At 33.6% G+C, this 288,358-nt stretch overlaps 1 protein-coding gene across 1 annotated transcript; it reads right to left on the reverse strand.

Moving 5' to 3' along the window:
• Positions 1-116,879: 116,879 nt before the first annotated feature.
• On the reverse strand, positions 116,880-134,106 carry LOC139870675 (uncharacterized). Its single transcript, XM_071858455.1, has 2 exons — positions 133,852-134,106; positions 116,880-117,638 (listed from the first exon to the last, which is right to left on the reverse strand). Exons 1-2 carry the CDS (start codon positions 134,104-134,106, stop codon positions 116,880-116,882), a joined length of 1,014 nt encoding a protein of 337 aa, XP_071714556.1.
• Positions 134,107-288,358: the final 154,252 nt, after the last annotated feature.

Genomic DNA, 288,358 nt, shown 5'->3' on the forward strand with positions numbered 1-288,358 from the left:
AGTAGATATGGTTATGTTTTCTTGCTAAAACATAAACATGAAGTTTTTGAAACATTCAAAATCTTCCAAAATGAAGTAGAGAATCAACTTGGAAAGACCATTAAAGCCCTTCGCTCTGATCGGGGAGGGGAATATATGAGTTAAGAGTTTTTAGACCACCTGAAGAATCGTGGGATTGTCTCACAGTTCACTCCACCTTACACACCACAACACAATGGTGTGTCGGAGCGGAGGAATCGAACTTTACTTGATATGGTTTGATCTATGATGAGTCTAACTACTCTGCCGATGTCTTTTTAGGGTTATGCATTAGAGTCTGCTGCACGCATACTCAATATGGTTCCAACCAAGAAGGTAGAAAAGACACCATATGAATTATGGCATGGAAAGAGTCCTAAGTTGTCTTATTTGAAAGTCTGGGGTTGTTAAGCGTATGTGAAACGTGACACTTCAAACAAGTTAGAACCCACAAGTATCAAATGTCACTTTGTGGGATACCCAAAGAAAACAATGAGTTACTACTTTTACTACCAAGCTGAAAACAAAGTGTTTACTGCTCGGTTTGCTGAATTCTTTGAAAGAGATCTTCTCTTACAAGAAGTCAGTGGGAGTAAAGTAGATCTTGAAGAAATTCAAGAATCACAAGTAACATACCTTCTGAAGGCACTAGCCAACCGCACGTTGAAGCTGAACATACTGTTAGTGAGCCAGAACATGTTGCACCTATACTTCGTAGATCTAGTAGAACTCCTCATCAACCTGAGAGGTTAAATCTTCTGATTAATTCAGATGAACCTCATCTAGGGGATTATGATGAACCCTCTAGTAATGGTGAAGCCATGTCAGATCCATAATCTGACAAATGGGGAGATGCTATGAAGGCAGAGATGCAGTCCATGAAAGATAATCAAGCATGGGATTTGATTGATCTTCCACCCAATTGCAAGACAGTGGGGTGTAAATGGGTCTTTAAGAAGAAGGCTGACATGGACGGTAATGTAAATACTTTTAAGGCTCGGTTGGTGGCAAAAGGTTATACTCAAACTCAAGGAATTGATTATGAGGAAACTTTTTCACTAGTTGCGAGCATTAAATCAATTAGGATACTTATTGCCATAGCTGCTTTTCATGATTATGAAATATGGAAAATGGATGTCAAAACCGCTTTCCTAAATGGCGACTGATAGTTACAGCTAAGGGGTATAAAATACTATTAAATTTTACAAGGAAATACTATTAAATACGATACAATTTTACACAAGATATTTATTTATTTATAGAATAGATATACTTAAACCTTGCTACAACACTTATAGGCAGTGTACCTAATCGTACAGTAGTGTAGTTTTTAGTAAGTCCGGTTCGTTCCACAGGGAAAAATCTTTAAACAAAGCTTAACGCTATATTAGTTTAATTTATAAAAATACAAATATATATATAAGTAATATTATTATTTTAAAGGGGGGTTTTTACCGTTTAATGACCGGTTTGTCGATTTTTAAAACTTTAGTCGCAGTTAAAACCTAATGTAAAATATTAAATAAATAAAAGACTTAATTTAAAGCGTAAAGTAAATAACAATAATGAAATTGCGATAAATAAAATTGCAATAAAATAAAATTACGATAATTAAAAAGTACGATAATTAAAAGTGCAATTAAATACAATAACAATAAATAAAAATGCAATTAAATACAATAACAATAAATAAAAGTGCGATAATTATAAGTGCAATTAAATATGAAATAAAATAATTATGCTTATTTAAACTTCCGTAATCATGATGTTTGACGTGTTGATTTTAATTTACTCCCATGGGTTAATTGTCCTTTGTCCTGGATTATTTAATATGTCGATACGGATTTGTCCATAATAGTCAATCAGTCATAAATATAAAGAGCGAAAGCCTTCGCAAATTATTCTTATTCCCGAAGTCAAATATTCCAACTAATTGGGGATTCGAATTGTAACAAGGTTTTAATACTTTGTTTAATGAATACACCAGGTTATCGACTGCGTGTAAACCAAGGTTTTACTACTTTGTTAACAATTACACCAATTACCCTTGAATGTAATTCACCCCTGTTTCAACAAGTCTATTAACTATTAATCCAGTTCCGTGTCCGGTAAAATGAATAATTATTGGTATTTATAGATATCCCGCCCACCGTACCCAGTCAAGCGTATGTGGTTATATATAAATACGTCAAATTATAAGTTTGTATATTAAATTAACAAGGTATTGTTTAGTTAATATAAAACCAATTAATAGCCCATAGTCTAATTTCCACAAGTGTCGTTCTTTTATCCAAACCCTAATTATGGTACAAAGCCCAATTACCCAATTTTAGTAATTAGCCTAACATCATGATTACTTCGATTTAAATAAGCATAATAATAACTTAGTTACGAGACATTAATGTAAAAAGGTTGAACATAACTTACAATGATTAAAAATAGCATAGCGTTACACGAACAGAATTTCGACTTACACCCTTACAACATTCGCTAACATACTCTTATTATTAGAATTAAAATTAAAATTAAAATTAAAATATAAATATAAATATTTATGTATAGATAGAGAGATGGATGGATTTAGGATATTTTTTACGATCAGAATGCGCGAGCTTTTATAGGCAGTTTCAGAAATTGGGGCTCCGCGAGTCGCGGCCTTTTTTCACTACAAACTCCGCAAGTCGCGGAGTTCGTAAAACCAGCTCACACAAGTTTGTCTTTTAATTTGCCGACGGTATTTAAATATAAATATAATATATAAATAATTTTTAAGAATTATTTAAATATTATATTATATTTATGTGCATAGTTGACTCGTAATTTTTAGTCCGTTGCGTCGAGCGTTGAGAGTTGACTCTGGTCCCGGTTCCGGATTTTCGAACGTCCTTGCGTACAATTTAATATCTTATACTTTGCGTTTTGTAACTTGTACTCTTGTCATTTTTAGACGTTTCTTATCAATAATTGGAACCTCTTTGATTGTATTTTGTACTTTTGAGCTTTTTGGTCGTTTGCGTCTTCAATTCGTCGAATCTATCTTTTGCCTTCACCTTTTATTATTTAAACGAATATCACTTGTAAATAGAACAATTGCAACTAAAAGCTTGTTTTTCTTGAGGAATAATGCTATGAAATATATGTTCGTTTTTAGCATTATCAAATATTCCCACACTTAAGCGTTGCTTATCCTCAAGCAATATAGTCTTGAAATACTAGAATCACTTCTTTATTCTTCACACTTTGTACATCAGTGATTTATTTACGGCGGTATAAACAATGGTAGTAACGATGTGGTTTACAGTCTCACATGGCTATAAAAATTTAGATCCATTAAGGAAATTGGATCTTTATGAAAACATTTGATCTTTTGAAAATTAAATCTAGTTTTTACCCTAGATAAGTTTTTCGGAATAACCCTTCACCGGTGTTTGCAAATTCTTTTTGTGGGTTTGGTGGGTTTCAGATTTGAAAATTTTAGCTCAAAACTTGTGGTTTTGTGTCACCCACTTGCTAACCTTGTAATGGGAAAGCAACACGTCCAGTATACTTGCTCCGTATATTACCTTTCGGTAAACTACCGTCCGGTTGTAAAGGAAAGCGTTGAACAAGCAACTGTTAAGGCAATGTCCCGTGATATGCTTTTAATTATGGTCTATAACGTGTCGGACGCAATTACTATCCTTTGTAGGAGCAATAGTAAAGCTCACCCTTATAATTTTCCGGTCAGGCACAAGGTCCTGTCTTTGACCATGCTATGCAACCACCGTTCTTACGGTTGACACCCGAATTAGTTCAGGTGACCTAATGAATTCCAAGTGAATTCCTAGGATTTTACATTCAATGGTAATGAACGCATTGAAAATGGGTTTTTAGAAAACAAATCGGTTTTAATTTGATCAAAATATTTTCTCGTTCAAGCTCGAGTTTAGATATCATCGAATTCCACGAGTTTGTAATTCTCAATCTTTAAGGTCAATCTCTAGGATTGAGTAATATCAGTCTTAAAAGCTGATTTTTGATCTTTTAAGGAGATTATCCTTTCTGGGGATCTGATTCATTAGTCTTATCAAGCTAATTTGCACGGTGCCCTTCCCATTTTACGAGACAGATCCTCTCATGGTTAGGATAAGTCTGACCACTTGGCGACCCTGTTTGATGCTGAGGTCCATGGATTTCCTGCTGATTTTAGTGATGACTTTTCTAGATTTTTCGTCAACCTACAGCTGGTCTGAACGACAACTTCATGACCTAAATTGAAAGGATCCGTTCATATACATTATAAACGATTTACAATAGTTGATTACATCGCGAGGTATTTGACCTCTATATGATATGTTTTACAAACATTGCATTCGTTTTTAAAAGACAAACTTTCTTTACATCAAAAATTGACGGCATGCATACCATTTCATATTACATCCAACTATAATTGACTTAATATTAATCTTGATGAACTCAACGACTCGAATGCAACGTCTTTCAAAGTATGTCATGAATGACTCCAAGTAATGTCCTTAAAATGAGCTAATGCACAGCGAAAGATTTCTTTAATACCTGAGAATAAACATGCTTTAAAGGTCAACCAAAAGGTTGGTGAGTTCATTAGTTTATCATAATCAATCATTTTCGTAATAGTAATAGACCACAAGATTTCAGTTTCTATAAATATCCGTACACTCGCGAGTGTATAAAAGTATTCTATAAGTTGTAGGCACCCGGTAACAAGCCTTAACGTTCATGTTTTACCCTCTGAAGTACACCAGATCAGGTGTGTTTAAAATAACCTCGAAGTACTAAAGCATCCCATAGTCAGGATGGGGTTTGTCAGGCCCAATAGATCTATCTTTAGGATTCGCGCCTACCGTACATAGACAAGTAGTTTAATGTTACTAAGCTAAGGGTATATTTCTGGTTTAAACCCACATAGAATTAGTTTTAGTACTTGTGCCTATTTCGTAAAATATTTATAAATCAGCGCATGTATTCTCAGCCCAAAAATATATATAAAAGGGGAGTAATGAAACTCACCATACTGTATTTCGTAGTAAAAATACATATAACGTCATTTAACAAGTGCAAGGTTGGCCTCGGATTCACGAACCTATATTAATTATATATATTTATATGTTGGTCAATATTTGTCTAACAATTTTTGGTCAAGTCATACTCATAGTGTACCACAATCCTAATGCTCGAGACTAATATGCAAAAGTCAACAAAAGTCAACTTAACCCAAAATGACTTCTAAAATTTATACGTGTTTATTATATAACTTAACTATAGTCATTTTATATATTTAAATATATTTATTAGATTTTATAATAATAAAAGTCATTTATTAATAAAAATTTATATTAACGTTTATATATGATAAAATATACTTTTATATATCTTAAGTAGTAAAATTTATAAAGTTCACTTAATATCGTAAAACTATAGTGGTAAGTATTATTAATGTAATTATATTACGCGTGGTGAAAAATATCTTTGTATCCCCTATTTATTTGATAAAATAATATTGATCATAATAATAATAAGTAAAAGTTGTATTATTTTGTAATAATAATTATTATTATTCTATAAAAAAAATAACAATATTTATATTTACTAAAAATGTTATTATGATAAAATGATAATACTAACATAATAGTAATAATGATATTTTATAATATCAATGATATTTCTATTAAAATAATAACGACGATAGTAATAATAATCATTTTAACAATAATACTAAAATTCAGTTGACTATAACTTCTAATCCGTTCATCGAAACCATTCGATATCTAAATGAAAAGTTCTTAATTTTTCGCTATCTTTCCAATGACATGCATATCATATACCATATCTCAGTAGCATATGTATCTAAATCAGGATTCAACAAACCTATCTAAGGACAATATCGAATGTACAAGCATGCATAATCCTATATACTCGAGCACTAGTCAGGGATACACTATTGAAATATAAAAGTTAAGTTATGAGTGCTCACGTATCAATATTGAGATTCAATATTGCAGGAAAGTACGTAGACGAAACTAAAATGATAAACGTAAGGTTGACCTCACGAGCAATACCCTCGATCAATACCCATAACCTCCATAGCTATAACCCATAATTTCCTTAGCTCTATCCCGTTTGAAAACTTATTTAAAAATCGTCTGAATATAACTCCGTCGTAGTATTTTATGTATACTAATAATATCTTGAAATAATACAAAGAAAATATATATGTGTAATTCGATTGAGAGAGTTTAGAGAAATATATTTTCAAGTTTCTATGAAATAATAAAACCTATTGAATTCTATTTATAATAGATTTTTGAATTATTAAAGTGAATTATTAAAGTGAATTATTAAAGTATGAATTATTAAAGTATGAATTATTAAAGTGAATTATTAAAGTATGAATTATTAAAGTTAAAGTAAAGTAAAAGTAAAGTAAAGGTAAAGTTAAAGTATAGTAAAAGTATAAAACTATGTACGTATAATACGCGTATAAATATATATAATATTAATTTAAATCGTTATATATATTTGATAAAATAAAATATAAATATCGTTATTTTATCATACTAGTTAAGTAATGAGTGGTCAAAAAGAATAGATTTCTTAAATCACAGTGGACCTCATAACATAGGCCCGTAATCATATCATAATGTATCTGATAATTCAATCATTTGATATTATCTCTTAATTCTGTCAATAAATATATCGAAACAAATACGTTCATGTAAAGTATCATATATCTAATACTTTGTTAATGTTTTCAGTTAATATTATATATTATATATACATATCTATATACACATAATTGTTCGTGAATCGTCGAACACGGTCAAAGGATAATTGATTACATGAATGTAGTTCCAAACTTTTTGAGATTCAACATTACAAATTCTGCTTATCGTGTCGGAAACATATAAAGGTTAAGTTTAAATTTGGTCGGAAATTTTCGGGTCGTCACAGTACCTACCCGTTAAAGAAATTTCGTCCCGAAATTTGATCGAGGTCGTCATGGCTAACTATAAAAATGTTTTCATGATGAATATGAGTTGATAAATAGAGTTTTATTATCATTGAGTAATATAGATAAAACAATTTGATTACGCGAAGAGTATAAGTGAAGCTATCGCAAGAGAGTGAAATGAGTAAACGTATATTTATTTTAACCGAAGACGTAGTTATGATTGATTTCCAGAATTCATTGGATTTAAAGAAAATCTTTGCAATAAGATTTGGTTCTTCGGCGATTAAGAAAATCATGACCTTCTTTGATTAAATGCGATAATCTGTCTCGATTTCTCTGTCTGATATTTTACTATAAATCCACCCCCTTCGTTTCTTTATTTCCACAGCTCACACCTTCTAGTCTTTCTCCCCAATTCATACTTTAAAGCATTCGTTAATATGCTTCATCCAGTATTGATTCTTGATATACTCTTAACTTTCATATCTGTCATTCTTCTTTTTCATCTACCACCGGAGGAAGTTATTTTCTTCTACCATTACCTTGGGGTTATTGTGTTTTTCATTCTCCCGTGTCTTTATATTGCTATACGCATTGATATACACGGTTTGTAATTTTGAGGTTGTTATCGGGCTTTATATTCTCCATTATATTTCGGAGCTTCATGCTTTCATTTTCTCTTCCCAGCCTTAAGTCAAGCGGATAATGGTCCAGAATTCGTAGATATGAATTTTTGGATGAACATAGTTAATGTTCCAAGAAGAAAATCGTAATGGCACGATCTTAATTTGGCAACTTACCAGAATATATGAAAATATAGAGCTATCAAGATGATATGTTCTTAATATGTTTGGAAATTGGGTAGAATGTAAGAGTCGTATAAATAGTACATGATGACGGTATGTTCTATGAATCATCACGTTCCATTAGAAACTCAGCATGACTTACTGTAATATAATCACGTTGATCAAGTTTCATTATATTATACTAACTCATGTTTCAGTTCCCAACACTGCTTTAAAAACATTCCTATTTTAAATTCGAATTTTTTTTCTTCAGAATTTAGAAACTAACACAGTTTCTTTTTATGTTGTAACGCAGATATTGCGAAGAGATAAAAGATTTCGGATAAGAATAGTTGTGAAAATATCTTCAGGAATATCGAAGATATTTATAATAAAAGATACGATAATATCTTAGAATTCTTAACATAGATGGATGATGAAGAAGATTTGTCTGTGAAGGTTTAGAATAAGAAGTAAGGTGTTTGCTAACGATTTCAGTAGACACTGAAACATTTGGATCCTTTGAAGGCAGGTTTAGTCTTTGTGATTTGTCCACAGCCTCCTTCATGGTATGCTCAATCCATTTTCCAGTTTCAAACATTTTCTTTTTCTCAGCTTTACCACCATACTATTCTTTATCATCAAACTTTTGACTATTAAAGTCGTTTACAGTTTTTGCTGCTTCATCAGCATTTTTCCAATTTCGAAGAACTAGTTCATAGTTTGGGATGTTTTTCAGAAAATTCACAGTCGAAATATGTAAGTCTAGGAGATAGACGTTATATGTATACATATAACTTTTAACGTAAAATTGTCGCGAAATTCAAAATACTGATTGCTAATTCCCAGTAGTTGGTGTGACAATTATTGTTACAGGATGTAGGTGAGTACATGATGGGGTTTTAATGAATAAGTATAGTGGATTTTCGGAGAGGCTTAAGTCGAAAGTTAATGAAGTTGTTGATAAGTTTACTGCTAATTGTGACGAGATATGAAAGGTTCCCCGATAACCATGATGAAGGGTTTATTCGTATAAACAAATGAAGGTGATTTGCTGGAGCTGTGACAAAACTGTCTATTTTGGAAAGAGATTGAAAAATTATATTTGGTAATAAATATCAAAGGATCTGACATGGATACATGTTAAACTATAACTTTGGTTTCGAGAGCTTTTCAGGTGCATGACAGTGGGTAATGTGTGGTTGGATAATCATCTCGCATGTCTTTAGGAATTTCGAAGTGTTTGAACACATATTGTAATTGTTAATATACATATGATGTTCTAAGATTTTGAATGATACAAATATTTTTGTGAGTTCCATGAATAGAAATGAGGTTCTAGGACAGTTTTAAAGTCAAAGTATAGTTTTGAAAGATGTAGGAATCTAAGAGTGATGATTTCGGTTATATCTTGAATCGAATTCTGAGATTTTAAAATCAGAATATGTAATTAGATTTTGAATGAGTATGGTTGTTTTGATTTCTATAAAAGAGTGTATATTGTTGTCAAAGTAGGGAGTATAATGGATGACTTGCTGAATCAGATTCGAAGAATGTAACATATTAATTGTGAATTAATATATCTCTAGGGTATTACCTACCTGTTAAAAAAAAATTCACAATTAATATTTTGTACAAAAGAATTTTATTACAGTCTTTATGGAAATATATATGTGTATATTTCTTCAGATGTAATATAGATTTAATGAGTTAATATTAAATTAAACTCATTTGATTTATGGTTAAGGCTAGGATAGATAATTTCTAAACTTTAGAAATTACATAATCGCCGTAGAATGTTTCCCCAATGAAGTTATGAATCAATACTTAATCGTTGTGGTATTCCTTGGTATCTACATGGCGTATGACGTCGATGCTCGTGGGACAGATTGTGAAGTTGAGGTTTGCGATGCGCTTGTTGTTGGTGGTGGTAATGGTACTGTTGATGTTGTTGATGGTGGTACTGGTTATGCTGCTGGTGCTGCTGCTGGTGTTTGTAACCTTTGCACCATATTCTCCAAAGCCACTACCCGAGCGCGAAGCTCGTTGACTTCTTCTATTACACCGGGGTGATTGTCGGTTCGGACGAGCGGATAAATAAGATCTAGAATTTGGTGTAGTATATAATCATGACGAGATACTCTGGAAATGAGAGAGAAAATGGTGTTTCGGACAGGTTCGCCAGTAAGTGCTTCAGGTTCATTGCCAAGAGGGCAATGTGGTGGATGAAAGGGATCACCTTCTTCTTGTCTCCAATGGTTAAGTAGATTACGAACCCATCCCCAATTCATCCAGAATAGATGATGGCTAATTGGTTGATCCATTCCGGTCACGCTGCTTTTGGAGCTCATGTGGAAATCCATATCGGCATAGCTGTCGGAATCCGAGGAACTCAAACTGGTTGAGGGATCCATCTTGTATGATCAGGGAAAGAATTTTTTTGTATGAAATAGATTGTAGAATTTAGATTTGGTATTCTTCAATACATAATTTACATATGTATATATAATACCAAAATCCCATAAATTACGGAGGAATCTTTGAAAGATGTCAGTCAAAGTTCACAGTAACAGATATGCTAAGATAAGAATTCGTCTATACACTATTATGCAATAAATGTAGGAAAACACGTCTAGACTTAAGAATGATAAGCAGGTAATTTCCTAAGGGTGGTAAGTAGATGATTTCAGACTAAAAATGATAAGCAAAACTTTTGACATGCAGACACGGTCGAAGTCCAGACTCACTGATGCATCTTAACAACTATCAGTTAGACACACTAATGCAAGACCTGGTTCGCTAAGATCACCGCTCTGATACCAACTGAAAGTTGGGGACGCATCCCACTCAGTGCCTTCTCAGCTAACCGCCTGTGACCACTGAGCGTACCTCAGACACTGATTTTACGGCCCGCCTCTCGGCAGTACAGCCAACCCTAATAGGGACCGCAAGGAGTAAGAGCCAATGCTTCGTCACAGGTAACACTGTGAGAACCCCCTCTACGATTAACCCGCTAATAAACGGCATTAAACCAGCTCTGATACCAACTGAAAGGATCCGTTCATATACATTATAAACGATTTACAATAGTTGATTACATCGCGAGGTATTTGACCTCTATATGATATGTTTTACAAACATTGCATTCGTTTTTAAAAGACAAACTTTCTTTACATCAAAAATTGACGGCATGCATACCATTTCATATTACATCCAACTATAATTGACTTAATATTAATCTTGATGAACTCAACGACTCGAATGCAACGTCTTTCAAAGTATGTCATGAATGACTCCAAGTAATGTCCTTAAAATGAGCTAATGCATAGCGGAAGATTTCTTTAATACCTGAGAATAAACATGCTTTAAAGTGTCAACCAAAAGGTTGGTGAGTTCATTAGTTTATCATAATCAATCATTTTCGTAATAGTAATAGACCACAAGATTTCAGTTTCTATAAATATCCGTACACTCGCGAGTGTATAAAAGTATTCTATAAGTTGTAGGCACCCGGTAACAAGCCTTAACGTTCATGTTTTACCCTCTGAAGTACACCAGATCAGGTGTGTTTAAAATAACCTCGAAGTACTAAAGCATCCCATAGTCAGGATGGGGTTTGTCAGGCCCAATAGATCTATCTTTAGGATTCGCGCCTACCGTACATAGACAAGTAGTTTAATGTTACTAAGCTAAGGGTATATTTCTGGTTTAAACCCACATAGAATTAGTTTTAGTACTTGTGCCTATTTCGTAAAATATTTATAAATCAGCGCATGTATTCTCAGCCCAAAAATATATATAAAAGGGGAGTAATGAAACTCACCATACTGTATTTCGTAGTAAAAATACATATAACGTCATTTAACAAGTGCAAGGTTGGCCTCGGATTCACGAACCTATATTAATTATATATATTTATATGTTGGTCAATATTTGTCTAACAATTTTTGGTCAAGTCATACTCATAGTGTACCACAATCCTAATGCTCGAGACTAATATGCAAAAGTCAACAAAAGTCAACTTAACCCAAAATGACTTCTAAAATTTATACGTGTTTATTATATAACTTAACTATAGTCATTTTATATATTTAAATATATTTATTAGATTTTATAATAATAAAAGTCATTTATTAATAAAAATTTATATTAACGTTTATATATGATAAAATATACTTTTATATATCTTAAGTAGTAAAATTTATAAAGTTCACTTAATATCGTAAAACTATAGTGGTAAGTATTATTAATGTAATTATATTACGCGTGGTGAAAAATATCTTTGTATCCCCTATTTATTTGATAAAATAATATTGATCATAATAATAATAAGTAAAAGTTGTTTTATTTTGTAATAATAATTATTATTATTCTATAAAAAAATAACAATATTTATATTTACTAAAAATGTTATTATGATAAAATGATAATACTAACATAATAGTAATAATGATATTTTATAATAACAATGATATTTCTATTAAAATAATAACGACGATAGTAATAATAATCATTTTAACAATAATACTAAAATTCAGTTGACTATAACTTCTAATCCGTTCATCGAAACCATTCGATATCTAAATGAAAAGTTCTTAATTTTTCGCTAGCTTTCCAATGACATGCATATCATATACCATATTTCAGTAGCATATGTATCTAATTCAGGATTCAACAAACCTATCTAAGGACAATATCGAATGTACAAGCATGCATAATCCTATATACTCGAGCACTAGTCAGGGATACACTATTGAAATATAAAAGTTAAGTTATGAGTGCTCACGTATCAATATTGAGATTCAATATTGCAGGAAAGTAAGTAGACGAAACGAAAATGATAAACGTTAGGTTGACCTCACGAGCAATACCCTCGATCAATACCCATAACCTCCATAGCTATAACCCATAATTTCCTTAGCTCTATCCCGTTTGAAAACTTATTTTAAAATCGTCTGAATATAACTCCGTCGTAGTATTTTATGTATACTAATAATATCTTGAAATAATACAAAGAAAATATATATGTGTAATTCGATTGAGAGAGTTTAGAGAAATATATTTTCAAGTTTCTATGAAATAATAAAACCTATTGAATTCTATTTATAATAGATTTTTGAATTATTAAAGTGAATTATTAAAGTGAATTATTAAAGTATGAATTATTAAAGTGAATTATTAAAGTATGAATTATTAAAGTTAAAGTAAAGTAAAAGTAAAGTAAAGGTAAAGTTAAAGTATAGTAAAAGTATAAAACTATGTACGTATAATACGCGTATAAATATATATAATATTAATTTAAATCGTTATATATATTTGATAAAATAAAATATAAATATCGTTATTTTATCATACTAGTTAAGTAATGAGTGGTCAAAAAGAATAGATTTCTTAAATCACAGTGGACCTCATAACATAGGCCCGTAATCATATCATAATGTATCTGATAATTCAATCATTTGATATTATCTCTTAATTCTGTCAATAAATATATCGAAACAAATACGTTCATGTAAAGTATCATATATCTAATACTTTGTTAATGTTTTCAGTTAATATTATATATTATATATACATATCTATATACACATAATTGTTCGTGAATCGTCGAACACGGTCAAAGGATAATTGATTACATGAATGTAGTTCCAAACTTTTTGAGATTCAACATTACAAATTCTGCTTATCGTGTCGGAAACATATAAAGGTTAAGTTTAAATTTGGTCGGAAATTTTCGGGTCGTCACATAAATCAAGAAGCGCGTTTCTTTTTTGGAAGACTTTACTTCCTTTTAATGAGGGAATTGATTCATCGTGTAGATCCATCTTTCTTACAGTAAATCGGGTAAAACTTTTTAGTTTAGTCCAAAGCAAAAGTATTTTCAGTTATTTGTTACAGAAATATGTGACATATGTTTAAGATAACTTGGTAAATTTTCCCACACTTGGCTTTTATTTTCCTTTTTATTGTCCTCTATTCCATTTTAAATGAATTTTAACATTTTGGTTTGTTTCTTAATTTATGTCCTTTCCAAGGTAACAATAATTTCGGTGTTAACACCTAGTTTTATCGTTCATAAATATGTATAAACATGATTTTGAATTCATTTAAATGAAAATTTTGAAAAATTTTACTAGAATTGGGTAGTCAGTACATAAGACTAGGGCTGTTCTTTATTATCAGAGAGCACTAGATTCTAATACAACTACTGCGTTACTAGTATTTTTAATGGTAACCAAGTGTTTAAATTTTTTTTTTTTTAAATATGAAAGAATTTAACCTCTTCCCATACTTAAGATCTTGCAATGCCCTCATTTGCAAGAAATCAGTAACAATTTAAATTATTGAGGGTGATTAGCGTAGAAAATTGATTAAATTTTACCAAAGTTTCCAAACATATTGTTGTTTGTGTTGAATGATAAATGGTGCACATCATTTGTTCATTCCGTTTGTTGTTATATCACATTTATTTTGCATCTTGTCGTCAAAATTAGTTGCTTTTGCTGAACTTAATGCCAGTCTTTGAAAATGCGTTGTTTTACCCTGTTGTGTACATAAGATAAACTACCAGAAATTTTTTTTTTTTATAAAAATCTTAACTTATAAAAACAATATTAATAAATTAATTTTAAAATTTTGTTTTCTTTTTAGGATGAGGGCGTTTCGGATCGATGCCCTAGTCCGTCCCTCAACAAAATTTTAAAATTTGTCAATTTAAAGCGCGGTTTTAAAAGCAAAGATTTTTGGGTTTTTTTAATATTTTTGGCATACTTTAATTCAATAAGATTAAAAATAATGATAATAAAAGTTCTCGTCCCTCCCTCGAGTAAAGCAATTTCGGTTCAAAGACCTAGTCTTCAACTCACGACGAATTTTAAAAATCATATTTTTAACTTAGCGAAATAAAGTAATTTTTTATTTTTAAATTCACACCAAACTTAAATTTAAAATGCATAAAATAAAAAAAAAATTCACACCAAACTTAATTAAAAATTCATATTATAAATTCATACCAAACTTAAATTATATTTTTATTTTTATACATACAAACTTATATTAAAAATATTAATTTTCCAAATATTTACAATTTTAAATATATTGATTTAAAAAGTTTACAATATCAATTTAAGATTTATATATTAATTTTAAAAACATGGTAAAAATAAAATTAAAAATCTTTTTGGCTTTTATCCCACTTTAATCAATCAAATTTTATCAAAAATATACGCCCTTCTTTTCGGTAAAGTAATTTTGGTTCCATGACCTAATTTAACTCATGACGAATTTTTGAAATATTTTGGGTTGATTGATTAAAGATATTTATACCTTAAGAATAAACGTTAAATTTCGCAGTGATGTAATAAATTTTTGTATGCTATCAATAATTTTGGTCGCAAGACCTAATTTCATCGAATACCAATTTAATACTTTATAGCGAACAAATTAGCGTTTATTATCAAAAGGTTACAAATAAATATAAAAATAAAAACTGTACAGACTTACCTGTGAGATAGTATTCTTAGTGATATGCTCTAGCTCACTCATAAGATAGTCGGACTAATTGATTTTCCATGGCAACATAGGCGTAACTTCGAGCATTTAATGTTTTTTTCTTCTAAACATATGAACGGTCCATCTCTGCATAAAGTAACAAATTCAGTGTTTGAATAGGTTTGATTATTTGAACATTTACCTTCGTGTGACCATTTTCCGCATTTGTGACATTTTTCAAGGTTTCGTGCTCTTCTTTTCGCTGCGAATTTTGATTTTCCTTTACCAAATTGTAACTTATTATCTTCGCATCTGGATTCTTTTCTTACTCCGTCCAATTTACCTCTGATTAATGATACTATTTCACTCGGAAGTGTGTCATTATTACGTTTAGTGATCAAAGCGTGTAGCATTAGACCATGGTTTAATTCACAGGAAGTCTTCATTTCGTAAAAACCTAAAAAAATAAAAATTCAGAATGGGGGGAGAAGACTAGTTCTTTAGGGTCTGCTAGGGAAAGACCATTCGGGTTCATTTTCGAGAACTACACGAAAACAGAAAATCTAACTCTAACAGAAATACATATACCTCCCTACACTTAGTTGAAATTGTGATTAACATTATTTTCAATTGAATCATCAACAACTTGTATATCTTTGACTTTTACTTCAATCCATTTGTTGATTTCCTCCGTAACTTTCACAAATTCAACTAACATCGCCTTTTCTTTTGGCGATAAATTGGATACTAATCGGTTACATAACTTAAAGTTTCCTTTAATCTTAGCATCGTGAATCCGTTTATAAAGTTTCTTCGTTGAACTGTTAAAAATGGGTTCATCTAATTTCGTATCATCAACGGCATTCTTTGTGATTGGATCATCATTAAGTATTTCTTCATCTTCCCCACACTTATGCGTTTTTATTGGTCTAACAGTTTTGGTTGGTGGAGATCTAAACTTTCAGTTCACAAAGGTGGTCGATGTATCACCATCCCTAAGTGTCATTCTACCTTCTCTTACATCAATGAATGCCTCGGTGGTTGCTAAAAATGGGCGACCTAGAATTAGAGGAATATCAAGGTTTTCCTCCATATTAATCACTATGAAGTTTGCAACAAAGGTCAAACTTCTCACGTTAACAAGTAAATTATTTGCTATTCCAAACGGGTGTTTAATGGTTTGGTCAAATGATGGAACACCTATTTTGGTTGGTTTTAATTTACCCATGCCTAATCTTTTGTATAAGGAAAGAGGCATAATATTTGCACTTGCTCCTAAATCTGCGAGTCCATTATATACAGCACCATTATTAAGCAAGCAAGAAATGATAAATTCACCCGGGTCTCCTGCTTTAGTAAGTCGAGTTGGTTTGTAAACCTTTTTCGGGTGTTCTTTTCTTGGTTCTTTCACTTCTATTTGAACTTCTTGTTCACATTTTTCTTCGTTTCTTGGAATGGGAGGTTTGTATAAGAATTCTTCTTCATCACTCAAATTTGACTCCTCCCTATATTCCAATTTTGATTTTCCATATGTTGTTGATAACATATTTATGTTTTTATTTTGAAGGTTTTCTTGGGTGGTGAAATTATGATTAACTTCATTGTCAACTTCCATCGGACCATGTATGTAATGTTTAACTCTGTGACCATTAACTTTAAATTCAATCCTATTTGAATTTATTAATTCTACTGTTCCGTATGGGAAAACTCTTTTGACTATGAATGGTCCAGACCATCTTGATTTCAATTTTCCAGGAAATAGCTTGAATCGTGAATTGAAAAGAAGAACTTTGTCTCCTTCTTTAAATTCTTTTGAACTTCTGATTCTTTTATCATGTCATTTCTTCGTTCTTTCTTTATAGATTAACGAATTTTCGTATGCTTCATGTCTTAATTCTTCTAATTCATTTAATTGACTTAATCGTAGACGTCCGGCTTCATGTAAGTCAAGATTACATGTCTTCAAAGCCCAAAATGCTTTGTGTTCAATTTCTACTGGAAGATGACATGCTTTTCCGTAAACGAGTCTGAAAGGTGTGGTTCCAATTGGAGTTTTGTAGGCTGTTCTAAAAGCCCAGAGTGCATCCTCCAACTTAATGGACCATTCCTTCGGATTTGATCCTGCGGTTTTCTCTAGAATACGTTTTAATGCTCGGTTGGTATTTTCAACTTGTCCACTTGTTTGTGGATGATATGCGGTGGAGATTTTATGAGTTACTCCATATCTTTTGAGAACTTTCTCAAGTTGATTATTACAGAAATGAGTACCCCGATCACTTATTAAAGCTTTCGATGTTCCAAACCTTGCAAAAAGATGTTTTAAAAAATTGACTAAAACTCGTGCATCGTTAGTTGGGAGAGCTTGTGCTTCCGCCCATTTAGATACATAATCAATGGCTACGAGAATGTGGAGATTATTATGAGATTTTGGAAATGGACCCATAAAGTCAATACCCCAAATGTCAAATACTTCACATACTTGAATGACATTTTGTGGCATTTTATCACGTTGACTTATTTTTCCGGCCCTTTGACAAGCATCACAGGATTTACAAAGAAGGTGCGCGTCTTTGTAAATTGTAGGCCAATAGAATCCAGCATCATAAACTTTTCTTGCTGTGAGTTGAGGCCCATAATACCCTCCTGTTGGTCCTGTGTGACAATGGTTTAAGATTTTACTAGCTTCATCTCCGAATACACATCGGCGTATTATTTCATCTGGACAACTTTTAAACAGATGTGGGTCTTCCCAGAAATAGTGTTTTATATCACTGAAGAATTTCTTTCGTTTTTGGAGCAACAATCCTTTCTCAAGGAATCCACAAACTAAGTAGTTTGCATAGTCTGCAAACCATGAAATTTCATTATAATCTATCTTCAATAGATATTCATCAGGAAAGTTGTCCTGTATGGCCGATTCATTTAGAACTTCTAATTCGGGATTTTCAAGACGAGAAAGATGATCAGCGGTGAGATTTTCTGCTCCTCTTTTATCTCGGATTTCAATATCAAACTCTTGTAATAGTAAGATCCAACGGATTAAACTTGGTTTGGCATCTTGTTTCGAAAATAGGTATCTAAGAGCAGAATGGTCGGTATAGACCACCGTTTTTGCTAGAACGAGATATGAACGAAATTTGTCAAAAGCAAAGACAATAGCAAGGAGTTCTTTTTCAGTAGTTGTATAATTTGTTTGTGCTCCTTATAATGTCTTACTAGCATAATATATAGGTTGAAATCGTTTTTCAATCCTTTATCCTAAAACGGCTCCCATTGCAAAATCACTTGCATCGCACATTAGTTCAAACGGTATATTCCAATTTGGAGTTATCATGATCGGCGCATTAGTGAGTTTCTCTTTAAGAATATTAAAAGATTTGATGCATTCATCTGAAAAGATGAATGGAGCATCCTTTTCTAGGAGTTTATTCATAGGAGTGGCAATTTTAGAAAAATCTTTTATGAAACGTCGATAAAAACCGGCATGTCCTAGAAAACTCCTAACTCCTCTAACATTGGTGGGATGTGAAAGTTTAGCAATTACATCTACTTTAGCTCTCTATCCACTTCAATTCCTTCCTTTGAGATTTTATGACCAAGAACGATGCCTTCTTTAACCATGAAATGGCATTTGAAATGTCCCGTTCTTATTGATTAAAAACGTTCCATATTAATTGATTTCGTTGCGAGGTTTTGACCTCTATATGAGACGTTTTTCAAAGACTGCATTCATTTTTAAAACAAACCATAACCTTTATTTCATAAATAAAGGTTTAAAAAGCTTTACGTAGATTATCAAATAATGATAATCTAAAATATCCTGTTTACACACGACCATTACATAATGGTTTACAATACAAATATGTTACATCGAAATCAGTTTCTTGAATGCAGTTTTCACACAATATCATACAAACATGGACTCCAAATCTTGTCCTTATTTTAGTATGCAACAGCGGAAGCTCTTAGTATTCACCTGAGAATAAACATGCTTTAAACGTCAACAAAAATGTTGGTGAGTTATAGGTTTAACCTATATATATCAAATCGTAACAATAGACCACAAGATTTCATATTTCAATACACATCCCATACATAGAGATAAAAATCATTCATATGGTGAACACCTGGTAACCGACATTAACAAGATGCATATATATATATATATATATATATATATATATATATATATATATATATATATATATATATATATATATATATATATATATATATATATATATAAGCATATCCCCATCATTCCGGGATCCTCCTTCGGACATGATATAAATTTCGAAGTACTAAAGCATCCGGTACTTTGGATGGGGTTTGTTAGGCCCAATAGATCTATCTTTACGATTGGCATCAATTAGGGTGTCTGTTCCCTAATTCTTAGATTACCAGACTTAATAAAAAGGGGCATATTCGATTTCGATAATTCAACCATAGAATGTAGTTTCACGTACTTGTGTCTATTTTGTAAATCATTTATAAAACCTGCATGTATTCTCATCCCAAAAATATTAGATTTTTAAAAGTGGGACTATAACTCACTTTCACAGATTTTTACTTCGTCGGGAAGTAAGACTTGGCCACTGGTTGATTCACGAACCTATAACAATATATACATATATATCAAAGTATGTTCAAAATATATTTACAACACTTTTAATATATTTTGATGTTTTAAGTTTATTAAGTCAGCTGTCCTCGTTAGTAACCTACAACTAGTTGTCCACCGTTAGATTACATAAATAAATCGATAAATATTATCTTGAATCAATCCACGACCCAGTGTATACGTATCTCGGTATTGATCACAACTCAAACTATATATATTTTGGAATCAACCTCAACTCTGTATAGCTAACTCCAACATTCACATATAGAGTGTCTATGGTTGTTCCGAAATATATATAGATGTGTCAACATGATAGGTCGAAACATTGTATACACGTCTATGGTATCTCAAGATTACATAATATACAATACAAGTTGATTAAGTTATGATTGGAATAGATTTGTTACCAATTTTCACGTAGCTAAAATGAGAAAAATTATCCAATCTTGTTTTACCCATAACTTCTTCATTTTAAATCCGTTTTGAGTGAATCAAATTGCTATGGTTTCATAATGAACTCTATTTTATGAATCTAAACATAAAAATTATAGGTTATACTAGGAAAAATAAGTTACAAGTCGTTTTTGTAAAGGTAGTCATTTTAGTCGAAAGAACGACGTCTAGATGACCATTTTAGAAAACATACTTCCACTTTGAGTTTAACCATAATTTTTGGATATAGTTTCATGTTCATAATAAAAATCATTTTCCCAAAATAACAACTTTTAAATCAAAGTTTATCATAGTTTTAAATTAACTAACCCAAAACAGCCCGCGGTGTTACTACGACGGCGTAAATCCGGTTTTACGGTATTTTTCGTGTTTCCAGGTTTTAAATCATTAAGTTAGCATATCATATAGATATAGAACATGTGTTTAGTTTATTTTAAAATTCAAGTTAGAAGGATTAACTTTTATTTGCGAACAAGTTTAGAATTAACTAAACTATGTTCTAGTGATTACAAGTTTAAACCTTCGAATAAGATAGCTTTATATGTATGAATAGAATGATGTTATGAACATCATTACTACCTCAAGTTCCTTGAATAAACCTACTGGAAATGAGAAAAATAGATTTAGCTTCAAAGGATCCTTGGCTGGCTTGAAAGTTCTTGAAGCAGAATCATGACACGAAAACAATTTCAAGTAAGATTTCCACTCGAAATAAGATTGTTATAGTTATAGAAATTGAATTAAAGTTTGAATATGATTATTACCTTGTATTAGAAAGATAACCTACTGTAAGTAACAAAGGTTTCTTGATCTTGGATGATTACTTGGAATGGATTTAGAAAACTTGGAAGTAAACTTGCAATCTTGGAAGTATTCTTGATTTTATGAAACTAGAACTTTTGGGATTTATGAAGAACACTTAGAACTTGAAGATAGAACTTGAGAGAGATCAATTAGATGAAGAAAATTAAAGAATGAAAGTGTTTGTTGGTGTATGGATTAGATATAAAGGATATGTAATTTTGTTTTCATTTAATAAGTCATGAATGATTACTCATATTTTTGTAATTTTATGAGATATTTCATGCTAGTTGCCAAATGATGGTTCTCACATGTGTTAGGTGACTCACATGGGCTACTAAGAGCTGATCATTGGAGTGTATATACCAATAGTACATACATCTAAAAGCTGTGTATTGTACGAGTACGAATACGGGTGCATACGAGTAGAATTGTTGATTAAACTGAACGAGGATGTAATTGTAAGCATTTTTGTTAAGTAGAAGTATTTTGATAAGTGTCTTGAAGTCTTTCAAAAGTGTATGAATACATATTAAAACACTACATGTATATACATTTTAACTGAGTCGTTAAGTCATCGTTAGTCGTTACATGTAAATGTTGTTTTAAAACCTTTAGGTTAACGATCTTGTTGAATGTTGTTAACCCATTGTTTATTATAATAAATGAGATGTTAAATTGTTATATTATCATGATATTATGATATATAATATATCTCAGTATGATATATATACAGTTAAATGTCGTTACAACGATAATCGTTACATATATGTCTCGTTTCGAAATCATTAAGTTAGTAGTCTTATTTTTACATATGTATTTCATTGTTAATACACTTAATAATATATTTACTTATCATTTAACATAATTAACCAAGTGTATCAATATCTTAATATGATTCATATGTACCTAGTAAGACGTTGTTATAAAGATAATCGTTATATATATCGTTTTCGAGTTTCTTAAATTAATAGTCTCATTTTTATGTATATAACTCATTGTTAAAATACCTAATAAGATACATATTTATAATAAAATCATGTTAACTATATATATAACCATATATATGTCATCGTATAGTTTTTACAAGTTTTAACGTTCGTGAATCACCGGTCAACTTGGGTGGTCAATTGTCTATATGAAACCTATTTCAATTAATCAAGTCTTAACAAGTTTGATTGCTTAACATGTTGGAAACACTTAATCATGTAAATAAAAATTTCATTTAATATATATATGAACTCATTTATAAAAGCTTTTTCTTCATATTAGCGTTTTATAAGTTTAAATTCGGGTAGTACCTACCCGTTAAGTTCATACTTAGTAGCTAATATACAATTCAACTACTACAATTCTATATGAAAAACTGATTATAATAATATTTCGCGTTCAAACTTTTATACAATATTTTACAAACTTACAATACCGCTTATTTTACATAAAGCATGAAATATAGCACACAATAACTTTGATACAAGATAATTGTGAAGATAATTCTAGCTAGTACACAAGTCGTTCAGCAAAGGCAATAAAGACACGTAATTCATACGTCCAGAAACAAGTCATGCATTCTGGTTTTACTAGGACTACTTCCCATCCTTGGTCTTGTGGAACATAACCGTTATGGCCGTTGATAAGACAGCGTGTTGTAACGTCGTCAAAGGGACGAGGGTTACGTAATGACCAACAGTCTCATAATAACCTAAAAACCTCATTTCTTACCCCAATTACCGACTCCGTCCCTTGTGGGAACGTTTTGTTTAATAGTTGTGGCCCGATGTTCTTTTTCTCACTTTGGTGAGAAGCGAACATTACTAACCCGTAAGCATAGCATGCTTCTTTATGTTGCATGTTAGCCGCTTTTTCTAAATCATGAAGTCCTATATTCAGATACATTGAGTCAAAATAATTTCTTAACCCGTTGCGTAAAATAGCATTTTGGTTCCCCACAATATATGCGTCAAAGTAAACACATCGTAACTTATGGGTTTCCCAATGTGATATCCCCCATCTTTCAAACGAAAGTCTCTTATAAACCAATACATTCTTGGAACGTTCTTCGAATGTCTTACAAACTGATTTCGTCGTAAATAGTTGTGCCGAAGAATTCTGACCGACTCTAGACAAGATTTCATCAATCATGTCTCCGGGTAGGTCTCTTAAAATATTGGGTTGTCTATCCATTTTGTGTTTTTATACTGTAAAATAGACAAGAGTTAGATTCATAAAAAAAATACTTATTAACACAAGCAATTTTTACATATATCATAAAGCATAAGCACACTATATTACATATATTACACCACACGAATACAACTATCTTATTCCGACTCGCTTGTTTCTTCTTCTTCGGTTTTGGTTCGTTTTGCCAAGTTTCTGGGGATATATGATGTTCCCCTAATACGAGCTGTCGTTTTCCACAACGGTTTAGAAAAACCTGGTAGTTTAGAGGTTCCCGGGTCATTGTTACAACTTAAGGACTTCGGGGGTTGACGATACATATAAAGTTCATCGGGGTTGGAATTAGATTTCTCTATTTTTATGCCCTTTCCCTTATTATTTTCTTTTGCTTTTTTAAATTCAGTTGGGGTAATTTCTATAACATCATCGGAATTCTCGTCGGAATCCGATTCATCGGAGAATTGGTAATCCTCCCAATATTTTGCTTCCTTGGCAGAAATACCATTGACCATAATTAACCTTGGTCGGTTGGTTGAGGATTTTCTTTTACTTAACCGTTTTATTATTTCCCCCACCGGTTCTATTTCCTCCTCCGGTTCCTCCTCTTCCGGTTCTGATTCTTCTTCCGGTTCTGATTCTTCTTCCGGTTCCTCTTCGGGAACTTGTGAATCAGTCTAATATATATTCCACTCTTCGTTATTATTAGGTGAGTCAATGGGATTTGTGCTAGAGGTAGACATCTATCACACAATATCAAACATGTTAAGAGATTAATATATCACATAATATATATACATGTTAATAATATATAGTTTCCAACAAAAATGTTAAGCAATCATTTTTAAAGAAAACACGGTCGAAGTCCAAACTCACTAATGCATCCTAACAAACTCGATAAGACACACTAATGCAAATTTTCTGGTTCTCTAAGACCAACGCTCTGATACCAACTGAAATGTCCCGTTCTTATTGATTAAAAACGTTCCATATTAATTGATTTCTTTGCGAGGTTTTGACCTCTATATGAGACGTTTTTCAAAGACTGCATTCATTTTTAAAACAAACCATAACCTTTATTTCATAAATAAAGGTTTAAAAAGCTTTACGTAGATTATCAAATAATGATAATCTAAAATATCCTGTTTACACACGACCATTACATAATGGTTTACAATACAAATATGTTACATCGAAATCAGTTTCTTGAATGCAGTTTTTACACAATATCATACAAACATGGACTCCAAATCTTGTCCTTATTTTAGTATGCAATAGCGGAAGCTCTTAGTATTCACCTGAGAATAAACATGCTTTAAACGTCAACAAAAATGTTGGTGAGTTATAGGTTTAACCTATATATATCAAATCGTAACAATAGACCACAAGATTTCATATTTCAATACACATCCCATACATAGAGATAAAAATCATTCATATGGTGAACACCTGGTAACCGACATTAACAAGATGCATATATATATAAGAATATCCCCATCATTCCGGGATCCGCCTTCGGACATGATATAAATTTCGAAGTACTAAAGCATCCGGTACTTTGGATAGGGTTTGTTTGGCCCAATAGATCTATCTTTAGGATTCGCGTCAATTAGAGTGTATGTTCCCTAATTCTTAGATTACCAGACTTAATAAAAAGGGGCATATTCGATTTCGATAATTCAACCATAGAATGTAGTTTCACGTACTTGTGTCTATTTTGTAAATCATTTATAAAACCTGCATGTATTCTCATCCCAAAAATATTAGATTTTTAAAAGTGGGACTATAACTCACTTTCACAGATTTTTACTTCGTCGGGAAGTAAGACTTGGCCACTGGTTGATTCACGAACCTATAAAAATATATACATATATATCAAAGTATGTTCAAAATATATTTACAAAACTTTTAATATATTTTGATGTTTTAAGTTTATTAAGTCAGTTGTCCTCGTTAGTAACCTACAACTAGTTGTCCTCAGTTAGATTATAGAAATAAATCGATAAATATTATCTTGAATCAATCCACAACCCAGTGTATACGTATCTCAGTATTGATCACAACTCAAACTATATATATTTTGGAATCAACCTCAACCCAGTATAGCTAACTCCAACATTCACATATAGAGTGTTTATGGTTGTTTCGAAATATATATAGATGTGTCGACATGATAGGTCGAAACATTGTATACGTGTCTATGGTATTTCAAGATTACATAATATTCAATACAAGTTGATTAAGTTATGGTTGGAATAGATTTATTACCAATTTTCACGTAGCTAAAATGAGAAAAATTATCCAATCTTGTTTTACCATAACTTCTTCATTTTAAATCCGTTTTGAGTGAATCAAATTGCTATGGTTTCATATTGAACTCTATTTTATGAATCTAAACAGAAAAAGTATAGGTTATAGTAGGAAAAATAAGTTACAAGTCGTTTTTGTAAAGGTAGTCATTTCAGTCGAAAGAACGGCGTCTAGATGACCATTTTAGAAAACATACTTCCACTTTGAGTTTAACCATAATTCTTGGATATCGTTTCATGTTCATAATAAAAATCATTTTCCCAGAATAACAACTTTTAAATCAAAGTTTATCATAGTTTTTAATTAACTAACCCAAAACAGCCCGCGGTGTTACTACGACGGCGTAAATCCAGTTTTACGGTATTTTTCGTGTTTCCAGGTTTTAAATAATTAAGTTAGCATATCATATAGATATAGAACATGTGTTTAGTTGATTTTAAAATTCAAGTTAGAAGGATTAACTTTTATTTGCGAACAAGTTTAGAATTAACTAAACTATGTTCTAGTGATTACAAGTTTAAACCTTCGAATAAGATAGCTTTGTATGTATGAATAGAATGATGTTATGAACATCATTACTACCTCAAGTTCCTTGAATAAACCTACTGGAAATGAGAAAAATAGATTTAGCTTCAAAGGATCCTTGGCTGGCTTGAAAGTTCTTGAAGCAGAATCATGACACGAAAACAATTTCAAGTAAGATTTCCACTCGAAATAAGATTGTTATAGTTATAGAAATTGAATTAAAGTTTGAATATGATTATTACCTTGTATTAGAAAGATAACCTACTGTAAGTAACAAAGGTTTCTTGATCTTGGATGATTACTTGGAATGGATTTAGAAAACTTGGAAGTAAACTTGCAATCTTGGAAGTATTCTTGATTTTATGAAACTAGAACTTTTGGGATTTATGAAGAACACTTAGAACTTGAAGATAGAACTTGAAAGAGATCAATTAGGTGAAGAAAATTGAAGAATGAAAGTGTTTGTAGGTGTTTTTGGTCGTTGGTGTATGGATTAGATATAAAGGATATGTAATTTTGTTTTCATGTAAATAAGTCATGAATGATTACTCGTATTTTTGTAATTTTATGAGATATTTCATGCTAGTTGCTAAATGATGGTTCCCACATGTGTTAGGTGACTCACATGGGCTGCTAAGAGCTGATCATTGTAGTGTATATACCAATAGTACATACATCTAAAAGCTGTGTATTGTACGAGTACGAATACGGGTGCATACGAGTAGAATTGTTGATGAAACTGAACGAGGATGTAATTGTAAGCATTTTTGTTAAGTAAAAGTATTTTGATAAGTGTCTTGAAGTCTTTAAAAAGTGTATGAATACATATTAAAACACTACATGTATATACATTTTAACTGAGTCGTTAAGTCATCGTTAGTCGTTACATGTAAATGTTGTTTTGAAACCTTCAGGTTAACGATCTTGTTGAATGTTGTTAACCCATTGTTTATTATAATAAATGAGATGTTAAATTATTATATTATCATGATATTATGATATATAATATATCTTAGTATGATATATATACAGTTAATTGTCATTACAACAATAATCGTTACATATATGTCTCGTTTCGAAATCATTAAGTTAGTAGTCTTATTTTTACATATGTATTTCATTGTTAATACACTTAATAATATATTTACTTATCATTTAACATAATTAACCAAGTGTATCAATATCTTAATATGAGTCATATGTACCTAGTAAGACGTTGTTATAACGATAATCGTTATATATATCGTTTTCGAGTTTCTTAAATTAATAGTCTCATTTTTATGTATATAACTCATTGTTAAAATACCTAATGAGATACATACTTATAATAAAATCATGTTAACTATATATAACCATATATATATCATCGTATACTTTTTACAAGCTTTAATGTTCGTGAATCACCGGTCAACTTGGGTGGTCAATTGTCTATATGAAACCTATTTCAATTAATCAAGTCTTAACAAGTTTGATTGCTTAAAATGTTGGAAACACTTAATCATCTAAATAACAATTTCATTTAATATATATATAAATATGGAAAAGTTCGGTCACTACAGCATTTCTCCCAATTAAGTACTAGATTTGATTGTTCGCATCTAATAAGCATTCGTTCAAGATTAACTAGACATGTTTCAAATGTATCACCGAAGACTGAAAAGTCATCCATGAAAACTTCCATGCTTTCTTCTATCATGTCGTGAAAAATCGCCATCATGCACCTTTGAAAGGTTGCAGGGGCGTTGCAAAGTCCAAATGGCATGCGTTTGTAAGCAAAAGTACCATAAGGGCACGTGAACGTGATTTTCTCTTGATCTTCGGGTGCTATTGGAATTTGAAAATATCCGGAAAATCCATCAAGAAAACAATAGTAACTATTTCCGGCTAATCTTTCCAACATTTGATCAATAAAAGGTAAGGGAAAGTGATCTTTTCTGGTGGCATCATTTAATTTTCTATAATCAATACAAACACGCCATCCTGTTACAGTCCTAGTAGTAATAAGCTCATTTTTCTCATTTGTAATGACAGTCATGCTACCCTTCTTTGGCACGCATTGAACTGGGCTTACCCATGGACTATCAAAAATTGGATAAATTAAACCTGCATCTAGCAGTTTAATAATTTCTTTTTTAACAACATCTTTCATATTAGGATTTAGTCTTCGTTGGCGTTGCACATACATTTTATGACCTTCTTCCATAAGGATTTTATGTGTGCAATACGAAGGACTTATTCCTTTAATATCATGAATCTTCCGTGCAATGGCTGGTTTATGAGCGTTCAACACAGAAATGAGTTGTGATTTCTCATTTTCAGTAAGAGAAGACGATATTATTACAGGTAATTCAGATTCACCATGTAAATAAGTGTATTCCAAATGGTTTGGAGGTGGCTTTAACTCTGATATCGGTGGTTCTTCTATCGTTGATTTGTATCGATATCTGTCTTCTTCTTTTAGCATTTGAATTTCTTCTGTTGTTGGTTCATATCCATTAGCTATTAGTGTAGCTAACATTTCAGTTTCATCAATTGGTTCAGTTCCTTCTCCTAAAGAACATTCTCCTGTTCCTTGTAATTCTGGAAATTCTTCTAACAATTCTGCATGTGAATCTATAGTTTGAATATAATAACATGTATCATCTGCAGATTGTGGTTGTTGCATAGCTTTATCAACTGAAAAGGTAACACTCTCGTCCTCTATACTTAGGGTTAGTTTCTTACCGAACACGTCTATCATTGCTTTAGCCATGTTTAAGAATGGTCTTCCTAATATGAGAGGAACTTTAGAATCTTCTTCCATGTCCAGAACAACAAAATCTACTGGAAATACTAAAGTACCAACTTTAACTAGCATGTTCTCCATTATCCCTCTAGGATATTTTATTGATCGATCGGCTAGTTGTATGCTTATTCTTGTTGGTTTCAATTCTCCAAGGTCTAGTTTAGTGTATAGTGAATACGGCATTAAATTTATACTAACACCTAAGTCTGCCAATGCTTCTATTTAACTAAGACTACCCAGAAAACATGGAATTGTGAAACTTTCTGGATCAGATAGTTTTTCTGGTTTCTTATTCAACAGCACTGCTGAACAATTAGCATTCATAGTAACAGCCGAGAGTTCTTCCATTTTCTTTCTATTTGAGATTAGATCTTTCAGAAATTTAGCATATCTAGGCATTCCTGAAATCACATCAATGAAAGGAAGATTTACATTTATCTATTTAAACATATCCAAGAATTTGGATTGCTCGGCTTCAAGTTTCTCTTTTTTCATTTTACTCGGGTAAGGAAGTGGTGGTTGGTATGGTTTAACATAAGGTTTAGCCTTAACTGTGTTATCTTCATTAACCTTTTCAACTACCGATTCTGTTTCCTTATCTTGTTCAGGTTGTGGTTCTTGTGGAGTAGGAATAGCTTCATCAGAAATTACAGGTATTTTAGGTGGTTTAAGTATTGTACCACTTCTTGTGGTAATGGCTTTAGCTGTTTCATTCCGGGGGTTAGCATTTGTATCACTAGGTAAACTTCCCGGTTTTCTTTCACCTATTAACCTTGCTAGGTTACTTACTTCTTGTTCCAAATTTTGAATAAAAGCTTGTTGATTTCTAAATGCTTGAGCATTTTGTTCATTTGTTTGTTTTTGAGATGTGAAAAACTGCGTTTGAGATTCAACTAGCTTCGTCATCATATCTTCTAAATTTGGCTTTTTATCATCTGTTTGAGGTGGTTTGTTTTGAAAATTAGATCTTTGCTGATGGTAAGTATTATTGGATACTTGTTGATTGCTAGGACCTTGTTGGTTGTTGTATGGAATATTTCGGTTATAATTCTGGTTTTGATTGTAAATTGGTCTTGGCGGTTGATAATTATTCTGATAATTATTTCCAGAACTTTGGTTTAGATATGAAACATTCTCTCTTTGTTCCATTGTTAGTTCAATACTGAGACAATCTTTCGTCAAATGTGGTCCTCCACACTGCTCACAACTAATTCGTATTGAGTGAATATCTTTAGTCATCTTTTCCATTCGTCTATCGACAGCATCTATCTTTATGGAAATGGAATCTAAGTCATGGCTAGAATCGGCTCTAGCTGCTTTAGATGATCTAACGATATCTTTTTCATGGTGCCACTCATGTGAGTGGGAAGCAGTGTTATCAATAATTTTGTAAGCATCAGTTTCGGTTTTCTTCATAATAGAACCACCAGCTTCTATATCGATGTCTTTCCTTGTAGTGATGTCGCATCCTTGGTAGAATATTTGTACTATTTGACATGTGTCTAAACCATGTTGCGGACATCCTCTTAATAACTTTCCAAATCTGGTCCATGCCTCATATAGAGTTTCGTTTGGTTTTTGTGTGAACGTAACAATTTCTCCTTGAAGTCTTACGGCTTTAGATGCCGGAAAGAATTGTTTAAGAAATTTTTCAACTAAAAGGTCCCATGTATCAATCGCCCCTTCAGGTAACGATTCCAACCAATCTTTGGCTTCTCCCTTTAAAGTCCAGAGAAATAACATGAGATATATCTGTTCATCCTCAACTTCTCGGATTTTAAATAGTGTGCAGATCCTATTAAAGGTACGAAGATGTTCATTTGGATCTTCCTTCGGCGCACCACTAAATTGGCATTGATTAGTTACCATGTGTAGAATTTGTCCTTTGATTTCATAATCTGGCGCATTAATGTCAGGATGAGTAATTGCGTGACGTTGGCCAGTGCGTTTAGCTCGCATTCGGTCTTCCATACTTAAAGGTTCCAGATTCTCCATGATTGAATTTGTTGAATCTGAATCACTAGAGGATTCTGATTTAATGGTTCGTTCCTCAACAATCTCTGTTTGAATGATTGGTGGTTCCGGAGGAAAAATAAATGGTTCAGGATCTATGAATCGTCCCTGAATATTCTCCGGATTCTCAATTGTGAGGTCGGGTTCAAAAAATGGATTATCGAAAATTTAAATTGGAGTACTTGGTCGACTGGATGACGATTCTAAAGAAAAATCAACGGCGGCAATATTAGTTAGATGTCTTGATCTGGTTACAGGTGGTGAACGTACAAAAGATGATGAACGTCTTGCTCGGTGCATTCACTGAATATCCTATTAGTTTTTAAAAGGAAAGAAAAATTATATAAGTTATCCAATTAATAGACTTTTCTGATTTTGCCCACGTTTCGAATAGCCAAAAGATGCAGCAGAGAGGCAGGATTCGTTTGGTCTCAATATAATTGAGTACTATTTGGCTCCAATAACCCGGTCCACGTACAAATCCAACTATTACTACGAACCAGAAAATTTTGATGTCTATCAATTTAACCACTTAAAATAAATTTACGTAATTTTAAGAAATTTAGATAAGAAGTAGAATAAAATTCTAAGTCCTAAAACTAGAATGGCGAGAAATAAGAAAGAAAAAGATTGCGTGTCGGAAAAGGTCAAAAAAGAAAAGGGTTGAAAAATAAAAGGCGTCGAAAATAAGAAAGAGAAAAAAAAAATTGACTTATGAAACTTTAAAACACTCGACTAACCCAACCTTATTATTATTACTAACTTAAAATTAAAATTGCAAATTGAGATTACTAATTGGAGTGATAATTGATACATAGGTAAAAGGCGTCGAAAAATAAAAATAAGAAAGTAGTGCGTTGAAACTTACAAAGGAACTAAAAACTAAAAGTTGCGTCTAAAAATATTAAGGCTTACAAGTAAAACTATATTCCAAATGGCAATATCTTAAAAAGGTACTAAAACTTAAAAAGGCGTCGCAAAATTCTAAAGCACCTAAATCTTAGTCTAAAGAGAAAGCACTTAAGGGATTTTACGGCAAAGCTTAAAAATCTAGAAGTAAAAGTAACTATGACAAAAAACTATATTTAAAACTAAATACGAGCAAAAAATACAAAAAATTACGCTAAAACAATTAAAAATGGACAAAATATAAAAATATACTAAAAGTTGTAAAAATTACAATTTTTATAAAAATATTATTTTTATATTATTTATTTTATAAAACTATTAATTTTATAAACTAATTAAACTAATTAAACTAAATAATACAAATAATAAATAAACTAAACTAAATAATATAATATATATAACCTAATTAGGTTAAAGTAAAAATAAAATAATTAAACTCCGTAATTAATGCTGATTAGGGTTGTGTGGGACCTGTCAGAGAGACCTCCGCGAGTCGCGTGACACTTAGCTGGAAAACTCCGCAAGTCGCGGGGTTTGTAAATTCAAACGTGTACCAGGCTTTACTTCGACAGGTTCCGTTTTTAATACATTTTTTTTATTTTTTGTTTAAATATTTATATAAAATATTTATAAAAACTAAATAAAACTTATATTTTTAAAAAAATAAGATACTTTATAATTTTATAAAAATCTTAAAAATAGATTTATATATATATTTTTTTTGTTTGGTTTTTAATTTTTTTATGTTTTAAATAAAAACAAAATATTTAAATAAAACTTATATTTTTATAAAATAAAAATAAAGAAACTTTATAAAACTTAAATATTTAACAAACTCTTAAAAATATATAAATTTTTTTGTTTTTCTTTTTATATTTTCGAATATTTAAAACGTATTTTTACAAAAGCGTATTTTTATAAAAGTAAACTAAAAATAAAAATCTTTTTTTTTATATAGCGTTGCGCTTCCGGCTTTTAAGCTAGATTAAAACTCCCCGGCAGCGGCGCCAAAAATACTTGATAGTTACAGCTAAGGGGTATAAAATACTATTAAATTTTACAAGGAAATACTATTAAATACGATACAATTTTACACAAGATATTTATTTATTTATAGAATAGATATACTTAAACCTTGCTACAACACTTATAGGCAGTGTACCTAATTGTACAGTAGTGTAGTTTTTAGTAAGTCCGGTTCGTTCCACAGGGAAAAATCTTTAAACAAAGCTTAAAGCTATATTAGTTTAATTTATAAAAATACAAATATATATATAAGTAATATTATTATTTTAAAGGGGGGTTTTTACCGTTTAATGACCGGTTTGTCGATTTTTAAAACTTTAGTCGCAGTTAAAACCTAATGTAAAATATTAAATAAATAAAAGACTTAATTTAAAGCGTAAAGTAAATAACAATAATGAAATTGCGATAAATAAAATTGCAATAAAATAAAATTACGATAATTAAAAAGTACGATAATTAAAAGTGCAATTAAATACAATAACAATAAATAAAAATGCAATTAAATACAATAACAATAAATAAAAGTGCGATAATTAGAAGTGCAATTAAATATGAAATAAAATAATTATCCTTATTTAAACTTCCGTAATCATGATGTTTGACGTGTTGATTTTAGTTTACTCCCATGGGTTAATTGTCCTTTGTCCTGGATTATTTTATATGTCCATACGGATTTGTCCATAATAGTCTATCAGTCATAAATATAAAGAGCGAAAGCCTTCGTTAAATTATTCTTATTCCCGAGGTCAAATATTCCAACTAATTGGGGATTCGAATTGTAACAAGGTTTTAATACTTTGTTTAATGAATACACCAGGTTATCGACTGCGTGTAAACCAAGGTTTTACTACTTTGTTAACAATTACATCAATTACCCTTGAATGTAATTCACCCCTGTTTCAACAAGTGTATTAACTATTAATCCAGTTCCGTGTCCGGTAAAATGAATAATTATTGGTATTTATAGATATCCCGCCCACCGTACCCAGTCAAGCGTGTGTGGTTATATATAAATACGTCAAATTATAAGTTTGTATATTAAATTAACAAGGTATTGTTTCGTTAATATAAAACCCATTAATATCCCATAGTCTAATTTCCACAAGTGTCGTTCTTTTATCCAAACTCCAATTATGGTACAAAGCCCAATTACCCAATTTTAGTAATTAGCCCAACATCATGATTACTTCGATTTAAATAAGCATAATAATAACTTAGCTACGAGACATTAATGTAAAAAGGTTGAACATAACTTACAATGATTAAAAATAGCGTAGCGTTACACGGACAGAATTTCGACTTACACCCTTACAACATTCGCTAACATACCCTTATTATTAGAATTAAAATTAAAATTAAAATTAAAATTAAAATATAAATATAAATATTTACGTATAGATAGAGAGATGGATGGATTTAGGATATTTTTTACGATCAGAATGCGCGAGCTTTTATAGGCAGTTTCAGAAATTGGGGCTCCGCGAGTCGCGGCCTTTTTTCACTACAAACTCCGCAAGTCACGGAGTTCCTAAAACCAGCTCACACAAGTTTGTCTTTTAATTTGCCGACGGTATTTAAATATAAATATAATATATAAATAATTTTTAAGAATTATTTAAATATTATATTATATTTATGTGCATAGTTGACTCATAATTTTTAGTCCGTTGCGTCGAGCGTTGAGAGTTGACTCTGGTCCTGGTTCCGGATTTTCGAACGTCCTTGCGTATAATTTAATATCTTGTACTTTGCGTTTTGTAACTTGTACTCTTGTCATTTTTAGACGTTTCTTATCAATAATTGGAACCTCTTTGATTGTATTTTGTACTTTTGAGCTTTCTGGTCATTTGCGTCTTCAATTCGTCGAATCTATCTTTTGTCTTCACCTTTTATTATTTAAACGAATATCACTTGTAAATAGAACAATTGCAACAAAAGCTTGTTTTTCTTGAGGGATAATGCTATGAAATATATGTTCGTTTTTAGCATTATCAGCGACCTAAGCGAGGATGTATATATGGTTCAGCCGAAAGGGTTTGTGAATCCTAAGCATCCTACTAAAGTATGCAAGCTTCTAAAATCCATTTATGGATTAAAGCAAGTATCCAGGAGCTGGAATCTTAAGTTTGATGAGAAAATTAAAGAGTTTGGTTTTTCACAAAATGGAGATGAGCCATGTGTTTACATTAGATCTAGTGGAAGCAAAGTTGTCTTCTTGATCTTGTATGTTGATGCCAAACTACTTATTGGAAATGACATTCCAACTATGCAAGATGTCAAATCTTGGCTTGGAAAATGTTTTGCCATGAAAGATCTTGGAGAAGCTAAGTATATTCTAGGAATCAGGATCTATAGAAATAGATCCAAAAGGCTTATTGGTTTGAGTCAAAGTACATACATTGACAAAATCTTACGAAGATTTAACATGCAAAACTCCAAGCGCGGAGCATTGCCCATGCAAAAGGGCATAACCTTGAGCAAGTCTCAAAGTCCTATCACACCTGATGAGATAAGACGAATGAAATGTGTTCTGTATGCTTCGGCTATAGGATCCATTATGTATGCCATGTTATGTACTAGACCAGACGTCTCGTTAGCCTTGATTTTGATGAGTCGTTATCAACAGAATCCAGGTGAAGAACATTGGATTGCTGTTAAGAGCATTCTTAAGTATTTGCGGAGAACTAAAGATATGTTCTTGGTTTACGGTGGTTTGGAAGAAGAGTTGAGTATTAGATGTTATACAGATGCTAGTTTTCAAACTGATCGAGATGATTCTCGATCCCAATCAGTGTATGTCTTTGTCATGAATGGCGGGGCAGTTGATTGGAGAAGCTCAAAGTAGAGCACAGTTGCACAGTCTACAACATAAGCATAATACATTGCTGCCTTAGAAGCTGCTCAAGTAGCTGTCTGGATTAGGAAGTTTATTGCTGAACTCGAAGTAGTTCCCAGCATTGAATCCCCTATGGAAATGAACTGTGATAATTCAAGTGCTATTATACTTGCGAAAGAATCACGTGTACGTAAAGGTAGCAGACACATTCTTCGAAAGTTTGACTACATTCAAGAAGTCATTGAGAGGAATGATATTAGTATTCTTAAGGTTTATACAGATGATAATGTGGCTGACCCGTTCACGAAGCCCATGACACACAACAAGCATCATGATCATGCTAGTAGTATTGGACTTCGTTATGCTGCTGATCTTTTTAATTTGTAATTATGACGACCCGGGAATTTCTGACTAAATTTAAACTTAATCTTTATATTATTTCGACACGATAAGCAAAGCCTGTAATGTTGAGTCACAAATATTTTGAACTGTTTCATATATTCGTTTGACTTTCGACCGTTCCCGACGATTCACGAACAACTATTTGTAAATAGATAACATATATATTTAAATAGGTATTTATAATTTGAAATATAATTTAGAATATTATATAATATGATTATTAGGATTTATATTAAAATGCGATTAATGGAAACTATAGAATATATAGATATATATAAATATGTATATAAATATTACTTGTAAATATATAAAGTTATATTAAATCTATTTGTTTAAAAATATATAATATATTTGTTTTAGTAATTAACTTTGATATTTTAAAACTGTTTATATATAGAAAGGGAATATAAATGATTTTGAGCTTAATTAGTAAACGTCGGTAATACTCGGTTGACATTTCGCTAGCGTTCATATAGATTTAATATAAGTTTATGATGGATTAAAATAAAAGTTGAACTGTAAATCGATTACGAAGGTTATAGATTTGTTAAAAGTATTTTTAACTTTTTAAGTTTAAGTATTAGTACTCCGTACATATAAATCAGAACAAAGAATAAATAATTTTCGAACCTTTTTTATCAGGTTTCAAACAGGTAATGAGTGAAATAATTAAATATGTTTAATTTAAAAATTTGGAATTTTTAGGAACACTTTTATATACTAACTGTTTAGCAATGGACACGATATACCACTCGATGTTAAAAGTGTCGGTAGAAACAATCCAAATAACTCGATGGCTAACTGTTTTCATTTGAAGAACACGTTTTTTATTTATTTATTTATTATTATTATATTATTTAGTTTATTGTTTATGATTGAATGTTAGCACACTTTCTTTTAATTTATATACATAGCATATTCATGAACCTAATGCACTCTACAATCTTATTCTTTGTGACATTCTAACACCCTACCATGATCATCTCTATCACACCACCGCAACCATACCACCACCTATACCATCGGCCACCACCATCGGTTATAACCACCATAAACAATCACCCATGAAGACTCATCTCTATTTTTTTTCTTGTTTCATCGTAAGCCACGAACTCACCATCACTTCCATCTTCCTCCTCGATGATTGCTCGACAACCATCAACCTTCAAATAAACCTTCTTTCGTTTCTTGTTTCATGTTAGAACCACCATAGAACACCAATTATCACCACTTCGAGACCAAACCCATCACCATCATTATATATATATATATATATATATATATATATATATATATATATATATATATATATATATATATATATATATATATATATATATATATATATATATATATATATATTTATATTTATATTCTTCCTGTCGTGAATCCCTCAAGTCTTCATCCCCCTTTCTCTCTTCTTCTCTCTCTCATAGTCTCATGCATTAGTTGATATCACCGTTGTCCAAGCACACAGGTTGCTGCATATTATCTATTTTTCGTTTCCATTATGAACACCCGACACCATGAATAAAAAAAAGTTATAATAAAGTGTATATATCATTATGGTATATCACATGCTACTAGCATGTTTCTATTACTTTTGTTTCCCTCATTTCCAGCATCTAGAAAAGCAAGTTTTGTGGGACAAGATAATATATGGCCAATCAAATTGGATTAATTAAAGGGACGTTTGTCTTGTTTTTTTTTTTTTTTTTCTCTAAGTAATCATGATGATAATTATTTGGAGCATAAGGTATTAATCATAGAATGTATATACAAGATTGATGATGATGGGATAATATAGGGATCGTGATAATTAAGAAATGATTAGGATATGATGAAAATTGTGTTGTGATGATGATTCATTAGGTGAAGAAGAAAGATACAGTATAAGAAGGGCTAAAAGAATTGTAGGGATGATTGAATTCAGAAATGGAAAGATAGAAGGATGGTTTAAGGGTGTGTTTCTTAACCAAGAGGTCACGAGTTCGAAACCAAGCCATGGCAAAAAAAAAAAAAAATTTATTTTTATATAAATAGAACCTACTTGGGCTTGTATGTTGGGCCGTGGAATTTACTATGATAATTGGGCTGAGATTTATTAGTTGGGCCGAGTATGGATTGTGCAGTGGGCCGAAACTTCTGTTGGGCCGAAGAGAATAGGTTAAATATATATGGGTTCCAAATTAAACCACAAAAATAGAAATGTGGGAGTTGTTTAGGGTGTTAGCAATTAAGCGGGAGGTCTTGGGTTCGAGCCCTAGCCGAGGCGGTTTTCTAATTTTTTTTTGGAGGCTTATGCATTAAGGTAGTTTTCTATTACTATTATTATTATTGTTATTATTGTTATTATTACTACTATTATCATTATAATTACTAGTATTATTATTAACTTAATAATTATTATTAGTATCATTATTATTATTAGAATTATCATTATTTTTATCATTATTATTTTATTATCCCTATTATTATTATTTTTAACATTAATATTACTATTTTTACATTAATATTATTATTATCATTTTTATTATTACTAGTATCATTATTATTTTCATAAAAACCATATTACTTTTATTACTACTAATATTATTAACATTACTACAATAAAAATTAGTCATATATAAATATATTTAACTAAACTATATTAACTTTTTTATTTATTTAAAGAATATAAAATACATACATTTAATTATGTTACTAAGGAAACACATAATCTATTAAAATAACAAGTATATCACTAATAATATACAAATTCGTTCGATTACAATTATATGTGTTAATATATATAAATGTTATAGGTTCGTGAATCCGAAGCCAACCCTGCATTGTTCAGTATCGTCGTATGAATATTTTTACTACAAAATATCGTATTTTGAGTTTTATTAATCCCTTTTTAAATGCTTTTGCAATATATATTTTTGGGACTGAGAATGCATGCGCTGTTTTTTATAAATGTTTTACGAAATGGACACAAGTGATTGAAACTACATTATATGGTTGAATGATCGAAATCGAATATGCCCCTTTTAATATAGTCTGGTAATCTAAGAATTAGGGAACAGAAACCCTAATTGACGCGAACTCTAAAGATAGATCTATCGGGCCCAACAAGCCCCATCCAAAGTACCGGATGCTTTAGTACTTCGAAATTTATATCATGTCCGAAGGAGGATCCCAGAATGATGGGGATATTCTTATATGCATATTGTGAATGTCGGTTACCAGGTGTTCAATCCATATGAATGATATTTTTGTCTCTATGCATGGGACGTATGTTTATGAGAAATGGAAATATGAAATCTTGTGGTCTATTAAAATTATGAAATGATTATTTATGTTAAACTAATGAACTCACCAACCTTTTGGTTGACACTTGAAAGCATGTTTATTCTCAGGTATGAAAGAAATCTTCCGCTGTGCATTAGCTCATTTTAAGGATATTACTTGGAGTCATTCATGACATATTTCAAAAGACGTTGCATTCGAGTCGCTGATTTCGTCAAGATTATTATTAAGTCAATTATAATTGGATATATTATGAAATGGTATGCATGCTATCAACTTTTGATGTAATGAAAGATTGTCTTTTCAAAAACGAATGCAATGTTTGTAAAATGTATCATATAGAGGTCAAGTACCTCACGATGTAATCAATTGTAATGTATTCATCCGGATGGATTAGGACGGGTCTTGACAGTTGGTATCAGAGCGGTGGTCTTAGCGAACCAGGTCTTGCATTAGTGTGTCTAACTGGTAGTTGTTTAGATTCATTAGAGAGTCTGGACTTCGACCGTGTCTGCATGTCAAAAGTTTTGCTTATCATTTTGTGTCAAAAATTACCTGCTTATCATTCTTAGGGAATCACTTGCTTATCATTCTTAGTCTAGACACATCTTACTGCCTCTATTGCATAGACAGTGTATAGATAAATTCATACCTTAGTGTATCTGTTATTGTTACCTTTTTCTGACAGCTTCCGTAGATTCTTTCGTAACTTATGGGATTTTAGTATTATATATGCATATGTAAATTATGTATTGCAGGGTACTAATCTACATCCTATAATCTATTTCTTATCAAAAATCCTTTATTTAATCGTACGAGATGAATCCCTCAACCAGTTCGAGTCCTCAGATTCCGATAGCTATTCCGATAGTTATTCCGACAGCTATTCCTACATGGATGTTCACCTAAGCTCCGGAAACAGCATCACTGGAATGAATCAACCAATCATCCATCATCAATTTTGGATGAATTGGGGCTGAGTTCGTAGTCGACTTAATCAATGGAGGCGAGAAGAAGGCGATACTTTTCATCAACCAAATTTTCCTATTGCCGATGAACCTGAAGCACTTACCGGCAAACCTGTTCGTAATACTATTTTCTCTCTCATTTCCAGAGTATTTCACCACGATTACATTCTATCTAAAATTCTAAATCTTATTCATTCGCTCGTTCCGACCGACAATCATCCCGGAATAATGGAAGAAGTTAACGAACTTCGCACTCGAGTAACCAATTTGGAGAATATTGTGCAAAACTTACCAGCTTCAACAACATCACAGGCACCAACAGTACCATCAATAAACAGCACCAGTACCATCAACAATTCATGCTTCAACATCTCATCCTGTACGTAGAGTATACTCATCGTTCTACGTAACGTTCTACATCAATTATCTTCGTTCTTCATGGCGATTATGTAATCTCTAATGTTTTAAAGATTATGTATTCTAGTTCTAACGGTAAACCAAATGAGATTAATATTATATTTACTCATTAAATTCATGATTACATCTGAAGAAAATATATATGTATATATATTTTCATAAAGATTGTAATTAAAAGTTCTTTCGTACAAACTGTTAATGGTGAAAATATTTTAACGGGTAGGTAATACCCGAGAAATATTTAGATTTCACATTAATAAGTTACATTGTATTCTTCGAATCCGATTCAACAGTCATTTACTAACCTACGTACATCCACAGATATACGAATCCGTTCACCACAGAATAACCATTTTCATTCAATATCATATTTGGATTTTGACCTATCAGAATTCAACAAGTGGCATAATGAAGAAAACATTGGATAAAATAAAATTTGTTAGAAACAAACAAATTAACTATGAGAAAATTTTGTTAAGAATCCACGCTAACAAAATCCTAGCTAACTGTTCCTAGCTAACTGTTAATTCCGTATTACCTTTTATTTATCGCAATTTATTTATCGCATTTTATTTTTCCCAATTTTAATTCTCGCAATTTTATTTATCGTCATTTAATTTCTGTTATTTATTTTAAGCTCTTTAAATATCGGGACACGTATATAAGGTTTTGACATATCATATCGACGCATCTATATATATTATTTAGAATAACCATAGACACTCTATATGCAGTAATGTTGGAGTTAGCTATACAGGGTTGAGGTTAATTCTATAATAATATATATAGTTTGAGTTGTGATGGAGTCTGAGACATGTACACGGGTCACGATACGTATTAATTAATTTGAATATTATATATTAAACTATATATGAATTATTGAACTGTAACTGTGGACTATTGCCTGTGGACTAATAATATTGGACAATTAAAATGAATTAAAATATTGAATATAACATATGAAACTAAACATTTCTTCAAGTTTGCCACTTGATCTCATCTTAAACCTCATTTGTATCTTGACGAAAACAATCTGCGCTCAAACTTTTCATAATTCTTGAAACACCACAATCGAGAGAAGGAACCAACCGCACTTCATCTAAGGAAGGAAAGATTGATGCATATAGTTATGCACCTGAAAACACTCAGAACCTGAGTAAACGTTTAACACGTATATGTGCTAATTCCTTTAGTGTTATTATTACCTAAAATAACTTGGTAATTCCTTTCAAAGTAGCAAATTTTGTCACAGCTCCAACAAGTCAACTTCGACTTTTCGTTCTAAACAACCTTATTAACACTTTGATATATATGTGTGCTCTTTTATTGTTACCGGGGAACCTTTCATATTCAACCATATTACCAGCAGACATACCGGCAACCTCGTTGCTTCTTGGTTTAAATCTATTCGATAAATCATTATATTTATTCATTGAAACCCTATCATATACTCATCCGCATCTTGTAACGAGAACTGCCATACCAATTACCGGGAATCAACAAATCAGTACTTTGAAAACTCACAGCATATCTACATCAACAGTTATATGTATAACATTTATCTCTTAGAATTATGGTCTTTCATTCTGAAATTCTAAACAGCACTCAGTCTACAAATAAATACTCTGAATGTTGAAAAAGCTGAATGAAGCAGCAGAAACTGTAGACAACCGTAAACGACCTTAATCGTCGGAAGTTTAATGATAAAGAATAGTATGTTGGAAAAGCTCAGAAAAATTGGAACTAAAAAATAGATTGAGCTAACCACGAAGGAGACCAAGGACAAATACAAGGACCATACCCTATATTCAAAGAATCCAGATAATTCTAGAACAGTTGAAATTTTTAGAGAATATCTTACTTCGAAGTCATGTTAAAATCTTGCGGAAAATCTTTCTCCATCAACTATCGAACTTATAAATTCTAAAATATCATCATAAATATCTTCGATATTTCTGAAGATATTTTCATAAATATTATCGTCTGAAATTATTTATCTCTTCGCGATGTCAGTGTTACATCAGCAAAGAAACTGTTTCAGTTCCTAAATTCTGAAAATTTCGAACTTAAAATATGAATGTTATTGAAGTAGTGTTGGGAACTGAAGCATGAGTTAGTATAATATAATGGCACTTGATCAACGTGATTATATTACAGTAAGTCATGCTGAGTTTCTAATGGGATGTGATGATTCAAAGATTTTAATGTCATCATGTGCCATGTTACATAACTCTTTCATTCTGCTTAACTTCTGAACATATCAAGAAAATATATTCTTGATAGTTCTATTCTCAGTGATTTTGGTAATTTGACAAATCAAATCGTGCTGTTACGTTCTTTCTTGTTTAGAACATTAAGTTTATTCGAAACTCCATACCTACGAATTTTGGACCATTACATGCAGTACTTAACGGATAGAAGAGAAAACAGAGCATGAAGCTCCGAAATAGAAATAGGGGTATAAATCGCAGCAAATAGGAGAAAGCATTAACTGTGGATGGATTATAGGAGACAGAAGCAGGGACATCGAAATATAAGGGAAGATGTAAAACCCAACAACAACGCAGAAATTACAAATCGTAGATATTAATAAGAATAGCAATATAAAGACACGGTATAATTAAGAATAGTATCACCCCAAGGTAATAGTAGAAGTAAACTGATTTTTCTAGTGGAAGATTGAAAAGAAGGATGACAGAAATGATAATTAGGAAAACATCAAGGATTAGAATTGGATTAAGCAGTTTCACAATCTTTTGGATGTATGAACTAAGAAAGAAAGTATAGGAATGGTGAGAATAATGGAACGAAAGAGCTTAATTTATAATGGAAATATCAGACAGAGTAATCAAGGCAGATCACCGTATTTAATTATAGAAATCTTAATTTCCTTACTCGCCGAAGAATCAAATCTTTTAGATTTCGAAGATTTTCTTTATATTCCTTGAATTCCAGAATTCAACCGAGATGACGTCAAAAGTTAAGACGCACCTTATTTTATAAATTCAATCCTGTTTATGTCAAAAGCTAAGGAAAATCTTATCTTCTTCAATTCATTCTTTTGCGATAGCTTCATTCGTATTCTTAGAATAATCGAATTATTTTATTATTATTATTCAATGATGATAAACCTCTAATTATCAACTCATATTGGTCATGAAAACATTTTTATTGTTAGCCATGACCACCTCACTCAAATTTCGAGACGAAATTTCTTTAACGGGTAGGTACTATGACGACCCGGGAATTTCCGACTAAATTTAAACTTAATCTTTATATTATTTCGACACGATAAGCAAAGTCTGTAATGTTGAGTCACAAATATTTTGAACTGTTTCATATATTCGTTTGACTTTCGACCGTTCCCGACGATTCACGAACAACTATTTGTAAATAGATAACATATATATTTAAATAGGTATTTATAATTTGAAATATAATTTAGAATATTATATAATATGATTATTAGGATTTATATTAAAATGCGATTAATGGAAACTATAGAATATATAGATATATATAAATATGTATATAAATATTACTTGTAAATATATAAAGTTATATTAAATCTATTTGTTTAAAAATATATAATATATTTGTTTTAGTAATTAACTTTGATATTTTAAAACTGTTTATATATAGAAAGGGAATATAAATGATTTTGAGCTTAATTAGTAAACGTCGGTAATACTCGGTTGACATTTCGTTAGCATTCATATAGATTTAATATAAGTTTATGATGGATTAAAATAAAAGTTGAACTGTAAATCGATTACGAAGGTTTTAGATTTGTTAAAAGTATTTTTAACTTTTTAAGTTTAAGTATTAGTACTCCGTACATATAAATCAGAATAAAGAATAAATAATTTTCGAACCTTTTTGATCAGGTTTCAAACAGGTAATGAGTGAAATAATTAAATATGTTTAATTTAAAAATTTGAAATTTTTAGGAACACTTTTATATACTAACTGTTTAGCAATGGACACGATATACCACTCGATGTTAAAAGTGTCGGTAGAAACAATCCAAATAACTCGATGGCTAACTGTTTTCATTTGAAGAACACGTTTTTATTTATTTATTTATTATTATTATATTATTTAGTTTATTGTTTATGATTGAATGTTAGCACACTTTCTTTTAATTTATATACATAGCATATTCATGAACCTACTGCACTCTACAATCTTATTCTTTGTGACATTCTAACACCCTACCATGATCATCTCTATCACACCACCGCAACCATACCACCACCTATACCATCGGTTATAACCACCATAAACTATCACCCATGAAGACTCATCTCTATTTTTTTTTCTTGTTTCATCGTAAGCCACGAACTCACCATCACTTCCATCTTCCTCCTCGATGATTGCTCGACAACCATCAACCTTCAAATAAACCTTCTTTCGTTTCTTGTTTCATGTTAGAACCACCATAGAACACCAATTATCACCACTTCGAGACCAAACCCATCATAATCATTATATATATATATATATATATATATATATATATATATATATATATATATATATATATATATATATATATATATATATATATATATATATATATATATATATATATATATATATTCTTCTTCCTGTCGTGAATCCCTCAAGTCGTCATCCCCCTTTCTCTCTTCTTCTCTCTCTCATAGTCTCATGCATTAGTTGATATCACCGTTGTCCAAGCACACAGGTTGCTGCATATTATCTATTTTTCGTTTCCATTATGAACACCCGACACCATGAATAAAAAAAAGTTATAATAAAGTGTATATATCATTATGGTATATCACATGCTACTAGAATGTTTCTATTACTTTTGTTTCCTTCGTTTCCAGCATCTAGAAAAGCAAGTTTTGTGGGACAAGATAATATATGGCCAATCAAATTGGATTAATTAAAGGGACGTTTGTCTTGTTTTTTTTTTTTTTTTTTCTCTAAGTAATCATGATGATAATTATTTGGAGCATAAGGTATTAATCATAGAATGTATAAATACAAGATTGATGATGATGGGATAATATAGGGATCGTGATAATTAAGAAATGATTAGGATATTTTGAAAATTGTGTTGTGATGATGATTCATTAGGTGAAGAAGAAAGATACAGTATAAGAAGGGCTAACAGAATTGTAGGGATGATTGAATTCAGAAATGGAAAGATAGATGGATGGTTTAAGGGTGTGTTTCTTAACCAAGAGGTCACGAGTTCGAAACCAAGCCATGGCAAAAAAAAAAAAAAATTTATTTTTATATAAATAGAACCTACTTGGGCTTGTATGTTGGGCCGTGGAATTTACTATGATAATTGGGCTGAGATTTATTAGTTGGGCCGAGTATGGATTGTGCAGTGGGCCGAAACTTCTGTTGGGCCGAAGAGAATAGGTTAAATATATATGGGTTCCAAATTAAACTACAAAAATAGAAATGTGGGAGTTGTTTAGGGTGTTAGCAATTAAGCGGGAGGTCTTGGGTTTGAGCCCGAACCGAGGCGGTTTTCTAATTTTTTTTTGGAGGCTTATGCATTAAGGTAGTTTTCTATTACTATTATTATTATTGTTATTATTGTTATTATTACTACTATTATCATTATAATTACTAGTATTATTATTAACTTAATAATTATTATTAGTATCATTATTATTATTAGAATTATCATTATTTTTATCATTATTATTTTATTATCCCTATTATTATTATTTTTAACATTAATATTACTATTTTTACATTAATATTATTGTTATCATTTTTATTATTACTAGTATCATTATTATTTTCATAAAAACCATATTACTTTTATTACTACTAATATTATTAACATTACTACAATAAAAATTAGTCATATATATATATATTTAACTAAACTATATTAACTTTTTTATTTATTTAAAGAATATAAAATACATACATTTAATTATGTTACTAAGGAAACACATAATCTATTAAAATAACAAGTATATCACTAATAATATACAAATTCGTTCGATTACAATTATATGTGTTAATATATATAAATGTTATAGGTTCGTGAATTCGAAGCCAACCCTGCATTGTTCAGTATCGTCGTATGAATACTTTTACTACAAAATATCGTATTGTGAGTTTTATTAATCCCTTTTTAAATGCTTTTGCAATATATATTTTTGGGACTGAGAATGCATGCGCTGTTTTTTATAAATGTTTTACGAAATGGACACAAGTGATTGAAACTACATTATATGGTTGAATGATCGAAATCGAATATGCCCCTTTTTATATAGTCTGGTAATCTAAGAATTAGGGAACAGAAACCCTAATTGACGCGAACTCTAAAGATAGATCTATCGGGCCCAACAAGCCCCATCCAAAGTACCGGATGCTTTAGTACTTCGAAATTTATATCATGTCCGAAGGAGGATCCCGGAATGATGGGGATATTCTTATATGCATATTGTGAATGTCGGTTACCAGGTGTTCAATCCATATGAATGATATTTTTGTCTCTATGCATGGGACGTATGTTTATGAGAAATGGAAATATGAAATCTTGTGGTCTATTAAAATTATGAAATGATTATTTATGTTAAACTAATGAACTCAACAACCTTTTGGTTGACACTTGAAAGCATGTTTATTCTCATGTATGAAAGAAATCTTCCGCTGTGTATTAGCTCATTTTAAGGATATTACTTGGAGTCATTCATGACATATTTCAAAAGACGTTGCATTCGAGTCGTTGATTTCATCAAGATTATTATTAAGTCAATTATAATTGGATATATTATGAAATGGTATGCATGCTATCAACTTTTGATGTAATGAAAGATTGTCTTTTCAAAAACGAATGCAATATTTGTAAAATGTATCATATAGAGGTCAAGTACCTCACGATGTATTCAATTGTAATGTATTCGTCCGGATGGATTAGGACGGGTCTTGACAGTAATTTAGTATTTGCATATTTTTGGAACATTAAGCAGTTTTATCTTAATTAATTGATATATAGTTGGTATGATCAGTTTCATTTATATCACTGTGTTCTATATTAGCATGTTTAATCCATGAATAATTGTTGATTATTCAAAATCTCCATAATCGGTCATGTTATGGGAATAACATGAATTAAGATTAATGTGAAATTTTGGTTATATTCATTGATGATGAATAGTTAACTTGTTGAGATCAAAATTCATATGTATTCATTGATGATGAATATTGGAATGATCCAACCATGAGATGTCACTACATGGATCGTAGTCAGTAGTGAATCTTTTAGTGATTATGTCTTTGTGTCCTTAGACTTGAGATGCACGCCCATCTTGATGAGTGTAGCATTGTACTTTGATATGGTTAAATGCTGTTTTGAATAAGGCTGTTATAAAGGTCATTATTGGGTATAATGTAAAGCTCGTAATAGACACGTGTATGCAATATAGGATTTGTTCCTCTAAAATGTTTGGAGTTAGATACTTTTTGAGCTCCTCGATGAATGAATAAGATATTTATGTGGCCGCACCCAGATGTAATTAAGATGATACTTAATTAGTTTGGTGATCTAATTCAGTTCTAAGATCGAGAAAAAAAATTGTTAAACAAATGAGAATGACCGATGATCCATATCTCAAGTTTAACTAAAGTATGTGAAACAAGAGGACGAATGACATTTAAAACTTACCATAAACAATTTCGAGAAACTACCCTCACATGAATTTGGGGGCAATGACGTGTTGCTAGACGCTTACCATTGTTTGTATAGTTACTTGGTGTTGTGCCATGCACAAGTGGGAGTCTGTAGGATTAATGTGCAAGGTACAACATATAACTATATGGCCAACCTCATTTGAGCCTTCGGGGTCACACACATATACACCGAGACGTCAAATATATATATATATATATATATATATATATATATATATATATATATATATATATATATATATATATATATATATATATATATATATATATATATGATGTATATATATTACTCAATTAACAAAATAGTAAATCGAAATTAATTCATTTACTATTCATATGAATAGTAAATGAATCGAAACTAATTAATTTACTATTCACATGAAAGCGACATGATAGAAATTATTAATTATAAGTTATATAATATACCCCTAAAGTATTTGAGAAATACGACTTTATGATATATATTTGGTCTGATTTGAATTCACGGGTGTAACAGCCTAACCCGTTATCCAACCGACAACGCTTACAATTTTTTTTTTATCAAATCGGGCCAGTTCAGCATTCGGCGCGGCGCGCCCCGCTGTGGAGCGGCGCTCCAAAGTGGTCTGTCCACTCTTTCCTTTTTTGACAAAAAGATCGTCCACTACCGGGCACTTTTAGACGAAACGGTTTTCACAACACGATAAAGTAAGTAAAACTAACACGTTTTCATAATAAAACAAGTTTTATAACACCGGGCCCGCATCGACCCAATTTACAACAAGTGACCATTTCGACCCATTTTAGTTTAATACAAAACTTAGACCGAGCATGGCGATTGGGGATACGCTACCCAATCCTAATCAATCCAAAGCACGTCCTCTAAAGCAACCTACACAATCTAATAGTTCTCACGCTTACCCGAGCCATCACCTCCACGCGAATCTATAAAAATGTAAACAACGAGAGGGTAAGCTATGAAAGCTTAGTGAATGCAATAATTATACTTATCCATATATATTATACCTACATGCAAACACTTACACAGATACCTCATACACGCTAGCAATTTACATGGCATACCATTACAAAGTATAACGCTAAATCTCCAAGACCACAAGCTAGCACAAACAATAGCATATATAACTCGAACAATATAATATGCTACACTACAACACATAACCATGGTTAACCAAGTACAAGGGAATGGTACTTCGAATTTCCCATCGGTGTTCCCAACAACCGTTAGTGTACAACGAAATATATCACTAACCCCTGGGTGGTATCGATCGCCCGAACTTAAAACCCACCCGTCACGTGTAATGTGGTATCGAACGCCCGAACTTTAACCCACACTACACGCCCACACACACACCTATATGACATGGTATCGAACGCCCGAACTTTAAACCCATATCATATAATGACCCGATGTGGTATCGATCGCCCGAACTTAAACCCACATCGAACCTCGTACAAGTAAATACATTATATACACACATGTATAATCATTCCACTCACCTCGTGAACTCGAGCATTATAAATCATGCGCGAAATCCCCACCACACGCGATCGAGCAATATTTCACCTATAATACGCATATAGGTATACACATAATCAACATACAACCTCATTTGGACTCTCGACCCGCCCGAATGAACAACAAGTGCAAAATATACTCTTTTGCACTTTTAACGCTACCCGAAGGTCCAAAACTAACGAGACTAGTTCCCGTGTTCTCGAAATACCCAATTATGTCAACTTTAACCTTTAAACGCATACTAGCTCCTATTTTACACAAAACCCATTCCATGGTTGACCAAGTTTGACTTTATTGCTAAAACACCAAATGTTAACCTAAAATCACTTCTCGCGAGTAATTACATCAAAAGCATCATTTAACACTTAACAAAAGTGTTTAACATCCAATTAATCCAAATTAGTGTCATCCTCAATTTTGACCCAATTCAAATTGTTCATTTTGACCAAAGTCATAAAACGCCCCAAAATAACCAACGACTAGTGATTATATTTCCAAGACAACCACTAACACTTAAATCAAGTATTTACCTACTTGATTTACCAAAACTTGACTTAAAACTTAATTTGACACCGAATCAAGCTTACTTGTCCCGAAATACCCATTTGACCCGTTTTGACCTAAATTAGGGTTTACACCCAAAAACTAAGTCAACACAAGTGTTCTAACGTTTAACCAACACACGCAAGACCCAAACTCATAATTTCATCACTCGAAACCCTAAGTCACCCATTTAGGCTTACTTACTTGAATCTTACCCAAAACTCCCAAATTTTACAATAAAATGGGTTTATAATTCTAATTAACACAAACCCTAACTCAAACAAGAAATCAAACACTACATTTCGAATTAGAGTTTACCTCAAGCACCAAAACGAGCTCTAGTAGCTAGAAACACCAAGGAGAAACAAAACCCGCTTCCAATTTGGGCAAAAATCACCATCTTCATAATCCATTCAAGCTTCCTCTCTCTAGAACTCACTCTCTCCCTCTAAGATAAGATGGGAGTGTTGTGTGGATGTCAAAATGATCCAAAAGTGGATCTAAAACTGATATTAAAGCCACAAATCAATCCATAAGTGAAAGGACCAAAGTGCCCATCATTTACCCTTAAAAAAAGGCTGAAAATTGCATCAGACGGGATCGGAGCGCCGCGCCAAAGAGTGGAGCGCCGCTCCAACCTTCAGGTCAGTTTTCAGCAACTTGTTTTGGCCATAACCTTTTGACCGTAGCTCCGTTTTTGATGAATCAAATATCGTTGGAAACGTAATAAGATTTTCTTTCCAATGGTAAGGCTTTGAAACATCAACACAAACTTTATTTGTGTTGAAAAGATGCGTACACACCTTGTCACTTCAGACAACGTCCAGTTTCCTTCGACGTTCGAGCAAGCAACACGTACGTGCTTCGTACACTTCATACACGCATCGTACACCATAAATACATTATGTACAATAAATATTTGGGTCTTACAACTCTCCCCCACTTAAACTCGATCACGTCCTCGTGATCTTCGTTACTCAACCCATCCGGACCTACACCCTATGGTCCTTCGACGTACTTTCGAACTCGAAGTCTACGAAATTTCCGGCAACGCGAAGATCTTACACCGCACTTAAGTGACCCTTCCGATGAATCACCCCCTTTCAACTTAAATCTCCATCCGCGATTTACCAAATCCACGAATCCGAGCACTAGAAACTTGCTCAATCCCTAACATCGGGAAGAACTCAACCAATCTCGTACCGAGATATCACCCCTTTGGTGTACCCTTCACAAGTACAATGCCAAGAGTAACCACGTCCCAAAATAAGGTCAACATCCAAAACGACGAAGACCGAGTAAAAGTAAATCCTTACAGATAACACTTACCATTTAACATCCCTTCAAATTCTCTCGGCTATAACTCACAACAAGCTACATCCTTAACTAAATCACCCAACGCGATCTACTAGGTCCACTACGCCGTGAGCCAAGTCTTGCATTAATCCAAATCGAGAAGGATTTATGTCGCGTTAAACCTTCGGACTTCAACGACTCGTAAACCAGCCAATCAAGAATGTTTTATGAATCAAGAACTAACTTCCTCTGTCTCCACCACCGGGTCATTCCTTCGACGAAGAAATTTTGGTAACGCCAAATAATCACCCTAAGAACACAAACTTTCCCATTAATCGATCCGCAGACGACCACCAGTCTCTGGATTAATCCAGGATGACGATAATACACCATAAGTTAGACAAAACATCAACACTCGACACAGGGTTTCTCCCCTAAACCCAACAACACATCCATACAATACGGCTTCCTAGCACTAGCATGGAAACTATTTGTGTACTAGAATCCTGTCAATAGCGAATTATCATCCCAATAATTAGTAATTCGTCACGCGACCTTCAAAAGTATTCACCAATGTCAGGTGAATCCTCCAACCTAGACCGTCCGTTAAGGATGGTTTCGACATTTCAATGCGGCTAACGGGTCACATCACTAGGGAATGCACCCTCGCAAACAAACAAAACCCGCGTGTCTCTATGTGAGACAATCGGAAATAGAACTCCCCGCCTCACAATAATCCATAAAGTGGAATAATCCACCGACAATATCCACAATCACGTTTCCCGAAAGGGAAAATACAGTATCCATACCGAAATCGAACTCGTACCTACTCAACAGCACTATCCGGGTTTCGCGCCAACCCAATTTTACATCACTAGAGCACCCGCAACGACAGTTACATTCTCTCACGTCCGTGATCTCAAACTTCACACTTGGTCTCATACCGCACTTGGTACTGCACGACCACCTTATACAAGAAGAGTTACGCTTCACTTGATCTAACACCACCGGAGATTCCTTGGGCGGCAGTAAAAACTCCCCCACTTAGGATTTATCTCTCCATTCTCACCGCCAAGATGATAACATCCCGTGGAATTGTAATTCCACGTCACACCTGACCATTCTCACCGTTGGTCATAAACATCAAATCACCGCAAATTCACTTTAGGCTCTTAGAGCCGAGATGTACAATCACTTGAGACATCGTACACGCGACGACATCGCACCGTCATACCACAAATCATAATTTACAGCTCTTCATCGTTCACAAAGCGAACTCCACCAAAGTCCCACACACGCCTCTATGACTAGGCATATGCCACTCCGCTTAATCAGTCGTGCATCACAGTCGAGATCACCGGACCTTCTACGCAACGAACCATTATCAACAATTGCTTACTCTCATGGGGAAGAGTGACCAATCCGACACAATAATTGCATCGACCGCAATATCAACTCTTCATCATAACCTTCGACCTAATCGACCATTAAGTCCATCACCGGCTCAGCGGTCATCCTTACTCGTCCATCACATAAGAGCAACAAGATTCGCTCATCTGCCACTTCATAAGAAGTATTTACTGCAATGCTCCTAAACTTCGACTTTCGCAACCGTCAAATTACTATCACCCGTCGATCACTATTTAAAATCTTCGATGCTTCCAAAGGGTATCTCACAGGCACCCTAAGCACAAAGTGATCACACCATCACCGGAGTTGAACATTACACTAGCAGGTATAAGAGGGCACCTGACGCCGTGTCATGCTGACTCCCACCACAATCAACCGAATTTTTAGAAACTCGATCTTTAGGTTCCGTACACCCGATGTCACCTATCTCTCTATAATAATGACCCGAAGTCATACCTACCGACAAACCTTACGGTTTATCATCTTATCGAAAGTTCCTAGCGATCACACGCTACCCGCAATTTCCACAAGGCCAAACAATATAGCCTCACGAAACCCTTCATCTAACACTAAAGAGATGCTTGGCAACACCAAGTCTTACATCCTTCCACACCTCAATAAACCCCTACTACAAGGGATATTCCATTAGGAATGTTACCCTATAACCCACAACACACTAACACAAACAACATTATACGGGTCTCACTCCCATGAGTTTAACGACCCGAAGACTCCTCGATCTCGCCAATTCCAAGGCGACTCACAACAAGAATCCTAACACGATTCTCTAACCACACACTCTACCGAGTGTAACTCAAAACTACAATCATTAGACTTATTGCATTCCATTACGGAATTCAAGTCTTCACCGCACACACGCACACGTAAATCGGTCATCCTAGTTACGATGGGTAACTAAAACCAATAACAATCTCAACAGTGCACCCACTACTTAGGGTGACTAAGCACGCACCAAACTCGTGAGTTGGCTCGCTCACTTAACTAATCGAATTCATCGTAACACTTCCCGACTCGTAAAGAACTCGATGTGACAACAAGCACGTCACTCGAGACCACTATACCCTAGGAACCAATAAAAGATTCCTAATACGTCCCATTCTACCCCAACCATGCCACGTTTCCTCCGTTCGGTACTTGTCATGTCATGCTTGGTGTCAAGATACACTTTCCTAATAATGGTGATCAATCACTATTACAAACGCGTACCTTACCATTTCCACATGGTCATGCAAAGTACTTTACCCGGACTGACGCAACATTCACACAAAATAACACGCGATAACTCCTAGTACCCGAATGACCCAAGTCCTTACCGTGAACTTGATCACTCAAACCGCCAAACATGCGAATCTCTCCAATAGATTCGTCCCTAGGACACCGCACCAAAAGATACCTGTATATATATATACACCAATATACAATAATAATAAGCGTACACAAGTACACCACAACAACAAGTCAACCTACAACCTAGGTGACTATCACTAAAACAACGTCCAAGTTCGCCTACTTACATTAGGCACTAGCGATCTAAGGCACTAATTTACACACGAAATAGGGCCCCACAAAATTCCACATTGGACAAGCACAAGTCCTAGTTAGTCACCTACTCTAAGGCACTAACAAATCTCAATCCGACCCGTAATCCTACAAGTCCCGCAATTAACGCACCACTGTCAATAAGTCTAAGACTAGGCACATATTCCAAGGTCACATAATTCCCTTAGACCATGCTCTGATACCACTTTTAACAACCCAACCCGTTATCCAACCGACAACGCTTAAATTTTTTTTTATCAAATCAGGCCAGTTCAGCATTCGGCGCGGCGCGCCCCACTGTGGAGCGGCGCTCCAAAGTGGTCTGTCCACTCTTTCCTTTTTTGACAAAAAGATCGTCCACTACCAGGCACTTTTAGACGAAACGGTTTTCACAACACGATAAAGTAAGTAAAACTAACACGTTTTCATAAGTTTTACAACACCGAGCCCGCATCGACCCAATTTACAACAAGTGACCATTTCGACCCATTTTAGTTTAATACAAAACTTAGACCGAGCATGGCGATTGGGGATACGCTACCCAATCCTAATCAATTCAAAGCACGTCCTCTAAAGCAACCTACACAATCCAATAGTTCTCACGCTTAACTGAGTCATCACCTCCACGCGAATCTATAAAAATGTAAATAACGATATGGTAAGCTATGAAAGCTTAGTGAATGCAATAATTATACTTATACATATATAATATACCTACATGCAAACACTTACACAAATACCTCATACACGCTAGCAATTTACATGGCATACCATCGCAAAGTATAACGCTAAATCTCCAAGAACACAAGCTAGCACAAACAATAGCATATATAACTCGAACAATATAATATGCTACACTACAACACATAACCATGGTTAACCAAGTACAAGGGAATGGTACTTCTAATTTCCCATCGGTGTTCCCAATAACCGTTAGTGTACAACGAAATATATCACTAACCCCTGGGTGGTATCGATCGCCCGAACTTAAAACCCACCCGTCACGTGTAATGTGGTATCGAACGCCCGAACTTTAACCCACACTACATGCCCACACACACACCTATATGACATGGTATCGAATGCCCGAACTTTAAACCCATATCATATATTGACCCGATGTGGTATCGATCGCCCGAACTTAAACCCACATCGAACCTCGTACAAGTAAATACATTATATACACACTTGTATAATCATTCTACTCACCTCGTGAACTCGAGCATTACAAACCATGCGCGAAATCCCCACCACACGCGATCGAGCAAGATTTTACCTATAATACGCATATAGGTATACACATAATCAACATACAACCTCATTTGGACTCTCGACCCGCCCGAATGAACAACAAGTGCAAAATATACCCTTTTGCACTTTTAACGCTACCCGAAGGTCCAAAACTAACGAGACTAGTTCCCGCGTTCTCGAAATACCCAATTATGTCAACTTTAACCTTTAAACGCATACTAGCTCGCATTTTACACAAAACCTATTCCATGGTTGACCAAGTTTGACTTTATTGCTAAAACACCAAATTTTAACCTAAAATCACTTCTCGCGAGTAATTACATCAAAAGCATCATTTAACACTTAACAAAAGAGTTTAACATCCAATTAATCCAAATTAGTGTCATCCTCAATTTTGACCCAATTCAAATTGCTCATTTTGACCAAAGTCATAAAACGCCCCAAAATCACCAACGACTAGTGATTATATTTCCAAGACAACCACTAACACTTAAATCAAGTATTTACCTACTTGATTTACCAAAACTTGACTTAAAACTTAATTTGACACCGAATCAAGCTTACTTGTCCCGAAATACCCATTGGACCCGTTTTGACCTAAATTAGGGTTTACACCCAAAAACTAAGTCAACACAAGTATTCTAACGTTTAACCAACACACACAAGACCCAAACTCATAATTTCATCACTCGAAACCCTAAGTCACCCATTTAGGCTTACTTACTTGAATCTTACCCAAAACTCCTAAATTTCACAATAAAATGGGTTTATAATTCTAACTAACACAAACACTAACTCAAACAAGAAATCAAACACTACAATTCGGATTAGGGTTTACCTCAAGCACCAAAACTAGCTCTAGTAGCTAGAAACACCAAGGAGAACCAAAACCCGCTTCCATTTTGGGCAAAAATCACCATCTTCATCATCCATTCAAGCTTCCTCTCTCTAGAACTCACTCTCTCCCTCTAAGATAAGATGGGAGTGTTGTGTGGATGTCAAAATGATCCAAAAGTGGATCTAAAACTGATATTAAAGCCACAAATCCATCCATAAGTGAAAGGACCAAAGTACCCCTCATTTACCCTTAAAAAAAGGCTGAAAATTGCATCAGACAGGATCGGAGTGCCGCGCCAAAGAGTGGAGCGCCGTGCCAAAGAGTGGAGCGCCGCTCCAACCTTCAGGTCAGTTTTCAGCAACTTGTTTTGGCCATAACTTTTTGACCGTAGCTCTGTTTTCGATGAATCAAATATCGTTGGAAACGTAATAAGATTTTCTTTCCAATGGTAAGGCTTTGAAACATCAACACAAACTTTATTTGGGGTTGAAAAGATGCGTACACACCTTGTCACTTCAGACAACATCCAGTTTCCTTCGACGTTCGAGCAAGCAACACGTACGTGCTTCGTACACTTCATACACGCATCGTACACCATAAATACATTATGTACAATAAATATTTGGGTCTTACAACGGGTTATTTGAAAAAGGTTCACGAGTTGTTTTTACATGTACTCCTCAAATATATATATAGGTTCTTGTTTTTGGTACTGAGTAACAAAACAAACAAAAATTAAAACCTTTTCTTACATCTCAAAGATCAAGAAAGCTACATGCCATTTTGTTTATGAAACGAAATCAATACGGAGTAATATTTATCTATTGCTTATTAATATAATTTGATTATATTAATTTGTTACTTTGGGTTTGGACTAGCATCCATTGACGGTCGTTTGAAGTGTAGTGTGGACTATCCAAAGAGACGGTTATACTTTTGATCGTAAGTTTCTCTCCGTCTCATCAATTCTTCAAGAAAGGTATATCGTTAACTCCTCTTTTGTTTTATATTCATGACAATTATTATGATGTAACTGGATCATTGGGAAAGATTAATCGTGTGCATGTTTCATTAAATAAGTGAAAATTTAATCTTGTTAAATTTTGTTCATAAAATAATAAAAGATTATTATTTTAACTATCCGCTGCGTTAATCTGTTTTGGTAAAAGTACACACGATTATCCATCTGTATAGTCGTACATTCTCCATTCAGTTTAGTTTCTGTCCGAATGGTAATACTCTAAAGTTCTTTTCTTTCTAATCACTCGTCGACTTCTTTAATTCTCGTACACGTTTGTATCTTTTTGCGTCGCTTTCCAATACCCAAAGTCCTTGGTTCTTCTATTCGGTCTAATTCCATTAGGATCTTTTCGCGCTCTAGGTGTCAGAAAGTACCATGTTTCGTTTTCAAACCCCCTATATTCATCTGTACGTAAACACAAAACCATCAAAGATTATTGTCTATATAAGAAACAAACAAAAACAATATATCAAGAATCAAGAAATAAAACATGCATAAAAAATATATATATATAGATCGATCATTAAGGATTATTTCTACATACCTTTAGCAGTCAGTTCTTGAGGATTATAGTCATAAAGATTAACTTCGTATAACCTACATTCCGGGTGTTTGCCTGTCTCAATCCTTTTTTTTAGGTAAAAAAGTATAAGCTCCGCATCGGTTGGACGAAATCGACAGCCAGGTGGCGACATATCGTAATAATCGGGTTGTCTTACTTGGTTTTTACGTGGAATGACTTGTTGTCTTACTTCCATGATGATGATCGAAGTGATTAATAGCAAGTTTGCGGGAAATTTAGAGAGAGTTGATTCGTGAAGATGATTAGTGTATTAGGGTTGATCTTTTAGACAAGGAAATAAATAGAAGGTTTTATATCCTTTTGTTTTTTATGAAGCGAAAGTTTAGAAAATTTAAACGAACTATATGCATATTTCCAGGTACTTAATTAAATTATTATAGCTGTTTTGTTGTATTCGGATATTTCGGCATGAAGTCGGTTGTCCTAATTAGTATGAGATAATTTGTAGTTTTCTTTTATAAGTTTGGGTGTTAGAGCTAGTTATATTATATTATATTCCAATTCATTTAATCAAATTAGGGGGATGATTCTCACACACACTTTTTTGATCCTCACACACCAATTGAGTATTATTAGAAGAGTAAAAGGTTAAAATAGGTGTGTGAGGATAAAAAAAGTGTGTGAGAATCATCCCCCATCAAATTAAGTCTGTTATCAAATTATTTACTTATTTGCAGTTGTAATATTTAAAATTTTGATTAAAATTAGTTCAAACTAGTTGAAGTTCGAACTACGCGTTGCTGTGGTTGATGTTGGGTGTAAACTTCTGAATATGTGTTTGTATACACAAAATGGCTACATTCTTCAACGTAGTTTATACTATCCGATTATGTTTTCAAACTGGTTGTCTGTTTACATAGATAATATCAACCGACCTGGGGGCTATGGTCTCCGTGCGTACCTGATGATGTCTACAAATTACATACATAGATAATATTGCCTTCGTGCATACCTAATAACGTTGTCTACTGATTACATAGCTAATGTCTCATAAAAGTAATCTACTATGTACATGAGTGAAATATGAAGAGCTAGCTTTTATCGGGCCTGCCTTAGTTTTTTTTGGCTCTTTTCCTTCTATTTCAGAGAAAAGTAATCGTTTTGCGCATGGATTTCCTTCGTGTTCTTTTTCTTTGTTTAGAGTTGGTGGGACACGTGTTGGAATGTCGGGTGTGTCTTCATCATATGTGTTGACTGCATAGTGAATTTTTTGTTATTTACCCCTCGGCATCCATGTTTCTTGTATCAAATAACGTCTACTTCCGCTACTAAAAGTAGTGTTAATCCCAATAACCATAAACACTTTTTTCCTTTTCTCGATCTTGTATCCGTTTGTCGTGTTATGATGCAAATCATTAGGTGAAGTTTGGTTCATGGGGAGTTCCATTCCCAGCTCCGAAATCGAGTTTCCTAGTGACCCGATAGACCTCCAAGTTTCAATAAATCATTTTTCTAATAAAATAAAATAAATCATATCACTCAAGCAATAGCATATCAAAGATTCACATTCATAGTATGCATTACTTTTATCATAAATATAACTCTAAGAGGACGAACTACATAAACAAAAACAATAAACTTTTAAAACAATAAGTTTAAATTGCTATAAATGTGAAGGTAAGGAAAATAATATGAAACAAGATAGATTGCAGAAGAGAATGTGTATTGATTGAGTTATATTATGAATCACGTACATACATGGATTTAAATACAAGAAAAAAGGTAAAGAATATTAAATGTTAGCCTAATAAAACAAACATGCTAGATATAAAGGAGATATCATATCACTCTATATTAAATGCAAGATATCTATAAATTTGGAAATATCCCATAAATCAAGGGATTATAATATCCCATAAATCAAGGGTTTATGTTGCACTAATTTTAACACTCCCCCTTAGTGCAAACTCTCGATCAAAAATCCCCAACGCTTCTCGAAATTCCATGAACTTAGTTTTCATTAGAGTTTTAGTAAAGATGTCGGCTACTTGAGCATTTGTCCTTACGTTTGCTAGCCCGATGTTCCCGCTAAGAACCTTTTCACGAATAAAATGATATCTCATTTCTATATGCTTAGTACGAGCATGAAACACGGGATTCGAAGCAAGCTTGATTGCACTTTCGTTGTTACATTTCAATTTGAGAACATAATCTACTTTTTCAAGTGTCACCAATCAATCTTCTTAACCAAATACATTCTTAAGTCGTCATTGTTGCAGCTATGTATTCTGCTTCAGTGCTAGACAAAGCAACAACATCTTGCTTCTTGCTACACCATGAAATAACCGCGAAACCCATGTTAAAACAGTAACCCGAAGTTGAATGGCGATCATTTGCGTCTCCCATCCAATCTGCATCCACGAAACCATTTAACAAAACATCGTCACACTTCTTGTACCACAAACCGTGACCCATTGATCCTTTCACATAACGAAGGATCCTTTTTACTGCATCAAGATGAACATTAGTTCGACATTGCATAAATTGAGAAACAATGCCAACCGAGTAAGAAATTTCCGGCCTTGTGATGGTCAGATAGATCAAACTCCCAACCATTTGTCGGAACAACTTCACATCCATGAGCTCTTTTCCTTGATCTTTCTTCATTTTGAGGTTTGGTTCCATTGGAGTAGTCATAAGCTTTGGCTCCCCCATGTTGAAACGTTCCAAGAGACTTCTTGCATAACCCCTTTGAGAGATAAAGTACCCGTTTTTTAATTTATCAACTTCCAAGCCAAGAAAACATCCAATCTCCCCCAGATTCTTCATTTCAAAACGAACCGAAATATCATCACTTAAATGAGAGATTTCTGACTCGTTTCCTCCGGTGATAATCATGTCATCAACATATAATAACACCAAAACATGGAAACCTGGTTCTTTCTTTACAAACAAACTAGAATCTGCATCAGAAATCTTAAAATCACAAAAGACAAAGTATTGTGCAACCTTGCCGTATCAAGCTCTCGGAGCTTGTTTCAAGCCATAAAGAGCTTTCTTCAACCGGCACACGTATTCTGGAAATTGATTTGAAATGAACCCAATAGGTTATTCCATGAACACCTCACGATCAAGCTCTCCATATAGAAAAGCATTTTTCACATCAAGTTGCCACAATTTTCACCCTTTGTAAGCTGCTAGTGAGATTATTGATCTCACCGTTACCATTTTAGCCACGGGGCTAAAAGTTTCCTCATAATCAAGCCCATAACTTTAACAAAAGTCCCAAGCCACCAACCGAGCCTTGAACCTATTAATGGTTCCATCCGAGTTCTTCTTCAAACGGTAGACCCATTTGCAAGTAACCGGTTTATATGCTTCAAGTTTCTTGATAAGCTCCCAAGTTTCATTCTTTTCCAATGCATCAATTTCCTCTTGCATTGCTTTTCTTCATAACATGTTGGTTCTTCGGTTAAGCCACCTGAAAAGAAACAATTTGTGACTGTGTTCACCTCATAGTCACTTAGATGTCTTGGTTGTCTCTTTTCTCTTGTTGACCTTCTAACTTGAGTTGGTACTTCTTCACTAGGTGTCTCTTCTTGAATTTGAGAAAAACCATCATTCTCACTTTCTTCTTGAGTGTCGAAGCTAGGAAACATAAATTTGTAATCTCTATTTTCTTCACCATTTTTGCTTGATTCAGAAAATTGAGAAGATACTTCATCAAATACCACATCTCTTGAAGTGGTAAACCTCTTTGTTTCTAGATCCATACACCTCCAACCTTTCCTGTGAGAATCATAACCAACAAAAATACACCTTCGAGCTTTTGGGTCAAGTTTGGTTCGGTTAGATTTTGGAACATGAACATAACAAATAGAACCAAACACCCTAAAATAGCTTACATTAGGCTTTTCACCATAAGCTAGCTCAAAAGATGATTTTTGTATACCTGGCCAAGATGGTAACCGATTAGACACATGACAAGCACATTGAAGTGCTTTCGCCCATAGCTCCTTAGGCAACCCCTTGTCATGTAACCCAGATAAGCATATTGAAACAAGGTAAGCAATCTTTCTTTCTGAAACCCCATTTTGTTGTGGAGTATCCGGACAAGTCATTTGGCAAGAAATACCATTTGTTTTACAATAAGTAAAGAAATTATTTGACATGAATTCTCCACCATTATCACTCCTAAGAGCTTTTACCTTTCTCCCAAATTCTGATTCTACCGCTTCTTTGAATTCTATGAACTTTGATAAGGCTTCGCTTTTCTCCTTTAGGAATTTCACCCAAGTAAACCGAGAATAGTCATCAATTAACACCATGACATAGCAATGACCGCTATAACTTGGTGTTTTTATTGGCCCCATCAAGTCCGTATGAATCAAGTCAAGCAAACCTTGTTTTCGATTTATTGACTTCTTATATGGAAGTCAGTGTGACTTTCCATATTGACATCCTTGGCATATTACTTCCTCACGAACATTCTTTAATTGAGGAATTCCATCAACTAGTTTATGTGAGAATATCTTTTGCAACATTTGATATCCCACATGGCCTAGTCTAGCATGCCAAATAGCTCCGTTTTCGGTTTGACTTGTTTTCTTCACATAAGCCTCACCTGCGGACAACACAAACAAAGAACCTTTCTTTTCTCCCTTGAAAAGAACATCACCCACAATCTCCTTGACATTCTCAAGGACTTTCACATCCGTTGGACCAAAAAGAACATATTTTTCAGATTCGGTAATTTGAGGTACCGAAACTAGATTATTGGTCAATTTAGGAACAAGATAAACATCTTTCAAAGTAAAAGTATTATTATTATTAACATCAATAATAGCATTACCTTCCTTTTTAACCGGATGAGTTGAGTTGTCTGCCGTGATTACAACTCGATTTTGATTGTGATCTCTAACGTATAACGACCCTCATTTTTCCATTTTATATTTTTCCATATTAAATGCCCAACTATATGAAATGTCCCGTTCTTATTGATTAAAAACGTTCCATATTAATTGATTTCGTTGCGAGGTTTTGACCTCTATATGAGACGTTTTTCAAAGACTGCATTCATTTTTAAAACAAACCTTAACCTTTATTTCATAGATAAAGGTTTTAAAAAGCTTTACGTAGATTATCAAATAATGATAATCTAAAATATTCGGTTTACACACGACCATTACATAATGGTTTACAATACAAATATGTTACAACAAAATAAGTTTCTTGAATGCAGTTTTTACACAATATCATACAAGCATGGACTCCAAATCTCGTCCTTATTTAAGTATGCGACAGCGGAAGCTCTTAATAATCACCTGAGAATAAACATGCTTAAAACGTCAACAAAAATGTTGGTGAGTTATAGGTTTAACCTATATATATATATATATATCAAATCATAATAATAGACCACAAGATTTCATATTTCAATACACATCCCATACATAGAGATAAAAATCATTCATATGGTGAACACCTGGTAACCGACTTTAACAAGATGCATATATAAGAATATCCCCATCATTCCGGGACACCCTTCGGATATGATATAAATTTCGAAGTACTAAAGCATCCGGTACTTTGGATGGGGTTTGTTAGGCCCAATAGATCTATCTTTAGGATTCGCGTCAATTAGGGTGTCTGTTCCCTAATTCTTAGATTACCAGACTTAATAAAAAGGGGCATATTCGATTTCGATAATTCAACCATAGAATGTAGTTTCACGTACTTGTGTCTATTTTGTAAATCATTTATAAAACCTGCATGTATTCTCATCCCAAAAATATTAGATTTTAAAAGTGGGACTATAACTCACTTTCACAGATTTTTACTTCGTCGGGAAGTAAGACTTGGCCACTGGTTGATTCACGAACCTATAACAATATATACATATATATCAAAGTATGTTCAAAATATATTTACAACACTTTTAATATATTTTGATGTTTTAAGTTTATTAAGTCAGCTGTCCTCGTTAGTAACCTACAACTAGTTGTCCACAATTAGATGTACATAAATAAATCAATAAATATTATCTTGAATCAATCCACGACCCAGTGTATACGTATCTCAGTATTGATCACAACTCAAACTATATATATTTTGGAATCAACCTCAACCCTGTATAGCTAACTCCAACATTCACATATAGAGTGTCTATGGTTGTTCCGAAATATATATAGATGTGTCGACATGATAGGTCGAAACATTGTATACGTGTCTATGGTATCTCAAGATTACATAATATACAATACAAGTTGATTAAGTTATGGTTGGAATAGATTTGTTACCAATTTTCACGTAGCTAAAATGAGAAAAATTATCCAATCTTGTTTTACCCATAACTTCTTCATTTTAAATCCGTTTTGAGTGAATCAAATTGCTATGGTTTCATATTGAACTCTATTTTATGAATCTAAATAGAAAAATTATAGGTTTATAGTCGGAAAAATAAGTTACAGGTCGTTTTTGTAAAGGTAGTCATTTCAGTCGAAAGAACGACGTCTAGATGACCATTTTAGAAAACATACTTCCACTTTGAGTTTAACCATAATTTTTGGATATAGTTTCATGTTCATAATAAAAATCATTTTCTCTGAATAACAACTTTTAAATAAAAGTTTATCATAGTTTTTAATTAACTAACCCAAAACAGCCCGCGGTGTTACTACGACGGCGTAAATCCGGTTTTACGGTGTTTTTCGTGTTTCCAGGTTTTAAATCATTAAGTTAGCATATCAAATAGATATAGAACATGTGTTTAGTTGATTTTAAAAGTCAAGTTAGAAGGATTAACTTTTGTTTGCGAACAAGTTTAGAATTAACTAAACTATGTTCTAGTGATTACAAGTTTAAACCTTCGAATAAGATAGCTTTATATGTATGAATCGAATGATGTTATGAATATCATTACTACCTTAAGTTCCTTGGATAAACCTACTGGAAAAGAGAAAAATGGATCTAGCTTCAACGGATCCTTGGATGGCTCGAAGTTCTTGAAGCAGAATCATGACACGAAAACAAGTTCAAGTAAGATCATCACTTGAAATAAGATTGTTATAGTTATAGAAATTGAACCAAAGTTTGAATATGATTATTACCTTGTATTAGAATGATAACCTACTGTAGGAAACAAAGATTTCTTGAGGTTGGATGATCACCTTACAAGATCGGAAGTGAGCTAGCAAACTTGAAAGTATTCTTGATTTTATGTAACTAGAACTTGTAGAATATATGAAGAACACTTAGAACTTGAAGATAGAACTTGAGAGAGATCAATTAGATGAAGAAAATTGAAGAATGAAAGTGTTTGTAGGTGTTTTTGGTCGTTGGTGTATGGATTAGATATAAAGGATATGTAATTTTGTTTTCATGTAAATAAGTCATGAATGATTACTCATATTTTTGTAATTTTATGAGATATTTCATGCTAGTTGCCAAATGATGGTTCCCACATGTGTTAGGTGACTCACATGGGCTGCTAAGAGCTGATCATTGGAGTGTATATACCAATAGTACATACATCTAAAAGCTGTGTATTGTACGAGTACGAATACGGGTGCATACGAGTAGAATTGTTGATGAAACTGAACGAGGATGTATTTGTAAGCATTTTTGTTAAGTAGAAGTATTTTGATAAGTGTCTTGAAGTCTTTCAAAAGTGTATGAATACATATTAAAACACTACATGTATATACATTTTAACTGAGTCGTTAAGTCATCGTTAGTCGTTACATGTAAATGTTGTTTTGAAACCTTTAGGTTAATGATCTTGTTGAATGTTGTTAACCCATTGTTTATTATAACAAATGAGATGTTAAATTGTTATATTATCATGATATTATGATATATAATATATCTCAGTATGATGTATATACAGTTAAATGTCGTTACAACGATAATCGTTACATATATGTCTCGTTTAAAAATCATTAAGTTAGTAGTCTTGTTTTTACATATGTAGTTCATTGTTAATATACTTAATGATATGTTTACTTATCATAGTATCATGTTAACTATATATATATCCATATATATGTCATCATATAGTTTTTACAAGTTTTAACGTTCGTGAATCACCGGTCAACTTGGGTGGTCAATTGTCTATATGAAACATATTTCAATTAATCAAGTCTTAACAAGTTTGATTGCTTAACATGTTGGAAACATTTAATCATGTAAATATCAATCTCAATTAATATATATAAACATGGAAAAGTTCGGGTCACTACAGTACCTACCCGTTAAATAAATTTCGTCCCGAAATTTTAAGCTGTTGAAGGTGTTGACGAATCTTCTGGAAATAGATGCGGGTATTTCTTCTTCATCTGATCTTCATGCTCCCAGGTGAACTCGGGTCCTCTACGAGCATTCCATCGAACCTTAACAATTGGTATCTTGTTTTGCTTAAGTCTTTTAACCTCACGATCCATTATTTCGACGGGTTCTTCGATGAATTGAAGTTTTTCGTTGATTTGGATTTCATCTAACGGAATAGTGAGATCTTCTTTAGCAAAACATTTCTTTAAATTCGAGACGTGGAAAGTGTTATGTACAGCCACGAGTTGTTGAGGTAACTCTAGTCGGTAAGCTACTGGTCCGATACGATCAATAATCTTGAATGGTCCAATATACCTTGGATTTAATTTCCCTCGTTTACCAAATCGAACAACGCCTTTCCAAGGTGCAACTTTAAGCATGACCATCTCTCCAATTTCAAATTCTATATCTTTTCTTTTAATGTCAGCGTAGCTCTTTTGTCGACTTTGGGCGGTTTTCAACCGTTGTTGAATTTGGATGATCTTCTCAGTAGTTTCTTGTATAATCTCCGGACCCGTAATCTGTCTATCCCCCACTTCACTCCAACAAATCGGAGACCTGCACTTTCTACCATAAAGTGCTTCAAACGGCGCCATCTCAATGCTTGAATGGTAGCTTTTGTTGTAGGAAAATTCTGCTAACGGTAGATGTCGATCCCAACTGTTTCTGAAATCAATAACACATGCTCGTAGCATGTCTTCAAGCGTTTGTATCGTCCTTTCGCTCTGCCCATCAGTTTGTGGATGATAGGCAGTACTCATGTCTAGACGAGTTCCTAATGCTTGCTGTAATGTCTGCCAGAATCTTGAAATAAATCTGCCATCCCTATCAGAGATAATAGAGATTGGTATTCCATGTCTGGAGACGACTTCCTTCAAATACAGTCGTGCTAACTTCTCCATCTTGTCATCTTCTCTTATTGGCAGGAAGTGTGCTGATTTGGTGAGACGATCAACTATTACCCAAATAGTATCAAAACTACTTGCAGTCCTTGGCAATTTAGTGATGAAATCCATGGTAATGTTTTCCCATTTCCATTCCGGGATTTCGGGTTGTTGAAGTAGACCTGATGGTTTCTGATGCTCAGCTTTGACCTTAGAACACGTCAAACATTCTCCTACGTATTTAGCAACATCGGCTTTCATACCCGGCCACCAAAAATGTTTCTTGAGATCCTTGTACATCTTCCCCGTTCCAGGATGTATTGAGTATCTGGTTTTATGAGCTTCTCTAAGTACCATTTCTCTCATATCTCCAATTTTTGGTACCCAAATCCTTTCAGCCCTATACCGGGTTCCGTCTTCCCGAATATTAAGATGCTTCTCCGATCCTTTGGGTATTTCATCCTTTAAATTTCCCTCTTTTAAAACTCCTTGTTGCGCCTCCTTTATTTGAGTAGTAAGGTTATTATGAATCATTATATTCATAGATTTTACTCGAATGGGTTCTCTGTCCTTCCTGCTCAAGGCATCGGCTACCACATTTGCCTTCCCCGGGTGGTAACGAATCTCAAAGTCGTAATCATTCAATAATTCAATCCACCTACGCTGCCTCATATTCAGTTGTTTCTGATTAAATATGTGTTGAAGACTTTTGTGGTCGGTATATATAATACTTTTGACCCCATATAAGTAGTGCCTCCAAGTCTTTAATGCAAAAACAACCGCGCCTAATTCCAAATCATGTGTCGTATAATTTTGTTCGTGAATCTTCAATTGTCTAGACGCATAAGCAATCACCTTCGTTCGTTGCATTAATACACAACCGAGACCTTGCTTTGATGCGTCACAATAAATCACAAAATCATCATTCCCTTCAGGCAATGACAATATAGGTGCCGTAGTTAGCTTTTTCTTCAATAACTGAAACGCTTTCACTTGTTCATCATTCCATTCAAATTTCTTCCCTTTATGCGTTAATGCAGTCAAGGGTTTTGCTATTCTGGAAAAGTCTTGGATGAACCTTCTGTAGTAACCAGCTAGTCCTAAAAACTGGCGTATGTGTTTCGGAGTTTTCGGGGTTTCCCACTTTTCAACTGTTTCTATCTTTGCCGGATCCACCTTAATACCTTCTTTGTTCACTATGTGACCGAGGAATTGAACTTCTTCCAACCAAAATGCACACTTTGAAAACTTAGCGTACAATTCTTCCTTCCTCAATACTTCTAACACCTTTCTCAAATGTTCACCGTGTTCTTGGTCATTCTTTGAGTAAATAAGTATGTCATCAATGAAAACAATGACAAACTTGTCAAGGTATGGTCCACACACTCGGTTCATAAGGTCCATGAACACAGCTGGTGCATTAGTTAAACCAAACGGCATGACCATAAACTCGTAATGACCGTAACGTGTTCTGAAAGCAGTCTTTGGAATATCATCTTCTTTCACCCGCATTTGATGATACCCGGAACGTAAGTCAATCTTTGAATAAACAGACGAGCCTTGTAGTTGATCAAATAAGTCGTCGATTCTCGGTAGTGGGTAGCGGTTCTTGATGGTAAGTTTGTTCAACTCTCGGTAGTCGATACACAACCTGAATGTACCATCTTTCTTCTTGACAAACAAAACAGGAGCTCCCCACGGTGATGTGCTTGGTCGAATGAAACCACGCTCTAAAAGTTCTTGTAATTGGCTTTGCAGTTCTTTCATCTCGCTGGGTGCGAGTCTGTAAGGAGCACGAGCTATTGGTGCAGCTCCTGGTACAAGATCTATTTGAAATTCAACGGATCGATGTGGGGGTAATCCCGGTAATTCTTTCGGAAATACATCAGGAAATTCTTTTGCGACGGGAACATCATTGATGCTCTTTTCTTCAGTTTGTACTTTCTCGACGTGTGCTAGAACAGCATATCAACCTTTTCTTATTAGTTTTTGTGCCTTCAAATTACTAATAAGATGTAGCTTCGTGTTGCCCTTTTCTCCGTACACCATTAAGGGTTTTCCTTTTTCTCGTATAATGCGAATTGCATTTTTGTAACAAACGATCTCCGCTTTCACTTCTTTCAACCAGTCCATACCGATTATCACATCAAAACTCCCTAACTCTACTGGTATCAAATCAATCTTAAATGTTTCGCTAACCAGTTTAATTTCTCGATTCTGACATATATTATCTGCTGAAATTAATTTACCATTTGCTAATTCGAGTAAAAATTTACTATCCAAAGGTGTCAATGGACAACTTAATTTAGCACAAAAATCTCTACTCATATAGCTTCTATCCGCACCCGAATCAAATAAAACGTAAGCAGATTTATTGTCAATAAGAAACGTACCCGTAACAAGCTCCGGGTCTTCCTGTGCCTCTGCCGCATTAATATTGAAAACTCTTCCACGGCCTTGTCCATTCGTGTTCTCCTGGTTCGGGCAATTTCTAATAATGTGGCCCGGTTTTCCACATTTATAACAAACTACATTGGCATAACTTGCTCCGCCATTACTCGTTCCGACACCATTTGTTCCTTTCGTTCTATTAACCCCTGGTCCGTAGACCTCACACTTCGCCGCGCTATGACCATTTCTTTTACACTTGTTGCAAAATTTGGTGCAGAACCCCGAGTGATTCTTTTCACACCTTTGGCATAGCTGCTTCTGATTGTTGTTGTTGTTGCGGTTATTATTGTTGTTGGGATGATTGTTGTAGTTGATGTTGTTGTTGTTGTTGAGCCGTTTGTTGTAGTTGCGATTGATGTTGCGATTGTTGGGATAATTGTTGCGATTATTGTTGTAATTGCTGTTGTTGTTGTATTGGTGATTCTTATCACCGTTTTCCTCCCACTTTCTTTTGACTTGTTTCACATTGGCCTCTTCAGCAGTCTGTTCTTTAATTCTTTCTTCAATTTGGTTCACGAGTTTGTGAGCCATTCTACATGCCTGTTGTATGGAGGCGGGCTCGTGTGAACTTATATCTTCTTGGATTCTTTCCGGTAATCCTTTCACAAACGCGTCGATCTTCTCTTCCTCATCTTCGAATGCTCCCGGACACAATAGGCACAATTCTGTGAATCGTCTTTCGTACGTGGTAATATCAAATCCTTGGGTTCGTAACCCTCTAAGTTCTGTCTTGAGCTTATTGACCTCGGTTCTGGGACGGTACTTCTCGTTCATCAAGTGCTTGAATGCTGACCACGGTAGTGCGTACGCATCGTCTTGTCCCACTTGCTCTAGATAGGTATTCCACCATGTTAACGCAGAACCTGTGAAGGTATGCGTAGCGTACTTCACTTTGTCCTCTTCAGTACACTTACTTATGGCAAACAACGATTCGACCTTCTCGGTCCACCGTTTCAATCCGATTGGTCCTTCGGTTCCATCAAATTCCAAAGGTTTGCAGGCAGTGAATTCTTTGTAGGTGCATCCTACACGATTTCCTGTACTGCTAGATCCAAGGTTATTGTTGGTATGTAGCGCAGCCTGTACTGCAGCTATGTTTGAAGCTAGAAAAGTACGGAATTCCTCTTCATTCATATTCACGGTGTGTCGAGTAGTTGGTGCCATTTCCTTCAAAATAGTTAAATGGAACAAGTTAATCATACAGAATATTAAGAGTAGTTAATAGTATTTCGTAGCATAATATGAACTCATTTATAAAATCTTTTTCTTCATATTAGCGTTTTATAAGTTTAAATTCGGGTAGTACCTACCCGTTAAGTTCATACTTAGTAGCTAATATACAATTCAACTACTACAATTCTATATGAAAAACTGATTATAATAATATTTCGCGTTCAAACTTTTATACAATATTTTACAAACTTACAATACCGCTTATTTTACATAAAGCATGAAATATAGCACACAATAACTTTGATACAAGATAGTTGTGAAGATAATTCTAGCTAGTACACAAGTCGTTCAGCAAAGGCAATAAAGACACGTAATTCATACGTCCAGAAACAAGTCATGCATTCTGGTTTTACTAGGACTACTTCCCATCCTTGGTCTTGTGCAACATAACCGTTATGGCCATTGATAAGACAGCGTGTTGTAACGTCGTCAAAGGGACGAGGGTTACGTAATGTCCAACAGTCCCGTAATAATCTAAAAACCTCATTTCTTACCCCAATTACCGACTCCGTCACTTGTGGAAACGTTTTGTTTAATAGTTGTAGCCCGATGTTCTTGTTCTCACTTTGGTGAGAAGCGAACATTACTAATCCGTAAGCATAACATGCTTCTTTATGTTGCATGTTAGCCGCTTTTTCTAAATCACGAAGTCCAATATTCGGATATATTGAGTCAAAATAATTTCTTAACCCGTTGCGTAAAATAGCATTTGGGTTCCCCGCAATATATGCGTCAAAGTAAACACATCGTAACTTATGGGTTTCCCAATGTGATATCCCCCATCTTTCAAACGAAAGTCTCTTATAAACCAAGACATTCTTGGAACGTTCTTCGAATGTCTTACAAACTGATCTCGCCTTAAATAGTTGTGCCGAGGAATTCTGGCCGACTCTAGACAAGATTTCATCAATCATGTCTCCGGGTAGGTCTCTTAAAATATTGGGTTGTCTATCCATTTTGTGTTTTTAAACTGTAAAATAGACAAGAGTTAGATTCATAAAAAAATACTTATTAATACAAGCAATTTTTACATATATCATAAAGCATAAGAACACTATATTACATATATTACACCACACGAATACAACTATCTTATTCCGACTCGCTCGTTTCTTCTTCTTCGGTTTTGGTTCGTTTTGCCAAGTTTCTAGGGATATATGATGTTCCCCTAATACGATCCGTCGTTGTCCACATTGGTTTAGAAAAACCTGGTGGTTTAGAGGTTCCCGGGTCATTGTTACAACTTAAGAACTTCGGGGGTTGACGATACATATAAAGTTCATCGGGGTTGGAATTAGATTTCTCTATTTTTATGCCCTTTCTCTGATTATTTTCTTTTGCCCTTTTAAATTCAGTTGGGGTAATTTCTATAACATCATTGGAATTCTCGTCGGAATCCGATTCATCGGAGAATTGGTAATCCTCCCAATATTTTGCTTCCTTGGCGGAAACACCATTGACCATAATTAACCTTGGTCGGTTGGTTGAGGATTCTCTTTTACTTAACCGTTTTATTATTTCCCCCACCGGTTCCGATTCTTCTTCCGGTTCCGATTCTTTGTCCGGTTCCGATTCTTCTTCCGGTTCCGACTCTTCTTCCGGTTCCTCTTCGGGAACTTGTGAATCAGTCCACGAATCATTCCAATTTACATTTGACTCTTCATTATTATTAGGTGAGTCAATGGGACTTGTTCAAGAGGTAGACATCTATCACATAATATCAAACGCGTTAAGAGATTAATATATCACATAATATTCACATGTTAAAAATATATAGTTTCCAACAAAATTTGTTAAGCAATCATTTTTCAAGTAAACACGGTCGAAGTCCAGACTCACTAATGCATCCTAACAAACTCGATAAGACACACTAATGAAAAATTCTGGTTCTCTAAGACCAACGCTCGGATACCAACTGAAATGTCCCGTTCTTATTGATTAAAAACGTTCCATATTAATTGATTTCGTTGCGAGGTTTTGACCTCTATATGAGACGTTTTTCAAAGACTGTATTCATTTTTAAAACAAACCTTAACCTTTATTTCATAGATAAAGGTTTTAAAAAGCTTTACGTAGATTATCAAATAATGATAATCTAAAATATTCTGTTTACACACGACCATTACATAATGGTTTACAATACAAATATGTTACAACAAAATAAGTTTCTTGAATGCAGTTTTTACACAATATCATACAAGCATGGACTCCAAATCTCGTCCTTATTTAAGTATGCGACAGCGGAAGCTCTTAATAATCACCTGAGAATAAACATGCTTAAAACGTCAACAAAAATGTTGGTGAGTTATAGGTTTAACCTATATATATATATATATATCAAATCATAATAATAGACCACAAGATTTCATATTTCAATACACATCCCATACATAGAGATAAAAATCATTCATATGGTGAACACCTGGTAACCGACTTTAACAAGATGCATATATAAGAATATCCCCATCATTCCGGGACACCCTTCGGATATGATATAAATTTCGAAGTACTAAAGCATCCGGTACTTTGGATGGGGTTTGTTAGGCCCAATAGATCTATCTTTAGGATTCGCGTCAATTAGGGTGTCTGTTCCCTAATTCTTAGATTACCAGACTTAATAAAAAGGGGCATATTCGATTTCGATAATTCAACCATAGAATGTAGTTTCACGTACTTGTGTCTATTTTGTAAATCATTTATAAAACCTGCATGTATTCTCATCCCAAAAATATTAGATTTTAAAAGTGGGACTATAACTCACTTTCACAGATTTTTACTTCGTCGGGAAGTAAGACTTGGCCACTGGTTGATTCACGAACCTATAACAATATATACATATATATCAAAGTATGTTCAAAATATATTTACAACACTTTTAATATATTTTGATGTTTTAAGTTTATTAAGTCAGCTGTCCTCGTTAGTAACCTACAACTAGTTGTCCACAATTAGATGTACAGAAATAAATCAATAAATATTATCTTGAATCAATCCACGACCCAGTGTATACGTATCTCAGTATTGATCACAACTCAAACTATATATATTTTGGAATCAACCTCAACCCTGTATAGCTAACTCCAACATTCACATATAGAGTGTCTATGGTTGTTCCGAAATATATATAGATGTGTCGACATGATAGGTCGAAACATTGTATACGTGTCTATGGTATCTCAAGATTACATAATATACAATACAAGTTGATTAAGTTATGGTTGGAATAGATTTGTTACCAATTTTCACGTAGCTAAAATGAGAAAAATTATCCAATCTTGTTTTACCCATAACTTCTTCATTTTAAATCCGTTTTGAGTGAATCAAATTGCTATGGTTTCATATTGAACTCTATTTTATGAATCTAAACAGAAAAAGTATAGGTTTATAGTCGGAAAAATAAGTTACAGGTCGTTTTTGTAAAGGTAGTCATTTCAGTCGAAAGAACGACGTCTAGATGACCATTTTAGAAAACATACTTCCACTTTGAGTTTAACCATAATTTTTGGATATAGTTTCATGTTCATAATAAAAATCATTTTCTCTGAATAACAACTTTTAAATAAAAGTTTATCATAGTTTTTAATTAACTAACCCAAAACAGCCCGCGGTGTTACTACGACGGCGTAAATCCGGTTTTACGGTGTTTTTCGTGTTTCCAGGTTTTAAATCATTAAGTTAGCATATCAAATAGATATAGAACATGTGTTTAGTTGATTTTAAAAGTCAAGTTAGAAGGATTAACTTTTGTTTGCGAACAAGTTTAGAATTAACTAAACTATGTTCTAGTGATTACAAGTTTAAACCTTCGAATAAGATAGCTTTATATGTATGAATCGAATGATGTTATGAACATCATTACTACCTTAAGTTCCTTGGATAAACCTACTGGAAAAGAGAAAAATGGATCTAGCTTCAACGGATCCTTGGATGGCTCGAAGTTCTTGAAGCAGAATCATGACACGAAAACAAGTTCAAGTAAGATCATCACTTGAAATAAGATTGTTATAGTTATAGAAATTGAACCAAAGTTTGAATATGATTATTACCTTGTATTAGAATGATAACCTACTGTAGGAAACAAAGATTTCTTGAGGTTGGATGATCACCTTACAAGATCGGAAGTGAGCTAGCAAACTTGAAAGTATTCTTGATTTTATGTAACTAGAACTTGTAGAATATATGAAGAACACTTAGAACTTGAAGATAGAACTTGAGAGAGATCAATTAGATGAAGAAAATTGAAGAATGAAAGTGTTTGTAGGTGTTTTTGGTCGTTGGTGTATGGATTAGATATAAAGGATATGTAATTTTGTTTTCATGTAAATAAGTCATGAATGATTACTCATATTTTTGTAATTTTATGAGATATTTCATGCTAGTTGCCAAATGATGGTTCCCACATGTGTTAGGTGACTCACATGGGCTGCTAAGAGCTGATCATTGGAGTGTATATACCAATAGTACATACATCTAAAAGCTGTGTATTGTACGAGTACGAATACGGGTGCATACGAGTAGAATTGTTGATGAAACTGAACGAGGATGTAATTGTAAGCATTTTTGTTAAGTAGAAGTATTTTGATAAGTGTCTTGAAGTCTTTCAAAAGTGTATGAATACATATTAAAACACTACATGTATATACATTTTAACTGAGTCGTTAAGTCATCGTTAGTCGTTACATGTAAATGTTGTTTTGAAACCTTTAGGTTAATGATCTTGTTGAATGTTGTTAACCCATTGTTTATTATAACAAATGAGATGTTAAATTGTTATATTATCATGATATTATGATATATAATATATCTCAGTATGATGTATATACAGTTAAATGTCGTTACAACGATAATCGTTACATATATGTCTCGTTTAAAAATTATTAAGTTAGTAGTCTTTTTTTACATATGTAGTTCATTGTTAATATACTTAATGATATGTTTACTTATCATAGTATCATGTTAACTATATATATATCCATATATATGTCATCATAAAGTTTTTACAAGTTTTAACGTTCGTGAATCACCGGTCAACTTGGGTGGTCAATTGTCTATATGAAACATATTTCAATTAATCAAGTCTTAACAAGTTTGATTGCTTAACATGTTGGAAACATTTAATCATGTAAATATCAATCTCAATTAATATATATAAACATGGAAAAGTTCGGGTCACTACACTATATAATTAAACTTAACAATTAAACTTTAATTAACGATTGTTAAGAATTATATTAATTAACTTTATGTAATAATTAACAAGTTAATAAAAAGATAAAAGTAATGAGCTTATTAACTTTCATGAACAAATAAATAACTTTAAAACTTGTGTACTTAAACTTGGATAATTAAGGAACCATTTAAGCTAAATTAAAGTGCAAGGACTAAAGTGAACAAGTTCCATCCTAAACCCTTAAACCCTAGCCGATTTTAGGGAGTGTAAAATTACCCTTTTGCCCCTAAAATTTTCGACCAAATCAAAGCCCCATAACCCCCTCTTTAAGCTAACTTGTTCCCTAAGTAAATCTAACCCTAACCCTAATTCTAGAATTTTCCTAACACTCCTATAAATAGAGGCCTAACCTAAACCTTTTCATTGTACCAAATCACAACAACAATTCTCTCTCAAATCTCTCTCCCCTCTCTCTTATTTTCGGCTCCCAAAACCGAAACCATCACCACCACCATCAAAAATCCACCACCACATTCAAGGGTTTTCCAAGTGATCTTCAAGTTGTTCTTCATGTTCTTCGCGTTCTTCAAGAATCTTCAAGGTGTTCTTGGTTGTTAGAGTGCTTTGATCTTCAATCTTCAAGTGTTTCATCTTTCTTTGTTAATCATCTTCGAATCTTCAAAGGTATAACATAAACCCTAACTTAATTACATAATCTTTGATCTTTGTTTTAATTCATGTTCATGTTACAAATTCATAAACTTATACATTATATACATGACCACACATAGATTTATATATGCATGAAAAAGAAAGAAAAAATTTAAATATGTATGTATGTGTATGTCGACCCAAAAAAAGAAAGAAAAAGAGTGTTTGATCTTTAAAACCTAGGTGATTAGATAAAAGATTTATTTGTGTTTAATTAAGGAAACAAAATATAAATATATATACATGTACATAAATCGATACATATATATATACATGTAAAAAAAATATTTATATATATATACATATACATTCGGTACATAAAAAAATACTATATATGTATACATATACATGAAATATATACATATATATATATACTAAACCCTAATTACACCTAAACTATACTACATTAACTAAAACCCTAAACCTAGCCCTAATCATTACCTAATCATTACTACACTAAACCCTAAACTAAACATTTATTACAAAACCCTAATCATTAAATACTTTAATTAATTAAAGCTAATTAATTAATGAAACCCTAATACTACTATTACTACTATATAATATTTATACACTATTACTATTACTAACACTTATAATATACTACTTATATTATTATACGTATGTTACAATAGTCATCCACGATAACGTGAAGTCACTTGAACGTCAACGCTACTTAAGGCCTAGGGTGATCCTTGGTACCACTATGGGATGCTTGTGGATTACGAATGCCAAACTTAGATTTTGGTCAAGAAATCCTGGGCCAACCGGTAACAATAGATCATCTTGGTGACTCAGCGGTAACATAGATGTTCTGGTAGGATCCACAATATCAACCCGACTATAGTAATCATACACTTAGTTATCTTTACACTTAATAGGTGGTGGATTTATTAAGTACAACTCACTAGTGTTCGACACTAACTTTCTAAAAGTTGAAACTTACTAAAAATGGAAACTTCCTAAAAGTGGAAACTTACTAGGAATGGAAACTTAGTAAAACGAACTATACTTAGAACACTTTCGTACCTAAACTTAAACGTGGGCAAAACACTTAACTACTCTTAAATGTCAATTGGTTGACTTTCTGCTCGTTCATCCAAACTTTCTATTCCAAGGAATAACTCTCTCTCTACTTACTAAGGTGAACTCATAGCCCCACTCTTTATTGCTAGCAAGATATTTAACTTTTTGGGGTGAGACACATGCTGCTTTTACTATTTACAATTTAGACACAAGTACCAAACTGTTAAACTATGCTATACCCGGCTATGTCCGACTAAGTCCCTACAGTGATATTTTTAATTGCTCGTTGAATGCATGCTTAATTATTGGGGGTAGGCCTATTGGGAATAACGTCCCCGATACATTTGACCAAGTCATTGTATTACTTAATAATGAAATTAAACCGACAAGGACAGACACAACTTGTCATTGGGGCAAACTTGAACGTTTAGTCTAAATATCACGAACTAGTATAACTTTTTTGATCCTTGCGAGATCAACTTTATAAACTAAATCTTGTGGTATAAAACAACGGTCTAACTTATTTGTTAAACCTATGAACTTCACTCAAACTTTTTGGTTGACACTTTAGCATATTTGTCTTAGGTGCCGATTGATCAAGCTTGAATTACTTACTGCTTATGTGATGCTACTTGGACTTAGGATCAGGAGATATTGCATTTATTATTCTTGCATTTAAAATAATTACTTTATTGTAATTTCCATTATTGTAACGACATTCATTTTCCGCTGCGTACTCAACAAAGTTTGTTTTTATCATTTAGTATTGTTCTCGTATATTATAATATGTTGGTTTGTTTGATATTAATGTCACATTCACCCAGGCCCTAATTTGGGGTGTGATAGATTGGTATCAGAGCATAACAAGACTGTTATAGAGAACCAGGATTGCATCTTTATGTGTACCTTATTTGCTAGCTGGGGTGCCTTAGCAATCTAGGAAACTATAACCTTTCCTGCCTTAAACTTTAAAGCACTTAGGATTGCCTTATAATCTTAACACTTATGCTTTAATAAACTTGACTTAAAGATTCTAATCAAAGTCTCTTTCCTAATGTTAGGATGTCAAGCTCAAGCATTAATCAACCAAATAAAATGAATCTCTTCAAATTTTCTAAAGAAATGGCTCGCTTTAAACCTACCAACGAAGTAGGTGTTGGACACTCTTCAACTTCGAGACGAGTCCAAAGCCCAACTTATGGTCTTGGTGGTCCTCCCTCACCAAACTATAGTCCGAATACTTTACCTAAGTCTCCCGACTACTATCCAACCCCAAGAATAGAAGACAAGGGGAAACGCCCTGCTGATTTTAATGAAGATGGCCCGTCTAAGAAAAAGCTCGATCTCCTTCTTATGATAACCATAACGCCATGTGTGAAATTATGAATCTGCGAACGACTACCGAGAAGAACTTCAATGGTTTGCTTCGCCATGTTACAAGGATCGAGGCTCGAATGGATGAAAAGGACCTAGTGATCAAGAAACTTTTGGAGGAGAATGCGGAGTTAAAGAAAGAGATAAAGTTGGTGAAGTATGAGGAAGAACGTAACACCCGTTGGGAAAGCAATCGTTTGCTCATCTCAAGGAAAATGTTGATTTCTGGTGGGATATGGAAAGAAATCGAGTCAACAAGCAGCTTGCTCTAAAGGGGTACGATAACAATGCAGTCAACAGCCACGTTACTAACCTCTACGATAACCTCGAGTATCTCTATGAGAAGCAAAAGGCGAGGAACGAGAAAGTTGATCAGTTTATGAAGAAGGTCTAGGATGAAAAGAAGAAATATGAAGATTACTTCAATCTTAATATTCCCTAGATTAATTTTCCAATTCCCTATCTATGTAAAGGCTATTCCTTAAACTATTTCTATTTCCGAATCGTGTATTAAAAAGGCTTATTTAATGCCTTGTTCTAATAATATAAAGTGTTCTATTAATATCATGTGATATCAATGCTTTGTTTTATTCATACTTATAGTTGCCCAAACTTATAACTTGTCACCTTACCAAACTTATGTTCACTTTTATGTAGTGACCTCATGGTTCGTTCAGCTGCACCTACCGTTAACAACATCGTATTGAGCACCGAACAATTCCAATAGTTGATTGCTACCGCCCAAGGCAACGCTCAAGCTAATAATGTTAATCCTCAACCGAAGCCTTGTTCTTACAAGGACTTTAGAAACTGTCATCCTCCCGCTTTCAAGGGAAATGAAGAGGCTGTCGAACTAGTTCGATGGTTCGAGAAGCTAGAGTCTATCTTCCGCATTTACAACTGAGGGGATGACGATCGGGTCAAATATGCCACTAGCTCATTAGCTGGCAATGCTTTGACTTGGTGGACTGCTTATGCTAAGTCCGCGGGAATTGACAATGCTAATGCAATCCCATGGTACGAACTCAAAAGCATGATGGTTAATAAATTCTGTCCGAAAAGTCAAGTTCAGAAACTTGAAGCCGAGTTCTGGGAACTCAAGGTGAAGGGTACCGATATAGAAAACTTCACCAACCGTTTCCTCGAGCTTTCTACTCTATGTCCCGAGATGTTTCCTACCGAAGCTAGAAGGATTGAAAGGTATATTGAAGGTCTCCCCGAGGATGTTCAGGGGAATGTTATTGCTGCCGAGAAGGTTACTCTTGATGCTATGATTCTCATGGCACAAAATCTTATGTTAGCTAAGTGAAGAAAGGCGTCGGCTAATAAGCAGGTTGACACTAGGAGTAATGAAGGTAAAAGGAAGTTTGAACCATCTCAAGGTTCGACTCAGAATATTAGTAAGAAGTCGGTGGATAGTACAAGGACGAATTATAAAGTCACTTATCCTTTTTGTATTCGTTGTGAAAGGCATCACCCAGGGCGGTGTACTACTACTTGTACGTTGTGTAAGAAAGTGGGACACGTTGCTAAGACGTGTAAGACTCCTCCAAAGGATAAAGCTATTGTTCCTGCCAAAGCTCCTCCTACTTGTTACACTTGTGGAGAAAAGGGACACATTAGTCCAAATTGTCCTAAGAAGAAAGATAATGCCGCTACTGGAGCCAATACTACTGCTGCAAAGGGTCGTGCGTTTGTTCTTACTACTGCTGAAGCCCAAGATGAAGATGAGGTCATCACAGGTACGTATCTTGTCAATAATTGTTACACAACTATTTTATTTAATACGGGTGCCGACAAAAGTTACGTGTCTAGTGAATTTTGTACCCTATTTACTGAAAAGCCTCAACCCTTAGAATCTAAACGATTAGTAGAAGTAGCCAATGGAAAAATCATGAAAGTCGATAAAATCTATAAAAACTACAACCTAATCTTAGCCAATAAAGAATTTAAGATAGACCTTTTGCCTGTCAAACTCGGAAGTTTTGATGTCGTAGTTGGAATGGATTGGTTACGTCCATTACATGCTGCAATCTTGTGTTTTGATAAAACCGTTAACATTTCGTTGGGAAATGGAGAGACTCTAGTCATTCAAGGCGACAAGGGTGGTTCTAATCTCAACATTATCTCATGTATTAAAACCTGCAAGTACCTTATGAAAGGTTATCCAGCTATTCTAGCCCACGTTAAGATGATCGAATCGAAAGAGAAGTGCATTGAAAATGTACCAGTAGTTAAAGACTTTCCCGATGTGTTTCCCGAAGATCTTGCTGGTCTTCCACCTCCTCGAAAAGTTGAATTCCAAATTGATTTAGCTCCCGATGCTGCTCCTATTGCTAAAGCTCCATACCTTTTAGCACCTTCCAAAATGAAGGAATTATCCAACCAACTCCAAGAACTATTAGATAAAGGTTTCATTCGTCCAAGCTCGTCCCCATGGGGAGCTCCTATTCTATTAGTTAAGAAGAAAGATGGTACGTTGAGGATGTACGTTGATTATCGCAAACTCAACAAGCTTACTATCAAGAAACGTTATCCGTTGCCACGTATTGATGATCTATTTGACCAACTTCAAGGGTCAAATGTTTATTCAAAGATTGATTTAAGGTCCGGTCATCACCAACTCAAAGTCAAGGAATCTGATATTCCTAAGACTACTTTTCGTACACGTTATGGGCACTATGAATTCTGTGTTATGCCTTTTGGTTTAACTAACGCTCCTGCCGTATTCATGGATCTTATGAATCGCGTCTGCAAGCCGTATCTTGACAAATTCATCATTGTGTTCATTGACGACATCTTGATCTACTCTAAGAGTGAGAAAGAACATGAGCAACATTTGTGTATGATTCTTGAACTCTTACGGAAGGAACAACTCTACGCTAAATTTTCAAAGTGCGAGTTTTGGCTCAAAACCGTACAATTTCTTGGACATGTTGTTGATAGCAACGGAATACATGTCGTTCCAGCTAAGATTACCGCTATTCAAAACTGGGAGATACCAAAGATTGCGAAGCATATTCGTCAATTTTTGGGACTTGCTGGTTACTATCGAAGGTTCATAAAAGATTTTTCCCTCCTTGCTAAACCTCTTACCAAGTTAACTTACAAAGGGAAGAAATTTGAGTGATCCGAAGAACAGGAATCTGCTTTCAAGATTCTGAAGGATAAATTGACCACAGCTCTGATTCTCTCTTTACCTGAAGGTACTGATGACTTTGTTGTTTACTGTGATGCCTCAAAGCAAGGCTTTGGTTGTGTTTTAATGCAACGTGAAAAGGTTATTGCCTATGCATCTAGACAGTTGAAGAAGCACGAAGAGAACTATACCACACATGACCTTGAGTTAGGTGTCGTGGTATTTGCATTAAAGATATGGAGACATTATCTATATGGTACTAAGTTTACGGTGTACACTGACCATAAAAGTCTTCGACACATCTTTGATAAAAAAACAGCTGAATATGAGGCAAAGTCGATGGCTCGAGCTATTGAACGATTATCACTGTGAGCTGAAATATCATCCTGGTAAGGCGAATGTAGTTGCTGAGGCCCTTAGTCGAAAAGACGATGTTAAACGTGTTCGTGCTTTAAACCTGAAAATCAAGTCGAATCTTATATCACGAATTTGTGAAGCTCAACTTGAAGCTATCAAACCAACACTTATCGAAGGTGAAGGACCTATCGGTTTCGAGAACCAACTCCAAGTGAAAACCAACGGTACACGGTACTTTGGCAACAGAATTTGGGTCCCTTGCTTCGGTAATCTCTGTGAACTAGTCTTGGATGAAGCTTGATGTTAAAGTAGAGGGGTACAAAATAGTTATATTTTTGTTACGAAATACTATAAAATACGATATAATTTTACATAAGTTGTTTATTTATTTATAGAGTGGATATACCTAAACCTTGCTACAACACTTATAGGCAGTGTACCTAATCGTACAGTAGTGTAGTTTTTAGTAAGTCCGGTTTGTTCCACAGGGAGCTAGCCAAGTTTAACGCTATATTTTTAAAACTATATTTATATAAATATATATATATATATATATATATATATATATATATATATATATATATATATATATATATATATAGTATTATTATTATTATAAAAGGGAGTTTTTACCGTTTAATGACCGGTTTGTCGATTTTAAAATTCAGTCGCAATTAAAACCTAATGTAAAATATTAAAAATAAATATAACTTAATTTAAAGCGTAAAGTAAATGATGATAATAAAATTGCGATAATTAAAAGTGCGAATAATAAAATGACAGTAAATAAAAATGCGATGAGATATAAAATAAAGGAATTATGCTTATTTAAACTTCCGTAATCATGATGTTTGACGTGTTGATTTTAGTTCATTACCATGGGTTAATTGTCCTTTGTCCTAGATTATTCAATATGTCCATCTGGTTTTTGTCCATAACAGTCCATCAATCATAAATATAAAGTGCCAGTGTCCTCGTCAATTTATCCTTATATCCGAAGTCAAATATTCCAACTAATTGGGGACTTAAACTTTAACAAGGTATTAATACTTTGTTTAATAATTACACCAGGATATCGACTGCGTGTAACCCAAGGTTTTAATACTTTGTTAATAATTACGCCAAGTGTCCTTGTACATAATTCACCCCTGTTTTAATGAGTCCATTGACTATTAATCCATTCTCGTGTCCGGTTAAATGAACGATTATTAGTACTTATAAATATCCCGGCCATCGTATCCGATCGAGTGTATATGGTTATTTATAGGTACGTCCAATTGTAAATCTTTATATTAAATTAATGAACTATCATTCAATTAAACAAATATAAAGCCCATTAATAGCCCATAGTCCAATTTCCACAAGTGTCGGTCTTTAGTCCAAACCCCAATTATGGTCCAAAGCTCAATTACCCCGTCTTTAATATTTAGTCTAACATCACGATTACTTCGATTTAAATAAGCATAATAATAACTTATCTACGAGACATTAATTTAAAAAGGTTGAACATAACTTACAATGAGTATTAATAGCGTAGCGTTACACGGACAGAATTTCGACTTACACACTTACAACATTCGCTAACATAACCTTATTATTATTAATCTTAAATTAAAATTAAAATTATAAATATAAATATATATATATATATATGTATATATATATTTGTGAGAGAGAGATTGAATTATGTGTATTAAATTTGGCCAGAACTCGCGAACTTTATAGGAACTCAGCTGCTACAAGAACTCATGCGACCGCATGAGTTTTGTTCTTCCAGGCCATGCGGTCGCATGGCCGCCTTCTCCTGGTCACAAAGCTTTGTTTTCTTATTTTCGACGGTTTTATTAAATATATATAATATATATATAATTTTTTGAATTATTTATATATTATATTATATTTATGTGCATAGTTGACTTGTAATTTTCGGTCCGTTGCGTCGCGCGTTGAGAGTTGACTCATGTCCCGGTTCCAGATTTTCGAACGTCCTTGCGTACAATTTAATATCTTGTACTTTGTGTTTCACGGCTCGTACTGTTGTAACTTTTAGACGTTTCTCATCAATAATTTGAACCACTTTGATTGTACGTTGTACTTTTTAGCTTTTTGATTGTTTACGTCTTTAAATCGTCGAATCTGTCTTTTATCTTCACCTATTATTATTTAAACGAATATCACTTGTAAATAGAACAATTGCAACTAAAAGCTTGTCTTTCTTGAGGGATAATGCTATGAAATATATGTTCGTTTTTAGCATTATCAAATATTCCCACACTTGAGTATTGCTTGTCCTCAAGCAATATAGAACTTGAATATAAACATACTTGAATCACTTCTTTATTCTTCACACTTTGTACATCAGTGATTTTAATACGGCAGTATAAACAATGATAGTAACGTTGTGGTTTAAAGTCCCACATGACTATGAAAATTTAGATCCTTAAGGAAATTGGATCTTTATGAAAACATTTGATCTTTTTGAAAATTCAATCTAGATTTTAACCTAGACAAGTTTTCCGGAATAACCCTTTACCGGTGTTTGCAAAATGTTTTTGTGGGTTTGGTGGGTTTCAGATTTGAAAATTTTAACTCAAAACTTATGATTTTGTGTCACCCACTTGCTAACCTTGTATTAGGAAAGCAACACGTCCAGTATACTTGCTCCGTATATTACCTTTCGGTAAACTACCATCCGGTTGTAAAGGAAAGCGTTGAACAAGCAACTGTTAAGGCAATGTCCCGTGACATGCTGATAATTCTGGTCTATATCGTGTCGGATGCAATTACTATCCTTTGTAGGAGCAATAGTAACGATCACCCTATAGTTTTTCGGTCTGGCACAAGGTACTGTCTTCGACTATGCTATGCAACCACCGTTCTTACGGTTGACACCCGATTTCGGTCTGGCACAAGGTCCTGTCTTCGACTATGCTATTACAACCACCGTTCTTAGGATTTTACGTTCAATTGTAATGAACGCATTGAAAATTATGTTTCAGAAAACAAATCGGTTTGTAATTTTGATCAAAATATTTTCTCGTTCAAGCTCGAGTTTAGATATCATCGAATTCCATGAGTTTGTAATTCTCAATCTTTAAGGTCAATCTCAAGGATTGAGTGATATCAGGCTTAAAAGCTGATTTTTGATATTTAAGGAAATTATCCTTTCTGGGGATCTGATTCATTAGTCTTATAAGCTAATTTTCACGGTGCCCCCCTCCCCCAATTGTACGAGACAGATCCTCTCATGGTTAGGATAAGTCTGACCACTTGACGACCCTGTTTGATGCTGAGGTCCGTGGATTTCCAGCTAATTTTAGAGAAAACTTTTCAAGGTTTTTCGTAGACTCTACAACTGGTCTGGACGACAACTTCCTGACCTAAATTAAGAAGCGCGTGTCTTTTTCTCTGAAGACTTTACTTCCTTTTAAATTCCATTTATATTACAATAAACTGGGTAAAACTGATTAATATTGTCCAAAACAAAAGTATCTTCAATTATTTGTACACAAATATTTGATATATGTTCTAAATAACTTGGTAAATTTTTCCCAAACTTGGCTTTTATTTTCCTTTCTTTGCCTTTTTATTATCCTCTATTCTATTTTAAATGAATTCTAACATTTTGGGTTGTTTCTCAATTTATGTCCTTTACGAGGTAACAATAATTTCGGTGTTAACACCTAGTTTTATCGTTCATAAATATGTATAAACATAATTTTGAATTCATTTATTTGAAAATTTTTAAACATTTTACTAGAATTGGGTAGTCAGTATATAAGACTAGGCCAGTTCTTTATTATCAGAGAGCACTAGATTCTAATACAACTACTGCGTTACTAGTATTTTTAATGGTAACCAAGTGTTTAAATTAAAATTTTAAAAATACGAAAGAATTTAACCCCTTCCCACACTTAAGATCTTGCAATGCCCTCATTTTCAGAAAATCAGTAACAATTTAAATTATTGAGGGTGATTAACGTAGAAAAATGATTAAATTTTACCAAAGTTTCCAATCATATTGGTGTTTGTTTGTTGAATGATAAATGGTGTACATCATTTGTTCATTCCTGCAGTTGTTATTTCACATATATTTTGCATCTTGTCGTCAAAATTAGTTGCTTTTGCTGAACTTAATGCCAGTCTTTGAAAGTTCGATGTTTTACCCGGTTGTGTACAATTGACAATATACATACATACAGATAATAACATGCATGGTAATTTGAAATGGGACTTAACATCCCACTTTCAAATCAAATATGAAATATTAGTACAACATAATAAAAATGTTAAAAATTACATAAAAGTATCACAATATTATATGTTTTAAACATAAGTAAATAAAAATAATAAAAGATAAAAATCACCAACGAGAACTGTATCAATCTGGATAGGGGTTCCAGTTCATGTCATCGATTGGGTTCCACGGTTGGTTATAGGTGTACTGATAGGCTTGGTTGGGGTCGTAGAGAGTAAATGGTGGTCGCATATCAGGCTGGTGTGGCGGATAGTAAGCAGGTCGGGTCAGTACGTAGTTATTTAGTGAAATGTCCCGTTCTTATTGATTAAAAACGTTCCATATTAATTGATTTCGTTGCGAGGTTTTGACCTCTATATGAGACGTTTTTCAAAGACTGCATTCATTTTAAAACAAACCATAACCTTTATTTCATCAATAAAGGTTTAAAAATCTTTTACGTAGATTATCAAATAATGATAATCTAAAATATCCTGTTTACACACGACCATTACATAATGGTTTACAATACAAATATGTTACAACAAAATAAGTTTCTTGAATGCAGTTTTTACACAATATCATACAAGCATGGACTCCAAATCTCGTCCTTATTTAAGTATGCGACAGCGGAAGCTCTTAATAATCACCTGAGAATAAACATGCTTAAAACGTCAACAAAAATGTTGGTGAGTTATAGGTTTAACCTATATATATCAAATCGTAACAATAGACCACAAGATTTCATATTTCAATACACATCCCATACATAGAGATAAAAATCATTCATATGGTGAACACCTGGTAACCGACATTAACAAGATGCATATATAAGAATATCCCCATCATTCCGGGACACCCTTCGGATATGATATAAATTTCGAAGTACTAAAGCATCCGGTACTTTGGATGGGGCTTGTTGGGCCCAATAGATCTATCTTTAGGATTCGCGTCAATTAGGGTGTCTGTTCCCTAATTCTTAGATTACCAGACTTAATAAAAAGGGGCATATTCGATTTCGATAATTCAACCATAGAATGTAGTTTCACGTACTTGTGTCTATTTTGTAAATCATTTATAAAACCTGCATGTATTCTCATCCCAAAAATATTAGATTTTAAAAGTGGGACTATAACTCACTTTCACAGATTTTTACTTCGTCGGGAAGTAAGACTTGGCCACTGGTTGATTCACGAACCTATAACAATATATACATATATATCAAAGTATGTTCAAAATATATTTACAACACTTTTAATATATTTTGATGTTTTAAGTTTATTAAGTCAGCTGTCCTCGTTAGTAACCTATAACTAGTTGTCCACAGTTAGATATACAGAAATAAATCGATAAATATTATCTTGAATCAATCCACGACCCAGTGTATACGTATCTCAGTATTGATCACAACTCAAACTATATATATTTTGGAATCAACCTCAACCCTGTATAGCTAACTCCAACATTCACATATAGAGTGTCTATGGTTGTTCCGAAATATATATAGATGTGTCGACATGATAGGTCGAAACATTGTATACGTGTCTATGGTATCTCAAGATTACATAATATATAATACAAGTTGATTAAGTTATGGTTGGAATAGATTTGTTACCAATTTTCACGTAGCTAAAATGAGAAAAATTATCCAATCTTGTTTTACCCATAACTTCTTCATTTTAAATCCGTTTTGAGTGAATCAAATTGCTATGGTTTCATATTGAACTCTATTTTATGAATCTAAACAGAAAAAGTATAGGTTTATAGTCGGAAAAATAAGTTACAAGTCGTTTTTGTAAAGGTAGTCATTTCAGTCGAAAGAACGACGTCTAGATGACCATTTTAGAAAACATACTTCCACTTTGAGTTTAACTATAATTTTTGGATATAGTTTCATGTTCATAATAAAAATCATTTTCTCAGAATAACAACTTTTAAATCAAAGTTTATCATAGTTTTTAATTAACTAACCCAAAACAGCCCGCGGTGTTACTACGACGGCGTAAATCCGGTTTTACGGTGTTTTTCGTGTTTCCAGGTTTTAAATCATTAAGTTAGCATATCATATAGATATAGAACATGTGTTTAGTTTATTTTAAAAGTCAAGTTAGAAGGATTAACTTTTGTTTGCGAACAAGTTTAGAATTAACTAAACTATGTTCTAGTGATTACAAGTTTAAACCTTCGAATAAGATAGCTTTATATGTATGAATAGAATGATGTTATGAACATCATTACTACCTTAAGTTCCTTGGATAAACCTACTGGAAAAGAGAAAAATGGATCTAGCTTCAATGGATCCTTGGATGGCTCGAAGTTCTTGAAGCAGAATCATGACACGAAAACAAGTTCAAGTAAGATCATCACTTAAAATAAGATTGTTATAGTTATAGAAATTGAACCAAAGTTTGAATATGATTATTACCTTGTATTAGAATGATAACCTACTGTAAGAAACAAATATTTCTTGAGGTTGGATGATCACCTTACAAGATTGGAAGTGAGCTAGCAAACTTGAAAGTATTCTTGATTTTATGAAACTAGAACTTTTGGAATTTATGAAGAACACTTAGAACTTGAAGATAGAACTTGAGAGAGTTCAATTAGATGAAGAAAATTGAAGAATGAAAGTGTTTGTAGGTGTTTTTGGTCGTTGGTGTATGGATTAGATATAAAGGATATGTAATTTTGTTTTCATGTAAATAAGTCATGAATGATTACTCATATTTTTGTAATCTTATGAGATATTTCATGCTAGTTGCCAAATGATGGTTCCCACATGTGTTAGGTGACTCACATGGGCTGCTAAGAGCTGATCATTGGAGTGTATATACCAATAGTACATACATCTAAAAGCTGTGTATTGTACGAGTACGAATACGGGTGCATACGAGTAGAATTGTTGATGAAACTGAACGAGAATGTAATTGTAAGCATTTTTGTTAAGTAGAAGTATTTTGATAAGTGTATTGAAGTCTTTCAAAAGTGTATAAATACATATTAAAACACTACATGTATATACATTTTAACTGAGTCGTTAAGTCATCGTTAGTCGTTACATGTAAGTGTTGTTTTGAAACCTTTAGGTTAACGATCTTGTTAAATGTTGTTAACCCAATGTTTATAATAACAAAAGAGATTTTAAATTATTATATTATCATGATATTATGATGTACGAATATCTCTTAATATGATATATATACATTAAATGTCGTTACAACGATAAACGTTACATATATGTCTCGTTTCAAAATCATTAAGTTAGTAGTCTTGTTTTTACATATGTAGTTCATTGTTAATATAATTAATGATATGTTTACTTATCATAATATCATGTTAACTATATATATAACCATATATATGTCATCATATAGTTTTTTTACAAGTTTTAACGTTCGTGAATCACCGGTCAACTTGGGTGGTCAATTGTTTATATGAAACATATTTCAATTAATCAAGTCTTAACAAGTTTGATTGCTTAACATGTTGGAAACATTTAATCATGTAAATATCAATCTCAATTAATATATATAAACATGGAAAAGTTCGGGTCACTACAGTACCTACCCGTTAAATAAATTTCGTCCCGAAATTTTAAGCTGTTGAAGGTGTTGACGAATCTTCTGGAAATAGATGCGGGTATTTCTTCTTCATCTGATCTTCACGCTCCCAGGTGAACTCGGGTCCTCTACGAGCATTCCATCGAACCTTAACAATTGGTATCTTGTTTTGCTTAAGTCTTTTAACCTCACGATCCATTATTTCGACGGGTTCTTCGATGAATTGGAGTTTTTCGTTGATTTGGATTTCATCTAACGGAATAGTGAGATCTTCTTTAGCAAAACATTTCTTCAAATTCGAGACGTGGAAAGTGTTATGTACAGCCGCGAGTTGTTGAGGTAACTCAAGTCGGTAAGCTACTGGTCCGACACGATCAATAATCTTGAATGGTCCAATATACCTTGGATTTAATTTCCCTCGTTTACCAAATCGAACAACGCCTTTCCAAGGTGCAACTTTAAGCATGACCATCTCTCCAATTTCAAATTCTATATCTTTTCTTTTAATGTCAGCGTAGCTCTTTTGTCGACTTTGGGCGGTTTTCAACCGTTGTTGAATTTGGATGATCTTCTCGGTAGTTTCTTGTATAATCTCCGGACCCGTAATCTGTCTATCCCCCACTTCACTCCAACAAATCGGAGACCTGCACTTTCTACCATAAAGTGCTTCAAACGGCGCCATCTCAATGCTTGAATGGTAGCTGTTGTTGTAGGAAAATTCTGCTAACGGTAGATGTCGATCCCAACTGTTTCCGAAATCAATAACACATGCTCGTAGCATGTCTTCAAGCGTTTGTATCGTCCTTTCGCTCTGCCCATTAGTTTGTGGATGATAGGCAGTACTCATGCCTAGACGAGTTCCTAATGCTTGCTGTAATGTCTGCCAGAATCTTGAAATAAATCTGCCATCCCTATCAGAGATAATAGAGATTGGTATTCCATGTCTGGAGACGACTTCCTTCAAATACAGTCGTGCTAACTTCTCCATCTTGTCATCTTCTCTTATTGGTAGGAAGTGTGCTGATTTGGTGAGACGATCAACTATTACCCAAATAGTATCAAAACCACTTGCAGTCCTTGGCAATTTAGTGATGAAATCCATGGTAATGTTTTCCCATTTCCATTCCGGGATTTCGGGTTGTTGAAGTAGACCTGATGGTTTCTGATGCTCAGCTTTGACCTTAGAACACGTCAAACATTCTCCTACGTATTTAGCAACATCGGCTTTTATACCCGGCCACCAAAAATGTTTCTTGAGATCCTTGTACATCTTCCCCGTTCCAGGATGTATTGAGTATCTGGTTTTATGAGCTTCTCTAAGTACCATTTCTCTCATATCTCCAAATTTTGGTACCCAAATCCTTTCAGCCCTATACCGGGTTCCGTCTTCCCGAATATTAAGATGCTTCTCCGATCCTTTGGGTATTTCATCCTTTAAATTTCCCTCTTTTAAAACTCCTTGTTGCGCCTCCTTTATTTGAGTAGTAATGTTATTATGAATCATTATATTCATAGATTTTACTCGAATGGGTTCTCTGTCCTTCCTGCTCAAGGCATCGGCTACCACATTTGCCTTCCCCGGGTGGTAACGAATCTCAAAGTCGTAATCATTCAATAATTCAATCCACCTACGCTGCCTCATATTCAGTTGTTTCTGATTAAATATGTGTTGAAGACTTTTGTGGTCGGTATATATAATACTTTTGACCCCATATAAGTAGTGCCTCCAAGTCTTTAATGCAAAAACAACCGCGCCTAATTCCAAATCATGCGTCGTATAATTTTGTTCGTGAATCTTCAATTGTCTAGACGCATAAGCAATCACCTTCGTTCGTTGCATTAATACACAACCGAGACCTTGCTTTGATGCGTCACAATAAATCACAAAATCATCATTCCCTTCAGGCAATGACAATATAGGTGCCGTAGTTAGCTTTTTCTTCAATAACTGAAACGCTTTCTCTTGTTCATCATTCCATTTAAATTTCTTCCCTTTATGCGTTAATGCAGTCAAGGGTTTTGCTATTCTGGAAAAGTCTTGGATGAACCTTCTGTAGTAACCAGCTAGTCCTAAAAACTGGCGTATGTGTTTCGGAGTTTTCGGGGTTTCCCACTTTTCAACAGTTTCTATCTTTGCCGGATCCACCTTAATACCTTCTTTGTTCACTATGTGACCGAGGAATTGAACTTCTTCCAACCAAAATGCACACTTTGAAAACTTAGCGTACAATTCTTCCTTCCTCAATACTTCTAACACTTTTCTCAAATGTTCACCGTGTTCTTGGTCATTCTTTGAGTAAATAAGTATGTCATCAATGAAAACAATGACAAACTTGTCAAGGTATGGTCCACACACTCGGTTCATAAGGTCCATGAACACAGCTGGTGCATTAGTTAAACCAAACGGCATGACCATAAACTCGTAATGACCGTAACGTGTTCTGAAAGCAGTCTTTGGAATATCATCTTCTTTCACCCGCATTTGATGATACCCGGAACGTAAGTCAATCTTTGAATAAACAGACGAGCCTTGTAGTTGATCAAATAAGTCGTCGATTCTCGGTAGTGGGTAGCGGTTCTTGATGGTAAGTTTGTTCAACTCTCGGTAGTCGATACACAACCTGAATGTACCATCTTTCTTCTTGACAAACAAAACAGGAGCTCCCCACGGTGATGTGCTTGGTCGAATGAAACCACGCTCTAAAAGTTCTTGTAATTGGCTTTGCAGTTCTTTCATCTCGCTGGGTGCGAGTCTGTAAGGAGCACGAGCTATTGGTGCAGCTCCTGGTACAAGATCTATTTGAAATTCAACGGATCGATGTGGGGGTAATCCCGGTAATTCTTTCGGAAATACATCGGGAAATTCTTTTGCAATGGGAACATCATTGATGCTCTTTTCTTCAGTTTGTACTTTCTCGACGTTTGCTAGAACAGCATAGCAACCTTTTCTTATTAGTTTTTGTGCCTTCAAATTACTAATAAGATGTAGCTTCGTGTTGCCCTTTTCTCCGTACACCATTAAGGGTTTTCCTTTTTCTCGTATAATGCGAATTGCATTTTTGTAACAAACGATCTCCGCTTTCACTTCTTTCAACCAGTCCATACCGATTATCACATCAAAACTCCCTAACTCTACTGGTATCAAATCAATCTTAAATGTTTCGCTAACCAGTTTAATTTCTCGATTCCGACATATATTATCTGCTGAAATTAATTTACCATTTGCTAATTCGAGTAAAAATTTACTATCCAAAGGCGTCAATGGACAACTTAATTTAGCACAAAAATCTCTACTCATATAGCTTCTATCCGCACCCGAATCAAATAAAACGTAAGCAGATTTATTGTCAATAAGAAACGTACCCGTAACAAGCTCCGGGTCTTCCTGTGCCTCTACCGCATTAATATTGAAAACTCTTCCACGGCCTTGTCCATTCGTGTTCTCCTGGTTCGGGCAATTTCTAATAATGTGGCCTGGTTTTCCACATTTATAACAAACTACATTGGCATAACTTGCTCCGACACTACTTGCTCCGCCATTACTCGTTCCGACACCATTTGTTCCTTTCGTTCTATTAACCCCTGGTCCGTAGACCTCACACTTCGCCGCGCTATGACCATTTCTTTTACACTTGTTGCAAAATTTGGTGCAGAACCCCGAGTGATTCTTTTCACACCTTTGGCATAGTTGCTTCTGATTGTTGTTGTTGTTGCGGTTATTATTGTTGTTGGGATGATTGTTGTAGTTGCTGTTGTTGTTGTTGTTGTTGTTGTTGTTGGGCCGTTTGTTGTAGTTGCGATTGATGTTGCGATTGTTGGGATAATTGTTGCGATTATTGTTGTAATTGCTGTTGTTGTTGTATTGGTGATTCTTATCACCGTTTTCCTCCCACTTTCTTTTGACTTGCTTCACATTGGCCTCTTCAGCAGTCTGTTCTTTAATTCTTTCTTCAATCTGGTTCACTAGTTTGTGAGCCATTCTACATGCCTGTTGTATGGAGGCGGGCTCGTGTGAACTTATATCTTCTTGGATTCTTTCCGGTAATCCTTTCACAAACGCGTCGATCTTCTCTTCCTCATCTTCGAATGCTCCCGGACACAATAGGCACAATTCTGTGAATCGTCTTTCGTACGTGGTAATATCAAATCCTTGGGTTCGTAACCCTCTAAGTTCTGTCTTGAGCTTATTGACCTCGGTTCTGGGACGGTACTTCTCGTTCATCAAGTGCTTGAATGCTGACCACGGTAGTGCGTACGCATCATCTTGTCCCACTTGCTCTAGATAGGTATTCCACCATGTTAATGCAGAACCTGTGAAGGTATGCGTAGCGTACTTCACTTTGTCCTCTTCAGTACACTTACTTATGGCAAACACCGATTCAACCTTCTCGGTCCACCGTTTCAATCCGATCGGTCCTTCGGTTCCATCAAATTCCAAAGGTTTGCAGGCAGTGAATTCTTTGTAGGTGCATCCTACACGATTTCCTGTACTGCTAGATCCAAGGTTATTGTTGGTATGTAGCGCAGCCTGTACTGCAGCTATGTTTGAAGCTAGAAAAGTACGGAATTCCTCTTCATTCATATTCACGGTGTGTCGAGTAGTCGGTGCCATTTCCTTCAAAATAGTTAAATGGAACAAGTTAATCATACAGAATATTAAGAGTAGTTAATAGTATTTCGTAGCATAATATGAACTCATTTATAAAAGCTTTTTCTTCATATTAGCGTTTTATAAGTTTAAATTCGGGTAGTACCTACCCGTTAAGTTCATACTTAGTAGCTAATATACAATTCAACTACTACAATTCTATATGAAAAACTGATTATAATAATATTTCGCGTTCAAACTTTTATACAATATTTTACAAACTTACAATACCGCTTATTTTACATAAAGCATGAAATATAGCACACAATAACTTTGATACAAGATAGTTGTGAAGACAATTCTAGCTAGTACACAAGTCGTTCAGCAAAGGCAATAAATACACGTAATTCATACGTCCAGAAACAAGTCATGCATTCTGGTTTTACTAGGACTACTTCCCATCCTTGGTCTTGTGCAACATAACCGTTATGGCCGTTGATAAGACAGCGTGTTGTAACGTCATCAAAGGGACGAGGGTTACGTAATGTCCAACAGTCCCGTAATAATCTAAAAACCTCATTTCTTACCCCAATTACCGACTCCGTCACTTGTGGAAATGTTTTGTTTAATAGTTGTAGCCCGATGTTCTTGTTCTCACTTTGGTGAGAAGCGAACATTACTAATCCGTAAGCATAACATGCTTCTTTATGTTGCATGTTAGCCGCTTTTTCTAAATCACGAAGTCCAATATTCGGATATATTGAGTCAAAATAATTTCTTAACCCGTTGCGTAAAATAGCATTTGGGTTCCCCGCAATATATGCGTCAAAGTAAACACATCGTAACTTATGGGTTTCCCAATGTGATATCCCCCATCTTTCAAACGAAAGTCTCTTATAAACCAAGACATTCTTGGAACGTTCTTCGAATGTCTTACAAACTGATCTCGCCTTAAATAGTTGTGCCGAAGAATTCTGGCCGACTCTAGACAAGATTTCATCAATCATGTCTCCGGGTAGGTCTCTTAAAATATTGGGTTGTCTATCCATTTTGTGTTTTTAAACTGTAAAATAGACAAGAGTTAGTTTCATAAAAAAAATACTTATTAATACAAGCAATTTTTACATATATCATAAAGCATAAGAACACTATTTTACATATATTACACCACACGAATACAACTATCTTATTCCGACTCGCTCGTTTCTTCTTCTTCGGTTTTGGTTCGTTTTGCCAAGTTTCTAGGGATATATGATGTTCCCCTAATATGAGCCGTCGTTGTCCACATTGGTTTAGAAAAACCTGGTGGTTTAGAGGTTCCCAGGTCATTGTTACAACTTAAGGACTTCGGGGGTTGACGATACATATAAAGTTCATCGGGGTTGGAATTAGATTTCTCTATTTTTATGCCCTTTCCCTTATTATTTTCTTTTGCCTTTTTAAATTCAGTTGGGGTAATTTCTATAACATCATCGGAATTCTCGTCGGAATCCGATTCATCGGAGAATTGGTAATCCTCCCAATATTTTGCTTCCTTGGCGGAAACACCATTGACCATAATTAACTTTGGTCGGTTGGTTGAGGATTTTCTTTTACTTAACCATTTTATTATTTCCCCCACCGGTTCTATTTCTTCATCCGGTTCCGATTCTTCTTCCGGTTCCGATTCTTCTTCCGGTTCCGACTCTTCTTCCGGTTCCTCTTCGGGAACTTGTGAATCAGTCCACAAATTATTCCAATTTACATTTGACTCTTCATTATTATTAGGTGAGTCAATGGGACTTGTTCTAGAGGTAGACATCTATCACATAATATCAAACACGTTAAGAGATTAATATATCACATAATATTCATATGTTAAAAATATATAGTTTCCAACAAAAATGTTAAGCAATCAATTTTAAAGAAAACACGGTCGAAGTCCAGACTCACTAATGCATCCTAAAAAACTCGATAAGACACACTAATGCAAATTTTCTGGTTCTCTAAGACCAACGCTCTGATACCAACTGAAATGTCCCGTTCTTATTGATTAAAAACGTTCCATATTAATTGATTTCGTTGCGAGGTTTTGACCTCTATATGAGACGTTTTTCAAAGACTGCATTCATTTTAAAACAAACCATAACCTTTATTTCATCAATAAAGGTTTAAAAATCTTTTACGTAGATTATCAAATAATGATAATCTAAAATATCCTGTTTACACACGACCATTACATAATGGTTTACAATACAAATATGTTACAACAAAATAAGTTTCTTGAATGCAGTTTTTACACAATATCATACAAGCATGGACTCCAAATCTCGTCCTTATTTAAGTATGCGACAGCGGAAGCTCTTAATAATCACCTGAGAATAAACATGCTTAAAACGTCAACAAAAATGTTGGTGAGTTATAGGTTTAACCTATATATATCAAATCGTAACAATAGACCACAAGATTTCATATTTCAATACACATCCCATACATAGAGATAAAAATCATTCATATGGTGAACACCTGGTAACCGACATTAACAAGATGCATATATAAGAATATCCCCATCATTCCGGGACACCCTTCGGATATGATATAAATTTCGAAGTACTAAAGCATCCGGTACTTTGGATGGGGCTTGTTGGGCCCAATAGATCTATCTTTAGGATTCGCGTCAATTAGGGTGTCTGTTCCCTAATTCTTAGATTACCAGACTTAATAAAAAGGGGCATATTCGATTTCGATAATTCAACCATAGAATGTAGTTTCACGTACTTGTGTCTATTTTGTAAATCATTTATAAAACCTGCATGTATTCTCATCCCAAAAATATTAGATTTTAAAAGTGGGACTATAACTCACTTTCACAGATTTTTACTTCGTCGGGAAGTAAGACTTGGCCACTGGTTGATTCACGAACCTATAACAATATATACATATATATCAAAGTATGTTCAAAATATATTTACAACACTTTTAATATATTTTGATGTTTTAAGTTTATTAAGTCAGCTGTCCTCGTTAGTAACCTATAACTAGTTGTCCACAGTTAGATATACAGAAATAAATCGATAAATATTATCTTGAATCAATCCACGACCCAGTGTATACGTATCTCAGTATTGATCACAACTCAAACTATATATATTTTGGAATCAACCTCAACCCTGTATAGCTAACTCCAACATTCACATATAGAGTGTCTATGGTTGTTCCGAAATATATATAGATGTGTCGACATGATAGGTCGAAACATTGTATACGTGTCTATGGTATCTCAAGATTACATAATATATAATACAAGTTGATTAAGTTATGGTTGGAATAGATTTGTTACCAATTTTCACGTAGCTAAAATGAGAAAAATTATCCAATCTTGTTTTACCCATAACTTCTTCATTTTAAATCCGTTTTGAGTGAATCAAATTGCTATGGTTTCATATTGAACTCTATTTTATGAATCTAAACAGAAAAAGTATAGGTTTATAGTCGGAAAAATAAGTTACAAGTCGTTTTTGTAAAGGTAGTCATTTCAGTCGAAAGAACGACGTCTAGATGACCATTTTAGAAAACATACTTCCACTTTGAGTTTAACTATAATTTTTGGATATAGTTTCATGTTCATAATAAAAATCATTTTCTCAGAATAACAACTTTTAAATCAAAGTTTATCATAGTTTTTAATTAACTAACCCAAAACAGCCCGCGGTGTTACTACGACGGCGTAAATCCGGTTTTACGGTGTTTTTCGTGTTTCCAGGTTTTAAATCATTAAGTTAGCATATCATATAGATATAGAACATGTGTTTAGTTTATTTTAAAAGTCAAGTTAGAAGGATTAACTTTTGTTTGCGAACAAGTTTAGAATTAACTAAACTATGTTCTAGTGATTACAAGTTTAAACCTTCGAATAAGATAGCTTTATATGTATGAATAGAATGATGTTATGAACATCATTACTACCTTAAGTTCCTTGGATAAACCTACTGGAAAAGAGAAAAATGGATCTAGCTTCAATGGATCCTTGGATGGCTCGAAGTTCTTGAAGCAGAATCATGACACGAAAACAAGTTCAAGTAAGATCATCACTTAAAATAAGATTGTTATAGTTATAGAAATTGAACCAAAGTTTGAATATGATTATTACCTTGTATTAGAATGATAACCTACTGTAAGAAACAAATATTTCTTGAGGTTGGATGATCACCTTACAAGATTGGAAGTGAGCTAGCAAACTTGAAAGTATTCTTGATTTTATGAAACTAGAACTTTTGGAATTTATGAAGAACACTTAGAACTTGAAGATAGAACTTGAGAGAGTTCAATTAGATGAAGAAAATTGAAGAATGAAAGTGTTTGTAGGTGTTTTTGGTCGTTGGTGTATGGATTAGATATAAAGGATATGTAATTTTGTTTTCATGTAAATAAGTCATGAATGATTACTCATATTTTTGTAATCTTATGAGATATTTCATGCTAGTTGCCAAATGATGGTTCCCACATGTGTTAGGTGACTCACATGAGCTGCTAAGAGCTGATCATTGGAGTGTATATACCAATAGTACATACATCTAAAAGCTGTGTATTGTACGAGTACGAATACGGGTGCATACGAGTAGAATTGTTGATGAAACTGAACGAGAATGTAATTGTAAGCATTTTTGTTAAGTAGAAGTATTTTGATAAGTGTATTGAAGTCTTTCAAAAGTGTATAAATACATATTAAAACACTACATGTATATACATTTTAACTGAGTCGTTAAGTCATCGTTAGTCGTTACATGTAAGTGTTGTTTTGAAACCTTTAGGTTAACGATCTTGTTAAATGTTGTTAACCCAATGTTTATAATAACAAAAGAGATTTTAAATTATTATATTATCATGATATTATGATGTACGAATATCTCTTAATATGATATATATACATTAAATGTCGTTACAACGATAAACGTTACATATATGTCTCGTTTCAAAATCATTAAGTTAGTAGTCTTGTTTTTACATATGTAGTTCATTGTTAATATAATTAATGATATGTTTACTTATCATAATATCATGTTAACTATATATATAACCATATATATGTCATCATATAGTTTTTTTACAAGTTTTAACGTTCGTGAATCACCGGTCAACTTGGGTGGTCAATTGTTTATATGAAACATATTTCAATTAATCAAGTCTTAACAAGTTTGATTGCTTAACATGTTGGAAACATTTAATCATGTAAATATCAATCTCAATTAATATATATAAACATGGAAAAGTTCGGGTCACTACATTTAGTACCTGAGGTGATAGCTGGCTCATGATCTGATGCTGATGATAGTGCCATCTATCATGCTGTCATTGCCTGGAATACTCGTACACATTCTCGGTGTGCCACTGCTCGTACTGACTATGTCTAGCCTAGTTTGTCATTTCTACCTCATCTATACGCTGTTAAACGTCAGTAACAGCCTCCCTAATGACATCCCTAATGTCATCCACTTCCTCCATTTCCTCATCTGAACCTCTCTCTACCTGTGGATGATGACCCTCATATGGTACTGTCTGATTACGTCTGCTCTTTAATACCTTTGCACCTTGATAGACCCGCAATCCTAAAGTCTCATCTTGTTCCCTACACACCATCATCGGACCCCCTTTATCCCTATCTACACCTAAATACTCTCCAATGAGAGTAACAAAAATACCTCCTTCTATTATTCCCCCATCATGTATTCTATCCACCATTTTGGACAGATAAAAACCAACACAGTAGGGGATATTAACAAAGCTTCTAGTGTTTCGAATACACTTAAGGTAAAATAAATCGTGTAAGGTCATTTTCTCCTTGTTGTTACCTCTTTGTGTAATCGAATTAGCTAAAAATCTATGTATAATACGAAGCTCTGCTTTGTTAATATCTAAATAGGAGTGTCTTCCTCCCCGCGAAAAAACATTATAATTTGACATACGCCTCCAGACGGTGTGCGCGTCAAAATTCCTAACTACCCTCTCACCATGATAAATCAAATTTGTACAACCAGGTAGTAGTAATTCGGCGGGAGTGTAAATCTGTAAAGCCCTGGCCATGTCCAACATGGACATCCTGTACATCCTATGGCCAAGTAAAAATCTAAGAAAACTCTTATCATCTACCCTATCTACATTCTTATTAAAAGTGATAGTACTCATAAGCTTAACACACCACTCTTTATATACAGGCCTACGATTGGTAAATAAACGTTCCCAATCGGGAAAAAAAGAGCTACCATACCTTTGGATTAGATGTTGCCTAACTGGGTTAGCTAGGTGGACCCTTTCCAAAGGCTCCCAATCGATTACCCTCGGTACTTCTACATTTTTCGTTACCAGTTTAAATTTGTTACTTTGGTACGTCGGGTAATCTCTCCAACTTCTATCAATCCTTAAATTGGGATGCAACTGTTCTTCATGATTTGTTGGGTGTTATACTATATGATGAGCGGGAAATACTACGTAGGCAATAAAAAATTGTGGATCCGGTTCATAGTATGGTATGTGTTGATCAGGTTGTTGTTGTAGTTCCTGTGGTTGTTCGTGTTCAGGTTCTGGTTCATATTGCATTTTTGGCTGTGGTTTCGGAGCAGGTTGCCTAGATGATGATGATGCACCATCAGTATCGGTATATCTCTGCAAAACACATTAAAAATAAAATTTGTACATCCAAATATGCATTAGTGTTAGCAAAATAACAAATTAAAACAATTACAATAACATGTTTAATTCAAATTAAACTTATACTCATTTTCATATTTTTATCAAATATACACTTTTTCAAATAAGCATATATGAAAATGTTTACAAAATTCATAAGCATTCAACTCAAATAACATGTCAAAATAATCATTACTAGCAATTAAACAAGTTTCAAATGGCATTTATATCAAATTAATCAAGTTCATGAATTTTAGACTTAAAAAGTCTACTTTAATTCTCAAAAATCATGTTTAGGATCAAAGTTTGGATCATTAGCTACCAAAACATGTTACACTACTTAATTTAGCAATAATTCATGACAAAAATCGGCCATAATCTGTTTATATCAAAAAGCCCCAAATTGCTCAAGAACACAAACCCTAGATTTCTAAAATTTTTGAAGTTTTTGGCTTCAAATCATGTTAAATAGCATCAATCTAGGTTATACATGCATAATATACTAACAATTTAACTCTAATTACACTAGAAATTAACAAAATTAAATTAGGTAAAATTTAGCTCAATAACACTAAAATTCAATTTTAAAGAGTTTTAGGGGTGAAATCTTTACCTTCTTTGAAAAACTTCTGAACAATTTCATGATTGTAGCGGATTATTGTGAGAAATTTGGTGAATTTTGGTAAAAAATGGCGGATTTTTGAGAGTGTTTGTGTGTGTTTTCGTGTATATGTATGTGTTGAAGTGTGGATATAGAGACAGTCGCTGGGATTTTATGTTTCTGCCCAGCATTTTACCTCCATGTGACAGCATGAATTTTACAAGGAAACCCCATGCGATCGCATGGGGTCTGATACTTTTTTTTTTTTTACAAAACCTTTAACTTATGAAACAAATAATTAAATTATTTAAAATTTTGTTTCTTTTTGAATGAGGGCTTTTCGGATCTTAGTCCTGGTTCGTCCCTCGACAAAATATTAGAATTTGTCACTTTAAAGCGATTGTTTTAAAAGCAAAGATTTTTGAGTTTTTTTAATGTTTTTGGCATACTTTAATTCAATAAGATTAAAAATAATGATAATAAAATTTCTCGTCCCTCCCTTGGGTAAAGCAATTTCGGTTCAACGACCTAGTCTTCAACTCACGACGAATTTTAAATATCAAATTTTTAACTTAATGAAATAAAGTAAATTTTTGTTTTTAAATTCACACCAAACTTAAATTTAAAATGCATAAAATTAAAAATTCATATAAATATCATTAATACATTAATTTTACAAACTTATATTAAAAATATTAATTTTTAAAATATTTAAAAACTTAAATATATTGGTTTTAAAAATTTACAATATTAATTTTAAAAACATGGTAAAGATAAAATTAAAAATCTTTTTGGTCTTTTATCCCACTTTAATCAATCAAATATTATCAAAAATATACTCCCCTCTTTTCGGTAAAGTAATTTTGGTTCCATAACCTAGTTTTACTCCTGATGAATTTTTGAAATATTTTGAGCTGATTGATTAAAGATATTTATACCTTAAGAATAAACGGTAAATTTCGCAGTAATGTAATAAATTTTTGTATGATATCAATAATTTCGGTTTCGCATACCTAATTTTATTGAATATCAATTTAATAATTTATAGCGAACGATTCAACGTTTATTATCAAAAGGTTAAAAGCAATAAATAAAAACAAAAATAAAAACTGTACATACTTACCTATGAGATAGAATTCTCAGAGACCTGCTTTAGCAGACTCATATGAGAGTCGTGTGATTTGGTTCTTCATAGATACGTAAGCGTAACCTCGATTCTTTAATAACTTTTCTTCTAAATATATAAACGGTCCTTCTCTACATAGAGTAACAAATTTGGTATTTGAATATGTTTGATTGTTCGAACATTTACCTTCGTGTGACCATTTTCCGCATTTATGACATCTTTCAAGGTGTCGTGCTCTTCTTTTTGTTGCGGATTTTGATTTTTCTTTACCAAAATGTATCTTATGATGATCTTTCCTGAGTTCTTTCCTCACTTCGTCCATTTTTCCTCTTATGAAGGATACCAGTTCACTCGGGAAGATGTTATTATTACGTTTAGTAATTATAGCGTGTAGTAGTAGACCATGGTTCAGATCAAAGGAATTCTTCATCTCGTAAAACCTAAAAAAAATAAAAATTCAGAATGGAGGGAGAAGACTAGTTCTTTAGGGTCTGCTAGGGAAAGACCATGCGGATTCCATTCTCGTAAACTACACGAGAACAGAATATCTAACTCTAACAGAAATATATATTATCCTAAAAGATTCAAATCTTCCCACACTAAGTTAGCTGTGGTATCAAAATTGTGATTAACTTCATCTTCAACTTCCATTGGATTATCTATGTAATGTTTAACTCTGTGACTATTGACCTTAAATTCAATCCCATTTGAATTTATTAACTCTACTGTTCCGTATGGGAAAACTCTTTTGAATATGAATGGTCCAGACCATCTTGATTTCAATTTTCCAGGAAATAGCTTAAATCGTGAATTGAAAAGAAGAACTCTATCTCCTTCTTTAAATTCTTTTGAACTTCTGATTCTTTTATCATGCCATTTCTTCGTTCTTTCTTTATAGATTAATGAATTTTCGTATGCTTCATGTCTCAATTCTTCTAATTCGTTTAGTTGACTTAATCGTAAACGTCCGGCTTCAGTAAATGAAGATTACATGTCTTCAAAGCCCAAAATGCTTTGTGCTCAATTTCTACTGGAAGGTGACATGCTTTTCCGTAAACGAGTTTAAAAGGTGTGGTTCCAATTGGAGTTTTGTAGGCTGTTCTAAAAGCCCAGAGTGCATCCTCCAATTTTATGGACCATTCTTTCGGATTTGATCCTACAGTTTTCTCTAGAATACGTTTTAATGCTCGGTTGGTATTTTCAACTTGTCCACTTGTTTGTGGATGATAAGCGGTTGAGATCTTATGAGTTACTCCATATCTTTTGAGAACTTTCTCAAGTTGATTATTACAAAAATGAGTACCCCGATCACTTATTAAGGCTTTCGGTGTTCCGAACTTTGTAAAAAGATGTTTTAAGAAGTTGACTACAACTCGTGCATCGTTAGTCGGGAGAGCTTGTGCTTTCATCCATTTAGATACATAATCAATGGCAATGAGAATGTAGAGATTATTATGAGATTTTGGAAATGGACCCATAAAGTCAATACCCCAAACGTCAAATACTTCACATACTCGAATGATATTTTGTGGCATTTCATCACGTTAACTTATTTTTTCGGCCCTTTGACAAGCATCATCGGATTTACAGAGAAGGTGTACGTCTTTGAAAACTGTAAGCCAATAGAATCCAGCATCGTAGACTTTTCTTGCTGGAAGCTGAGGTCCATAATGCCCTCCTGTTGGTCCTGTGTGACAATAGTTTAAGATTTGACTAGCTTCATCCCCGAATACACATCGGCGTATTATTCCATCGAGACAACTTTTAAATAAATGTGGATCTTCCTAGAAATAATGTTTTATATCACTAAAGAATTTCTTTCGTTTTTGGTACGACAACCCTTTTTCAAGGAATCCACATACTAAGTAGTTTGCATAGTCTGCAAACCATGGAATTTCATTATAATCTATCTTTAATAGATATTCATCAGGAAAGTTATCTTGTATGGCCGATTCATTTAGAACTTCTAATTCGGGATTTTCAAGACAAGAAAGATGATCAGCGGCGAGATTCTCTGCTCCCTTTTTATCTCAGATCTCAATATCAAACTCTTGTAAGAGTAAGATCCAACGGATTAATCGTGGTTTGGCATCTTGTTTCGAAAATAGGTATCTAAGAGTAGAATGGTCGGTATAGACCACCGTTTTAGCTAGAACGAGATATGAACGAAAATTGTCAAAAGCAAAGACAATAGTAAGGAGTTCTTTTTCAGTAGTTGTGTAATTCATTTGTGCTCCTTGTAACGTCTTACTAGCATAATAAATAGGTTGAAATCGTTTTTCAATCCTTTATTCTAAAACGGCTCCCATTGCAAAATCACTTGCATCGCACATGAGTTCAAAAGGTAGATTCCAATTTGGAGTTATCATGATCGGTGCATTAGTGAGTTTTTCTTTAAGAATATTAAAAGATTTGATGCATTCATCTGAAAAGATGAATGGAGCATCCTTTTCTATGAGTTTATTCATAGGAGTGGCAATTTTAGAAAAATCTTTTATGAAACGTCGGTAAAAACCGGCATGCCCTAGAAAACTCCTAACTCCTCTAACATTGGTGGGATGTGGAAGTTTTGCAATTACATCTACTTTAGCTCTATCCACTTCAATTCCTTCCTTTGAGATTTTATGACCAAGAACGATGCCTTCTCTAACCATGAAATGATATTTCTCCCAATTAAGAACTAGATTTGATTTTTCACATCTAATAAGCATTCGTTCAAGATTAACTAGACATGATTCAAAAGTATCACCGAAGACTGAAAAGTCATCCTTGAAAACTTCCATGCATTCTTCTATCATGTCGTGAAAAATCGCCATCATGCACCTTTGAAAGGTTATAGGGGCGTTGCAAAGTCCAAATGCCATGCGTTTATAAGCAAAAGTACCATAAGGGCACGTGAATGTGGTTTTTTCTTGGTCCTCGGGTGCTATTGGAATTTGAAAATATCTGGAGAAACCGTCAAGAAAACAATAGTAACTATTTCCGGCTAATCTTTCTAACATTTGATCAATGAAAGCTAAGGGAAAGTGATCTTTTCTGGTGGCGTCATTTAATTTTTTATAATCAATACAGACACGCCATCCTGTTACAGTCCTAGTAGGAATAAGCTCATTTTTTTCATTTGTAATGACAGTCATGCCACCCTTCTTAGGTACGCATTGAACTGGGCTTACCCATGGACTATCAGAGATTAGATAAATTAATCCTGCATCAAGCAGTTTAATAATTTCTTTCTTAACAACATCTTGCATATTAAGATTTAGTCTTCTATGACGCTGCACATACGTTTTATGACCTTCTTCCATAAGGATTTTATGTGTGCAATACGAAGGACTTATGCCTTTAATATCATGAATCTTCCATGCAATAGCTGGTTTATGAGCTTTTAGCACAGAAATGAGTTGAGATTTTTTATTTTCCGTAAGAGAAGATGATATTATTACAGGTAATCCAGATTCACCATGTAAATAAGCATATTCCAAATGGTTTGGAAGTGGTTTTAACTCTAATGTCGGTGGTTCTTCTATCGATGATTTGTATCGATATCTGTCTTCTTATTTTAGAATTTGAAGTTCTTCTGTTGTTGGTTCATATCCATTAGCCATGAGTGTAGCTAACATTTTAGTTTCATCAATTGGTTTAGTTCCTTCTCCTAAAGAACATTCTCCTGTTCCTTGTAATTCTAGAAATTCTTCTAACAATTCTGCATGTGAATCTATAGTTTGAATATAATAACATGTATCATCTGCAGATTGCGGTTGTTGCATGGCTCTATCAACAGAAAAGGTAACACTCTCGTCCTATATACTTAGGGTCAGTTTCTTACCAAACACGTCTATTATTGCTTTAGCCGTGTTTAAAAATGGTCTTCCTAATATGAGAGGAACTCGAGAATCTTCTTCCATGTCCAGAATAACAAAATCTACTGGAAATACTAAAGTACCAACTTTAACTAGCATGTTCTCCATTATCCCTCTAGGATATTTTACTGATCGATCAGCTAGTTGTATGCTTATTCGTGTTGGTTTCAATTCTCCTAGGTCTAGTTTAGCGTATAGTAAATACGGCATTAAATTTATACTAGCACCTAAGTCTGCCAATGCTTCTATTGAACTAAGACTACCCAGAAAACATAGAATTGTGAAACTTCCAGGATCTGATAATTTTTCTAGTATCTTATTCAACAGCACTGCAGAACAATTAGCATTCATAGTAACAGCTGAGAGTTCTTCCATTTTCTTTCTATTTGTGATTAGATCTTTCAGAATTTTAGCATATCTAGGAATTCCTGAAATTACATCGATGAAAGGAAGATTAATATTTATCTGTTTAAACATATCCAAAAATTTGGATTGCTCGGCTTCAAGTCTTTCTTTTCTCATTTTACTCGGGTAAGGAAGTGGTGGTTGGTATGGTTTAACATAAGGTTTAGCCTTAACTGTGTTATCTTCATTAACCTTTTCAACTACCAGTTCTGTTTCCTTCTCTTGCTTAGGCTGTGGTGCCTGTGTAGTAGGAATAGAGTCATCAGAAATTACAAGTATTTCGGGTGGTTTAAGTGTAATACCACTTCTTGTGGTAATAGCTTTAGCTGTTTCATTCCGGGGGTTAGCATTTGTATCGCTAGGTAGACTTCCTGGTTTTCTTTCACCTATCAACCTTGCTAGGTTACTTACTTCTTGTTCCAGATTTTGAATAGAAGCTTGTTGATTTCTAAATGCTTGAGCATTTTGTTCATTGGTTTGTTTCTGAGATGTGAAAAATTGAGTTTGAGATTCAACTAGATTCGACATCATATCTTCTAAATTTGGCTTTTTATCATCGGTTTGTGGTGGTTTATTTTGAAAAATAGGTCTTTGCTGATTGTAAGTATTATTGGATACTTGTTGATTGCTAGGACCTTGTTGGTTGTTGTATGGAACATTTCGGTTATAATTCTGGTTTTGATTGTAATTTGGTCTTGGCGGTTGATAATTATTCTGACAATTATTTCCAGGCCTTTGGTTTATGTATGAAACATTCTCTCTTTGTTCCATTGTTTGTTCAATACCGAGACAATCTTTTGTCAAATGTGGTCCTCCACACTGCTCACAACTAATTCGTATAGAGTGAATATCTTTCGTCATCTTTTCCATTCGTCTCTCGACAGCATCTATCTTTGCAGAAATGGAATCAAAGTCATGGCTAGAATCGGTTCTAGCCGCTTTAGATGATTTAACGATATCTTTTTCTTGATGCAACTCATGGGAGTGGGAAGCAGTGTTATCAATAATTTTGTAAGCTTCAGTTGCGGTTTTCTTCATAATAGAACCACCAGCTGCTATATCGATGTCTTTTCTTGTAGTGATGTCGCATCCTTGGTAGAATATTTATACTATTTGATAAGTGTCTAAACCATGTTGAGGACATCCTCTTAATAACTTTCCAAATCTTGTCCATGCCTCATATAGAGTTTCATTTGGCTTTTTGTGTGAACGTAACTATTTCTCCTTGAAGTATCATGGCTTTAGATGCCGGAAAGAATTGTTTAAGAAAATTTTCAACTAAGACATCCCATGTATCAATCGCCCCTTCAGGTAATGTTTCTAACCAATCTTTGGCTTTTCCCTTTAAAGTCCATGGAAATAACATGAGATATATCTGTTCATCCTCCACTTCTCGGATTTTGAATAGTGTACAGATCCTATTAAAGATACGAAGATGTTCGTTTGGATCTTCCTTCGGCGCACCACTAAATTGGCATTGATTAGTTACCATCTGTAGGATTTGTCCTTTGATTTCATAATCTGGCGCATTAATGTCTGGTTGAGTAATTGCGTGACCTTGGCCAGTGCGTTTAGCTCTCATTCGGTCTTCCATACTTAGAGGTTCCAGATTTTCCATGATTGAATTTGTTGAATCTGAATCACTAGAGCATTCTGACTTAATGGTTTCTTCCTCGACAATCTCTGGATGAGTGATTTGTGGTTCAAGAGGAATGATTTGTGGTTCAGGATCTCTGAATTGTCCCTGAATATCCTCCGAATTCTCAATTGTGAGGTCGGGTTCAAAAATTGGATTATCGTAAATTTGAATTGGAGTACTTGGTCGACTAGATGACGATTCTAAAGAAAAATCAATGGCGACAATGTTGGCTAGATGTCTTGATCGAGTTACAGGTGGTGAACGTATGAAAGGTGGTGAACGTTTTGCTCGGTCCATTCACTGAATATCCTATTAGTTATAAAAGATAAAAATAATATAAGTTATCAAATTAATAGACTTTCTGATATTGCCCACGTTTCGAATAGCCAATAGATGCAGCAGGTAGCCAGGACCCTTTAAATCGGAAGCCCACAACTCGCCACTAACAAATCCAACTATTACTACGAACCAGAAAATTTTGGATGTCTATCAATTTAACCACTTAAAATAATTTTGCGTCGAAGTTTAAAGAATTTTAGAGAAGAAATAGAAAATTCTATGTCCTAAAAACTAGAGCTTTGAGAAATAAGAAGGTAAAAGAGCGCGTCGAAAAATGTTGAAAAATAAAAGGTCGAAAAATAAGCGTCGAAAAATAAAAGTCGAAAAAAAATAATAAAATGCAGCGTCGAAACATAAAAGTTTAAAAACTAAGAATTAAAACTTACGTCTAAAGGTATTAAAGCTTAAAAGGAATTCTATATCCAAAACGGCAATAACTTAAAAAGGCACTAAAACTTAAAACAGCGTCGCAAAATTCTAGTACCTAAATCTTAGTCTAAAGAAAAAGCACTTAAGTGATTTTACGGCAAGGCCTATAAATCTAGAAATAAAAATAACTATGGCAAAAATTATAGCTTAAACTAATTACGAACGAAAAATACAAATTATGTATTAAACTAATAAAAAGATATGAAATATAAAAATAAAACTTAAGTTATTTTTATATTACTATTTTATAAAAGTATTAATTTTTATATATTAATAAAACTAATTATAACTTAAAAATACAAAATAAATAAAACTAAAACTAATTAATATAATAATTAACCCTAATTAGGGTTTAATAATAATAATTAATAATACTCCGTAATTAATGCTGTACCAGGTCAAACCTGGCGTGTCAGAATGAACCATGCGGTCGCATGGATTTTAGCCTACGGGTTCATGCGGTCGCATGGCCCAGATATTCAGATCATAAATTGGGCTGCTACAGTTTCCAAGCCCGAATACTTTTTACTTATTTTTTTTTCTGTTTTTAACTTATATAAAATATTTATATAAATAAAAACTTATATTTAAAAAAAATTACCTATTAGTTTTTGTAACTAAAAAAATACAAACTTTTTAATTTTAAAATTACCTATTATATTTTGTATATTTAACAAAAATATTTTTATAAAATAAGAAATATTATATTTTTACAAAAATATATTAAAAACTAATTTTTTATAGCGTTTCGCTTTCGGCGTTGTTAAGTGTCCCTGGCAGCGGTGCCAAAAATACTTGATGTTAAAGCAGATGGGTACGAAATAGTTATATTTTTGTTACGAAATACTATAAAATACGATACAATTTTACACAAGTTATTTATTTATAAATTACAAGTCAATATATAATTTGCGAGTATCCTCGTCAATTTATCCTTATATCCGAAGTCAAATATTCCAACTAATTGGGGACTTAAACTTTAACAAGGTCTTAATACCTTGTTTAATAATTACACCAGGATATCGACTGCGTGTAACCCAAGGTTTTAATACTTTGTTAATAATTACGCCAAGTTTCATTGTACATAATTCACCCCTGTTTTAATGAGTCCATTGACTATTAATCCATTCCCGTGTCCGGTTAAATGAGCGATTATTAGTACTTATAAATATCCCACCCATCGTATCCGATCAAGTGTATATAGTTATTTATAGGTACGTCTAATTGTAAATCTTTATATTAAATTAACGAACTATCATTCAATTAAACAAATATAAAGCCCATTAATAGCCCATAGTCCAATTTCCACAAGTGTCGGTATTTTGTCCAAATCCCAATTATGGTCCAAAGCCCAATTACCCCGTCTTTAATATTTAGTCTAACATCATGATTACTTCAATTTAAATAAGCATAATAATAACTTAGCTACGAGTCATTAATTTAAAAAGGTTGAACATAACTTACAATGAGTATTAATAGCGTAGCGTTACACGGACATAATTTCGACTTACACACTTACAACATTCGCTAACATAACCTTATTATTATTAATCTTAAATTAAAATTAAAATTATAAATATAAATATATATATATATATATATATATATATATATATATATATATATATATATATATATATATATATATATATATATATATATATATATATATATATATATATATATATATATATATTTGTGAGAGAGAGATTGAATTATGTGTATTAAATTTGGCCAGAACTCGCGAACTTTATAGGACCTCAGCTGCTACAGGAACTCATGCGACCGCATGAGTTTTGTTCTTCCAGGCCATGCGGTCGCATGGCCGCCTTCTCCTGGTCACGGAGCTTTGTTTTCTTGTTGCCGACGGTTTTATTAAATATGTATAATATATATATAATTTTTTTGAATTATTTATATATTATATTATATTTATGTGCATAGTTGACTTGTAATTTTCGGTCCGTTGCGTCGCGCGTTGAGAGTTGACTCATGTCCCGATTTCGGATTTTCGAACGTCCTTGGGTACAATTTAATATCTTGTACTTTGTGTTTCACGGCTCGTACTGTTGTAATTTTTAGACGTTTCTCATCAATAATTTGAACACTTTGATTGTACTTTGTACTTTTTAGCTTTTTGATCATTTGCGTCTTCAAATCGTCGAATCTGTCTTTTGTCTTCACCTTTTATTATTTAAACGAATATCACTTGTAAATAGAACAATTGCAACTAAAAGCTTGTCTTTCTTGAGGGATAATGCTATGAAATATTTGTTCGTTTTTAGCATTATCAAAGCTCATAAGGCTAGGTATTCCGTTCATCCCGGATCCAGTAAGATGTATCACGATGTGAAGGAATTCTACTGGTGGCCTAACATGAAAGCCGACATTGCTACTTATGTTAGTAAGTGTCTCACTTATCTGAAAGTCAAGGCTGAACATCAAAAGCCTTCTGGTCTGTTGACACAACCCGATATCCCGCAGTGGAAGTGGGAATGCATCACTATGTACTTCGTTACTAAGTTGCCTAAGACATCAAACGGTAACGATATTATTTGGGTCATAGTTGACCGTCTTACTAAATCTGCACATTTCATACCGATCACGGAAACTGACAAGATGGAGAAACTATCACAGCTTTAGATTAAAGAAATTGTCTCGCGTCATGGGGATCCTATCTCGATTATTTCTGATCGCGACAGTCGATTCATTTCTAGATTCTGGAAAACTTTACAATCTGCTCTTGGAACTCAACTTGACATGAGTACAGCCTATCATCCGTAAACTGATGGTCAAAGTGAACGAACTATTCAAACCTTGTAAGATATGCTACGTGCTTGTGTAATCGATTTCGGCAAAGGTTGTGATAGACACTTGCCTTTAGTTGAATTTTCTTACAACAACAGTTATCACTCTAGCATTAAAGCTGCACCTTTTGAAGCTTTATATGGCCGGAAATGTAGATACCCTTTGTGGTGGGATGAACTCGAGGACAGACATTTAACTGGTCCTGAAATTATTCATGAAACTACCGAAAAGATCGTTCAGATTAAGCAACGATTAGAAACTGCCCGTAGCCGACAAAAGAGCTATGCCGATAAGAAACGAAAGGACATAGAATACCAAGTTAGAGATAAAGTCATGTTGAAAGTATCCCCTTGGAAAGGCGTTGTCCGTTTCGGTAAACGAAGCAAACTCAGTCCACGATATGTTGGACCTTTCACGCTCACTCAAAGAGTCAGTCCCGTGGCGTACCGATTAGAACTACCAACTGAACTTAGCCAAGTACATGATGTGTTTCATGTCTCGAATCTTAAAAGGTGTCTTGCTGATGACACACTGGTTATTCCTTTGGATGATATCCGCATTGATGAGCAAATGCACTTCGTTGAAGAACCTATAGAAATCATGGAAGGAGAGGTCAAACAAACGCGTAAAAGCAATACACCTATCGTTAAAGTCCGTTGGAATTCACGTAGAGGCCCCGAATATACCTGGGAACGTAAAGACCACATGATACGGAAATATCCCCATCTCTTCTCAACTGCTGATGCAAACGAGGAATCTACCAAAAACTTCGGGACGAAGTTTCTAATAACGGGGAGGTACTATAACGACCCTCATTTTTCTGTTCTATATTTTTCCATATTAAATGCCCAACTATATAATTAAACTTAACAATTAAACTTTAATTAACGATTGTTAAGAATTATATTAATTAACTTTATGTAATAATTAACAAGTCAATAAAAAGATAAAAGTAATGAGCTTATTAACTTTCGTGAATAAATAAATAACTTTAAAACTTGTGTACTTAAACTTGGATAATTAAGGAACCATTTAAGCTAAATTAAAGTGCAAGTACTAAAGTGAAAAAGTTCCATCCTAAACCCTAGCCGATTTTAGGAAGGGTAAAATTACCCTTTTGGCCCTAAAATTTTCGGCCAAATCAAAGCCCCATAACCTCCTCTTTAAGCTAACATGTTCCCTAAGTAAATCTAACCCTAACCTGAATTCTAGAATTTTCATAACACTCCTATAAATAGAGGCCTAACCTAAACCTTTTCATTGTACCAAATCACAACAACAATTCTCTCTCAAATATCTCTCCCCTCTCTCTTGTTTTTGGCTCCCAAAACCGAAACCATCACCACCACCATCGAAATCCACCACCACCTTCAAGGGTTTTCCAAGTGATCTTCAATTTTTTCTTCTTGTTCTTCGCATTCTTCAAGAATCTTCAAGGTGTTCTTGGTTGTTAGAGTGCTTTGATCTTCAATCTTCAAGTGTTTCATCTTTCTTTGTTAATCATCTTCGAATCTTCAAAGGTATAACATAAACCCTAACTTAATTACATAATCTTTGATCTTTGTTTTAATTCATGTTCATGTTACAAATTCATAAACATATACATTATATACATGAACACACATAGATTTATATATGCATGAAAAAGAAAAAAAATTTAAATATGTATGTAAGTGTATGTCGACCGAAAAAAAAAGGAGTGTTTGATCTTTAAACCCTAGGTGATTAGATAAAAGATTTGTTTGTGTTTAATTAAGGAAACAAAATATAAATATATATACATATACATAAATCGATACATATATATATACATGTAAAAAAAATTATATATATATACATATACATTCGGTACATAAAAAAAATAAAAAAAAATACTATATATATATACAAATACACGAAATATATATATATATATATATATATATATATATATATATATATATATATATATATATATATATATATATATATATATATATATATATATATATATATATATATATATATATATACTAAACCCTAATTACACCTAAACTCTACTACATTAACTAAAACCCTAAACCTAACCCTAATCATTACGTAATTATTAATACACTAAACCCTAAACCTAAACATTTATTACAAAACCCTAATCATTAAATACTTTAATTAATTAAACCTAATTAATTAATGAAACCCTAATACTACTATTACTACTATATAATATTTATACACTATTACTATGACTAACACTTATAATATACTACTTATATTATAATACGTATGTTACAATAGTCATCCACAATAACGTGAAGTCACTTGAACGTCAATGCTACTTAAGGCCTAGGGTGATCCTGGGTACCACTATGGGACGCTTGTGGATTACGAATGCTAAACTTAGATTTTGGTCAAGAAATCCTGGGCCAACCGGTAACAATAGATCATCTTGGTGACTCGGCAGTAGCATAGATGTTCGAGTATGATCCCCAATATCAACCCGACTATAGTAATCATACACTTAGTTATCTTCACACTTAATAGGTGGTAGACTTATTAAGGACAACTCACTGGTGTTCAACACTAACTTTCTAAAAGTGGAAACTTAATAAAAATGGAAACTTCCTAAAAGTGGAAACTTACTGGGAATGGAAACTTAGTAAAACGAACTATACTTAAAACACTTTCATACCTAAACTTAAACTTGGGCAAAACACTTAACTACTCTTAAATGTCAATAGGTTGACTCTCTGCTTGTTCATTCAAACTTTCTATTTCGAGGAATAACTCTCTCTCTACTTACTAAGGTGAACTCATAGCCCCACTCTTTATTGCTAGCAACTTATTTAACTTTTTGTGGTGAGACACATGCTACTTTTACTATTTACAATTTAGACACAAGTACCAAACTGTTAAACTATGCTATACCCTGCTATGTCCGACTAAGTCCCTACAGTGATATTTTTAATTGCTCGTTGAATGCATGCTTAATTATTGTGGGTAGGCCTATTGGGAGTAACGTCCCCGATACATTTGACCAAGTTATTGTATTACTTAATAATGAAATTAAACTGACAAGGACAGACACAACTTGTCATTGGGGCAAACTTGAACGTTTAGTCTAAATATCACGAACTGGCATAACTTTTTTGATCCCTACGAGATCAACTTTATAAACTAAATCTTGTGGTCTAAAATAACGGTCAAACTTATTTGTTAAACCTATGAACTTCACTCAACCTTTTTGGTTAACACTTTAGCATGTTTGTCTCAGGTGCCGATTGATCAAGCTTGAATTACTTACTGCTTATGTGATGCTACTTGGACTTAGGATCAGGAGATATTGCATTTATTATTCTTGCATTTAAAACAATTACTTTATTGTAATTTCCATTATTGTAACGACATTCATTTTCCGCTGCGTACTCAACAAAGTTTGTTTTTATCATTTAGTATTGTTCTCGTATATTATAATATGTTGGTTTGTTTGATATTAATGTCACATTCACCCAGGCCCTAATTAGGGGTGTGATATAACGTCATGAAGAAGAGTTCCATCACTGGTCACATGATGAGAGCAACCCGAATCAATAATCCATTGATTCTTATTAACAATCGTATCAACGGTAAAACATTGCTCCCATTTGACTTCATCATCATCGTTGCTTGAAAAAGCCACGTTTGCTTTTGTGACTTTAGAACGACAATATTTCTTGATGTGACCAACCTTCCCGCACTTGTAACATGTGGGAGGTCTCTTTTTATAGTTACACTTGTAACTAGTTTGCTCTTCTTCTTTTTCTTTGCTAGAAGAACCTTTCTTGAAGTTCTTCCCTTTTGAAAATAATACCGCATCATTTTCAAATCCTTTAGCCATTTGCTTGGCCAAAGCTTCTTGATTAGAGAGCAAATTCTCTAATTCTTCAACCGAAGGTTGAGTAGACCACCCCTGTATAGAGGTTATGAATGGAACATACTCTTTCTTCAAACCATGAATTAAATATCTTCGCAACCGAGATTCACTAATTTTCTCGTTTGTATCAATCTCTGAAATTTCAGAACAAAGAGTTTTCACCCGTAAGAAATATTCAGAAACTGACATACCTTCTTGTCTTGAGATTGCTAACTCATTTTCCAAGAATTGCAACCGTGCGGTATTCTTCTTGGTAATGGGTTTCTCAGGAGTATCCCAAACCTCCTTTGGCGAGTTAAGATCATGAACGTGTTCTATGAACTCTTTGCTAATTGATGTCCTTATAACGACCCTCACTTTTTCATTCTATATTTTTCCAATATTAAATGCCCAACAATATAATTAAACTTAATGATTTAACTGTAATCAATAAATTGTTAAGCGTTAAGAATTATAAAATATAATAATTAACTATGTGTAATAAACGACAAGTTAATAAAATATAAAAATAATGAGCTAATAAACTTTTGTGAACAAAATAAATAACCCTAAACCTTGTACACTTAAATAATTAAACTTGGAAACTTAAGGAACCATTTAAGCTAATCTAAAGTGCAAGGTTTAAAATGAAAAAGTTCCAAACCATCCCATGTATGCCCTAGTAGAATTTTTAAAGGGTAAAATTACCCTTTTGCCCTCCCAAATTCGGCCTCCCCATCACTAAACCCTAACCCTAACTTTTCCTTCAAATAAACCTAGATCTAGAATCATCCTAATGCAACTCTAAATAGATGAGCCATTCTTAGGTTTTCTTCATCCCATTCTCATACAACAATCTTCTCTCAAAAACACTCTCAAGTCTCTCTCCCTCTCCTAATTTTCGGCCAAGAAAACCGAAAATCACCACCATCATCTTCAAGATCTTCAAGTGATCTTCAAGCAATCTTCGAAGGATCTTCATCGTGTTCTTCGTGTTCATCAAGATCTTCAAGGGTGTTCTTCGGTTTTGATCTTCATCTTCAAGTCATCATCATCTTTTTCTTGTTAATCTTCATCAATCTTCATCAAGGTAAAAATCCTAGATCAAAAACTTTTAAATCTTACTTTCAATTCATGTTTATAATCATAATCGTATTTATGCATGATCTTAACCTTTATATTGTTCATGTAAAAAAATAATAAAATATATATACATATACACACACCCCTACGGTTTAAAAAAAAAAAGAATTTTTCTGTTTGATCTTTAAACCCTAGAAGATTGTTAGAAGATTTGTTAATGTTTAAAAAAGGTAACAAGATATATACATACTATAAATAGATACACCATGTATATATGTAAAAAAAATATAATATATATATATATATATATATATATATATATATATATATATATATATATATATATATATATATATTATATATATATATTTATATGTATATGGCCGAATATATAAAAAAATATTATCTATATATACATATCCACGATATATATCCACGATATATATATATATATATATATATATATATATATATATATATATATATATATATATATATATATATATATATATATATATATATATATATATATATATTAAATACATAAAACCCTAATATTACTTAAACCCTAATTAACCTAACCCTAATTATTAAACCCTAATTTACTTAACTAAACCCTAAACATTTAATATAAAACCCTAATAATCATTACCTTATCATTACTTCCTAAACCCTAATCATTTAATACTACTTTATTAATTAAAACTAATTAATTAATAATACTACTTAACTAACAAACCCTAATACTACTTATACTATATTACTAATACTACTTAACACCTATACACTTATACTACTACTTAACACTTACACTATTACTAACACTTATAATATACCACTTGTAGTATAACACGCGATTACAATGGTCATCCACGATAACGTGAGGAGTACTCGAACGTCAACTCTACTTAAGGCCTAAGGTGATCCTTGGTACCACTATGGGATGCTTGTGGATTACGAATGCCAAACTTAGATTTTGGTCAAGAAATCCTGGGCCAACCTGTAACAATTGGTCATTCTAGTGACTCAGCGGTGGCATAGATGTTTGGGTATGATCCACAATATCAACCCGACTATAGTAATCATACACCTAGTTATCTTCACACTTAATAGGTGGTAGACTTATTAAGGACAACTCACTAGTGTTCGACACTAACTTACTAAAAGTGGAAACTACTAAAAATGGAAACTTGCTAAAAGTAGAAACTTACAAAGAATGAAAACTTAGTAAAACGAACTATACTTAAAACACTTGCATACTTAAACTTAAATTTGGGCAAAACACTTAACTACTCTTAAATGTCATTAGGTTGACTTTCTGCTCATCCATCCAAACTTTCTATTCCGAGGAATAACAATCTCTCTCTACTTACTAAGGTGAACTCATAGCCCCACTCTTTATTGCATGCAACTTATTTAACTTTTTGGGGTGAGACACATGCTACTTTTACTATTTACAATTTAGACACAAGTACCAACTGTTAAACTGTAACGACCCGCACTTTTTCGATCGTTCTATACTTATAAGATTAATATTTACATAAATTAAACCTTACCAACATGATAAGCAATCCAAATTGTCAAGACTTATGTTTTTCGAAAAGAGTTTTACACAACGTTTGACCGTCTAGTTTGACCGATGATATCACGAACTATACAATATATGATAATTATACGTTTGTGTATATATATGTATATATACATATTTAACATGACCTAAGAATGTTTTAATATCTCATTTTGTATTAATAACAATAAGTTATAAGTATATTTTGAAACTACTAACTTAAGTTTTCAAAACGATAACCATACGTAACGTTATTTGACTTAAATACTTATGACCTATAATGTTTATACATATATCGTATAAGTAATGTATTTAATCACTTTTAAAGACTTAAATACATAAAACAATATAAGTATATTTACAAAATATAACTATATTTGAATCCTCGTTCCGTTTTCTCAAAGATTTCTATACATATACCTAGGGTATATGTACCCGTATCATACGCAGCTCCTAGATGTATTTACTATTGGTATATACCAATAAAAATCTGCTCCTTAGCAGCCTTAAATGATTAAGAAACATGTGGAACCAACCATTTGTCAAGTAGCATGAATTATTTAGCAAGAAAACAAAGTTAGGTATCTTTTTTTTCCTTTATAACCTAAAAACGTTTTTATGCATGCACACCATTTCTTCACCCCATTTTCTCATACTTACACTTCCATTTCTCTCTCAAAATACTCTTAACTTCATACTTGATCATCTCCAAGCATTTTCCCCATCATTTAGCTTCAAAAACAACACTTAAACCTCATAAGAAAACCTTACAAAAACACTTCAAGAAATCCTTCCAAGAACACCAACTTACTTCCAATCTTTCATCCACTTCCATCACGCTTTTGGTTCTAGGTTCTTACTCCTCTTTTACAACAACCTTGTCCAAGGAACTTGAGGTAGAATCTATGTTCATAACCTTATTCGATTCATATATATATAGCTATCTTATTTTGTGGTATAAAATTTTAACAACAAGAACATAGTTTGAATGTTTTCAAACTTGTTTGCAAACTAAATAGATCCTTCTAACTTAACTTTTAAAATACTCCAAGACCTGTAATATAACTTAAATATATGCTAATTTAACAAGGTATAACTTGGTTTTTCAAAGATTATCTTAAAAACTGTTTTTACGACGTCGGAGTGCCACCGGGGACTGTTTTGGGTTGGATAATTAAAAACCATCTTAAACTTTGAATTGGAGGTTTATTTTCTGTAAAAATGATTTTTACTATGAATATGATAACACATAAAAATTTCATGATTTAACTCAAAGTATAAGTATTTTTAGAAAAATAATCATTTAAGGTTGTTTACATGATGGAAAATGATTAACTTCATAAGTTTCACTAAAGTTTGACCTATGCCGTGTGATTTTGAATACAAACTAAGGTATTTACAGTTCATAGTCTTAAAGAGGGACTCGATCCAAGGAGATGGCAAGTTGAATCAACGAAAACGGAGTTGTAACGAAGAAACTATGACCGAAACAAAATCGGATATCCAAGACTAGTTAGCCACGAAAATAATTGGGAAAAATTAAATAAATCACATCTTTTTAAGTTAACATGATATTTTATATATATGTATTTATAATTCAATTTTATATGGTTCAGGATCACCCGTAAACAACACGAGAAGATTAATCATAAGATCCCATGATTGTACGCAACACGTCATTTGACAACACCGGTACTTTATGTACGCAACACGTCATTTGACAACACCGGTACCGTGGGTCAAGATTAATCTCGACCAATACATATACGATGGGGTTTTATTTATTTCGTTGGGGGTTTTATTTATTTCATTGCGGGTATATTAAACATCTAAAAATGAACCATTAAAATTGAATTACTAACAACGAACTGCTAACTACGGACTAAGGAATTATTCAAAGTATTAAAAGTATAACAAGTATATATATGTGACGTTTGTTTAAAAAGAAAAGGTATTGATATATTATATATGGATAGGTTCGTGATATCAACCGGAGACCAAGTCAATTATATATATATCTTCAAGACGAAAGTGAGTATATAGTCCCACTTTTAAACTCTAAATATTTCGGGATGAGAATACATGTATTTTATGTTTTACGTTATGGACACAAGTAACTGAAAAATATATTCTACGTTGAGTTGTACCACTGGCATACTTCCCTGTAGCTTGGTAACTGTTATTTACAGCGGTATTGTAAACGCGAATCCTGTTGATAGATCTATCGGGCCTGACAACCCCAACCGGACTGGACGACCAGTATTCAACGGTTGCACAGTACTTCGTTTCGTGACTACACTTGGTACGGTGTAGTAAGATTTCATAATAAAGGGAATATGCGACGTGATTAAATGTTAAGTATGGTTACCAAGTGCTCAACCACTTAGAATATTTTTATTAAACTGTTTATATACGAAATCTTGTGGTCTATATATATATATATTGCTGCCGGCATTAAACCTATATCTCACCAACTTTATGTTGACCTTTTAAAACATGTCTATTCTCAGGTGATTACTAAAGCTTCCGCTGCATTATGTTGAATTTGAGCAGGATCTTGCGTACGCATATTTGTGTCAAAAATAAAACTGCATACCCAAGGATTTGTGTTGTAAAATATGCTCGAAATCGTGTTGTTATCATTATATGTAAAGTTTGTAAGTCGAAGATTATCGCTAAACGATAATCATCTTTTTATTGTCTAAAGCTTGTAACAAAAATAATGGTTATGGTTTGTAATGTATAATATATGCAGTTTCTCTTTTAAAAATGTCGCATATAGAGGTCAATACCTCGCAATGAAATCATACGTTATCTAACACGTTCTTATGGTTAAGGACGGGTTATGACATGTGGTATCAGAGCGGTGGTCTTAGCGAACCAGGTTTGCATTAGTGTGTCTAACTGATAAGTCGTTAGGATACATTAGTAAGTCTGGACTTTGACCGGGTCTGATTTAAAAACCATTGCTTATCATTGTTGGTTAAAATTTATATGTAAATATTATGTAGTACTAATGGGTTAGTTGTTGTGTGATAGATGTCGGGCTCAAAACTTGTCATCACGTTCAGCGACTCCGAACCAGAATCTTCAGATGGTGTTCCAGTCATTAACCTATCCGATGACGAAAATAATATCTTTGGGGAAGACTCACAAATTCCGGATGAACCGACTATAGAGAACCCGGAAAGTGAACCCGAGGAGGAAAGTGAACCCGAGGAGGAAAGTGAACCCGAGGAGGAAAGTGAACCAGAGGAGGAAAGTGAACCCGAGGAAGAAATACAGGAAATTACAAAAGACGAGTTCGAACTAGGAAAGAAACGAAAGGCTAATGAATTAGAAAATTCAAATCCCGAGTTTAGTAAGGATGATGTGGCACCAACTCCACTAGACACTACCACCCCTATTCCCGCTATTCCTATTCGTTCTATCCCGGCATCCAGTTCTTCAGTCCCACAGCCAAAATATAGGCAGACAGCCAGGATAAGCGTTAAGCGATTCTTTGAACCTAAACGTCCTAGAAAATAGACCAAACGATGCGCTGCCGTATTAAACCATGGGATCATATAATGTTTTGTATAATATTATTAGTGTGGTTTGCTTAATGTTCGATGTAAGATAAGCATATGTAAAATAGTGAAGTGTGAAATGCAATAATTTTCCATGGTTAAGTATTACTTAGATGGTAGTAATTGATTCTGTACTAAGCTATTAAGTATGGACATTAACGGGTAGGTACTACCCTAGATATAATTATAAAACGCTAATAAGAAGAAAAGGCTTTTATAATAATACCTGGTTCATATTATTAACAAGCTATAATGTACTATAAATACACACTACATCTATAATAATCTATGTGAATAATTATTTTCTTTCATTAGGAAATGGCGCGATTGAATCGAATGACGGAACAAGAAATCCAGGAACTCATCAATCAGCGAGTGAACGACAGAATGTTATGGGTCGAGGCTGCAAGAGGTGCTGCAGTTAACCCAAATCCTCGTGTGGGATGCACTTACAAAATTTTTCAAGCTTGCAAGCCCTCATCATTCAGTGGAACAGAAGGACCAATCGGTTTAACCCGGTGGATAGAAAAGATGGAGACTGTGTTTAAAATCAGTGGTTGTGTTGAAAAGGACATGACCAAGTATGCATCGTGCACTTTACAAGATAGTGCACTCACGTGGTGGAAAAATTATGTGAAGGCTGTAGGAGGAGATGTAGCTTATGATACTCCTTGGGAAGAATTCAAAACAATGTTAATCAACGAGTATTGTCCAAGGAACGAGGTTAGGAAGTTGGAAGATGAATTACGAAGCCTGAAGGTTGTTGGTACTGAAATCACCAACTACAATCAGAGATTCATGGAATTAGTTTTGCTATGTCCTGAATTGGTTCCAACCGAAGAACGGAAGATTGAAATGTACAAAGATGGTTTGCCCAAAAAGGTCAAGGCAAACGTTACAGCATCGAAACCTAAGACAATTCATGAAGCTATAACCATGGCAAACGAGCTAATGGATCAGGTCATCATGGATAAGAAAGCATCCAATACTGATGTGAAGGTATCAGGTAACAAAAGAAAGTGGAATGGAAATTATGATCGAGGTAACCAACAACAATCTTTTAAGAAACAAGAAACCATACAAGGTGCGGGTAGTGGTTTAAGCTTTGGTTATAAAGGACAAAATCCTTTATGCAACCGATGCCACAAACATCACTCTGGTTACTGTAATGTGGTATGCAACAAATGTAATCGAAAGGGTCATCTTGCTGAAGATTGTAGGGCTCTCGTTACAAATACAAATGGTACCAAGACTCTTGCCACCAATGCAAATAGAACTGCTTTGGCTACCATTACTTGTTTTGGGTGTGGAAAACAAGGTCACTATAAGAGCCAGTGCCCGAATCCAGAGAAGAATATCGGACCTGCACGTGGGAGAGCATTTGTTATTAATGCTAGAGAGGCATGTGAAGACCCGGAGCTTGTTACGGGTACGTTTACCATTAATAACTTATCCGCATCTATTATATTTGATACTGGTGCCGATAGAAGTTACGTGAGTAGAGGCTTTTACGCTAAATTGAATTGTTCATCATTACCTCTAGATGCTAAGTACATGATTGAGTTAGCTAATGGTAAACTAATTAAAGCCGATAAAATTTGCCGTGATTGTAAAATAAATTTAGCCGGAGAAACATTTAAAATTGACTTAATACCCATAGAATTAGGAAGTTTTGATGTAATAGTCGGCATGGACTGGATGTCCAAAGTAGGAGCTGAAGTTGTGTGTGCCAAGAAAGCAATTCGCATTCCTTGTAAGGATAGAATGCCGGTGATGATTTATGGAGAGAAGGGTAACTCAAAGCTAAAACTCATTAGTTATTTGAAAGCTCAAAAGTGCTTGAAGAAAGGGTGTTATGCTATCTTAGCACATGTTAATAAAGTCGAAAAGAAAGAAAAAGAGAAGTGCATCAATGACGTGCCTGTGGCAAGAGATTTTCCTGAAGTATTTCCGGAAGAGTTGCCGGGATTACCTCCATTTAGATCTGTAGAATTTCAAATAGATCTTGTACCAGGAGCTGCACCGGTTGCCCGTGCTCCATATAGACTTGCACCGTCCGAGTTAAAAGAACTTCAGAGTCAGTTAAAAGAATTACTGGATCGTGGATTCATACGACCAAGTACTTCACCGTGGGGAGCTTCAATTTTATTCGTTAAGAAGAAAGACGGATCTTTCCGAATGTGTATAGATTATCGTGAATTAAATAAGTTAACTATCAAGAATCGGTATCCACTACCGAGAATTGACGACTTATTTGATCAACTCCAAGGATCATGTGTGTACTCGAAAATTGACCTAAGATCGGGCTATCATCAATTACGTGTCAAAGAAGAAGATATACCGAAAACTGCTTTTCGGACACGTTATGGTCATTACGAATTTTTGGTCATGCCGTTTGGGTTGACAAATGCGCCAGCTGTATTCATGGACCTCATGAATCGAGTTTGTAGTCCATATTTAGATAAGTTTGTTATCGTTTTCATTGATGATATTCTTATCTATTCCAAGAGTGAGCAAGAGCATGAGCAGCATTTAAGGTTGATATTAGAGTTGTTAAGAAAAGAACAGCTATATGCTAAATTTTCTAAATGTGCTTTCTGGTTGAAAGAAGTGCAATTTCTTGGCCACGTTGTTACTAGCAAAGGAATTCAGGTTGATCCAGCAAAAATTGAAGCCATTGAAAAATGGGAGACTCCTAAAACACCAATGCAGATACGCCAATTTTTGGGTTTAGCCGGTTATTATAGAAGGTTTATTCAAGATTTTTCCCGAATAGCTAAGCCGTTGACAACATTAACGCAAAAAGGGAAGAAATACGAATGGACCTCGGAGCAGGAGAACGCATTTCAATTACTGAAGAAGAAGTTAACTACGGCGCCTATTTTATCGTTACCTGAAGGGAACGATGATTTTGAAATATATTGTGACGCTTCGCGACAAGGTTTTGGTTGTGTTCTTATGCAACGAAAGAAAGTTATTGCATACGCATCCCGACAATTAAAGATTCACGAGCGGAATTATACGACGCATGATCTAGAACTGGGAGCAGTCGTGTTTGCATTGAAGATATGGAGACACTACTTGTATGGGGTTAAATGCACTGTGTTTACTGATCATAAAAGCCTTCAACATATTTTCGATCAAAAACAGCTGAACATGAGGCAACGTAGGTGGGTTGAGTTAATAAATGACTATGATTGTGAAATTCGTTATCATCCCGGGAAAGCGAACGTGGTGGCCGACGCTCTAAGCAGAAAGGAACGAGAACCAATTCGAGTACGAGCGATGAACATAAAAATTCGCATGAATCTCAACTCACAAATCAAAGAAGTTCAACGAGAAGCACTTACTAAAGAAAATATAGGAAATGAAATAATGAAGAAGTATGAGAAGCAACTCGTTATGCGGGAAGATGGAATTCGATATTTTGCAAATCGTATTTGGGTACCGAAGTTGGGTGGATTAAGGAAGTTGATGTTGAACGAGGCACATAAGACAAGATATTCGATACATCCTGGAGTTGGAAAGATGTACCAAGATCTTAAGACGCATTATTGGTGGCCTAATTTGAAGACAGACGTTGCAACATATGTTGGCGAATGTTTAACTTGTTCCAAAGTCAAAGCAGAACACCAGAAGCCGTCAGGGTTACTTCAACAACCAGAAATTCCAGAATGGAAATGGGACGGTATTACCATGGATTTCATCACGAAGTTACCAAAGACTGCCTGGGGATACGACACCATTTGGGTGATTGTTGATCGTCTCACCAAGTCTGCACATTTCTTGCCTATGAAGGAAACGGATAGAATGGAGAAACTATTACGATTGTATATAAAGGAAATTGTTTCAAGGCATGGAATACCTATTTCCATTATATCTGATCGTGATAGTAGATTTACCTCAAAGTTCTGGCAATCACTACAGGAGGCCCTAGGAACTCGTTTGGATATGAGCACCGCATATCATCCGCAAACCGACGGGCAGAGTGAATGAACAATTCAGACTCTTGAAGACATGCTCAGGGCATGTGTGATCGATTTTGGAAACGGATGGGATAAATATTTACCATTAGCAGAATTCTCGTATAATAATAGTTATCATGCGAGCATTAAAGCTGCGCCATTCGAAGCATTGTACGGAAGGAAGTGTAGATCTCCTATCTGTTGGAATGAAGTAGGAGATCGACAATTAACTGGTCCCGAGATCATACATGAAACTACTGAAAAGATAGTACACATCAAGGAGAGATTGAAAACAGCCCGTAGTCGCCAAAAGAGCTACGCCGATGTCCGAAGGAAACCATTAGAGTTTCAGATCGGTGACATGGTTATGCTAAAGGTGTCACCTTGGAAAGGTGTAATACGTTTCGGTAAAAGAGGTAAACTGAACCCAAGATATGTAGGCCCGTTCAAGATCATCGAACGCATTGGACCAGTAGCTTATAGACTCGAGTTACCGCAACAACTCGCCGGAGTACATAATACCTTTCACGTCTCGAACCTTAAGAAGTGTCTTGCAAAGGAAGACCTCACCATTCCTCTTGAAGAAATCCATGTCGACGAGAAACTACAATTCGTCGAAGAACCAATCGAAATCATGGACCGTGAAGTTAAACAGCTCAAGCAAAGCAACATACCGATCGTTAAGGTACGTTGGAATGCTCGAAGAGGTCCCGAGTTTACGTGGGAACGGGAGGATCAGATGAAACAAAAGTATCCACACTTGTTTCTCGATGACGCAAAATAGGTACAATTTTAAAATTTCGGGACGAAATTTATTTAACGGGGAGGTAATGTAACGACCCGCACTTTTTCGATCGTTCTATACTTATAAGATTAATATTTACATAAATTAAACCTTACCAACATGATAAGCAATCCAAATTGTCAAGACTTATGTTTTTCGAAAAGAGTTTTACACAACGTTTGACCGTCTAGTTTGACCGATGATATCACGAACTATACAATATATGATAATTATACGTTTGTGTATATATACCTTTTGCCCTCCCAAATTCGGCCTCCCCATCACTAAACCCTAACCCTAACTTTTCCTTCAAATAAACCTAGATCTAGAATCATCCTAATGCAACTCTAAATAGATGAGCCATTCTTAGGTTTTCTTCATCCCATTCTCATACAACAATCTTCTCTCAAAAACACTCTCAAGTCTCTCTCCCTCTCCTAATTTTCGGCCAAGAAAACTGAAAATCACCACCATCATCTTCAAGATCTTCAAGTGATCTTCAAGCAATCTTCGAAGGATCTTCATCGTGTTCTTCGTGTTCATCAAGATCTTCAAGGGTGTTCTTCGGTTTTGATCTTCATCTTCAAGTCATCATCATCTTTTTCTTGTTAATCTTCATCAATCTTCATCAAGGTAAAAATCCTAGATCAAAAACTTTTAAATCTTACTTTCAATTCATGTTTATAATCATAATCGTATTTATGCATGATCTTAACCTTTATATTGTTCATGTAAAAAAATAATAAAATATATATACATATACACACACCCCTACGGTTTAAAAAAAAAAGAATTTTTCTGTTTGATCTTTAAACCCTAGAAGATTGTTAGAAGATTTGTTAATGTTTAAAAAAGGTAACAAGATATATACATACTATAAATAGATACACCATGTATATATGTAAAAAAAATATAATATAATATAATATATATATATATATATATATATATATATATATATATATATATATATATATATATATATATATATTATATATATTTATATGTATATGGCCGAATATATAAAAAAAATATTATCTATATATACATATCCACGATATATATCCACGATATATATATATATATATATATATATATATATATATATATATATATATATATATATATATATATATATATATATATATATATTAAATACATAAAACCCTAATATTACTTAAACCCTAATTAACCTAACCCTAATTATTAAACCCTAATTTACTTAACTAAACCCTAAACATTTAATATAAAACCCTAATAATCATTACCTTATCATTACTTCCTAAACCCTAATCATTTAATACTACTTTATTAATTAAAACTAATTAATTAATAATACTACTTAACTAACAAACCCTAATACTACTTATACTATATTACTAATACTACTTAACACCTATACACTTATACTACTACTTAACACTTACACTATTACTAACACTTATAATATACCACTTGTAGTATAACACGCGATTACAATGGTCATCCACGATAACGTGAGGAGTACTCGAACGTCAACTCTACTTAAGGCCTAAGGTGATCCTTGGTACCACTATGGGATGCTTGTGGATTACGAATGCCAAACTTAGATTTTGGTCAAGAAATCCTGGGCCAACCTGTAACAATTGGTCATTCTAGTGACTCAGCGGTGGCATAGATGTTTGGGTATGATCCACAATATCAACCCGACTATAGTAATCATACACCTAGTTATCTTCACACTTAATAGGTGGTAGACTTATTAAGGACAACTCACTAGTGTTCGACACTAACTTACTAAAAGTGGAAACTACTAAAAATGGAAACTTGCTAAAAGTAGAAACTTACAAAGAATGAAAACTTAGTAAAACGAACTATACTTAAAACACTTGCATACTTAAACTTAAATTTGGGCAAAACACTTAACTACTCTTAAATGTCATTAGGTTGACTTTCTGCTCATCCATCCAAACTTTCTATTCCGAGGAATAACAATCTCTCTCTACTTACTAAGGTGAACTCATAGCCCCACTCTTTATTGCATGCAACTTATTTAACTTTTTGGGGTGAGACACATGCTACTTTTACTATTTACAATTTAGACACAAGTACCAACTGTTAAACTGTAACGACCCGCACTTTTTCGATCGTTCTATACTTATAAGATTAATATTTACATAAATTAAACCTTACCAACATGATAAGCAATCCAAATTTTCAAGACTTATGTTTTTCGAAAAGAGTTTTACACAACGTTTGACCGTCTAGTTTGACCGATGATATCACGAACTATACAATATATGATAATTATACGTTTGTGTATATATATGTATATATACATATTTAACATGACCTAAGAATGTTTTAATATCTCATTTTGTATTAATAACAATAAGTTATAAGTATATTTTGAAACTACTAACTTAAGTTTTCAAAACGATAACCATACGTAACGTTATTTGACTTAAATACTTATGACCTATAATGTTTATACATATATCGTATAAGTAATGTATTTAATCACTTTTAAAGACTTAAATACATAAAACAATATAAGTATATTTACAAAAGATAACTATATTTGAATCCTCGTTCCGTTTTCTCAAAGATTTCTATACATATACCTAGGGTATATGTACCCGTATCATACGCAGCTCCTAGATGTATTTACTATTGGTATATACCAATAAAAATCTGCTCCTTAGCAGCCTTAAATGATTAAGAAACATGTGGAACCAACCATTTGTCAAGTAGCATGAATTATTTAGCAAGAAAACAAAGTTAGGTATCTTTTTTTTCCTTTATAACCTAAAAACGTTTTTATGCATGCACACCATTTCTTCACCCCATTTTCTCATACTTACACTTCCATTTCTCTCTCAAAATACTCTTAACTTCATACTTGATCATCTCCAAGCATTTTCCCCATCATTTAGCTTCAAAAACAACACTTAAACCTCATAAGAAAACCTTACAAAAACACTTCAAGAAATCCTTCCAAGAACACCAACTTACTTCCAATCTTTCATCCACTTCCATCACCCTTTTGGTTCTAGGTTCTTACTCCTCTTTTACAACAACCTTGTCCAAGGAACTTGAGGTAGAATCTATGTTCATAACCTTATTCGATTCATATATATATAGCTATCTTATTTTGTGGTATAAAATTTTAACAACAAGGACATAGTTTGAATGTTTTCAAACTTGTTTGCAAACTAAATAGATCCTTCTAACTTAACTTTTAAAATACTCCAAGACCTGTAATATAACTTAAATATATGCTAATTTAACAAGGTATAACTTGGTTTTTCAAAGATTATCTTAAAAACTGTTTTTACGACGTCGGAGTGCCACCGGGGACTGTTTTGGGTTGGATAATTAAAAACCATCTTAAACTTTGAATTGGAGGTTTATTTTATGGAAAAATGATTTTTACTATGAATATGATAACACATAAAAATTTCATGATTTAACTCAAAGTATAAGTATTTTTAGAAAAATAATCATTTAAGGTTGTTTACATGATGAAAAATGATTAACTTCATAAGTTTCACTAAAGTTTGACCTATGCCGTGTGATTTTGAATACAAACTAAGGTATTTACAGTTCATAGTCTTAAAGAGGGACTCGATCCAAGGAGATGGCAAGTTGAATCAACGAAAACGGAGTTGTAACGAAGAAACTATGACCGAAACAAAATCGGATATCCAAGACTAGTTAGCCACGAAAATAATTGGGAAAAATTAAATAAATCACATCTTTTTAAGTTAACATGATATTTTATATATATGTACTTATAATTCAATTTTATATGGTTCAGGATCACCCGTAAACAACACGAGAAGATTAATCATAAGATCCCATGATTGTACGCAACACGTCATTTGACAACACCGGTACTTTATGTACGCAACACGTCATTTGACAACACCGGTACCGTGGGTCAAGATTAATCTCGACCAATACATATACGATGGGGTTTTATTTATTTTGTTGGGGGTTTTATTTATTTCATTGCGGGTATATTAAACATCTAAAAATGAACCATTAAAATTGAATTACTAACAACGAACTGCTAACTACGGACTAAGGAATTATTCAAAGTATTAAAAGTATAACAAGTATATTTATGTGACGTTTGTTTAAAAAGAAAAGGTATTGATATATTATATATGGATAGGTTCGTGATATCAACCGGAGACCAAGTCAATTATATATATATCTTCAAGACGAAAGTGAGTATATAGTCCCACTTTTAAACTCTAAATATTTCGGGATGAGAATACATGTATTTTATGTTTTACGTTATGGACACAAGTAACTGAAAAATATATTCTACGTTGAGTTGTACCACTGGCATACTTCCCTGTAGCTTGGTAACTGTTATTTACAGCGGTATTGTAAACGCGAATCCTGTTGATAGATCTATCGGGCCTGACAACCCCAACCGGACTGGACGACCAGTATTCAACGGTTGTACAGTACTTCGTTTCGTGACTACACTTGGTACGGTGTAGTAAGATTTCATAATAAAGGGAATATGCGACGTGATTAAATGTTAAGTATGGTTACCAAGTGCTCAACCACTTAGAATATTTTTATTAAACTGTTTATATACGAAATCTTGTGGTCTATATATATATATATATTGCTGCCGGCATTAAACCTATATCTCACCAACTTTATGTTGACCTTTTAAAACATGTCTATTCTCAGGTGATTACTAAAGCTTCCGCTGCATTATGTTGAATTTGAGCAGGATCTTGCGTACGCATATTTGTGTCAAAAATAAAACTGCATACCCAAGGATTTGTGTTGTAAAATATGCTCGAAATCGTGTTGTTATCATTATATGTAAAGTTTGTAAGTCGAAGATTATCGCTAAACGATAATCATCTTTTTATTGTCTAAAGCTTGTAACAAAAATAATGGTTATGGTTTGTAATGTATAATATATGCAGTTTCTCTTTTAAAAATGTCGCATATAGAGGTCAATACCTCGCAATGAAATCATACGTTATCTAACACGTTCTTATGGTTAAGGACGGGTTATGACATAAACTATGCTATACCCAGGTATGTCCGACTAAGTCCCTACAATGATATTTTTAATTGCTCGTTAAATGCATTCTTAATTATTGGGGGTAGGCCTATCGGGAGTAACGTCCCCGATACATTTGACCAAGTCATTGCATTACTTAATAATGAAATTAAATCGACAACTATAGACACAACTTGTCATTGGGGTAAACATTGAACGTTTAGTCTAAATATCACGAATTGGCATAACTTTTTGATCCCGGCGAGATCAACTTTATAAACTATATCTTGTGGTCTAAAACAATGGTCAAACATATTTGTTAAAGCTATGAACTTCACTCAACCTTTTTGGTTCACACTTTAGCATGTTTTGTCTCAGGTGCCGATTGATCAAGCTTACGTATTTACTACTTATGTGATGCTACTTGGACTTAGAATCAAGAGATATCGCATTTATTATTTTTGCATTTGAAACAATTACTTTATTGTAATTTCCATCATTGTAACGACATTTCATTTTCCGCCGCGTACTCAATAAGATCTATTTTTATCATTTAGTATTGTTCTCTTAATTATAATATGTTGGTTTATTTTATATTAAGTCACATTTCACCCAGGCCCTAACTGGGGTTGTGATAGTCCTCAACACAAAGAGAGCCTTCCCACACTTAATCTTCCATTTTCTTCGTGACTCGCCTTGCTCAAGAGTTTCTACGGGAATTATGGCATCGCTTCCGGCCACAAGTTCCCATAGATCTTGACCTTGGAGATAAGCCTCCATACACATCTTCCAATACTTATAGTTGTTGCCTACAAGTCTTTCCATACCATTGAACATACCTCCATTGTTTACATTTGAGACTTCCATTTTTGATTTGCAAGAAACTAGTTTACACTTTGAGTAATTGCACACAAAGTTTAACTTAGGACTAAACTTATAACCAAGTTTATAACCAAGCTCTTGTTACCATAAAACAATAAGTTTAAATTGCTATAAATGTGAAGGTAAGGAAAATAATATGAAACAAGATAGATTGCAGAAGAGAATGTATATTGATTGAGTTATATTATGAATCACGTACATGCATGGGTTTAAATACAAGGAAAAAGGTAAAGAATATTAAATGTTAGCCTAATAAAACAAACATGCTAGATATAAAGGAGATATCATATCACTCTATATTAAATGCAAGATATCTATAAATTTGGAAATATCCCATAAATCAAGGGATTATAATATCCCATAAATCAAGGGATTATGTTGCACTAATTTTAACAACTTTGTCTTAATTTTTACCCTATAGAAGTTTTCATCAAGGATATGTAGGCGTGATCATCCCCTCTGATTTGTATAATAATATTTTTTTGACATTATGCCTTTTATTTAGTAGTTTTTGCTAACATGCTGTTGTTGTTATGGCTGTTGGTTCTTGTTGTTGCCATTCTTTTGTTGCTGCCTCTAGTAGTGTTGATGGTGGGAAATGGCCTAAAGATGAATTCTTTGAGTCTCACCATGTTTTTGCTGAACTTGAATTGCATTAATTAGCGACTTCCTTCTAGTGCTTTAATTTGCTGAACATAAATTACATACCTGAATGTGGTACACGAGTAGCAATAACCCAACACTACTGCAACCCTTCATTTTGAGTCCCTTTTAGAACATGTTTACAATCGACAACACCAAATATATCTGTGACGATCGCTCCAAATCCATATGGATGAACACTTCATTCATCGATTTCATTGCGAGGTATTTGACCTCTATATGATACGTTTTGTAAACATTGCATTCTTTTGAAAAGGCATACCATAAATGAATATTTAAATCAAAGGTTTTTGACAGGTAATGATTTCTACATATAGACAATCACCGTAAATAATTGTTTACAACAGTACTTCCGTTGATAATGCAGTCAAAATAAGATACATGGTGATGATTTGGTGAATGCAACGTTTCCTTGAAAAATATGCCATGTAAGACTCCATGCACATAGCTTGTCTAACATATAAGTAAACAGCGGAAGACTTCTAGGGAACCTAAGAATAAACATGCTAACAAGTGTCAACACAAAGGTTGGTGAGTTCATAGTTTTAATGTTTTGCATAATCTGTACATAAAGGTAGATCACAAGATTTCAGTTGTTTCATCCAGAAACGTTTATCAAAATATTCTACAAGATTGGGCACCCTGGTAGCTAAACTTTAACGTTATAATAAGTACCCCTGTTTTAACATACATGCAACCAACATGTACAATACACGCAAACCAACGTGTACTAAACTCAAATAGCATACGTCTGTTTTATAGTTCAGGCTAGGGTTTCTATACCTGGAACAGACAGGGATGTCAAGCCCTATGGATCCATATACAACTACTTGCGACCACCAGTTATTATAACCGGCAGTTACTAGTTACCAAAGCTAAGAGATTTTCGATTCAAACTCGGTGTAGAATTTAGTATGTACTTGTATCCATTGCGTTTAAAATAAAGTGCATGTATTCTCAGCCCAAAATTATAGATTGCAAAAGAAATTAAAAAGGGAGCAAATAAAACTCACCTTAGCAGCATATAAAGTCGTTCACTAAAATGTGACCGAAACTCGGATTACCAAATAACCGTAGATCTCAACCTATATAACATATGTTGGTCAATAAATGTCTATCAAGCTAGGTCAGGTCATAGTGTATCACAATCCTAATGCTCGAGATTGACATACAAAAGTTATCCAAAGTCGTTTCAAAAAGTCAATTTTGACAATAGTTCAATAAAACGAGATGTGCCTTATATAAGGATTCATTTACTCGGCTAGTAGTATTCAAAAATCCAATTTATCAATCTTATAAACAAGTTATTTAAGTATTAATTGCAGATTCAAAAGCAATTCCAATTAACGTCAATTATAATTCAGTTGACCATATCTTTTGATTCGTTCATCGAAATTACGCGATTTCTAAATGAAAAGTTATTGATTTTTCGCCAGCTTTCCAAAAACATGTATATCATATACCTTTTACCAGTAATATATGTATTTAATTCGTGATTCATTGTAAACTATTTAACTACGAAATTTAGCATACAAGCATGTATAAATATATATACTCGAGCACTAGACATAGATACAAAATTAATATATAAAAATATAAGATATGAATGCTCACGTATCAATATTGTGATTCAATATTGCAGGAAAGTATGTACACGCAACAGAGATGATAAACACTAGTTTGACATACGAGCAAAACCCTCAAACCCTACCCATAATATCCATAGCTATAACCCATAATTTCCTTAGCTCTATCCCGCTTGAAAAACCATTTTGAAAGTGACACGTTTATAACCTCGTCGTAGTATTTTATGTATAATACTAATAATAACGATATCTAAAAATACTAATAATAATAATAAGATTAATAATAATAATCTTAATCTTAATAATAATAATAATAATAATAATAATAATAATAATAATTAATAATAATAATAATAATAATAATAATAATAATAATAATAATAATAATAATAATAATAATAATAATAATAATAATAATAATAATAAAAAATATAATATAGAGGGAGTACGAGATAGATAGAAGTGAAGAATGAATCACAAAACAGAAATCGTTCGAATTTATAGCACTTAGCCTGTCCCAGCCTTCCATGCTATCACATGGGTCTGAGGCACAATGGCCATGCGATCGCATGGACCCTTTTTCCAGCTCAGATTCGTTTTATCGTGTAGCTTGTCGATATATTTAAATATTAATATAATATATATAATTTAAATTAATTAATTATATATTATATTATATTCCCGTGCATAGTTGATTTGTAATTTTTGTTCCGATAAGTCGTACGTCATCACGCGACTTATGTCCCGGTTTCGGTTTTTCGAATGTCCCTTCGTACGCTGAGAAAACTTGTACTTTACATTTCGTGACTCGTACCTTTGTCAAAATATAGTCTTAAATTATCCCTAAACTATACCACTCGAGATATAACTTATACCTTTGAGTGTTTTGGTCATTTACTTCTATAAATCTTGTATCTAACTTTGTTTAATCCCAATCTAATGTCAAACGAGTGTTATCGTTGTTTACTAAATAAATTTGAAACCTCATATATATCCTTATATTAAAAGCAAATAATATTTTTACTAATCTTTAAGTTTTAAAACACGTTTTTACATAACATGTTTCATTACGTAGATGTTTATCTTAAACAAATAAGTATAACGTTATACGTTTAATACTTTGTTAATGTTTTCAAGTCATATTCTCATAATAGACTTCATTACTTAATAAAACATCGTCTTGTTATTTACTACTATAATAGTATTATCAAATGATTTATAACCAATTTAATATATATTCAATATTCATAAACACGTTTTAAATACAAGTCGCAAATTATTCATACAATTAATATTCTTATCATATATTTTCAAATAGATATATAAACCAATAAGTTTAATGCACAGTATCATACAATTAATACTTTGTTACGCTTTCAAGTTACAGTATATATATGTATCTATTTACATATCATTGTTCGCGAATCGTCGAGAACAAACGAAGGGTATTTGAATAGTTCAAAAATTTTGAGATTCAGATTTACAGACTTTGCTTATCGTGTCGGAAACGTTAATCATATAAAGATTAAGTTTAAATTTGGTCAGAAATTTTCGGGTAATCACAGTACCTACCCGTTAAAGAAATTTCATCCCGAAATTTGAGTGAGGTCGTCATGGCTAACAATAAAAATGTTTTCATGACGAACATGAGTTGATAAATAGAGTTTTATCACCATTGAATATTATGGATAAAACAATCCGATTACTCGAAGCGTGTGAGAGAAGTTATCGTAAAAGAGTGAAATGAAGGAATAGAGATTCGTCTTATCTCTTGACGTAGTAACGATTGATTTCCGGAATTTAAGGAATAGAAAATCTTCATAATCTAAATAAGATTTGATTCTTTGAAATTTAAGGAGATTAAGATCTTCTTTAATTAAATGCGTAATCTGCCTCAATTGCTATGTCTGATATTTCACTATAAATTGACCTCTTCCGTTTTATTTATTTTCACCACTCCTATAAGCTTCTTCCTTATTTCATACTTCCTAATAGATTGTGAAAATGCTTAATCCAGTTCTGATTCTTGATATTTTCTTGGCTATCGTATCCTTCATTCTTCTTTTTCATCTGCCACCAGAGGAGGTTATTTTCTTCTACTATTACCTTGGGGTTATAGTGTTTTTCATTCTCCCGTGTCTTTATATTGTTATACGCATTGATATACACGGTTTGTAATTTTGGGGTTTTTATCGGGCTTTTTATTCTCCATTATATTTCGGAGTTTCATGCTTTCGTTTTCTCTTCCAGACCTTAAGTCAAGCGAATAATGGTCCAGAATTCTTAGGTATGGAGTTTCAGATGAACTAACTAATGTTCTAAGAAAGAAATGGTAATAGCATGATCTTGAATTGTCAAATTACCAGAATATCCGGAAAAGACCAAATCATCAAGAAAAATATTTTCTTTATATGTTTAGAGGTTAAATAGAATGAAAGAGTTATGTAACATGGTTCATGATGAGGGTGTGATCTGTGAATCTTTATCACGTTCCATTAGAAACTCAGCATGACTTATTGTAATATAATTACGTTGATCAAGTGTCATTATATTATACTAATTCATGCTTCAGTTCCCAACACTACTTCAAAACATTCATATTTTAAACTTGAAGGTTTCAGAATTTAGAAACTAAAATAGTTTCTTTTATGATATAATACAGATAGCGCGAAGAGGTAATGATTTCAGATAAGAATGGTTTCGAAAAATATCTTCAGAAATATGGAGGATATATATAATGGAAGATACGATGATATCTTAGAATATTTAAGATAAGATGATGATGAAGAATATTGTCCGCAATGGTTTTAGAGTAAGGAGCAAGGTATTCGCTAATGATTTCAGCAGACACTGAATCATTTAGATTCTTTAAAGGTAGATTTAGTCTTTGTGATTTGTCCACAGCCTCCTTCATGGTCTGCTCAATCCGTTTTTCAGTTCCAAACATTCTCTTTTTCTCAGCTTTACCACCATATTATTCTTTATCATCAAACTTTTGACTGTTAAGGTTGTTTACAGTTTTTGCTGCTTCATCAGCATTGTTCCAATTTCAGAGAACTAGTTCATAGTTTGGGATGTTTTTCAGAAACTTCACATTCGAAGTGTGTAAGTCTAGAAGATAGATGTTATCTATATATAACTGTTGTCGTAGAAAATGCTGCGAGATTCAAAATACTGATTGCTAGTTACCGGTAGTTGGTATGGCAATTACCGTTACAAGATGTGGATGAGTACATGATAGGGTTTCAATGAGTATAATAATTTTTTAAAAGATCAAGGATCAATGAGGGTGTTGGTAAATTTACTGCTAATGTGGTGGAACATGAAAGGTTCCCCAGTAACAAGAACGTATATGTCAAGGTAATAATAAGGCTAATCTGAAAAGTCGAAGTTGACTAGTTGGAAGTGTGATAAAACTGGATACTTTGAAAAGGAATTGCAAGATTATTTTCGGTAATAACAATGCTAAAGGATCTTTCACAGTTTTGAAGTCAGCGTATTGCTTTGAAAGACGTAGAGATCTAAGAATGATGTCACTTGTTAAATCTTGACTTGGATTCTGTTCTGTATTTGAATTTGAATAAGAATGGTTGTTCAGATTTATATGAACGAATGTATAGCGTTGTGAAAGTAGTGGATATAGTCAATAATTTTTGAATCAAAATTGAAGAATGTACAGTGTAACATATTAATTGTGAACTTAAATATTTCCCCGGGTATTACCTACCCGTTAAAGATTTCACAATTAATACTTTGTACAAAAGAATTTTTATTACCGTCTTTATGAAAATATATGTATGTATATTTTCTTCAGATGTAATACATATTTAATGAGTTAATATCATATTAAGCTCATTTGATTTTTGGCTTGACTTAGAAATGATTAATCTCTAAAACATTAGAGATTACGTAATCTTCACGGAGTATTTCACTAATGAAATCAATACTTCATTATTTATTCTTATTCCTTGGTATCTATAGGGCGTATGACGTTGATGCTCGTGGACAGATTGTGAAGTTGAGGTTTGTGGTGCGGTAAGTGGTGGTAATGGTACTGTTGGTGTTGTTGTCGGTGGTACTGTTGATGCCGATGATGCTGCTGGTGCTTGTAACCTTTGCACCATATTCTCCAAAGCCACTACCCGAGCGCGAAGCTCGTTGACTTCTTCTATTACATCGAAATGATTGTTGGTTCGGACGAGCGGATGAATAAGATTCAGAATATTGGATATTACGTAATCGTTGCGAGCTGTTCTGGAAATGATGGTGAAAATGGTGTTACGAACAGGTTAGCCGGTAAGTGCTTCAGGTTCTTCGCCAAGAGGTGAATGTGGTGGATGGAAGAGATCATCTTCTTCTTGTCTCCAAAGATTAATTAGACTACGAACCCATCCCCAATTCATCCAGAATAGATGATGGCTAATTAGTTGATCCATTCCGGTTACGCTGCTTTCAGAGCTCGAGTGGAAATCCATATCAGAGTAGCTGTTGGAATCTGAGGAATTCAAACTAGATACGGAATTCATCTTACACGGTTTGGATAAAGGATTTTTGATATGAAATGGTTTTTAGATATCGGATGATATTCTAATTACATAGAATACCTATATATAATACAAGGGATCCGTAAATTACGGAGGAACTTTTGAAAGTTGTCAGGCAAAGTTTACAGTAACATATACGCTAAGATATGAATTAGCAGATATGCTGAGATACGAATTTTGTCTATACACTATTCATACAATCAATGCAGTAAGACGTGTCAAGACTAAGAATGATAAGCAGGTAATTTCCGACAAAAAATGATAAGCAAAACTTTTGACATGCAGCTACGGTCGAAGTCCAGACTTATGAATGCATCCTAACAACTATCAGTTAGACATACTAATGCAAGACCTGATTCACTAGGACTAACGCTCTGATACCAATTGTGACGATCGCCACAAATCTATATGGACGAACACGTCATTCATCGATTTCATGGCGAGGTATTTGACCTCTATATGATACGTTTTGTAAACATTGCATTCTTTTGAAAAGGCACACCATAAATGAATATTTAAATCAAAGGTTTTCGACAGCTGATGATTTCTACATATTGACAATCACCGTAAATAATAGTTTACAATAGTACTTCCGTTGACAATGTAGTCAAAATAAGATACATGGTGATGATTTTGTGAATGCAACGTTTCCTTGAAAAATATGGCATGTAAGACTCCATGCTTGTCTAACATATAAGCAAACAGTGGAAGACTTCTAGGAAACCTGAGAATAAACATGCTAACAAGTGTCAACACAAAGGTTGGTGAGTTCATAGTTTTAATGTTTTGCATAATCTGTACATAAAGGTGGATCACAAGATTTCAGTTGTTTCATCCAGAAACGTTTATCAAAATATTCTACAAGATTGAGCACCCTGGTAGCTAAACTTTAACGTTATAATAAGTACCCCTGTTTTAACATACATGCAACCAGCATGTACAATACACGTAAACCAACGTGTACTAAACTCAAATAGCATACGTCTGTTTTATAGTTCAGGCTAGGGTTTCTATACCTGGAACAGACGGGGATGTCAAGCCCTATGGATCCATATACAACTACTCGTGCCCACCAGTTCTTATAACCGGCAGTTACTAGTTACCAAAGCTAAGGGATTTTCGGTTCAAACTCGGTGTAAAATTTAGTATGTACTTGTATCCATTGTGTTTAAAATAAAGTGCATGTATTCTCAGCCCAAAAATATAGATTGCAAAAGAAATTAAAAAGGTAGCAAATGAAACTCACCTTAGCAGCATATAAAGTCGTTCACCAAAATGTGACCGAAACTCGGATTACCAAATAACCGTAGATCTCAACCTAGAGAACATATATTGGTCAATAAATGTCTATCAAGCTAGGTCAGGTCATAGTGTATCACAATCCTAATGCTCGAGATTGACATACAAAAGTTATCCAAAGTCGTTTCAAAAAGTCAATTTTGACAATAGTTCAACAAAACGAGACGTGCCTTATATAAGGATTCATTTACTCGGCTAGTAGTATTCAAAAATCCAATTTATCAATCTTATAAACAAGTTGTTTAAGTATTAATTGCAGATTCAAAAGCAATTCCAATTAACGTCAATTATAATTCAGTTGACCATATCTTTTGATTCGTTCATCGAAATTACGCGATTTCTAAATGAAAAGTTATTGATTTTTCGCCAGGTTTCCAAAAACATGTATATCATATACCTTTTACCAGTAATATATGTATTTAATTCGTGATTCATTGTAAACTGTTTAACTACAAAATTTAGCATACAAGCATGTATAAATATATATACTCGAGCACTAGACATAGATACAAAATTAATATATAAAAAGATAAGATATGAATGCTCACGTATCAATATTGTGATTCAATATTGCAGGAAAGTATGTAGACGCAACAGGGATGATAAACACTAGTTTGACATACGAGCAAAACCCTCAAACCCTACCCATAACCTCCATAGCTATAACCCATAATTTCCTTAGCTCTATCCCGGTTGAAAAACCATTTTGAAAGTGACACGTTTATAACCTCGTCGTAGTATTTTATGTATAATACTAATAATAACGATATGTAAAAATACTAATAATAATAATAAGATTAATAATAATAATAATATTAATCTTAATAATAATAATAATAATAATAATAATAATAATAATAATAATAATAATAATAATAATAGTAATAATAATAATAATAATAATAATAATAATAATAATAATAATAAATATAATATAGAGGGAGTACGAGATATTTAGAAGTGAAGAATGAATCACAAAATAGAAATCGTTCGAATTTATAGCACTTGGCCTGTCCCAGCCTTCCATGCGATGGCATGGGTCTGAGGCACAATGGCCATGCGATCGCATGGCCCCTTTTTCCAGCTAAGATTCGTTTTATCGTGTAGCTTGTCGACATATTTAAATATTAATATAATATATATAATTTAAATTAATTAATTATATATTATATTATATTCCCGTGCGTAGTTGATTTGTAATTTTTGTTCCGATAAGTCGTACGTCATCACGCGACTTATGTCCCGGTTTCGGTTTTTCGAATGTCCCTTCGTACGCTGAGAAAACTTGTACTTTACGTTTCGTGACTCGTACCTTTGTCAAAATATAGTCTTAAATTATCCCTAAACTATACCACTCGAGATATAACTTATACCTTTGAGTGTTTTGGTCATTTACTTCTATAAATCTTGTATCTAGCTTTGTTTAATCCCAATCTAATGTCAAACGAGTGTTATCATTGTTTACTAAATAAATTTGAAACCTTATATATATCCTTATATTAAAAGCTAATAATATTTTTACTAATCTTTAAGTTTTAAAACATGTTTTTACATAACATGTTTCATTACGTAGATGTTTATCTTAAACAAATAAGTATAACGCTATACGTTTAATACTTTGTTAACGTTTTCAAGTCATATTCTCATAATAGACTTCATTACTTAATAAATCATCGTCTTGTTATTTACTACTATAATAGTATTATCAAATGTTTTATAACCAAGTTAATATATATTCAATATTCATAAACACGTTTTAAATACATGTCGCAAGCTATTCATACAATTAATATTCCAACTTATCATATATATTCAAATAGATATATAAACCAATAAGTTTAATGCATAGTATCATACAATTAATACTTTGTTACACTTTCAAGTTATAGTATGTATATGTATCTATTTACATATCATTGTTCGCGAATCGTCAAGAACAAACGAAGGGTATTTGAATAGTTCAAAATGAAATGTCCCGTTCATATTAATTATAAACGTTCCATATTAATTGATTTCGTTGCGAGGTTTTGACCTCTATATGAGACGTTTTTCAAAGACTGCATTCATTTTTAAAACAACCATAACCTTTATTTTATCTATAAAGGTTTAAAAAGCATTACGTAGATTATTAAATAATGATAATCTAAAATATACCCTTTACACACGACCATTACATAATGGTTTACAATAAAAATATATTACATCAAAAATAAGTTTCTTAAATGCAGTTTTTACATAATATCATACAAACATGGACTTCAAATCTTGTCCTTATTTTAGTATGCAACAGCGGAAGCTGTTAATAATCACCTGAGAATAAACATGCTTAAAACGTCAACAAAATGTTGGTGAGTTATAGGTTTAACCTATATATTATCAAATCATAATAATAGACCACAAGATTTCATATTTCAATATACATCCCATACATAGAGATAAAAATCATTCATATGGTGAACACCTGGTAACCGACATTAACAAGATGCATATAAGAATATCCCCTATCATTCCGGAAAATCCTTCGGACATGATAAAAATGAATTCGAAGTACTAAAGCATCCGGTACTTTGGATGGGGTTCATTAGGCCCAATAGATCTATCTTTAGGATTCGCGTCAATTAGTAGATCGGTTTACTAATTCTTAGGCTACCAAGCAAAAAGGGCATATTTGGCTTCGATCATTCACCCATATAATGTAGTTTCAATTACTTGTGTCTATTTCGTAAAATATATATAAAACTGCATGTATTCTCATCCCAAAATATTAGATTTTAAAAGTGAGACTATAACTCACTTTCACAGATTTTTATTTCGTCGGGAAGTAAGACTTGGCCACTGGTCGATTCACGAACATATAACAAATATGTACATATATATCAAAGTATGTTCAAAATATATTTACAACATTTTTATTACGTTTTAATGTTTTAAGTTTATTAAGTCAGCTGTCCTCGTTAGTAACCTACAACTAGTTGTCCACAGTTAGATGTACAGAAATAAATCGATATATATTATCTTGAATCAATCCACGACCCAGTGTATACACGTCTCAGGCTAGATCACAACTCAAAGTATATATATTTTTGGAATCAACCTCAACCCTGTATAGCTAACTCCAACATTACTGCATATAGAGTGTCTATGGTTGTTCCAAATAATATATATAGATGGGTCGATATGATATGTCAAAACATTTGCATACGTGTCTATGGTATCCCAAGATTACATAATATATTAGAATACATGTATAATACAATATAAGTTAGCTAGGATATGATTAATATAGATTTGTTACAATATTTCCCGTAGCTACAACAATCAAAAAAATATCCAATCTTGTTTTACCCATAACTTCTTCGTTTTAAATCCGTTTTTAGTGAATCAAATTGCTATGGTTTCATATTGAACTCTATTTTACGAATCTTAACAGAAAAAGTATAGGTTTATAGTCGGAAATATAAGTTACAAGTCATTTTTGTAAGAGGTAGTCATTTCATTCGAAAGAACGACGTCTTAATGACGATTTTGAAAAACATACTTCCACTTTGAGTTTAACCATGATTTTTGGATATAGTTTCATGTTTATAAGAAAAATAATTTTCCCAAAAGAACAACTTTTAAATCAAAGGTTATCATAGTTTTTAATTATCAAACCCAAAACAGCCCGCGGTGTTACTACGACGGCGTATGTCCGGTTTTACGGTGTTTTTCGTGTTTTCTGGTTTTAAATCATTAAGTTAGCATATCATAAAGATATAGAAAATGTGTTTAGTTGATTTTAAAATTCAAGTTAGAAGGATTAACTTTTGTTTGCGAACAAGTTTAGAATTAACTAAACTATGTTCTAGTGATTTCAAGTTTAAACCTTCGAATAAGGTAGTTTTATATATATGAATTGAATGATGTTATGAACATCATTACTACCTCAGGTTTTGTGGATAAACCTACTGAAAATGAGAAAAATAGATCTAGCTTCAAAGGATCCTTGGATGGTTTGAAAGTTCTTGAAGCAAAATATGACACAAAAACAAGTTCAAGTAAGATTTCCACTCGAAATAAGATTGTTAAAGTTATAGAAATTGAATCAAAGTTTGGATATGAGTATTACCTTATATTAGAAAGATATCTTACTATAAATAAGAAAGATTTCTTGAGGTTGGATGATCACTTTACAAGATTGGAAGTAAGCTAGCAAACTTGGAAGTATTCTTGATTTTATGAAACTAGAACTTATAGAATTTATGAAGAACACTTAGAACTTGAAGATAGAACTTGAGAGAGATCAATTAAATGAAGAAAATTGAAGAATGAAAGTATTTGTAGGTGTTTTTGGTCATTGGTATATGGATTAGATATAAAGGATGTGTAATTTTGTTTACTTGTAAATAAGTCATGAATGATTATTAATATTTTTGTAATTTTATGAGATATTTCATACTAGTTGCCATGATAGTTCCTACATGTGTTAGGTGACTCACATGGGCTGCTAAGAGCTGATCATTGGAGTGTATATACCAATAGTACATACATCTAAAAGCTGTGTATTGTACGAGTACGAATACGGGTGCATACGAGTAGAATTGTTGATGAAACTGAATGAGGATGTAATTGTAAGCATTTTTGTTAAGTAGAAGTATTTTGATAAGTATCTTGAAGTCTTTCAAAAGTTTATGAATACATATTAAAACACTACATGTATATACATATTAACTGAGTCGTAAAGTCATCGTTAGTCGTTACATGTAAGTGTTGTTTTGAAGCCTTTAGGTTAACGATCCTGTTAAGTGTTGTTAACCCATTGTTTATTATATCAAATAAGATGTTAAATTATTACATTATCATGATATTATAATGTATTAATATATCTTAATATGATATATATACAATTAAATGTCGTTACAACGATAATCGTTACATATATGCCTCGCTTCGAAATCCTTAAGTTAGTAGTCTTGTTTTTACATATGTAGTTCATTGTTAATACACTTAATGACATGTTTAATTATCATTTATCATGATTAAATATAGTGTATCAATATCTTAATATGATTCATATGTATTTAGTAAGACGTTGTTATAACGATAATCGTTATATATATCGTTTCGATTTTCTTAATTCAATAAACTCAATTTTATGTATATAACTCATTGTTAAAATACCTAATGAGATATTTACTTATCATAATATCATGTTAACTATATATATATATATATAATCATATATATGTCATCATATAGTTTTTACAAGTTTTAACGTTCGTGAATCACCGGTCAACTTAGGTGGTCAATTGTCTATATGAAACCTATTTCAATTAATCAAGTCTTAACAAGTTTGATTGCTTAACATGTTGGAAATACTTAATCATGTAAATAACAATTTAATTTAATATATATAAACATGGAAAAGATCGGGTCACTACACAAAAATTTTGAGATTCAGTTTTACAGACTTTGCTTATCGTGTCGGAAACGTTAATCATATAAAGATTAAGTTTAAATTTGGTCAGAAATTTTCGGGTCATCCTAATATCATATACCATTTGAAAGCTTGTTGGTAATACTTTCTGTCCATACTAATAGTTTTCATCCAGAATCAACCATTTTCAAGTTACGGGCCCTTAAAGTAGGAGCGAGAGTCATTATAACACTATCCAAAAAGACACCCGATATAGTTGACGACCCAAACTCTTATCCAATGTATCCATGTGACCTAAAATCAGTCCACAACTTTAAAATAACATTATAATCCGGTTGATAACATTAATGTGCAAAAGTAATGTGAACGCGTTAAAATGGACAATATACCTGAATGTGGTACCCTTATAACAATAACTCAGCACAACCGCAACCCTTCATTTTGACACCCTTTTAGAACATGTTTACAATCGACAACACCAAACACATCATATACCATTTGAAAGCTTGTCAGGAATACTTTCTATCCTTACTAATAGGTTTCATTTCGACTCAACCATTTTCAAGATACGTGCCTATAAAGTAGGAGTGAGAGTCATTATAGCACTTCTACCCAAAGAGACACCTAAAATGGTTGATGACCCAAACTCTTATCCATGAGAACCACAATAAATTTAAAATAAGATTATAAACGTGTTGATAACTTTAAATTTGCAAAAATATGTAGACACGTCAAAATGGACAATATACCTGAATGTGGTACCCTTAGAGCAATAACCCATCACAGCTGCAACCCTTCATTTGACGCCCTTTTAGAACATGTTTACAGTCAACAACACTAAAAATATGATATACCATTTGAAAGCTTGTTAGGAATACTTTCTATCCTTATTAATAGTTTTCATTCAGACCCAACCATTTTCAAGTGACGCGCTCGTAAAGTAGGAGCGAGAGTCATTATAGTACTTTTGCCTAAAAAGACACACAAAAAGGTTGACAACCCAAAATGTGACGCAAAATTAGTTCACAACTAAAAAATAACATTATAAACCTATTGATAACTTCAAATTTACAAAATAATGTAAACATGTCAAAATGGACAATTATGGCCCAAATTAATATTCTAATACATAGAAGTTTTATAAACATATTTAAAAAAGATAAAAACAACCACTAATGTACCATATACATTTGAAGCAGCTTCACAGGAACAGTAGCCAGAAACCTTTGACTACCAGTTGAAACATCATGGAAAACAAATCGAACTACACGACTACTATTACATCTCATAACAATCCTTTGACTTAGGTTGTTAAGGTCATGGTCTTGACCTAGTTTTAGTATTTAAGTGCAAATTAGGTTGAGATTGCACTTAGGTGTTTTGGGTTATAAAAGCTATTGGAGAATTATAGCTTGTTGTATGATGGATTATAGGTGTTCTGTTGATTAGCGGAAGTTCAAGCTTGAGACCTCATTCATTCGAGAATCAAGGTGAATGGAGTATTTATATGTGTATGTATATAAGTTGGTTACTTGCGGGTGATGTGGCGAGTGATATTCGGGCATGAGGATTCACTCTTTGTCGGCCACTTAGTGCAAAGTGGTAAATGTTATCCATAAGGATTCCCTTTTTGTTTGCCATGTTTGAGATTATGACATGTGGTGGGTTTTATTTGTAAGAATTCACTCTTTGTCGGCCACATGTGGTAATGTGGTGAGTGTCATCCAAAAGGTTTCACTCTTTGTCAGCCACATTTCCGTGATATATGTAACGACCATGGATTTTCCAACTTATATTATTAATATTTATTATTAATACTTGCGTTGTACTAAATGTATTCTTATACATTTTACTTGTTACCGTAATTGACTTTCCATGTCCCGACTCGTCTTTTCGACACGTGCTTTTCATGAATAATATTTCAAATATTATTTACGTTCATAATTAATTATTATTAATTATTTCTAATTAACTAATGTAAGTAGTTAATTACTTGGGCTTGTTACTAATTGGTTACATACTTATACATGGGCTTTTATTATTGGACTTGGACTATCTAGGCCCATCCTACATTACTTAATGGACTAGTTAGTGAGCCCATCATTATGCTTGTGATTTATTAAGGATAAACAAAGATTAATTAGTTTAGTGAGGAGACAAAGATGTTACAAGCATGCATGACCACCTTTCCCATGTATTTGGCTTTATACTCTTCCTAGCATACACCATCCTCCCACACTTGAAAGGTGAAAGTTGACTACCCCTTTGAGCCTCCAAAACCGTAGGCCTAATTGGGTGGGGAGGGAGTTCATTTTTTCTTTTTCTTTTTTGTTACTTATATACTAGTATTACTTCATTTCACACACTCCATTCTTACACTACTTTTTTTTCTCCAAACTTTCTCTCTAAATTGTAAGTAATATATCTTTTTCTTTCTTCTTTTTTTCCTTTGAAAACCGCCACTAAGCATCATCATTCTTCTTGTTTGTTGTTTGTTGTTAAAGATCAAGCTTCCTAGTTTGTATCTTCATGAATCTTGCTTCTTCCATCCTTTAGTTGATTACTTTATTTTTTTGTTTTAAATTCATGATTGTATAATATTGGTCAAGTATTACTAGTTAAACTTGATCTCATTTTTCTTGAAACTAAAGTTTAAACTTTGTAAGTTCAAGAACATGGAAGTTTAACTTTCTAGTTATAACTTCATACACTTATGTTGGATCTAAGTTTCTATAGCTTATGGTCTTCCAATTTTGTCTAAAACAAAAGCTTATAAGCTTATATACATTTTACAAAATAAAAATCTAAGTTTCATAACTTATGGTTTTATTAAAGTAAAGATCCAAGTTCCATAACTTAGGGTTTAACTTAAGAACACTAGATCTAGACTTTCTAGTCTAGGATCTTCAAGATCTAACTAAGATCTAAGTTCTAAAACTTAAGATCTTGTTTATTTAGTTTACATTCAAGTTTATAACTTAATATTACTATTAGAACTCATGTATGTGTCGGATCTAAGATCTTGATGTAACTTTGGTTCATCAAACTTCTTACAACCCTTAAATGAGTTGTGCTATTTATCTTAGACATACACTAGTGTCATGATGGTCAAAACTTGGTAAAGATAATGCAAACACATCAACGAGTTGTACACTTGAAGCTATAAGCATCAAGGATGAGAACCGTGATGAGCATTAAGCACCAAGAATCCATCGGAGCACTTTGCTTACTGTTTTTTGGATCTGATCAGGCTACTGGGCTACTGGAAAAGTTGATTTACAGATTTTTCGGTTCGAGTAGATGACTTTTCGTTTAAGACTCGTCTTAATCCGTGTAGTGACCCGAACTTTTCCATGTTATATATTAAATGAAAACTATATTTGTATGATTAAATGTTTCCAACATGTTAAGAAATCAAACTTGTTAAGACTTGATTATTTGAAATGTGCTTCATATAGACAATTGACCACCCAAGTGGACCGGCGATTCACGAACGTTAAAAATTTGTAAAACCTACATGATGATATATATATGGATATATATATATATATATATATATGGTTAACATGAGATTATGATAAGTAAGTATCTCACTAAGTATATTAACAATGAGTGATATACATAAAAATAAGTTTATTGAATTAAGAAACTCGAAACGATATATATAACGATTATCGTTATAACAACGTCTTACTAAATACATATGAATCATATTAAGATATTGATACACTATGTTTAACATGATAAAATGATAATTAAGTATATCATTAAGTGTGTTAACAATGAACTACATATGTAAAACAAGACTACTAACTTAAGAATTTCGAAACGAGGCATATATGTAACGATTATCGTTGTAACAACATTTAACTGTATATATATCATTCTAAGATATATTAATATATCATAATATCATGATAATGTAATAATTTAACATCTCTTTAGATATAATAAACAAAGGGTTAACAACATTTAACAAGATCGTTAACCTAAAGGTTTCAAAACAACATTTACATGTAACGACTAACGATGACTTATCGACTCAGTTAAAATGTATATACATGTAGTGTTTTAATATGTATTTATACACTTTTGAAAGACTTCAATACACTTATCAAAATACTTCTACTTAACAAAAATTCTTACAATTACATCCTCGTTCAGTTTCATCAACAATTCTACCCGTATGCACCCGTATTCGTACTCGTACAATACACAGCTTTTAGATGTATGTACTATTGGTATATACACTCCAATGATCAGCTCTTAGCAGCCCATGTGAGTCACCTAATACAAGTGGGAACCATCATTTGGCAACTAGCATGAAATATCTCATAAAATTACAAAAATATTAGTAATCATTCATGACTTATTTACATGTAAACAAAATTACACATCCTTTATATCTAATCCATATACCAACGACCAAAAACACCTACAAACACTTTCATTCTTCAATTTTCTTCATCTAAGTGATCTATCTCAAGTTCTATCTTCAAGTTCTAAGTGTTCTTCATAAATTTTACAAGTTCTAGTTTCATAAAATCAAGAATACTTTCAAGTTTACTAGCTCACTTCCAATCTTGTAAAGTGATCATCCAACCTCAATAAATCCTTGTTGTTTATAGTAAGATATCATTCTAAATCAAGGTAATACTCATATACAAACTTTGATTCAATTCCTATAACTATAACTATCTTAATTCGAGTGATAATCTTACTTGAACTTATTTTTGTATCATGATTCTGCTTCAAGAACTTTTAAGCCATCCAAGATCCTTTGAAGCTAGATCATTTCTTGTCACTTCCAGTAGGTTTACCTACTAAACTTGAGGTAGTAATGATGTTTATAACATCATTCGATTCATATATATAAAACTACCTTATTCGAAGGTTTAAACTTGAAATCACTAGAACATAGTTTAGTTAATTCTAAACTTGTTCGCAATCAAAAGTTAAACCTTCTAACTTGACTTTTAAAATCAACTAAACACATGTTCTATATCTATATGATATGCTAACTTAATGATTTAAAACCTGGAAACACGATGAACACCGTAAAACCGGATATACGCCGTCGTAGTAACACCGCGGGCTGTTTTGGGTTAGTTAATTAAAAACTTTGATAAACTTTGATTTAAAAGTTGTTCTTCTGGAAAAATGATTTTTCTTATGAACATGAAACTATATCCAAAAATCATGGTTAAACTCAAAGTAGAAGTATGTTTTCCAAAATGGTCATCTAGACGTCGTTATTTTGACTGAAATGAATACCTTTACAAAAATAACTTGTAACCTATATTTCTGACTATAAACTTATACTTTTTCTGTTTAGATTCATAAACTTAAGTTCAATATGAAACCATAGCAACTTGAAACACTCAAAACGGATTTAAAACGAAGAAGTTATGGGTAAAACAAGATTGGATAATTTTTCTTGTTGTAGCTACGTGAAAATTGGTAACAAAACTATATTAATCATATCCTAGATAACTTATATTGTATTACATGTATTCTAATATATTATGTAATCTTGGGATACCATAGACACGTATGCAAATGTTTTGACATATCATATCGATCCATGTATATATATTATTTGGAACAACCATAGACACTCTATATGCAGTAATGTTGGAGTTAGCTATATAGGGATGAGGTTGATTCCAAATATATATATACTTTGAGTTGTGATCTAGCCTGAGATGTGTATACACTGGGTCGTGAATTGATTCAAGATAATATATATATCGATTTATTTCTGTACATCTAACTGTGGACAACTAGTTGTAGGTTACTAACTAGGACAGCTGACTTAATAAACTTAAAACATTAAAATGTATTAAAAATGTTGTAAATATATTTTGAACATATTTTGATATATATGTACATATTTGTTATAGGTTCGTGAATCGACCAGTGGCCAAGTCTTACTTCCCGACGAAGTAAAAATCTGTGAAAATGAGTTATAGTCCCACTTTTAAAATCTATTATTTTTTTTGGGATGAGAATACATGCGATTTTATAAATGTTTTACAAAATAGACACAAGTAATCGAAAATACTTTCTATGTTGGATTATTATTCAGAATATGCCCCTTTTTAGCTTGGTAGCCTAAGAATTAGGGAAATGGCCCCTAATTGACGCGAATCCTAAAGATAGATCTATTTGGCCCAACAAGCCTCATCCGAGTTACGGATGCTTTAGTACTTCGATTTATCATATCCGATGAGAGTCCCGGAATGATGGGATATTCTATATGCATCTTGTTAAGGTCGGTTACCAGGTGTTCAACATACGAATGATTTTTATCTCTATGCAGTTTGTGAAATGCCTGATATGATATGTGTTATAAAAATGAAATCTTGTGGTCTATTATTATGATTTGATAATATGTAGGTTAAACCTATAACTCACCCACAATTTTGTTGACATTTTAAGCATGTTTATTCTCAGGTGATTATTAAGAGCTTCTGCTGTTGCATACTAAATTAAGGACAAGATTTGGAGTCCATGCTTGTATAATATTGTTTAAAAACTGCATTCGAAGACTTATGTTGATGTGTAATATTATTGTAAACCATTATGTAATGGTCGTGTGAAAAATGCTATATTTTAAAATATCATTATTTGATAATCGTCGTAATATTTTAAAGGTTATGGTTTGTTCTAAAATCGAATGCAGTCTTTGAAAAACGTCTCATATAGATGTCAAAACCTCGCAACGAAATCAATTAATATGGAACGTTTATAATCAATATGAACGGGACATTTCAGTTGGTATCCGAGCATTGGTCTTAGAGAACCAGAAATTAGCATTAGTGTGTCTTATCGAGTTTGTTAGGATACATTAGTGAGTCTGGACTTCGACTGTGTTTTCTTTAAAAACGATTGCTTAACACTTTTGTTGAAAACTATTTATTATTAACATGTAAATATTATGTGATATATTAACCTTTTAATGTGTTTGATATTGTGTGATAGATGTCTACCACTAGTACAAATCCCATCGATTCCCCAAATAATAATGAAGAGTCGAATATATATTGGGAAGATTCACAAATTCCCGAAGAAGAACCGGAAGAGGAGGAACCGGAAGAGGAGGAACCGGAAGAGGAGGAATCGGAAGAAGAGGAACCAGAAGAGGAGGAACCGGAAGAGGAGGAACCGGAAGAAGAAGAGGTTCCGGAGGAAGAAATATTGATACATACAGTAATTCGATTAAATAAAAGGAAATCCTCAACCAACGGACCAAAGTTAATAATGGTCAATGGTGTTTCCGCCGAGGAAGCAAAATATTGGGAAGATTACCAATTTTCCGATGAATCGGATCCCGATGAGGATTCTGATGATGTTATAGAAATTACCTCGACCCAATTTAATAAAGCGAAGGAAAATAATAAGGGAAAAGTTATAAAAATAGAGAAATCTGATTCCAACCCTGATGAACTTTATATATATCAGCAACATCCGTATTTCCTAAAATGTAACAATGACCCGAGAACCTCTAAACCACCAGGTTTTTCTAAACCATTGTATAAAACGACGGCTCATATTAGAGGAACACCATATATTCCTAGAAAATTAGGAAAACGAACTAAGTCCGAAGAAGAAGAAACCAGTGATTCAGATTAGAGGGTTGTAATCATGTTGTGTATTATATGTATTGTAGTGTGCTTGTACTTTTATGTTCTATGTAAAAACTGCTAGTATTGTTTGTTAATTATCTTTTACGAATCTAATCCTTGTCTATTTTACAGTATAAAAACAAAATGGACGTTAAGGGTAGACAACCGAATATTTTAGAAGATCTACCAGAGGATATGATTGAGGAAATCTTGTCTAGAGTCGGTCAGAATTCATCAGCACAATTAATTATGGCAAAATTAACTTGTCAAACATTTGAAAGACTTTCCAGAAATGCCTTAGTTTATAAAAGGCTTTCCTTTCATAGGTGGGGTATATCACATTTGGGAGACCGTAAGTTAGGCCATGTTTTCTTTAAAGCGTTAAATGCAATTTTACTCTACGGGTTAAGAACCTATTTTGACTCAACATATCCCAACATAGGATTTCGTGAATTGGAAAGAGCTTCTAACATGCAACATAAAGAAGCATGTTATGCTTACGGGTTAGTGATGTTCGCTTCTTACCAAAGTGAGAAAAAGAACATCGGATTGCAACTTTTAAATAAAACCTTCCCACAAGTGACGGATTCAGTAGTTGGGGTGAGAAACAAGGTTTTTAGATTATTACGGGGCTGTTGGACATTACGAAATCCTCATCCTTTTGACGACATTACAACATGCTGTCTTGTCAACGGTCACAACGGTTATGTTCCACAAGACCAAGGATGGGAAGTAGTCTTAGTAAAACCAGAATGCATGACTTGTTTCTGGACGTATGAATTACGTGTCTTTATTGCCTTTGTTGAACTACTTACGTATTAACTAGAATTGTCTTCGCAACTGTTTTGTATCAGAGTTTTTATGTGCTATATTTCATGCTATATGTAAAATAGCGGTATTGTAAGTTTGCAAAATATTGTATAAAAGTTTGAATGTGAAATATTATTATAATCAGTTTTTCATATAAATTGTAGTAGTTGAATTGTATGTTAGCTACTAAGTATGAACTTAACGGGTAGGTATTACCCGAATTAAAACTTATAAAATGCTAATATGAAGAAAAAGCTTTTATAAATGAGTTCATATTATGCTACGGAATACTATTGACTACTCTTAATATTCTATATGATTAACTTAATTCTTTTGGCTATTTTTGAAGGAAATGGCACCAACTACTCGTCAGAACTTGAACATGAGTGAGGAAGACTTATGTGCTTTCCTTGCAGCAAATATAGCCGCAGTACAGGCTGCAATGCAAAACAACAATAACTCAGGGTCTAGCAGTGGAGTTAACTCCACAGAAAACCGTGTAGGATGCTCCTACAAGGCTTTCACTACCTGTAAACCTCTGGAATTCAATGGAACTGAAGGACCAGTCGGACTGAAACGATGGACCGAAGAGGTCGAATCTGTGTTTGCTATAAGCAAATGTGCTGAGGAAGATAAGGTAAAGTACGCCACACATACCTTCATAGGTACTGCGTTAACATGGTGGAATACCTATCTCGAACAAGTGGGACAAGATGCTGCTTACGCACTACCATGGTCAGCATTCAAACAGTTGATAAATGAGCAGTACCGTCCCAGAAACGAAGTCAATAAGCTCAAGACAGAGCTTAGAGAATTACGAACGAAGGGATTCGATATCACCACATACGAACGACGATTCACCGAGTTGTGTTTATTGTGCCCAAGAGTGTTCGAAGATGAAGAAGAGCAGATTGATGCGTTTGTAAAGGGGTTACTAGAGAGAATTCAGGAGGATGTGAGTTCAAGCGCGCCCACTTCAATGCAAAAAGCAAGCCGAATGGCTCACAAACTTATAAACCAGATTGAGAGAAGGATTAAAGAGCAGGCGGCCGAGGAGGCCAAAATGAAACAAGTCAAGAGAAAGTGGGAAGAACCTAGTGACAAGAGTCACAATTTCAACAATCAACACCACAATCACAACCACAATCGTACCATTTTTCGTAACAACAAACGCAACAAAAACCATTCCAACAACAACAACTACAACAATCATCCCAACAATAATACCAACCGCAACAACAAAAATCCCAACAACAATCTCAATAACAACACTGGTAATCAAAATCATAAAATTTCGTGTCTGAGGTGTGAAGGGTACCATCCAACTACTTTTTGTCCAGCTACATGTACTAAATGTAATAGAAAGGGTCATGATACAACGAAGTGTGAAATTTATGGACCATCGGGTAAAGGAACAAGTAATGCCCACATTATTTGTTTTGGATGCGGGAAGAAGGGCCACTACAAAACTGTGTGTCCAAACCAGGGAAATAATAATGGGCAAAGCCGTGGGAGAGTTTTTAACATTAATGCGGAAGAAGCGCAGGAAGACCCGGACCTTGTTACGGGTACGTTTCTTATCGATGAAAAACCTGCTTATGTTTTATCTGATTCGGGTGCGGATAGAAGTTATATGAGTAGAGATTTTTGTGCTAAATTAAGTGGTCCATTGACGCCTATGAATAATAAATTTTTACTCGAATTAGCAAACGGTAAATTAATTTTGGCAGATAAAATATGTTGGAATCGAGAAATTAAACTGGTTAGCGAAACATTTAAGATTGATTTAATACCAGTAGAGTTTGGGAGTTTTGATGTGATAATCGGTATGGATTGGTTGAAAAGGAGAGAGCAGAAATCGTATGTTACAAAAATGCAATTCGCATTGTACGAGAAAAAGGAAATCCCTTAATGGTGTACAGAGAAAAGAGCAATGCGAAGCTAAATCTTATTAGTAATTTAAAGGCACAAAAACTAATAAGAAAAGGTTGCTATGCTGTTCTAGTGTGACGACCCGGGAATTTCTGACCAAATTTAAACTTGATCTTTATATGTTTCCGACACGATAAGCAAAGTCTGTAATGTTGAAGTCTCAAAACCTTTGAACTGTGTTCATGTATACATTTGACCTTTGACTAATCCCGACGATTCACAAACAATTATTGTTAATAAAGATGTATATATATACATATATAAATATTCGTGTATAAATAATAATGTGAAATAATGAAATACAAATAATTCAGTAGAATTAATTTTGTAAAATAATATTTAACATAATAAAGTTAGGATTAAAAAGAAATCTATATATAAACATATATAATAACTATGCATAATTATTAATATACGTATATTGTAATATATATATATATATATATATATATATATATATATATATATATATATATATATATATATATATATATATATATATATATATATATATATATATATATATATATATATATATATATATATATATATGTAAAAGATATAAATATTATTTGTTGAATTTTATAATATCTATTTTTACTATGAAATAATATAATATAGTAAATAGATATATAATAATAATATATATAAAACATTATTAATGTGCTCATATTTACATATATATAATATATGATGTAACTTTTATGCAAATACAATTATATAATAAAATATATATATAAGATGTGTAAATACTAAATATTTAGTATATAATATATTATATTACATAATTAATAATAAATAATAATAAGGTATTAAATTAAATTATAAATTAAAATATATTTACTAAAGTAATAATATTACCACTTGCGATATTAATATCAACATTAGTATTTTTAATGTCATTACATTAATTATATATAACATATAGATATAAAATTTGATATATATATATATATATATATATATATATATATATATATATATATATATATATATATATATATATATATATATATATATATATATAAATTATTATTAGTATTATTATTATCATTTTCATAAAAATCATTTTTTATGACTTATTAATATTCTTATTATTATTATTACTAAATTCTATTTTAATTATTATTATTAATGTTTTCATTAAAATTATCAATTAATGATATACTAATTATGAGAATACAATGAAAAACGAATTAGGTTAGTTTTCCTACCTGCTCTATTTTTATTTTCCTCATTCTCTGCTCCTGATTGAGATTGTGTTGACTACTTTAACACTACAACACAGGTTGGATCGAATCTATTATATATTTTTACTCAGCTTTTATATATTTTTTTATTTATTTATTGCACCTTCTGTCAAATTTGGTTATCCGTCCTAATCTAATCCCATTACAAAAAAATTAGTATCGTTATAAGTGTTATACCTCCTTCAATCACGCAGACACATTCAATTTCCACTGCAAATCAAAATTTAAAACAGAAAATATAGAAAACTCACTCAATACCCTGTTCTTGAACTCCAACCTGCAAAACTTTGAATTCGAAACCCATATCAAAATCCGTAAATGCAGTCACGTTAGTAATCCTCTAGTGAAACTTCGTGCAAAGTTTCATAATCCAATTTTTATTATTCATCTCGAATTCGTGAAGTCAAATTTTGTTTTTAAAAAGTCAAATTTTGTGTTCATGGAGAAATTAGAAATTTTTTTGATGTTTTGAATTCAATTAACGATTCCAATACTTTCTAAATACGATTAGTAACATATTTCATGTTGAAATCTTGCTCTGAAACAGACTCTAGATTCAAAATCGAATTGGAGTTTAATCATTTTTTTTTACAGCTCGTTATTTATTTATTTTCATTTTTGGGTTTTAAATTAAGTAAGTCATTCATTAAAGAACACTTCTGTTTCAATTTCTGATCTAATTGGAGATTTAGAGCTGATTAATGTTTTGGTTTGGTCGACTGGGTTTTTACTGAAGAAGAAGATGTTTATAAACAGAAACATAACGGGTTAAAAATAAATGGGTTTCAAATATTTTAGAAAAATAGAAAACGGTTGAGTGGTTTGAGGGGTTGTCGAGTTTCGAGAGGTCGCGGGTTCGAGTCCCGGCTTGGGCGATTTTGATATTTTTTTGAGCCTTTAAGGTAGTAACCTATTTTAATTATTATTATTATTATTATTATTATTATTATTATTATTATTATTATTATTATTATTATTATTATTATTATTATTATTATTATTATTATTATTATTATTATTATTATTATTATTATTATTATTGTTATTAATATGTTAATCAAAGTTATTACTACCATTAATATTATGATTAATGTTATCATTAATTAAGTTAGATATTGTTATCATTACTATTAGTATTTTATAAGTGTTATTATTATTATTATTATTATTATTATTATTATTATTATTATTATTATTATTATTATTATTATTATTATTATTATTATTATTATTATTAGTACCATCATTTAGGATATTATTAATTGTATTATTATGATTTAAAACCAACATTTTTTTATAACTATTATCATTATTATAAATATCATTATTGCTAAAGTTAGTATAAAAAGTATTATCTTAGTAAAAGTACTATATTTATTAAAATTATTATCATTATTATTAAAAGTGACATTTTTATAAAAGATATCCTTTTGATAAATATTAGGATTATTATTATTAGTACTATTTTTAAAGACATCATTAGTATTACTACTATAATTATTGTTACCATCAGTATTATTATTATTATTATTATTATTATTATTAATATTATCATTATAACTAAACACGATTTTTATTATTATTGATACAAAAATATACTTATAGTAATATTACATATAAGTATGTACTAATCATATTAACATTTTTAACAAATTAGGTATTTTTAATATAATACTAATTATAAATATATATTGATATAACTATATAAAAGATTAATCATATTAAATATATACACCAATTAAATATAATACATAATTTAAGATATAATATATAACCTTGTTCGATTACGATTATATATACTTTAATATATATATACAAATGATATAGGTTCGTGAATCCGAGGCCAACCCTGGATTGTTCAATGTCGTCATATGTATTTTTACTACAAAATACAGTATTGTGAGTTTCATTTGCTCCCTTTTTAAATGCTTTTGCAATATATATTTTTGGGACTGAGAATACATGCGCTGCTTTTATAACTGTTTTACGAAATAGACACAAGTACTTAAAACTACATTCTATAGTTGGATTATTAAACCGAATATGCCCCTTTTTAGTCTGGTAATCTAAGAATTAGGGAACATACATCCTAATTGACGCGAACTCTAAAGATAGATCTATCGGGCCCAACAAGCCCCATCCAAAGTACCGGATGCTTTAGTACTTCGAAATTTATATCATGTCCGAAGGAGGATCTCGGAATGATGGGGATATTCTTATATGCATATTGTGAGTGTCGGTTACCAGGTGTTCAATCCATATGAATGATTATTTTTGTCTCTATGCATGGGATGTATATTTATGAGAAATGAAAATCTTGTGGTCTATTAAAATGATGGAAATGATTATTTATGTTAAACTAATGAACTTACCAACCTTTTGGTTGACACTTTAAAGCATGTTTATTCTCAGGTACGAAAGAAATCTTCCGCTGTGCATTTGCTCATTTTAGGGATATTACTTGGAGTCATTCATGACATATTTCAAAAGACGTTGCATTCGAGTCGTTGAGTTCATCAAGATTAATATTAAGTCAATTATAGTTATATTATGAAATGGTATACATGCCGTCAACTTTCGATGTAATGAAATATTGTCTTTTCAAAAACGAATGCAATGTTTGTAAAATGTATCTTATAGAGGTCAAGTACCTCGCGATGTAATCAACTATTGTGAATTGTTTATAATCGATACAGACTTCGTCCGGATGGATTAGGATGGGTCTCTACAGTTGGTATCAGAGCGGTGGTCTTAGCAAACTAGGTCTGCATTAGTGTGTCTGACTGAGAAGTCGTTAGAATGCATTAGTGAGTCTGGACTTCGACCGTGTCTGCATGTCAAAAGTTTTTCTTATCATTTCGTGTCGAAAATTACCTTCTTATCATTCTTAGAGAATCACTTACTTATCATCCTTAGTCTAGACACATCTTATTGCATTGATTGCATGATTAGCGTATAGATAAAATTCATATCTTAGCATATCTGCTAATTCATATCCTAGCGTATCTGTTATTGTAAACTTTGCCTGTCATTTTCCGTAGATTCCTCCGTAACTTATGGGATTTTAGTATTATATATGCATATGTAAATTATGTATTGCAGGGTACTAATCTACATCCTATAATCTATTTTTTATCGAAAATACTTCATCTGATCGTACGAGATGAATCCCTCACCCAGTTCGAGTCCCTCAGATTTCGATAGCTATTCCGATAGTTATTTCGACAACTATTCCGATATGGATTTCCACTCGAGCTCCGAAAGTGGTGTCATCAGAATGAATCCATCAATCAGCCACCTCCAATTCATCTGATGGGTTTGTAGTCGACTTAATCAATGGAGACGCGAAGAAGGCGATCCTTTTCACCAACCGAATTTACCTCTTGACGAAGAACCCGAAGCACTTACCAGTGAACTAGTCCGAAACACCATTTTCACCCTCATTTCCCGAATATCTCGCCATGATTATATTCAATCTAAAATTCTAAACCTCATTCATCTGCTCGTCCGAACCGACAATCATCCTGGCATAATAGAAGAAGTCAATGAGCTTTGCGCTCGAGTAGTGGCTTTGGAAAATATGGTGCAAAACGTATCGGCTTCAGCAACATCACCGGCACCAACAGTATTACCAATATCAACACCAGTACCACCAACAACCCAAGTTTCAACATCACATGCCTCAACATCGCAATCTATAACCCAAGCATGATCTTCGTTCTACATATCGTTTTACATCGATTATCTTCGTTCTACGTATGGTTACACATCATTTATTTTCGTTCTACATGGCAATTATGTAATCTTTAATATTTTAGAGATTATGTATTCTAGTTCTAACGGTAAACCATATGAGTTTAATATCACATTGACTCATTAATCCATGATTACATCTGAAGAAAATATATATGTAAGTATATTTTCATAAAGGTTGTAATTAAAAATACTGTTAATGGTGAAAATATTTTAACGGATAGGTAATACCCGAGGAATATTTAGATTTCATATTAATAAGTTACATTGTACATTCTTCGAATCTGATTTAACAGTCATTTACTATCCTATTTACAACCACCGATATACGTATCCGTTCACCGCAGAATAACCGTTTTCATTCAATTTCATATTTGGATTTTGATCTATCAGAATCCAACAAGTAGCATAGTGAAGAAAAACATTGGACAAAATAAAATTTGTTAGAAACAAACAAATTAACTATGAGAAATTTTGTTAAGAAACCACGCTAACAAAATCCTAGCTAACTGTTCCTAGCTAACTGTTAATTCCTTATTACATTTTATTTATCGCAGTTTATTTATCGCAATTTAATTATCGCAATTTTATTTATCGTCAATTAATTTCTGTTATTTACATTACGCACTTTATTTATCGTCATTTAATTTCTGTTATTTATTTTACGCATTTTAAATATCGGGACACGTATACAAGGTTTTGACATATCATATCGATGCATCTATATATATTATTTGGAATAACCATAGACACTCTATATGCAGTAATGATTGAGTTCTCTATACAGGGTTGAGGTTGATTCTACAATAATATATATAGTTTGAGTTGTGATCGAGTCTGAGACGTATACGGATCACGATACGTATTAATTAATTCGAACATTATATATTAAACTATATATGAATTATTGGACTGTCAACCGTGGACTATCGACTGTGGACTAATAACATTGGATAATTAAAATGAATTAAAATATTGATTATAACATATGAAACTAAACAATTCTTCAAGTTTGCCACTTGATTTCGTCTTAAACCTCATTTGTATCTTCACGATTACATTCTGCGATTCAAACCTTTCATAAATCTTGAAAACACCTCAATCGAGAGGATGAATCAACCACACTTCCTCTACGGAAAGAAAGATTGATGCGTATAGTTATGCATCTGAAAACTCTCGGAAACTGGGTAAACGTTTAACGCGTAGCTGTGCTAATTCCTTTAGCGTTATTATTACCAAAAAATAACTTTGCAATCTCTTTCCAAATTAATCAATTTTGTCACAGCTCCAGCAAGTCAACTTTGACTTTTCGTTCAAAACAACCTTATTATAACCTTGATATATATGCGTGCTCTTTTATTGTTACCTGGGAACTTTTTATATTCCATCATATTACCAGCAGACGTACCAGCAACCTCGTTGCTCCTTGGCTTAAATCTCTCCGACAAATCACTATATTTATCTATTGAGTCTCGTCATGTACTCATCCGCATCTTGTAAAAAGAATTTCCATACCAATTACCGAGAATTATCAATTAGTATTTGGAATTTTGCAATGTTCCTACATCAACAGTTATATGTATACATATAACATTTATCTCATAGAATTATGATCTTCCATTCTGAAATTTTTGAAGAGCATTCAGTCTACAAATCAATACTCTAAATATTGAACAGTAGAATGAAGTAGCAGAAACTGTAAACAACCGTAAACGACTGTAACAGTCAGAAGTTGATGGTAAAGAAGGATATGTTGGAAAAGCTCGGAAAAGCTGGAACTGAAAAAAAAAATGGTTTGAGCTAACTATGAAGGAGACCAAGGACAAATACAAGGACCATACCCTATATTCATAGAATCCAGATAATTCTGGATCCATTGAAATCTTTAGAGAATATCTTGCTCCGTGCTCATGTTAAAATCTTGCAGAAATTCTTTCTTCATCAACCATCGAACTTAGAAATTCTAAAATATCATCATAAATATCTTCGATATTTCTGAGGATATTTTCGTAAATATTTTTGTCTGAAATTATATACCTCTTCGTGCTATCTGTATTACATCATATTGAAAACTATTTTAGTTTTCAATATTCTGTAACATCTAAGTATAAATTATGAATGAATTTTGAAGTGATGTTGGGAATTGATACATGAGTTAGTATAATATAATGACACTTGATCAACGTGATTATATTACAGTAAGTCATGCTGAGTTTCTAATGGGACGTGATGATTCACATATCATAACATCATCATGTGCCATGTTACATAACTCTTTCGTTCTGCTTAACTTCCTAACATATCAAGAAAGAATATCCTTGATAGTTCCATTCTCAGAACTTCGGGTAATTTGATAAATTAAATCGTGCGATTACGTTCTTTCTTGTTTAGAACATTAAGTTCATTCGAAACTCCACGCTTACGAATTCTGGACCGTTACTCGCTTTACTAGAGGTCGAGAAGAGAATAAAAAGGCAAAGAGATCCAAAATATAAGAGAAAATATAAAGCCCAATAACAACACGGAGGTTACAAACTATGGATATTAATACGAATAGCAATATAAAGACACGGTATAATTAAGAATAGTATCACCCCAAAGTAATAGTAGAAGTAAATAGATTTTTCTGAAAGAAGATTTAAAAGAAGGATGACGGAAATGATAATTAGAAAAGTATCAAGGATTAGAACGGGATTAAGCATTTTAACAATCTTTTGAATGTATGAACTAAGAAAGAAAGTACAGGAGTGGTGGAAAATAATGGAACGGAAAAAGTTTAATCTATAATGGAAATATCAGGTAGAGTAATCGAGACAAATCACCGTATTTAATTATAGAGATTTTAATCTCCTTATTGCCGAAGAATCAAATCTCTTAGATTTCAAAGATTTCTTTAAATCCCTTGAATTCCGGAATTCAAACGTGACTACGTCAAAAGTTAAATCTCTATCTCAATCTTGTGTGACAGCTTCACTCGTACGCTTCACATAATCGAATCGTTTTATCTATACTAATTAATAATGATAAAACTCTATTTATCAACTCATATTCGTTATGAAAACACTTTTATTGTTAACCATGACGACCACACTAAAATTTCGGGACGAAATTTCTTTAACGGGTAAGTACTGTGACGACCCGGGAATTTTCGACCAAATTTAAACTTGATCTTTATTTGTTTCCGACACGATAAGCAAAGTCTGTAATGTTGAAGCCTCAAAACCTTTGAACTGTGTTCATGTATAAATTTGACCTTTGACTAATCCCGACGATTCACGAACAATTATTGTTAATAAAGATGTATATATATACATATATAAATATACGTGTATAAATAATAATGTGAAATAATGAAATACAAATAATTCAGTAGAATTAATTGTGTAAAATAGTATTTAACATAATAAAGTTAGGATTAAAAAGAAATCTATATATAAACATATATAATAACTATACATAATTATTAATATACGTATATTGTAATATATATATATATATATATATATATATATATATATATATATATATATATATATATATATATATATATATATATATATATATATATATATATATATATATATATATATATATATATATATATATATAAAAGATATAAATATTATTTGTTGAAGTTTATAATATCTATTTTTACTATGAAATAATATAATATAGTAAATAGATATATAATAATAATATATATAAAACATTATTAATGTGCTCATATTTACATATATATAATATATGATATAACTTTTATGCAAATACAATTATATAATAAAATATATATATAAGATGTGTAAATACTAAATATTCAGTATATAATATATTATATTACATAATTAATAATAAATAATAATAAGGTATTAAATTAAATTATAAATTAAAATATATTTACTAAAGTAATAATATTACCACTTGCGATATTAATATCAACATTAGTATTTTTAATGTCATTATATTAATTATATATAACATATAGATATAAAATTTGATATATATATATATATATAAATTATTATTAGTATTATTATTATCATTTTCATAAAAATCATTTTTATGACTTATTAATATTCTTATTATTATTATTACTAAATTCTATTATAATTATTATTATTAATGTTTTCATTAAAATTATCAATTAATGATATACTAATTATGAGAATACAATGAAAAACGAATTAGGTTAGTTTTGCTACCTGCTCTATTTTTATTTTCCTCATTCTCTGCTCCTGATTGAGATTGTGTTGACTACTTTAACACTACAAAACAGGTTGGATCGAATCTGTTATATATTTTTACTCAGCTTTTATATTTTTTTTTATATTTATTTATTGTACCTTCTGTCAAATTTAGTTATACGTCCTAATCTAATCCCATTACAAAAAAATTAGTATCGTTATAAGTGTTATACCTCCTTCAATCACGCAGACACATTCAATTTCCACTGCAAATTAAAATTTAAAACAGAAAATATAGAAAACTCACTCAATACCCTGTTCTTGAACTCCAACCTGCAAAACTTTGAATTCGAAACCCATATCAAAATCCGTAAATGCAGTCACGTTAGTTATCCTCTAGTGAAACTCCGTGCAAAGTTTCATAATCCAATTTTTATTATTCATCTCGAATTCGTGAAGTCAAATTTTGTTTTTAAAAAGTTAAAGTTTGTGTTCATGGAGAAATTAGAATTTTTTTTGATGTTTTGAATTCAATTAATGATTCCAATACTTTCTAAATACGATTAGTAACATATTTCATGTTGAAATCTTGCTCTGAAACAGACTCTAGATTCAAAATCGAATTGGAGTTTCATCGTTTTTTTTTACAGCTCGTTATTTTTTTTTAATTTTTGGGTTTTAAATTAATTAAGTCATTCATTAAAGAACACTTCTGTTTCAATTTCTGATCTAATTGGAGATTTAGAGCTGATTAATGTTTTGGTTTGGTCGACTGGGTTTTTGCTGAAGAAGAAGATGTTTATAAACAGAAACATAACGGGTTAAAAATAAATGGGTTTCAAATATTTCAGAAAAACAGAAAACGGTTGAGTGGTTTGAGGGGTTGTCGGGTTTCGAGAAGTCGCGGGTTCGAGTCCCGGCTTGGGCGATTTTGATATTTTTTTGAGCCTTTAAGGTAGTAACCTATTTCAATTATTATTATTATTATTATTATTATTATTATTATTATTATTATTATTATTATTATTATTATTATTATTATTATTATTATTATTATTATTATTATTATTATTATTATTATTATGATATTATTATTGTTATTAATATGTTAATCAAAGTTATTACTACCATTAATATTATGATTAATGTTATCATTAATTAAGTTAGATATTGTTATCATCACTATTAGTATTTTATAAGTGTTATTATTATTATTAATATTATCATTATAATAATAATTATTATTATTTTTAGTACCATCATTTAGGATATTATTAATTGTATTATTATGATTTAAAACCAACATTTTTTTTATAACTATTATCATTATTATAAATATCATTATTGCTAAAGTTAGTATAAAAAGTATTATCTTAGTAAAAGTACTATATTTATTAAAATTATTATCATTATTATTAAAAGTGACATTTTTATAAAAGATATCCTTTTGATAAATACTAGGATTATTATTATTAGTACTATTTTTAAAGACATCATTAGTATTACTACTATAATTATTGTTACCATCAGTATTATTATTATTATTAATATTATCATTATAACTAAACACGATTTTTATTATTATTGATACAAAAATATACTTATAGTAATATTACATATAAGTATGTACTAATCATATTAACATTTTTAACAAATTAGGTATTTTTAATATAATACTAATTATAAATATATATTGATATAACTATATAAAAGATTAATCATACTAAATATATACACCAATCAAATATAATACATAATTTAAGATATAATATATAACCTTGTTCGATTACGATTATATATGCTTTAATATATATATACAAATGATATAGGTTCGTGAATCCGAGGCCAACCCTGCATTGTTCAATGTCGTCATATGTATTTTTACTACAAAATACAGTATTGTGAGTTTCATTTGCTCCCTTTTTAAATGCTTTTGCAATATATATTTTTGGGACTGAGAATACATGCGCTGCTTTTATAACTGTTTTACAAAATAGACACAAGTACTTAAAACTACATTCTATGGTTAGATTATTAAACCGAATATGCCCCTTTTTAGTCTGGTAATCTAAGAATTAGGGAACAGACACCCTAATTGACGCGAACTCTAAAGATAGATCTATCGGGCCCAACAAGCCCCATCCAAAGTACCGGATGCTTTAGTACTTCGAAATTTATATCATGTCCGAAGGAGGATCCCAGAATGATGGGGATATTCTTATATGCATATTGCGAATGTCGGTTACCAGGTGTTCAATCCATATGAATGATTATTTTTGTCTCGATGCATGAGACGTATATTTATGAGAAATGAAAATCTTGTGGTCTATTAAAATGATGGAAATAATTATTTATGTTAAACTAATGAACTCACCAACGTTTTGGTTGACACTTTAAAGCATGTTTATTCTCAGGTACGAAAGAAATCTTCCGCTGTGCATTTGCTCATTTTAGGGATATTACTTGGAGTCATTCATGACATATTTCAAAAGGCATTGCATTCGAGTTGTTGAGTTCATCAAGATTAATATTAAGCCAATTATAGTTAGATATATTATGAAATGGTATGCATGCCGTCAACTTTCGATGTAATGAAATATTGTCTTTTCAAAAACGAATGCAATGTTTGTAAAATGTATCTTATAGAGGTCAAGTACCTCGCGATGTAATCAACTATTGTGAATCGTTTATAATCGATACGGACTTCGTCCAGATGGATTAGGACGGGTCTCTACATCTAGCACATGTCGAGAAAGTACAAACCAAAGAAAAGAACATCAATGATGTTCCCGTCGCAAAAGAATTTCCTGATGTATTTCTGAAAGAATTACCGAGACTGCCTCCACACCGATCTGTTGAATTTCAAATAGATCTCGTACCAGGAGCTGCACCAATAGCTCATGCTCCATACAGACTTGCACCCAGCGAAATGAAGGAACTCCAAAGCCAATTACAAGAACTTTTAGAGCGTGGTTTTATATGACCAAGTACATCACCATGGGGAGCTCCTGTTTTGTTTGTCAAAAAGAAGGATGGTACATTCAGGTTGTGTATCGACTACCGAGAGTTGAACAAACTTACCATCAAGAATCGTTATCCACTACCAAGAATCGACGACTTATTTGATCAATTACAAGGCTCGTCAGTTTATTACGAAGATTGATTTACGTTCTGGGTATCATCAAATGCGGGTGAAGGAGGATGATATTCCAAAGACTGCTTTCAGGACGCGTTACGGTCATTACGAGTTTATGGTTATGCCGTTTGGGTCGACTAATGCACCAGCTGTGTTCATGGACCTCATGAACCGAGTGTGTGGACCATACTTTCACAAGTTTGTCATTATTTTTATCGATGACATACTTATTTACTCAAAGAATGATCAAGAGCACGAAGAACATTTTAGAAAAGTGCTAGAATTGTTGATGAAAGAAAAACTGTACGCTAAGTTTTCAAAGTGTGCATTTTGGTTGGAAGAAGTTCAATTCCTCGGTCACATAGTGAACAAAGAAGGTATTCAAGTGGATCCGGCAAATATTGAAACCGTTGAAAAGTGGGAAACCCCGAAAACTCCGAAGCATATACGCCAATTTTTAGGACTGGCTGGTTACTACAGAAGGTTCATCCAAGATTTTTCCAAAATAGCAAAACCCTTGACTGCATTAACGCATAAAGGGAAGAAATTTGAATGGAAGAATGAATAGGAGGAAGCGTTCCAATTGTTGAAGAATGAACAGGAGGAAGCGTTCCAATTGTTGAAGAAAAAGCTAACTACAGCACCTATATTGTCATTGCCTGAAGGGAATGATGATTTTGTGATATATTGTGACGCCTCAAAGCAAGGTCTCGGTTGTGTATTAATGCAATGAACGAAAGTAATTGCTTATGCGTCTAGACAATTGAAGATTCACGAGCAAAATTATACGACTCACGATTTGGAATTGGGCGCTGTTGTTTTTGCATTAAAGACTTGGAGGCATTACTTATATGGGGTCAAAAGTATTATATATACCGACCACAAAAGTCTCCAACATATATTTGATAAGAAACAACTAAACATGAGGCAGCGCAGGTGGATTGAATTGTTAAATGACTACGACTTTGAGATTCGTTACCATCCAGGGAAGGCGAATGTGGTAGCCGATGCTTTGAGTAGAAAGGACAGAGAACCTATACGGGTAAAAGCTATGAACATAATTATTCATACTAACCTTACTACTCAAATAAAGGAGGCGCAACAGGGGGTTGTAAAAGAAGGAAAGTTGAAGAATGAGATACCCAAAGGATCGGAGAAACATCTTAAAATTCGGGAAGACGGAACCCGATATTGGGCTGATAGAATTTGGGTACCAAAGTTTGGAGATGTGAGAGAAATGGTACTTAAAGAAGCACATAAAACCAGATACTAAATACATCCCGGAGCAGGAAAAATGTACAAAGATCTCAAGAAGCACTTTTGGTGGCCGGGTATGAAAGCCGATATTGCTAAATATGTAGGAGAATGTTTGACGTGTTCAAAGGTCAAAGCTGAACATCAGAAACCATCAAGTCTACTCCAACAACCTGAAATCCCAGAATGGAAATGGGAAAACATTACCATGGATTTCATTACTAAATTGTCAAGGACTGCAAGTGGTTATGATACTATTTGGGTAATAGTCGATCGTCTCACCAAGTCAGCACACTTCCTGCCAATGAGAGAAGATGACAAAATGGAGAAGTTAGCACGTCTATACTTGAAAGAAGTTGTCTCCAGACATGGAATACCAGTCTCTATAATCTCTGATAGGGATGGCAGATTTGTTTCAAGGTTTTGGCAGACACTGCAACAAGCATTGGGGACTCGTCTAGACATGAGTACTGCTTATCATCCACAAACTGATGGGCAGAGTGAAAGGACGATACAGACCCTTGAAGACATGCTACGAGCATGTGTTTTCAATTTCGGAAACAGTTGGGATCGACACCTACCGTTAGCAGAATTTTCCTACAACAACAGTTATCATTCGAGTATTGAGATGGCGCCGTTTGAGGCACTTTATTGTAGAAAGTGCAGGTCTCCAATTCTTTGGAGTGAAGTGGGGGATAGACCGATTACGGGTCCGGAGATAATACAAGAAACTACCGAGAAAATCATCCAAATTCAACAACGATTGAAAAGCGCACAGAGTCGACAAAAGAGCTATGCGGACAGTAAAAGAAAAGATATAGAATTTGAGATTAGAGAGATGGTCATGCTTAAGGTTTCACCTTGGAAAGGCGTTGTTCAATTTGGTAAACGGGGAAAACTAAATCCAAGGTACATTGGACCATTCAAGATTATAGATCGTGTTGGACCAGTAGCTTACCAACTGGAGTTACCTCAACAACTTGCGGCTGTACATAACACTTTTCATGTCTCGAATCTGAAGAAGTATTTTGCTAAAGAAGATCTCACTATTCCGTTAGACGAAATCCAAATCAACGAAAAACTTCAATTTATTGAAGAACCCGTCGAAATAATGGATCGTGAGGTTAAAAGACTTAAGCAAAACAAGATACCAATTGTTAAGGTTCGATGGAATGCTCATAGAGGACCCGAGTTTACCTGGGAGCATGAAGATCAAATGAAGAAGAAATACCAGCACCTATTTCCAGAAGATGCGTCAAAACCTCCAACTGCTTAAAATTTCGGGACGAAATTTAATTAACGGGTAGGTACTGTAGTGACCCGAACTTTTCCATGTTATATATTAAATGAAAACTATATTTGTATGATTAAATGTTTCCAACATGTTAAGCAATCAAACTTGTTAAGACTTGATTATTTGAAATGTGCTTCATATAGACAATTGACCACCCAAGTTGACCGGCGATTCACGAACGTTAAAAATTTGTAAAAAATACATGATGATATATATATGGATATATATATATATATATATATGTTTAACATGAGATTATGATAAGTAAGTATCTCACTAAGTATATTAACAATGGGTGATATACATAAAAATGAGTTTATTGAATTAAGAAACTCGAAACGATATATATAACGATTATCGTTATAACAACGTGTTACTAAATACATATGAATCATATTAAGATATTGATACACTATGTTTAACATGATAAAATGATAATTAAGTATATCATTAAGTGTGTTAACAATGAACTACATATGTAAAACAAGACTACCAACTTAAGAATTTCGAAACGAGGCATATATGTAACGATTATCGTTGTAACAACATTTAACTGTATATATATCATACTAAGATATATTAATATATCATAATATCATGATAATGTAATAATTTAGTATCTCTTTAGATATAATAAATAATGGGTTAACAACATTTAACAAGATCGTTAACCTAAAGGTTTCAAAACAACATTTACATGTAACGACTAACGATGACTTAACGACTCAGTTAAAATGTATATACATGTAGTGTTTTAATATGTATTCATACACTTTTGAAAGACTTCGAGACAATTATCAAAATACTTCTACTTAACAAAAATGATTACAATTACATCCTCGTTCAGTTTCATCAACAATTCTACTCGTATGCACCCGTATTCGTACTCGTACAATACACAGCTTTTAGATGTATGTACTTTTGGTATATACACTCCAATGATCAGCTCTTAGCAGCCATGTGAGTCACCTAACACATGTGGGAACCATCATTTGGCAACTAGCATGAAATATCTCATAAAATTACAAAAATATTAGTAATCATTCATGACTTATTTACATGTAAACAAAATTACATATCCTTTATATCTAATCCATATACCAACGAACAAAAATACCTACAAACACTTTCATTTCTCAATTTTCTTCATCTAATTGATCTCTCTCAAGTTCTATCTTCAAGTTCTAAGTGTTCTTCATAAATTCTACAAGTTCTAGTTTCATAAAATCAAGAATACTTCCAAGTTTACTAGCTCACTTCCAATCTTGTAAAGTGATCTTCCAACCTCAAGAAATCCTTGTTGTATACAGTAAGATATCATTCTAAATCAAGGTAATACTCATATATAAACTTTGATTCAATTCCTATAACTATAACTATCTTAATTCGAGTGATAATCTTACTTGAACTTGTTTTCGTGTCATGATTCTGCTTCAAGAACTTTCAAGCCATCCAAGATCCTTTGAAGCTAGATCATTTCTTGTCACTTTCAGTAGGTTTACCTACTAAACTTGAGGTAGTAATGATGTTCATAATATCATTCGATTCATATATATAAAACTACCTTAGTCGAAGGTTTAAACTTGAAATCACTAGAACATAGTTTAGTTAATTCAAAACTTATTCACAAACAAAAGTTAATCCTTCTAACTTGACTTTTAAAATCAACTAAACACATGTTCTATATGTATATTATATGCTTACTTAATGATTTAAAACCGGGAAACACGATGAACACCGTAAAACCGGATATACGTCGTCGTAGTAACACCGCGGGCTGTTTTGGGTTAGTTAATTAAAAAATATGATAAACTTTGATTTAAAAGTTGTTCTTCAGGAAAAATGATTTTTCTTATGAACACAAAACTATATCCAAAAATCATGGTTAAACTCAAAGTAGAAGTATGTTTTCCAAAATGGTCATCTAGCAGTCGTTCTTTCGATTGAAATGACTACCTTTACAAAAACGACTTGTAACATGTATTTCCGACTATAAACTTATACTTTTTCTGTTTATATTCATAAACTTAAGTTCAATATGAAACGATAGCAACTTGAAACACTCAAAACGGATTTAAAACGAAGAAGTTATGGGTAAAACAAGATTGGATAATTTTTCTTGTTGTAGCTACGTGAAAATTGGTAACAAATCTATATTAATCATATCCTAGCTAACTTATATTATATTACATGTATTCTAATTTATTATGTAATCTTAGGATACCATAGACACGTATGCAACTGTTTTGACATATCATATCGACCCATGTGTATATATTATTTGGAACAACCATAGACACTCTATATGCAGTAATGTTGGAGTTAGCTATACAGGGTTGAGGTTGATTCCAAAAATATATATACTTTGAGTTGTGATCTAGCCTGAGACGTGTATACACTGGGTCGTGGATTGATTCAAGATAATATATATATATATCGATTTATTTCTGTACATCTAACTGTGGACAATTAGTAGTAGGTTACTAACGAGGACAGCTGACTTAATAAACTTAAAACATTAAAATGTATTAAAAATGTTGTAAATATATTTTGAACACATTTTGATATATATGTACATATTTGTTATAGGTTCGTGAATCGACCAGTGGCCAAGTCTTACTTCCCGACGAAGTAAAAATCTGTGAAAGTGAGTTATAGTCCTACTTTTAAAATCTACTATTTTTTGGGATGAGAATACATGCGATTTTATAAATGTTTTACAAAATAGACACAAGTAATCGAAAATACTTTCTATGTTGGATTATCGAACATAATATGCCCCTTTTTAGCTTGGTAGCCTAAGAGTTAGGGAAATGGCCCCTAATTGACGTGAATCCTAAAGATAGATCTATTTGGCCCAACAAGCCTCATTCGAGTTACGGATGATTTAGTACTTCGATTTATCATATCCGATGAGAGTCCCGGAATGATGGGGATATTCTATATGCATCTTGTTAAGGTCGGTTACCAGGTGTTCAACATATGAATGATTTTTATCTCTATGCAGTTTGCGAAATGCCTGATATGAGATGTGTTATAAAAATGAAATCTTGTGGTCTATTATTATGATTTGATAATATGTAGGTTAAACCTATAACTCACCAACAATTTTGTTGACGTTTTAAGCAAATTTATTCTCAGGTGATTATTAAGAGCTTCCGTTGTTGCATACTAAATTAAGGACAAGATTTGGAGTCCATGCTTGTATAATATTGTTTAAAAACTGCATTCGAAGACTTATGTTGATGTGTAATATTATTGTAAACCATTATGTAATGGTCGTGTGAAAAATGCTATATTTTAGATTATCATTATTTGATAATCGTCGTAATATTTTAAAGGTTATGGTTTGTTCTAAAATCGAATGCAGTCTTTGAAAAACGTCTCATATAGAGGTCAAAACCTCGCAACGAAATCAATTAATATGGAACGTTTATAATCAATATGAACGGGACATTTCAATCCGACTTACGGTTTAGGATTTATAGCCTTCCGAAAGTCACTACGCTCTTTTAACGTTGTGCTGAAATTTTTGACCTACTCGCACTTAAACCGTTGCCACGGTCAAACGAAGATGATTTTGGTTCTGAAAATTGGTCAGTGGTTAAAGGACTCACATACGGAGCCATAGCCACTGACTACGTGTCTTTTCAATTTATATAGAGGTCGTAGAGGCTGAACGAAGTCAGCCTTTGTTTCGATCTCTATTCTTGATTGAAAACTTACTTTACTTTTTACTTATGTTGTTGAATGATGATGATACTTAAGACCTAATTTACATAATTTTAAACCTTTGGGAACGATTTACTGACTTAGTAACTTTTGACTTAGGTTAAGGATCTTTCGGACCAACTACTTGCTTACTTATCTCGTACCGACTTTACTACTTTTCACTGTGAGTTATTGCATCCCTTTTTACTTTAACTATTTTGAGAACTGAGAATACATGCGCTTTTTACGTTTTACATACTAGGCACGAGTACTTAAACTTTATATATGTGTGGGTTATACAACGGCATAAACTTTCCCCTTAGCTCGGCAACCTTTAGTCATTGGTTTTTGAACCGGTGAACGCGAATCTTATATATGGATCCATTGGGTTTGACATCCCCACTCGAGCTAGTAGTGAAATGTCCCGTTCATATTGATTATAAACGTTCCATAATAATTGATTTCGTCACGAGGTTTTGACCTCTATATGAGACGTTTTTCAAAGACTGCATTCATTTTTAAAACAACCATAACCTTTATTTTATCGATAAAGGTTTAAAAAGCATTACGTAGATTATCAAATAATGATAATCTAAAATATACCGTTTACACATAACCATTACATAATGGTTTACAATAAGAATATATTACATCAAAAATAAGTTTCTTGAATGCAGTTTTTACATAATATCATACAAGCATGGACTCCAAATCTTGTCCTTATTTTAGTATGCAACAACGGAAGCTCTTAGAAATCACCTGAGAATAAACATGCTTAAAACGTCAACAAAAATGTTGGTGAGTTATAGGTTTAACCTATATATTATCAAATCATAATAATAGACCACAAGATTTCATATTTCAATACATCCCATACATAGAGATAAAAATCATTCATACGGTGAATACCTATATATTATCAAATCATAATAATAGACTGAACATACTTTTATTTTCTGTACATCCCATACAAGAAGCATATAGAATATCCCCATCATTCCGGGACACCCATCGGACATGATAAAATCGAAGTACTAAAGCATTCCAAATTCCAGAATGGGGCTTGTTGGGCCCGATAGATCTATCTTTAGGATTCGCGTTAATTTGGGGGTCTGTTCCCAAATTCTTAGGCTACTAAGCTAAAAAGGGGCATATTCGACTTCGATCATTCACCCATTTAAAGTAGTTTAATTTACTTGTGTCAATTTCGTAAAATATTTATAAAATTGCATGTATTCTCATCCCAAAATATTAGATTTTAAAAGTGGGACTATAACTCACTTTCACAGATTTTTTTACTTCGTCGGGAAGTAAGACTTGGCCACTGGTTGATTCACGAACCTATAACAAATATGTACATATATATCAAAGTATGTTAAAAATATATTTACAACATTTTTAATACATTTTAATGTTTTAAGTTTATTAAGTCAGTTGTCCTCGTTAGTAACCTACAACTAGTTGTCCATAGTTAGATGTACAGAAAATAAATTGATATATATTATCTTGACCCAATCCATGACCCAGTGTATCTCAGGCTAGATCACAACTCAAAGTATATATATTTTTGGAATCAACCTCAACCCTGTATAGCTAACTCCAACATTACTGCATATAGAGTGTCTATGGTTGTTCCAAATAATATATATAGATGGGTCGATATGATATGTCAAAACATTTGCATACATGTCTATGGTATCCCAAGATTACATAATATATTAGAATATATGTATTATACAATATAAGTTAGCTAGGATATGATTAATATAGATTTGTTACCAATTTTCACGTAGCTACAACAAGTAAAAATATCCAATCTTGTTTTACCCATAACTTCTTCGTTTTAAATCCGTTTTGAGTGAATCCAATTGCTATGGTTTCATATTGAACTTATGTTTATGAATATATGCAGAAAAATTATAAGTTTATAGTCGGAAATATAGGTTACAAGTTATTTTTGTAAAGGTAGTCATTTCAGTCGAAAGAACGACGTCTAGATGACCATTTTGGAAAACATACTTCCACTTTGAGTTTAACCATGATTTTTGGATATAGTTTCATGTTCTTAAGAAAAATAATTTTCCTAGAAGAACAACTTTTAAATCAAAGTTTATCATATTTTTTAATTAACTAACCCAAAACAGCCCGCGGTGTTACTACGACGGCGTATATCCGGTTTTACGGTATTTTTCGTGTTTTCAGGTTTTAAATCATTGAGTTAGCATATCATATAGATATAGAACATGTGTCTAGTTGATTTTAAAAGTCAAGTTAGAAGGATTAACTTTTGTTTGCGAACAAGTTTAGAATTAACTAAACTATATTCTAGTGATTACAAGTTTAAACCTTCGAATAAGGTAGTTTTATATATATGAATCAAATGATGTTATAAACATCATTACTACCTTAGTTTTTGTGGATAAACCTACTGGAAATGAGAAAAATAGATCTAGCTTCAAAGGATCCTTAGATGGCTTGAAAGTTCTTGAAGTAGAATCATGACACGAAAACAAGTTCAAGTAAGATTTCCACTCGAAATAAGATTGTTAAAGTTATAGAAATTGAATCAAAGTTTGAATATGAGTATTACCTTGTATTAGAAAGATATCTTATTGTAAATAAGAAAGATTTCTTGAGGTTGGATGATCACTCAAAGTGGATTTGCAAGATTGGAAGTAAGCTAGCAAACTTGGAAGTGTTGTTGGTGTGTTCTTGAGTAGTTGTTTTATAACTTGGTTTATGTATGGATTTATGAACTAGATTGAGCTAGATTTTGATGAAGATGATGAAGAAAACTTAGAACAAAGGAAGAACACTTGAGAGAGAGTAATTTGATTCAAGAAAATTTCAAAGTGAATGTGTTGGTGTGTATGCAAGTTCACGTGAATTAGGCCTTCAATATAGGCTCCATTAGTTTGTTGTTTTGTTAGATATTTCTTGCTAGAAGTTAAATGATGGTTCCCACATGTGTTAGGTGACTCACAAGGGCTACTAAGAGCTAATCATTTGAGTGTATATACCAATAGTAAATATATTTAGAAGCTGTGTCTTGTACGAGTACGAATACGGGTGTATACGAGTAAAATTGTTGATGAAAATGAATGAGGATGTAATTGTAAGCATTTTTGTTAATTAGAAGTACTTTGATAAGTGTCTTGAAGTCTTTCAAAAGTGTATGAACACTACATGTAAATACATTTTAACTGAGTCATTAAGTCATCGTTAGTCGTTACATGTAAGTGTTGTTTTGAAACTTTTAGGTTAACGATCATTTTAAATGTTGTTAACCCATCATTTATTATATCTAAAGAGATGTTAAATTATTACATATCATGATATTAAGATGTATTAATATATATTAATATGATATATATACATTCAAATGTCGTTACAACGATAATCGTTACATATATGTCTTGTTTCGAAACCCTTAAGTTAGTAGTCTTGTTTTTACATATGAAGTTCATTGTTAATATATTTAATGATATGTTTACTTATCATAATATCATGTTAACTATATATATATATATATATATATATATATATATATATATATATATATATATATATATATAGTTTTTACAAGTTTTAACGTTCATGAATCACCGGTCAACTTGGGTGGTCAATTGTCTATATAAAATCTATTTCACTTAATCATGTCTTAACAAGTTTGATTGCTTAACATGTTAGAAACACTTAATCATGTAAACATCAATTTCATTTAATATAAAAATAAACATGGAAAAGTTCGGGTCACTACAAGTAGCGCTAGCATTTAACGGGTGTTTAATACTTTGTAAACTTACGCACTCTCCAATTGTACTCTTAGGGGCTGATATTTACGTTAAGTTAGTTACCAAGTGCCCACGGTTGAGCATATACTTTTCATACTGTTTTGAAACACTGAAATCTCGTGGCCTACCTTACATTACTGTTACATTTAAACTATAGCTCACCAACCTTCGTGTTGACATTTTAAGCATGTTTTCTCATGTGCTTAGAGGTTTGATGCTACCGATGTAGTAGTCTTGCTGTGTAGACTCCCGCTGCTCTTGTTAAAGATGTCTTTGCATGAAACGTTTACCTTGCATTAACAAACTGTGTTACTTTTGAACAATGATTTGTAATGACCTTCGGGTCTCGTACTTATGTTAATTGCTTCTATTCATAGAAGCATACATTCGTTTGTAAAACTTTTGATGTTGGTTATGACGTCACCCTTTCTTACGAATGCAAACTTATTTTAAAACAGCATATAGTGTTTGACCTTGTAATGATCCTGTTGTTGATGATCCGTACATGTTAATTTTGTACAGGGCATCACATTTGGTATCAGAGCATTGGTTGTACGGAATTAGGTTGCATTAGTGAGTCTAGACTGGACCGAGAAGGATTCATTAATAGGACTAATCTATAACTTGCTAGTTCACTTATTTCTGCGGAACTTGCTGCATGCTGCTGCTTACTTTTACTGCTGTATGTCGTATAATGTTACTTGTTTTCACTACTGTATGCTACTTTCTGCTTTCGATTGCATGATACTTCTGTAGGGTTTGTTATTATTACCATGCTACTTACTGCTATAGATGATCTAGACTGTCGTAGTTACTTTGCCTAATACATGCTTGCTATATGACTTACTGACATGGAAAAAGTTATTTTTCCTTGTTCAGATGTCGAATATCCCGCCCATCATCATTGACTTGGAGAGCGACTCAGATTCATCTGCCGCCTCGCCAGCTACTGCTGCCGACTCACAGATCCTGTCATCGCTACCCTCCAGTGACTCTGGCGATTCATCCTCGGGGGACAGTAGATACGCACTGGACCTGATGATCATCTCTGACGGAGGCGAGGAACCAGAGGAGATTCCAACTCCACCTAGCTCAGGACTCCCGGAGCCACAGCACCATTCCGGTGGTGCTATAATTCTTGGGGGAAATGAGGACGGTCCTTTCCGTAATGAGCGAGGACATTGGGTCAGATGCCTTGCTGATGGACGTGTCGTGCCCCGGTCGAGCAGATCTACCCTCAGATGATTCAGACGACTCATCATCCGATGACTTCAGCGAGGAGGATTTCGATGAGGATTCCGATGAGGACCCTGAGGAGACACCCATGCAGCCGCCCTCTACCCCGCCGAAGAAGCGGTATCGTTTTGATGCTACTGTTATTCCAGGGGTTAACGGAGGTAGACCGTTCGTGGACGCACGCGGACAGTTGGTTAGGTTTACCACCCGTAAGCGGGTTGTGCCTTACCCTGCCGATCCATTCGTGCGTAAGGCTTCCCGTTACGCACTGTCTACTTCTGGTGTTGGACCGTCTGCACCACCAGCTCCACCAGCATCATCTGCACCACCAGCTCCACCTGTACCATCTGCACCGCCAGCTCCACCTGTACCATCTGCACCGCCTGCCCCACCAGCATCCCCCGTCATCGAGGAACTGATGAGGGAAGTGCATATCCTCCGTGCTCGGGTAACTGAGCTCAAGGACCAGGTGTCCCACATAATGGACATCCTTTACCCACCGTCACCATAGGGCTATTGTATTAGATTTCATTATATAATTTTGTTTGTAGTTTCATGTTTTACTCATGTATTGTAACCTTATGCGGATGTATGTCACTTTCTTATTAATGAATGGAACTTAGTGTTGTTTAATTTCTGTGCGGTGTTCTATTTACGTTACTGTATGATGATTTTGTGGTATCTATATCTAGTTGCATTACTTAATTAACATGCGATGTGTTGATTCCATGTTGGTTACCATATACCGTATTACTATTTATTGAATGCTAGATTTTGACTTAAGTCGAAATTTCTGTTTCGAAGATCAATGGCAAACGGAAGATCAACGCCCACAGCAGCACAGATTGAGGAGATGATAACTGAACAAATAGCCGCAGCAATTGCGAATGTCAGCCCCCAAGCTCCACATGTTAACCAGAACAATCATAACGGGTGCACCTATAAGGAATTTCAAAGCTGCAAGCCCCACAATTTTAGTGGTACTGAGGGGCCAGTTGGACTGACAAGATGGTTTGAGAAATTAGAAGCTGTGCTCCGTGTGAGCAACTGCTCAGAAATGAACAAAACTAAGTATGCCTCCTGTACACTATCGGACGGCACTTTAACCTGGTGGAACACACTTGCTCAGGCTAAGGGAATTGACGAGGCCTATGCTACACCGTGGGAGGAATTTAAGGGGGCTATGATCGAGGAGTACTGCCTCAGAACAGAGATTCAGAAAATGGAAGCTGAGTTTTGGGAGTTGAAGGTTGTGGGAACTGATCTTGACAGTTATAACCGAATGTAGCTGGAACTAGCTTTGATGTGTCCCACGATGGTTACCCCGGAATTTAAGCGAATGGAACGGTATTTGTGGGACTTCCCAAGTCCATCCAGGGAAATGTCGCCTCTTCGAAACCAGCTGATGTCCTGGAAGCTATGCGCATGGCACACACCCTGATGAACCAAATTACCAGCAAAGAACCAGAAAAGGCAATATCAAAATCGGGAGCTAGTAATGAGAAATGTAAGTAGGACAGCAACAAGGGAAGGGTCTTTGATCAAAACCCAGCTAAGAGGTATGAAAGTTTCAAGGGGAACAACGACGGGAGGAACCCCAACCCAAACCCTAGCTCAAACCCTAACTACAAGGGTAGTCTCCCACAGTGCAAGAGATGCTACAAGTATCATACCGGGTACTGCAACGTGGTCTACGAAAAGTGTAAGAGGAGTGGGCATATTGGCAAAGACTACAAGATAACCACCCCAACTGTGAAGACAAACCCTACTGGACCAAGGAAGTGCTATGAGTGTGGACAACAGGGCCACTTCAGAAATGAATGTCCCAACAAGAGAAAGGACGGCGGGCCAGCACGTGGAAGAGCTTTCAATGTAAACGCAAGGGATGCCCGTGAAAACCCTGACTTGGTTATAGGTATATTCACTATCAACAATCTGTTAGCTTCTGTCCTATTTGATACTGGTGCCGATAGGAGTTATGTATGTTGACACTTTTGCTCTAAGATAAATTGGTCATTAGTTCCTTTAAAGGAGAGTATTCTTGTTGAGGTAGCCAATGGAAAACTTGAGAAAGTTGACCAAATTAGCCTAGGAGGTATTATCAACATAGCTGGTGTGGATTTCGAGATTGACTTGATACCCATCAAAATGGGAAGTTTTGATGTGATTGTCGGTATGGACTAGTTAACCAAGGTAAGGGCCGACATTATCTGTGGAGATAAAGCTATTCGTATACCACATGGAGATGGTGAGCCACTGATTATTTACGGAGAGAGATGTAACTCAAAGCTGAACCTCATTAGTTGCATGAAAGCACAAAAGATCATGAAGAAAGGACGTCTTGTTGTTTTAGCACATGTGAAAACATTAGAAACCGAGGTGAAGAGCATGGATGATGTACGAATTGTGAACGAGTTTCCCGATGTCTTTCCAGAAGAATTGCATGGATTACCGCCAATGAGGGTAGTGGAGTTTCAGATCGATTTAGTGCCAGGAGCTGCACCTGTAGCTCGCGCACCTTATCGACTCACACCTTCGGAAATGCAAGAGTTACAGAGCCAACTACAAGAACTGCTAGACCGTGGATTTATCCAACCAAGTTCTTCGCCTTGGGGCGCTCCTGTTTTGTTTGTGAAGAAGAAGGACGGATCCTTTCGCATGTGTATCGACTACCGCGAACTCAACAAATTGACGATCAAGAATCGGTATCCCCTTCCCTGAATTGACGATCTTTTTGATCAGCTGTAAGGCTCAAGCGTTTACTCTAAGATTGATTTGCGATCCGGTTATCACAGGTTGAGGGTGAAGGAGAGTGATGTGATGAAAAGTGCGTTCAGAACCCGTTATGGTCATTATGAGTTTCTCGTGATGCCATTCGATTTAACCAACGCACCTGCCGTGTTTATGGATCTCATGAATTGTTTATGCAAGCCATACCTGCATAAGTTTGTTATCGTCTTCATAGATGATATCTTCATCTACTCCAAAAGCGAAGAAGAACATGAGCAAAATCTTCGACTAGTGCTTGAACTCTTGAGACAAGAGCAACTTTATGCCAAATTCTCCAAGTGCAAATTTTGGTTGAAGGAAGTCCAGTTTATGGGTCATATTGTGAGCGATCAAGGTATCAAAGTTGATCCCACAAAGATCGAAGCTATCAGCAAGTGGGAAACCCCCACTACTCCGACTCATATCCGCCAATTTTTAGGTCTCTCCGGTTACTACCGAAGATTTATTGAAGGTTTCTCTCTGATTGCGCGTCCTTTGACCGCGCTGACTCACAAAGGGAAGAAGTTCATTTAGGAAACCAAACACAAATCAGCATTTCAAACCTTGAAGCAGAAGTTAACCACCGCGCCTATCTTATCACTTCCTGAAGGCAGTGACGACTTCGTTGTGTATTGCGATGCCTCAAAAAATGGTTTTGGTTGCGTATTGATGCAAAGAACGAAGGTCATTGCTTATGCTTCTCGTCAACTGAAGATTCACGAGCGAAACTACACTACACATGATCTCGAACTTGGAGCCATTATTTTTGCGCTCAAATTATGGAGACACTATCTCTATGGAACTAAAAGTACTATCTTCACCGACCACAAAAGCCTCCAACAATATTCGATCAGAAACAACTAAACATGAGACAGCAACGATGGATCGAGACGCTGAACGACTATGATTGTGAACTTCGTTACCATCCTGGCAAGGCAAATGTTGTAGCCGACACTTTGAGCCGAAAGGAGAGGATGGTACCTCTTCGTGTCCGAGCCTTGAACATCACCATTAATTTGAACCTCAATAGCCAGATCCGATTAGCCCAAGATGAGGCTCTCAAAGAGGAGAATATTTCTCATGAACACATGAACATTCTCGTCTCTCGATTCGAGGTTAAGGAGACTGGACTCCGATACTTCATCGGAAGAATTTTGGTGCCTAGTTATGGGGATTTGTGAAGCCCCATTCTAGATGAAGCCCACAAGTCAAGATATTCAATTCATCCAGGAGTCGGTAAAATGTACCACGATCTCAAGGAACAGTATTGGTGGCCTAATCTTAAGAAGGATGTTGCAACTTATGTTGGGAAGTGTTTGACTTGCTCGAAGGTTAAGGCCGAACATCAAAGGCCATTTGGGTTACTTCAGTAACCATAAATCTCGCAATGGAAGTGGGAAAGGATATTGATGGACTTCATCACGAAACTACCAAAGACGGTAGGCGGATACGATACCATCTGGGTTATCGTTGACCGTCTTACCAATTCTGCACACTTCTTAGCCATGAAAGAAACGGACACGATGGAAAAACTCGCTCAACTATACATAGAGTAAATTGTATCTCGTCATGGTGTGCCCTTATTGATTATTTCATACCGAGATGCCCGTTTTGCTTCCAGATTTTGGCGTTCTTTGCAAGAAGCCTTGGGAACTCGTCTCGACATGAGTACTGCATATCACCCACAGACCGACGGACAAAGCGAACGCACGATTCAGACTTTGGAGGACATGTTGCATTCTTGTGTTATTGATTTCGGAAAGGCTTGGGAAAGGCATTAGCCGCTAGTCGAATTCTCTTACAACAACAGTTATCATTCGAGTATTAATGCCGCACCTTTCGAATCATTGTATGGCCGCAAATGTTGTTCTCCTATTTGTTGGGCCGAAGTAGGCAAAAATCAAATCACCGGACCTGAGTTAGTCCATGAAACAACCGAGAAGATTGTCCAAATTCAAGCGAGGCTCAAGACGGCCCGTGATCGCCAAAAGAGTTATGCCGACCTTAAACGTAAAGACTTCAAATTCAATGTGGGTGAGCATGTAATGTTGAAGGTCGCACCTTGGAAAGGTGTGATTCGTTTTGGAAAGCGCGAAAAGTTAAACCCGCGATACATTGGTCCTTTCGAAATCTTGGAGCATGTTGGACCCGTTGCTTACCGCCTAGATCTTCCGACTCAATTGAGCTCAGTTCATCCTACCTTCTACGTATTGAATTTGAAGAAGTATCTTGCTGAACCGAAACTTGTCATACCACTGGAAGAACTTACGATTGATGACAAACTCCACTTCATGGAAGAACCTGTTGAGATTATGGACCGTGAGGTTAAAACTTTGAAACGCAACAAGATTCCGATTGTCCGAGTCCAATGGAATGCCAAACGAGGACCCGAGTTTACCTAGGAATGAGAGGATCAAATGATGCAGAAGTATCCTCACATTTTCCCAACTCTTCCATATACCTCAGCATAAAATTTCGGGACGAAATTTTCTTTAACAGGTGGGTAATGTAATGACCCTGGATTTTCTAACTTATATTATTAATATTTATTATTAATACTTGCGTTGTACTAAATGTATTCTTATACATTTTACTTGTTACCGTAATTGACTTTCCATGTCCCGACTCGTCTTTTCGACACGTGCTTTTCATGAATAATATTTCGAATATTATTTACGTTCATAATTAATTATTATTAATTATTTCTAATTAACTAATGTAAGTAGTTAATTACTTGAGCTTGTTACTAATTGGTTACATACTTATACATGGGCCTTTATTATTGGACTTGGACTATCAAGGCCTACCCTACATTACTTAATGGACTTATTAGTGAGCCCATCATTATGCTTGTGATTTATTAAGGATAAACAAGGATTAATTAGTTTAGTGAGGAGACAAAGATGTTGGAAGCATGCATGACCACCTTTCCCATGTATTTGGCTTTATACTCTTCATAGCATACACCATCCTCCCACACTTGAAAGGTGAACGTTGACTACCCCTTTGAGCCTCCAAAACCGTCGGTCTAATTGGGTGGGGAGGGAGTTCATTTTTTCTTTTCTTTTTGTTACTTATATACTAGTATTACTTCATTTCACACACTCCATTCTTACACTACTTTCTTTTCTCCAAACTTTCTCTCTAAATTGTAAGTAATATATCTTTTTCTTTCTTCTTTTTTTCCTTTGAAAACCGCCACTAAGCATCATCATTCTTCTTGTTTATTGTTTGTTGTTAAAGATCAAGCTTCCTAGTTTGTATCTTCATGAATCTTGCTTCTTCCATCCTTTGTTTGATGAGAAGTCAAGAACAAGGATATAAACTTGTTAGCTTATGGTTCTACACTTGAAATATTATAAAGATCTAAAGTTCATAAGCTTTAAGATCTTACTTGTGTTCATGTTTTGTAAACTTAAGGTTTATTTTCTTAAGATCCATGTTTTGGCTTGAATCTTCTTAAGTATGAAACAAACATGAACTTGTTACATGTAACTTTAGTTGATTACTTTATTTTTTTTTTTTAAATTCATGATTGTATAATATTGGTCAAGTATTACTAGTTAAACTTGATCTCATTTTTCTTGAAACTAAAGTTTAAACTTTGTAAGTTCAAGAACATGGAAGTTTAACTTTCTAGTTATAACTTCATACACTTATGTTGGATCTAAGTTTCTATAGCTTATGGTCTTCTAATTTTGTCTAAAACAAAATCTTATAAGCTTATATACATTTTACAAAATAAAAATCTAAATTTCATAACTTATGGTTTTATTAAAGTAAAGATCCAAGTTCTATAACTTAGGGTTTAACTTAAGAACACTAGATCTAGACTTTCTAGTCTAGGATCTTCAAGATCTAATTAAGATCTAAGTTCTATAACTTAAGATCTTGTTTATTTAGTTTACATTCAAGTTTATAGCTTAATATTACTATTAGAACTCATGTATGTGTCGGATCTAAGATCTTGATGTAACTTTGGTTCATCAAACTTCTTACAACCCTTAAATGAGTTGTGCTATTTATCTTAGACATACACTAGTGTCATGATGGTCAAAACTTGGTAAAGATGATGCAAACACATCAACGAGTTGTATAACAACCCTCATTTTTCCATACTAAATATACTAAATTGCCTTTAGGGTTTCATTGTCTGATCCTGTGTATTGACATTAGGGTTGTTATCCAGATACATTAAATGCTTATTAATTAATGCTCGTAATTGAAGACCTTAAACCCTAACCCTAATTAATAATAATATAAACCCTATTATTATAAACTCTAACTCTAATCAAATTATTATGTATATATATAAATATAAGTAGCGCTGTAAATAATAAAAAGTTTCATTCTTATTAAACTTTTAAAACAATGAGGAAACAAATAAAATTAATTAAACTTATAGAACCAAAAATGATAAATTTATAATACTTATCAAGTAGTAATATATATATATATATATATATATATATATATATATATATATATATATATATATATATATATGCTGAAAAAATAATAATAATATATATATGTATAAAGAAAATCGGCCAAGGAGTAAAAAAAAGAAGAAAAGAAACTTGATCACTAAGCTAATCTTTGATCATAATCCTAATCCTAATCAACTTCAATTTCCTTGCATCCTAATCTAGTTCCAAGTCCTTGATCACCAAGTTATTTCCTAGAATCCTAATGTGATTACAACATATGCTAATCTCCAATAAAAAGACTCATTAGTTCTTGATTTTCTCATTCACAATTTGCATTAAAAAAATCACACATATACTTCTCCTTGTTCCTCATTTATTCGGCAGATTTTACAGCCCATCACCCTCCTTTGAGTCGACTAAAATAGCCCTCAACAGCCCTAATCTACCACCCATCACAGCCCATCATTCGCCACCTTCTGCAGTCCAAAACAGTTGCTAGTTTTCCTGCATCCTGTTGCCTTTTTCGAGCCACAACAGCCTGCTATATGCAGCGGTAAAACCTCCACCCATTGTTGTTCGATTTACACCACAAAAACGGCCACCCAAAACAGCCCACAACCACCGCCACATTGCTGTCTTTGTGCAGCTACAACCGCTACCCTTTGCTGCGTTTTTCTGCAGCCCGGACTGCCACCCGAACAGCAGCTTTTTGCTGCTATTTTTGACCCAAAACAGCAGCTATTCTTCTGTGATTTTTGACCCAAGTTACAGTCTTTTTCTGCTGTTGCAAACCACCACCAACACCTTCTTTTTTTGCTACTATTCGCCACTCGAGACAGCCTCAAAAGTTGCTGCGTTACTATTCCGTTCCTGCTGTTTCTGCGTGTCCAATCAGGCCCAAGACCCGCCAGTTTTGCATCAACGCTGCTGTTTCTTTCTGCCTGATGTCCGCTATTCAGACATCATCACCATTCACCTAGGTTCTTGGTTAACAAACTCACTTAAGGTATCCCTAAAACCTATAACTAATCATACTTTGTTTTGATAGTTATTGGTTATGAATATGATCAAGTATTGAGATTTTAATGAGATGAAGATGGTTAAAAGATTATGAACTTGAAGAAGTTAATAAACATAAAAGATTATGATTTATGAATGTTAGTAAGATTATGAATATGAATAAAGCTATGTTAAGTATAATGAATAAGATTATGAACATAAATGTAGTTTAGAGTTAATAAGATGAATAATTATTATGAGTGTGATCATGGATATAGTATATGAAGATAATAATTATAATAAGAAATTATGAATAAGGGTTAAAAGTTGATTAATAAGATTGTACATTAAAAGTATTAGGTTAGGTTATGTTAAAAGTTTATGATAAGTTAGATGATTAATGAATAGGTTGAAAGTATGATTAGTTATTATAATAAGATTAAGTATGTAAATAAGGTTTAGAAGGATAATGAAAGATTATGATCTTGATATATAAACTAGATAAGTAAATGGATAAAAAGTTATCGTTAATGATTGATAAGTTGTTAGGTTATTAAGATTAAGAATCATGATGGAACTAGTTAAAAAAAAGTTAAAGGGTATGAATATGAATAATTATCATTCATGGTTATGATATAGGTTAAGAGTTAAACTAGTGGTTTATGATCTTATGTACATGAATGAAGATTAGAAAATAATGATAATGATAGTAATATACGTCCATGCATGCATGCATGCATGCATACGTGTGTATGTACATGTGTATATTGTGAGTATATGCTTGTGTATATATGTATATATATACATACGTGTATATGTATGTGTACATATGTATGTATATGTATGTGTGTGTGTATGAATACAGGTGTATGTATGATATGTTAGTAAAATATAAAGGGTGAAGAAGTTATAAGCATATATATATGTACCACTTTTACATTAATGTATATATAACACTTACATATGTTATATATATATATATATATATATATATATATATATATATATATATATATATATATATATATATATATATATCACCTAGTTATGAAAATATATGTATGTGATAATGCTAAAAACGAACATATATTTCATAGCATTATCCCTCAAGAAAGACAAGCTTTTAGTTGCAATTGTTCTATTTACAAGTGATATTCGTTTAAATAATAAAAGGTGAAGACAAAAGATAGATTCGATGAATTGAAGACGCAAATAACCAAAAAGCTCAAAAGTACAAAGTACAATCAAAGTGGTTCAAATTATTGATGAGAAACGTCTCAAAATTACAAGAGTACAATACGCAAAACGCAAAGTACAAGATATTAAATAGTACGAAAGGATGTTCGAAAATCCGGAACCGGGACCAGAGTCAACTCTCAACGCTTGATGCAACGGACTAAAAATTACAAATCAACTATGCACATAAATATAATATAATATATAAATAATTCTTAAAATTATATATATATTATATTATATATATAAACCATCGGCAAATAAACAAATAAAAGCATGTGAGCTGTAAAAGAAGGCCATGCGATCGCATGGCCAGAAGGCACAAATGCCATGCGATCGCATGGCTGAAGATACCTGGCCACATCTATAAATTTCAGCATTTTCGGACGAATGTAACACATCTTTCTCTAATCTATCTCTCACTCTTACGATATATATATATATATATATATATATATATATATATATATATATATATATATATATATATATATATATATATAATTTTAATTTTAATTTAATAATAATAATAAGGGTATGTTAGCGAATGTTGTAAGGGTGTAAGTCGAAATTCTGTCCATGTAACGCTACGCTATTATGAATCATTGTAAGTTATGTTCAACCTTTTTAAATTAATGTCTCGTAGCTAAGTTATTATTATTCTTATTTAAATCGAAGTAATCATGATGTTTGGCTAAATATTAAAGACGGGGTAATTGGGATTTGTACCATAATTGGGGTTTGGACAAAAGAATGACACTTGTGGAAATTAGACTATGGGCTATTAATGGGCTTTATATTTGTTTAATTGAATGATAGTTCGTTAATTTAATATAAAGATTTACAATTGGATGTACCTATAAATAACCATATACACTCGATCGGCCACGATGGGCGGGATATTTATAAGTACTAATAATTGTTCATTTAACCGAACACGGGAATGGATTAATAGTTAATGGATTTATTAAAATAGGGGTGAATTACATACAAGGAAAATTGGTGTAATTATAGTTTAAGTCCCCAATTAGTTGGAATATTTGACTTCGGATATAAGAATAATTTGACGAGGACACTCGCACTTTATATTTATGATTGATGGGCTGTTATGGATGAAAACCAGATGGACATATAGAATAATCCAGGACAAAGGACAATTAACCCATGGTATTAAACTAAAATCAACACGTCAAACATCATGATTACGGAAGTTTAAATAAGCATAATTCCTTTATTTCATATTTCATCGCACTTTTATTTACTGTCATTTTATTTAATTGCACTTTTAATTATCGTACTTTTTAATTATCGCAATTTTATTTATTGTCATTTACTTTACGCTTTAAATTAAGTTATTTTTATTTTTAATATTTTACATTAGGTTTTAACTGCGACTAAAGTTTTAAAATCGACAAACCGGTCATTAAACGGTAAAAACCCCCTTTTATAATAATAATTCTACTTATATATATATTTATATAAATATAGTTTAAAAAATATAGCGTTAAACTTGGCTAGTTCCCTGTAGATGAACCGGACTTACTAAAAACTACACTATTGTAGGATTAGGTACACTGCCTATAAGTGTTGTAGCAAGGTTTAGTTATATCCACTCTATAAATAAATAAATAACTTGTGTAAAAATGTATCGTATTTAATAGTAATTCCTAGTAAAATATAAGCTATTTCGTATACACCTCTACACACATCAAGTATTTTTGGCACCGCTGTCGGGGACTGCTTAAACGCCGGAAGCGAAACGTATATAAAAAAAAGTTTTTTATTAAGTTTTAATTTCTTTTTGTAAAAATACGTTTTAAATATTAAAAATACAAAAATATAAAAAGAAAAAAAAAAGAAAATATATATATTTTTAAGAGTTTGTTAAATATATATATAAAATTATAAAGTTTCTTTATTTTTATTTTAGTTTTTAAAATATAAGTTTTTATTTATTTATATAAATATTTTATAAAAACAGAAAAATTATAAAATTAAAGATTTTCGAGCCTGGTACTGTAGCAGCCCATATTCTGGCCTGGAACCCTAACCCAAGCGACCGCATGAAAATATAACACAATATCCATGCGATCGTATGGCCTTGTCTGACACGCCATATTTGACCTAGTTCTGCATTAATTGCGGAGTATTAATTATTATTATTATTATTATAAACCCTAATTATGGTTAATCATTTAATTAATTAGTTTAGTTTTTAGTTTTAATTTGTAATTTATGTTTTAATTAGTTTTATTAATTATATAAATTAATATTTTTATAAAATAAATAATATAAAAATAATATTTTTATAAAAATTAGTAATTTTATCATATTTTTATGTCTCTTTTTATAAATTGTATATTTTTATTATTTAGTATGTAATTTGTATTTTTATCGCTCGTAACTAGTTTTAAGATATAGTATTTACCGTAGTTATTTTTATTTCTAGATTTTTAGACTTTGCCGTAAAATTCCTTAAGTGCTTTTTCTTTAGACTAAGATTTAAGTACTTTAGAATTTTGCGACGCCGTTTTATGATTTTAGTACTTTTTAAGTTATTGCCGTTTTGGATTTAGAATTCCTTTAAGCTTTAATACCATTTAGACGTAACTTTTAATATTTAGTTTTTAGAATTCTAAGTTTCGACGCTTTATTTTCTTATTTTTATTTTTCGACTGTTTGTTTTTCGACCATTTATTTTTCGACGTTTCAACCTTTTATTTTTCGACGCTTTCCGACGCGCTCTTTTTCTTTCTTATTTCTCGCCGCTCTAGTTTTTAGGACATATAATTTTCTATTTCTTCTCTAAAATTTCTTTAAATTTCGACGAAAAATTATTTTAAGCGGTTAAATTGATAGACATCCAAAATTTTCTGGTTCATAGTAATAGTTGGATTTGTTAGTGGCGAGTTGTGGGCTTCCGATTTAAAGGGTCCTGGCTACCTGCTGTATCTATTGGCTATTCGAAACATGGGCAAAATTAAAAAAGTCTATTAATTTGATAACTTATATAATTTTTATCTTTTATAACTAATAAGATATTCAGTGAATGCACCGAGCAAAACGTTCACCACCTTTTATACGTTCACCACCTGTAACCAGATCAAGACATCTAGCCAATATTGTCGCCGTTGATTTTTCTTTAGAATCGTCATCCAGTCGACCAAGTACTCAAATTGAAATTTCCGATAATCCATTTTTTGAACCCGACCTCACAATTGAGAATCTGGAGGATATTCAGGGACAATTCAGAGATCCTGAACCATTAATCTTTCCTCCAGAACCACCAATCATTCAAACAGATATTGTCGAGGAACAAACCATTAAATCAGAATCCTCTAGTGATTAAGATTTAACAAATTCAATCATGGAAAATCTGAAACCTTTAAGTATAGAAGACCGAATGAGAGCTAAACGCACTGGCCAAGGTCATGCAATTACTCAACCAGACATTAATGCTCCAGATTATGAAATCAAAGGACAAATCCTACACATGGTAACTAATCAATGCCAATTTAGTGGTGCGCCGAAGGAAGATCCAAACGAACATCTTATTACTTTTAATAGGATTCGTACTCTATTTAAAATCCGAGAAGTTGAGGATGAACAGATATATGTCATGTTATTTCCCTGGACTATAAAGGGAGAAGCCAAAGATTGGTTAGAATCGTTACCTAAAGGGGCAATTGATACATGGGATGTTTTAGTTGAAAAATTTCTTAAACAATTCTTTCCGACATCTAAAGCCGTGAGACTTCAAGGAGAAATTGTTACGTTCACACAAAAGCCAAATGAAACTCTATATGAGGCGTGGACAAGATTTGGAAAATTGATAAGAGGATGTCCGCAACATGGTTTAGACACTTATCAAATAGTACAAATATTCTACCAAGGATGCGACATCACTACAAGAAAAGACATCGATATAGCAGCTGGTGGTTCCATTATGAAGAAAACCGCAACTGAAGCTTACAAAATTATTGATAACACTGCTTCTCACTCTCATGAGTGGCATCAAGAAAAAGATATCGTTAGATCATCTAAAGCAGCTAGAGCCGATTCTAGCCATGACTTTGATTCCATATCTGCAAAGATAGATGTTGTCGAGAGACGAATGGAAAAGATGACTAAAGATATTCACTCAATACGAATTAGTTGTGAGCAGTGTGGAGGACCACATTTGACAAAAGATTGTCTCAATATTGAACAAACAATGGAACAAAGAGAGAATGCTTCATACATGAACCAAAGGCTTGGAAATAATTATCAGAATAATTATCAACCGCCAAGACCAATCTACAATCAAAATCAGAATTATAACCGAAATGTTCCATACAACAACCAACAAGGTCCTAGTAATCAGCAAGTATCCAATAATACTTACAATCAGCAAAGACCTATTTTTCAAAACAAACCACCACAAACCGATGATAAAAAGCAAAATTTAGAAGATATGATATCGAAGCTAGTTGAATCTCAAACGCAGTTTTTCACATCTCAGAAACAAACCAATGAACAAAATGCTCAAGCATTTAGAAATCAACAAGCATCTATTCAAATTTTGAAACAAGAAGTAAGTAACCTAGCAAGGTTGATAGGTGAAAAAAACCGAGAAGTCTACCTAGCGATACAAATGCTAACCCCCGGAATGAAATAGCTAAAGCCATTACCACAAGAAGTGGTATTACACTTAAACCACCTGAAATGCCTGTAATTTCTGATAACGCTATTCCTACTCCACAAGAACAACAACCTGAACAAAATAAGGAAACAAAACCAGTAGTTGAAAAGGTTAATGAAGATAACACAGTTAAGGCTAAACCTTATGTTAAACCATACCAACCACCACTTCCTTACCCGAGTAAAATGAGAAAAGAAAGTCTTGAAGCCGAGCAATCCAAATTCTTGGATATGTTTAAAAAAATAAATGTTAATCTTTCTTTCATTGATGTGATCTCAGGAATGCCTAGATATGCTAAATTTCTGAAAGATCTAATCACAAATAGAAAGAAAATGGAAGAACTCTCGGCTGTTACAATGAATGCTAATTGTTCTGCAGTGCTGTTGAATAAGATACCAGAAAAACTTTCAGATCCAGGAAGTTTCACGATTCCATGTTTTCTGGGTAGTCTTAGTTCAATAGAAGCATTGGCAGACTTAGGTGCTAGTATAAATCTAATGCCGTATTCACTATACGCTAAACTAGACCTTGAAGAATTGAAACTAACACGAATAAGCATACAACTAGCCGATCGATCAGTAAAATATCCTAGAGGGATAATGGAAAACATGCTAGTTAAAGTTGGTACTTTAGTATTTCCAGTAGATTTTGTTATTCGGGACATGGAAGAAGATTCTCGAGTTCCTCTTATATTAGGAAGACCATTCTTAAACACGGCTAAAGCAATAATAGACGTGTTCAGTAAGAAACTGACCCTAAGTATAGAGGACGAGAGTGTTACCTTTTCTGTTGATAGAGCCATGCAACAACCGCAATCTGCAGATGATACATGTTATTATATTCAAATTATAGATTCACATGCAGAATTGTTAGAAGAATTTCCAGAATTATAAGGAATAGGAGAATGTTCTTTAGGAAAAGGAACTGAACCAATTGATGAAGCTGAAATGTTAGCCACACTTATGGCTAATGATTATGAACCAACATTTGGAATACGCTTATTTACATGGTGAATCTGAATTACCTGTAATAATAACGTCTTCTCTTACTGAAAATGAAAAATCTCAACTCATTTATATGCTAAAAGCTCATAAACCAGCTATTGCATGGAAGATTCATAATATTAAAGGTATAAGTCCTTCGTATTGCACTCATAAAATCCTTATGGAAGAAGGTCATAAAACGTATGTGCAACGCCAACGAAGACTAAATCCTAATATGCAAGATGTTGTTTAGAAAGAAATTATTAAACTGCTAGATGCAGGTTTAATTTATCCAATCTCTGATAGTCCATGGGTAAGCCCAGTTCAATGTGTACCTAAGAAGGGTGGCAAGACTGTCATCACAAATGAAAAAAATGAGCTTATTCCTACTAGGACTGTAACAGGATGGCGTGTTTGTATTGATTATAGAAAATTAAATGACGCCACCAGAAAAGATCACTTTCCCTTACCTTTCATTGATCAAATGTTGGAAAGATTAGCCGGAAACAGTTACTATTATTTTCTTGATGGTTTTTCCGGATATTTTTAAATTCTAATAGCAACCGAGGACCAAGAGAAAACCACATTCACGTGCCCTTATGGTACTTTTGCTTACAAACGCATGCCATTTGGACTTTGCAACGCCCCTGCAACCTTTCAAAGGTGCATGATGGCGATTTTTCACGATATGATAGAAGAATGCATGGAAGTTTTCATGGATGACTTTTCAGTCTTCGGTGATACTTTTGAAACATGTCTAGTTAATCTTGAACGAATGCTAATTAGATGCGAACAATCAAATTTAGTTCTTAATTGGGAGAAATGCCATTTCATGGTTAAAGAAGGCATCGTTGTTGGTCATAAAATTTCAAAGGAAGGAATTGAAGTAGATAGAGCTAAAGTAGATGTAATTGTGAAACTTTCACATCCCACCAATGTTAGAGGAGTTAGGAGTTTTCTAGGGCATGTCGGTTTTTACCGACGTTTCATAAAAGATTTTTCTAAAATTGTCACTCCTATGAATAAACTCCTAGAAAAGGATGCTCCATTCATCTTTTCAGATGAATGCATCAAATCTTTTCATATTCTTAAATAAAAACTCACTAATGCGCCGATCATGATAACTCCAAATTGGAATCTACCGTTTAAACTTATGTGCGATGCAAGTGATTTTACAATGGGAGCCATTTTAGGACAAAGGATTGAAAAACGATTTCAACCTATTTATTACGCTAGTAAGACGTTACAAGGGGCACAAACAAACTACACAACTACTGAAAAATAACTCCTTGCTATTGTCTTTGCTTTTGACAAATTTCGTTCATATCTCGTTATAGCTAAAACGGTGGTCTATACCGACCATTCTACTCTTAGATATCTATTTTCAAAACAAGATGCCAAACCACGATTAATCCATTGGATCTTACTCTTACAAGAGTTCGATATTGAAATCCGAGACAAAAAGGGAGCAAAAAATCTCGCAGCTGATCATCTTTCTCGTCTTGAAAATCCCGAATTAGAAGTTCTAAATGAATCGGCCATACAAGACAACTTTCCTGATGAATATCTATTGAAAATAGATTATAATGAAATTCCATGGTTTGCAGACTATGCATACTATTTAGTATGTGGATTCCTTGAAAAAGGGTTGTCATACCAAAAACGAAAGAAATTCTTTAGTGATATAAAACACTATTTTTGGGAAGATCCACATTTGTTTAAAAGTTGTCCCGATAGAATAATACGCCGATGTGCATTCGGGGATGAAGCCAGTCAAATCTTAAACCATTGTCACACAGGACCAACAGGAGGGCATTATGGGCCTCAACTTACAGCAAGAAAAGTTTACGACGCTGGATTCTATTGGCCTACAATTTTCAAAGACGCACACCTTCTTTGCAAATCCTGTGATGCATGTCAAAGGGCCGGAAAAATAAGTCAACGTGATGAAATGCCACAAAATGTCATTCAAGTATGTGAAGTATTTGAAGTTTGGGGTATTGACTTTATGGGTCCATTTCCAAAGTCTCATAATAATCTCTACATTCTCGTTGCCATTGATTATGTATCTAAATGGGCGGAAGCACAAGCTCTCCCAACTAACGATGCACGAGTTGTAGTCAACTTTTTAAAACGTCTTTTTGCAAGGTTTGGAACACCGAAAGCTTTAATAAGTGATCGGGGTACTCATTTTTGTAATAATCAATTTGAGAAAGTTCTCAAAAGATATGGAGTAACTCATAAAATCTCAACTGCTTATCATCCACAAACAAGTGGACAAGTTGAAAATACCAATCGAGCTTTAAAACGTATTCTAGAGAAAATTGTAGGATCAAATCCGAAGGAATGGTCCATGAAATAGGAGTATGCACTCTGGGCTTTTAGAACATCCTACAAAACTCCAATTGGAACCACACCTTTAAAACTCGTTTATGGAAAAGCATGTCACCTTCCAGTAGAAATTGAACACAAAGCATTTTGGGCTTTGAAGACATGTAATCTTGATTTACATGAAGCCAGACGTCTAAGATTAAGTCAACTAAACGAATTAGAAAAATTAAGACATGAAGCATACGAAAATTCGTTAATCTATAAAGAAAGAACGAAGAAATGGTATGATAAAAGAATCAGAAGTTCAAAAGAATTTAAGGAAGGAGACAGAGTCCTTCTTTTCAATTCACGATTCCAGCTATTTCCTGGAAAATTGAAATCAAGATGGTCTGGACCATTCATAGTCAAAAGAGTTTTTCCATACGGAACAATAGAGTTGATAAATTCAAATGGGGTGGAATTTAAAGTTAATGGTCACAGAGTTAAACATTACATAGATAATCTAATGGAAGTTGAAGATGAAGTTAATCACAATTTCGACACCACAGCTAACTAAGTGTGGGAAGGTTCGAATCTTTTTAGGGTAATATGTATTTCTGTTAGAGTTAGATATTCTGTTTTCGTGTAGTTCTCGAGAATGGAATCCTAATGATCTTTCCCTAGCAGACCCTAAAGAACTAGTCTTCTCCCCCCATTCTGAATTTTTATTTTTTTTAGGTTTTACGAGATGAAGAATTCCTTTGATCTGAACCATGGTCTAATGCTACATGCTATGATTACTAAACGTAATAATGACACCCTTCCGAGTGAACTGGTATCATTCATAAGAGGCAAAATGGACGGAGTAAGAAAAGAACTCAGGAAAGATCATCATAAGATACATTTTGGTAAAGGAAAATCAAAATCCGCAACAAAAAGAAGAGCATGACACCTTGAAAGATGTCATAAATGCGGAAAATGGTCACACAAAGGTAAATGTTCAAATAATCAAACATATTCAAATACCGAATTTGTTACTCTATGCAGAGAAGGACCGTTCATATGTTTAGAAGAAAAGATATTGAAGAATCGAGGTTGCGCTTACGTAGTTATGGAAAATCAAATCACACGACTCTCCTATGAGTCAGCTAAAGCAGGTCTCTAAGAATTCTTCCTCATAGGTAAGTATGCACAGTTTTTATTTTTAATTTTATTGCTTTTAACTTTTTAATAATAAACGCTGAATCGTTCGCTATAAAGTATTAAATTGGTATTCAATAAAAGTAGATATGCATAACTGAAATTATTGATATCATACAAAAATTTATTACATCACTGCGAAATTTACCGTTTATTCTTAAGGTATAAATATCTTTAATCAATCAACCCATAATATTTCAAAAATTCGTCAGGAGTAAAACTAGGTTATGGAACCGAAATTACTTTACCGAAAAGAGGGGCGTATATTTTTGATAATATTTGATTGATTAAAGTGGGATAAAAGACTAAAAAGATTTTTAATTTTATTTTTTTACCATGTTTTTAAAATTAATATATAAATATTAAATTAATATTGTAAACTTTTTAAAATCAATATATTTAAGTTTGTAAATATTTGAAAAAATAATATTTTTAATATAAGTTTGTATGTATAAAAATGATATTTATATGAATTTTTAATTTTATGGATTTTAAATTTAAGTTTGGTGTGAATTTAAAAACAAAAATTTACTTTATTTCACTAAGTTAAAAATATGATTTTTAAAATTCGTCTTGAGTTGAAAACTATGTCATTGAAGTGAAATTGCTTTACCCAAGGGAATGACGAGAAATTTTATTATCATTATTTTTAATCTTATTGAATTAAAGTATGCCAAAAACATTAAAAAAACCCAAAAATCTTTGCTTTTAAAACAACGCTTTGAAATGACAAATTTTTAAAATTTTGTTGAGAGACGGACTAGGACATCGTTCCGAAATGCCTTCGTCCTAAATAACAAGGAAAACAAAATTTTAAATTTATTTAATTTTAGTTTTATAAGTATAAGGTTTAAAAATAAAAATAAAAATAAAAATAAAAACCCTGCACCCCATGCGATCGCATGGGGTTTGCACTTGGAATCCATGCAGTCACATGGAGACCAAATGCTGGTCAGGTATCAAAAGTCCAGCGACTGGTTCTGCTGCTTCACAATACCACACACATATACGCATATACTCTCAAAAATCACCCAAAAATTCTCATTTTTTCACCAAATTACTCCAAATTTCTCACAAAACTTCGCTACAATCATGCCTAGGTTCGGATTTTTTAGCAAGAAGGTAAAAATTACACTCCTAAACTCTTAAATTTCTTAGTTTTTGTGATAATTACCAATAATTTACCTAATTTAATTTTGTTAAATTCTAGTGTAATTAGAGTTAAATTGTTAGTATATTATGCATGTATAACCTAGATTGATGCTATTTAACATGATTTGAAGCCAAAAACTTCAAAATTTTTAGAAATCTAGGGTTTGTGTTCTTAAGCAATTTGGAGCTTTTTGATATAAACAGGTTATGACCGATTTTTGTCATGAATTATTGCTAAATTAAGTAGTGTAACATATTTAGGTAGCTAAATGATCAAAACTTTGATCATAAACATGATTTTTGAGAATTAAAGTAGACTTTTTAGGTCTAAAATTCATGAACTTAATTAAATTGATGTAAATGCCATTTGAAACTTGTTTAATTGCTAGTAATGGTTATTTTAACATGTTATTTGAGTTGAATGCTTATGAACTTTGTAAACATTTTCATATATGCTTATTTGAAAAAGTGTAGAATTGTAAAAATTGTGAAAAATGTGTATAAGTTTAATTTTGATTGAACATGTTATTATAATTGTTTCAAGTTGTTATTTTGCTAACACTAATGCATATTTGGATGCACAAATTTTGTGTTTAATGGGTTTTGCAGAAAAATACCGATACTGATGGTGCATCATCATCATCTAGGCAACCTGCTCCAGAACGTGAACCAGAAATGCAATATGTGCCACAATATGAACCAGAACCTGAACAGGAGCAACAACAGGAACAACAACAACCTGATAAACACGTACCATATTATGATCCGCAACAAGAATATGTTAATGCCTACGTAATTTTTCCGATTCATTCCATAATAGCACACCCAACGATTCATGAAGAACAGTTGCATCCTAATTTGAGATTTGATCGAAGTTGGAGAGATTACCAGACGTATCAAAGTAACAAATTCAAACTGGTAACGAAAAATGTAGAAGTACCGAGGGTAATCGATTGGGAGCCTTTGGAAAGGGTCCAACTAGTTAACTCAGTTAGACAGCATCTGATCCAAAGGTATGGCAGCTCTTCTTTTCCCGATTGGGAACGTTTATTCACCATTCGTAGGCCTGTATACAAAGAGTGGTGCGTTGAGCTTATGAGTACTATTTCACTTAATGCGGATGTAGTTAGGTTAGATGATAGAAGTTTTCTTTAATTTTTACTTAGCCGTAGGATGTACAGGATGTCCATGCTGGACATGGCCAGGGCTTTATAGATTTATACTCCTGGTGAATTTCTACTACCCGATTGTACAAATTTGATTTATCATGGGGATCGGGTAGATAGGAATTTTGACGCGGACACCGTCTGGAGGCGTATGTCAGATTATAATGTTTTTACGCATGGAGGAAGACACTCCTAATTAGATATTAACAAAGCAGAGCTTCGTATTATACATAGATTTTTAGCTAATTCGATTACACAAAGAGGTAAAAACAAGGAGAAGATGACCTTACACGATTTATTTTACCTTAAGTGTATTCGAAACACTAGAAGCTTTGTTAATATCCCCTACTGTGTCGGTTTTTATCTGTCCAAAATGGTGGCAGGAATACAGGACGGGGGAGTAATAGGAGGAGGTATTTTTGTTACTCTCATTAGAGAGTATTTTTGGTGTAGATAGGGATCAAGGGGGTCCACTGATGGTGTGTAGGGAACAGGTGGATACTTTAGGATTGAAGGTCTATCAGGATGCTAAGGTATTAAAGAGCAGACGCAATCAGGCAGTACCATATGATGGTCGTCATCCACAGGTAGAGAGAGGTTCAGATGAGGAAATGGAGGAAGCAGATGACATTAGGGATGTCATTAAGGAGGCTATGACTGACGTCTACCAGCGTATAGATGAGGTAGAAATGACAAACGAGGCTAGACATAGTCAGTTCGAGCAGTGGCACGCCCAGGATGTGTACGAGCATTCTAGGCAACGACAACATGATAGATGGCACTATCATCAGCATCAGATCATGAGCCAGCTATCACCTCAGGTACCAAATAACTACGTACCGACCCGACCTGCTTACTATCCTCCATACCAGCCCGATATGCGACCACCATTTACTCTCTACGACGATAACCAGGCCTATCAGTACACCTATAACCAACCGTGGAACCCACCCGACGACATGAACTGGAACCCCTATCCAGATTGATATAGTTCTGTTGGTGATTTTTATATTTTTTTTATTTTTTTTATTTATTTATGTTTAAACATATAATATTGTGATACTTTTATGTAAGTTTTAACATTTTTATTATTTTGTACTAATATTTCATATTTGATTTGAAAGTGGGATGTTAAGTCCCATTTCAAATTACCATGCATGTTATTATTTGTATGTATGTATATTGTCAATTGTACACAATAGGGTAAAACAGCGCATTTTCAAAGACTGGCATTAAGTTCAGCAAAAGCTACTAATTTTGACGACAAAAACGAAAAACAAATGTGATGTAACAACAAGACGGAATGAACAAATGATGTGCACCATTTATCATTCAACAAAAAAACGCCAATATGTTTCGAAACTTTGGTAAAATTTAATCATTTTTATACGCTAATCACCCTCAATAATTTAAATTGTACTGATTTCTTGCAAACGAGGGCATTGCAAGATCTTAAGTGTGGGAAGGGGTTAAATTCTTTCGGATTTTTAAAATTTTAAACTTAAACACTTGGTTACCATTAAAAATACTAGTAACGCAGTAGTTGTATTAGAATCTAGTGCTCTCTAATAATAAAGAACAGCCCTAGTCTTATATACTGACTACCCAATTCTAGTAAAATTTTTCAAAATTTTCAAATAAATGAATTCAAAATCATGTTTATACATATTTATGAACGATAAAACTAGGTGTTAACACCGAAATTATTGTTACCTCGTAAAGGACATAAATTGAGAAACAACCCAAAATGTTAGAATTCATTTAAAATGGAATAGATGACAATAAAAAGGCAAAGAAAGGAAAATAAAAGCCAAGTGTGGGAAAAATTTACCAAGTTATTTAGAACATATGTCACATATTTTTGTACAAATAATTGAAGATACTTTTGTTTTGGACAAAATTAACTGTTTTACCCGATAAATTGTAATATATTTGAAAGAAAGATGGATCTACACGATGAATCAATTCCATCATTAAAAGGAAGTAAAATCTTTCGAAAAAGAAACGCGCTTCTTGATTTAGGTCATGAAGTTATCGTCCAGACCAGTTGTAGAGTCTACGAAAAACCTTGAAAAGTTTTCTCGAAAATTAGCTGGAAATCCACGGACCTCAGCATCAAACAGGGTCGCCAAGTGGTCAGACTTATCCTAACCATGAGAGGATCTGTCTCGTACAATGGGGGGCACCATGCAAATTAGCTTATAAGACTAATGAATCAGATCCCCAGAAAGGATAATCTCCTTAAAGATCAAAAATCAGCTTTTAAGACTGATATTACTCAATCCTTGAGATTGACTTTTAAAGATTGAGAATTACAAACTCATGGAATTCGATGATATCTAAACTCGAGCTTGAACGAGAAAATATTTTGATCAAATTACAAACCGATCTGTTTTCTGAAAACCCATTTTTAATGCGTTCATTACCATTGAACGTAAAATCCTAGGAATTCACCTGAAATTCATTAGGTCACCTAAACCAAATCGGGTGTCAACTAAAAGAACGGTAGTTGCATAGCAAGGTCAAAGACAGGACCTTGTGCTAGATCGAAAAACCATAGGGTGAGCTTTACTATTGCTCCTACAAAGAATAGTAATTGCATCCGACACGATATAGACCATAATCAAAAACATGTCACGGGCAGTATTCTAAATTTCCTTATTTCTCCCCGAGATCTCTCTGAGATCTCGTTTTTGGAATTCCACCGAGACGAGATGTCCATCTCCCGAGATTTTTCGTTTGACGGGGTCAAACTTGGTCTAAGCCACAATTTCTCGGATTTTATTTCTTATTTATCTAATTTTCTTCTAAAATCTCGTAATTTATATGATTTTCTCGCTCATTTCTGGAATTTTCTTGCAAAATCTCGTAATTTATATGATTTTCTCGCTCATTTCTGGGATTTTCTTGCAAAATCTCGTAAAAACGTACATGAATATACATATATTTACTTATACATATATATTTTTATTAAAAAAACTATAAAGTCAATGTAAGTCAACGCTCGAGATCTCCCCGAGATTATTCCGAGATGCCGAGATCCCCTCAAAAATGTCCAAACGAGATCTCCCCGAGATCCGAGTTCTCCAACCTTGGTCACGGGACATTGCCTTAACAGTTGCTTGTTCAACGCTTTCCTTTACAACCAGACGGTAGTTTACCGAAAGGTAATATACGGAGCAAGTATACTGGACGTGTTGCTTTCCTAATATAAGGTTAGCAAGTGGGTGACACAAAACCGCAAGTTTTAAGCTAAAATTTTCAAATCTGAAACCCACCAAACCCACAAAAACAATTTGCAAACACCGGTGAAGGGTTATTCCGGAAAACTTATCTAGGGTAAAAGCTAGATTGAATTTTCAAAAAGATCAAATGTTTTCATAAAGATCCAATTTCCTAAAGGATCTAAATTTTCATAGTCATGTGGGACTGTAAACCACAGTGTTACTACCATTGTTCATAACGCCAAATTAAAATCACTGATGTACAAAGTGTGAAGAATAAAGAAGTGATTCTAGTATTTTTATTTCAAGACTATATTGCTTGAGAACAAGCAACGCTCAAGTATGGTAATATTTGATAATGCTAAAGAAAGACAAGCTTTTAGTTGCAATTGTTCTATTTACAAGTGATATTCGTTTAAATAATAAAAGGTGAAGACAAAAGACAGATTCGACGAATTGAAGATGCAAATGACCAAAAAGCTCAAAAGTACAAAGTACAATCAAAGTGGTTCAAATTATTGATGAGAAACTCTCAAAATTACAAGAGTACAATACGCAAAACGCAAAGTACAAGATATTAAATAGTACGAAAGGACGTTCGAAAATCCGGAACCGGGACCATAGTCAACTCTCAACGCTCGACGTAACGGACTAAAAATTACAAGTCAACTATGCACATAAATATAATATAATATATAAATAATTCTTAAAATTATATATATATATATATATATATATTATATTATATATATAAACCATCGGCAAATAAACAAACAAAATCATGTGTGCTGTAAAAGAAGGCCATGCGATCGCATGGCAGCAGATACCTGGCCACATCTATAAATTTCAGCATTTTCGGACGAATGTAACACATCTTTCTCTAATCTATCTCTCACTCTTACGATATACATATATATATATATATATATTTATATAAATATAGTTTAAAAAATATAGCGTTAAACTTGGCTAGTTCCCTGTGGATGAACCGGACTTACTAAAAGCTACACTACTGTATGATTAGGTACACTGCCTATAAGTGTTGTAGCAAGGTTTAGGTATATCCACTCTATAAATAAATAAATAACTTGTGTAAAAATGTATCGTATTTAATAGTATTTCCTCGTAAAATATAAGCTATTTTGTATACACATCTACGCACATCAGTATGAAAATAAATAAAGAATATATGTATATATATATATATATATATATATATATATATATATATATATATATATATATATATATATATATATATATATATATATATATATATATATATATATATATATAATGTATAATGAGAAGATTAAATAATAGTTGATTAATTAGATAATAATAATATTAATATAACTTATACACTTAACTATATAGTAACACTTAATTACACTAAGTATATTATCACTTAGATAAATATAAATAACAAGTACATTAATAACTTGTTATGTGTATACACCTAACGTGAAGGTTATAATTAAAGATAGCGTACAAAGACTACAAACATCACCGCTACTTGTGGCCTAGGGTGATCCTTGGTACCATTATGGGACGCTTGTAGATCTTGAATGCCAAGACTTAGATTCTGGTCAAGAAATCCTGGGCCGCTCGGTAACAATAGATCATTCGAGTGACTTGCATGGTAGCAACGAAGTTTGGGCGAGATTGTACAACATCTTTGTTAAAGATTATAACCCGAACATTTATAAATTAGAAGCTTACTATAAGTGGAAACTTTCCATAAATAGTAAGTTTCCAAATATAGAAACTCTTGAGAAATAGTAACTTTTCTCGAAAAATGGTCACTGTTAATATAGTTTACTATATTAATAAACAATATTTATGTCTATTAGACATTAACTAATTAAAGGTTACATCTCTAGGTTGAGATCTCAGATTACATACTCCGTACATACAACTTGCGTGGAATTTCTTACTTACTACTAAGGTGAACTTCATAGCCCCGCTTTTTACTATTTCTTAACTGTTTTATAACTTTGGGGTGAGACACATGCTTGCTTTTAAACTGTTTTACGCTTAGACACGAGTACATGAAAACTTTATTTTGATTAGTTCAAACTATGCTAACATGCTTTGATTCATGCTAAATCCCTACCATGATATCGTTAGTTGCTGGAATTTTGGCAAGCTTAGTTATTGTGGTAGCGCTATTGAGAGTGACGTCTCTATCCGGATGACCGCTGGTCAATGGATACATAATAATGATTCAACGACACGAACGTGATGTGTTTAGGGTAACTTATGGTTAGTTTCGATATCATATACCTCAGCACTACTACCGAACCGATTAAACTTTATAACTAAATCTTTTGGTCTAAAGCTATATATTATAAACCTATGTTGTTCACTCAACCATTTTGGTTGACACTTTAAGCATGTTTTGTCGTAGGTGAAGATTGCTAAAGATTATTTACTATTTGGACTTTGCTGCTTTTGGAGTCCGCATTTATACATTTATACTATTGCATTAAAACATTTAAGTTACAATTGTAGTGATTTAATACTTTCCGCTGCTTTAATACATTGGTTATCAATTAAAACGTCTCATATAGAGTCGTTCTCATTTATACATACTTGTGTTGTGATATTGTGAAGTCATATTTCCCCGGCCCTATTTGGGGGTATGACAGATTGGTATCAGAGCCAGGTTTGTTATAGAGAACCAGGATTGCATTTTATGTGTGCCTTATGTGTTAACTAGGGTGCCTTAGCAATCTTTAGGACTATAACCTTTCCTGTCTTAGTTTTAAGCGCTTTTCCTTTGATCTTTATACTGCTATTTCATCTTACTTTTTGTTTTTACCTCTGTTGATATTCTGTATCCTTTCCTAAGGATATCAAGCCAAAACCTTATCATCTTGCCTGATCCCAACTCTAAAGGATCGGTTAGTATGTGATTGTTATCATGTCCATACAAATCTTTATGACCTGACTCCGCTATTGTGATTTAAAGTATTCTTTTACTCACACGAATTATTTTTATCAGACCACCTCGGTTAGTGAAACCGAGGGATGTCACTCATGAATTCTGAAATGCTCGACATTTCAACGTCAAAGTTTGATCACGTATCATGACCTTATGGTGTGATATTGAAATGGAAATATCAATTAGTGAAATATAATGACGTCCGGCCAACGTGATTATATTACGGTAATTCATATAGAAATTCCAATATCATGACATATGGAATAGAAAGTGAATCAAAGAAAAATTTCCAAGCCATTCATTCAAAAATCTCAATGTTATTACATGAAGGGTAATTATGATCTGATTTATAGATATACGAAGAGATCATTACGATCAAACTATCTATCTCATACCCATGAGTAGATTAACAAATTCTCCTATGCCATAAAAGTTGTAAAGCTTTGCATTCTTTCCTTCTTAAACAACTTATCTCTTTGACGCTTAATTATCACATCCCCGCTGGAGGGAAGGATACATGTTCTTAAGTGATATATATATATATATATATATATATATATATATATATATATATATATATATATATATATATATATATATGTATATATACATATATATGTATATATATATATGTGTGTATATATATATATATATATATATATTCAATTATACATATATATATATATATATATATATATGTATATATATATATATATATATATATATATATATATATATATATATATGTATATATATATATGTATATATATATGTATATATATATATGTATATATATATATGTGTATATATATATATGTGTGTATATATATATATATATGTGTGTATATATATATATGTGTATATATATATATGTATGTGTGTATATATATGTGTATATATATATATGTGTATATATATATATGTGTATATATATATATGTATATATGTGTATATATATATATATATATATATATATATATATATATATATACCCCCCCCCCCGAAACTTCTTCGAAGCATGCCTCCTGTTATCTACAATTACGCTCCTAGTGTAGATTTTCATAAACCCATTAGGAAACCCGTCTAAGATAAGCGACAACCACTCGCAAGATTTTCATTTAAATATTCAAATGAAGATATTATAAACACCACATTCACTATCACTGAAATGTCCCATTCATATTGATTATAAATGTTCCATATTAATTGATTTCGTCGCGAGGTTTTGACCTCTATATGAGACGTTTTTCAAAGACTGCATTCATTTTTAAAACAACCATAACCTTTATTTTATCTATAAAGGTTTAAAATCATTACGTATATTATCAAATAATGATAATCTAAAATATACCGTTTACACACGACCATTACATAATGGTTTACAATAAGAATATATTACATCAAAAATAAGTTTCTTGAATGCAGTTTTTACATAATATCATACAAGCATGGACTCCAAATCTTGTCCTTATTTTAGTATGCAACAGCGGAAGCTCTTAATAATCACCTGAGAATAAACATGCTTAAAACGTCAACAAAAATGTGGGTGAGTTATAGGTTTAACCTATATATTATCAAATCATAATAATAGACCACAAGATTTCATATTACAATATACATCGCATACATAGAGATAAAAATCATTCATATGGTGAACACTTGGTAACCGACATTAACAAGATACATATAAGAATATCCCCAATCATTCCGGGAAATCCTTCAGACATGATAAAAACAACATCGAAGTACTAAAGCATCCGGTACTTTGGATGGGGTTCGTTAGGCCCAATAGATCTATCTTTAGGATTCGCGTCAATTAGTAGATCGGTTTACTAATTCTTAGGTTACCAAGCAAAAAGGGGCATATTCGGCTTCAATCATTCACCCATATAATGTAGTTTCATTTACTTGTGTCTATTTCGTAAAACATTTATAAAACTGCATGTATTCTCATCCCAAAATATTAGATTTTAAAAGTGGGACTATAACTCACTTTCACAGATTTTTACTTCGTCGGGAAGTAAGACTTAGCCACTGGTCGATTCACGAACCTATAACAAATATGTACATATATATATCAAAGTATGTTCAAATATATTTACAACATTTTTAATACGTTTTAATGTTTTAAGTTTATTAAGTCAGCTGTCCTCGTTAGTAACCTACAACTAGTTGTCCATAATTAGTTGTACAGAAATAAATCGATATATATATTATCTTGAATCAATCCACGACCCAGTGTATACACATCTCAGGCTAGATCATAACTCAAAGTATATATATTTTTGGAATCAACCTCAACCCTGTATAGCTAACTCCAACATTACTGCATATAGAGTGTCTATGGTTGTTCCAAATAATATATATACATGGGTCGATATGATTTGTCAAAACATTTGCATACGTGTCTATGGTATCCTAAGATTACATAATATATTAGAATACATGTATAATATAATATAAGTTAGCTAGGATATAATTTGTATAGAATTGTTACAATATTTCCCGTAGCTACAACAATCAAAAAATATCCAATCTTGTTTTACCCATAACTTCTTCATTTTAAATCCGTTTTGAGTGAATTAAATTGCTATTATTTCATATTGAACTCTATTTTATGAATATAAACAGAAAAAGTATAGGTTTATAGTCAGAAGTATAAGTTACAAGTCATTTTTGTAAGAGGTAGTCATTTCAGTCGAAAGAATGACGTCTTGATGACCATTTTGAAAAACATACTTCCACTTTGAGTTTAACCATGAATTTTGGATATAGTTTCATGTTCATAAGAAAAATCATTTTCCCAGAAGAACAACTTTTAAATCAAAGTTTATCTTAGTTTTTAATTATCAAACCAAAAACAGCCAGCGATGTTACTATGACGGCGTATGTCCGGTTTTACGGTGTTTTTCGTGTTTCTAGGTTTTAAATCATTAAGTTAGCATATCATATAGATATAGGAAATGTGTTTAGTTGATTTTAAAATTCAAGTTAGAAGTATTAACTTTTGTTTGCGAACAAGTTTAGAATTAACTAAACTATGTTCTAGTGATTTCAAGTTTAAACCTTCGAATAAGATAGCTTTATATATATGAATTGAATGATGTTATGAACATCATTACTACCTAAAATTTTGTGGATAAACCTACTGGAAAAGAGACAAATAGATCTAGCTTCAAAGGATCCTTGGATGGCTTGAAAGTTCTTGAAGCAGAATCATGAAACGAAAACAAGTTCAAGTAAGATCATCACTCGAAATAAGATTGTTATAGTTATAGAAATTGAACCAAAGTTTGAATATGTGTATTACCTTGTAATAGAAAGATATCTTACTGTAAATAAGAAAGATTTCTTGAGGTTAGATGATCACTTTACAAGATTGGAAGTAAGCTAGTAAACTTGGAAGTATTCTTGATTTTATGAAACTAGAACTTATAGAATTTATGAAGAACACTTAGAACTTGAAGATAGAACTTGAGAGAGATCAATTAGATGAAGAAAATTGAAGAATGAAAGTGTTTGTAGGTATTTTTGGTCATTGGTATATGGATTAGATATAAAGGATGTGTAATTTTGTTTACATGTAAATAAGTCATGAATGATTACTAATATTTTTGTAATTTTATGAGATATTTCATGCTAGTTGCCAAATGATGGTTTCTACATGTGTTAGGTAACTCACATGGGCTGCTAAGAGCTGATCATTGGAGTGTATATACCAATAGTACATACATCTAAAAGCTGTGTATTGTACGAGTACGAATACGGGTGCATACGAGTAGAATTGTTGATGAAACTGAACGAGGATGTAATTGTAAGCATTTTTGTTAAGTAGAAGTATTTTGATAAGTGTCTTGAAGTCTTTCAAAAGTGTATGAATACATATTAAAACACTACATGTATATACATTTTAACTGAGTCGTTAAGTCATCGTTAGTCGTTACATGTAAATGTTGTTTTGAAACCTTTAGGTTAACGATCTTGTTAAATGTTGTTAACCCATAGCTTATTATATCTAAAGAGATGTTAAATTATTACATTATCATTATATTATGATATATTAATATATCTTAGTATGATATATATATATAGTTAAATGTTGTTACAACGATAATCGTTACATATATGTCTCATTTCGAAATCATTAAGTTAGTATTCTTGTTTTTACATATGTAGTTCATTGTTAATACACTTAATGACATGTTTACTTATCATTTATCATGATTAAACATAGTGTATCAATATCTTAATATGATTCATATGTATTTAGTAAAATGTTGTTATAACGATAATCGTTATATATATCGTTTCGAGTTTCTTAATTCAATAAACTCAATTTTATTTATATAACTCATTGTTAAAATACCTAATGAGATACTTACTTATCATAATATCATGTTAACTATATATATATATATATATATATATATATATATATATATATATATATATATATATATATATATATATATATATATCTCCATATATATGTCATCATCTAGTTTTTACAAGTTTTAACGTTCGTGACTCACCGGTCAACTTGGGTGGTCAATTGTCTATATAAAACCTATTTCAATTAATCAAGTCTTAACAAGTTTGATTGCTTAACATGTTAGAAACATTTAATCATGTAAATAAAAATTTCATTTAATATAATAAACATGGAAAAGTTCGGGTCACTACAGTACCTACCCGTTAAATAAATTTTCCGGAAATTTTAAGTAGTTGGAGGTGTTGACGTATCTTCTGGAAATAAGTGCGGGTATTTCTTCTGCATCTGATCTTCTCGTTCCCAGGTGAACTCGGGTCCTCTACGAGCATTCCATCGAACTTTAACAATTTGTATTTTGTTTTGCTTAAGTCTTTTAACCTCACGATCCATTATTTCGACGGGTTCTTCGATAAATTGAAGTTTTTTGTTGATTTGGATTTCATCTAACGGAATAGTCAGATCTTCTTTAGCAAAACATTTCTTCAAATTCGAGACGTGGAACGTGTTATGTACAGCCGCGAGTTGTTAAGGTAACTCAAGTCGGTAAGCTACTGGTCCGACACGATCAATAATCTTGAATGGTCCAATATACCTTAGATTTAATTTCCCTCGTTTACCAAATCGAACAACGCCTTTCTAAGGTGAAACTTTAAGCATGAACATCTCTCCAATTTCAAATTCTATATCTTTTCTTTTAATGTCAGCATAGCTCTTTTGTCGACTTTGGACAGTCTTCAACCGTTGTTGAATTTGGATGATCTTCTCGGTAGTTTCTTGTATTATCTCCGGACCCGTAATCTGTCTATCCCCCACTTCACTCGTGCACTTTCTACCATAATATGCTTCAAATGGCGCCATCTCAATACTTGAATGGTAGCTGTTGTTGTAGGAAAATTCTGCTAATGGTAGATGTCGATCCCAACTGTTTCTGAAATCAATAACACATGCTTGTAGCATGTCTTCAAGCGTTTGTATCGTCCTTTTGCTCTGCCTATCAGTTTGTGGATTATAGGCAGTACTCTTATCTAGACGAGTTCCTAATGCTTGCTGTAATGTCTGCCAGAATCTTGAAATAAATCTGTCATCCCTATCAGAGATAATAGATATTGGTATTCCGTGTCTGGAGACGACTTCCTTCAAATACAGTCGTGCTAACTTCTCCATCTTGTCATCTTCTCTTATTGGCAGAAAGTGTGCTGATTTGGTGAGACGGTCAACTATTAACCAAATAATATCAAAACCACTTGCAGTCCTTGAAAATTTAGTGATGAAATCCATGGTAATGTTTTCCCATTTCCATTTCGGGATTTCGGGTTGTTGAAGTAGACCTGATGGTTTCTGATGCTCAGCTTTGACCTTAGAACATGTCAAACATTCTCCAATGTATTTAGCAACATCGGCTTTCATACCTGGCCACCAAAAATGTTTCTTGAGATCCTTGTACATCTTCCCCGTTCCAGGATGTATTGAGTATCTGGTTTTATGAGTTTCTGTAAGTACCATTTCTCTCATATCTCCAAATTTTGGTACCCAAATTCTTTCAGCCCTATACCGGGTTTCGTCTTCCCGAATATTAAGATGTTTCTCCGATCCTTTGGGTATTTCATCCTTTAAGTTTCCCTCTTTTAAAACTCCTTGTTACGCCTCCTTTATTTGAGTAGTAAGGTTAGTGTGAATCATTATATTCATAGATTTTACACGAATGGGTTCTCTGTCCTTTCTGCTCAAGGCGTCAGCTACCACATTTGTCTTCCTCGGATGATAATGAATCTCAAAGTTGTAATCATTCAACAATTCAATCCACCTACGCTGCCTCATATTCAGTTGTTTCTGATTAAATATGTGTTGAAGACTTTTGTGGTCGGTATATATAATACTTTTGACCCCATATAAGTAGTGCCTCCAAGTCTTTAATGCAAAAACAACCGCGCCTAATTCCAAATCATGCGTTGTATAATTTTGTTCGTGAATCTTCAATTGTCTAGACGCATAAGCAATTACTTTCGTTCGTTGCATTAATACACAACCGAGACCTTGCTTTGAGGCGTCACAATATATCACAAAATCATCATTCCATTCAGGTAATGACAATATAGGTGCCGTAGTTAACTTTTTCTTCAATAACTGAAACGCTTTCTCTTGTTCATCCTTCCATTCAAATTTCTTCCCTTTATGCGTTAACGCAGTCAAGGGTTTTGCTATTTTAGAAAAATCTTGGATGAATCTCCTGTAATAACCAGCTAGCCCTAAAAATTGGCGTATGTGTTTTGGAGTTTTCGGGGTTTCCCACTTTTCAACGGTTTCAATCTTTGCTGGATCCACCTGAATACATTCTTTGTTCACTATATGACCCCGAGGAATTGAACTTCTTCCAACCAAAATGCACACTTTGAAAACTTAGCGTACAGTTTTTCTTTTCTCAGCAACTCTAGCACTTTTCTCAAATGTTCTTCGTGCTCTTGATCATTCTTCGAGTAAATAAGTATGTCATCGATGAAAACAATGACAAACTTGTCAAGATATGGCCCACACCTCAGTTCATGAGGTCCATGAACACAGCTGGTGCGTTAGTCAATCCAAACGGCATAACCATAAACTTGTAATGACCGTAACGTGTCCTAAAAGCAGTCTTTGGAATATCATCCTCCTTCACCCGCATTTGATGATATCCAGAACGTAAATTGATCTTCGAATAAATAGACGAGCCTTGCAGTTGATCAAATAAGTCGTCAATTCTCGGTAGTGGGTAGCGGTTCTTGATGGTAAGTTTGTTCAACTCTCGGTAGTCGATACATAACCTGAATGTACCATCTTTCTTCTTGACAAACAAAATAGGAGCTCCCCATGGTGATGTGCTTGGTCGAATGAAACCACGCTCTAAAAGTTCCAGTAACTGACTTTGTAATTCTTTCATTTCGATGGGTGCGAGTCTGTATAGAGCACGAGCTATTGGTGCAGCTCCTGGTACAAGGTCTATTTGAAATTCAACGGATCGATGTGGGGGTAATCCCGGTAATTCTTTCGAAAATACATCGGGAAATTCTTTTGCGACGGGAACATCACTGATGTCCTTTTCTTCAGGTTTAACTTCCTCGATGTGTGCTAGAATGACGTAACAACCTTTTCTTATTAGTTTTTGCGCCTTCAAACTACTAATAAGATTTAATTTCGCGTTGTTCTTTTCTCCGTACACCATTAAAGGTTTTCCTTTTTCACGCATAATGCGAATTGCGTTTTTGTAACAAACGACCTCTGCTATTACCTTCTTCAACCAGTCCATGCCAATTATTACATCAAAACTCCCTAACTCGACTGGTATTAAATCAATCTTAAACGTTTCATCACCCAGTTTAATTTCTCTATCCCGACATATATTATCTGCTGAAATTAATTTACCATTTGCTAATTCGAGTAAAAATTTATTATCCAAAGGCGTCAATTGGCAACTTAATTTAGCACAAAATTCTCTACTCATATAGCTTCTATCCGCACCAGAATCAAATAAAACATAAGCAGATTTATCGTCAATAAGAAACGTACCCGTAATAAGCTCCGGGTCTTCTTGTGCTTCTGCCGCATTAATATTGAAAACTCTTCCACGGCCCTGCCCATTAGTATTCCCCTGATTCGGGCAATTTCTAATAATGTGGCCCGATTTTCCACATTTATAACAAACGGGGTTGGTATTACTTGCTCCGACACTATTCGTTTCGGCATTACTTGTTCTGACATTATTTGTTCCTTTGTTTCTGTTAAACTTTGGTCCGTAGACTTCACACTTTGTCGCGCTATGACCATTTCTTTTACACCGGTTGCAAAATGTCGTGCAAAACCCCTGATGATTTTCTTCACACCTATGACATGGCTGTTTTTGATTTTTGTTGTTGTTGTTGTTATTGAGGTTGTTGTTGGGATTGTTATTGTTGTTGAAACGGTTGTTGTAGTTGTTGTTGTTGTTGGGATATTTTTTGTAGTTGTTATTGGGATTGTGGTTATTGTTGCGATTATTGTTGCGGTTGTTGGGATAGTTGTTGCGATTGTGGTTGTAATTGTTGTTGTTGTTGTACTGGTGACTCTTGTCACCGTTTTCCTCCCACTTCCTCTTGAGTTGTTTCGTGTTGGCTTCTTCGGCCGCCTGCTCTTTAATTCTTCCCTCAATCTGATTTATGAGTTTATGAGCCATTCGACTTGCCTTCTGTATAGAAGCGGGCTCGTGTGAACTCACATCTTCTTGAATCCTTACTGGTGACCCTTTTACAAACGCGTCGATCTTCTCTTCTTCATCTTCGAATGCTCCCGGACACAATAGGCACAACTCTGTGAATCGTCGTTCATATGTGGTAACGTCGAACCCTTGTGTTTGTAACTATCTAAGTTCTGCCTTGAGTTTATTGACTTCGTTTCTAGGACGGTACTGCTCGTTCATCAATTGCTTGAATGCCGACCACGGTAGTGCGTAAGCAGCATTTTATCCTACCTGTTCAAGATAGGTGTTCCACCACGTTAACACAGTACCTATGAAGGTATGCGTAGCGTACTTAACTTTGTCCTCTTCAGTACACTTACTTATGGAAAACACCTATTCGACTTTCTCGGTCCACCGTTTCAATCCAATTGGTCCTTCGGTTCCATTAAATTCCAAAGGTTTGCAGGCAGTGAATTCTTTGTAGGAGCATCCTACACGATTTCTTGCGCCGTTAGCTGCATTGCTAGATTCAGAGTTATTGTTGGTATGTAGCGCAGCCTGTACTGCGACTATGTTTGCAGCAAGAAAGGTACGAAATTCCTCTTCGCTCATATTCATGGTGTGTCGAGTAGTCGGTGCCATTTCCTTCAAAATAGTCAAATAAAACAAGTTAATCATACAGAATATTAAGAGTAGTCAATAGTATCTCGTAGCATAATATGAACTCATTTATAAAAGCTTTTTCTTCATATTAGCGTTTTATAAGTTTAAATTCGGGTACTACCTACCCGTTAAGTTCATACTTAGTAGCTAATATACAATTCAACTACTACAATTCCATATGAAAAACTGATTATAATAATATATCACATACAAATATTCTACAAACTTACAACTTCGATATATTACATATAACATGAAATATAGTACACTTTGATACACGATAGTTTTGAAGATAAACCTAGTTAATACGCAAGTTGTTCAGCAAAAGAAATAAAGACACGTAATTTATAAGTCCAGAAACAAGTCATGCATTCTGGTTTTACTAAGACGACTTCCCATCCTTGGTTTTGTGGAAAGTAACCGTTATGACCAATGGCTAGGCAGCATGTTGTAATGTCGTCAAAAGGACGAGGGTTTCGTAATGCCCAACAGCCCCGTAACAATCTAAAAACCTTGTTTCTTACCCCAACTACTGAATCCGTCACTTGTGGGAAGGTCTTATTTAAAAGCTGCAGTCCGATGTTCTTTTTCTCACTTTGGTAAGAAGCGAACATCACTAACTCGTAAGCATAACATGCTTCTTTATGTTGCATGTTAGAAGCTCTTTCTAATTCACGAAATCCTATGTTGGGATATGTTAATTCAAAATAGGTTCTTAACCCGTAGCGTAAAATTGCATTTGGGTTCCCCGCATTTAATGCTTTAAAGAAAATACGGCGTAACTTACGGTCTCCCCAATGTGATATACCCCACCTATCAGAGGAAAGCCTTTTATAAAGTAAGGCATTTCTGGAAAGTCTTTCAAACGTTTGACAAGTTAATTTCGCCATAACTAAATGTGCTGATGAATTCTGACCGACTCTAGACAAGATTTCCGCAATCATATCCTCTGGTAGGTCTTCTAAAATATTCGGTTGTCTACCCTTAACGTCCATTTTGTTTTTATACTGTAAAATAGACAAGAAATTAGATTCGTAAAAGATAATTAACTAACATTACAAGCAATTTTTTTCATAGAACATAAAAGTACAAGCACACTACAATACATATAATATACAACATGATTACAACCCTCTAATCTGAATCACTGGTTTCTTCTTCTTCGGACTTGGTTCGTTTTCCTAATTTTCTAGGAATATATGGTGTTCCTCTAATACGAGCCGTCATTTTCCACAATGGTTTAGAGAAACCTGGTGGTTTAGAGGTTCCCGGGTCATTGTTACATTTTAGGAAATACGGATGTTGTCGATACATATAAAGTTCATCGGGGTTAGAATCGAGTTTTTCTATTTTTATACCTTTTCCATTATTATTTTCTTTCGCTTTATTAAATTGGGTCGAGGTAATTTCTATAACATCATCGGAATCCTCATCGGGATCCGATTCATTGGAAAATTGGTAATCTTCCCAATATTTTGCTTCTTCGACGGAAACACCATTGACCATTATTAACTTTGGTCCGTTGGTTGGGGATTTTCTTTTATTTAATCGATTTACTATAGGTATCAATATTTCTTCCTCCAGAACCTCTTCTTCTGGTTCCTCCTCTTCCGATTCCTCCTCTTCTGGTTCCTCCTCTTCCAGTTCCTCCTCTTCAGGTTCCTCTTAGGGAATTTGTGAATCTTCCCAAAATATATTCTACTCTTCATTATTATTAGGTGAACCAATGGGATTTGTACTAGAGGTAGACATCTATCACACACTATCAAACACGTTAAGAGATTAATATATCACATAATATTTACATGTTAATAATATATAGTTTCCAACAAAAAAAAGTTAAGCAATCGTTTTTGAAGAAAAACACGGTCGAAGTCCAGACTCACTAATGCATCCTAACAAACTCGGTAAGACACACTAATGCAATTTTCTGGTTCTCTAAGACCAACCCTCGGATACCAACTGAAATGTCCCGTTCATATTGATTATAAACGTTCCATATTAATTGATTTCGTCGCGAGGTTTTAACCTCTATATGAGACGTTTTTCAAAGACTGCATTCATTTTTAAAACAACCATAACCTTTATTTTATCTATAAAGGTTTAAAAGCATTACGTAGATTATCAAATAATGATAATCTAAATTATACTGTTTACACACGACCATTACATAATGGTTTACAATAAGAATATATTACATCAAAAATAAGTTTCTTGAATGCAGTTTTTACATAATATCATACAAGCATGTACTCCAAATCTTGTCCTTATTTTAGTATGCAACAGCGGAAGCTCTTAATAATCACCTGAGAATAAACATGCTTAAAATGTCAACAAAAATATTGTTGGGTTATAGGTTTAACCTATATATTATCAAATCATAATAATAGACCACAAGATTTCATATTTCAATATACATCCCATACATAGAGATAAAAATCATTCATATGGTGAACACTTGGTAACCGACATTAACAAGATGCATATAAGAATATCCCCTATCATTCCTGGAAATCCTTCGGACATGATAAAAACAACATCGAAGTACTAAAGCATCCGGTACTTTGGATGGGGTTCGTTAGGCCCAATATATCTATCTTTAGGATTCACGTCAATTAGTAGATCGGTTTACTAATTCTTAGGTTACCAAGCAAAAAGGGGCATATTCGGCTTCGATCATTCATCCATATAATGTAGTTTCATTTACTTGTGTCTATTTCGTAAAATATTTATAAAACTGCATGTATTCTCATCCCAAAATATTAGATTTTAAAAGTGGGACTATAACTCATTTTCACAGATTTTTACTTCATCGGGAAGTAAGACTTGGCCACTGGTCGATTCACGAACCTATAACAAATATGTACATATATATCAAAGTATTTTCAAAATATATTTACAACATTTTTAATACGTTTTAATGTTTTAAGTTTATTAAGTCAGATGTCCTCGTTAGTAACCTACAACTAGTTGTCCACAATTAGATGTACAGAAATAAATTGATATATATTATCTTGAATCAATCCACGACCCAGTGTATACACGTCTCAGGCTAGATCACAACTCAAAGTATATATATTTTTGGAATCAACCTCAACCCTGTATAGCTAACTCCAACATTACTGCATATAGAGTGTCTATGGTTGTTCCAAATAATATATATACATGGGTCGATATGATATGTCAAAACATTTGCATACGTGTCTATGGTATCCCAATATTACATAATATATTAGAATACATGTATAATATAATATAAGTTAGCTAGGATATGATTTGTATAGAATTGTTACAATATTTCCCGTAGCTACAACAATCAAAGAATATCCAATCTTGTTTTACCCATAACTTCTTCGTTTTAAATCCGTTTTGAGTGAATCAAATTGCTATGGTTTCATATTGATCTCAATTTTATGAATATAAACAGAAAAAGTATAGGTTTATAGTTAGAAATATAAGTTACATGTCGTTTTTGTAAGAGGTAGTCATTTCAGTCGAAAGAACGACGTTTTGATGACCATTTTGAAAAACATACTTCCACTTTGAGTTTAACCATGAATTTTGGATATAGTTTCATGTTCATAAGAAAAATCATTTTCCCAGAAGAACAACTTTTAAATCAAAGTTTATCGTAGTTTTTAATTATCAAACCCAAAACAGCCCGCGGTGTTACTATGACGGCGTATGTCCGGTTTTACGGTATTTTTCGTGTTTCCAGGTTTTAAATCATTAAGTTAGCATATCATATAGATATAGGAAATGTGTTTAATTGATTTTAAAAGTCAAGTTAGAAGGATTAACTTTTGTTTGCAAACAAGTTTAGAATTAACTAAACTATGTTCTAGTAATTTCAAGTTTAAACCTTCGAATAAGATAGCTTTATATGTATGAATCGAATGATGTTATGAACATCATTACAACCTCAAATTTTGTGGATAAGCCTACTGGAAAAGAGACAAATGGATCTAGCTTCAGAGGATCCTTGGATGGCTTGAAAGTTCTTGAAGCAGAATCATGACACGAAAACAAGTTCAAGTAAGATCATCACTCGAAATAAGATTGTTATAGTTATAGAAATTGAACCAAAGTTTGAATATGAGTATTACCTTATATTAGAAAGATATCTTACTGTAAATAAGAAAGATTTCTTGAGGTTGGATGATCACTTTACAAGATTGAAAGTAAGCTAGCAAACTTGGAAGTATTCTTGATTTTATGAAACTAGAACTTATAGAATTTATGAATAACACTTAGAACTTGAAGATAGAACTTGAGAGAGATCAATTAGATGAAGAAAATTGAAGAATGAAAGTGTTTGCAGGTGTTTTTGGTCATTGGTATATTGATTAGATATAAAGGATGTGTAATTTTGTTTACATGTAAATAAGTCATGAATGATTACTAATATTTTTTGTAATTTTATGAGATATTTCATGCTAGTTGCCAAATGATGGCTCCCATATGTGTTAGGTGACTCACATGGGATGCTAAAAGCTTATCATTGGAGTGTATATACCAATAGTACATACATCTAAAAGCTGTGTATTGTACGAGTACGAATACGAGTGCATACGACTAGAATTGTTGATGAAACTGAACGAGGATGTAATTGTAAGCATTTTTGTTAAGTAGAAGTATTTTGATAAGTGTCTTGAAGTCTTTAAAAAGTGTATGAATACATATTAAAACACTACATGTATATACATTTTAACTGAGTCGTTAAGTCATCATTAGTCGTTACATGTAAATGTTGTTTTGAAACCTTTAGGTTAACGATCTTGTTAAATGTTGTTAAACCATAGCTTATTATATCTAAAGAGATGTTAAATTATTACATTATCATGATATTATGATATATTAATATATCTTAGTATGATATATATACAGTTAAATGTTGTTACAACGATAATCGTTACATATATGTCTCGTTTCGAAATCATTAAGTTAGTAGTCTTGTTTTTACATATGTAGTTCATTGTTAATACACTTAATGACATGTTTACTTATCATTTATCATGATTAAACATAGTGTATCAATATCTTAATATGATTCATATGTATTTAGTAAAACGTTGTTATAACGATAATCGTTATATATATATCGTTTCGAGTTTCTTAATTCAATAAACTCAATTTTATTTATATAACTCATTGTTAAAATACCTAATGAGATACTTACTTATCATAATATCATGTTAACTATATATATATATATATATATATATATATATATATATATATATATATATATATATATATATATATATATATATATATATATATATATATATATATATATATATATATATATCCATATATATGTCATCATATAGTTTTTACAAGTTTTAACGTTCGTGAATCACCGGTCAACTTGGGTGGTCAATTGTCTATATAAAACCTATTTAAATTAATCAAGTCTTAACAAGTTTGATTGCTTAACATGTTGGAAACATTTAATCATGTAAACAACAATTTCATTTAATATAAAAAACATGGAAAAGTTCGGGTCACTACAATCACGTTCTCATGCTCTACCATTCATATCTCACTTGTCAGCAACAGCTTCACACATGAACATTTTGAATTTCCAAGAACATACGCCCTAATAATAGTCAACAACCGTATTTAAAAACAATAGATTTCATTACCTCGCAACATTGTTGCTTAAAATAATCCAAATTTTTCAAAATACCTTCACCCGATCTTCGTCGATCTTTTTTCAACTTGTAACTTCCGAAGTATGAAAATTCTATTACAAAAATTTTACACACACTGTTTTACTGTGCGACCCTCTCGAAATTTTATAAAATAAATTTATTTACTTCAATTCATGCAAATTTTATAAATTATATATGTTTACATAATAAAGTAAATAAAATAAAAATTTACCTTTACTTATTTTTGACTAGTACATATCAAATTATACCTTCACTTTTACAAATCAATTCTTTTACATTTGAATTCAAAAGTTATTTTACATAAAATAGTACACGTTGAACATAACTCCAGTTTTACTAAGAACTTTGTTTCACATCAAAATGTCTCAAACTTTTCCAAAATTACTTTGACTTGTTACTCCACACTATGATTGGATCACATTTCTTCTTATCCTTCGTTCAAGAACAAAACATACCTCTAGCTCTCATCAACTATTCTTTTAGGGTTGGCTGAGGCATAAAGCGCTCAAGGTTTTTGAGCTTAGTAATATTTCTAAAACTTCATGTATCTGAATTACTGAAATGCGTGAATAACATTATCTTCTCTTTTTGAGGAAATCTATTCGGATGAAACTCCTGTTATTCCTTTGGATTACTTTCGCATTGATAATAAGATGCAGTTCAAAGAAGAACCTGTATAAGTTACGGGTCATAAGATTCAAACGCTTAGAACGGGGCAATATTTCTATAGAACGGATCCGTTGGAATTCACGGAGAGGCCCCGGGTATACCTGGGAACGTGAACACGAAATGAAGCGAAAATATCTCCATCTCTTCTCAACCGCAGATGCATCTGAGAAGTCTACCTAAAACTTCGGGACGAAGTTTTTATTAACGGGGAGGTACTATAACAACCCTTATTTTTCCATACTGAATATACTAAATTGTCTTTAGGGTTTCATTGTCTGATCCTGTGTATTGACATTAGGGTTGTTATCCAGATACATTAAATGCTTATTAATTAATGCTCGTAATTGAAGACCATAAACCCTAACCCTAGTTAATAATAATATAAACCCTATTATTATAAACTCTAACTCTAATCAAATTATTATGTATATATATAAATATATGTAGCGCTGTAAATAATAAAAAGTGTCATTCTTATTAAACTTTTAAAACAATGAGGTAACAAATAAAATTAATTAATCTTATAGAACCAAAAATGATAAATTAATAATACTTATCAAGTAGTAATATATATATATATATATATATATATATATATATATATATATATATATATATATATAAATGTCGAAAAAAATAATAATATATATATGTATAAAGAAAATCGGCCAAGGAGTAAAAAGAAAAAAGAAACTTGATCACTAAGCTAATCTTTAATCCTAATCCTAATCAACTTCAATTTCCTTGCATCCTAATCTAGTTCCAAATCCTTGATCACCAAGTTATTTCCTAGAATCCTAATGTGATTGCAACACATGCTAATCTCCTATAAAAAGACTCATTAGCTCTTGATTTTCTCATTCACAATTTGCATAAAAAAATCACACAAATACTTCTCTTTGTTCCTCATTTATTCGGCATATTTTACAGCCCATCACCCTCCTTTGAGTCGACTAAAATAGCCCTCAACATCCCCAATCGACCACCCATCACAGCCCATCATTCGCCACCTTCTGCAGTCCAAAACAGTTGCTAGTTTTCCTGCATCCTGTTGCCTTTTTCGAGCCACAACAGCCTGCTATATGCAGCTGTAAAACCGCCACCCATTGTTGTTCGATTTACACCACAAAAACGGCCACCCAAAACAGCCCACAACCACCGCCACATTGCTGTCTTTGTGCAGCTATAACCGCCACCCTTTGCTGCGTTTTTCTGCAGCCCGGACCGCCACCCGAACAACAGCTTTTTGCTGCTATTTTTGACACAAAACAGCAGCTATTCTTCTGTGATTTTCGACCCAAGTTGCAGTCTTTTTCTGCTGTTGCAAACCACCACCAACACCTTCTTTTTCTGCTACTATTCGCCACTCGAGACAGCCTCAAAAGTTGATGCGTTACTGTTCCGTTCCTGCTGTTTCTGTGTGTCCAAACAGGCCCAAGACCCGCCTATTTTGCATCGTCGCTGCTGTTTCTTTCTACCTGCTGTCCGCTGTTCAGACATCATCACCATTCACCTAGTTTCTTGGTTAACAAACTCACTTAAGGTATCCCTAAAACCTATAACTAATCATACTTTATTTTGATAGTTATTGGTTATGAATATGATCAAGTATTGAGATTTTAATGAGATGAAGATGGTTAAAAGATTATGAACTTGAAGAAGATAATAAAAATAAAAGATTATGATTTATGAATGTAAGTAAGATTATGAATATGAATAAAGCTATGTTAAGTATAATGAATAAGATTATGAACATAAATGAAGTTTAGAGTTAATAAGATGAATAATTATTATGAGTATGATCATGGATATAGTATATGAAGATAATAATTATAATAAGAAATTATGAATAAGGGTTAAAAGTTGATTAATAAGATTGTACATTAAAAGTATTAGGTTAAGTTATTTTAAAAGTTTATGATAAGTTAGATGATTAATGAATAGGTTGAAAGTATGATTAGTTATTATAATAAAATTAAGTATGTTAATAAGGTTTCGAAGGATAATGAAAGATTATGATCTTGATATATAAACTAGATAAGTAAATGGATAAAAAGTTATCGTTAATGATTGATAAGTTGTTAGGTTATTAAGATTAAGAATCATGATGGAACTAGTTAAAAAAAGTTAAAGGGTATGAATATGAATAATTATCATTCATGGTTATGATATAGGTTAAGAGTTAAACTAGTGGTTTATGATCTTATGTACATGAATGAAGATTAGAAAATAATGATAATGATAGTAATATACGTGCATGCATGCATGCATACGTGAGTATGTACATGTGTATATTGTGAGTATATGCTTGTGTATATATGTATATATATATATACATACGTGTATATGTATGTGTGCATATGTATGTATATGTACGTGTGTGTGTGTATGAATACTGGTGTATGTATGATATGTTAGTAAAATATAAAGGGTGAAGAAGTTATAAGCATATATATATGTACAACTTTTACATTAATGTATATATAACACTTACATATGTTATATATATATATATATATATATATATATATATATATATATATATATATATATATATATATATATATATATATATCACCTAGTTATGAATATATATGTATGAAAATAAATAAAGAATATATGTATGTATGTATCACATAGGTGTATATATATATATATATATATATATATATATATATATATATATATATATATATATATATATATATATATATATATATATATATATATATATATATAACGTATAATGATAAGATTAAATAATAGTTGATTAATTAGATAATAATAATATTAATATAACTTATACACTTAACTATATAGTAACACTTAATTACACTAAGTATATTATCACTTAGATAAATATAAATAACAAGTACATTAATAACTTGTTATGTGTATACACCTAACGTGAAGGTTATAATTAAAGATAGCGTATAAAGACTACAAACATCATCGCTACTTGTGGCCTAGGGTGATCCTTGGTACCATTATGGGACGCTTGTGGATCTCGAATGCCAAGACTTAGATTCTAGTCAAGAGATCCTGGGCCGCTTGGTAACAATAGATCATTTGAGTGACTTGCATGGTAGCAACGAAGTTTGGGCAAGAATGTACAACATCTTTGTTAAAGATTATAACCCGAACATTCATAAATTAGAAGCTTACTATAAGTGGAAACTTTCCATAAATAGTAAGTTTCCAAATATAGAAACTCTTGAGAAATAGTAACTTTTCCCGAAAAATGGTCACTATTAATATAGTTTACTATATTAATAAACAAACTTTATGTCTATTAGACATTAACTAATTAAAGGTTACATCTCTAGGTTGAGATCTCAGATTACATACTCCGTACATACAACTTGCGTGGAATTTCTTACTTACTACTAAGGTGAACTTCATAGCCCCGCTTTTTACTATTTCTTAACTATTTTATAACTTTGGGGTGAGACAAATTCTTGCTTTTAAACTGTTTTACGCTTAGACACGAGTATATGAAAACTTTATTTTGATTAGTTCAAACTGTGCTAATATGCTTTGATTCATGCTAAATCCCTGCCATGATATCGTTAGTTGCTGGAATTTTGGCAAGCTTAGTTATTGTGAGTAGCGCTATTGAGAGTGACGTCTCTATCCGGATGACCGCTGGTCAATGGATATATAATAATGATTTAACGACGCGAATGTGATGTGTTTAGGGTAACTTATGGTTAGTTTCGATATCATATACCTCAGCACTACTACCGAACTGATTAAACTTTATAACTAAATCTTGTGGTCTAAAACGATATATTATAAACCTATGTTGTTCACTCAACCATTTTGGTTGACAATTTAAGCATGTTTTGTCTCAGGTGAAGATTGCTAAAGATTATTTGCTATTTGGACTTCGCTGCTTTTGGAGTCCGCATTAAAACATTTAAGTTACAATTGTAGTGACTTAATACTTTCCGCTGCTTTAATACGTTGGTTATCAATTAAAACGTCTCATATAGAGTCGTTCTCGTTTATACATACTTGTGTTGTGATATTGTGAAGTCATATTTCCCCGGCCCTATTTGGGGGTATGACAAGTTGTACACTTGAAGCTATAAACATCAAGGATGAGAACCGTGATGAGCATCAAGCACCAAGAATCCACCGAAGCACTTTTCTTACTATTTTCTGGATCTGATCAGGCTACTGGGCTACTGGAAAAGTTGATTTCCAGATTTTTCGGTTCGAGTAGATGACTTTTCGTTTAAGACTCGTCTTAATCCGACTTATGGTTTAGGATTTATAGCCTTCCGAAAGTCACTACTCCCTTTTAATGTTGTGCTGAAATTTCTGACTTACTTGCACTTAAACCGTCGTCACGGTCAAACGAAGACGATTTTGGTTCTGAAAATTGGTCAGTGGTTAAAGGACTCACATACGGAGCCATAGCCACTGACTACGTGTCTTTTCTATTTATATAGAGGTCGTAGCTGAACGAAGTCAGCCTTTGTTTCGATCTCTATTCTTGATTTGAAACTTACTTTACTTTTTACTTATGTTGTTGAATGATGATGATACTTAAGACCTAATTTACATACTTTTAAACCTTTGGGAACGATTTACTGACTTAGTAACTTTTGACTTAGGTTGATGACCTTTCGGACCAACTACTTGCTTACTTATCTCGTACCGACTTTACTACTTTTCACTGTGAGTTATAGCATCCCTTTTTACTTTAACTATTTTGGGAACTGAGAATACATGCACTTTTTACGTTTTACATACTAGGCACGAGTACTTAAACTTTATATATGTGTAGGTTATACAATGGCATAAACTTTCCCCTTAGCTCGGTAACGTTTAGTCATTGGTTTTTGAACCGGTGAACGCGAATCTTAGATATGGATCCATAGGGTTTGACATCCCCACTCGAGCTAGTAGCGCTAGCATTTAATGGGTGTTTAATAGTTCATAAACTTACGCACTCGCCAAGTGTACTCTTAGGGGGTGATATTTACGTTAAGTTAGCTACCAAGTGCCCATGGTTGAGCATATACTTTTCATACTGTTTTGAAACACTGAAATCTCGTGGCCTACCTTACATTACTGTTATATTTAAACTATAGCTCACCAACATTCGTGTTGACGTTTTTAAGCATGTTTTCTCAGGTGCTTAGAGGTTTGATGCTTCCGCTGTAGTAGTCTTGCTGTGTAGACTCCCGCTGCTCTTGTTAGAGATGTCTTTGCATGAAACGTTTACCTTGCATTAACAAACTGTGTTATTTTTGAACAATGATTTGTAATGACCTTCGAGTCTCGTACTTATGTTAATTGCTTCTATTCATAGAAGCATACTTTCGTTTGTAAAACTTTTGATGTTAGTTATGACGTTACCCTTTCTTATGAATGCAAACTTATTTTAAAACAGCATATAGTGTTTGACCTTGTAATGATCCTGTTGTTGATGATCCGTACACGTTAATTTTGTACGGGGCATCACAATATATGTGGTGAGTGTCTTCCGTAAGGATTCACTCTTTGTCGGCCACATACATGCGTTGAATAGTATTACATCATTTGATGACTAGCACTATTGTGTATGGTTAACCATATATGTGTGTTTATTGTGTAGCATATAATATTGTGATTGTTTGCGTTTGTGATGCTAACTTGTATGCGGTTTTGTGTAAGTTTGCGCAAGTAACTAGGTTACGTGTGTATGCATATATCTATTGCACTCACTTAGCATGTTGCTTACTCCCTCATTGTTCACTCTTTTATAGATTGAAACGCCGCAAGGGACAAGGGTAAGGCATTGGAGTAGCTTTGGTGTGGGATTTGCTATAGTGGTTCGCCCGGATGGTCATGCTCTATTTTGGGTCAAAGTGTTATGTTTTTGGTCGAAGTTAAACACTAAACATTTTATGGGTCATGTGGTACCCGTTGTCGAAAACTCGAGAAAATTGTTGTATGTTGTGTTAAACCTTATTAAAAGGTTTTTGAATTACTAAGACTTGTATTACTCGAGAAAACTGAAGTTGGAGTTCCTTTGTTATTGCGCGTCGCGCAGGTATGCGTGTGCCGCGAATTATAACGTGAAGTTGGTAACAGTAGCTGATCTAGCTTCTGGGATTCTGACCTAGTGTTAATGCGAGTCGCGCGTAGAAAGTGTGCGTCGCACGCTAAGGCAGGTTTTGAATCCCGAAGCTAAATCAAGTTCATGGGCATCTGGTGCAAATGTGTTGCGCCGTATGCTTGGGACAGGTGACTGACTTATATATAAAAAAATGCGTCAATTTTTCGAAAATGGTTTCGGGTCGTTTCATTTAGCATCAAACATGAGTCCAGTTTCTTCATTCGTATGTTACTCCTGAGTGATTTAATCATTTTACTTGTGCTCGATGAAATGCTACCTATTTACTTGATCTTGAAAAAGCCACATCTTCTGGAGGAAAAATTGCACATGGTTGTTTTTGCATATCATGTATATTAGTATTTGGGTATGGTTGTAAGTAAATATTATTTTAACTTATTATTTACAACAGAAGTAATAAGCAATGTTGGTAATTACCTTAAACTTTTTAATGTCAATAGTCTCGGGTGAGCCCAAAGAAGTCCATGTACTTCACCCACTCTACATTAAAGTTTCTGCAACCGAGTCAAACAACAAAACTTAAATGTGTGAGTTATATCAATAATCACAACATGCAAGTCGTATTAAATTATATTTTGACTTGTATTATTTCTCGTTTCAATTTGTTGACCAGATATTTAACATTATCAGCCGGCTATTTTGTGAATAATGGATGTGTAATTTGTCTGTTGTTTGCAAGTTGACCTTAAATTTCAATTTTGCATGCCAAACTATGTGGTTGGCAACAAACTTAAAAGGAAGGTTGCTGTCAGACGGCTGCCTTCCCAGTATGATTCCAGCATACTAATCTGAAGTACTATACTTTTGTTAATGACTCCAATGGGTAAACCTGTCCGAACCACGGTCTATGATTTCTTAGCTTTTCGGTTTCCAACTTCCCACCCTGTATATTGTCACCTCACTGTACTAATTTTGTCCCTACATTTTAAGTGTTAGTTTTAACTTTCAGCGCATTATATTAATCTTACTTTATTATAGTTTTAAGACGTATTGATGTTCTTACGTGAGGTCATGGGATCGAAAGTTCAGGGTGGTAAAGGGTAGAGACAGTCATGGGTACCTCGGTTAGGCTGATTTACGTTTGATTTGCGTTTAAGTAATGAAAAAGAAAGTAGCACAATAGGTAAAACAATAACAACATACTAAACTGTAAAACTACAGAACAACAGTAGAAAAAATGAGTCGGAAACAAAATGGAGCAACTGTCTTTACTTCAGGATTTGGGTCGTATCTCTGCAAAGTCTGGGTCAAATTTGGTATAACTATTTTTTTGTTTAAGAATTTCATAATTTAATGAATCAATGTTCCATCTAATTGTATAAAATGATAGTTACATACATGGATCTATCCAAAATGATTTCGAACAACAAAAGGAATATGAGGAATCTATAATTTAGGTGGGAGTTTTGATTATTTAATGAAGAAACAAAGTACCTACATTATTGGATGACATGTAGTAACAAACTAACCTTTGGATTGATTTCTAGATGCAAGAAATGGAACAGTCTGTCAGGTGATATAAGAGGTTCATCTGCAACTTCCAAAACATCCAACATAAGCGCGCAAGTTTGTCCACACCCCCAAACTGACTGGTCCTTTCTTTTCATTGTTCAGTATAAAGCCCACACACTATAGTGTAAATTAACATATGGCACTGTTTATATTCAGGAAATCAAGACTTAAGAAAAAAAAGATAGAACAATTGGTTTTTTTTAAACATGAGTGAGTTGAAATCTTTACAGTGACAATAACAACAACAACAACAAAACCTAATACCACATAAGTGGTGTATGAAGGAGGTGAGATGTAGATAATCCTTCCCCAATCCCAATCCGAGAATAAAGACAAGTCATTTCTCTACCCAGAGTGAAAACACTCTCAAAAGTAGAGAAAGTCATCCCTCTCTCTATTCGACGGATAGAGAGATTGCTTTCGAGTGGAACTCCGACCAGTAAGTAGGAAAAAAAATTTAAAACAAAATAAAATTGAGACGCCATGAAAATGGTAGGATCAATTTTCCATGGGTTTTAAATCCTGCACGAAATTTAATTTAGGCTTTAAGAGTCAGTTAAGTCGCAAATAAATCGACGCTAGCTATCGACTCAATAACTAGAGCTTTACTAAATTATCTGAAAGTCAACAACAAAGAATCTAAAGGGCTGAAATTAAGTATGTAAAGAAAATTAAGTTTTCTTTAAGTTAACTTTAACCATAATGTTGTCCTTCTTGCAGACCTAAGTTTTGTACACTATTAGGTAATCAGGAAACATGTTAGCAATAGTTTGGGTATAAATAGACATCTACTTGCGCACGTATCTCATCTAGTCAACCCATTAACAATTTCATGAAGTCTATGAGTAATTTATGTGCTTATTATGATTATGGACAATATAACTAAATGAACAAAGTATAAGACTCATCATCAGCTTTTCAATCAAATGAATACATAACAACACAATTCACTATTTTTGAAGACCAAATTTGTAAAAAAAATACCCAACGAGAAAAATCAACTATAATGTACAAAACATATGAAGACGATAAACTTGCATTTGTAGATAACTAAAATCAACTAGAATCTAATCAAAATCTGGAAGCGTCAAAAGAGGGAAAACAAAATTACGAAAAACAAACCTGAAAGCAAAACTATGCGCCGAACTTGAAGCTAAAACCAGCCTCAAAGATGCACTACAACAAAGGAAATGGATGAAGAAATACACTTCCAACCAAAAAAATTCTCAAAGTAACCAATGACAAATTGACAATTAATCCACTAATCACATACCGAAATAATTCATAAATATTCTATACAACAACAACAACAACAACAACAACAACAACAACAACAATAACAAAACTCAATACCACATGAGTAGTGTATAGGGGAGGTTGGATGTAGACAATTATTTCCCTATCCGAGAATAAAAGAAGTCATTTCTCAACCTAGAGTGAAAACACTCTCAAAATTAGAGAAAGTCATCCCTCTCTCTATTCGACGGATAAAGATACGCCAATAAGTAGGAATTCTTGACATGAACGATTATGTTGTGCAGGAGAAGCTTGAGAAAGTTAGAGCCAGTGGAGAAGGTGTCGCTGGAGTGGAGCTGGAAATATGATAAGTATTAATTAGTTGTTAGTTATATTGGGGGTGGTGATGTTGTTTTGGGTTTGTTTATGAAGGAAACGACTCAAAATCAGGGTGTCCTTTAGTATAGTAATACAATACAATACAATACAATAATTCTTAGTACCTTCGTACATAAAAAGACACTAATTGAGTTGAAATGAATGACTCCACCAAATTTAGCTGACATGAACGATTATGTTGTGCAGGAGAAGCTTGAGAAAGTTGGAGCCAGTGGAGAAGGTGTCGCTGGAGTGGAGCTGGAAATAAGATAAGGATTAATTATGTCGTAGTTATATTGGGGGTGGTGATGTCACTTTGGGTTTGTTTATGAAGGAAACAACTAAAATCACGGTGTCCTTTAGTATAGTACTAGAGCTGAATCGGCCTGCGTAATGCGGCATGATCTTTCAGGTTGCATATTCATATTTAACGTAGAGCTATGTATTTACAAAATTAATAACGTGTTGTTGAGGGAGTGTTTGGACACACGTGGATAGTACCTAGTATACTTAATGGTGTGTGCTTTTTTGACGCCGAGAAATTTGCGTAAAAAGGGGGACGGAACCATCGATACGATGAATACCCCGAAATATTAGCGTTTTTTAGAAAGCGTCCGTTTCGCGCGTAGTTAGTTGTGTTGCGGTCGTGAAATTATTTCAAGTTGAACGGTGATGTCAGAGAAATTTAACTCTTGGCGAGCGGAAAATACGGCCCGTAAAAATTTTTGGTGGAGTTTGATCAAGTTTTTTTAATAGAATAGTTTGTTTACACTTTTACTCCTAAAAAGTTTACACATTGAACATAATTTGGAGGGGTATTTTGTAATTTGTTTTTATTGTCTTTTCATTCTTATCAACAAAAGTTTGCTGGTCTTTTACTATATATAGAAATATATAATATATAATAAAAATAATATAATATGTTCACTTATTATAAATTTGAACAAATAAATGATCGGTATAATTCTCCTTTAGTGTTTTTCTGAGATCTCCTCTCTGTCGTAGCCTCTTTTCTTCTCCGATCAGTGACGCATGTTTGTAGTCCTCTGCTACTACTCTCTTCCACCACCGGCATCTCCCCGGTGGTTCGGATTTTTCTGGCTTTCCGTTCTTAATAAGGTACTCTCTTTCCTTCATCCTTTTCCGACGTTTTGTAGGTGACACTGTCTTCTCAGGCTACATCTCCAACATCCAGGCAATGAATCTGAGCTTTTCTTGCTCGGGTTCTGGGTGTTTCGGGTGTGTTTGGGTTGGATGGTGTTGCTTACATCGTTTGGTACTCCCTCCTTCCCTCGCCGTCGTGGTGTCTCCTCTGTTGGGGTGGTAGGCGGTGTGTAACATCCCGCGTTTTTCCGTTAAATTTATTTTTAACACCGTCTTTTTCTTTTAAATAATACCTTTCGTTATTTAAATTCGTAGTTTCCGTTGACTAACGTTCATAATAATTCCGTCATTTAATTATAACATCTCTTGTTAACTTGCGTTTTAAAAATATTCGATCGGTTAAATCCCGCACCCGCTTTGAAACTCGAGGGACCGGAGTTGCCAAATGGGCAAACTAGTTGACTAGGTCAACTAGTCAACCCATTTCATCCATTTCCATCATCTCCCTCATCCCTTTTCTCTCCATCTCAAGAACACACACACAAACCCATTCCATTCATTCATCATCTAAATTCAATCTTGGAAGCTCACAACAAATCCGATTACATATTTGGAATCCTCTCTTCATCCTCTACAATTTGATACCAACTTCATCTCGTTTGGGTAACATTTCTAAAACTCTAGATTTCTCTAAATTCGTGTTTTTGATTTGAAATGGTGTTAGTTAGTGTCTATGGCTCGAGTCTAACATGAATATATGTTTGGTTTGCTCGATTTGTTGTTTTTGGAGTAACTAGCATGAACTTGAAATGGGTGTGCTTAATCCTTGATTTTGGATGAGTTAATGTTGTTAGATTGTTAAAGTGCATGTTTTAATTGTGTTACTAGTATCACTAGCTTCGTTTTGATGCGTAGGTTGATTAAGAAAACTTCAAAAACATGAATATTGATTTTGTGATGTTTGACTAGGGTTTGATAGTTCTTGACATGAATTTTTGGATGCTTGAATGCCATGGAATGTTAATTATTAGTGTTTAGTTGTAATGTATGTTTCATTACCTTCAAAACGGCATATCATATGTGTGAATTGGTTTCCCGAAACTCAAATTGCATTTGATGAACTTGAAACCTTGAAATGAACGTTTAATGATCACTTGATGAGTTTTCGGCTATTGTAAATGATGTTGTCGTTTGATGATAAGTGCTTAGTTGTGTTCCTTGTCAAAAGAGCTTTCCAACGGTATAAGATACGTCTTCTAGTTGTTTACGGTTTGCGTTTTATGGTTATTTGAAGTTTTGACCAAGACTTGAACCTTGAAACTGACCAGGTGCCAGACCACGTGTTATGTCGCGGCGCGACACATCTGGCCGCGGCGCGGCATATGCCGTGGCCAGATTCTGACCTATTTTGTCAAATTTCGAAAAATGTTTGCTATGCTACGCACCTCCGATTAACATGTAACTTGGCCAACATGCTCATATATGACTTCTAAGCTTAGAAAAATAGTTCGGGACCCGACCCGAACGTGTTGACTTTTCGTTGACTTTGACCAAGTTTGACTTTTTGTCAAACTTAACCAAATACTTATGCAACCTTTCTAACATGATTATTTACTAGTATCTTGCATGAAACTTGACAATTTGATTCACATGCTAATATAATCGAGTCGTAACGAGCCATAGGACTAATTGAACATCTTTGACCGTTTGTGTTTACCGTTATTGATATAACCTATATGTTTAGGTCAAGACTAGCTTTGTCTTTGCACGCGTCTACTTGTTGAAGTACTTTATTAACTCTTGCACTCAAGGTGAGATCATAGTCCCACTTTTACTCTTTTTGAACTTATATTTGGGATGAGAAAACATAAACGATTCTTTTGAACTAAGTGAACACAAGAACGGGAAAACAAACATTCTACATACGAGTTTAGAACAAAATCCTCAATTCGATTATCATTAGTTACACTTGCCGGGTGTAAGCGAGAACTTATGTTATATGGCCATATGGGTTGACAACCCTCATCCTTGACGGTTCGCTACCGTCTACGGATGAAATATATTTTCGAGAATCAGTGTTTGTTCTAGCACTAAGTGATGGGGTATACAATGGAAGGAATGTTAAGCTTTGATAATTGGGTGCTCGTGAAACAAACTTTTGGAATGTATTACTATTATTTCATTGATGCAAATCTTGTGGTTCACTTGTACTTACTTACTTAAACCTATGATTTCACCAACGTTTTCGTTGACAGATTTCTATGTTTTTCTCAGGTCTTGCACGATATGTGAAACATGCTTCCGCTTACTATTTGATACTTGCATCCGATGTCGAGTATACATGCATTTCATGGAGCGTCTTTTGACTTTACTTTAAACCGTGTCGCCTAGATTTCAATCGTATCTATAACGTTGTAACTTAACTTTTGGTTGAACAATTCTTGTAAACTTTGAAACAATCTTTATTTTGAAATGAAGGCGACATATTTTGGTCAAACGTTATCTTAAAGACTTATAATCAGGTAATGGGACCCACGTAGCCGACGCCGTCACTTGACGATTTGTCGGGGTCGCTACAGTTGGTATCAGAGCCTTGGTTGTAGGGATTTAGAGTTCATTTGTGTCCACCCCGAGTCATAGGGTACATAGGTGAATCTAGACTACAACCGGCATATAGACTGAAGTAGGAATTATTTGACTAATTGTGCATTTATACTCGAACTCTTCTATCATATCTAACTCGTATTCGATCTTGATCTTACGTTGATAAATTTTGTTGGTGCGCCACCTTGACTTTATGAAGTAATGTTAAATGCACATGAGAATCAGGGTAATATAATTTCCGGGATTATATTACGGTGATTCACATGGACGTTCCGACATTATGACATAGAGAATTTAAGGCGAGTCAAGGAAAATTTTCTCTCTATCCTTATTCCATGCCACGGTTAGTATTGTTGAAAATACTAACCAACGATATTCTTGTCTCATGAAGGAACAATGGCTCACTAAGGTCAACACAATACCCCTCCCGAAACTCTCGAACAAGCTCTTCAACGAATGATAGCCACCGCTGTGGGAGAGGCAGTGGCCGGTCACTTCTCCAACAACAACAACAATCATGGGGTCGGTAATTCAAACGGGGGGTGCTCCTACAAAAACTTCATGAAGTACAATCCTCCCACTTTCAATGGAACCGAAGGACCGGTTGCTCTCACCCGATGGTTCGAACAAACAGAAGCCGTTTTTAGTATAAGCGGTTGTCGGGACCAAGATAAGGTCAAGTTTTCCACCCTCACTCTCACCGGTATTGCTCTCTCGTGGTGGAACAAGTACGTACAATCAGTGGGTATCGATGAAGCCCTTACACTCTCTTGGGCCGAATTAAGAGAAAGAATGATCACCGAATACTTCCCGCGCGAAGAGACTCGAAGGCTCGAACAGGGGCCAAGAAATTTAAAAATAGCCCGAGATGACCTCGAAGCTTATAATCAACGGTTTGCCGAACTAACCTCCATTTGTCCAAACCTCCGGGCTCCCGGGCCCCAAGGAGTTGAGTTTTACATGGATGGCCTCCCTAAGAGCATTCCACACGGGGTAATGCCATTAAGACCCGCCGACCTACAAGAGGCTGTGATGATAGCCCGCCGATTTATAAAAACGGTGGATGAAATTGAAGCGCTGGCACCAACGGCCGAGGCCCAACCAGTTAACAACAAAAGAAAACAGGAAGCCTCTCCATCAAGCAACCACAACCACAACGACTCCACCAAGAAGCCTTTCACCCCCGGCGGCAGGAAAAATTATGCTGGAACACGACCTTTTTGCAACACGTGCCACAAACATCATTATGGAAAATGTGGCGGACCATTTTGCATCAAGTGTCAAAGAAGTGGCCATGTGGCCCATAGTTGTAAGGGTGCCGCCCCCGTCGCTAAAAAGGTGCCCAGTGCACGCAGAAGGGGTGCTTGTTTTGAATGTGGACAACTGGGTCATTTTAAGAATGCATGTCCCAAGAAGAACGCCCACCCTAATGTACGCGAATGAGCTTTCAACCTTAACACATAGGATTCCCGGAACGACAATTAGTTACGGGTACGTTCCTTCTCAACGACTCTTATGTTTCATGTTTATCCGATTCGGGTATCGATAAATGTTTTGTATCCAAGGCTTTGGAGCCTACTCTTTGCACTCCACCCCTCCCCCTAGATATTACTTACGCCATTCAAGTGACCAACGGGAAACCATTGCGTATCGATAAATTTTATCGGAGGGAGTACGTTAGACTTATTGGGTAGGTAATTTGAACTTTGATTTGACATCTATAGAACTAGGGAGCCCAAAACCTATACGTTAGGAAGAGAATGTTTTCCCCACATATATGTGATTCTAGTGAACTAAATGATTTCCGTTTAAGAACCGATATCCTCTTTCCCGTATCAACAACCTCTTGAACTGTTACACGGATCTCGCGTATATTCTAAAATCGACCTTCATTCTGGTTATCATCAATTGAGGGTTAAGGGAGAAGATGTCTCCTAAACCGCTTTCCGAACTCGCTACGATAGTTATAAATTTCTTTTAGTGCCGTTCAGTTTAACTAAGGCTCCGCCCGTATTCATAGACCTCCGGAACCGCGTATGCAAACTTATCTAGACAAATCCGTTACCGTACTTATAATTGATGTTTTAAGCTATTCAAGCGGAAAGGAAAAACGGACAACGTCTCCGTCTTACGCTCGAACTCTTGAGAAAAGAGCAACTCTATGCCGAATTCTCCAAGTGAGAATTTTGGTTAAACAAAGTCCAAATTCTAAACCATGTTATTAGTGGTCAAGGTAAAAAAAAAAAAAAAAAAAAAAAAAAAAAAAAAAAAAATTAATTAATTAATTAATTAATTAATTTTGGAGAAACCCTCACGACTCCGACTTGTATTCGTAAAATTTTGGATCTCGCGATTATTACCAAAGATTAATTTCCAATTTTTCCCGTATCGCTCGTCCTCTAACCTCGTTAACGTACTAAGGGAAAGAATTAAACATTTTTCGTGTCCGGACTTTGAACGTGATTTATTTTTTTTTCACACCAACCTTACTAGATAAATTCGTGTGGCACAAAATGGAACTCAAATATAGAAATACTTCTACGTGAACGCCTGAAAGGCAACCCTTCTCGACTCGAAATCAAGGAAGCTGAAATTCGTTATTTTACACGGAGAATTTGAATACTTATTTATGGATCCGATCAATCTTCTCGTTATCGCGTACCACGATACATAGCTCTGCTATTTCACCGTTACCGTCTGATATTACTGGAAATTAAGATAACACACAATCCAACGATACTTCACTCTTCTTTGACTTAACGCCCTTGTGTTTCTGATAATTGGTCAACTATTATTCAACCCCGAACTATACAACTACGTGTACTACCTCGTTTCTCTTTCAGACTTCAACTTTTGACAACTAGAGGCACGTTATAGCAACCTCGAGATGTAAACTCATCCTATTCTAAGTCCTCATTTCACTACTATCTTTACCGTTCGCATTTCCGTTTAAAGAAACTCCTTGTAACATTTCTCCATGGATAGAGAAACTCCTCATATTAGATAAGTATTCGCCACGAGGGTGAATAGTCCTAACGAACATTTCTCGAACCCTAACTAACTTGTTCAAACGTATCTTAAGAGATTCTATTCCAACACGGTGTATCTTTGTCAATTATTCTGTATCGAAATACTCGTTTCACTTCTAGTTTTACAAGACACCTTGGGAACCCGCTTAGACATGAGTACCGCGTACCACCCACAAACTGACGAACCGAGCAAACGAACGATTTACGTCTTGGAAAGACATCTCACAAACTCGTATTGTCACCTTTAGTAGATCACTCTTACAACAGTAGTTACCACTCGTGTGTTCACGCGCACTTTTCGAAACCTTATATGACCGCTAATGTCATACCCCTGTTCATTTAACCAAAGCATCAACCACCGAAATCTGAACTCCATCAAGAAACAACAATTGAGATCGTTCAAGTCCGAGAAGGGCTCGAGACAACCCATTGTTGCCAGAAGAGTTATACCAAACTTAGAGGAGAACCTCACAAATCCCAGTGTGTAACCGCGTAATATTGAGAACCCGCACCTTGGGAGGGTGTAATCCGTTTCGGGAATCAGGGAAAGTTAAACCCGCGACATTGTTAACCCTTTTGAAACCTTGGGGCGTATTGGAACCGCTCCCTACCGTTTAGAACTCCCGACTCAATTAAGTTTCTGTTTACCCTACATTTCGTGCAACAAACTTAGAAACGTGTCCTGCGGAACAGGAACGTGCAATCCTGCTGGATACATCAACTATCGATGACAAACTTCTCTTCATAGGAAAACCAGTTGAAACTGGGGATCGTAAAAACCGAACCTTAATGCAACGTAAAACCCTGACTATCCAAATTCATGAGAACCCTCAAGAACGTACTTTCACTTATTCATAGCATTGACAACGTAAAGTCTCGAGTAAGAGATATCGACTACTACTTCCAACTAAATTTCGGGACGAAATTTCTTTTGAGTTGTGGATAATGTAACATCCCGCGTTTTTCCGTTAAATTTATTTTTAACACCGTCTTTTTCTTTTAAATAATACCTTTCGTTATTTAAATTCGTAGTTTCCGTTGACTAACGTTCATAATAATTCCGTCATTTAATTATAACATCTCTTGTTAACTTGCGTTTTAAAAATATTCGATCGGTTAAATCCCGCACCCGCTTTGAAACTCGAGGGACCGGAGTTGCCAAATGGGCAAACTAGTTGACTAGGTCAACTAGTCAACCCATTTCATCCATTTCCATCATCTCCCTCATCCCTTTTCTCTCCATCTCAAGAACACACACACAAACCCATTCCATTCATTCATCATCTAAATTCAATCTTGGAAGCTCACAACAAATCCGATTACATATTTGGAATCCTCTCTTCATCCTCTACAATTTGATACCAACTTCATCTCGTTTGGGTAACATTTCTAAAACTCTAGATTTCTCTAAATTCGTGTTTTTGATTTGAAATGGTGTTAGTTAGTGTCTATGGCTCGAGTCTAACATGAATATATGTTTGGTTTGCTCGATTTGTTGTTTTTGGAGTAACTAGCATGAACTTGAAATGGGTGTGCTTAATCCTTGATTTTGGATGAGTTAATGTTGTTAGATTGTTAAAGTGCATGTTTTAATTGTGTTACTAGTATCACTAGCTTCGTTTTGATGCGTAGGTTGATTAAGAAAACTTCAAAAACATGAATATTGATTTTGTGATGTTTGACTAGGGTTTGATAGTTCTTGACATGAATTTTTGGATGCTTGAATGCCATGGAATGTTAATTATTAGTGTTTAGTTGTAATGTATGTTTCATTACCTTCAAAACGGCATATCATATGTGTGAATTGGTTTCCCGAAACTCAAATTGCATTTGATGAACTTGAAACCTTGAAATGAACGTTTAATGATCACTTGATGAGTTTTCGGCTATTGTAAATGATGTTGTCGTTTGATGATAAGTGCTTAGTTGTGTTCCTTGTCAAAAGAGCTTTCCAACGGTATAAGATACGTCTTCTAGTTGTTTACGGTTTGCGTTTTATGGTTATTTGAAGTTTTGACCAAGACTTGAACCTTGAAACTGACCAGGTGCCAGACCACGTGTTATGTCGCGGCGCGACACATCTGGCCGCGGCGCGGCATATGCCGTGGCCAGATTCTGACCTATTTTGTCAAATTTCGAAAAATGTTTGCTATGCTACGCACCTCCGATTAACATGTAACTTGGCCAACATGCTCATATATGACTTCTAAGCTTAGAAAAATAGTTCGGGACCCGACCCGAACGTGTTGACTTTTCGTTGACTTTGACCAAGTTTGACTTTTTGTCAAACTTAACCAAATACTTATGCAACCTTTCTAACATGATTATTTACTAGTATCTTGCATGAAACTTGACAATTTGATTCACATGCTAATATAATCGAGTCGTAACGAGCCATAGGACTAATTGAACATCTTTGACCGTTTGTGTTTACCGTTATTGATATAACCTATATGTTTAGGTCAAGACTAGCTTTGTCTTTGCACGCGTCTACTTGTTGAAGTACTTTATTAACTCTTGCACTCAAGGTGAGATCATAGTCCCACTTTTACTCTTTTTGAACTTATATTTGGGATGAGAAAACATAAACGATTCTTTTGAACTAAGTGAACACAAGAACGGGAAAACAAACATTCTACATACGAGTTTAGAACAAAATCCTCAATTCGATTATCATTAGTTACACTTGCCGGGTGTAAGCGAGAACTTATGTTATATGGCCATATGGGTTGACAACCCTCATCCTTGACGGTTCGCTACCGTCTACGGATGAAATATATTTTCGAGAATCAGTGTTTGTTCTAGCACTAAGTGATGGGGTATACAATGGAAGGAATGTTAAGCTTTGATAATTGGGTGCTCGTGAAACAAACTTTTGGAATGTATTACTATTATTTCATTGATGCAAATCTTGTGGTTCACTTGTACTTACTTACTTAAACCTATGATTTCACCAACGTTTTCGTTGACAGATTTCTATGTTTTTCTCAGGTCTTGCACGATATGTGAAACATGCTTCCGCTTACTGTTTGATACTTGCATCCGATGTCGAGTATACATGCATTTCATGGAGCGTCTTTTGACTTTACTTTAAACCGTGTCGCCTAGATTTCAATCGTATCTATAACGTTGTAACTTAACTTTTGGTTGAACAATTCTTGTAAACTTTGAAACAATCTTTATTTTGAAATGAAGGCGACATATTTTGGTCAAACGTTATCTTAAAGACTTATAATCAGGTAATGGGACCCACGTAGCCGACGCCGTCACTTGACGATTTGTCGGGGTCGCTACACGGTGAGTTTCGGTGGAACTCTACTTCCCTTTTTGTTTGGTTGGGCGTTGTGTTTGGAAGGGGTTTGGAGGTTGTTGGAGGTGGTGACGGTGGTGCGTGTGTTATGTGTGAAATCCGGCGGTTTTCTGTGGTCTTCTGCCGCCGCCGGCGATAGGTGGTGGTGGCTACTGTTGGTGGCTTAAGGTGACTGTCACGATAGCAGCTAGTTTCCAGGTGGCCGCGGGCGGTGGCTTATGGTGGTTGGTTGCGGTTGGTATACTCTAGGTGGTGCTAGGGTTTGCTTGTTGTAATCGGCGCTGTTTGTTCGTCTTTTTGGGACCGGGGGTTTGTAAATGTCGTTTAGAACATGGGCAAAGATGAATGGTTCCTTCATGTTTTGATTCGGCTCTTGGTTCTGATCGGTAGTTGCGGGTTTGGTTCACTCATTCCATTTTTGTCGTCGTCTGGTCTTTTTCGGGTTCGATGTTGTTGCCGACGTTGTTGACTTCGTTGACTTCGGTAAATAGGCCTCGGGTTAGGTGTTCTTGGGTTGCCCGGTGAATGGATTGGATTTGCGGTTCTGAGAAGTGTTGTTACGGGGTTAAATACGGGATCGGCTTTATGTGTTTTTATTTTAGGCTTAGGTTTGGTGGGTTGTGTTTTTGTAATTTTTCAGTTGTAATACTTGTACTGCTTATGTGTCGTTCATATTGTTTAGAATGAACATAGTTTCTCTAGAGATTGTTACGATCTGTTTTAAATGTTGTACCACCGGAACCTCGGTTCTTATATATATATATATATATATATATATATATATATATATATATATATATATATATATATATATATATATATTGAAACGACTCGTCCATATTACTATAAACGCGGTACATTATTCATTGGTCCCATAGCGAGGTATTTGACCTCTATATGATACATTTTAGAAAATATTGCATTCGTTTCATAAAAAGACACACCCTTGTTATACATAATGCACGTTTTAAACAAGTGGACGATTATTTAAGAAATAATCCCCATAATACATCGGTTTTCAAATACTACACACGTGACATAACAGTCGAATATAATACATGACAAAGGTTTTATTGAATGCAACACTTCATTTAAACAAAAGCATGAGACTCCATGCACAGCTTGCTCAGATAATGCAACAGCGGAAGACTTTCTTAAGGACCTGAGAATAAACATGCTTAAACAGTCAACACAAAGGTTGGTGAGATATATAGGTTTAAAGCTAACATCGATATAAATATAGACCACAAGATTTCATAGTTATAAATATTTCAATAAAGATATTCTATAAGTTGTTGAGCGCTTCGGTAACCATACTTAACCATAAATGTAGCATATTCCCTTTATTATGAAATCTCCCTACACTGTACCAAGTGTAGTAAAAACGAAGTACTATGCAACCATTTACGATACTAGAGCGACTATCCCGATTGGGGTTGTCAAACCCGATAGATCTATCAATAGGATTCGCGCTTACATGTTCTTACAACATGTAAATATTAGTTACCAAGCTATTAGGGAAGATATGCAAGGTGGTACAACTCAACGTAGAATATATTTTAAGTACTCACGTCCATGGCGTAAAACATAAAATGCATGTATTCTCATCCCAAAATATTTTTAAAGTTTAAAAATGGGACTATATACTCACGGTAGTAAAAGTATATTAATAATAAGTTTTCAGCTTATTAAAAATATGGCCGTCGTCCTTGGATTCACGAACCTATAACAATAATAATGATCAGATAATAATACGACATGTGAATAAAATAAAACAAGTTCATAGAATACTTATATATTAATTTTTAACATTTTTATGTTAGTAGTCCTTTGTTAGTAGTTCAAAATAGTCTGAAATGTCCAACAGTCTAATAATCGGTATATATATAATCTTAGAATCATCCCACGACATATTGTATACGTATTGTCTTTGCATCAACCCAGAGACTTATTGTATACGTATTGTCTTAGAATTTATCAAAACGTATTGTATACTTATTGTCTTAGAATTTATCAAAACGTATTGTATACTTATTGTCATAGAATGTACCAAGATTATATATATATATATATATATATATATATATACAATCTCGGAATTAACTAAGATTATAATATTTTGTTATACTAATGATAACATGTCCAAATATATATAGGAAAAGTTAGGAAGGATATGGTTAATATAGTTTTTACAATATAAATTTCGTCCATACAACGTTAATTTTAGCAAATTTTGTTTTGCTCGCCAAATATTCATTACAACTCCGTTTAAAGTGAATCAAATTGCTATGGTTTCATAATGAACTCTAGTATTTAGAACTAAACTGAAAAAGTAGTGGTTTATGTCAGAGTTACAGGTTACAAGTCATATTTGAAAGAGGTAGTCATTTCCGTCGAAAAACGACATCTTGATGACCATTTTTGAAAAACATACTTCCACTTTGAGTTTAACCATAATTTTTGGATATAGGTTCATGTTCATACAAAATATCATTTTATTAGAAGAACAACTTTTAAATCAAAGTTTATCATAGTTTTTAATTATCCAACCCAAAACAGCCCCCGGATTTTCTACGACGGCGTATGTCCGGTTTTACGGTGTTCTTCGTGTTTACAGGTTTTAAATTATTAAGTTAGCATTTCATATAGATATAGAACATGTGTTTAGTGGATTTTAAAAGTTGTTAGAAGGATTAACTTTGTTTGCGAACAAGTTTAAAATTAACTAAACTCTGTTCTAGTGATTACAAGTTTAAATCTTTTAATAAGATAGTTATATATATATGAATTGAATGATGTTACGAACATCATTACTACCTCAAGTATAGTAGGTAAACCTACTAGAAATGATAAGAAAATAAGTTAAGCTTCAAAGGATCTTTGATGGCTTGGAAGTTCTTGAAGCAGAATCATGACACGAAAACAAGTTAAAGTAAGATTACTACTTGATTTAAGGTAGTTATGTTTATAGGAATTAAACCAAAGCTTGGATATGATTATTACCTTGATTAAGAATGAAAAGTTACTGAGATTAGATGGAAGTTCTTGATCTTTGATGAGTTGTTGGATTGGATTAAAAAGATTGGAAGTAATCTTGCAACTTCTTGATTCTAGGTTGTTTTTATGATGATTAAAGCTTGTAATTGAAGCTAAATGATGGGGAAAATACTTGGAGATGATCAAGTATGAAGTTAGGAGTATTTTAAGAGAGAATTGGAAGTGTAAGTATGAGAAAATGGAATGAAGAAATGGTGTGTATGCATAAAAATGTTTTTAGTTTATAAAGAAAGAAAAGATTCCTAATTTGGTTTTCTTGCTAAATAATTCATGCTACTTGACAAATGGTTGGTTCCACATGTTCCTTAATCATTTAAGGCTGCTAAGGAGCAGATTTTTATTGGTATATACCAATAGTAAATACATCTAGAAGCTGGGTATAATACGAGTGCAAATACCGAGCGAATACGAGTAGAATTCTTGATGAAAACAAATGGGAATACAATTGTGATTATTTTTGTTAAGTAAGAGTGTTTTGATATATGTATTGAAGTCCTTCAAATGTGTATTAATACACTATATATATATATATATATATATATATATATATATATATATATATATATATATATATATATATATATATATATATATATATATATATATATATATATATATATATATATATATACACACACATTTTAACTGAGTCGTTAAATCATCGTTAATCGTTACATGTAAGTGTTGTTTCGAAACCTTTAAGTTAACGACCTTGTTAAATGTAATTAATCCCATTGTTATTATATCTAATGGGATGTTAAATTGTTATATTATCATGATAACATAGTGTGTTAATATATCTTAATACGATATATAAATATTAAGACGTTATTACAACGATAATCGTTACGTATATATATCGTTTCGAAATCCTTAAGTTAGTAGTCTCATTTTATGTATATAGTTCATTGTTAATATACTTAATGAGATACTTAATTATCATTTCATCATGTTAAATATATATATAAGTTCATATATATATTATCATGTTATTTACAAGTTATAACGTTCGTGAATCATCGGACAAGTTGGGTGGTCACACGTTTACATAAAATTCGTTTCAATTAATCAAGTCTTAAAAAGTTTGATTGCTTAATATGTTGGAAACATTTAATCATGTAAATATTAATATTGTTCAATATGTAATCATGGAAAAATCCGGGTCATGACAGTACCTACCCGTTAAAGAAATTTCGTCCCGAAATTTGAAGTAATACCTATTCAATGGGCGGTGTTTGTAAACAGCTGTGGATATTTCTGTTTCATCTGGTCCTCTCTTTCCCAAGTGAACTCAGGACCTCTTCGAGCATTCCAAATAACCCTAACTATAGGTATGTTGCTCTGCTTGAGCCGTTTGACTTCACGATCCATGATTTCGACAGGCTCTTCTATAAAATGCAGTTTCTCGTCGATTTGGATTTCTTCAAGAGGAACAGTGAGGTATTCTTTTGCAAGGCATTTCCTTAGGTTCGAGACGTGAAAGGTTATGTGTACTCCAGCAAGTTGTTGTGGTAGCTTAAGTCGATAAGCCACCGGTCCAATACGTTCGATGATCTTGAATGGTCCTACGTATCTTGGGTTCAATTTATCCCTCTTACCAAAGCGTATCACACCTTTCCATGGTGACACCTTTCACATAACCATGTCATCAACCTGAAATTCTAACGGCTTCCTTCAAACATCAGCATAGCTCTTTTGACGACTTTGGGCGGTCTTCAATCTCTCCTTGATTTGCACAATCTTTTCAGTAGTCTCCTGTATGATCTCGGGACCAGTCAGTTGTCTGTCACCTAATTCTCTCCAACAGATAGGGGATCTACACTTTCTTCCATAAAGTGCTTCGAATGGTGCATCATTAATACTCGTATGATAACTGTTGTTATACGAGAATTCTGCCAATGGTAAATATTTATCCCATCCGTTTTCGAAATCGATCACACATCTTCTAAGCATGTCTTCAAGAGTCTGAATGGTCCTTTCACTTTGCCCATCGGTCTAAGGATGATATGCAGTGCTCATATCCAGACGAGTCCCTAGAGCTTCATGTAGTGATTGCCAAAACCTTGATGTAAACCTACTGTCGCGATCAGATATAATGGAAATAGGTACTCCATGTCTTGAAACAACTTCCTTCATGTATAATCGTACCAATTTCTCCATCTTATCCATTTCTTTCATAGGTAGGAAATGTGCAGATTTGGTGAGACGATCGACAATTACCCAAATGGTGTCATAACCCCATGCAGTCTTTGGTAGCTTCGTGATGAAATCCATAGTAATACATTCCCATTTTCATTCAGGGATTTCTGGTTGTTGAAACAAACTTGAAGGTTTCTGATATTCCGCCTTGACTTTGGAGCAAGTCAAACATTCTCCAATGTATGTTGAAATATCAGCTTTCAAATTTGGCCACCAAAAGTGTGCCTTAAGATCTTGATACATCTTTCCAGCTCCGGGATGTATCGAGTATCTCGTCTTATGTGCCTCATCCAAAACCAATTTTCTTAGTCCTTTAAACTTCGGTACCCAAATACGTCCATTAAAATACCGGGTTCCGTCTTCTCGTATCTCAAGTTGCTTGACTAAACCCTTGAGCATCTCATTTCCAAAGTTTTCTTCAGTAAGAGCTCCTCGTTGAGCCTCCTTTATTTGTGTAGTCAGGTTTGTATGAATCTTCATATTCATTGCCCGTACTCGAATCAGCTCTCTTTCCTTCCTGCTTAAAGCATCTACTACTACATTTGCTTTCCCGGGATGATAGCGAATTTCACAATCATAGTCGTTTATCAGCTCGACCCACCTACGTTTCCTCATGTTCAGTTGTTTTTGGTTGAAGATATGTTGAAGGCTTTTATGGTCAGTATACACAGTACATTTAACCTCGTACAAGTAGTGTCTCCAAATCTTTAATGCAAACACAACTGCTCCCAATTCTAGATCATGAGTCGTATAATTTTGTTCATGAATCTTCAGTTGTCAGGATGCATATGCAATAAACTTCTTTCGTTGCATGAGGACACAACCAAAACCTTGTCGCGAAGCGTCACAATAAATTATAAAATCATCGTTTCCTTCAGATAACGATAGAATAGGAGATGCAGTCAACTTCTTCTTCAATAATTGAAATGCGGCTTCCTGCTCAGAAGTCCATTCGTACTTCTTCCCTTTATGTGTTAATGTTGTCAATGGTTTGGCTATCCGGTAAAAATCTTGAATAAACCTTCTGTAATAGCCAGCAAGACCCAAAAATTGGCGTATTTGCGTCGGAATCTTTGGGGTTTCCCATTTTTCAATGGCTTCAACCTTCGCAGGATCGACCTGAATTCCTTGACTGCTCATGATGTGACCATAGAATTGTACTTCCTTTAACCAAAAGGTGCACTTAGAAAACTTTGCGTATAACTGTTCTTTCTTCAACAGTTCCAGCACCAACCTTAAATGTTGCTCATGTTCTTGTTCATTTTTAGAATAAATAAGAATATCATCAATAAAGACGATAACAAATTTATCCAAATACGGACTGCATACCCGATTCATGAGGTCCATGAATACAGCTGGTGCGTTTGTCAGCCCGAACGGCATGACTAAAAATTCATAATGACCGTAGCATGTCCGAAATGCGCTTTTCAGAATATCTTCTTCTTTGACACGCAACTGATGATATCCCGATCTTAAATCGATTTTGGAGTAAACACGTGATCCTTGTAGCTGATCAAACAAGTCATCAATTCTCGTTAATGGGTATCGATTCTTGATAGTTAACTTGTTTAATTTGCGGTAATTTATACACATTCGGAAGGATCCATCTTTCTTCTTGACGAATAAAATTGGAGCTCCCCACGGTGAAGTACTCAGTCGAATGAATCCATGGTCCAGTAATTCTTGTAACTATCTTTGTAACTCTTTCATCTCAGATGGTGCAAGTCTGTATGGAGCACGAGCCACTGGTGCAGCTCCTGGTACTAGATCTATTTGAAATTCTACAGATATAAATGGAGGTAATCCCGGCAACTCTTCCGAAAAGACTTCAGGAAAATCTCTTGCCACAGGCACGTCGTTGATGCTCTTCTCTTTTTCCTTCGTTTCAACTTTATTAACATGTGCTAGGATAGCATAGCACCCTTTCTTCAAGCACTTTTGGACTTTCAAGCAGCTAATGAGTTTTAGCTTTGAGTTACCCTTCTCTCCATATATCATTACTGCCGTTTTATCCTTAAGAGGAATGCGAATTGCCTTCTTGGTACGCACAACTTCAGCTCCTATTTTGGACATCCAGTCCATGCCGGCTATTACATCAAAACTTCCTAATTCTATGGGTATCAAATCAATTTCTAATGTTTCTCTGGCTAGCTTTATTTTACAATCACGGAAAATTTTATCGGCTTTAATTAGTTTACCATTAGCTAACTCAATAATGACTTAGCATCTAGAGGTAATGATGAACAATTCAATTTAGCATAAAAGTATCTACACATGTAACTTCTATCGGCACCAGTATCAAATATAATAGATGCTGATAAGTCATTAATGGTAAACGTACCCGTAACAAGCTCTGGGTCTTCGCATGCCTCTCTAGTATTAATAACAAATACTCTTCCCCATGCAGGTCCGTTATTCTTCTCTGGATTCGGGCACTGGCTCTTAATATGACCCTATTTCCCACACCCGTAACAAGTAACAGTAGCCAGGGCAGTTCTATTTGCATTGGTGGTAGGAGTCTTGGTGCTATTTGTATTTGTAACAGGAACCCAACAATCTTCAGCAAGATGACCCCTTCGATTACATTTATTGCACACCACATTGCAAAAACCGGTGTAATGTTTGTGGCATCTGTTACATAAGGGATTACGCCCTTTGTAACCCTAGCTTGAACCACTACCCGCACCTTGCGTGGTTTCCCGTTTCTTGAGAGATTGTTGCTGGTAACCTCAATCATGGTTTCCATCCCACTTTCTTTTGTTATCCGATACCATGGCTTCGGTATTTGATGCGTTCTTATCCAGGATGATCTGATCCATTAGCTCGTTTGCCATGGTGATAGCTTCATGAATTGTCTTGGGTTTGGATGTTGTAACATTGGCCTTGATGTTCTTTGGCAGACCATCTTTGTACAATTCAATCTTTCGCTCTTCCGTTGGTACCAATTCAAGACATAAAAAGCCTAATTCCATGAATCGCCTGTTATATTTGGTAAGTTCCGTTCCGACAACTTTCAGATTTCGTAACTCTGCTTCCATCTTCCTAACCTCGTTCTTTGGGGAGTATTCGTTGATTAGCATATTTTTCAATTCCTCCCAAGGAGTATCATATGCTTCATCGCCCCCTACAGCTTTTATATAGTTTTTCCACCATGTAAGTGCACCATCCTGTAATGTGCATGAAGCATACTTTGTCCGATCCCCTTCCGCACAACCACTGATTTTAAATACGGACTCCAGTTTTTCGAACCATCCAGTTAAACCGACTGGTCCTTCTGTTCAACTGAATGATGAAGGTTTGCAACCTTGAAATGCTTTATATGAGCATCCAGCACGAGGGTTTGTGTTGTTTGCTGCTGCTCTTGCCGCTTCGACCCAAAGCATTTGGTTGTTTACGCGTTGGTTGATAAGCTCCTCAATTTCTTGTTCCGTCATTCGATTTAATCGTTTACGCGTTGGTTGATAAGCTCCTCAATTTCTTGTTCCGTCATTCGATTTAATCGAGCCATGTTTCTTTAATAAACATATAAGATAATTAATCACATAGAATATTATAGATGTAGCAAGTAATTAATGGTATATTGTGGCATATTAATGATATGAACCAATTATTATAAAAGTATTTTCTTCTTATTAGCATTTTATAATTGTAGCTCGGGTAGTACCTACCTGTTAAAGTTCATACTTAAGAGCTAGTACACAAATTAACTACTACAATCATGATAATATTCTATCATGAAATACTTAATGCATTAATACTTCATGCTTATTCTTTTGGTACATTATTTTACAATAACTCAATACCACTATTTACATAAAACATATGTAAGATGAAATATAGCACATGATATATTATTATATAAGGCGTGAAGTCGAATAGCTACAAAAACATATTAGAAACGACGAGGCTTCCTTGGGAATTCAAAGAAATCTGGGAAATCATAGAATTTTCGCTTCCCTACTGTCAGAGTGCGTATTTCAGCGGTAAGTCTAGGTTTTGGTTGGGGTTCAGTGGATGACATTTCTGTAGTATTGGTAAGACATGGTTGACTAGGTGTGGTATTATCGGGAGCACCTGGTACAATAATTGTTTTATTAGTTTCTGCTTTTGGAATTTCAAGGTTGTCGATTATAGGTTCCTCTTCTGGTTCCTCTGGGAATTGTGAGATTTCCAAAAATGCATTCGACTCCAGGTCATCATCATCATCAGTTATATAGATGATTGATACACCTTCCTTCGGGTCATCGTCGTTATCAGATAAGTCGATGATTGGTACTTTTGCTGGAGATTCAACTTCGGAGTCGCTGAATGTGATAATGAGATTGGTGCTAGAAGTAGACATCTATCACACATTAACTACCACATTAGTAATATACCACATAATATTTACATGTTTTAATATTTAATTTCCGACCAAAAATGATAAGTAATGGTTTTCAAAAACAAGTTCGGTCAAAGTCCAGACTCACTAATGCATCCTAACAAATACCGGTCAGACACACTAATGCAATTTCTGGTTCGCTAAGACCTCTGCTATGATGCAAACTGAAACGACTCATCCATATTACTATAAACGCGGTACGTTTTTCATTGGTCCCATAGCGAGGTATTTGACCTATATATGATACATTTTATAAAATATTGCATTCGTTTCATAAAAAGACACACCCTTATTATACATAATGCATGTTTTAAACAAGTGGGCGATTATTTAAGAAATAATCCCCATAATACATCGGTTTTCAAATACTACACACGTGACATAACAGTCGAATATAATACATGACAAAGGTTTTATTAATGCAACACTTCATTTAAACAAAAGCATGAGACTCCATGCACAGCTTGCTCAGATAATGCAACAGTGGAAGACTTTCTTAAGGACCTGAGAATAAACATGCTTAAACAGTCAACACAAAGGTTGGTGAGATATATAGGTTTAAAGCTAGCACCGATATAAATATAGACCACAAGATTTCATAGTTATAAATATTTCAATAAAGATATTCTATAAGTTGTTGAGCGCTTCGGTAACCATACTTAACCATAAATGTAGCATATTCACTTTATTATGAAATCTCCCTTCACTGTACCAAGTGTAGTAAAAATGAAGTACTATGCAACCATTTATGATACTAGAGCGATTAGCCCAGTTGGGGTTGTCAAACCCGATAGATCTATCAATAGGATTCGCGCTTACATGTTCTTACAACATGTAAATATTAGTTACCAAGCTATTAGGGAAGATATTCAAGGTGGTACAACTCAACGTAGAATATATTTTAAGTACTTGTGTCCATGGCGTAAAACATAAAATGCATGTATTCTCATCCAAAAATATTTGTAAAGTTTAAAAATAGGACTATATACTCACGGTAGTAAAAGTATATTAATAATAAGTTTTTAGCTTATTAAAAATATGGCCGTCGTCCTTGGATTCACGAACCTATAACAATAATAATGATTCAGATAATAATACGACATGTGAATAAAATAAAACAAGTTCATAGAATACTTATATATTAATGTTTAACATTTTTATGTTAGTAGTCCTTTGTTAGTAGTCCAAAATAGTCCGAAATGTCCAACAGTCCAATAATCGGTATATATATAATCTTCCCCACGACGTATTGTATACGTATTGTCTTTGCATCAACCCAGAGACGTATTGTATACGTAATTGCTTAGAATTTATCAAAACGTATTGTATACTTATTGTCTTAGGATTTATCAAAACGTATTGTATACTTATTGTCATGGAATGTACCAAGATTATTATATATATATATATACAATCTCGGAATTAACTAAGATTATAATATTTTGTTATACTAATGATAACATGTCCAAATATATGTAGGAAAATTTAGCAAGGATATGGTTAATATAGTTTTTACAATATAAATTTCGTCCATACAACGTTAATTTTAGCAGATTTTGTTTTGCTTGCCAAATATTCATTACAACTCCGTTTAAAGTGAATAAAATTGCTATGGTTTCATAATTAACTGTAGTATTCAGAACTAAACTGAAAAAGTAGTGGTTTATAATCATATTTACAAGTTACAAGTCATATTTGAAAGAGGTAGTCATTTCCGTCGAAAAACGACATCTTGATGACCATTTTGAAAAACATACTTCCACTTTGAGTTTAACCATGATTTTTGGATATAGTTTCATGTTCATAAGAAATATCATTTTCTCAGAAGAACAACTTTTAAATCAAAGTTTATCATAGTTTTTAATTATCCAACCCAAAACAGCCCCCGGTTTTACTACGGCGACGTATGTCCAGTTTTACGGTGTTCTTTGTGTTTACAGGTTTTAAATCATTAAGTTAGCATATCATATAGATATAGAACATGTGTTTAGTGGATTTTAAAATTTATGTTAGAAGGATTAACTTTGTTTGCGAACAAGTTTAGAATTAACTAAACTATGTTCTAGTGATTACAAGTTTAAATCTTCGAATAAGATAGTTATATATATATGAATCGAATGACGTTATGAACATCCTTACTACCTCAAGTATAGTAGGTAAACCTACTAGAAATGATAAGAAAATAACTTAAGCTTCAAAGGATATTTGATGGCTTGGAAGTTCTTGAAGCAGAATCATGACACGAAAACAAGTTCAAGTAAGATTACTACTTGATTTAAGGTAGTTATGTTTATAGGAATTAAACCAAAGCTTGGATATGATTATTACCTTGATTAATAATGAAAAGTTACTGAGATTAGATGGAAGTTCTTGATCTTTGATGAGTTGTTGGATTGGATTAAAAAGATTGGAAGTAATCTTGCAACTTCTTGATTATAGGTTGTTTTTATGATGATTAAAGCTTGTAATTGAAGCTAAATGATGGGGAAAATACTTGGAGATGATCAAGTATGAAGTTAGGAGTATTTTGAGAGAGAATTAGGAGTGTAAGTATGAGAAAATGGAATGAAGAAATGGTGTGTATGCATAAAAACGTTTTTAGTTTATAAAGAAAGAAAAGATTCCTAATTTTGTTTTCTTGCTAAATAATTCATGCTACTTGACAAATGGTTGGTTCCATATATTCCTTAATCATTTAAGGCTGCTAAGGAGCAGATTTTTATTGGTATATACCAATAGTAAATACATCTAGAAGCTGGGTATAATACGAGTGCAAATACCGAGCGAATACGAGTAGAATTCTTGATGAAAACAAAAGGGAATACAATTGTGATTATTTTTGTTAAGTAAGAGTGTTTTGATATATGTATTGAAGTCCTTCAAATGTGTATTAATACATCTTAATACACTATATATATATATATATATATATATATATATATATATATATATATATATATATATATATATACACATTTTAACTGAGTCGTTAAATCATCGTTAGTCGTTACATGTAAGTGTTGTTTCGAAACCTTTAAGTTAACGACCTTGTTAAATGTAATTAATCCCATTGTTATTATATCTAATGGGATGTTAAATTGTTATATTATCATGATAACATAGTGTGTTAATATATCTTAATATGATATATAAATATTAAGATGTTATTACAACGATAATCGTTATATATATATATCGTTTTGAAATCCTTAAGTTAGTAGTCTCATTTTATGTATATAGTTCATTGTTAATATACTTAATGAGATACTTAATTATCATTTCATCATGTTAAATATATATATATATATATATATATATATATATATATATATATACATATATATATATATATATATATATATATATATATATATATATATATATATATATATATATATATATATATATAAGCTCATATATATATATTATCATGTTATTTACAAGTTATAACGTTCGTGAATAATCAGACAAGTTGGGTTGTCACACGTTTACATAAAATTCGTTTCAATTAATCAAGTCTTAAAAAGTTTGATTGCTTAATATGTTGGAAACATTTAATCATGTAAATATTAATATTGTTCAATATATAATCATGAAAAAAATCTGGGTCATGACATATATATATATATATATATATATATATATATATATATATATATATATATATATATATATATATATATATATATATATATATATTATATTTTTGCCAAAAAAAAATTTTTGTTTTGTCACATGAACAAATATAAATATATATCGTACAAATGTATAGAATCATATAAATAAATTTCTAAATTAATAATGTCATAAATAAAGATTATTCAGCTTAAAAAAATTAAAAATAAAGAAAAAAAACTTTTAAACCCACATGATAATGTTATTAAAATAATTAATTATTTTTAATAAAAATATTAATATATTAAATGTATAATATATGAAGCATTATGTACAACCTTATAATAAAATACTCTCATTATCATATGTACAATATTTGAAACATTACGTAATACCTTATGGTAAAAACCTCATTACCATATGTACAATATTTGAAATATTATGTACAACCTTATAATAAAACACCTACATGACCATATGTACAAACTTCAAAACAAATTGTACAATCTTTTACAATACAATTTTTGAAGCATATTGTACAATCTTCATATAATAATTGTATTTTATTTTTATTTTTTAAATAAAGAGACTGTAACACTCCATTTTTCTATGTACATGTTCCAAGGTGCGTATTTAACCTCTTAAATGTTTAACTTTAACGTGGGTCATTTGTAAATGGTTTAAACACGGGGAATTGGACTACCTGGCAAACCATCACATTCTGATAATGTGTATCGCATCTGGGATGGTCGCAGAACGCGACAAGGTTGATTGAAACGCGATGACCTGAGAATCCCAACTCCTGATCGATTTGTCACATTTGGGTTTAGTTTATCGCTTTCTGGTTTAGGTTGTCATTAAACGCGACATGTTGTCGCGAAACGCGACGCGTTGCCAGACCTGCTATCTTCAGCTCGTTTTTAAAGGGGTATTTTGGGGGTGTTTTGGTCTTTTCGCATTATGGACGGGTTATAGGCCCCAAATCAGTTCTAAAGCTTATCCTTATCCTCATTTTCACCCACACAAACACTCTCAACCATTTCTAAAGAAGTAAACCCATTTCTAGTGAGAGAGAGCTTGATTGGAGAAGAAGGAGTTGGATTTTCACCAAAGTGCAAGTGTTAAATTTGTTCATCTCGTTCTTGGCTACGTTCTGGTGGTATTGGTAAGTCTCAACTCTGAATTTCATCTTTATGATTTGATATTCAAGTTAGGTTTTGAGCTTGTTAGTTGTGAAACCCAGTTAGATGATGAAGGGGGTTTATAGTGACTAGTTATTTTTGATACTTGGCGGGTTTTGGGTTGGTTGACGTTTTGGCCATGGTTAGGCTTTTACTTTGGGTGTAATCACTTATTTTAGTGATTTTGGAAGTGTTGGAACCCATTTGGGTGTATTTGGGTTGACTAATTTTGGAATGGGTCAAAATTAGGGTTTAGGTGTCAAATTGGACAAGATAGGTGTTTAACACTTATGATTGGGTTTGATTGCCGTTATTGGAACCATTATCACTCTAGTTAGTGATTAATGGTAAGTTTGGGCATGGATTGTGTTTGAAAGTGCAATTGGGTCGAAATTGCACTAGGTATCAATATGGGTTGGTTTGTAATCCATCCTAATTGTGTTGTTTGTTATGTGATAAATGGAATAGGTACTTTCCATTGGCGATTGCGAACTTTGGTATTTCATCCATCAAGATTTCAAGGTGAGTGTCAATATGTTATGTGCATATGTATGTATAGAATGGGTGCGGGTTGGGTGAAGTGATCCTCGGCTATAGAGCTCACTTCACATGTAGGTGAATTTGATGGACTTGTGTATAGGTCCATTTGGCATGGTTGTGCGTTTTGGTTGACCACCTTTGGCGAGGTGCACACTTCGTGTGTACGTTATCACATGGGCTTATGATGTGGATTTATATAACCTCGATGGCGAAGGGTTGTATTGAGTTGCGATAGAGTAACCCCGATGATGTGGGTTTTGATTTGGGAGGTGAATCACGTGTGGTGAGAATTCACGATGACGCGTGTAGATTTGGTGATCATATTGAGGTAGTGGTCACGTGTGGTGCGGATTCACTAAGGATCGTGTAGTTTCGGCCAACCTCGATGTTGTAATGGTATTGAAGATTGTAGTCGCGTGTGGTGCGGATTTACTAAGGCGCGTGTAGTTTCGGCCAATCTTCATTTTGGTATTTGGTATTTGGCTTCCAGTATTGGGTTAAGGGGTTAACCTTGGGCGGTTTACGCTTTGTTATATATATATATATATATATATATATATATATATATATATATGTATATATATATATATATATATATGTATATATATATATATATATATGTATATATATATATATATGTATATATATATATATATGTATATATATATATATATATATATATATATATTGTTGTATTGTTGTGTTATAGCTAACCCTCCGGGTGTAGCTTGATGGTATTATACATATCGTTGTTGGTGTACTTTCATTGTTGACTTATTGGCTTGTTGTATAGCGATCGTACGGTATGCTTAGTTTAGCTTGCCTTTATGCTCTGACTCCGGTATGCGCTATTTGATTATTATTGTGTGGCGTGTCCATTTTATGCATATATATGTATGTAGTATATTCTCACTCACTAAGCGTTAGCTTACCCTCTCGTTGACTTTATTTTTATAGGTTCGCATGATGGTGACAAGGGTAAGTACCGGGACTAGTGAGCTAGCGTGTGATGCTTAGAAGACTTGGCTTTTAGATTACATAGGATTGGGTAGATAGTTCCCAATCACCATGCTCGGTTTTGTTGAAAAGTAAAATAGTCGGGTCAAGGTTTACTTTTTGGTTATGTCAAACAGGTCTTGGGTTGTATGCCTGTTTTGTATTTCAACTTATGTAATGTATGTTTTAAAGTCGATTAACTTATTATTGTAATGAAGATGTTTTTGGAAACATAATTGGGACCTAAATGTTGTAATTATTATTACGTTAAAAAAAATATATGGGCCGTAATACGACGGATTGGGTCGTTGCAAGTGGTATCAGAGCTTGGTCTAAGGGATTTAGGTGACTTGAGATAGGTGCCTAGACTTAGACTTTTGTGTATGCCTATTTGTTGCGAGACTTGTAGGAGAACGGGTCATACGGGAGTTTGGTTAGCGCCTTAGAGTGTAGGTGTACTAACTGAGATTGTGGCTTGTATCGTGAAGTTATTCTTGCGTGTGTTTATATTGCGTAGAATTTTTGTTTGTGTTGGTTTATATTATTGAGCGAGGCGGTCATTGTATTAACGATTTGATACGGCGTGTTTGCGTAATAATGACTAGCTACCATTGTTACGGGTGCAAATCGTGTTTATCGAGTGAAGTACAACGAGTGTTGAGCAAGATGGGACAGTGTTGTGCGTGTGGTTTTATACATTCATGGTCTAATCATTTTGCATTATTTAGAATGACGACGAGAAACGGGATCGAGGCGAGCGACGATGAGTTTAACGCTAGGGTTGCGGCCGTCGTTGTGGAGCAATTGGGAGCATTACAAGAAGAATTGGATATGAAGTATTCCAAATTTTGAAGTAGTGGTGAAATGGAGTGTTGTCATAAGATCTTCATGAGGACAAAACCTCCGATGTATGACGGGAAACAGGATCCTTTGATAAGCACAACATGGATCTCGGATGTCGAAGGGTGTTTTCGCACTATTGAATGCCCTTCCAAGAAGAGGACAAGACTCGCTACTAGCTTGTTGCGGTGTAGGGCGAAGGATTGGTTGGATGGTAAAATTGATATCGTTGGTGGTGAATCATTTATGGGGCTATCGTGGGGCGATTTTAAGAAGGAATTCTTCGAGGAGTTCCGGACGCAAGCCGATTTGGCAGAATTGCATGACTAGTTGCGAAATTTGCAACAAGGTTCTATAGATTTGAATACTCTCAAGACGACCTTTATGGCGAAGGCTCATTTTTGCCCGGAGTATAACGGAAGAGATAGTATGTTGATGGAAGATTTCTATCGAACTTTGAATGATGACTTGCGGAACAAGATTAGCCTTGGTCAAGTGAACTCGTTCGAGGAGTTATTCGCCGTGACTAGGGGTTTTGATTCGCATTCGCGATCGATAGTTAGTGAACCATCAAGTAAGAGAAGGGATGTTTCGTATGGTGCTCCAAGTAAGAGAGATAAGGGTGCAAGTGTGAGCACGGGTGGTATACGGACGGGAATATCGGTAACTAGTGTGTCTAGGTGTTACAATTGTGGCGTGAGAGGTCACAAGTTTTGGGAATGTTCGGTGCCAAAGGGTGATGGAAAGGTGTGCTTCAATTGCCAAAAAGAATGATGTCACAATTTGTAGTGTCCCGAGTTAGCGGGGACGGGTGTGGTGAGAAGACGTTAAGGTACTTTTCGTTCTAATAAATTTGTCCTTTGATTATTTATTATGTGCCGATGAGTTCGGGTTGTTAAATGCATTGTGTTGTGCGTGTTATTGTTATGGGTGACATTCCTAATAGAATTACCTTACGGTGGCGTTTGGATTGATGGATGAAGGGTGTAAGACTTGGTGCAACCAAGCATTCCTTAGTGTTTGGGAAACATTTCTACCAAGCCATGAGAATGGGCTTTGGTGTTCGGTTGTTAAGCGCGTGTTCGCATTTGTGTTGAGGATGGTGAACCATGAGGTTCATCGGGTGGATGAAACCCTAGAGATCGAGTGCTTGATCTCGATGTATGTTGGTAATGGAGTCTACAGGATGCAATGTTAGGTGCCTCTTTCATACCTACTAGTGTGGTATTCGACTCCGATGGTGTTGCGGTTACATTGAACTTAGGGTACCGGCAAGAAACCCTTAGGTGCTTGAGTGACGGCGTGAAAGTTACAAGTGATAGCAACCCGGTGATTGCTAGAGTGATACTTGTACAGTTTGGTAAGTAGTTCGGTTGAAGTAGCGAAGGATAATCTGAAATCCTTCGTGTGTTCAAGGATAGAGCAAGGTATTGTGATGTGTATATTATGGAATACAACACGGATGGATCTTGTCTTTCTTTAGCATGCTGGTTGTATGAGTCTCGGTGAGATGGAGACGGACTCGACGTTTGACTAAGTCAATAATGAGTGGATAGTGGTTTCGCGGGATACTTTTATCTAGATGATGTGGTTATGGAACGGAGCTCTAAGTGGGGGAGTCTGTACTCCCGCACAAAAAGATTTTAGTGAGTTGATGTTAGATGGAGCCCGTATAGATTCGGGGCTAGTGTTGACATCTACGTTGGTCGATTGTCGTAAAAGTACGGTTTGGAATAAATTGTACTTATGGTTTTGGATTTAAATTATCACCGAGGTGGTAATGTGGTAAATCTCATTAGGAGATAAATGGACGTGTTTGACGACAAGGTGAGATCCTTCGGTTAAGGGATGTGCGTGCCGAATTCTCTTGTAGAGAATTATTGTTGTGCCTATGTGCGATATATGTGGTTTTTGGCTCGATTGTGATAGCGATGTTCGCGGGTGCGTATAATTAGTGTGCGGAAATTCAAGGCGGTGTGGAATGGTTCTAATATGCGTATATACTTTTGTTTGTGGTGATTGGTTAGTGTATTCCGTCAGGATTCACTAAGGTGTGTGCAGTGCGCGATGCTACACCACTCATTGATTGAGGCCAAAAGAGCGTGTGTGATTGGTGGGTTATGGCCGTTGACTCGGTCCGCTAACTTCACCTTGTGTGATGACCCGGAAATTTCTGACCAAATTTAAACTTTATCTTTAAATGATTTAATGTTTCCGACACGATAAGCAAAGTCTACGAAGTTGAATCTTAAAATTTTAGAACTGTTTCATGTATTAAATTACATTTGACTGCTCTCGACGATTCATGAACAATTATATGTATGTATATATATATATGTACAAGTAAAAACGACTTTCCTACCGAAAAACACTATTTGCTACAGTAAAATGACTTTCCTACCGTAAAACACTATTTGCTACAGTAAAACACTATTTGCGATAGTGAAACCGTATTTTGCTACAGTGCTACAGTGAAAACGACTTTGCTACGGTGATTTGCTACAGTAAACACTATTTGCTACAGTAAAACACTATTTGATATCGACGAACTAGCAAACAAAAACAGGATAAGGCGGCCATGCGATCGCATGGCAAAAACACTGAAAACTCATGCGATCGCATGAGGTACTGTAGCAGGCCACATACTATAAAAGCTCGATTCATTCCTCTGTATTATTATATTTTTTATATTATTATTATTATTATTATTATTATTTTTATTATTATTATTATTAAGATTAATATTATTATTATTAATCTATTTTAATATTATTATTATTATTAGTTTATATACCTAAAATACTACGACGAGGTTATGAGCGTGTCACCTTCAAAATGAGTTTTTGAGCGGGATAGAGCTAAGGAAATTATGGGTTATTGTCAAGGAGGTTATGGGTAATGTTCGAGGGTATATTTGTGAATCAAATCTAGTGTTTATCATCTCTGTTGCGTCTACGTACTTTCCTACAATATTGAATCTCAATATTGATACGTAAGCACTCATATTTTATCTTTTATACATTAATTGTGTATCCATGTCTAGTGCTCGAGTATATATATTTATGCATGCTTGTATGCTAAATTTTGTCGTTAAACAGTTATGATGAATCACGAAGTAAATACATATATTACTGGTAAAAGGTATATGATAAACATGTTTTTGGAAAGCTGGCGAAAAATCAATAACTTTTCATTTAGATATCGAATAATTTCGATTAACGGATTAAAAGATATGATCAACTGAATTATGATTAACGTTAATTGAAATTGCTTTTGAATCTACAATTAAGATTTAAACAACTTGTTTACGAGATTGATAAATTGGATTTTTGAGTATTACCAACCGAGTAGATGAATCCTTATATAAGGTATGTCTCGTTTTGTTGAACTATTGTCAAAATTGACTTTTTGAAACGACTTTGGATAACTTTTGTATGTCGATCTCGAGCATTAGGATTGTTATCCACTATGACCTGACCTAGCTTGATAGACATTTATTGACCAACATATGTTCTCTAGGTTGAGATCTACGGTTATTTGATATTCTGAGTTTCGGTCATGTTTTGGTGAACAACTTTATGTGCTGCTCAGGTGAGTTTCATTTGCTCCCTTTTTAATTGCTTTTGCAATATATATTTTTGGGCTGAGAATACATGCACTTTATTTTAAACGCAATGGATACAAGTACATACTAAATTCTACACTGAGTTTGAACCGAAAATCCCTTAGCTTTGGTAACTAGTAACTGCCAGTTATAAGAACTGGTGGGCGCGAGTAGTAGTATATGGATCCATAGGGCTTGATATCCCTGTCCGAGCTAGAGCGCTAGCCTTTTAACGGACGTATGCTATTTGAGAAGCGTACACGTTGGTTTGCGTGTACTATTAAGATGATTATACAAAGCGTACAAATTATATATACGTTAAGTTTAGTTACCAGGGTGCTCAATCTTGTAGAATATTTTGATAAACGTTTCTGGATGAAACAACTGAAATCTTGTGATCCACCTTTATACACAGATTATGCGAAACATTAAAACTATGAACTCACCAACCTTTGTGTTGACACTTGTTAGCATGTTTATTCTCAGGTTTCCTAGAAGTCTTCCGTTGTTGCTTATATGTTAGAAAAGCTATGTGCATGGAGTCTTACATGACATACTTTTCAAGAAAATGTTGCATTCACCAAATTATCACCATGTATCTTATTTTGACTGCATTGTCAATGGAAGTACTATTGTAAACTATTATTTACGGTGATTGTCTATATGTAGAAATCATCAGATGTCGAAAACCTTTGATTTAAATATTTATTTATGGTGTGCCTTTTCAAAAGAATGCAATGTTTACAAAACGTATCATATAGAGGTCAAATACCTCGCAATGAAATCAATGAATGACGTATTGTCCATATGGATTTGGAGCGATCGTCACAGTTGGTATCAGAGCGTTGGTCCTAGTGAACCCGGTCTTGCATGAGTGTGTCTAACTGGTTATTGTTAGGATGCATTAGTGAGTCTGGACTATGACCGTATATGTTTTTACCAAGTTTTGCTTACCATTTATCGTCGAAAATTACTTGCTTATCATTCCTAAGTCTAGACACGTCTTAATGCATTTACTGCATAGATAGTGTACCGACAAAATTCATATCTTAGCATATCTGTTACTGTAAACTTTTCCTGACATCTTCCGAAAATTTCTCCGTAATTTACGGGATTTTGGTATTATATATACATATGTAAATTATGTATTGAGGAGTACCAATCTAAATTCTATAATCTATCTTATATCAAAAATCAATTCCCTGATTATACAAGATGGATCACGTATCTAGTTCAAATTCCTTAAATTCCAACAGCTATTCCGATATGGATATTCACATGAACTCCGAAGACAGTGTAACCGGAATGGATCAACCAATTAGCCATCATCTATTCAGGATGAATTGGGGATAGGTTCATAGCTTACTTAGTCATTGGAGACAAGAAGAAGGCAATCCCTTCCATCCACCACATTACCCTCTTGGCGAAGAACCTGAAGCACTTACCGGCGAACCTGTCCGTAATACCATTTTCTCTCTCATTTCCAGAGTATCTAGTCATGATTATATACTATCTCACATTCTAAATCTTATTCGTCCGCTTGTCCGAACCACCGATCATCCCGGTATAATAGAAGAAGTCAACGAGCTTCGCGCTCGGGTAGTGGCTTTGGAGAATATGGTTCGAAGGTTACAAACACCAGCAGCATCACCAGCAGCATAACTAGTACCACCATCATCAACAACAACAGTACCATTACCACCACCAACAACCACATCCGCATCCCACACCTCAATATCACATCCAAAAACTGTACTTCAGATATCAACATCATAGGAACCGTAGATACCAAGGAGTGCCAACAACAATAAATGATGAAGTAATGATTCATAACTTCATCGAAGAAATATTCTACAGTGATTATGTAATCTCTAAAATCTTAGAGATTATTTATCCCAGTTCTAACCGTAAATCAGATAAATAGAAGGAAGAATAGAAACCCTGACAAGAATGATGCGTAAGGTACAAGCTAGACTTGTTTTACCAACAGCATCAATAGTACCCTTAGCCTCACCAGCACAGTTAGTGCTGTCAACATCATTAGAATCATCAGCCCCACTAACATCACAAGCTCCGCCAGTTCAAGAAAGCACCGTGGATATTATTACAAGTCAACAACGCGTATATTTGTATCAAAGAGTTATGAAATATTAACTCATTCCCTCTGAAGAATTTATATGTATATCTTATATATATATATATATTTTAAAACCATCATAAATCTTTTCGTACTAAGCTATTAAGTATGAATTGAAAAAGGGTAAATACTACTCAGTTAAATTCATATTACTAATATGCTATGATGTACATCCTTCGTTAACAACTTAACCTTCGTTAACTACAATCTCTGTTTCAATCCAAAGAATTCCGTTTCATAATAAACCAAGTGTATTATTCAATAATATGGTTGATTTTACACTTTCATCTTCGATGCACTCGAAACTTTCTAGAAAACATCATTTGCACCTTGCAAAGTTTGCAAGAATTCCACGAATATCAACACCCTTCACCAAGGAATATCAATAAGAATAAATAATGAAGTATTGATTTCATTAGCGAAATACTCCGCAAAGATTATGTAATCTTTAATATTTTAGAGATTATTCATTTCTAATTCAAGCCGAAAATCAAATGAGCTTAATATGATATTAACTCATTAAATCTGTATTACATCTGAAGAAAATATACGTACATATATTTTCATAAAAACGGTAATAAAAATTCTTTTGTACAAAGTATTAATTGTGAAATCTTTAACGGGTAGGTAATACTCGGGAAATATATAAGTTCACAATTAATATGTTATATTGTACATTCTTCAACTTTGATTCAAAAATTATTAACTATGCTCACAGCGATATACAATCGTTTTCATACAAATTCAATTACATATTATGATATTGACGGATCAGAATCGAAGTCATAACTCTGAACCGGTGAAATTATTCTTAGATCTCTACATCTTTCAAAGCTATACTTTGACTTCAAAACTGTGAAAGATCCTTTGATATTGTTTTTACCAAAAATAACCTTGCAATTCCTTTTCAAAGTATCCAGTATTATCAACCATTCAACCAGTCAATGACGACCTTTCAGACTTGTAATTTTGGCATATACGTTTTCATTACTGGGGAACCTTTCATGTTCCACCACATTAGTAGTAAATTTACCAACAACTTCATTGATCTTTGACCTTCCGAAAAATCCTTATACTCATTGAAACTATATCATGTACTCATCCACATCTTGTAACGGCAATTGCCATACCAACTATCGGGAATTAGCAATCAGTATCTTGAAATCTTGTAGCACGTCTACGCCAACAGTTATATGTGTACATATAACGTCTATCTCCTGGACTTACATACTTCGAATGTGAAGTTTTCGAAAAACACCCCAAACTACGAAACTAGTTCTCCGAATTTTGTAAAAATGTTGATGAAGCAGCAAAAACTGTAAACGACCTTAACAGTCAAAAGTTTGATGATAAAGAATAGTATGGTGGTAAAGCATAGAAAAAGAGAAGGTATGGAATTGAAAAACGAATTGAGCAGACCACGAAGGAGGCTGTGGACAAATCACAAAGACTAAATCTACCTTCAAAGAATCCAAATGATTCAGAGTCTACTGAAATCATTAGCGAATACCTTGCTCCTTACTCTAAAATGTTTGCGGACAATATTCTTCATCATCATCTTATCTTAAATATTCTAAGATATCATCGTATCTCCCATTATAAATATCCTCCATAATTCTGAAGATATTTTTCGAAACCATTCTTATCTGAAATCATTACCTCTTCGCGCTATCTGTGTTACATCATAAAAGAAACTATTTTAGTTTCTAAAATCTGAAAAATTCAAAAAAAAATGGATGTTTTGAAGTAATGTTGGGAACTGAAGCATGAGTTAGTATAATATAATGACACTTGATCAACGTGATTATATTACAGTAAGTCATGTTGAGTTTCTAATGGAACGTGACAAAGGTTCACAGATTACACCCTCATCATAAACCATGTTACATAACTCTTTCATTCTATATAATCTCTAAATATATCAAAAAAATATATTTCTTGATGATTCGGTCTTTTCCGGATATTCTGGTAATTTGACAAGTCGGATTGTGCCATTACCGTTTCTTTCTTAGAACATTAATTATGTTTATTCTGAAATTCATACCTACGAATTCTGGACCATTATTCGCTTGACTTAAGGTCGGGAAGAGAAAACGAAAGCATGAAGCTCCGAAATATAATGGAGAACATAAAGCCCGATAACAATCCCGAAATTACAAACCGTGTATATCAATGCGTATAGCAATATAAAGACACGGGAGAATGAAAAACACTATAACCCCAAGGTAATAGTAGAAGAAAATAACTTCCTCTGGTGGCAGATGAAAAAGAAGAATGAAGGATACGATAGCCAGGAAAATATCAAGAATCAGAACTGGATTAAGCATTTTCACAATCTATTGGGATGTATGAAATAAGAAAGAAGATTATAGGAGTGGTGAAAATAAATGAAACGGAAGAGGTCAATTTATAGTAATCGAGACAGATTACGTATTTAATCAAAGAAAATCCTAATTTCTGCAAATTCCGAAAAGTCAAATCTTATTTAGATTATGAAGATTTTCTATTCTTTAAATTCCGGAAATCAATCGTAACTACGTCAAAAGCTAAGACGAATCTCTATTCTTTCATTTCACTCTTTTACGATAACTTCTCTTATACGCTTCGAGAAATCGGATTGTTTTATCCATATAATTCAACGGTGATAAAATTCTATTTATCAACTCATATTCGTCATGAAAACATTTCTATTGTTAGCCATGACGACCTCACTTAAATTTCGGGACGAAATTTCTTTAACGGGTAGGTACTGTGATGACCCGAAAATTTCTGACCAAATTTAAACTTTATCTTTAAATGATTTAATGTTTCCGACACGATAAGCACAGTATATGAAGTTGAATCTTAAAATTTTAGAACTGTTTCATGTATTAAATTACATTTGACTGCTCTCGACGATTCATGAACAATTATATGTATGTATATATATATATATATATATATATATATATATATATATATATATATATATATGTACAAGTAAAAACGACTTTCCTACCGAAAAACACTATTTGCTACAGTAAAATGACTTTCCTACCGTAAAACACTATTTGCTACAGTAAAACACTATTTGCTACAGTGAACCCGTATTTTGCTACAGTGCTGCAGTGAAAACGACGTTGCTACAGTAATTTGCTACAGTACACACTATTTGCTACAGTAACCCTATTTGATGTCGACGAACTAGCAAACAAAAACAGGATAAGGCGGCCATGCGATCGCATGGCAAAAACACTGAAAACTCATGCGATCGCATGAGGTACTGTAGCATGCCACATACTATAAAAGCTCGATTCATTCCTCTGTATTATTATATTATTATTATTATTATTATTATTATTATTATTATTATTATTATTATTATTATTATTATTATTATTATTATTATTATTAAGATTAATATTATTATTATTAATCTTATTATAATATTATTATTAGTAGTATATATACCTAAAATACTACGACGAGGTTATGAGCGTGTCACCTTCAAAATGAGTTTTTGAGCGGGATAGAGCTAAGGAAATTATGGGTTATTGTCAAGGAGGTTATGGGTAATGTTTGAGGGTATATTTGTGAATCAAATCTAGTGTTTATCATCTCTGTTGCATCTACGTACTTTCCTACAATATTGAATCTCAATATTGATACGTAAGCACTCATATTTTATCTTTTATACATTAATTGTGTATCCATGTATAGTGCTCGAGTATATATATTTATGCATGCTTGTATGCTAAATTTTGTCGTTAAACAGTTATGATGAATCACGAAGTAAATACATATATTACTGGTAAAAGGTATATGATATACATGTTTTTGGAAAGCTGGCGAAAAATCAATAACTTTTCATTTAGATATCGAATAATTTCGATGAACGGATTAAAAGATATGATCAACTGAATTATGATTAACGTTAATTGAAATTGCTTTTGAATCTACAATTAAGATTTAAACAACTTGTTCACGAGATTGATAAATTGGATTTTTGAATATTACCAACCGAGTAGATGAATCCTTATATAAGGTATGTCTCGTTTTGTTGAACTATTGTCAAAATTGACTTTTTGAAATGACTTTGGATAACTTTTGTATGTCAATCTCGAGCATTAGGATTGTTATCCACTATGACCTGACCTAGCTTGATAGACATTTATTGACCAACATATGTTCTCTAGGTTGAGATCTACGATTATTTGATATTCCGAGTTTCGGTCACGTTTTGGTGAACAACTTTATGTGCTGCTCAGGTGAGTTTCATTTGCTCCCTTTTTAATTGCTTTTGCAATATATATTTTTGGGCTGAGAATACATGCACTTTATTTTAAACGCAATGGATACAAGTACATACTAAATTCTACACTGAGTTTGAACCGAAAATCCCTTAGCTTTGGTAACTAGTAACTGCCAGTTATAAGAACTGGTGGGCGCGAGTAGTAGTATATGGATCCATGGGGCTTGATATCCCCGTCCGAGCTAGAGCGCTAGCCTTTTAACGGACGTATGCTATTCGAGAAGCGTATACGTTGGTTTGCGTGTACTATTAAGATGATTATACAAAGGGTACAAATTATATATACGTTAAGTTTAGTTACCAGGGTGCTCAATCCTGTAGAATATTTTGATAAACGTTTCTGGATGAAACAACTGAAATCTTGTGATCCACCTTTATACACAGATTATGCGAAACATTAAAACTATGAACTCACCAACCTTTGTGTTGACACTTGTTAGCATGTTTATTCTCAGGTTTCCTAGAAGTCTTCCGCTGTTGCTTATATGTTAGACAAGCTATGTGCATGGAGTCTTACATGACATACTTTTCAAGGAAACGTTGCATTCACCAAAGTATCACCATGTATCTTATTTTGACTGCATTGTCAACGGAACTACTATTGTAAACTATTATTTACGGTGATTGTCTATATGTAGAAATCATCAGATGTCGAAAAACTTTGATTTAAATATTCATTTTTGGTGTGCCTTTTCAAAAGAATGCAATGTTTACAAAACGTATCATATAGAGGTCAAATACCTCGCAATGAAATCAATGAATGACGTATTGTCCATATGGATTTGGAGCGATCGTCACACCTTGAGAGTTGTGTTATATCGGCATGGTATAACGTCATCGGAATGGAAGTACCATTCATGTGTTGAGATTTGGGAAGTGAGTCTCGTGTGGTACGGATTCACAATGACACGTGTAGATGCGGTCATTCTATTGGGGTAGTGACTCTCGTGTGGTGCGGATTCACTAGGGCGCGTGTATGTTCAGCCAATCCCGATTGTTGTTGCGATGGAGGTAGTGAGTCGCGTGTGGTGCGGATTCGCTAAGGCGCGTGTAGTTTCGGCCAACCTTCATGTTGTTGGATTTGAGAACTATTTGTTGTTTCAAATGCCGATGGTTCGGTCGTGAGGACCATGATGTGTGATTAGTGATGCAATAGCTGTGTTTTGCTCACGTGTTTGCGGTAGTTGCGTATTAGCTGTGTTTGCGCACTACAAGAGATGTTAAGTGGTAAGTGTTATCCGTAAGGATTCGCTTTTATTCGGTCTTCATCGGTTAGATGGTTGACCTTTTTTTTTTGTTTGTGGTGGTTACTTTAGCATTTGTACTTGGTATGGGTACGCTAAGAAGTTGATATCTGTACGAGATCGGTTGAGTTTTTCCCGATGTGAGGGATTGAGCAAGTTTTAGTGCTCAGATTTGCGGATTTGATAAATCGCAGGTGACGATTTAGTTGTTGAAGGTGACTCATTGAGAAGAATTGCCTAGAGGAGTTAGAAGAATACATGGTGATTCCGCGTGTTCTAAGTGATCGTTGTAGACTTTGGATGTTGTGTGCATTGCATGTCTCAGAATGCGTTCAAGTGTGTATTTGGTAAATGGAATAATCTTTGAGTTAATGAGAAATGTGGTGGAAGTCGGATGGGAACGTATGTTTGAGGACCTTAGAGTGTGGGTCCGGACGGTTAAGTGACGAGGATCACGGGGACGTGATCGAATTTAAGGGGGGAGAGTTCTAACACCCCGTTTTTCTATGTACATGTTCCAAGGTGTGTATTTAACCTCTTAAATGTTTAACTTTAACGTGGGTCATTTGTAAATGGTTTAAACACGGGGAATTGGACTACCTGGCAAAGCATCACGTTCTGATAATGTGTATCGCATCTGGGACGGTCGCGAAACGCGACAAGGTTGATTGAAACGCGATGACCTGAGAATCCCAACTCCTAATCGATTTGTCGCGTTTGGGTTTAGTTTATCGCTTTCTGGTTTAAGTTGTCGCGAAACGCGACGCGTTGCCAGACCTGATATTTTCAGCTCGTTTTTAAAGGGGTATTTTGGGGGTGTTTTGGTCTTTTTGAATTATGGACGGGTTATGTAGTGACTCGGAAAATTTCGACTAATTTTAAACCAAACTCTCGATACGATTCATTATCTTTGACACGATAAGCAAAGTCTGTAATGTTGAGTCTCAAAAATTTTGAACTGTTTCATATATTCAATTGACCTTCGACTGTTCCCGACGATTCACGAACAACTATTTGTAAATAGATACATATATATATATATATATATATATATATATATATATATATATATATATATATATATATATATATATATATATATATATATATATATATATATATATATATATATATATATATATATATATGTATATAATAATTTGAAATATTATTTGATATAATATATGATTTAATTTTAGGAAATAAATATGTAAAATAATATGCGATGTAATGAAAACTACTATTATAAATATATAGATATGTATATATAAATATTTCTTGTAAATATATGAAATTATATTAAATCTAATTGTTTAAAAATATATAATATATTTATTTTAGTAGTTAAACTTGCTATTTAAAAATATTTATATATAGAAAGAGAATATATTAAAAATAAATGATTTCGAGCTTAAATAGTAAACACTTGTAATACTCGGTTGGCATTTCGTTAGTGTTCATATAGATCTAATATATATATATGAAATATTAAGATAAAAGTTGGACTATAAATTGATTACGAAGATTTTAGATTTGTTAAAAATATTTTTTATCTTTTTAGTTTAAATATTAGTACTCCGTATATAAAAATTGGGACAGAAAATAAATAATTAACGAACCTTTTTGATCAGGTTTCAAACAGTTAATGACCAGAATGAATAAATGGACTTAATTTAAAATTTTGGGAGTTTTAGAAAGATTTTTATATGTTAACTGTTTAGCAATGGACCACAATACACTCTCTGTGAAAAAGCGTCGGCAAAATAGGAGATATATATTTTTCATTACTACACGTTCTTTTAAATGGTTCAATATAATATCATTATAGTATATTTTAAATATATGATAGGTGCATGAATTCAACAGCTGTCATTTTCTCTACTTTTTTTGATTCCTTCTTTTGAGCCTTTAATCACAAGCACACACAATATCTTATTGTTATTATTATTATATGTTACTATTTGTTGTTTGTCTTCTCACACATAAAATTATCGAGTAATATATATATATATACAAATACATACATACAAGATTATCACCACAATCACAACCATCATTCTCTTCTTCTTCTGCTGTTGAACCGAGAGCCATCATCACGAACAACTTTCGATCATCATCTAAAACCAGCCAACATGGTTCCACCTTCACCATCCTCACCACCTTAACATCACCACCTTCAAGAAATTCAAACGACCATAACCTCATCATCTTATACACACCATCATCATCAAACCATACACATACACCTTCGAATGTTGTTAGCTGTTGTTCAGTTCTGTTAAATAACCAAACATCACATCTCACAGACCACCATCGACTTCATCCATAATCACCACGAGCCACCACTTTCGTTCACTGCTACTACTATTTTTTTTTCCTGTTTTGGCGAGCAAACATCAACCAAAATGCACCCACTTTGTTTCTTTCTATTAACTTTTCCTATTTCTCCTCTAAAACCCTGCAGCAACCATCATGACTCAATTCATACACTATCTATATTCTATATCTATATAAAATACATATACAAGTGCATACGAAGACATCTATCTATCTCTATGTTAATTCACCATGTACCACCTATCGGCATCACCTTTTAAACCACCACTTTCATCTCACCATCATCACTATTGAACCAACACCATAGAACTAAACTACTGCTAATTGGGTTTATATTGCAGATGCAAATCATCAAGCCCGAAACCCTTGAGCTACTACTGCATCCACTTCTGTTTCTGGTCCTTCGATCTAACCCAGTCACCATCATCACGTTGCCACCCATATTGCTGCTACACACCTATTATTCCTGTTTTATTCAAGACTACTGCTACACTAATGTTTTTGTAACCCATTCGAACACCCAAAACAAAAACAATTGAGTCATGTCATGAGATTATTTCGGTTACTTCTATTATTCAAAAAACCTATTGAATCGAGACCAAGAACAAAACAACCACAATAAATCTTTTCTCTCTCTACTCTCTCTCTATTCTTCTTCTTCATAAAACCACCCTAACACCAACTATCACGCCACCATTATTATCTTCTACCGCTGCTATGGAGTTTCTGTTTCACCTGAAAAACAGCCCCACGAAACCTACTGCATCTGCTTTCTATTCTGTTTTTTTTCTGTTGTTGTTCGATCAATACTACAATCCCAGAATTGTTGTTACTCACCTCGCTTTTCGGTTACTGTGACACGAATCGATGATGATGGAAGTAAATAGATAAATATGAGAATGATGATCTTGATTGATAAACCAAAGACCCCACCTTTTGTCTCCTGTCGAGAACCATAAAAGCACGAACCATCGAATAATGTATACGACTGCCACATATACTTAATTCTAAACTTGCAAAACCCCGTTTTCTATGCGCCTCAATTATTTAACAACCGACAACTATGGATCACATATTTAATGGACTAAACTTGGGCTTCTTTTAGTTAGTATAGGACTATACAAAGAGTGGGCTGAGATGTTAGGCCGTGAACATCCTGCATTTGGACCGTAAACTTCTGTTGTTGGGCCAGTTACCACTTAACTTAGGTTTGTAGATTTTATATCAAAGCATACGGTTGTGATATGGGATTTTTAAACCAAAACCTAGTCATTATTCTCAGTTATATTATAGAGACGATGATGATATATATAATATTTTGATGATGATGTAAAAAGCGTAGTGATGATGATTATGATCATGATGAAGTTAATGATGATATGATTGATAATGAATGATGATAGTTATTAGATTAATGGCATAATGAAGTGATGAGTATGCATAAAATATTAACTGATGGGATGATGATTGGATGGTTGTAAGTGTTATAGGATTAGCGGGACGTGGTGGGTTCAAACCCGGACTTGGGCATTTTTTTTTAAAGGGCTACTTCTTTGAGGTAGTTTACTTATTACCATTATTATTATTATTATTATTATTATTATTATTATTATTATTATTATTATTATTATTATTATTATTATTATTATTATTATTATTATTATTATTATTATTATTATTATTATTATTATTATTATTATTATTATTTTCATTATTTGTATTATTATTAGTAAAAGTACTATTATTATTATTATTAATATCATTAACATTATTATTATCACAAATATTAGTAATATTATTAACATATAGCATTTTTATTTATTTTAGTAGTATTATCATTATTATTAATATTAAAAGCATTTTCATTTTAATTAACATTATTATTATTATTAGAATCATCATGAATTTTATCATAATTAGTATTATTTTTATATAACAAATTATTGATTTACAATATAACGTTATCAATCTATAAATATATTAATATAACTATATATATAAATATTAGTATACAAAATAAATATATATATAACCTTTAAAATAACAAATATATTACTAAATTAAATAAATAATATATATAAACTAGTTTGATTATTATTACATGTTAATTATATATTTTAATATATATAACTGATAACTGATATAGGTTCGTGAATCCGAGGCCAACCCTGCATTGTTTAATATCATCAAATGTATTTTTACTACAAAATACAGTATAGTGAGTTCATTTTATTCCCTTTTACTCTTTACATTTTTGGACTGAGAATACATGCGCTGTTTTTACAACTGCTTTATTAAATGCTTTTGAAATATATTTTGCACTGCGAATACATGAAATACTTTTATAAATATTTGACGAGATAGACACAAGCAAAACATTCCTCGAATGAATTATGTGGACGTGATAATTGCCACCATTGAATTATGTGGACTTGATAATTGCCACAATTGATATGAATATTTTTACCGTGATTATTATTGCTTGGTAACCTAAGAATTAGAGAACATCACTAATTTTGAGAATTAGTGCACGCCTAATTGACGCGAAACCTAAAGGTAGCTACCGGGTTTAACACCCCCACCCAGAATGTTCACTAGACGGAAGGGCTAGTGGGCGTGGTGTTTAGTACTTCGAAGTTTATATGATTATTATACAGACGAGATGTTCTGTTTTGGGGATATTATTATGCGCATTATATGTTAAGGTCGGTTACCAAGCCAAGCTATGAAAGTAATGAAAAGTGAATGTTATGTATCGAGAGAATGATTTTATACACAGGTTATGTGTATGTTATTTATGTGCACGAGATATGGTTACGGTTACTAAGATTTATGAAAGATGATTTCGTACACGAGAAAGGTGTACTGTATTTAAAAGATAACGCATGTACATTACAGGTGGGTATAGGATTCAGACCCATTTGTACCATGCAGCATTTAAATCTTGTGGTCTATCAAAATGATGAATTTTATTGTTTTATGATAAACCTATGAACTCACCAACCTTTTAGTTGACACTTGAAAGCATGTTTATTCTTAGGTATGAAAGAAATCTTCCGCTGTGCATTTGCTCATTTTAAAGAAATTACTTGGAGTCGATCATCGCTATGAGACCAGATGTTGGTGACTTCGTCTAGATGGATTAGGACGGGGTATGACATTTCTCATCGAAGCTGGTATAACGCCGTCCATGTGTGGCGGGTTAGTCGTAAAGGAGGTTCTCACAGTGTTACCTGTGACGAAGCATTGGCTCTTATTCCTTGCGATCCCTTACGAGGGTTGGCAGTAGCCTAGAGGCAGGCCCTAAAATCAGTATCCGAGGTACACTCAGTGGTCACCAGGTGGTTAGCTTGGAAGGCACTGGGTTGTCCCCACTGTATTTACAGGTTATAAGCCCCAAATCAGTTCCAAAGCTTATCCTTATCCTCATTTTCACCCACACAAACACTCTCAACCATTTCTAGAGAGATAAACCCATTTCTAGTGAGAGAGAGCTTGATTGGAGAAGAAGGAGTTAGATTTTCACCAAAGTGCAAGTGTTAAAGTTGTTCATCTCATTCTTGGCTACGTTCTGGTGGTATTGGTAAGTCTCAACTCCGAATTTCATCTTTATAGTTTGATATTCAAGTTAGGGTTTTGATCTTGTTAGTTGTGAAACCCATTTAGATGATGAAGTGGGTTTATGGTGACTAGTTATTTTTCATACTAGGCGGGTTTTGGGTTGGTTGACGTTTTGGCCATGGTTAGGCTTTGACTTTGGGTGTAATCACTTAGTTTAGTGATTTTGGAAGTGTTGGAACCCATTTGAGTGTATTTGGGTTGACTAATTTTGGAATGAGTCAAAATTAGGGTTTAGGTGTCAAATTAGGCAATATAGGTGTTTAATACTTATGATTGGGTTTGATTGGCGTTATTGGAACCATTATCACTCTAGTTAGTGATTATTGGTAAGTTTGGGCATGGATTGTGTTCGAAAGTGCAACCGGGTCAAAATTGCACTAGGTGTCAATATGGGTTGGTTTGTAATACACCCTAATTATGTTGTTTGTTATGTGATAAATGGAATAGGTACTTTCCATTGGCGATTACGGATTTTGGTATTTCATCCATCAAGATTTCAAGGTGAGTGTCAATATACTATGTGCATATGTATGTATAGGATGGGTGCGGGTTGGGTGAAGTGATCCTCGGCTATATAGCTCACTTCATATGTAGGTGGATTTGATGGACTTGTGTATAGGTCCAATTGGCACGGTTGTGCGTTTTGGTTGACCACCTTTGGCGAGGTGCACACTTCGTGTGTACGTTATCACAAGGGCTTGTGATGTGGATTTATATAACCCTGATGGCGAAGGGTTGGTATTGAGTTGCGGTTGAGTAACCCCGATGATGTGGGTTTTGATTTGGGAGGTGAATCACGTGTGGTGCAGATTTACGATGACGCGTGTAGATTCGGTCATCATATTGAGGTAGTGGTCACGCGTGGTGCGGATTAACTAAGGCTCGTGTAGTTTCGGCCAACCTCGATGTTGTAATGGTATTGAAGATAGTAGTCGCGTGTGGTGCGGATTTACTAAGGCTCGTGTAGTTTCAACCAATCTTCATTTTGGTATTTGGTATTTGGCTTCCGGAATTGGGTTAAGGGGTTAACCTTGAGCGGTTTACGCTTTGTTATATATATATATATATATATATATATATATATATATATATATATTGTCATACTGTTGTGTTGTAGCTAACCATCCGGGTGTAGCTTGATGGCGTTATACATATCGTTGTTGGTGTACTTTCATTGTTGACTTATTGGCTTGTTGTATAGTGTGACGAATCGTCCTAATCCACCTCGATGAAGTCATCAACATCTGGTCCCAATGCGAGGTACTGACCTAAATATGCCATGAATGACTCCAAGTAATATCTTTAAAATGAGCAAATGCACAGCGGAAGATTTCTTTCATACCTGAGAATAAACATGCTTAAAAATATCAACCAAAATGTTGGTGAGTTCATAGGTTTATCATAACAATCATTTCAATATTTTAATAGACCACAAGATTTTCATTTATAAATATATGTACACTCGCAAGTGTATAAAACCGTTCTACTTATGTTGAGGCCTCAGTAACCAACCTTAACAATAATATAATAAATCATCTTCGCAAAGATGGATATGTACACTCGCAAGTGTATAAATAATCTTCGAAGTACTAAACATCCGCCCACTAGCTCTTATGTCTAGCGCAGTCTACAGGATGGGGGTGTTAAGCCCGATAGATCTATCTTTAGGATTCGCGCTTACATATTCTTATAACATGTAACTAAATTACCTAGCACATCAATCCGCAGAATATCATTTTTAATCACTTGTCTCTATTTCGTAAAGCATTTATAAAAGCAATGCATGTATTCTCAGCCCAAAAATATATATTGCAAAAGCAATTAAAAAGGGAGCAAATGAAACTCACCATACTGTATTTTGTAGTAAAAATACATATAACGACATTAAACAACTGAACAATGCAGGGGTGGCCTCGGATTCACGAACCTATATCATTTGTATATTTATTAACACACATTTTGGCCTCGGATAAAGAACAGTATGTTGGCAAAGTTCAGAAAAGTGGAACTGGAAACCGGATTGAGCAAACCAGTAAGGAGACTCTGAACAAATTACAAGGACTAAACTTGTATATAAAGAATCCAGATGATTCTGTTTCTGATGAAATCTTTAGCGAAAACCTTACTCCTTAACCACTCTAAATCATCGCGAATGAATTTCTTCATCACAATTTGATTCTGAAATCCTAAGATATCATCGTACCTTTCTTTATTAATATCCTCAATATTTCTGAAGATAGCTTCATAAATAACCTCGGATTCACGAACCTTCAACGGTTAAGGTCGTGTACAGTTTTTGCTGCTGTATTTAGCTTGTACAGTTTTTGCTGCTGTATTCAGCTTTTTCAGAATTTGGAGTGTTGATTTGTAGACTGGGTGCTTTTCAAAATTTCAGAGTAGAAGATCATAATTCTAAGAGATAAGGATTATATGTATACTTATAACTGTTGATGTAGACATGCTACGAGATTTCAAAATACTGATTGCTAATTCCCGGTAGTTGGTATAGTAATTCTCGTTATAAGATGTAAATGAGTAAATGATAGGGTTTCACTGAATATAGCAATTTTTCGGAAAGTCAAAGATCAACGGAGTTGTTGGTAAATTTACTGCTAATGTGGTGAGATATAAACGTTTTCCCCGATAACGATAACGAAAAACAACTAATATATCACGGTTATAATAAGGCTAACCCGAATGAAAATCGAAGATGATTTGTTGGAGCTGTGACAAAATTGGCTAATTTGGAAAGGGATTGCAAAGTTATTTTTTGAGTAATAATAACAATAAAAGAATTAACACAGCTATGTGTTAAACGTTTACTCAATTTCCGAGAGTTTTCAGGTGCATAACTATATGCATAAATCTTTCCTTCCATAGATGAAGTGCGGTTGGGTCATTCTCTTGATTGAGGTGTTTTCAAGAATCATGAAAGGTTTGAACGCAGATTGTAATCGTGAAGATACAAATGAAGTTTAATGATGAAATCAAGTGGCAAACTTGAAGAATTGTTTAGTTTCATATGTTATAATCAATATTTTAATTCTTTTTTTTTAATTGTCCAATGTTGATAGTCCAATAATCGGTTTATATATATAATCTTAGAATTACCTCATGACGTATTGTATACGTATTGTCTTTGCATCAACCCAGAGACGTATTGTATACGTATTGTCTTAGAATTAACTAAGATGTATTGTGTACATATTGTCTTAGGATTTATCAAAACGTATTGTATACTTATTGTGCTAGGATGTACCAAGAATATTATTATACATATATACAATTACAGAATTCGTGTAGATATCTCAGAATCGATCACAACTCAAAGTATATATATTATTGTAGAATCATCCTCAACCCTGTATAGCGAACTTGAGCATTACAGCATATAGAGTGTCTATGGTTATTCCAAATAATATATATACATGTGTCGATATGATATGTCAAAACTTTGTATACGTGTCCTGATATTTAAAGTGCGTAAAAATAAATAACAGAAATTAAATGACGATAAATAAAATTGCGAGAATATAAATTGTGATAAATAAATTGCGATAAATAAAATGTAACCAGTTAGCTAAGAATAATTAGCGTGAATTCTTAACAAAATTCTTCTCATAGTTAATTTGTTTGTTTCTATCAAATTTTATTTTGTCCAATGTTTTCTTCATTATGCCACTTGTTGGATTCTGATAAGTAAAAATCCAATTATGAAATTGAATGAAAATGGTTATTCTGTGGTGAACGGATACATATATCTGTGGATGTAAGTAGGATAGTAAACGACTGTTGAATCGGATTGAAAGAATGTACAGTGTAACTTATTAATGTGGAATTTAAATATTCTTCAGGTATTACCTACCCGTTAAAATATTTTCACCATTAACAGTTTGTACAAGAGAATTTTTTATTACCGTCTTTATGAAAATATACTTGCATATATATTTTCTTCAGATGCAATCATGGATTTAATGAGTTAATATGATATTAATCTCATTTGCTTTTCGGTTTGAGCTAGAATAAGTAATCTTTAAAACTTCTGGAAACCACATATTCTTCACAGAATATTTCTTCAATGAAGTTATGGATCAATACTTCATAGTTCATTGTTGTTGGTACTCCTTGGTATCTATGGTGCGTATGATGTGGATGCTCGTGGGACAGATTGTGATGTTGAGGTGTGAGATGCGAATGTTGATGTTGGTGGTGGTGATGGTACTGTTGATGTTGCTGATGGTGATACTGTTTATGCTGCTGGTGCTTCTGCTGGTGTTTGTAACCTCCGCACCATATTCTCTAAAGCCACTACCCCAAGCGTGAAGTTTGTTGACTTCTTCTATTACACCGAGGTGACAGTCGGTTCAGACGAGTGGATAAATAAGATCTAGAATTTGGTATAGTATATGATCGTGACAAGATACTCGAGAAATGAAAGAGAAAATGATGTTTCGGACAGGTTCGCCGATAAGTGCTTCAGGTTCTTCACCCAGAGGTGAATTCGATTGGTGGAAGGGATCACCTTCTTCTTGCCTCCAATGATTAAGTAGGCTACGAACCCATCCCCAATTCATCTAGAATTGGTGATGACTAATTGGTTGATCCATTCCGGTTACTATAACAACCCAAACCAATAACCAACCGAATACGCGAAGCGAAAGAATTTTTTTTTTTTACAGTAGAGTGCGCCATGCGCACCCCTTGGGGTGCGCGGCGCGCACAGGCCCCCAACAGCTTCTGTCTAAAATCGTCAAATTTTAATTAAAGATCTCCCACTTCTCGACATAATTAGACGAAACGCTTTTCACAACATGTTCTAATATGGAAAACTCATACGATTCAAACATAAAATGAGTTTTACAAAACGAGGCCTACATCGGCCGTTTTATGAGTTTCATACAAAAGTTCGAGTTTCGACCATACTAGTTTAAATTCCAAACGACACTATGAGCATGGTGTTTGGGGTTAAACTACCCAAATCTCGGTCAAACTCCAAAAGCTATCACATCCCAAAAGCGTCCCCTAAACAACAAGCGGGATCTCTAATCCAATCGAAGGCCTTTACCCTTGTCAACGTCGGAGCCTATAAAAAGATAAACAACGAGAGGGTAAGCAAAGCTTAGTGAATGCAATAATTATACCCATATATATATAACATACCTACTTGCAATCACTTACACATATACCGCATACACGCTAGCAATACAATTAGCATACCATCTCAAGTAGAAAGCTAATAATCTCCAACAAACTGCTACTAGCGTAATCAATAACATATAATTGACATAATAAAATATGCTACAAAACAAAATACACAACCATGGTAACCATTCAAGCGTCATGGTGTTACCGGCTCTTTGGTTCACACCATACGCATTTGTCATGATGCTACCGGCTCTTTGGTTCACATCACAACTCGAGTCATACTCACGCTAGAGTGCTACCGGCTCTTTGGTTCACACTCTAACAACGCTAAGGTGCTACCGGCTCTTTGGTTCACACCCTAAAAAATCGTGCTATAGCGCTACCGGCTCTTTGGTTCACACTATAACACACGTACTATGACGCTACCGGCTCTTTGGTTCACATCATAGCACACCCGCACAAACTATGGCACTACCGGCTCTTTGGTTCATACCATAGCATACAAATAAATACATTACATACATATCCATATAATCATTCCACTCACCTTTAACGATTTGGTGACGGTTTTATACTTCCGTAAGCTTCAAAGCAAAGTACCTAATATAATAAGTACTTCAATCAACCCACATAACTAGTTGGACTAAATACCAACAATTTCACTTATGTGCTTTTAATGACTTAAATGCATTAAATGCCCCATTTTCACCAAAACCTCCCTTAAGGGTCAAGACCATCATTAATCACTTAAAAGCTAGTGGTTAAGGTCCAATAACACTAATTATAACATAATTAGGGTAATTCAAACCCATAACCCTCAACTAGGTCAATCATTAACCCCTTTGACTCATTTAAAGTCAACACACCCATTTCGGGTCATCCACTAACCCCGCTAACACCCATTTACCAATTAGTTAGGTGTGCTAGCAATTAACTAACCAATTTGGACTCATAAACATCAATTACCACTTTGAAACGCTAGGTTAGTCAACTTTGAGTCCTCATGACTCAATCTTACTCAACAACACCTAAAATCACCAAATATGGGTTTTATGTTCATCACTAACTCCAACCCTAACCCATACATAAATTAAAGTAAGGAAATTAAGGTTAGAACATACCACAACAACCACAACGGAGCTAGAGAGGAGATGAAAAAATTTAATACCCGCACTTTGGTCTGAGAACAACTTCTTCCTCTTGGATTTAAGCTTTCTCTCTCAAGAATCACACTCTCTCTCTAAAATTAAAATGACATGGATATGGTAGTTGAAAATGGAGTTATGACTCCTCATAATCTGATCTGGTAGCCTTTATCACGTCCACAGGTGAAGTTACCAAAAAGCCCATCAAAATATCTGAATAAAAGAGTTGGATCCGGCTACAGTGAACAGTGCGCGGCGCGCACCATTAGGTGTGCGCTGAGCGCACCTAGCCCAGCTCAGCTTCTGACTTCTGTTTGATTACACAACTTCGCCCACACACTATGTACCATATATACCCTGCTGTACAATGAAGATTAGGGTCTTACAACTCTCCCCCATTTGAATCGGAGCGCGCCCTCGTGATCCAAGCCGCATGATAAGAGGGAAGGTAAACCAACACGAATTCTTTGGACTCCCAAGTAAACTCGGAACGTTTACTACGACGCCAATGAACTTTATAAGTTCTCACTTCTTTATTTCTCAACCTTTTGACCTTCTCATCAAGTATGGCAATCGGCTCCTCAATATATTATAACTTATTGTTTAGCTCAATCTCATCTAACGGCACCCAAGATGAATCATCTGCAAGACATTTGCGGAGATGGGAAACATGAAATGTATTATGGATCCCCGCAAGCTCTTCGGGTAATTCCAAACGATACGCGACTTCACCAACACGAGCTAAAACCTTAAATGGCCCAATAAACTGAGGAGCTAACTTCCCCATTTTCGAAACCGAATAACACCTTTCCATGGCTGAACCTTAAGCATCACCATGTCACCTTCTTGAAATTCGATCATTCGTTTATGCTTGTCGGTATACGAATTTTGTCTATCTTGCGCCTTTTTCAAATGATCCCGAATCATGTCAATCTTACTATTCGTTTCTAAGACCAAATCGGTACTCCCGATTTCTTTTTGACCAACTTCACCCCAACAAATCGGAGTTCAACACCTCCGCCCATAAAGCATCTCGTAAGGTGGCATCCCGATACTAGTATGATAACTATTATTGTACGAGAATTCCACCAAAGTTAAGTGCTCATCTCAACTACCACCGAAATCAATAATACACACCCGTAACATATCCTCCAATGTTTGAATTGTACGTTCGGTTTGACCGTCCGTTTGAGGATGATACGCCGTGCTCAATTTCAATTGTGTACCCATATCTTCATGAAACTTTTCCCAAAACCGAGATGTAAAACGAGTATCTCGATCTGAAATAATAGATATAGGGACCTCATGTCGAGCGACTACCTCCTTGATAAACAATTTAGCCAAGGTTTCCGATGATATCGCTTCCCGAATGGAAAGAAACAAGGCACTCTTTGTCAATCGATCAACTATCACCCAAATCGAATCAAATTGGGTTCTCGCCGTTTTAGGTAACTTTGTGATGATATCCATGGTAATGTGCTCCCATTTCCATTTCGGGATTTCTAACGGTTGTAACTTACCATACGGCTTTTGGTGCTCGGCCTTAACTTGCAAACACGTGACGCAATGCTCAACATACTTTACAACATCACGTTTCATGTCGGGCCTCCAATAATCTTTCCTTAAGTCAAGATACATTTTCGTCGCGCCCAGATGAATGGAATACTTTGACTTATGTGCTTCATCAAGCAGCACTTGTCGATAATCACCCATCTTAGGCACCCACACTCTTCCTTGAAAAGATAACAAACCACGCGAACCCAAAGTAATGAACTTCGATTGCCCCACAAATCGTTCCGCATGCTTGTTGTGAACGTAAGCCTCTATTTGAATCACACCAAGTTTTTCAAGAAAATCGTTAGTAATAATCATATATAACAATCCAAATCGTAACGCCGGGTGATGACTATTTCGACTTAACGCATCCGCAACCACATTCGCCTTGCCCGGATGATAAAGTATCTCACAATCATAGTCTTTTACCACATCCATCCACCTACGTTGCCGATAATTCAAATCTCTTTGATCGAAAAGATGTTTCAAACTCTTGTGATCTGAATAAATCGTACACTTGACACCATACAAGTAATGGCGCCAAATTTTCAACGCATGCACAACCGCCGCTAACTCAAGATCATGAGTCAGATATCTCGTTTCGTGTTCCTTTAATTGTCGAGAGGCATAAGCGATGACTTTACCCCGTTGTATTAGAACACAACCGAGCCCATTTAAAGAAGCATCACAATAGACCGTCATGTCTTCCACCCCTTCCGGCACAACTAGCACCGGAGCTTGGCACAACTTTTCTTTTAACAATTGAAAAGCAATTTCTTGCTCGTTCTCCCAATTAAATCTCGCATTCTTTCTCGTTAACTTCGTCATTGGAGAAGCGATCTTAGAAAAGTCTTGGATAAACCGACGATAATAACCGGCCAATCCGAGAAAACTTCGGATTTCCGTAGGCGTAGTCGGTCGTCCCCAATTCTTTGTCGTCTCTATCTTCCCCGGATCTACTTGAATACCATTTTCGTTCACAACGTGGCCAAGGAATTGAACTTCCCTTAGCCAAAATTCACATTTGGAGAATTTAGCATACAACTTCTCCTTCTGCAACGTCTTTAACACACTCCGCAAATGATGTTCATGTTCCTTCATACTCTTCGAATAGACAAGTATGTCGTCGATGAACACAATTACCGACTTGTCCAACATAGGTTGGCACTCTCGGTTCATAAGATCCATGAATCGCCGGTGCATTCGTAAGACCAAAAGGCATAACTACGAATTCAAAATGCCCATAACGCGTTCGAAAAGCCGTTTTCTCGATGTCTTCCTCACGGACCCGCATTTGGTGATAGCCGGACCGTCGGTCGATTTTTGAGAAATACGTTGTGAAATGTCCCGTTCTTATTGATTAAAAACGTTCCATATTAATTGATTTCGTTGCGAAGTTTTGACCTCTATATGAGACATTTTTCAAAGACTGCATTCATTTTAAAACAAACCATAACCTTTATTTCATCAATAAAGGTTTAAAAAGCTTTACGTAGATTATCAAATAATGATAATCTAAAATATCCTGTTTACACACGACTATTACATAATGGTTTACAATACAAATATGTTACAACGAAATAAGTTTCTTGAATGCAGTTTTTACACAATATCATACAAGCATGGACTCCAAATCTTGTCCTTATTTAAGTATGCGACAGCGAAAGCTCTTAATAATCACCTAGGAATAAACATGCTTAAAACGTCAACAAAAAATGTTGGTGAGTTATAGGTTTAACCTATATATATCAAATCATAACAATAGACCACAAGATTTCATATTTCAATATACATCCCGTACATAGAGATAAAAATCATTCATATGGTGAACACCTGGTAACCGACATTAACAAGATGCATATATAAGAATATCCCCATCATTCCGGGACACCCTTCGGATATGATATAAATTTCGAAGTACTAAAGCATCCGGTACTTTGAATGGGGTTTGTTAGGCCCAATAGATCTATCTTTAGGATTCGCGTCAATTAGGGTGTATGTTCCCTAATTCTTAGATTACCAGACTTAATAAAAAGTGGCATATTCGATTTCGATAATTCAACCATAGAATGTAGTTTCACGTACTTGTGTCTATTTTGTAAATCATTTATAAAACCTGCATGTATTCTCATCCCAAAAATATTAGATTTTAAAAGTGGGACTATAACTCACTTTCACAGATTTTTACTTCGTCGGGAAGTAAGACTTGGCCACTGGTCGATTCACGAACCTATGACAAATATGTACATATATATCAAAGTATATTCAAAATATATTTACAACACTTTTAATACATTTTGATGTTTTAAGTTTATTAAGTCAGCTGTCCTCGTTAGTAACCTACAACTAGTTGTCCAACGTTAGATGTACAGAAAAAAATTAATATATATTATCTTGAATCAATCCACGACCCAGTGTATACACGTCTCAGGCTAGATCATAACTCAAAGTATATATATTTTTGGAATCAACCTCAACCCTGTATAGCTAACTCCCACATTACTGCATATAGAGTGTCTATGGTTGTTCCAAATAATATATACACATGGGTCGATATGATATGTCAAAACATTTGCATACGTGTCTATGGTATCCCAAGATTACATAATATATTAGAATACATGTATAATACAATATAAGTTAGCTAGGATATGATTAATATAGATTTGTTACCAATTTTCACGTTGCTACAACAAGAAAAATTATCCAATCTTGTTTTACCCATAACTTCTTTATTTTAAATCCGTTTTGAGTGAATTGCTATGGTTTCATATT

This window comes from Rutidosis leptorrhynchoides, chromosome 10 (genome assembly GCF_046630445.1).
Source record: "Rutidosis leptorrhynchoides isolate AG116_Rl617_1_P2 chromosome 10, CSIRO_AGI_Rlap_v1, whole genome shotgun sequence".
NCBI classification, from domain to species: Eukaryota; Viridiplantae; Streptophyta; class Magnoliopsida; order Asterales; family Asteraceae; genus Rutidosis; species Rutidosis leptorrhynchoides.

Bases quoted from the DNA above. Each gene is read 5' to 3' on its own strand.
- LOC139870675 (XM_071858455.1), bottom strand. From the start codon at position 134,106: ATGGAAGTCTCAAATGTAAACAATGGAGGTATGTTCAATGGTATGGAA. The intron at 117,639-133,851 runs GTGAAATGTGAC...GGAAAAATATAG, and splicing joins CAACCCCAGTTAGGGCCTGG to AATGAAAAAGTGAGGGTCGT.